At 38.7% G+C, this 288358-nt stretch overlaps 3 protein-coding genes and 4 long non-coding RNA genes across 11 annotated transcripts in view; 3 read left to right on the top strand and 4 right to left on the bottom strand.

Annotated features, from left to right (window-relative positions):
- LOC138740509 (TNFAIP3-interacting protein 1) overlaps window positions 1–20673 on the top strand; it is a 31276-nt gene extending 10603 nt beyond the window's left edge. For all 4 annotated transcript variants that reach the window (XM_069893248.1, XM_069893247.1, XM_069893249.1 and 1 more), the window contains 6 exons: window positions 298–469; window positions 6272–6415; window positions 10794–10919; window positions 13176–13421; window positions 15344–15469; window positions 17695–20673. In XM_069893248.1, the coding sequence (XP_069749349.1) occupies window positions 298–469; window positions 6272–6415; window positions 10794–10919; window positions 13176–13421; window positions 15344–15469; window positions 17695–17946 (1066 nt within the window). In that variant the 3' untranslated portion in view covers window positions 17947–20673. The remainder of the gene's footprint in view (window positions 1–297; window positions 470–6271; window positions 6416–10793; window positions 10920–13175; window positions 13422–15343; window positions 15470–17694) is intronic.
- LOC138740510 (uncharacterized) lies at window positions 15356–41142 on the bottom strand. Of its 2 annotated transcripts, XR_011342965.1 has the most exons (4): window positions 41076–41142; window positions 40777–40871; window positions 23019–23111; window positions 15356–16263 (listed from the first exon to the last, which is right to left on the bottom strand). It is a non-coding gene; the product is annotated as an uncharacterized lncRNA (long non-coding RNA). The 2 variants fall into 2 exon arrangements; XR_011342964.1 differs by having other exon boundaries at window positions 40777–41119.
- A 74347-nt stretch (window positions 41143–115489) lies between these two features.
- Window positions 115490–270918, top strand: LOC138740508 (uncharacterized). The gene is made up of 3 exons (XR_011342963.1): window positions 115490–115585; window positions 120022–120068; window positions 270823–270918. It is a non-coding gene; the product is annotated as an uncharacterized lncRNA (long non-coding RNA).
- LOC138741685 (uncharacterized) lies at window positions 153322–166558 on the bottom strand. The gene is made up of 3 exons (XR_011343660.1): window positions 166399–166558; window positions 154743–155144; window positions 153322–154046 (listed from the first exon to the last, which is right to left on the bottom strand). It is a non-coding gene; the product is annotated as an uncharacterized lncRNA (long non-coding RNA).
- On the top strand, window positions 199519–210293 carry LOC138740504 (uncharacterized). The gene is made up of 2 exons (XR_011342962.1): window positions 199519–199670; window positions 209768–210293. It is a non-coding gene; the product is annotated as an uncharacterized lncRNA (long non-coding RNA).
- LOC138740505 (uncharacterized) lies at window positions 252735–285609 on the bottom strand. The gene is made up of 4 exons (XM_069893245.1): window positions 285364–285609; window positions 270298–270351; window positions 255377–255649; window positions 252735–253833 (listed from the first exon to the last, which is right to left on the bottom strand). The coding sequence occupies exons 1-4, from the start codon at window positions 285476–285478 to the stop codon at window positions 253373–253375; spliced, it is 903 nt and encodes a 300-aa protein (XP_069749346.1). The 5' UTR covers window positions 285479–285609; the 3' UTR covers window positions 252735–253372.
- Window positions 271526–273803, bottom strand: LOC138740507 (BTB/POZ domain-containing protein KCTD12-like). The gene has a single exon (XM_069893246.1). The coding sequence runs from the start codon at window positions 273175–273177 to the stop codon at window positions 272359–272361; it is 819 nt and encodes a 272-aa protein (XP_069749347.1). The 5' UTR covers window positions 273178–273803; the 3' UTR covers window positions 271526–272358.
- Window positions 285610–288358: the final 2749 nt, after the last annotated feature.

Here is a 288358-nt window from a genome sequence, read left to right as displayed (position 1 = left end):
TGATGTCTTCTTAAGAGTATGCAAAAATAGTTATAAGAAACATTTGGACATTTTGAATTCTAAACACTGGAAGCTTAGTAAAGATTTTTGGTAAATAAAATCCAAGTGAAAATATCTCAGTTGGAGAGTTTGAACATAAGGGAGTGATGCCAGTATTATCAGCTATTAATCACAATTGTTCGAGTTAGAGATTTTCTGAAACCTTCCAGATTTTTTTAGTGTTACTGACTTTGTTCATTGTGATATTTATGAGAGATTGATTTTTTTTAAAATGTCCTTTTTTTTAAAAAAAAAAAGAGGAAGCATCTCAAGAAAACAAAATGAGCCATTCCAAACACAAAATGGAACTGAGTTAGGAGATGAGGAGACTGTGACATTTATCACAGAAAGTATGAGCGTCACGACCGCCGATGAAGAGAAGCTACTACTTCTGAACAGGAACACTGAATTGAGACGCATTAACCAAAAGGTATCTTCTCTCTTGCACTTCTCCATTTTGTTAAAGAACTTCCATGTAAAAGAGTATTTGCATAGGCAAAATGTTGAGCAAGTTCCTGCTGGAGTTTCCTTTCTGTGTAAAAGTGCATCACAGAAAGCAGTTTATAATTAGCACAGCTTCTTCATTAAAAATCAAATGTGCACATGTCACAAGGGTAATTATGTCTTGACATGAATTGTTGCATGCTTGCCACTTCAACATTAATGACATTTCTAGCATCGTTTCAGGGCAGTGCATGTTATTAACTGAGTTGTCAAGTTCATTATTATCAGCCTCATTGAGGAAGTTGGTTAATGTTGATTGTTATAGCAAAATTTTGTGGTTTCAATCCATTTCATTCTTTAACTCGTATTCTGTTTTAATTTTTCTGATTAACTAAAAAAAAATCCACTTGAAAAGTTCTGAAAGCTCAATTCAGAAACTAAAGTGTAACAGAAGGTATTTTTAAAAAACTACAAAGATGCAATTTGCATTATTAATTGCAGGTACTTTGCTGGTAAATCATGAGCTCTTGTGCTTGTACACACTTCAGAAAGGTGTCAAACTTGACAACTAGTTAGCACCGTGTATTTCAATACACACTTCTTGTACTTCTATTCTAGCTCAGATTGTAATCAGCATTTGGATCCTGTGCCAAGCTTGATTTTTGAATAGGTTTCAAATCCTCAAGATAGATTATCTTGAGCTATGGTAAAGGGCTTAATGAAGGGCTGAAGCCTGAAATGTAGGTTGTGTATCTTTTCTGTATCAAGTGTAATTTTGACCTGCTGAGTTTCTCCAGCATTTTGCTTTTGCTTCAGTCAATGTCTACAGACTTTTGTGTTTTACTTTGTGTTTTGTTGAAATATTTTAATTATGTAAAGTATTTTAGTGTTTAAAACCTTTCAATGTTTATTTTCATTTGTAATAGTTTTTAAATATTTTTAAATGTTATCTACATTTTTTTTTAAATCCTGATTGCTTTGATAACCAGTAAAACAAGGGAGGGACTGCATCAATCAAAGGATTTCAGATAACTCTTAGAAGCAAGTATTCTTTTGAAGGCTCTGTCCTCATTCAAGGCTCATCATAGTACCCAAGGACACCTGACGACAGTAAAGTAGGATTTCCCCATCCAAATCCTGTAAGTTTGGTCATTGGATAAATGCAGGCTGCAAATGGCAATAACTGGTCCATGCCAAAAAAAATCTGCTCCAATGTCTTTCATAACCTAAGGATATCCTGAAGCTGAGTATAATTAAAGAATCTTGTAGTATAATCACTGCTATTTTTAAAAAAAAAAACTAGCGTGCGTTCCCATGAACCCCAGTTTTTTTTAAATAAAGATCTGTTCACTTTTAAAAAATTTTTTAAGTCAGGTGATGGGAAAACATTTATGTTTCATGAATGTTTTAAATTTTATCCAGTTTGAATCATTCCATTTCTTTCTTTTAAAACGCGTAGCAATCTATGAATAGAGTTTAAAAATATGATCAACATTTGTCGTTAAATGCCAGCTGATGTGAGTAGGAAGTAAAACCTGTTTGAGTGCATTGTTACTGTCAGCAATATGTGGCCACAGGAGAGCTTCATGGTGGGTGTGTTCTACTTTAAATTTTAGATTTAGACTAGTGGTTCTCAATTTTTTTTCCACTTGCGTACCACTTTAATTATTTCCTATGCCATTGGTGCTCTGTGATTAGTAAGGGATTAGTAAAGGTAGTATGTGAGTGGAAAGAAAAAGTTTGAAAAGCACTATTTAATCATACCTAATTGGCGTGTTATGTGCACGGTTTCATAGCCACAAAGGAAATGGGCCAATGGCAATTTTTCTCAAGCAAAATATTTCAGTAACATTTGGGTCTAGAGCAGTGATTCTCAACCTTTTTCTTTCTACTCACATACCACCTTAAGCAATCCCTTACTAATCACACAGCACTTATTGACATGGAGATTACTTAGTGGTATGTGAATGGAAAGAAAATGGTTGAGAACCATTGAATAGACATTCAGCGCTGTAACATGCCCTTTTGGCCCACGAGCCAGTACTGCCCAATTACACCCAATTAATCTACAATCTATGTTTTGAATGGATTATTTATTCTCTTTATATGAGTGGGTTTTTAAAACCGGAATTTCCTTCCATTCTCCTTTGCCATTTACATCATTAGTGGTTATGATTTCAGACATCTGGAGCATTATGGAAACCAACTCTGACATGGGGAGAAGGTACAAACTCCTGACAATGCAGGATTCGAAGCCCAATCCTGATTGTTGGGGTTATAAAAGCATTGTCCTAACTGCTTCTCTAAGCATGCTGCCTTTTAAAGTGTTTTTAAAAATCAATTTTATGAAGGAAGTGAGTGAAAGACTGGAGATAATGCTTGAAAACATGTGGCAGCATAACTCGCAGGATAGAATGCTCAGCTTAGCATGGAAAAACCATAATTTAGACCAAAGCATTCTTCAAAATAGATCTTTTATGCTGACATAAGATGGCAGCATTTGGCTATACTGGCAATATTTTAATTTCCATTGTCTATGAGAGTAATTGTTCTTTGTAGCCAGGGTCTTAATGCTATCTTGTGGTTGCACGCTATTCTGTATTTTAAATGTTGCCTGACATTAAATCAGGTGATTAGGACAGGGAATGATTGCAGATTTATTACATGAGTATTACATAGTAGTAGTAGAAGATGACAAAATTAATTGTGGGGCATAGCTTACTGGATTCATTACAAAATAATAAGGCAGAAAATAATGCAATTTAAAATGAGAATCCAGGGCTTCTTAATTTTATAGCCAAGGGAGGAAACTGAGTGGGAATTGCAGAAGTATTATCCATAATCTTCTGCCATTCTCCTCATTTAGGCTTTATAGAGTTGGATTGGAAATGGCATTAATTTACTCCACTATTTAAAGGCAGGAAGAGTAACTGGGTACCAAAGTGCTTGTCATTGTAAAATCTTGAAGGAAAACAAATGAATCTATCATGGGGATACGATTGGCTTCGCGGTTAGTGCACCAGTGATCAGGACTGAGGTTTGAATCCTGTGCTGTCTGCAAAGAGTTTATACATTCTTCTTGAGTGAAATGGCCTGTTACTGTGCTATATGTCTAAATTTAATTTAAAATTTAAACTTAAAAATTTTAATTTTTTAATAGCTTCTCACTTGGATAAATGAGGTTAACAGCATAATAAATTGAGTTCAATTTTTGAATCACTAATCAGGAGGCAAGAAAGTTTAAATATGATCTAATTAGAATTTTTAAAAAATGGTTCCATTGAAGAAACTATTGGCCAAAATCAGAGCTATTGAGAGCATGTAACTTTAATTTGGATCAGAACTTGAGTGTGAGGATTAAAGGAGGTCATTTGATTTGTGGAACATGACGAATATTTTCCCCAGGGATCTATTGTGGAGTTTATCCAAGTCAATCATAAATAAAGTTAAAGAATTAGAGTTGCATATCCAGATAAGCAGATGCTCTGCTTAATGGGGCAGAATTGAACATAAGCGAGAGAGGCAGGTGAGGAAGGCTCTGGAAAATATAGCTCACTGTCATTGATATTAGGGGATATTCTACTTTTGGACCTAAGCATGATAAATCGTAATATTTTCCAAATAATGTGCCATGAGGGATTCTGGAGGAGAAAATATATTTGGGCATCTGAGCAGAAACACTGTTTAAAGTAAGAAGACACATGCAAGTTATTTAAAAACAATTCTTCTATGAATGTTTTTATCTCATTTTGGTTTGAAATTCATGTAAGAAAGTGAAAATGTTTTGGGAAGATCTAAATCAGATATTATATAAAATCACAAAAATTAACATACCAAAAAATCCAGAGATCTTTCTTTTTATTATGATAGCCTTAGCAGTAGCAAAAAAAATGTATAATGTAAACTTGGAAAATGGAAGAGAGCCTGAGAATACAGCAATGAAAATGAATAAATGTATTCCACTGGAAAAAAAATAATATATAATTTTTAAAATAAAGTCACATTATTTGAACAAATTTGGGAACCGTACATGGGACACAACAGAGAGTGCTTGCCTCGGACATCCACCCCCTAAAATGATAAGAAGACAAAACTACTTGATCCAGTGTGTAATTTTTCTTGTTTATTTTTCATTGTGTGATGACATTGTTTAATGGTTTGAGGTATATGTTGAATATTATTGGTTTTGAAGGGGGGGTGGGAGGATAGGGAGGGAAAAAAGGAGAGAAAATGCCACTGTGTTTATTTAATGAGAAATGTTTGGTTGGTACGGTTCACAGTGTGAAAAATAAAAAACTATTTAAAAAAAAAAAAAAAAATTGGTTTGAAATTTAAGAGTGAGCAAGTTGTGTCGATTTTTTTTTTTTCTGGACCCATCTGTAACACAGATCAGTTATGAGCTCCGTAGCTCAAAAATTAATATTGAAAATTCATCAGAATTTTAACTGGTTGATGGATCTTGATAATTATTATAGAGTGCCAGGGATTTTTAATGGAGGTTTTAAGATGGAGAAACCAATTTCTGACAGCAAACACTTAGACCATCTATTAGTGCAATCCATTACCTCAGTTACCGGTGAAGTATCATTCAATGAATCACTTGCAATTGATCAGGAATGTTCTCTAATAACACTGAACAACAAAGATTTATATTCCTGAACACTTTTGGATGTATTTTATGGATTTTGGCCTGCTGATCGCAAAAAAACTTTTAAATGTTCCCATCACAATTTTTTTAAATGTAACCAATTTTTGTGATATTTTACTCTCATATTTTGTCTACTGGTATATGGTCTCAAAGTAAGCAGATTTGGTCAATCCAAGCATACCTGGACATGTACTCTGTGGTGATGCTATGCAAATGTTGCCTTAGGTCTGGGCATGCTTAGGATAAATCCAGACAGGCTATAAAAGTAGCTCACATATACAAATGCTGTGCATTACAATGATTATAGTTTGAACACATGTTGATGCACATGTTCTTCAGGCAATAGTGTAAGTGTACTTAACAAAAGGATTTATTATCTTTAGGAAGATTCAATACAGCAGAAATGTCTAATCAATGTTGAAACAGCTACAAAGCATCCTGTTACATTTGTGGGTATACACTGAAGGCTCCAAAATACAGCATGACTACTTATTAAGAAAGCCTATAAGCTCCACTTTGGTTGTAAAATTGGTGACCAAGACAAACCCTGGGCTTCTCACATTTGTTGTGCAGTCAACCTGAGAGCTGGGCTCAGAGGTAGATTATGTGATTGAACATACTAAATTCAATAAAAAGTTCATTTAATTTTTCTCAAGATAATAAATGCTTTTAATTAAGTCCCCAGGTTAAGAACATCTAACTTGCAGACAATTTGCACTTGTGAATGAACTACGCTTGGCTTCAGCAGTTTGTTGGCTCAAGGAATGAGAATGCCATTTTAAGTCTTATTGATGCTGATTTGATTAATTTCCATTATCTCCTGTTCATCTTTGTATTTAGTCATGGCTGGGAGATCTTCAAGCCTTTCCACTCACCATCACTATACTTGGATTAGATAGTCTTCTGACTTAACTACAAATTTGACAAGAAAACAGATTTGGGAATGGATCTCATTCATAATCTGAGATTCTCTTTGTGTTCAGCTTGAAGTTATCTATCATAATCCCCAATTTTTTTTTCAGGAAGCAAACCTTAAAAAAAAAAAATTGTTATCCAGCGTAACTTTCTATTCAGTAAAGTAAAAGTGAAGTCAGGCTAAAAGAATAACTTTCAGTCTTAACATGTGCATTCTTCTTTCAGCTGATGAAACTCAACCAAGACTGGGACCAGATCTATCGCATAACCACCAGTGAACTCCAGCAAAGGGTGGCAGGACTACAGATGGAGGTTTCTGAGACCAATCAGCATGCATGCACACTTTCTAAGAAACTAGATAATGAACAGGTACATACAGCACCATCAACGTAACTTCTTGATCATCAGCCCTTACTCTGAAGCACGCCTGATGCCATCTATGAAAATTGTAAACAAGAAGTCTTGCATAGCTGGCAATCCTCATTATTAGATCTCCAGGTCAGGTTGGGAAAGATGGCTAACAAAGAAATATTAGATGAGAATAAATGGAAAAATGTACAAAATTTAAAAAAAAAAAAGAATGGATAGTCATGAATGGAGTCGGGTAATGAAAAATTAAGCATTGTGTGACTACAGTATTACAATATGATTAGTGGTACCTTTTGTCACAAAATTGCTAAATGTGTGATCTTTCCATTCTGTAATGTGTGACCTTAAAACATTTTGGCCTGAAATATAATTGTATCCAGTGGGCTGAAGGAATGCAATTAAAATTTTGCCACACAATATAAACTTGGACAAAGAATGCAGGATGATTCGTTGATCTTGCGAATTTCTCAAGATTGCTGTAATCCTAAATTTACATTGATATCAGTTTTTTTTTTAAGGTGATAACATTTCATTTCCTAATGCTTTGTAAGTCTACATGAGGAAAAAATATTTCTGAGCCATGACAGTGGTCTCTAATAATTTTTAATTCTGTGTTTATGCCTAGAAGCTAACCCCAGTGCTGCTTTAAGTAAAGAATCAGGACTTGTAAAATGGACAATAAGACCAGTCAGATGAATACACTATTCTTTAGATGATGCATACAACAATGGGTAGACTTGTTTAGACTTTTGTTTTTTTTTTATCTTGGAGCATTATTGTCTTATGTTGCACATTTTATTCCAAAGTCTGGGTTCAGAAAAGTAAATCTCTACAGAATTGCTAGTTTGTTAAAGCCCATAACTATGTTACTTCTTGAAAGATGTCATGCCCTTAGTTTAGTTACAGTAATGGTGGTAATTGCAGATATGTTGAACCCCTTTGAACAAAGCCATTGGCAGATTATTTATCTTGTGTATGATGATGGTCATACTGCTGAGTGTGTGCAACATTGTAATAGATCGATTTAACACAGAACTGCCTTTGTTATTGTCAGACATCCAGTTGTCATGCAGTGAAGTGGTCGGTAATGTATGTGGTGCCTTTGGGTTGGGGTCCCATTGGGATCAGTGTGCTGGACAGCATTCCAGCTTGGGAAACACTGAAAAGTCTGCCCTAGGAACATATTTTAGCACCATCCAGCATTTTATCCTGTTTAGATTCAAATATGAATGGTCCTATTGAAATTAAAGTGCTCATTGTAAGCTTCACTGTTATCTGTACATTAAAGCAGGAGAAGTAAAGAAATATTTTACTATTAATTTCTAAGATTATGATGGTGGAGGCTAATACATTAGAGGAATTTAAGAAACTCTTGGGTACATGGATGAAAGAAAAATAGAGGGTTATGAGGTAGGGAGGGTTTAATTTATTTTTTGGTAGGGATGTAAAGGTTGGCACAACATCAAGGGCCAAAAGGCTGGTGCTGTTATGCTTATATACTGTGAGTTCTGATGCTATTGTCTTTTTAAGAAATAGTTGCACATGGAGGGAAATCAAGAAGGAATAAGATAACACAGCAGTAGATATCCAAACATTATGGATTTTTTGCTACTGTATACAATTTGAACAGCATGGTTTATCAGATGGAGATTATTATTATTTTTGCCACACATTTAATCAAATTGTGTGTCAGGAAAAAAAAATATATTTAGCAATTTATTTGCTTCACTCCTGATATATGCTCTTTCCCCAAAACTGCCAACTGGAACCAGTTATCTCCACACCCCACACAGCCTGGCCAATGCAAAAAAAATCTCCTTCTCACAGTTACCCTGGTTGTAGAGTTCCCAGACCAATGCTGTGGGAAGAGGTTACAAGAAATTACTACAATGTGGGAAATTTATATCCCAATTTACATTTTTTTTAAACCAGCAAATATTGACAAGCACAGAACAGAATAACTGGTTTGTAGATCTACTTGCGAACTTATTCTTGGTTTTAATTAGTCATAAATGTAGCACATGTGTAGTTATTCTGTGAAGTTTTTAGGGGTGCAGTGTGTCAGTAGGTTAACTATATCATTTGAAACATTTAAAATTCTCTCCTAGAAATTAAGTATTTAGATAAAGATTTTGGAAGTCCAAACTTTTAGAATCTCATTGTGGTAATAGTTTCCCATGACATTCCTTTGTTCATTCATACTCAATGTAGTAACTCTAGTCTCCATGATGGATATACAGAGATAACTTCAGGGAAGGAGACCAGTGTCATGTGGAGCCAACAGTCACTCACTCCCTTGCTCTATCCCTTTTGACCTTCAAGTTTATTTTTCTGCCACTACCGCTGATTCTGCCAACTCATCTGTGGCCTGTTATCTGCGCCTCAAACATGGCATCTGCATCAAATGTTGATACTTTGCATTATGCTATCCAAGTGTATAAATGTATCAAAAAGTAACCCCAGACAACGAATCTGCAGCCTGAGATACAGCTGTTGAGCATTTCTCCATATTATTTTGAATCTTGAACTGGTATTTTATGTAAATGATTCATTGATTCTCCTTTTCAAAAAGTCTCAGTTTCGTTCATCAGCCTTTTATGTTGTCTTTATGACACAGTTCTTTGAAATCCATGTAGATGAGACTGACTGAATTCTCTTTCATCAACCTCCTCTGTTACTTCAAATACATTGTATGTTTTACAAATTTGTTGGCTGCCCTTAATTAACCCAAACTTCTCTAAGTGCCCTCCTCTGAATTATTGTTTTCTGAACTTTGCTCATCACCAGTTTTAAAATGACTACTCTGTGATGGTTTGGAATATCTTTGCACCCTGTCTTTGAACAAGGGTGCTCTCCATTTCCAGGATGTCCTTCTCTCCCTTTTTCATAGGAAGTCATTTGTATCTGAAAAATATCCTAGCCAGGATTTCCAATACATCTTCCCTCCCTCATCCTTTATCTTGCTAATCCTTGATTCCGCTTGCATGTTGTTCTTGTTAAACACCAATGCAAAATAGTTGTTGTATTCTTTCCCCACTCCTTTGAACATGCATCACCTCTTTGACCTAGTAAACCACAGTCTAAATCCACTTACTCAGTTACAACCTAATTGCCAGTGGAAGGTTTCTGGATTTCATTTGTCAAGCGCTATTCCTTTCTTGAATGCTTTCTTTGCTCGTGGAATTTAATTCTATTATTTTTTCCTTATTTCTACTATTTTTTATCTTTGGCCTGGATCAAGTATAAGTACCTAATGTGCATTATATATTTTTACATTTTATTGTATTTTCCATTTGTCTTGTTATCCAAGCCCTTCCTCTGGTGGGAATGCACCAAAATATGTATCCAAAACATGTCCTCCATTAAATAGTTTCTGGTTCCACTAATTTAAAAAAAACTTGTAGACATGCTGATATAGCCTCATCTATTGGCAGTGTGATGCCAAATGTAAACTTGAGGGACAACACATCTTATTTCTCCTGACCAGCCTTAAACCCAAGGACATGAATATCTATTTTTTCCAATTATAGGTAACCTCCACCTTCATTTGGTTCCACTGTTTTCATTTTTTAACTTACTCTTCATTTTCTCTAATTTCCCTCCATCATGTCTACTATTCTGTGTCTCTCTGTGGTCACTCCTTCCCTATAAGTATCTCCTCAAAATAGATTTTGATCTACATCTATCCCTACACTATGCCATCTTCCTAATTGGAATAGCTATCATTTCCTTTCTGTCTTAATACTATGATTATTAAGTGCCCAGTCTTCTCAAACAACCATTGGTACTTATAATTTATTAACCTTTTACTTCATAGTTTGGGCATTTACACATATGATTGCAAATCTATCTTTACACTTTTATTCCTTGTCTTCTCTTTTCTAACATGGTACAGGTTGAGTACCCCTTATCTAAAATCCAAAACTTTTTTCATCCATGGTCCCATAAGGGTAATCTGTAATAGAGTTCAGAAATCCTGAATGGAGAACCGGGCAAAGCAGAAGGAAGAATTGCAATATTGAGTGTAGATTTTTCAATTTGTTCACTTCAGTTAATTTGTGCATAGGTAAATATTTGTATTGTAATGTGAATGCATACATCTTTAAATCTGAGTGAATTGGTGCATTTTTCCAAAATCTGAAACACTCTGGTTCCATTCCTTTTGGATAAGGGGTACTTGACCATCCAGTATTCTCACTCCATGACCATATTACTATTTTGTGTTTCTATTAAAGGCTGACATCTATGCATTATATAAAGCAGGTCAAATTTTGTTTGCTAACTTCCTCAGCTGTTTCGCTTGACTGCATTTATTCCAATGGAACAAAGTTCTCATCATTAATTAATGATTTATTTTGTGTGTTTATGCTGAAATTAGTGCAAAAGGGAGTATTATGAGCAATCCTTTATGCAAGAAATGAAAAAGAACCAACAGCTCCAAGAATATGTGAGACAACTAGAAAATAAATTGCACACTTTGAGAGAGCAAAACTATCCATCATCGGTGAGTCTTTCAGCTGCAAATTAAAAGAATTGTTTGCTGGTCAAAACTTGTCACTTTTGCAACCAATAGGTACTTTCAGGTGGCCAATTGCCCCGCTTGTTTAGGCAATATGTGGCTGTTTTGAGGCCACCTGAATGTGCAGGAGGTGCTCTTGAGGCGAGCTACGTAACCCTCCTCCGAGAGGGATAATCAACTCAGCAGCTCCCCCAGCCATCTGAATGCAGCTGGCTGAAAGCGGATTTAAAGGGTCAGGCTGCTGATCACAGCTGACACTGGGCAGGAGCTGGGGTGTGCTCAGAGTGTGCTCCTGTGCAGCTGTGTCTTTCAGGTGGCCAGTGTTGCGCTTTAAACACTGCCACCTGAACGGCAATTTAAAGGGCCGCTTCTGCTTCTTCAGGTGCATTCTACGCTAAGAATGCACCTGAAAAAGCCTAATGACTAATAAATTTAGCTTTAAGTCTGTGGCAGGGAATGTTCCCTGTCCTTCAGGACTAAACTCTCTAACTATATTATTCAACACTATTTTAAGTTTTTAATGTCTCTAATTTTCAGTTGTTGATGCTCAAAATATTCCATATCAAATGACATTCAGTGAATTTCATCATTTAAGATATGCAATAGAATTTGATGCAGCAATATCTTGGGGCAATGAAAATTTCCAGTGTTTTTAAGCAGTGGTTTACAATATAAAGTTCCCACAAAATAGCTAATTAAAATACATTATTACTTGCTTTTCTAACAGGTGGGGTGGAATTAGGGTTGTATTTCAATCATTTCTGTTTTCTGGATTGATGGACTTGACACAATGTAACATGCCCCATGCCTGAAATGAAATATTAACACAGGCTCACAAGATCAGGGCCATTAACTCCACCCCTCCCCACAGATGTTACCTGTCCTGATGAGTATTGGTAGCATTTTATTGATTCCCAATGATTTAATTTCAAATTAACAGCATCCTTAGTATTTTGTTGTCACAGATCTTTTTGAGCAAAATGGATGTGTCCAGTTTTTATATAATGTATAATGTGCACATGGAGGTACATGTCTGAATTTTTAATCAATAAAAACATGAGATGGTAATTGGACAAATAATCTTCCCTATTAACGTTTAAATTGTATTTATTTAATTCCCTTAACATTGTAAAACATCCCAAAACCTTCACATCATTGGAAATCAAACATTTGACACCAAGTCACAAGAAAAATTATCAGAAAATATAAGGAGCATTTTAAAGGAGGAAAGCGAAATGGAGGGTTAGAGAGGAAATTCCGGACGTTAAGGTTTTGACGTCTAAAACTGCTGGAAATTTAAACTATCAATCAGTATCAAGTTATTTTTTAAGATAAAACTTGAGTTTGTCTGTCACATGCCAAAATGCAGTGATCAGTGTTGCTTTGTGAGCAGACCAGTTGACATCTCGTGCATAGCACAACGACTACAGAGAGTGGTCTGCTTTTATGATCCAATGGCAACATAATGTTAGTATTTTGGAGTTAATTCAGGAGTTTGATAATGGTGGGGGGGGGGGGGGGGGAAAGAACCTGGTGATGCATTACCTCACACTCGTGGATGTTCTTCCTCATGGGAAGGGAGTGGTAAAGGGAGTATGACCAGGATGAAATTATCCTTTAGTTCAGCCACTTTTTTTATGTCTATAATTTGGGTACAAATTATGCTTTGTTTTTCTCTGGAGTGATATTATTTGTCTATTAAAATGTACTAAGCTTGTACTGTAGGCATGGATTATCACCATTTTAAATATAGCTACACAAAGTTTGGGAAGGGTCTTTTCTTCTGAAATTTTATCTTAAAATAGTTTAATTTTCTATAATTGTAAATTTCAATAAAATCTTTTAAAGAAACAAAGTTTGAGACTAGTGCAGCAAACCACTAAGAAGGTCCTGTATACAGTGTTAATTTCAGAATCAACTCATCAAATAAATGTGATATGGGCCTTCCATCAACCCATGTTCACTTCATCAGTTTAGTTATTTTCTCTAATTTCACTCTTAATTTATGCATTGCTCAGTCCCTGCTTGAATGCTAATCAAATGCTCCTGGATTGCACTCACTATGGGATTTCCAATGACTGTTGACAATTGAGCACAAATTTGTGACTGGAGAATCAAGGAAGATGCTTGTCTAATTTGTGACATTTGCTATCAACCTTGCGAAGTTCAGAAAATTCTTAGCCATTATTCTACATCCATTGATGTTGCATTATTTGCTTGCATGTGTGATTTTTATTTTAGAAAGATGAGCCATGGAGACCAACTCTAAGTGATGAAAAAGTGGTCACTGTTCCCCAACAACCGGAAAAGGATAAACAAGAAGAAGCGCCCATGTCAGTAAAACATATGCAGATCATGGCAAAGTCAAGGGAGCCAGATCAATGCAGACCAACAAAGCCAGAAACTGCTCAATGTGCAGCTCCCTATGGGATCTCACAGAAGGATTGTAAAGAACTTCTTGATCAAATGGCTGCTCTTATGTGTCAGGTAGGGTGTAACTTTTCTTCTCCATGGGTTTATTCACTCTGCAGTCTGCAGTTTGCTTAAAATTCAGCTGAAAAACTATTAAAATATTAGCTGTCTCTAGGATAGAAGGGCTATTGGTTTGGGGAGAAAACAAATGAAGATCAAAATGACAATGAAAGATTGACCTTTACATCATTTGAATTTTGTTTCCATTTGACTTTCATTTATCTTCAGGTTAAACAATGGTTTAGATCTTAAAATAAGGGGAATGGAAGGTGCAGCTGTAGATTGCACTAAAGCAGTTCTTTTTTTTTCAGAACAGCTATTTACAGTCAATGTGTTCTGCACAGAAGCTGCTCAATGGACTTGGCTTTCTGTATTGGTGGCATGTTGAGCAATATGTGCAACTGATGCTTGTGAAAAACAGATATACCAAAACTAAAAATTGGCCAATGTTCGTGAATGGCAGCATTTCCAACCAATAGCAAGTCAGGGCCTCTGATGCAAACACGGCAAAGTATATGATCCAAGCTTACTAAATAATATGGAGCTTTCTATCTGTCAATACACCAGGGGAGAAAAACCTTTTAATTTTTAAATTTTAATTTTGATATGCAACATGGTAACAGACCATTTCACCCCTTGTGATGTACTGGGGTGTAGGTTAATTGGATGGGATGGACTCGTGGGCTGAAATGGCTTGTTATCGTACTTTATGTCTAAATTTTAAAAATTGTCCACCCCTGCCCTTCTCAGATCTTGAGATAGAATAGACCGGGTGCATTGATGAATTTTCAATGGTTTTGTGGAAGAAAAGCATGGATTTTTCCATTTTTTTGGCATTAATTTAATACTTAAAATTATTCAAAACCATTTTTAGAATGTCAAGGACCTTCAGAAACCTTTAGTGTTATCAGCTGCATGGATTGTAAAGTTGATCTGTGCTATCTGTCAAAGTTATTAAAGAATTTGAATGACCAGATTGCATCAATATGCTATTGGAGGCCTTCACACACAAACCAGGTAAAATCACATGTAATGTGTCCTTGAGTTGTGGTACCAGCGTGCAAACCTATGTCAGCAAGATTGTCTGAGTAAACTGAGAGAAAAATTGTGGTAGGCAGGTATCTCCAGGCCAATATGGCTGACCAGTGAGCTCCTGTATCTTTCTGGCAGGCCTCAGCACTGATTGCCCTTGAGACAAATGGGCAATTCTTGTAGGGAAGAATCAATACCAGTGAAACAGGAAAGTCTGCGGACACTGTGATTGCAGTCAAAACACAAGTGCTGGAGGATCTCAGCTGGTCTTGCAGCATCCGTAGGAGGAAAATATATATTTCTGACCTGAGCAAAAAAACAGGCAGGTGCCCAAGTTAAAAAGAAGGGCAGGGGGAGGAATACAGACCAACAGACACAAGGTGTTAATTGGATATGATATGATGAAAGGGGAGGATTGATTTTGGATATGTGAAAGGATATGGAGAGATGAGAGACTGAGCTAGAAGAAAGGAGATGTAGGGAAGAAGATGGGGGTGGGGGGGGGGGTTCAATATAAGGCAAAGAATCCAACATTGATGTTAATGGTATCTGTTTGGAGAGTGCCCAGAGAGAAGATGTGCTGTTCCTCCAATTTCTGTGTGGTCTCATTCTGGCAGTGTGTGAGACAATGGGCAGCCATGTCAGAAAGTGAATATGGGGAATTGAAATGGTTGGCCACTGGGCTTGAATTTTCCAGATAGCTGTTACCCTAATGTCTGGTCTGAATGAGTGAAATTGATGCAGACACTGGTTTTGCCAGGATGCAGTTGGGGCCTCCAACAGAATGATGCCTTTTTTCAAAGCTGGACAATCTATTGTCTATAAATTTTATCACTTTGATTCAACAATGACAGAAAGCAATAAAGTGTTATCCAACATTGAGTCCATTATTTATTTAAATATAGACAAAGCTCTTTGAATCTGATTACAAGACCGAACGTAAAGACCGACAACGCACTCAAGCTGAAAATGTGAAGCTTAAGAAAGTTACCGAAGATATGTATTTGCAGATGAACCTTCTTCAGGAACAGGTCTGTTGCACATTTTAATTCCCTTAATGGTGGAGACCTTAAGTAACCTCACTCTGTGCTTTCAAAGCCTCATGAGAAAGTTTAGTCATCAGAAGGGACTGTTTGAGAGGAGGCCAGTAGAGAGCAGCAATTCCAGGTTGCACCATTTCCATCAGGCTGAGATTGGATGCCAGCCAATTTTGTAAAAAGATCCAAAAAAGGTCCTTTCCTCCAAAAGCTTTTCCCATGTCACCTTTCAATTAGGAGAGCAACTTTACACACTAGTCAAAAATCATACAGCCTACGCCTGAAGAGGAAATTAATGTAGCAATGTCACTTTTAATGCTCAGTGCCTTAATTTCTAGGGACTAATATCATTTGTATAGACAAATAAGCCAGAATGCTTTACAAAGTGGATATGGTCATGAAAAAAAAACTGAGGCTCTTCAAGACATTCTTTCCTGTTCTGCTCAACAGTTTTTCATTAGTTCATGATAGAGTTGCTTCTTTCTTATTGTTTACTTTCTCTTTTCACCCAGAGGTTTTGGTGTAGCATTTTCTTCAAACTTGTTTCAATATAAGAACTTAAGAATGCATGAAACTATATTTTTGAAGCAAGTTTTTTTTTGGAATTACAGAAAAGCTTAATTAATCTATGATTTGCATCCACACCCTGTCCACAGAAGTGCACTCTTATGACGGTTTACTGTCTCTCAACCCCTCAGCAGAGCAGCATGCTCTAAATGATGTGAGGGGCCTTTTCCACAGGCAGGTCCTGTTTGCTTGAGGATGTTCTGAAGTCCAGTAAATATGCACTTTAAAAAAAAATTAAAAATTATTAGCTGCCTCACATCTGGGTTAGTGGGAATAAATGTTTAATATTTCAATTATCGTGCCACTTGAGACAGTTTGTCTCCTATTTCACATTATTAGTTGGAGGTTTCTGGAAATATTGAGACTGAGATTTACTTTTTCCACACACTTGGAAGTTAGTAGAGATGTTTTTATTATGTTCAAGACGATGTGTAGGCGCAAGTTATTTAATTGAGCCTGTAAAATAGGGTGCCTTCAAAGCTCATTAAAATTACTGTCAATAAAACTAAATAGTCTTCATTTGATTGAGAAGTGCCAATTGACATTCGAATGCAGCCAGTTTGAGAACTAGTTCAGCCCTTTGTTCTGCATTATAACCAGAGCACTGAGCAGAAAATCAGACAGGATGCATTTATTTTTAGACATGCACTTTCTGATATTCAATCATGCATAGGTCATGTGTTTTAATATCATCGCTGGACTCTGAGATGTGATGTCATTGTGTTGGAGGAGATGCTTTCAAATTTACAGTAGGTGTATTTTCCAATATTTGCAACAGGATGCAGCGCAGACAAAAATTATGATGCACTTGGAAGATACATGCACTACCTGTCTAATCATCCTTATTTGTCCATTGATAACTTGTTCCCTTGCCATCACCCATCCCTGATCAGTAAAGTTTCAGCCTTGTGGGACATTCTCAATATGAAGTGCTCACCCATCTAGATGCATTGCACCAAGAGCAAGCTGTCCAGCTGTTGTAATACTCCTGGAGCTGAGACTCCACATAGCATAAGCTTGTTTTGTCAGGATTGTGATAGCCTGCTATATATCAATTAAACTGTTAAATAAATCTACCAAAAAGAAATGTTTTTAAAATAAAAGAATAGAATCTCTGCTCATCAATTCCATACCATGAACTTGTACAACCTATCAAATAATCACTGCATCTTTTGTACATGCAAAAATAAAGTTGAATTTGAATATTCTATATTTGGCTTTATTTTTAACTACTGACAGAAGACACATGCACACACAAACACATGTTAATAACCACCTCTTCTACATGATTGAACCTGCTTTAGAGGAATGATGCAACTCTTTTAATCAAGTTTGAATAAGATATCAAGAAAAGGATGGCTGGACAGGTCATGCAGGTATCTTCCCAAGTGTTTCCTTCTCTATCTCCTAACCAGCTCTAAATATACTCTGTGAAGATGGGCCCTCCAGGAAGCATCGCAAGTGCAAACTCCAGTTGTTGGTTTGTTTCTGTGATGAAGCTGATCCCTTATACTAGATACACTGAAAGGTGCACCAACATCTGTAGAGACTACCAGCAAGAATCCAACCCTTAAGAATGAAGGGAATAGGGAGCAAGTAAACAGGTATAAGAGTACACTATAATTCAAGCTAATTATTTCTTTCTTTCCCAGCTCAAGATTTATGAGGATGACTTTAAAAGGGAAAGATCAGATAAACAAATTCTTCAGCGACTGCTAAAGAGCAAAGCAGAAAATAAGGAGCCAGTTCTTGTCCACCGGTGCAACAACACTCATCAGAAGTCTCCAGAAATCAAGAGACTACAATGTGCCAAGCACTGCATTGAACATTCCAACTGCTCAAACCATCATAGATGTAAAGGTGCAGAAATTCAAGCAGTGCCTTACTCCATAGACTATCATTAAAGCAGACCTTTAGAAGAAAGTTTTACTGAAGAAAGTATATTTCCCTGTCAGTCTCCAGGGAGTTCTGCTACACTCATGTGTCCTTATTTATAAATGAAGCAAGAAAACCCATGGCATTGATTATGATGTTCAAGTTAAATTTGGAGGGCACAAAATACATGCACAAATATAAAACACATGAATGCATTACCTTCTATATAAAAGCTCATTGTGTGTCCCATTGCTCATGGGTTAGTTAATGCTGTGACTAAAATACCAGATTAATATCTGCATTATTTATCAACAGTAACTCTGTGATTAGTATCTTTTACCTGAGAATTAGAAGGTAGTAAATGCAAATCCCATATAACAGTGGAGCTCAATAATCTAGGTTAATCCCACAACACTGTACTGTGGGATCACCCAAATGATCATTCATTCAATCTTCCCCCCCCCCCCCCCACCCCAGTCTGACCACAGACAAATGTACTGGGCAGGACATAACAAGAATACACACTCTACCTGGACATGAAGTCATTAAGAATAACATACTGTATAATGGATACATATTTAAATTACTCCAAAATAGTTATTTTGTTTCTTTGCACATCTCTGCTTATCTGCAGAGTCAAGGAAGGGAGCCATTTTTCACTAATGAGGTGGCTCATGACCTCCAATCTGATCTTCACTTGAATACTAAAATTTCATTAGATGTTCAACTTCCTTCTCACTCTTATCTTTCTGATAAGAGTATCCTCCCACAAATAGGGGTTTCCCAGCTGAATGTGACACTGTGGAAATTGTAGCCTTATCAAGAAAGGTACCAAATTCTGGTTACATTTCTGCCTGCCTTCTTTTCTGGTAATGTTGCCTGCAGTTGTCATCCGACATGTCTTTATCATGTGAGAGACCTGATTCATTCAAACAAGGGCATGGACTTGGGGTTCAATATTCCCTACTGTGGAGCCTTTTTCTCAGACTCGTCAACAACAGTTCATCAGGGGTCCAAAATGAAGAAAGGTTTTTCCAAGATGATTTATTCTACAGGTTCTAAGTGACAGGAAAATGATTAAAATAGATTATTTGATGATTACCTCATTGGTATTTTGGAATCTTCCTGTAAGTGAATCAACTGCATTCATTCTATAAACAACAGTGTGAACCTTTCAAAAGCACACCATTCATTTGTGAAGTTTAGAACTCAGAGGTCATATAAATAAATGTGCTATATAAACACAATATTCACTATTCAGTTGTAAATTAAGAGTCCCTCATGTTGCTAATACTCCACCATTCATATTTACATATGATTTGTCACCATTTAACAATGTATTTGGAAGATGTGCAAAATAAAATGGGATGAACCTACACTATTATTTGCAGCAAACTCTTTAATATTGACTATTAATGTATGAAGACTTGTTTGTCTAAAATTGCTGAGAAATTTCTAACCAGTGGTTTCAACTGTCATATAGAGATTCTTGGATGAATAAGTTATGTTCAGAGTAAGGTTTGAAACTTGTATTTGATATGACTTCATTAGGAGTTGATTAATCTTTTTGTTTCTTCAAGTTTGTTAACTTATTGGTACTAATGGTACCAGGTGAGGAAGAAAAAAGTGCTGAGTGTGGACTTTAATCTGGTGTCTCTGTCACATTTATTTTAAAAAGTTAATCTTAACACAGGTCCTTTGTAATCTTCAGCATTCATTGCATATTCAGCAAATATTTTTTAAACAATCTTGTTCTTTCCATGGCATACAACTTCAAACTTTAGGGTGCAATTTGCCATACGATTCATAAAGTGCTAGCCATTCCAGGTTACACATGCATCTATAATGTGCAGTTCTTAAATGGAAAAAATCGTACACTTTTTGATCACAAAGCATTTTCATTCTATTTTATTAGACATTACAGCACCGTAACAAGCCCTTCGGCTCACAAACCTATGCTGCCCACAAATATACCCATTAACCTAGAATCGCAAAAATGTACAGCAGGGTGGGGAATGTACAAACTCCTCACAGACACCATCAGATTTGAACCTGAGTCACTGGTGCTATGCTAACTGTGTCGCCTGATGCTAACTGTGCTGCCCTCCATTCTCAATTGCTGTTCTCAATTGACTGAAGGACATTATCTATAAAATGATCTTAGATTTGGTTGGCATGGATGAGTTGGGCCAAATGGTCTGATTCCATGCTGTTTAATTCTATGAATCAATTCATTTGATACTTAGAAACAAAGAACTTTCAATATACATGTCCTCATTGATTCACTTGGACTGCATGAAGAAAGCAAGTTAACATCACTGGTAATAATGATAAACAGTTTTTAGCTTTGCCAACACGGATAACAAAATTTTAAAATGTTATAATTGCCATTAGAAACTTGACCAGTGAAAGATAGCATCTTGATTTTTTTTATTTTAAAGAAGGTAGGCACATGGGCTTCCATGTGTTTTGTGCGACTTGTACGTGATCTGTAGAAGTTGTTAGATTTTTCTCTCTTTCCATTCTACAGTATTGGCATTGTGGAAAAAGTTAAAGGCATAAATGTCTATTTTCACTGTCATCCTGCAGAGAGACAAGATATTTCATGATCATTTTGCAGTGGGTGAAATTGAATTGAAGTGCCTTTCTTTCAGCGTGTTTTTATCTTTGCAGTTCGCAGAGACCTTCTCTGCACCTGTGAAAACCTTGCTGCCACAGCTGAGATGCACACCACAAATAAAGCATATTAAATTCAATGTCATTTGTGGATGGAATTGTCATTTAATCTTTTCAGTCTTTATGTAAAATGGTGTATTTTATCTTTTGTAGTGCGTCTATTCATAAGATTTGTAATAAGTAATATTTGTTTCAATAAATGTATTAATAATCAATTTCATAAAAATGTGAAATAGAAGTGACACAATTGTTACTACATATTTTTTTTGTTTTCCAGTAATTTTCTTCCTTCAGTTGAAGCCATGATGGATTTCTGAAGGATAGACATATCTTGCTTCTCAATAATCACAGTTCAATTAAGCTAAATATTTTGTGGTGGGGTGGGTGGGGGGGGGGGGGAGTTTCAATTGAGCCTGTTCTTCCTTTCCCATTTTTTTCCTGCTCACATTTCCTGATAGAAGACACAGGATAGCATTTGGAAGCTAGAATTTGGGGAATCATTATATATGGATTCTATAATTGGAAATAGTTAACAGGGATAATTTTGAACCAGACTTGACATTTCTACTTTGTGTGGCTTGATATCAGATAACAGTGGAGTAAATATTTATGGAATTGCATTGTCTGCCACTTGTTTCATAAATTATTATTATTATTCTTGCACATATCACTTACATCAACTATTTGTAATGAATGGCACTCTTGAATCAGATGGTTGAAGTTTGAAATTTCACCAAACCTAAACCCAGCGCCTCATCCAAAATTTGAATGAGGAAAGACTGCTGCACTGTGGAAGATGCCAAAGTTTGGACGTTTTAAGTGGAGAATCTTGGAAAAGCAAAATGTTGCTCAAATGGAGCAAATCTACTGAACAATGCAATATTAGAGTGATATGGGATGCCTACACATGAAACACAACATGCCCATATAAGTACAGTAAGTATTGGGAATGCAAATTTAAATGTTTACCTTTAATACAAGAGGGATGGCATATAGAAAAGATAGCATTTAGTGCAGTGGTTCACAACCTTTTTCTTTCCACTCACATACCACTTTAAGTAATCCCTATGCCATCAGAGCTCTGTGATTAGTAAGTGATTGCTTAAGGTGGTATGTGTGTGGAAAGGGAAGGTTGAGTGCTCTAGACTCAATTATTATTGAAATATTTTGCTTGAGAAAAATTGTCATTGGCCCATTTCCTTTGGAGTTATGAAACCATGCACATAATGAGTTAATTAGGTATAATTAAAACAGTAGTTTTCAAACTTTTTCTTTCCACCTCCATAGCACCTTACTAATCACAGAGCACCTATGACATAGGGAATACTTAAAGTGGTATGTGAGTTGAAAGAAAAAGGTTGAGAACCACTGATTTAGTGGATGCCCAATGCTGTGAGGTTTTAACTGCAGCATGAGTCTTGTCGACTTGACTAACTCTTCCACCAATTAGAAATCATCTTATTTGACAGGCTTGGCTTCTACTTGGCCAGAAAAGATTTCAGAGCTGGCAGAATTGAATAACAGCTGGTAAAGGATGATGAGAGGAAGGGAATAAATCCTATTCCAGATACTAATCCAAAATCCAAAGAGGGGATCTAGTTCCAAGGTTATTTGGTACTTATTTCCTCAAGGGTCTTTACTCTGGAATAGGTAGGGGTGAGATGAGGAATCTTTATGGGAAACATAGCCATCAGCCCAAGAACATTTTGTAATGCCATTTCATTTCCTGCCTGCTCCCATCCATCGTTGGAGTATCACAAAGGGGCATACTTGCTCATCAAAAAATTTGTAAGGCTGGTTACTCCTTCTCAAAACTAAATTTGGAAATGAGTGCATTGAAGATGGATTAAAGTCAGGTTTGAATTTTCTAAAATTTTAACATTGTGTCCACCCCAAACCTCCCTGGTTTTGGGAGTAAAATTGATGCTTACACCTAGAAATATATTTTTTTAAATTTATGCTTAAATACTGAGTTTAAAGGCTATGGGTTCAAGTTTTATCCCACAGATTTGCACCCAACGTCTTGATTGTTCCTACACTGTCAGATGAAAGCGAACAATTTTCAAAGGAGCAATTTCTATGAGACTCTAATGTCTAATTTGCTTCTCCAATTAAGGTTAAAGGTTCCAATACATTATTTGAAGTGTAAGGTAGTCACTCCAATATACTGGCCAATTTTATCCCTGAGTTAATAAAACTAAATCCTAATTATATTATCATATTACTGTTCAGGGTAACCTGGAATGAGCAAGCTGGTGGCTGTGTTTTCTATTGAGTGAAACACGAAAGTCTGGAGACTCTGTGATTGTGGTTAACGCTAACTGTGCCGCCACATTCTTGCCAATATCATTCTTGTATTTACAGATCTTTACATCTCATCCCAGGTGTAAAATGAATCAAACTTTACCACAAGCCGTACACTCACCATTTTAGTCGAACTCCAGTCTACCAAGTCCCTGGTGTTCCCTTTAAATGTTTATTTCTCTTTTTCTTTGTTTCTGTACTCAAACTCAGTTTCCTTCAAAATGAACATATTGTCAAATTTATACATGCAGCCTCAAAAGGTAACACATTTTCATTCTGTGTTTCAGTAAAGTTATGAGTGGCAGCCATGTAGAGAAAATGGAGTTAAAGAGGGAGTGAAAGGTGAGGAAACCTATCTAAAAAGCAGGGTTCCTGCTGGGTTGAACTACAGGTGGAAGTGTGGGAAGCCAGCCAAGCTGAGGGGTAACCAAGGCTTGGAGGGAGCTGAGCCAGACATGAGGTGACCTTGGTGGGTAAGGTCTGTGGTGGAAAGGTGTGGTCACCGAACTACAAGACAATTCACTGAAAGATGGAGGGAAACATAAATTAAATAGAAAAAAAGACACAAGGACGACTGCAAAGTTTGAAGTTTGCAGAGAGAAAAATGCTGATACAACTATGTAGGTATCACCCATTGATTTCACATTCCCAGAAAAGAGTTCACCATATGCAGATACAATAAATTAGAAACTAATCATGAGACCCTATTGACAATAAATGCTACCATTGAGTAGGATTTATTTTGAGAGTGTGAAATATTCTTTATTATTTAATTTTCCTGAGAAATAATTGGAGGAAATTGTGCTGATACGTATATACTGCTGTGTATGAGTGGCTGGCCCGCCCACTGATGACTCGCTCCCCTAGTGACTCCTCTCCTTGTGAGCTGGCCATAAAGATCGACCTCCCTCCCCCCTATCTATCATTCGAGCACATGGAGTTGGGCCAGCGACAATCGAAACTGTATTAAAGCCTATCATTTTTCACTCTCAGTCCTTGGAGTCATTGATAGTGTGCATCCGAGATCAAATGAACTATATCTTTAACCATGTAATTTTTATAAATTTATATTTTTCTTCAATAAAAGAATAAAGCCATTTAAATCACGAAGTGCAACCATTATTTAGGATCAAAAATTATCCCAAACAAAGGATCCCATACGGCGTGGTAACAGGCCCTTCCAGCCCACAAGCCTGTGCCGCCCAATTACTCCTAACTGACCTACAACCACCCATACAATTTGAAGGGTAGGAGGAATCCGGAGCACCTGGAGCAAACCCATGCAGATGCAGTGAGAACATACAAACTCCTTATAGACAGCACTGGAGTTGAACCCAGGATGGCACTTCAACAGCATAGTGCTAACCGTCCCACCAGATATAAGCAGATAAGTCAATTGTTTATGCTGAATAAAAGACTGGAACACGGAGAGATTTTAATAGCACACAGTGCACAATGAGAGTCTTGCATGCATCAGTTTCATTCTGAATTGATATGGAATTGATATGAAAACAGAAAAAAAATCATACTATCACTGAGCATTATGACAATAGTTGGAAACTCTAAATGCTCGTTTGAAATTCTCCTGCAGTCTGAATATTCAAGGCATCAAAGCAACTCAGATAAAAAAAAAATTCCAGCATATTATCCATTAGGTCCGCACCCTGGTGGAACATAATGATTAGCAAAACCAATCATTAATCTCATACTAGAAATTATTTCACCATGTATATCATCATTTATTAATAAACAATAGTCATGAATGGACATGATATATTTAAAAACTTGTCAATTTGAATATTATTGAAAATGTAGCAAACCATATTAATATGGAAAAAATCATCTCTATTCATAATTTCTAATTAATTTGCTCTTTAATCATGCAGTTCTAGTACACACTTAGTTATGCAACATTAACAGCAATTTATATTTGGCATGCTCTTAATAATTGAACATCTCAACATATTAAAGAGGAGTTCAGAACATCCAAACATAGACAGAGAACAAAACTAATGGTTCGCTTTTGAAATATTTTTTCTGTGGAAATTCCAGGTAATGATTTGCAATTCTCCAGCATTAAATACAACTATACTTATCTCAGTCACTAGTGAATTGATCTATGCCCTTTAACTTTAGAGTTAATATCTTGAATAATAGAGCTTTAGAACATGGAAACAGGCCCTTTAGCCTAACATGTCAAACAAGTTGTCTATCCAAGTTTGTCCCATTTGTTTGTGTTCAGCCCATATCCCTCGAAACTATCCTATCCATATTCCTGTCTAAAGATCTTTTAAACATGACAAATTTTACCCACATCTACCACTTCTTTCAGTAGCAAATCTCAAAAGATTTTCTTGATAACTTTGACTTTGAGAGAACTTAAATACAAGAGAAATGGGATATGAGTTATCTTATTCAACCATTCAAGCCCATTGGATTGACCAATATTGCTGCTCTTTTACTTCAACTGCATCATCCCACCTTATTTACATGTCTCTTGTTCAATACATTAATTTTTTTTTAAAATTATTTAAATTCAATACATGTATAAATCCAAATACAGGACATAGCAATCATATATCATGTAATTATAATATATGCCTTTTAAATGTATAATTTCTCCCCATATCCCTCCCACCCCTTCCCCCCCAATAATAAGCCCAAAAAGAAGGAAAAAAAACCCAAATGGTAGAAAAGTGAGAAAACAAAAAGGGAGAACGAAAAGTAAGAAAATAAAATAGAATACACAGGTTATTAAAATTTCCATAATTTCATAAACTTATACCTTGACATTTTAATCATGTATTAATTAATTGACTCCAAGGAGCTGGTAAGGTTCTCATAGATCTAGGGGATAGCTTTTATAAATTAATACCTACAATTTGTAAGTATGGACACCAAATTTTCAAGAAGGAATTGTATCTGTTTCTTAAATTACATGTCATTTTCTCAAGAGGTATAAAACTACGAATTTCAGCACGCCATCTATCCATTCCCAAATGTGAATCCAGTTTCCATGTTAGTGCTATATATTTTCTTGCAACTACTAATGCAATTTTCACAAATTATTTTGAAACAAATGTAAGCCATCTAAAAATGCTCCTGGATCCATGTGATCATTGCAGAGTTCTAACTAATTTTTCTCCCCAATACTCATATTTAAATCCATTTCCAATCTCTGCTTTGATCTATGAATTCCTTGTTTTTGCATTCCTTTTTGCAATAATGCATTCATAGCTAAAATAAATTTTTTTTACAGATTTATTACCTATCAAACTTTTGATCTCACTCCTTGTTGGACCTAATTTATCATGTAAATATGCCTTTATTTCATAATAACAAAATATTATATTATTCTGTATTGCATACTTATTTTTTTACTGATCAAATGTCATTAATTTTCCCTCTTCAAAACAGTCCATTATTTTCTTAATTCCTTTGGAAAACCAAATTTCAAACAACTGATTATTCATTGTAAGTGGTATAAGTCTATTCTGGGTCAATGGCATTTTATGAATTACATTATTCCTCATTCCCATTTCAACATTTATTTTATCCTACACTGTAATCAAATGTTTCAGCAATGGAATATCCCTATCTCATGTCCCATTTATAGATAAAATCTTTGCACATTGTCTCTCCTGTTTTATCCATCTCTATTTTAATCCATGCTGGTTTCTCTCCTTAAAGGAAGAAGAGAGGAATCTCATTTGGGCCACTACATAGTCATTTTTAGAATTTCAATTTCAATTTCCATGTTAATTTTTCTAATGAAACCTTCACCATTTTACCCTACCAAAGAAGCTTTCCTATGCATTTATTCAATATTTGAAAAAAAAAACTTTTCTGGGACAGAAAATGATTGAAAGTGATTTTGTAACCTTGTAAAAATATGCATCCTGATACAATTAACTCTATCTATTAAAGTTATAGGTAAATGCATCCTTTTTTTCAGATCCTCATCAATTTTCTTAAGTAAAGGCTTATAATTCAAATTAAATATGTTATTTAAATTATTATCTATTCAACTTATTCCATTCTTTGGTCATTTCAATTGGGTGTTTCTTTTGCATTGCGTATAATCACCCCTAGTAAGAGGCATAATCTCACTTTTATTCCAATTACTTTATAACCAGATACTTTCAATCTTGAGTACAATTTATTCAATGAACTTTCTGGTTTTGTCAAATAAATTAATTTTATATTCCTCTCTACCAATTCTGAACCCTTTAATTTCAGCATCTGATTTAATCAATTCTACTAATGGTTCTATTGCTAAAATAAACAAAACTGGAGACAATGGACATCCTTTCTACAAGATTTAGTTAATTAAAAATAATCAGAAACTTGTCCATTTGTTACTACTTTAGCCCTTGATCTATTTAATCCAATTTATACATATTTATCTGAGACTGTATTTTTCAAGAACTTTAAATAAAAAATCCCATTCTAATCTATTAAACATGTTTTCTGCATCTAAAGCCAGTGCTATACTTAAATCTCCTCTTTTCTGTGTTAAATGAATGATACTTAATAATCTAGTAACATTGTGACTTTCTTTTCTTAACAAAACCAGTTCGATCCATTTTTATAACATTTGGTAAATATTTTGCTAACTGATTTGCTAATATTTTTGCTAATACAGGTACACAATCCTTTATACGGAACCCTTGGGGGACAGTGTGCTCTGAAATTTGGATTTTTCCAGATTTCAGAACAAAAGCCAGCTGCCCCACATTTAAGCCCACACGAATTGTGCTGCCATATCCACCCCTACTCCCTTCCAGTCATGCTGCCATCTCCCTCCTCACCCACCCGAGTCTGTCTCCCCCTCGCACGCCCGAGTCACACTGCTGTCTCCCCCTTGCCCACCCAAGTCACGCTGCCATCTCCCCCCTCGCCCACCCAAGTCACGCTGCCATCTCCCCCCTCGCCCACCCGAGTCATGCTGCCATCTCTCCCCCTTGCCCAACCAAGTAGTGCTGCTGTCTCCCCCCTCGCCTGCCCGAGTCGCACTGCTGTCTCTTCCCTCCTCCCCCCTTGCCAGTTTTTGGAGCTTTCTGGATTTTAGATGTCCAGATAAAGGATTGTGTACCTGTATTTTATAATCGGCATTTAAAAAGATATAGGTCTATATAAAGATGGCTTTAATGGATTTCTATCTTTTTTTTGGTATCACAGTTATTATTGCTGTTTTACAAGATTCGGGTAAAGCATATGTGTTCCTCTGCCTATCTTAACACATCCATAAATTAAAATTTAAACTCTTGGTAATATTCAGACAGGAAGCTATCCTCTCCCAGAGATTTAATACTTTGTAAAGAACTCAAAAATGCTTACCTAATCTCTATTAGAGTGAAAGGAGCATCCAATTCACTCTGATCTTCCAAATTCAATTAAGTAAACTAATTTGAGATAGAAAATTATCTATTTTATTGTCATCTTTTACAAACTCTGGGACTGGTATAATTTTGTATAATTTTTTAAAAATTTCATTAATTTCTTGAGGTTTATAAGAAAGCACATTAGTATCAATCTTACTTGCAGTAATTGTTCTCGATACCTGTTCTGTCTTTAACTGCCAAGCAAGAAACTTATGTGGCCTTTCACCCAATTCATAATATCTCTGTTCTGTTCTCATCATCGCTTTCTCTATTCTATTGTAAGGTATTATATTGAAGATTTTATTAATAAGAGATTTTTGTTTATTCTCACTAACTTGCCTCTGTAAATCCTTTTCCAAACCTGTTATGTTCATTTCTAATTGTACTATTTCCTTCATAAAATCTTTCTTAATTTTTGAAGTATAACTTGTTATGTGGCTACATACATATGCCTTCATTGCATCTCATAAGATAAATTTATTTGTAACCAAATTAGAATTTGTTTCAAAGAAAATTCTTATCTGTATTATAATAACACAGTAAGTGAAATGACAAGATAAGGGAAAAAGGCCCACCGTCTCCCTGGATCCAGGAGTTGAGGTAAGCGCTTTTCCCAGGGTGAGTCGTGCACCTTTGGGACTGTCTGATGCTCCATTGCACTACCACAACCATCTCTATGGGGTGATGGCATCGATGAAGAGGGTACTGAACTGCACATGCATGGGCAGATGCTCATGCGCAGACTGAAAGAGCTTTTTGACATTGCCAGAGAGAGCAGTGTGCTGGCTCAGATTCCTACATAGAGTTGGACTATGTGGGCCAGCAATGAAGAGCAAGACAAAGAACAGGAGGATCAAGAGGAAGTAGTGATGACAAAACAGATGAAAGTTTTTGAAGAGAAAGGTAGGAAATTGGAAGTGTTTCAAGAAAAAGACTGTACCAAGTCTGTTAAAAGAGCTGAGAGAAATTAAAACAACTATGGAAAATTCAGATAAGAAGATGATGAAATGCTTTAATGTAGTTCAGAAAGTGCAAAATAAACTGGATAATGTTGATGAAAGATTCAAGACAGTGAAGGCTGGTATGGAAGAGGTACGGGATAGAATGGTGAGAATGAAGAGTGATGCTGATACAAGAGCTATTGAAAAGAAACAGCTATGGGAAAAAGTTGGTTTATTAGAGAATTTTAGCAGGAGAAATAATATTAAAATTGTTGGCCTGAAGGAAGATCTATTTTCAACAATAGATTCTGACAGTTTTGGGACCTGACAAAATGTTATTGAAATTAAGAGCGCAGAGAGCCCTGAGACAGCGACCTTCTTCCGATCAGAAGCCAAGATCTATACTCACAAAATGAATTTGATACCAAGACAGAGTGAAAATATTTGCCTTAGCAGCGCAAAGAGCCAAAGAACGAAAAGGACCATTGGAATTTCATGGAATGAAAATAATTTTCTATCCTGATGTAAGTTTGGACTTGTTGAAGCGGAGGAGGGAACTTAACACTGTGAAAGATACATTATGGCAAAAGGGATATAGGTACATTCTACGCCACCCAGCTATCTTGAAGATTTTCTTACAAGGAAGGCAGACTAGACTTTTTATACGTCATATCGCTGCGGAAAAATAATTGTTGAAATTTTACTGATTAGGCAACAAAAGGGCACTTGAAAATGTTTAAATTTTGTCTTTTTCTCTATTGATGAGATTAGTGATGCCGTGGGGAAGCGGTGGTGGGGGGGGAGCGGTGGGGGGGGGAAGCGGTGGGGGGGGGGTGTTGGCATTTCATGAACTGGCTGCTATTTACTCATGTGTGTATTTGTGGCGAGCTCTCCACTGGCCACCGTGACAGAGGTGCGCCAAAGAAGAGGTACAAGGACTGCCTAAAGAAATCTCTTGGTGCCTGCCACATTGACCACCGCCAGTGGGCTGATATCGCCTCAAACCGTGCATCTTGGCGCCTCACAGTTCGGCGGGCAGCAACCTCCTTTGAAGAAGACCGCAGAGCCCACCTCACTGACAAAAGGCAAAGGAGGAAAAACCCAACACCCAACCCCAACCCACCAATTTTCCCCTGCAACCGCTGCAACCGTGTCTGCCTGTCCCGCATCGGACTTGTCAGCCACAATCGAGCCTGCAGCTGACGTGGACATTACCCCTCCATAAATCTTCGTCCGCGAAGCCAAGCCAAAGAAAGAAGTATTTGTGGCACAACCCATACAATAGAAGGGGGTAATGTATTATTAAATGGGGGGGGGGGGGGGGAGGGATTTCTCTTTTCTTCTATTTTTGATTAATTAATTTGGTATGATATTACTTTGTTCATGTAGAAACTTTTTTCTCTTTTTCTTTCTCTTTCTTTACCTGGGTAGCTGAGGAGGATTCCCCCCACTCCAACATGGTGTATATTGACTATTGGATGGTCAAGGAGGTACATGGAGAGAGATAACATAGTAAGGTCAATAGTTCTGGTTTGAAATGTAAACAGATGACTAATTCATTGATTTGTTTTTCTAGTTTTACCTTACTGGGCTGAATTAAACATTCATTTGAGTATGGAACATGGAATACAGCTGTAATCCTTTGAATAGGTTCTTATATAATTTGAAAAATAAATATGATATATATTTGAAAATTCAGTGCCTATACTTAAGAATTGAGGAACGTTGACCTTTTCTTTAAACTTAAAATTTCATTAACCTCACTGATAGTATTAAAAGTTATAAATTGTTAATTCCGAGTAGCGAGGTAAATCCTCTGGCAACTAGGTTCTTACTTCAGTTTCTTACTTTCATCTCATCTTTTCTCTCCTTTTTCACCTTTATTTTCTCTTTCTTTTTCTTTTTTCTTGAGGTTAGGTAAGTGGGGGAAGGGGTTGGGATTTATATCGTCATGTAATAGAATTGATCATTATACTTGATTGTTGTGTTATATATTTTGATACGGTTACATGAATGAAAAAAATCTTTAAATAAAATTTTGAAAAAAAGTAATAAAGGGTTTTTAATCTAAAACATTAACCTTTTCCATTTCCATATTTGCTGTCTGACCTGCTGAATATTTATAGCACTCTCTAATTTTAGACATTCAGGCCCTTTAAGCCCATGAGCCCATGCACCCAATTACATCCAATTGACCTACAACCCTGGTAAATATTTGAAGGGTGGGAGGAAACCAGAGTACCCAGAGGAAACCCACACAAACATAGGGAGAATGTACTTTAATGGATTTATGTTAACCTTTAATTTAATGTTAAACTATTTTTCTTTTATAAAAATATCTTAGTAAAGTAAATTATAGAGTTAAAATACTCTATCTGTATTTTTGGTACTTTAGCTGTAGGTTGGTACAGGGTCAAACACAGGTCACAGTATATTTATAGAGAACCATTGTTTTCAGGGAAGAGTGTTCATTCTCGGAGTTGATGTGTCTTGGACACGAGTGGTTGGTACAAGATCACTCAGAAGGCCTTCCAATTTCCGGTCCTATTCTCAAAGCTCAAGCCAAGAAGTTTGACAAGCAGATCAACGGAGAAACCTCACAGTTGAAAACTAGCAATTCCGTCACAGAATTTCTCAAGTGTTAGTGACGGGAAATTTGCTCACCACCAGCTACATTCAAACATGGAACACTCGATCATTTTTTAAAGAAATAAACTGTAAATGATGATTGCCAATATTCTTGAATGATTTTATTTGTTATTTTGTTTACTAAACATTAATTTGCTTTTGATTTCTACTGTAACAACAATTATTTATTCATGGAATTCTTTAATTCAAAGGTAATTTACTTGCCAGAAGGTAAACGTGCAAAAAAATGGTTCAAATAGGGTTGTTTTAGGATGTTAGGTCAAAATTGGGTCATTTTGAATGCTGATTTTCTTGAACCCCAATTGAGCATGACTCACCTTTTTCATAACCCCAACGATCACGTTATAACGGGGGCCACACTGTAATTGAATGAAATACACTGCAAAGATAGGCTTTTAAATCTATTTTACAATACTTTGAGAGGTCTACTATAATTCTTGGTCATGCTTGGTATAAGATTCATGAGGCTTGCAGCACAGTAATCAAAAGAAAGATTGACTAGCATTAGAAATCATCCATCAAATAAATAAAATATTGACCTGAAATTTTCTCAAAAACAGATTCTGTAAGTTTATGGTGGGTCTCTATCCCTTCGACTAAAGATGGAAGGGGGGGAGAAAAGAAGAGTTATAGTGATTGGGGATTTGATGGTGAGGTGAGTACTGACAATTGTACTGACAATAACCACACCAGCAGTGCGAGTATAAGACAGTTTTAATACTAATATGTACACTAAGAGGTCTTGTCTCTCTGCAAGACGAACCTGGAAGGCTAGACTGTAGCTCTGGACTGCTTTTTATACAAGGTAACCGGGATGACCCCTGGTGACCTAGTGGTGTAATTACATATCACCACATTGAGAAGATAGGAGGTTCTGTGAACAAGATTGAGATGATCAAATGGTATGTTGCCTTCCAGGTGTCAGGGTCAGGAATGTCTCAAATGGAGTCCACAACATTCTGAAGTGGGAGAGTGAGCACCAGATGTCATGGTCTATGTTGGTACCAGTGACATAGATAGGAGGAGAGACAAGGTCCTGAAAAGGGAATTAAGAAGGAAGCTGAAAAGCAAGACCTCAAAGGATTGCTGCCTGTTCCAAGTGCCAGTTAGGGTAGGAACAGGAAGTTGTGGCAGATGAATGTGTGGTTCAAGAGTTGGTGCAGGGGGTAAGGGTTCAGATTTCAATGCAAGGAGTATAAGAAATAAAGGAGATGGACTTAGAGGATGGATCAGTACATGTAATTATGATGTTATGGCCATTACAGAGACTTGTCTGATGCAAACACGGGATTGTCTGATGCAAGTATGGGGGTTTAGGTGTTTTAAAGGGGATAGGTTGAGAGGAAAAAGAGGAGTGGGGAGTAGTATTACTGGTCAGGGATAGTACAACAGCTGCAGAAAGGGAAGACACTGTGGAGGAAATGTCTACTGAGTCAATGTGGGTGGAACTCAGAAATGGGAAGGGAGCAATCACCGCATTGGGAGTGGCCTATAGGCCCACAAATAGCCTATGGGGCACTGAGGAACAGAGAAGTAGGCAGATTTAGGAATGGTGCAGAATTAACAGTTGTTGTTGTTATGGGAGACTTCAACTTCCCAAATATTGACTGGCACTTTCCTCCTTACTGTCAGGTGTGTTCAAGAAGCATTCCTGACTCAGCATGTGGACCAGCCGACTGGAGGATCTAGGACTAGTTTATGAACCTGGTCAGGTAATAGACCTCTTGGTGGGGGAACATTCCTGCGATAGTGACCACAACTCCCTGAGCTTTAACGTAGTTATCGACAGGATAAAAGCAGAGTAAATGGTAATGTGTTTATTCGAGAAAGTGATAATTATGGTGGGATGAGGCAGGAACTTGGGAAAGTAAATTGGGAACAAATGTTCTCAGGAGTAAGCAGGATTAAGGATGTTTATGGACCACCTGCATGGGGTTCTAGAAAGGTTTGTTCCATTTATAAAGATGATCAGAAAAGGGAATCATCACTGATAAAACAGGTGAGGAAACTACTAACAAGGAAGAAGGAAGCATGCATTCGATTTAGGAAGCAAACAATAGGAAAGGCTCATGTGAGTTATATAATAGCCAGGAAGGAACTTAAGAAAGGACAGAAGAGCTAGAGAGAGGCCTTGGCAAGTAAGATTAAGGAAAATCCTAATCATACATGAAGAACAGAAAGATGATGAGAGTGAAGGAAGGGCCACTTAAGGAAAAAGGAGGCAACATGTCCCTGGAAGCGGAGGAGGTTCAGGAGGTCCTAAATAAACAAGTTGCTTCAGTATTCACCAGAAAAAAGAAACTTGGTCAAGGTGAGACCAGAAAAGAATGAGCTTATTTGCTGGACCATATCAAAATTCAGAAAGAGAAGTCCTGCATCTTCTTAAGCACATTATGTTTGTTAAAATCCTGGGACCGGGTGAGATATAACCCAAATTGCAATGGGAAGGGAGGGAAGAGATTGCCTCAGTCAACTTCAGCGATAAATGGAGTTTCATAGTGATCTCTTCTGGGACCCCTGCTCTTTGTAATTTTTTTAATGACCCGGTGAAAGAAGTAGAGAAGTGGGTCAATGTTTGCAGAAGATATGAAGGTTGAAAGTGTTGAAATTTGTCGTAGGTTACAACAGGATATAGACACGATGCAGAGTTAGGCGAAAAAGTGGCAGGTGGAGTTCAATCCAGATAAGTGTGAGGTGATGCATTTTGGAAGGTTAAACTTGAAAACCGAGTACATGAAAAATGGTAGGATATTTAACAATGTGGAGCAACAGAGAGACCTTGAACTCCAAATCCACAGATCTGTCAAGGTTGCTGTGCATATTAATTAGATAGTTCAGAAGGATGAAGATATGCTGGGCTGCATTAGTCAGGGGATTGAGCTCAGGAGTTGTGAGGTGATGTAATTGTGATGTTATGGCCATTACAAAGACTATAAATCACTGGCAAAACCACCCTTAAAATATTATGTTCAGTTTTGGTCACCTCATTACAAGAAGGATGTGGACGTTATAGAGAAGGTGCAGAGGAGATTTATCAAGACATTTCCTGGATTGGAAAATATGCCTTATGAGGCAAGGTTAGCAGAGCTAGGATTTTCCTCTTTGGAGCAAAGAAGGTGACTTAATAGAGGTCTACAAGATTATGAGAGACATAGATACAGTAGTCACCAAGAATATTTTTCCCCAGTGTGGGAGTGGCAAACATCAGAGGACATCTGTACAGTGATGGGATGAAAGTTTAGAGGAAACATACATGTTTTATACAGAGAGAGTGGGTACCTGGAATTCATTGTCAAGGATGGTGGTGGAGGCCAAAATAATAGGGGCATTTAAGAGTCACTAAGACAGGCACATGAATGAAAGAAAAATAGAGGATTAAGAGGTAGGGAGGGTTTAGATGTTTTTGGGTAGGTACAATATGTATAAGTTGGCCCAACATCATTGACCGAAGGGGCTATACTGTTCTTTGTTGTATTAACTCATTGGTACCTTCCCTAATTTATTCTGTCATAATGTCCACATCAGAGGGAGGGCTGACAATTATTGTTAGGGTACCCCTCACATATTTCAGTCCAGAAACCTTAAATCATTGCAGCCACTTAGGAAGAGGAGTTCAACTCACAGTCTTGGAGACAACCTGTTGCTCTCCCTGTTCTAAGACTGATGACATCAATAAAAAAAATCAAGAATGCCCTTGTCCTCAATGAGCTTTTCCTTTCCTGGTTATTTCAGTGGACTTCATCTTCAGGCAGTTGGAGACCAATTTATGCCAGATTCCAGCTTACATCTATAAATTTACATTATTGATTAAAGATATTAAAGAAATATCCAAGACTGTGCCTTGTGAAATGCAAGAATGAAGAAGACAGTGATGAAGATTACAGTCTTAGATCAAGGAACCACCACTGTGTCTTGAAAACAGTCTGGATAAATGTTGCCGAAATATCCTTTTACAGAGCTGATTTATTTGATCATAGGTATTTTGTAAATGTTTCAAAGAGTTTTTTTTCAAAATAATTTAGCTTCTCTTGATCAATTGGTGGTAAAAATTTAACTTACCAAAAATGTATTTTTTTTGATATTTACAAGTTAGATATTTTATTCAATCTCACGTCCCTGACTATCTGCAAATTCCTGAGGCAAATATACTTGAACTATTTTTTCTGATTTACAACTTTCTCATAAAGTTTCAATATCTCTTACTTATAACAATTTGCTTGATTTAAGAATAGCCTCATTAGTTAAGATCAAGAGAGACTGGGAACAGAATTTGAATCTTTCATTCTCTGATGAGGTTTGGGACTCATCTGATTAATATGACCTCCCTTGAGCACAACATTGCTTATTGCAATTTAAAGTGGTCTATAGAGAACATATGTCTAAAGTTAAATGATCTAATTTTTACTCTGATATATATCCTATCCTGATATAATTCTTTGAATTACATGTTTTGGACTTGCCCTAGCTTAGAAACATTTTGGAAATATATTTTTCAAACATTATCAGTGATTCTTAAGGTTAAATTAGAACCTTGCCCTTTGATTGTTCTTTTTGGATCATTTCAAGATGATGATGTTCTACTGACTCCAACTCAAAACTGAATTTTACTTTATTGATAGCCAGACGTGAAATTTTGATTCAATAGAAAGACAATACTCTACCTACACAATGGTTAAATGATATTATATCTTGTTTAAGTTAAGAAAAAAATTAGATATGCCATTAAAGATTCAAATACTAATTTCCTAAAGACATGGGGCTCTCTTATGCACCATTACCACAATCCAAAGTTTTAGGGTTGTTATAAGCTTTGATGCTGTGCTGTCTATTTCCAGGTTGTCATCACTTGATACCCACACATTAGTTTTTTTCCCCCAACCTTGTATAATGGTGGGGGATTTTCATTAATGGGTCTTTGTCTTGTAATTTGTATTTCAATATATAATTGTATTGTTTATTTTTTTATTATTGCAAACTTTAATAAAAAATATCTTAAAACGAAAAACATCATAGGCACTTTCTACTCATTCTATGACATTTTACTGTCTGAAGGAAATGGAATCTTTTGTGAAGGAAATCTCTATACTTATGTTTCCCAATCTACATCAGCAACTTCATCCTGCCAAGCCAAAGAAAGTTCTAAAGGCTGGAGAAAAATCCAATAGCTTGTTTTTGCTTTTGTTTACATCTGGGAGAACATGAAGTATATGCGAGCTTACAGGCAAAGGGAGGTTCTTGGCAGAGTTCAAATGTCAACATCACAGTGACTTCAACATTAACATTCCCAACACTGCACATGGTCTTTCTGAAGCCAGGATCAGGGGTACCCCAATTGAAAGATGTTCTTTACCCCTTCTCTCGTGGAAATCTGCATTGTGGTGGGAAGATCCCTGCAACACCAATCAATTGTGATGCACCATCAATAACTCCAAAAGACTGGAAGTAACGCAAAAATGACAAGCTTTTATTCATAATAGAATGGAGGCTCGTTCATGCTGGTCAACTGTCCTGAGCTGGGGAGTGGAACAGTCACTTCATTCAGGATTCTGTGGGTGACTCCATAGATACAGTCAGCCAATGGGTATGCCCCGACTGTACCACAATGTGTACTTATGTTTGGACAGAATATGAATATTATGAACTCATTTCAAAAGGTCTTCAATACTCCTGCTAGAATTGGAGAGCTTTGGAGGAGCTGAGAATTGGGGCTTTAATATTATCCAACATTTGCAGAAATCACAATTTATTTAGCACATTTTGTATTGATTAAAGAAGATCTTGGAAATATTAAATGTTTCTGACAACGATAACGTCAGAGAAACACAGAAGTAAACCATGAATTTTGAATGATTTTGTTCCATCATTTAAAGGACACAGTTCCATTTCAGTAACAAAATAACTTTTGGAACAGTGGCAGAAGCAGACTGCAGATGCATTAGGGATCAGAGAAGAATTTATTGTTAGATTTAACATGAGAAGTTGGATGGACCATTAAAGGAAAAAGTGTTTACGTCAGCAGGTGGGTCAGTAACCAGAGGATGCAGATTTACAGATAATCAAAAGATAAATCACAAAGCAAAGGGAGGAGGGTGAGGAGACGTTTTTGTACTGTATATTTGCATGATCCACAATTAATCAGGATTGTATGGCAGAAGATGGTTCAAAATTAATTTTCAAAAGGGAATGTGTTATGCACTTGGAAAGAACAGAAAAAATGCTTGACTATGGAAAAAAGAACAAGTGTTTTCAAGTAATTAGTAAGTTAATTCAAAGAGCCAGCTTTGGCACTCTGGACTAAATGGTTTCCTGTGCTGTATAATTCTCTCATTGCTCATTAGATGGTACGTCACATGTATCTGTACAGAAATTGCAAATCACAAGTACCTGTGAAAAACACCATGGAAAATCTGTTGCTCTTGTCCAAATATATTGCAAATGAAAGACATCATCCATTAGGTTTCACAAGAAATCTAAGAAATATGGGGGGCACGGTTGGTATAGCAGTAACTCCGTTACAGGGTCAGCGATCAGGATCGGGGTTCAAATTCCATGCTGTCTGTAATGAGTTTGTGCATTCTCCCCGTGTCTGCATGGGTTTTCCCTGGGGACTTCAGTTTCCTCCCACTGTTCGAAATGTACTGGAGGTTGTAGGTTAATTTGGTGCAATTGGGCAGCATGGGGTTGTGGGCCAAAATGGCCTGTTACCATGCTGCATGTCTAAAAGAAAAGTTACATTTAAAAATTAAAGAAATATATCATAGGATTCAGCCACAAATTCAAAAACAATGATTTTATTCTCCAAATGAGCCTGACCGTTTACAAGTGGCTGCAATGGTTTGGATTTGAATTGTAGCCTAAACAAATAAATTAGCAACTAAATGCCACAGCAGTGCTCCAATGTAAGTTGACTTCAAAACAACATTAAATGAAGATTCATTTATTTTTAAAAGCTTCAAAGCATAGGAATATGGTATGACAGAGAAATCTCACACAGAGCCGACAAGGGTAGGATAAGGTACTGCTGTCAGGCAATTAATAAGTGTGAAATTGTGACTGTAATATTTGTAGTGTTACATAATGTGATAATGTTTTTGATCATAATACTGAAGGATGGGAATCTTAGATACAATTACACAAAATTATTTTTAATTAAATAAGATACTCATATTATCACAATGCCCAATCTGATATTAACAAACAAAGCACCCAACCTCTAGATATTAAACAAGAATGTTAAATTCAGAAATTGACCCAATGGTACTTTACAAGAATGGTAAATCAGCTGATCTGTAAACACAGGCCTGATGGAAATACAGTTGGATTTCATCCTATGAAATATTTACCTATCCAGAAGAAAGCTCCTGCATATAACAAGTGTCCTCAGTCCATACTATAGACATGAATCTATGGTTTAGATGGAATCCAAAATGCACAGCATCATTCGAAATGAACTCAGAATTTGGCTTATGCTGGAGCAGCCAACCAGCTGGATGAGGGCCACAAGCCTGGCCTCTGGAAAATTCTGGCAGATACTTTGCACATAGAATTAACCCCGTTTTCTTCGATCAGCATCTGAGCACCACTGTAAATATGCAGAAGAAGAGTGGTTTTGGAAAACCTTTTTGAAATTGGAGTCCAGTTGGACAGCAGCCAAAATGAAAATGCAAGACAGATCCTCAAGTTGCCATAGCAACCTGTTTCCATGGCAGCAGATACTTTAATGCTTTCCACCCGTTAGCCACAACCGAGAAGTTGGCAATCTGAATAGAAAGTTATTTATGATAAAATCAGTTTTTTCCCACTTAATTCTGAGGAGAGTCAGTATGTCACCAAAAACTCTCAAAAACTTCTTCAGGTGTTCTGTGGAGAGCATTCTGGCTGGTTGCATTACTGCCTGGTATGGAAGCACCAACTCTCAGGACAAGAATAAGCTCCCGAGCATTGTTAATTCGGCCTGCAACATCACTGGTACTAGACTTCACTCCACCAAAGACATCTATATTACGCAGTGTTTTAAAAAGCAGCCTCTATCCTCAAAGCTCCCCACCATCCAGGCCATGCCCTTTTCACTCTGTTACCATTGGGGAAAAGGTACAGTGGCACAAGGACAACTTTTTCCCCACTGCCATCAGATTCCTGAGTAAGCAATGAACCAGAGACAACGCCTTACATTTTTTTAAATTTATAGTAATGTTGTAAGATGGTTATAATATGAATGTTTGCTCTATGATACTGCAAAACACTGAATTTCATGACTTGTTTGTGACAATAAATTCTGATTCTAATCTTTGTAATGTTGGAAGAAATTTCTGAGGGTTAGAAGGAAGTTGCTTTTCCATTTACAATCAGGACCAGGAGAGTGGAAAGGTCATAAGAGATAGCAAGGTTGAGGGGTTAAAAATGGGTAAGACTGGAGGAGGGGCTTGTAGAGAACAGAATGTTCTACAGAAAGTAGAAAAGTCAAGACAAATTGAGATGGATATGACAATGTGCATGGAAAATGAGTGAATCTTTTGGGAAAAAGCACAGGGTGTCTCTCAGCAGATAAGTGGATGGAAAATAATGAATTGCTTGAAAGAGGCTAGGGTACCACAGAAAATCGTAGCGTTATTTTAATTATAAGGGCCATAGCAGACATCAGAATTTACAAAGGAGATGGAAGAAATAAAAGTGAAATGTTATACTGGATGTAATTTATTTCTTTTTTTTTACAGGTTATCAACTTCAAGCCCTTGTGCCAAATTATACTTTATAATGACTCATTAGTGATTAACAGTTTAAAAACAAATTCAAGCATGGTGCTGTCAAACTGTAACAGATGTCAGAGTTGATACTTAAATCACTTAAATGAAACATCTGTAAGAGACAGAAAATAAGAATGTAATTTTTGAGCTATTTGCATTACCTTCTGACACTCTTAGAAACATTGAGCAAAGGACTGGATTAATTTTCTCATTGGCATTGTTTTCTGCTTGAGTAGTTCATTTCATTTTAAATTTCCTGACAATTGAAATAGAAGAAAAGATATCTCTGTCAATTACATTAAAACTTTGTCACTTGATTACCTTCACTGTCCCTAATATTGATAATCAGTCAAAACTTGTCAGCAGATTGATTACTCCAATGTCAGATTCAAGACCAGTAAGAAAAAGATAAGTCATATACAAGAGCTATTCAGGAGACTTGTTTTGAATAAAAAACTACTTGTGGCGGTGTGAGCAGTGGAAGAAGCACAGCCACCACGTTGAGGGTCATTAACGACTCTTTTTGTTCAAATTCAGCACGCCCCTTTAAGGGCACCATGAGCTCAGTCACCTGGTGCACTGTGACGTCATAATCACTGCCCAGGGTGCGCGCTGGAAGGGATACCCTCAGAGAAACCTCTGACGATGCCATTTCCCCATGGCTGCCTCGCCACGTGGTGATACAAGCGGGGCCAGTTCGCCGCCACTTATTTTTCATTTGGAAAGGCTGCTTTTTATTAATATTTTAATAATGACGTCATCTCCTCCAAGTCAATACCACAATCTGGCAGCAAAATTATATTGGGAAAGCAATAATTCAGATAATCTACATTTCACTAAATTTAGGTCCATGGAAATCGAGGAAAAAGTCAATGTTGGAAAGTAAAGGCTGAAACCTTTCACCTTCAGTTCAAAATATCTGGAATCTTTGATAAGTGATGCAATACAATCAGGGTATGGTAGTGGTGAAGTGATTACTTTTAACAAATAGTAATTCAGATTTTCAGATTTCAGATTTATTGTCAGAGTACGTATATGACATCACCTGAGATTCTTTTTTCCTGTGGGCACGCAAGAATTATGGCTAATTGGTAGTGCAAAAAAAACCTGTATATAGCGTAAACAAAGAAATGCAAACAGGCAACGAATATAAACTGACTGCCTTCGAGGTATATTTCAAATGCCATCATGGCAGTGTGGAATTAAATTCATTTCACCATCTAAAATGCAAATCAAACACTCTAACCTTTGGTAACAATGGACACAATCCTACCAAATTGCTGGCACTTAACTCGGAAGGAGACAATGAAGGCTGGTTCTTTAAATCATAGCCACATGACCTATCGCTAGCTCTTTTGAGGGGCTGACTCCAGAGGTGAGGCCTGTCAAACAACGGAGAGGAAGGAGCTGTGATTCGAGGAGCCCCTCAAACAACAGAGGGGCCACATTAGTGACAACAGAACTATGTGACAAATTAGAGGATTATCATGAAAATGCACAGTAAATGACCCTAAGGATGCAAAAAGACTGCATAGTTTTCCTTTGTTCATAGAATTAAGTTTACTTCTGTAAAAGTAAACTAGCAGTCAGATGAAGACAGAAGGTTTAAAAGAGGTCAAGTCGGCAAGGGTAATTTACTTGGTCTTCAAAATAGTACCATGGGATAATATACATTTAAAGCCATAGAGCATTATTCCAGAGATTTCAGCACATACTCTATTAATACTTTGTTGCTAACGTGGTAACTTCCTTCCTCTTTGTATGCTGGAGCAATGACCATCCCTCCAAAAACACGTACACTTATTTCTCCTGAAATACCCTGAGCAGGGACACAATATACTCCGAGTGCTAGACTTGGAAAACCCTCTTCCTACATTTGCTATGTCTTGTCTAGCCACTCTTACTACTCAATGTCATCAGTCCCTTTCAGATCAAAAATTAACTCAATGACAACTACAAACCCATTGAAGACATGGAAATGAGAAGCTCCCTCTGTAAGGCAGCCCACATCATAAAGAGCCCCCATCATCCTGATCCCAGCTGCAACTCAATGAGACATTAGGGTACAAGCCTGAAGACCGGCCCCTTTAGTTTCTTTCTGATGGCTATCAGACTCTTAAACCTCCCCTTGTTACTGATTGTGGACTGTTCTGACATGACAAAGACTGTCTGTACTATTGTAACACCATTTTTTCTTCTTGCACTAGAGTAACTGTGAACATTTATTGTCTATGTATCTTTTATATTTATGACCTCTTCAATTTACCATATATACTCGAGTAATAGTCAATTTCATGTAACAGTTGACACAGAGGATCCGACCACCCATCCATCTGAGCTCCCAATGCCCCAACCACGAACACTTGCCTCGGCTGCCATCCATCCAAGTTCCCAAAACCCCAACCGTGAAACCCTTAGCTCGGCCACCCACCCATCCAGGTTCCCGACACTCCGACCACTCACACATCTAAGCTCCCAACACCCTGACCACCCACCCATCTGGGGTCCTGACGTCCCAAATGCCTTCCCACCAGAGCTCCCGACATGCTGATTGCAGATCCTCGCCCCGGCCGCCCATCCACTAGAGATCCTGAAGCCCTGACCGCGGATCCTCATCCCAGCTGTCCGCCCATCCATCCTCCCGACGCCCAGCCACAGACTCTCTCCTAGACCCCGATCCAAGCTACTGACGCCCCGAACGTAGAACCTTGCCTTGGCCGCCCACCAGAGCTCCTGATGCCCCGACCGCAGATCTTCGCCCCAGCCACCTTCCCATCTGAGATCCTGATGCCACAAATGCAGACCCTTGCCTCAGCTATCCGCCCATCCATGCTCCCGATGCCCAGCCACAGACTCTCTCCTAGCCCTTGGTCTCCTGTCCATCTGAGCTACTGACACCCCGAATACGGACTTACCACTTGGTTATCGATTCCTGAGGGACAACATCTAGTGAATGCAAATGCCTAGAGGAGAAGAGAATTAAAGAACAAAAAAATTAAAAATAAATAAGATGCGTGACATTTATATTGCAATCTTTTGTTAATTTCTCATGCCCAAAGAGTATGGAGAAGAGTTTATCTTCACTGCAATTTATCAGTTTACTTGCCTTTTGTTAAATAAACTAGTTTAAAAATTAGAATGAGACCTGATGTGTAATGATGAGGAATCCCACAAAAGTGCAGGTTGGCTCCATGGCCAAAAATTACAAAAATCTTGATTTTCAATGACACAAAAACAACTTTTGATTCATAATATAAAAGTGAAATTTAGACATAGCAGGCCCCTTCACCCCTTCTAGTCCATGCCCATCCATTTTTCTGCCTTGTCCCACTGACCTGTACCCACTCCATAGCCCTCTCCCATCCTGTCCAAATTTTTCTTAAATGTTAAAATTGAGCCCACATTCACCACTTCAGGTGGCAGCTTGTTCCACATCCCTACCCTCTCTGTGTGGGGAAGTTCTACCTAAACTTTTCCCCTTTCATCCTTAACCCATGCCCTCTGGCTTGTATCTCACCTACCCTCAGTGGAAAAAAGCCTACCTAGCAAATCTCCAGCAAATCTCCCCTTATTCTTCTATGATCCAGGGAATAAAGTCCTAACCTGTTTCCTTGTAACTCAGTTCCTGAAGTCTGGGTAACATCTTAGTAAATCTTCTCTGCACACTTTCAATCTTATTGGTATCTTTCCCTTAGTTCGATGACCAAAACTGCAAACAATACTCCAAATTTGGCCTCGCCAATGTGCTATACAACTTTACCATAACATCCCAACTCCTATACTCAATGCTTTCATTTAAGAAGGCCAATATGCCAAAAGCTCGCTTTACAACTCTATCCATCTATACCAGAGACTAGTAGGAACCCCTATAAATTTTCAAGAGTCTTTCTGTTGACTTAGCTTTTTAATCCAGAGTGTAGTTATTATACAAATGGTTAACCTCAAAGCAATAATCTCTTGAATAATTATGCAAGCTTTCTTTTGAGAGATTTTGCTGCCAGGTGTCAGTTCAAAGGGATCTGTGACTTTTAGCAAATAGTGTATGATGTCATCAAGCTGGCTGAGCAGCCAGTTATATTAACAATTTCTGACAAACACAAAACAGGAATGCCAATTGTTGGTGAGTAATTAGAATTAAGTTCAGAAAGACTTTATCTAACGGCCTCAGTTTTTACATGTCATAGAGGTGTGAGACTGTTTCAGTCAATTGGACTTCTGAATCATAAATTATTTAAAAAATGAGGAGATGAGAAATATAGATCCATTATATGCTCAAAAGGTTTGGTTTACAGAGAATAAGAAAAGTCTTACAACCTTCATTTTTTTTTCAGCTTATTTAGTGTACCATGTGGAGGTTGAGGTCAAGAACAAAATTTTAAAAATCTGTACTATTTCATTGAAATCAATAGTACTGTGACAGATGAAATAATCTATATTCAGGAGCAGGTGGGCAATTGTTAGCTCATAGTTCCTTCAAAGCTGAATGGTGATTAGTACATACAGAGTAACCTCGCTGTGGGATGACAATGGGAGAAGTATTGCTATGCAGCCCATATTAACAATGGTTAACCTGACCAACTTTGTCTGCTCCTAGCGTTAACTTTATTATAATCCATTCACTGATGCCTCTTTGCCTGTTGCCTCTTGTGGTTTCTTGATATCCTGCAGCTGACATTGATCTCGTCTCTAGCTAAAATTGGGTTACAAATTACTGGAAAAGTTTGTTAATTTCAATGGTCACTCTATTTTTGCAATGCCAGGGTCAAAAGTATAAAGGGTAAAATGTTCTTTCACCTTATGTTTTATGGGAGTTTAAAAAACTTGCAAAGAGAATGGGATATCAAAAAACAATTTTGTATGAGTTTGGTGTCTACTGTTTCTCATGAGGAGGATGGGTCGAAGGCTTTATGGATGTTTAGTTGGCTTGAAAATAAGTGTTTTAATTACTATAAAACAATAAAACCTGTCACATTATGGAATTTAAAATTTAATAACAGAAGGATAGATAAATCCAGAAAGAATTTCTTATATTTTCATAAAATAGAGGAAGAGGCATTTGGATAATTTTGTCTATGTTAGCTTTCAGAGCGTTCACATCAACCCAATTCCCCAATTTAGTTCTTTATGACCCTTCCCATCAACTCCAGCCTACCATCTTCCTGAACTATGGGCAATTTACAGTAACCAATTAACTTCCCTCTGATTTGGATGGGGTGGGGGGAGAAACTGCAGCTCCCCCAGAAACCAACATGAATACAGCGAGAATGAACAAAATTAACACAGACCAGAGATACAGATTGAACTGAGGTCAGAGGAGCTAAGATGTTGCCCCTTAGAAGGGTTAAATGTTCAATTCTGGAGCCTGGATCTGAATCCTATGGATATTTTGTTCCTTAATATCCAATGTAAAATATGTTTCTGCTGTCTAAAATCAGTCAAAATAAATAATGCATAGTCCAAATTAAAATGAAATTTCACAACCTTATCTCAGGGGAAATAATTAAGTTTGTGTGGCAAACATAAGTATGAAGAGAGACACCACATAGAATTTGTCCCTTTACCCTACTGGGTCTGTCTAACCATCAATCATCCATTTACACTAATTCAATTTTCTATTCTCATCACATTATCCTTAACTCCCTCAAATCCCTAAACACTCGGAACAATTTATAGCAGTCAAACTACATCTTTTGAATATGGAAACATGTGCAAACTCCAATTAGACAGCATCCAAGGTCAGGACTGAACCTAGATCTATGGCAATAAGATGTGGTACATAAGATTGGGTTCTGAAGTGTTTTGGAGGGAATACCATGGCAGTTCTTCCAACATTTGTTACTGGTACACACCTCTTGACATGGGACTCTTCCAATCCCGGCACAACACCCTCAATGTGGTGGAGTAAAAAAATAACAGAAAAAAAATATTGTCAAACAACACAGGCTGTTAATCATAATTGGTGACATGTATATTCCAATGGAATCAGATTTCATTGCTGAAATCAATTGGACATTGACCATTTCATCTTCTGCCAGGAAATTGAGCTTTCCAGGCTCAGTATCAATTGGACAGATTCATTAACTTGTCTGTTGCCAAATTCATGTCTACCAGAGATACAAAACAATTCAATCTTTTTTTTTGTTCCTACAACTATATATTCATGGAATTATGAATAATAAATTGACTGCTTCTTTGGAACAAAGCCCTCTGGGAAGTGCATTTTGTTTGTAAACACAGCAGAAACTTTGTTCCCAGTTCACAGAGATGACTCTAGATTCTACTGCCTGTCACTTTAATTCTCCCCCATATTGAGTTCTCCTGTGCTTTTTCAATCAAATCCAACATAATCTTGAGGAAAAAAAGTCTCATTTTTTTGTCTTGGCACTTTGTAGCCTTCCAAACTCAGTATCAAATGAGGTGGAATAAAATGTCATCTTCTGTCAACATTTGACTGTTTTTAATTGCATCACAGGCTGATGTGATGCATTCAGTGTGTGGGTGAAAAGAATCAGCATTCCACTCGTTGCCAGGTTTCATGTGTCAGTATGCTTCTAAACTTCTCATTTCAGCCCACATTGCTGACAAGCAGTATTGTGAGAAGAGCTGGGCATTCAAGGTTGTCCTTGTCATTGCATACTTGTTCCTCTCTCATGCCTCAACATGTTGACACAACAAAAGTCAGATTCTTACTGCCCCAAGCTAAAGCTACTGGCCCACTTGGAAGAGATGTGGTCCCTAGACATGAACATATTATCAGTTGGAATAATGGAAAGGCTATGAACCAAACCCCAAACAATGGGTAAATCACCCCATTACCTTGTGCAAGCAGCCTTGAAAAATAATGCTGGAATGGAGTCCAAAGGCATACTAATGGCCTTCTGGGCCTACTTTTCAGCTATCCCTGAAACCAAGCCAGTTCCAGGCATAGACCTCCGATTTATATGAACCCAGTTGGAGAGATCGAAGCCTGATATTTTGAAGTCTCCTTGAATTCAGTTCAAGCTTCTGAAAATCAATATAATGTTGTATACTTTCCACTTCCCTAGATGTGTGGAGGGACACAATCTCTGTTTAGGAAGGTTGATTAGCACGCCACCAACCTTCCTAAACATTCATTCCATTCACCATTATGATCCACAGTGGACCATCCATCAAACACTCACAAAACAGTCACACATTCACAGTGTTCTAATTGCACCTGCCAAATCTCCCAGCTCCATAACCAAGGGCAAGGGCAGCAGGTGAATGGGAACACCACTACCTGCAGCTTCCCCTTTAAATTGCATAGCATCCTGACAACTGGGTCTATGTGCATTGAAATCCAAAAATCAAACTTTTTTTCCCTATACTCAAGAGAAATATATAGAAAATTAAAGGTGATTTGTTATTACCGATCTATCACATACTGCCTGGCTCATCTTACTGCTGTGGCAAATTAAAACCATCAATCACCCTAGAACAGCGCTCTGCATTCCATTAAGCTGAAGCACAATCTCTGTCGTTAGTAAGCAATTACTTAAGGTTGAATGTCAGTGGGTAAAAAATGGTTGAGAACCACTGTCTTAGTATCACAAAAGTGAAATCAAATGTGATACACTTTACAGTTCCACCATGATTAGAATTTGTCTGTCTGTTCTCCTACACCTTGCAGGCAATGCACAATGCTGTGTGTAACAAAGCTGCAAAGATGAGGACATATTTGATTTCTTAGACAGTCTTTGATATTGTTACCACCCAACACAAAGGTCAACCTGAGTGTTCACTTTTCACTAATGTCCTGAGATTTGGCTTGTACCATGTGTGTGGTTAGAGGCTGAAATAGGAATTTGTTAATTCTCTCTCTTCTTCATAGCCCGTCCTTTGGGCTTGATAATGACTTGCTTCCATTCTGCTTTATTGGCTTTCGAAATGACTGAAGAGATTAATGCGGGAACCACAGACTCTTGCGCAGGTAGGACAAGAGAGGCCTGATGGGCTGGGAGGGTAGTTTGTGTGGTGGTGAGTTCTTTTCATCATTTATGCAGGGTTTGTGTGTGCTTTCAATGCATTGTGATCAGGTTCCTAATAACATCCTAAATGCTCTTTCTCCATGTGGGGTTGTCATGGCCCCATGATTTCAAAGGTAACCAGGAATGCTGCACTCTCTTCCTGCCTGTCTAATGCCAGTGGTAGGGAATATGCTGGAATTTATAATACCTTGAGGAAAAATATTAACATTAGAAAGATTAAACATAGACTTACATAAGAAATATCTGCTGAAATTTATTGAGAATATTTCATATTCAGGAAGGGGAACCAGTGTAGTGTATCGGGTTCTTTGGAAAACCCCAATCAGGAGATTAATCAATAAGATGAAAGCTCAGGGAATTGGAATGGAATACAGAAAAAAATATGAAATTATCTATCTGAAAAGAATAGCAGATGATTTGTTAAATGCTGAAAGACTGGGTAATGTTAGTATTTACACGGTAAGTACTTGGGGGATTTGCAAGAGACATATAGCCTCTATGCTGGGCAACAGTGATTCTAAGGGCAAATAGTATATTAGATTTTATTATGAGAAAACTTGAATATAAGATAAAGAAATCTTAAGTGCCCTAGTGAGCCTGTACCTAAAATATTTTGTACTCTTTGAGTTTCCTGACCTAAAAAAAAAGGATGTACTGGTCATGGAGGGAATGCAGGGTCAAGGAATGGTGGCTTTGCCTTCTGAGGAAAGGTTTTATTGTCACATACAACATTCCTGAGGACTTTTAACAAGCTAGATGCAGGAAAGAATGTTACAAATTTTCCACCTGGTTGAGGAGCCCAGGACATGAGGCATTGTTTCAGAATAATGGATCAGCCATAATTAATGCTGAGGAGAAATGTTTTCACTCAGGTTGATGAATCTTTGGAATTCTTTGCCCTGGAGGACTGTGGAGGCTCCGAACACGATGCTCATTCATAATCTAGAATCCTAATTGAGCTGTTATAAGAAAGGTTAAGGATTGTGGAGCTCGAGACATAAAATGATGCTGCATAATAAAGAAAAGCTATGATTTTCATGAATAGCAAAGTAAGCTGATTTTGTCCCCTATTCATTGTTTATTTTTCAAAGATGATTTGAGAATATCCTTGAATCTTTTCCTTGCTATACCTGATATTCTATTTATTAGACAAAACTTGAATTAAAGTGTCTTTTTCAGGAATATGGCTTTGGACAAACAAATGATGTGGCCTTCCCCAATGGATTGACTGAGTGTATCAAGGGCCTTAATGCTGGAACAAGGCTGCGTCACCATCCCAACACATTTTTCTTGCTGCACTGTTGCATTTCACCTTTAATAAACTTCTCCAGGGAATTGAATGCATGGGAAACTATTCAAACTTCAATTACACCCCAGAATCAAAATTGTCTATATCTTGGGGGTCAACTTTCAAAATGCAGATGTGCTTTCCAACTTACTCCTTTTTCTATTTCTTCCAATGTATAACAGGCAGAAGTGCTCTTCACCGCCCACACCCCCCCCCCCCCCCACCACCCACACCCACCTCCTCTCCTTCCTTTTTGCTTCTGAGGCCTAGATTATCTACAAGGGCGCCTTAATACATTTGAAAATGCCACCAACATTGTCTCTGAAAATCCCTACAAATTCACTGGAAGGTTAGGGGAACAAATTATGATCCCCCAAGTGATCATCCCCAATCTTCAACAATAATTTTGCAAGTGCTGCCAAGGCATAACTTGGTGAGCGTTACTAGCTTTGAATGAATTGTAACTATGCTGAGAGGAAACAGAGCCAATTGGTGCAAGACCATATAAGGTATGATACCATGTGGAAGACAGAATCCCTGAATCAGATATCAAAAGAGAAATTGTTCACCTTTCACTTTGTTCACTTCAAGTGCAAGCTGTAATTTTAGAGAAATAATTGAACAGATACATCCACAATTCAAAGTAATTTTATTTAGAGTTACATCATGGTTACAAGTCCTTCTGGCCCATGAGCCCACTCAGTCCAATTGCACTCGTGACCAATTAACACTAACCCCATATATTTTTGAAATGTGGAAGGAAACTGGAGCACCCAGAGGAAACCCACACAGACACGGGGAAAAGATACAAACTCCTTGCGGCAGCACTGGATTCAAACCTGTGTTGCTGGAGCTGCACTAACATTGCTAACTGTGCCATTGATTTATTAGAATGCTACCAGGATTAGAGAGTATGAGCCATGGGGAGAGATTGGACAGACTTAAAGGCTGGTTTTTTTCTGTAACATCAGCAGCTGAGGGGAGACCTGATAAGCTTGGAAAATTATGAGAGGTATAAAATAGGGTAAATAGTCAGAATCTTTCTCCCAGGGTAAAAATGCATTTAAAATGAAGAAGTGAATGTTTAAAGGAGATATACGGGCATTTCTTTTTTGCACAAAAGTGATACGTGCTTGGAACAGGGGCAGTGATGGAAGTAGATATGATAATACCATTTAAGACACTTCAAAATAGACACATGAATTATTCATTCAATAATTGAAGATGTGGTTTTAAAATTCTTAAATAAAATATTTTTAAAAAGAGATAGACGCATGAATATACAGGGAGTAGAGGGATATGTATCTTGTTGAAGCAGCAAAGTTTTTGGCATTAGGTTTGCTGCAGACATGAGTGATGTACTGTTCAATGTTCTATGTTCCAAGACCTTAAACTCCCTATGTTTCAGAAGTTAAGAAGCTGTCAGTCTCCGTAACTTGCATGAAAAGTTGGAAATATAATCAAATTGGTCTTTAGTAATTGAAGGTTAGGTGTTTTCAACACGTGATCTATTTTCTCAGACCTAAACAAAAAAAACAATTGAGTCATACTGATCTGTTGCCATGGGAAACCAACCAAAATGGTTATTGATAAATTTAACAATATGTTCTCTGCTGATGCAAGGTCTCAATAGAAACCCAGCAGATTGGAATGGCTTCATGTAAATCAATCCAACTAGCTTTCTCCAGCCTTCCACAAACCAAGGAACGTGCAGAGAGGAAAAGAATTCACTCTGCAAACAGAGGCTACAAAAGAGGTAATATTGATTGGTGCGCCAGAGCTGGTTGCTGTAACTGAGTCCCTGTGGTCTCCTGATCAGCAGGTGGAAGAGATGATCATTTTTTAAAGTCATGATACTATGAAGTATTAGTGCCTCTTATGGCTGGGTTGAGGAAAGGATATCTCGAGGAGAATGCTGCTTGAATGAATTGTCTTTTGTCATTAAAAAAAAATCTGATTAACAAAAGCAAAGTGCAATATTATAAGCTTGGACCTTTCTCCCTCCACTCCACATGGATCAGTGGACAGAGGATACTAGTACCACTGTGAAAATGAGCAGGAGGATGAATGGCTAAAGGATTCCTTAAAGGAAAATCATACAGCTGACCAGCCCAGTGAAGAAGGTATGGGAAGTACATAGATACTTTCCCTTTGTTGGATCAGGCAGGCAAACACTTGGCTCTTGTTCCCTTTTGGTCACCCTATTTGGACACTAGCCCTCAGAACTTGACAAATTCTGTCCCTTCCCTTGTCACAGTCTGCTGTGCAATGTGAATAGAGAGACAAACACAGGAATGATTCAGGACCACTTCCGCAAACAAACATCACTACCCATTGGTTATCAGATGACTAATCTAACCGTCTGGATTCAGTTAAATCACTTTTGTTTATTGTCATGTGTACAAGATACAACAGAGAACTTGGTTTGCATGCAGTCCAGGCAGCCTACAAAAAGTTCCCACTCATGTGTCATTTTAAAATTAAAAATTCACAGAAAACCACATGGGAAGGAAATTAGATTCATTTGGGCAGAACCAATACAATCATTGCTAGCAAGATGTATGGGCAGTATTGTTGCTGCCATCAAGGCCTGAGGTCCCTGATGAACAACCAACAGGCAAGCAAGCATTACCAGGACCAACTCTCTCCACCAGAGGGTAGGTCCCAAAAGCACAAGCACTAAAGGAGCCAACTTCTGAAAGTGATTCTCCCAAATGTACCCAACACCTGCCTGCAAACAAGGTTGACCTGTGGTGCCTGCTCCAGCAAGTGGGCAAAGGACAGATTTTCCTTGAGACTTTACATTAATAGGCAATATCTTGAGATTGACACAGAAATTATCATATGAATTTCATGGATCACAAAAATGTTTTAAAAACTTAGAACAACTTCCAGGTTCCAGAGACAAGACTCTACAATTTAAATTGCATCCTCAGGAGCTGACTGAGTAAATGGAAGGCAATAAATTCATATCATTATTGATCATGCACCTCATTAATTTCCAGCATCAGGAGACTCAGAAATAAGTAATAATAATTAATTGTATAAACTCATGTCATTGGTCGTCTGAGTGACAAGAAGAAAATTGCATTGGCTGAGGCAAAGCTAAAAACAGGGCAATTATTTTTTTTATACCCAAGAATCTAATAGAGCAAAACAATTGCAATTAAGATGTTATTGCTGGAAGATTTACCTATTGGTAATGACACATTCCAATCATGTATTTTAACAATGCTTGAGTTACTAATAATTCCTGTCTAAGTAAATACTTGGTTGAACTCTTCCTTAACTAAATGCAGCTTCTCTGGAGGCAAGTGGCACACTTTAGCATGGATAGAGGCAAAGCTAAAAACAGGGCAATTATTTTTTTTATACCCAAGAATCTAATAGAGCAAAACAATTGCAATTAAGATGTTATTGCTGGAAGATTTACCTATTGGTAATGACACATTCCAATCATGTGTTTTAACAATGCTTGAGTTACTAATAATTCCTGTTTAAGTAAATACTTGGTTGAACTCTTCCTTAACTAAATGCAGCTTCTCTGGAGGCAAGTGGTACACTTTAGCATGGATAGAAGAGTCTTTAGTACAATGGACAAGATCAGTGAACTGGGGCGGACTCGAAAGGCCAACATGGCCTGTTTCCGCTCCGTAAATGGTTATATGGTTATAGTTATATGGAAAACGAGGATAAAAAGAGTTCCTTTAATTATGACACTTGTAATACAGTACAGTATATCAAAAATTAATCTTGCAATTGTTGTTTACAAGATTGTCTTTTACATTCATTTTTAGCAAATAATAGATAATTATGACAAATTAAAGTAGTATTTGGATTCATCTGAATAGAATAACAGGCAAAAGAGTAACACCCACATCGTCTCTCTCAATTAGTTCTAAACCTCAAACTATTGTTTGCACATGGTCCCAAGCTATGTCTGTCTTTTACTCCGATAATCTCCCCAAATGCACATGATCTCAAGCTATGTCTGTCTTTTACTGCGATAATCTCCCCAAAGATTGATAACTGGCATTACTTCTGATGCTATTGACCACATCTCATATGTTCTCCATATTTCTGCATGCACTATTCCTCCTCTCAGAGCAAACATCGTATCTCACTAATCACACCACTAGCTGTTACATCCAACAGGTCATTCAATACAATGAAATTCCACCACCAGATAAAACTTCCCCTCCCCTTTTTAGCATTCCAGTGGTACTGCCATATTCCTTGGTCCACCCTTTCAGCTTCACCAATGCTCACAGCATTTTCCCATATAACCATAAAAGATGTAGGCCATATCCTTTTACTTTTCCCTTCCCACTATCTAAAGTAATCCTTTCAAGCAAAGCAACAATGAACGTGTTTCTATTAGTTTTGTGTTTCTAGGTCATCATGCAATGTCCTCTATGTTGGAGAACCTAAATGCAAACTGGGTGTCAACTTTGTGTAGTTGATTAATACAATCTGCAAAAAGAAGAGATCCTAAGCTTACAGTCACCTTTCATTCTCCATCCCACTCTGAGTTTACCTGCCTGTGACTTCCTACACAGTCTAACATGGTCCAATGTAGGCTTGGAGAAACCAACTGATCATCTGGGAATGTTGCAGCCTTCTGGGCTCAATATCAAATTAAAATTAAAATATTTAAGGTATCTTATTTTCTTCGTTTGAATCACAACTGGCCTGTTCTGCTGTAGGTTATCAATCTGTCATATTAACTCAATTTTTTATCTCCACTAACAGTGGCTGATACACTGAACATCTCCTATATCACTGGCCTTTTTATAACTTTGTTTTCTCTCTCTTTTGCAAGCTACTTCCATTAATATATCAACCACGTAGGTTCCCAAAAAACTCATTACCAAAGATATTCCTCTTGTCTCATCTATTATTCATACTCTACTTCTGCAACTTAAAACTATTTTTTTTTGGCTGAAGATTGTGTTTCTTTTCCCAAAAATACTGCCCAGTCTGTTTTGAACTATTTCAGATTGCCAGGAATAGCAGATATTTTATTTTATTTTCAAGAGTGTGGTGTCGCAATGAGACCAGATGATTTCTCATATTTCAAATGTATTTTACTGACCTGTTGATTATTGATATAAGCAAAGTTTCCAGCTGAGGCTTAAGTCAAGGCAATTGTGCAAAACCTCCAAACCTAAAGAAGCAGAACAAGATTAGTTTTGAGTGTTTTGCATGACAAATTAAGTAAGAAGCCTCAAAAATTCCACATATAGCATTTTACCTTTAAGATAAAGAGCATAGACTTTCAGTGTTAATTAGGACTCTCAGGAGAGAAATTTTGATGGTTCTAACTCTTCAACTTCCACTTTCAAATTCTAGTGTTAGGTAAAGATTTTATTCCTGACGACCAGCATTAAAAGATGTCTCATTTAAATTAATAATGATTTGTGTCTGCTCAAAAATCTGTTTGAAAAATGCTATTAATAAAATCAATAACTGTTAAATCTATAATCCTCTTGGAAATTAGACTGAGCATTGTTTAACCCAAATGGATATGTGCCTTTATCCAACTTTCTTCAACATGAAAGACGAGTTTTCTGAATTTTTCTATTGCTCTGGGATTATAATAGTATTTATTAGGTTTAAAAATGTGACAGGTGTTTTAAAATGCATATTATAGATGTTTGCCTTACCTGACCAGACTCTTGCAATTTTATCACATTTTGTATGCATTTTTGTGTCACGTTTTCAAAACTCGAAGCCCATTTATAATGTTAAACTCCAAAAGGTAAGTGAAATGCTCCACTTCAAAATCTGGTCATGATGTTCACAAAATCCCAAAATGTTTCTCAAAATCTTCTTTCATCTTCCATTCTTTTCTGTACTCAGGATAATAGAGTCAAGGAGTGATGCAGAAATGGGACAGCACCTTTAATCTACACTGACTATCAAGCACTCATTTATACCAGTTCCATTTTTCAACTCAATTCCCCAAAACTCCACTGTCCATCCCTTATATCTTTGGAATGTGTTTATAAACTTAATTTCAGTACAAGAAGATAAAAACTCCACATTGGCTTCACAAAAGTTCAGGCATAAATCTAGGTCACTGAGATTGTGAAGTAACAACACTAAATTAAGCGTGTGAATTAAACCAAAATTAAAACAAACATACATTTCCCAAAGTAAAAAAAACGACCTCACCAAAACATAAGTTCCATTAATATTCATTCTTAAATTATTTTATTTATTCAACTGGAAGGAGAACAAATGCTTTTATTAGCTTAGAACTAAGGGTAGGGTTCAACAGTCTTCAGAAGGGTTCTGGGTTTAGGCTGGAAACCAGGGTTATATGTGGGCAGATGGGGGTGGAGCCGGGAGGCAGGGCCAGCCATCAGCACAACACCCTACCAGTGAATCCCAGTTTTACTGCAAAACCACAGTATAGTTACATTATGTTTAATTCCAAAAATTATTTCAAAAAATTATATATGTGGTATATACTATCCCACCATCCCACTTCCCCTTCCCCAACCCCTACATAAAAGGAAAAGAAGAAAAAAAGAAAAAGAAAAACTGAAGGATGTCAAGAAAATAAGATATTTATAACCATAAAGTTTATATTGGAGGTTACCAAGAAGTGAGGTCTTCAGAGAGTCTATTAAACATGTGTTAGAAATAGAAGTACCTTTAAAGAAATTGCTCGAGACAAAAATTGAGAACAAAGAACATTTATTTTACAACAATGCAAAGTTGGGTGCTTCCCCTTACCCTGGGAATATACACATACACTGGGGCTCACCCAACTTTTATACAGTTGATTTCAGTATAGGAATACCCTCCCCCTTACATTCTTCTGCCTCCTGCTGGAGAGGTTTGGCATTAGGCAATCCTTCCTGCCTACGTGCAGTTTCAGTATACTTGGAGGACCAGGGGGTATCCTGTCGGTGTCCCTTCATGTTATTGTCCTTATTCACACCTTCCTGATTCTCGGGGCTACAGTCTCTTGGTATGCAGAGTTGGCTCATCCTGTCTAGGGTTGGCTAATTTAATATGTATAAATCTGTGTAAGGTTAGCTAATTAGATATGTAGGTCTTGGTACTTCTGTCCAGGGCTAGGAGACCCTTATCTGATCCAGACTACCTCAACTTCCTACATTCTATTGTTCCTTACCACTCCTTATCTTAGTCTTATGGTGGCTCTTGTCACAAAGAGTAGAAGATTCTTATGTTAATCGTGCTGACTCTGCTTTCCTGCATCCTAATCCCCAAGCTCATCCTGTTTGTACTGGTTACAGCCATTAACTGATGTATGAATTTTAGTTTCCTTCATGTTCATAATTTTAGATCAGTTTTCCCATCTCTCACACATGCAAACCCAAATTTTGTAAATATGGGCACCATATTTTACAAAAGACATGATATTTATCTTGCAGATTATGTAATCTTCTCTAATGGTAAACAACTGCAAAGTTCTGCATGCCATCTTTCCATACCTAAATCTATTTCTGACTTACATGATATTGCTATAAATTTCCTAGAAACTGCCAAAGCAATTAACACAAATTCAGTTTGATATTCTTGACCAGACTTAAGACAGTAAGCAGAATTTCGATTGTGCAAGCAGAGCATTTCAGGATGCCCACCAGAGGACTCTCTGGCTTGTGGGCTGCTCCACATAGAGACAGACATCCAGTGCCACTAGGAGGTCATTGGCTCGGTGAAAGACACATTTCAGTCTGCCTGAAATTTGTTGATCTTCCAGCACAGAGAAATGTCAGTGAGGGAATGCTGCTGACTGGCACACTCCATGCTGTAGGAGTAGATGCTGAGGGATACATTGAGGCTTGGTGTAGGCAATGCATGAACTTTGAGGGGAGGACCACTACTGGGCATTGTGGTGCTGAGGCCAGCGTGGAAGCCCCTCAAACAACAGAGAGGAGTAACCGCAGGGGGCTGTATTAGTGGTGCTAAGTAGAAAAAATAAAATATGCAGTAATAGAATGTATGTACAAATATGATACAAAGAATGAGAAAAGACTGCACTGTTTTCATTTGTATAATATTTTTATTGTGAATAAAGTTTATTTTGGGGGAAAATAAGCCCAGACACATGAGCACAGGTCAGCAATCTAAGAAGGATACGTTCAATAGTTTCTGATAAAAGACTTTCAAAATTAGGGACGTGAAACTCATGAATACATTTCAGCACATAATTTGCCTCTGAGCGAATTGAGAGTAGGCAAATTCTGTATTGCATTCACAATCATAATTATATGCAATTTAAAACATGAGAAAGGTAGGTAGAGAGGAAAGGGGCAGATAAGAGGAGGAAATGCTGAAAGGGAGAGATCATTTGTAGAATAATACAGCTGCTTTCTGATATTTGGTTATTCAAGTATCATTCTCTGGAAGGGCTGATGAAGATGTATGACAAGAATAATGTGGCCAGCTGCATTAAATAAATTTTCCACAACTTCTGGCAATTTGCATTCATCAGACAACTCTACAGCAGCTAAAAGGAGTTATTTTACAAACTCTTGGATTTAAATGTAAATCTGCTGTCTGAATCAAGGCATGCACCTCTTGTCATCTCCTTAACAATGATAAATGAACTTACAGTTTAAATAATTACATTATTTAGTTGTGTTTCTCTGGAACTAAGGAAATTGCCAAATAATTTGTTCACCCACCTCTTTATTTTTTTATTAAAAAATAAGAATCAAAATGTGAAACTACCAAAATGGATTTTTAAAATAAAAGATTTGGTCTCTTTTGATGGTAAATGTCTATGAATAATGCAATATGTAAAAGGTTCAAGAAGTGATGGTTCTCAATTTAACTCAGATATTTTTAATGTTATTATGAACAAGGTGTTAAAATGGTATTTATTTGGTGCATCAATGTGTGGAATAATGGATGAACCATTGCTCACAATGGTTTAAGAACCACTTTGGCCATGATTAGCAGACAAGAGATGTTTCTACTGAGGGAAAGTGAAAAAAAAACATTGTCCCGACCTATACTACTTGTCACCTATCTGCTTTGGAGTTGCATTGCTGCAGATATGTCACAAAGTCCGTCACCTGATAGATCAACTCCAGATATTTTTAACCTTATTCCTCAAACGTTTCTCTCCTGGAATGAAAAAAATACTCTTAAGTATCTCTCAGACCTCACAATGGCATCAATTTACTTCATTGGTGTGCCTCATTAATCAGCCATTTTTAAATGAAAATGGTCCCCCTAATTTTTCTTGACTGCGATTTTTAACTCATTCATTCACACATGGACTTAACTCAGTCAAAGAAGAAAAGGAAACAAAATACACTGCCTTGACCAAGGAGTCACATTGCTCCATTGCAAAGTGCATTTGTGATGGTATCAAATAGTATAAATTTCTTGGAGCAAGAAAAATATGTATGCTAGGAAAAAAATTTGTTCAGCCATTGGAGCTCATCCATTGAACTAAAAAAAGTTTTACCTAAAGCAGTAATCTGTTTAGCTGCACTTGTAACCTTAACAACTATATTTTAATTGTAACGCAATACATCTCATCTGCCTACTTATTAATTTAATGCCACTAACTGAATTCATTCAAATTGAACATCAAGACTTCACCCAACAACAGGGGAAAGATCTACTGGAGTTGGACTTTTGGGATATGGTAATACAGCATGGTTCCAAAACCAGATTAAGAGCATTTCTACACTCTCAGTACAATGGGGTATTTTCAGAAAATAATTGACATCAATCAATTGCAAATATTTTGGACCTTATGGCTTCCATCCAAGGGTTTGAACAAAGTAATTGAGAAAAGAGATAATGCTTTCAACCAATGTTCTAAATATATCTCAAATATCTCAAACCATAATTCTTACAAAATATGCCAAATGTTCTACTACTTTAAAAGAGTCATTTATATGAAACATGAACTCTTTTTCTTTTGCTGTCAATGCTGAAAGCCCAACTAGTTATCTGTGCTCTCTTTATTCCCTTTTTCAGGGTTGTACCCAAAATGTGTGAAGTTTGGGCAAGAAATCAAGGACTTGCCATCATTATTCTTCCTACAATGGGAATGAAGGGCTACCTGTAAGAAGGAAACCTCACTGGAAATGATTTGTGGGGATTTGATGGGTGGTACTGAGGAGGTAAAGGACCATCTTGAAATCTTTGGGTATTAATTATAAAATCTTTGAGTGGGTTAAAGTGCTTTAAAAATTCGTTATTACCCACCTTGAAAGTCTGTTCGTCTGAAGCTGTGGAATTTGGCCATATTGTTCTGTGAGCATAAAACTACAGGTATCCCCAGAAAGCAACATTTCTCTGCAATATTCCAATATTGCATAGAGAATTATGTCATTTTGTGCTTAATGATGAAGAATTAAATCTTGATTGCAAGGATGATTCAAGGCATTAAACGTCCAGCCACTTTCCAATTGACCCAAAAATGACTACTTTTGTACTCTCTATGCGAGAAAAAAATTAATTACAGAATTTCCAGGCAATAATATTCACTTCTAATTGAATTGTCTGAGGAAATAATGATGGTAGAAGAATGGGATATATCTTCATGTACACTATACACTATAAATCAACTTCCAGAACCTCCACAATGAATTTGATAAACTTCCACAGAAGAGTCTGTTCACTATAATTAAAAGTTTTGGAACTGAAAGCAACCTTTTATCTGGTTTATGATATTGGTTCAGTGGCAATCCCTCCAGAAAGAGGATTAAGCTTGAGAAGTTGAAGAAAATATTCACAGGAATGTTAACGGAGGACTTGAATTCTACAAACTGATTGGACCTGCTGAAGGATGATGTTACAGAGGATTATAACATTATGAGAGTGTAGATGTTCAGTCTTGTTCCCAGGGTAAGGTGGTCTAAAATTAGTAGGCAGAATTAGAATTAATTGTCATGAACTGATTTGTTGTTTTACAGCAGCACTATACAGTGCAAACATTGCTATAATTAAAAAAATTATAAATAAATTAGTGCAAAATAAGAAAAAGTTGGGTAGGTCTGTGGTTCAATGTCTATACAGAAAACTGATGGCAGACGGAAAGGAGTTGTTTTTGTGCAGCTGGGTGTCCGTCTTCAGGCTCATGTACCTCCTTCCTGATGGTAGCAGTGTGAAGAAGGTATGGGTTGGATGATGAGGGTCCTTAAGGATAGAGGCTGCTTTCTTGACACACTACATCTTGTAGATGTCCTTGATGGAGTAAAGATAATGCTCTGTAGTCTTTTTCTGTCCTGTGCATTGGCACCTCCATACCAGACAGTGATGCAACCAGTCTGAATACTCTCCACAATACACCTGCAGAAATTTGCAAGTCTCCTCAAACTCCTTACAAAGCACATGTTGGTGAGCCTTCTTCGTGATTGCTTCAACATGGAGGCCCCAGAATAGATCTGCAGAGATGCTGACACCTAGTAATTTGAAGTTCTCAATCCTTTCCAATGTTGACTCCTCGATGAGGTCTGGTTCGTGTTCTCCTGTTTTCCCCCACCTGAAGTCCACCATCAGTTTCTTAGTTTTCCTCATGTTGAGCGCAAGGCTGTTGTTGCGACACCACTCAGCGAGCTGATCTATCTCACTTCTTTATGGTTCCTCATTGCTTTCTGTGATTCTGCCGATGACCGTAGTGTCATCAGCATATTTATTGATGAAATTTGAATTGTGCCTGGCCATACAGTCATGGGTATAGAGCAGGTAAAGCAGTGGGCCAAGCACCTATCCTCAAGGTGTGTCTGTTTTGATTGTCAGTGAAGGGGAGATGTTGCTTCTAATCCGTACTAACTATGGTCTTCTAATGGGAAGTCGTGGATCCAGTTGCCTAGGGGCTGCAGAGGTCTAGATTTTGGAGCTTGCTAACCAGTACTGAGGGTAAGATGGTGTTGAAAGCAGAGCTGTAGTCAATGAAGGGTAGCTTGATGTACATGTTGCTGTTGTCTTGGTGATGCAGAACTGAGTGGAGATCCAGTGACATTAGATGTGCTGTGGAGCAATTCTGATAGTTGCGAATTGCAGTGAGTTCAAATCTTTACTTAGTATGAGTTAATTCTGGCCATGACCAACCTCTCAAAGCATTTCATCGCAGTAGATGTGAGTACAATTGGGTGTTAGTCATTGAGACAGCTCACTCTTCTCTTCTTCTATGAGGTTTAAGGTAAGACAGAAAAGATTTAAAGAGATCTGAGGGGAAATTTTTCACACAGGGAATTTATATATGGAATGAGCTGCTAGAGGAGGTAGTATAGGCATTTAGACAGGAACAGGGAAAGATATGGGGGTGTATGGGGCAAACATAGGCAAATAGGATGAATGAGATGGGCATTCTAGTCGGCATGGACAAATTGGGCTGAAGGGTATGTTTCCATGCTGTATCACTCAATGAATCTATCAACCTCTATGAGACGTTGGTTATGTGTACATAACTGAGGCATAATAAGGTCTAATCAGAAGATAGATTTTGAATGGAAAAATAGAGATTCATACACATTTTGGAAGCTGTGTTTACTGATCATTAAAATTAGCTGTTAACTTTTACAGCTGGAAGAATGGACGAAAACAAGTTAAAAGTTTAGAAGAAAAACTTTGCAAGATTGCTTCAAGAGTGATAATATATACTCCTTAGAAATAATAATTTCAGTTCTGGAAGGAATGTGACACAGACTTTCCAGAGATCCATAAGTCAAATTTATGATGTAAAAGGATAATTAAGGTCATTATTTTAATGGAAATAGATCAGATACAAAGAGTGATGGGCTAGTCAAGGAGAAGAGGCATAAACAGAGTTAGAAACACCCATCTAGGAATATGGACTTACTTGAAAGGGAGACAAAGGTATGGAATTCCCTCTCATAACATTGCAGTAAATGCCAATACAATTAATTTATTGAAATCTGAAGCTGGTAAATTTTTACTAGACATATGTTTTAAAGGATATTCAATGAAATCAGACAAATATATTTGAGATATCAGTCAACCGTGGTTTCAGTGATTTGCAGAAAAAGTTCAAGGGTCTCAAGGGCCTACTCATGGTCTTATATATCTATGTGTAATCATAGCCCTCTAATAACAGTCCCACAACTGAGTTACAATTTCTCTCCTTTCGCAGCACCGTTGTTTCAGCCTCATGCCACACTACTGTAGCTGCTAGGAAGTGCAAACTTTAAGGCCTGGATTATTTTCCAGGCATTGTAGTGAACTGCTGTACACTGATTAACCTGGCACCACCCTGTTCTGTGACTGTACCTGTGGCTCCTCCCTTTTGACCATGTATAAAGGCTCCAGCACCATAACCCCTCCCCAGAAAGCTTGGGTCACAGCACAGGATGACTTTCAAGTTTATTGTAAATAAAAGCCTATAGTTCTGTAATTCTAGTCTTTTGAGTTATTGACAGCGTATCAGACATAAGTGTGGGAATCACATTGCAGTTGCAAGTCTGCACACTGCTAATTTTGGGAAACATACAGGCTGAATTTTACAAAGGAAAACAATGTGTAGCTATTTTAATGATTTTGTTTTAAAGGTAAATGTCACCCATTTTTTTATGTTCCTTCAAACGGACACGATGGCTTGATGCAACGTCCAATCACACTACAATTTCTAGAAATGTGTTCATAATCAGAAGACAGGTCATCTTTTGACCGGATGTGATTACTGTCCAGCATTTGCTGAATCCTAAAGCAGCAAGATTCAATGTACAAGGGAAGAAACAACTGAAAATAAGAGGGGAATTAAATATAATGTCCCATTGTGCAATATTCCTACATATTACTCCATTCATCAAAAAAACCCCAGAAAATGAACGTTGATAGGGTTTGATGGATATTTTAAAGATAAGGTGCCAGAAGGAAGGTTTATGATGAGGTGTGCTATTGGGTCAGTGATTATTCAAATACTCCAAAACAGGAGTTTATAATTAATCATCCAATGCCTGAAGCACTTGGCATTATCAGTATAAGAATGTCACAGGGTATTTCTGAAAAATAAGTAGCAATGGTGAAAAATGTGAAAGATATTTTAATACAGTGAGAATTCCAAATCTAGGCTTTATTAAATGGGACGTTCGTAACATAAAATTATTGAAATAATTAGACTGAAAGCTGTATTGCTGATGTGTCAAGCAGTTTCTAATCCTTTCTAATTACTTGTGGGATTGCCAAAAACAAAACCACAAGTTAGTGCTAATATAAGGAGAAAGGATTTCTTTAGATCTAATCATGACAAAATGACCAGAGATTTGTTCCTAATAATTTGTTTTATGGGTTCCAAATCAGGGGAAACTTCATGCTCATGTCTAAGTATACCATTGCACAGTTAATTTTGAATAAATTATCCTATTGTACTTGGAAACAAATGATCACTGATCGAGAAAGCCATGGACTGAAACTAATTTTACTTAGTCCTTCTTTGTTGATTACAAATAATTGGCTGCACCTCTTTTGAACATGTTTTATTCTGGTTCCACTTGTAAGAAATACATCAATTTGACCATACCAGACAACTTAAGCCTGTGTAATAAATGTAGCTTAAAGGATTTCAACAACATCTGCAGATTGAATTTGTTACCTTGCATTATTGATTAACTTGAAAAATACTTTGTCTAGTAGAAAATGTACTTATAATTAATGCTTAAACACTTTTTTGTAAATAGTTATAGATTTTAGAGAGTGTTAAGGAATCTGCAATAATCTCTCAAAAAATAAATGATGAGCTAAAGTACCAGTGAGGTCAAATGTCTTTGGCTTGGCTTCGCGGACGAAGATTTATGGAGGGGGTAAAAAGTCCACGTCAGCTGCAGGCTCGTTTGTGGCTGACCAGTCCGATGCGGGACAGGCAGACACGATTGCAGCGGTTGCAAGGGAAAATTGGTTGGTTGGGGTTGGGTGTTGGGTTTTTCCTCCTTTGCCTTTTGTCAGTGAGGTGGGCTCTGCGGTCTTCTTCAAAGGAGGCTGCTGCCCGCCAAACTGTGAGGCGCCAAGATGCACGGTTTGAGGCGTTATCAGCCCATTGGCGGTGGTCAATGTGGCAGGCACCAAGAGATTTCTTTAGGCAGTCCTTGTACCTTTTCTTTGGTGCACCTCTGTCACGGTGGCCAGTGGAGAGCTCGCCATATAATACGATCTTGGGAAGGCGATGGTCCTCCATTCTGGAGACGTGACCCATCCAGCGCAGCTGGATCTTCAGCAGCGTGGACTCGATGCTGTCGACCTCTGCCATCTCGAGTACCTCGACGTTAGGGGTGTGAGCGCTCCAATGGATGTTGAGGATGGAGCGGAGACAACGCTGGTGGAAGCGTTCTAGGAGCCGTAGGTGGTGCCGGTAGAGGACCCATGATTCGGAGCCGAACAGGAGTGTGGGTATGACAACGGCTCTGTATACGCTTATCTTTGTGAGGTTTCTGTTTACATCCGGTACCGCACGGATGGCAGTCTCTTCAATCTGAGGCGCCTGCAAGCTCACACCAAGACACAAGAGAAACTTGTCCGTGAACTACTCTTTGCAGATGATGCCGCTTTAGTTGCCCATTCAGAGCCAGCTCTTCAGCGCTTGACGTCCTGCTTTGCGGAAACTGCCAAAATGTTTGGCCTGGAAGTCAGCCTGAAGAAAACTGAGGTCCTCCATCAGCCAGCTCCCCACCATGACTACCAGCCCCCCCACATCTCCATCGGGCACACAAAACTCAAAACGGTCAACCAGTTTACCTATCTCGGCTGCACCATTTCATCAGATGCAAGGATCGACAATGAGATAGACAACAGACTCGCCAAGGCAAATAGCGCCTTTGGAAGACTACACAAAAGAGTCTGGAAAAACAACCAACTGAAAAACCTCACAAAAAAAAAGAGGTCAAATGTAAACTTGAGGAAAAGCACATAATATTTCTCCTGGATGTCATTAAACCCAATAGCATGAACAATTTTTTTTTTCTAATTTTAGATAACCCTCCACCTCTATCTGGTTCCACTGTTTTCATCTCTCTTTTTTTAAATCTACTCCTGTTCTTATTTTTCTCTCTAACTTTCCCTCTACCTCTCTCCTTCTCTCTCACCTTTTCTCAAACACCTTAGACCCTCACAGCTTCTTCTCTCACTCTTTTCTCTTTCCCCCTTGACATACTTGAAACCATCCCTTCCTACTTTAGTCTTGATAAAAGGTCTTGCCCAAACTGTTGAATGACCCTTTCTACCCATGGATGTTAACTGCAGTTGCTGTGTTTCAATGTTTGTTGTACCATTAATTCAATGTATTATCTTATTTTGCATCAACACACTCACATTTCCACCTTAAGGATTGCATCTATTAAACATTCGAAATGCTGTTACACAAGGCCTAGCCGCCCTGTGTCCAATGACTTCATACCCTAGATTGTGATCCTTCTCCACTGAAGCTGTGTTCAGATCATTCCAATTTATTGAACATATATTCGAATGAAATAACTTCTGCAAATTCTTTTGAACAAAATTAATGATTTTGATTGCTGAGTCTGCCATTTTATTTTTGAGGAACTATTTCATTTTGTTCCATCAGGAATTGTTTAATCCATTTAATATTCCTGAACCAACTATCAAAAAGAATTTGAATCTATTCTGTTGAGATTAGCATGAGCTAAGCAGTTTTCAATTTTCTCCTATAAGTATCCTGGAACTTTTTGTGACCACGCAGGTAATTTTAGATGCTGTTGGTCTCTCAGGTATGATGTTAAGATGTTAATTTGAACCTAATAATCAGCTCGCTCAACATCAGCAAAACCAGAAGGAAGGCAGGGGAATACAACCCATTGAGGGCTCAGTAGTGGAGAGGATCAAGAACTTCAAATTTCTGGGTGTCAACATCTCTGAGAATCTGTCCTGGAGCCTCCATTTTGATGCAATCACAAAGAAGGCTCACCAGTGGCTATACTTTGTGAGGTGTCTGAGAAAATTTGATATGTCACCAAAGACTCTTGTAAACTTCTACAGGTGTACCGTGGAGAGCATTCTAGCTGGTTGCATAACTGCCTGGTACGGAGGCGCCAACTCTCAGGACAAGAATAAACTCCACAGAGTTGTTAACTCGGCCTGTGACATCACAGGCACCAGACTTCACTCCTTCAAGGATATTTACATGAGGCAATGTCTTATAAAATTTGCTTCCATTCTCAAAGACTCGCACCACCCAGGCCATGCCCTCTTCACTCTGCAACCATCGGGAAAAAGGTACAGGAGCCTAAAGATGACTACTCAATGGCACAAGGACAGCTTCTTCCCTAATGCCATCAGATTCCTGAATAATCAATGAGCCAAAGACACCACCTTACTTTTCGTGCACTATTATTTCTTTTAATGTAATGTTGTAAGATGGTTATAATATGAATGTTTGCTCTATGACGCTGCAGCAAACACCAAATTTCATGACAATAAAATTCTGATTCTAATAATCTTCAATGATATCTCACTGCAATTCCTGTTGGATTTTCAGACAGCTGTGAACTAGGCATAATAAATAAGAACAGGTTAATTAAAGGATCAACAATAAAACAAATCTGCTCATCATGTTTTTTTTCTGCATGAAAAGTATCAATTAATTTCTATTGTGCAAGAATCGAATAATCTTCATATTTCCTGAATTTAAAGCAATAATATATCATTGCAAAGATCATTTGTGGTGGTAACTTTGCATCTTAGCTGGGGAAAATGCTGAAAAACTTTCATGTTCAAATAATGTTCTGTTCTTACTGAAATCTATAGAACCCCAGAGAATCTGACCTGGAGCCAAGATTGGGAATGATTAACTAACATTCATTCTGTGCCAAGACTGAGAATAATTACTGAGTGAAAATTACTTGTATGTGATTGGAATACAGCCAATAGTTTGTAAAGTTTAACCTGATTCCTGTGTCTTCCTTCCCACTGGATGAGGTTAAAGTTACCCATTGGGAAACATCAGCTACCTAACCATGGATAACATAATTGGTTTGCTTGACACCATCCTTAACCAATGTTCATAAAAATGCAATTTACAGAAAACTCTGTCAATTTACTGTGAACACAGCTAAAAGCCCTGATTTCTGTTTGTCAAGAATAATTGTATCAATTTTAACATTGCTTTTCATATCTCGACTTGCATCATCTGACTCAGAACCAGCTAAAAATTGAACATAGGAGCTCAGGACTGTGCATTTGTTATCAGATATTTCTGGTAATGAAACAGCAAAATTCAAATTGGAAGGGGAATATTGGAATTCAGTATGATATTTTGGCATTCTCATGCTCATGAGCTTCACTGAAGAGATTGATACAAAACAGTCATTCAAGGCCTTGGCCATCTTGGCATTTCCTATATTAATTCCCTTTCTCATCTTCCAAGGGACCTACATTCACTTTAGCCACTTGTTTCCACTTTATATCATTGTAAAAACTTTTCATATTTTTATATTTTGTACTTGTTAAATTTAATATTCAATCTTTCTTTATTGTTCCTCCTCTTTTACTCTTCTTTTCCTTTGCTATGAGATGACTTGCTATGAGATGGCACCACAGATTCTTCCATAAATGGGCAGAAGGTAGCTAACAGGGGAGTATTGTGTAAGTCTGCTCCTTTCACCAACTATGCAAGTCCTTTGTATGCTTTTGATGCGTGATTTCTAGATTCACAGTACAATCTTAAATGCTTCTTCCTCACTTTGAGAGGTTATTGGACAAAGATTCCCAAGCTTTGGTTGGAAATCTTCAAGGAATCTTTGACTATCTCCTTGAATCTTTTCCTCTGCCTGCTGAGTAATGTCCTCTCATGACAGAGTTTAGACTAGAGTTTTGGGAACTTGTGCTGTGTAAGCAAATAATGTAGCTAGCTGAGAATGACTACATCCTCATTTCAGGGGAGATTAGCCTGGCAGAAAATACTGAAGTTAATGTGCTTATTGCAAAAACATTTGGGGAATTTGCCAGAAGTGGCAATCCTGACTGAGTCTGTTCTTCTACTCTGTAAACTCACTCACATGTGGTGATATGTAATTACACCACTAGGTCACCAGGGGTCAGCCCGGTGACCTTATCTATAAAGCAGTCCAGAGCTACAGTCTAGCCTTCCAGGGTTGTCTTGCAGAGAGACAAGACCTCTCAGTGTACATGTTAGTTTATTAAAGCTGTCTTATACTCGCACTGCTGGTGTGGTTATTGTCAGTACACACACTATCTCATTCACCCATTATTCCTTTGTTTGTAGATCTACATTGGCTCCTTATTACGAAATGTGTTGATCTTAAACTTCCTTCTGTATATTTAAATTCCTCCAAGATCATTACCCCACCTCTGTCTCTATGATTTTCTCCAATCCCATAAACATTCAAAATATCTGCACTTGTCTTACTCATCCTGAATATTGCCACTACTGATGACTATGTCATTGTCCTGAACTTTAAAATCATACTGCTAAACCTCTCCACCTCCCTTTCTTCAAATGAGATTCTTCTTAAAATTCTATCACGCTGTACCTTTGCATCTCTTGCTACACTAGAAGTGTTATATTTGTGCACTTTTTCAGTTATTGGTGTGGTGTCACTGGTGTGGTAAAATGTTAGCCTGTTGCTCAGGGAATGCCTGTACAGCCACAATTCGGGAAAGGTTCTGAATCAACTTCCACAAATAATTAGCTGTCAGCTAAATTGTTCAATGTGAGACAAAGCAGAGTGAAATTTTAATATTGCTTGCACTTTTCTTGCTGTAACATCAATAGGCATCAACTTACTGAAATGTGTTTTAATAAAATAATATTATTTATGGTTTGCAGTACAACAGTTATCTATTGAAGAATGTTTTCAGCTGCCTAGTAGTGAGCTAAAGTTTGCCCAAAACTATCAGACTAGATCACTAATAGCCTATTATTAGAAAAAGTATATAATTCTAATTATCCATTTCCAACTGCAATATAATAATGAAAACTGATATCATAAATGTTTTATTTCATATTTGTTTGATATAAGGCATACTTTGATCCTCATTTATACAATACATATTATGAATCTTGAATGTTAAGAATTGGTGCAGCAGTTAGCACACTGCCTTTACACTGCCTTTGCACCAGCAATCAGGACCAGAATTTGAATCCTGCACTGCCTGTAAGGAGATTGCATGTTCTCCCCATGTCTGCGTAGGTTTCCCTGGGGACTATGGTTTTCTCCCACCATTCAAAATGTACCGGGCGTATAGTTTAATTGAGTGTAAATTAGTGGCTTGGACTTGTGGGACAAAATGGCTTGCTACCATGCTGTATGTCTAAATTTAAAAATTTAAATTTAAAATCTAATAACTTTGGTTATGTATTACTTGTTTGTATACTGCCACTGATATGCTTTCAACTAAGCATCTGGTTGTGGTGTGAATATGTTGTAGTTGTAAATAGACGATACTGCCATAGAAAGAGTCCGATATAACCACATAACCATTTACGGAGCGGAAACAGGCCATGTTGGCCTTTCGAGTCCGCACCGGTTCACTGATTTTGTGCGCCCTCTTCAGGCATTGGTCCCGGTAGATCTTCATTCAATAACGATGGGCGAATTCAATGCAGGTGGAATCAGATAATAGCAAAACTATGAGCAAACAGATTGGCTGTCTGTGTACCAAAAATAGTAAAAATATTACACAAAATTCATTTCATTCAGGCATAAGACAGAGATACGCCTTGCCAATGGCTGTCAAGATTATAGTAGGCATCAACCTTTATGGTTATAGCTGTTTTTAAAATGGAACATGACTAACATTTTGCAGCTTGAGGACAAAGTTGCATTAAAAGGATCAAAGATGTTCTCTATTCCAGGAAAGCAGACATCAGTTCATTCAGATCTGAATTCTGCACTGGGGATGCAGTTTTATCATGATGTCGGTGTCCTAATGTAGCAATGTGCCATTGATTATGCTCACAGCCCATAGGCAGTCCCACATGTGAAGTGAGGACATGTACAACTGAAGGGAATTGTACAAAAAGTGTACTTGATATACTTGTATTAGGGTTCACTCCACTTCACATATTTGAACAACTATGTGATACCCAAAGGTGGACTCTGAGTTTAGCTTATGGCTTGTGACTCCATAAATGAGGTTAATTAATGTTGTCACCCCTAACCTAGGTCTGGCTACATTAGTTGTCCATTCTAATACTTCTGATGACTGGACGCTCTGATGCCTTGCATCATTCATAGACTAGGGTCTTGTCAACAGTGAACAAGGAAGAGGATGAGGTTATGATTCAGAAATTCCTTTCTAGCCATTGGAGTGGATTGCTGGTAATCACAACACCAATTCTCCATTCAATAATGGTCCCTTTTTACCTTCCATCTGTAACCAACCCTCATATAGTCTCTTCCACTGCAATGTCGGAATAAAAGCCAATACTGCAAAATATATTTATTCATAACACTACAAAGATAGCATTTAATGACCATTTTGAACTCAATTCCTGCCTGTGTTTTAAATATCTTTGGCTGCTCTTGTACACTTCTGCAGTGTTAGCCTATTAGATATGGATATGGGAACACTGCAGATACCGTAAATGATTATATGGTTATATGGTTACATGTACGTAGCATAACATTATAAAGATCTGGACCTAGAAGCCTGGCTTTAAATGGCAGAGTGTGAGTTGGGTGTTGACTGATAACATAGCAAGAGCACTGAAAAATTGACAAAAGTGATATCTGAAATGTTGACATACTGAGAGAGAATTTGTACTCAAGGAAGCTACTGTTACTCCTGCCAGAAACTGTCTCTCTACTACAGGTACTTAATTTGATGGTCACTTCTTCTTTTGGTAAGTGTATTTAGGTCAGCACAACATCTGTACTGTGCAGTAATGTTCTATGTTCTACCTTTTTCATTTGGTGACCAGAACAACATTCATTAGTCATATTGTGGCATAACCAGTGTCATATCTAGCCATGGAGAGATCTCCCTTCTCTTTGTTTTATGACTTGGCTAATAAAGAAAAGAACTCAATGTGCCATTTTGACCTGTTCTGTTTCACTTATAATTTTATAGATCTCAATAACCTTGTCAACGCATCAAGCATTTCGCTATATTCCCATCACTATAAACTTTGTCATCCAAGGGCTCTGAAGCAGAAGACGTGCAAGAACTTTCCATCCAAGAAACCTTTTGCTCCAGTCCATTCCATGGACCACATTCCTATGCAAATTCTGTCCTTAATCTAATCTCCAGATTACATAAATATTTGTATCCGAGCTGGTAACTGCAAGCATCAAAGCAAGTAACAATATGCTTTCACCTCTGCTTTCCCTGTTCAGAAGCCATCAAGCTGGACAATTCTTAGCTGCTTGAAAGGAGAAAGTCATGGTGATAGCATGGTAAACAATAGGGGAAAGGAAAAGGAATCATCAATGTGAGCTTGAGGTAGGACAGCCAAATGATATACTTAGCCTTGATGAATAGAAATTATTGTTGGCTAAGATAAAGTGCAATAAATTGAGGAATTCACAGGACTAAAGATGGTCTAGTCACTTACTATGGCAGCATTGTTTTAGGTCATTCAATCCATTAGACTGCACCACCTGTATTCACTTATTTAGCTGTCTTTCCATCAAATGGTCAGATGGTTTCCTGAAGATCTGTTGTATCCGATATACTAACTCCTCCAGGACAATGTCAGAAAATCATGCTCCTTATACCTCCTTTTTGCCCCTTGCAAGAATCTTTGGAATTAGCTCAACCAGTGGCCACTACCGTCTGACACAGTGGTACAGCATTTAGAGCTGCTGTCATTCAGATGCAGTAACCCGAGTTCAATTCTAATCCAAGGTGCTGTCTGTGTGGATTGTCTGTTCACATTCTCTGTGACTCTTTGAGTTTCCTCTGGGTGCTCCAGTTTCTGTCCACAATTTAGAGATATGCTTCTGTAAATTACCCTATGTGGGTGAGTGGCAGGGGAACTGAAATGAATTGATGTGCATGAATGAGACAATAGGATATAGGGAAGTAAGCGAGGGAATGGGACTGTTGGGAATGCTCTAAGTGTAAGAATACACCCAATGGGCTGAATAGGTTTCTTTTATGTTGCAAGAAAATAGGAAATACTATGAATTATATATTTGGCTTCTGTCTAGCTTTAAATAGGATATCATGGAGTGAACTGTTGGCAGGTACTTACAAAAGTAAGAAACTTAGTTTAGTAATTTTTTGGATGAAACCAAAATTGGTGGTGATGTAGTGGACAATGAAGGTTATCTAAGATTACCACAGGATCTATATGGACTGGGGAAAGGGACCAAGGAATGGCAGGTCAATTTAATTCAGTCATGTGTGAGGTGATTCATTTTGGAATGTTAATCAGACCTGGTCTTACAGTACAGTAGGGCCGAGATAATTGAGAAACAGAAAAGCACTACGAAAGTGGTGGCAAGATTGTGAAAAATGGTGAAGGAGGAATTTTGTGCAGTCAAGGTATTATATTGTACACAGGAGCAGAAACATTATGTTACAACTGTATAAGAGGTTGGTGAGACTTGGAGTATTGTGCAAAGTTTTGGTCACCCAGCTCTAGGAGATATATCATTAAGCTGTAAAGAGTGCAGAAAAGATTCACAAGGAGATACTGGGAGTGGTAGGTTTGAATTAAAATCAGAGGCTGGATATTCTGGAACATTTTTCCTGGGAATGCAGGAATGAGGAGTATAGATAAAGTAAATAGTCTGAATCTTTTTCCCAGGGTAGGGGAACCTAAATGTAGAGGCCACGATTTAAGTAGAAGGGGAACATTTTGAGGCTTGAGGAGAGTATGGTTGGCATAGTGCAATGCCTTTACAGCGCTAGTGATCGCGACCAGACTGGGGATTGAATCCTGCGCTGTCTACAAGGAGTTTGTATGTTCTCCCTGTGTCTGTGTGGGTTTTCTCTAGGGGTTCTGATTTCCTCCCACCCTTCAAATTGTACCAGGGGTGTAGGGTAATGGTGTGTAAATTGGGCAGCACGAACTTGTGGGCCAAAATGGCTCATATGTCTAAATTAAATTAAAATATGTATCCAATAGATGCCATTAATAAATTCAACCTTCTTCACATAGATGTGGGTGGAACATATAGAACAAGTGACCAGAGGTAGTAGAAATATTCAAAAGACATTTAGGCACATATATGGATAAGAAAGGTTTAGAGGGATATGGGCTGAACACAGGAAAATGGGACTACTTTGGTTGCATGGACATGTTGGACTGAAGGGTCTCCTTTTTACTTTAGAAATTAATGGCTCTAAAATTGTGCCTTCTGGTGATGGTTTAAGGTACTCAACAGCATGTATAATGATGGCTGTAAGAGAAATTCATGATAATGACCAGGTAGTGCAACTTTCTTGTTCAGGCTATTGTGATTCTGGTGGCTGGGGATTAATTATTCAATACAATCCTAGCATCCATTCTACACTGTTATCAAAGCAGCCATCAGAATATTTAAAACACATTAAATGATAGTATATCCTGACAATACTATGAAATGTTGCCAAACACCTTGAATGAAATTTTATTCATTGGAATGTTGATAAGAGCCTCATGAAGACAATTTCACAGCATAAATCAGGCCACAATCTGCCAATACAGTGTTCATTGCCCATAAATCAAGTTAATTCACAATGAGATTTCCCCAGCAACCATTTCCATGTACATTGTACATCGATAGTACAATTAGATTGGGCCTTTTGGCGTCTAAGTCACAATAACACCTCTGATGTCTTTTTTGTGTCAGTCACATACATAATGACACCACAATTCATGCAATGCCCTTTTCTAGTATTTCTGATATAAATTGGAGTTCAGAGTTATAACCATCAAGAACGGGTTTCAGAAGGAACAAATTATATTGGTTGGTTTATATTCTTGTATTCAGAGTGGATACTGTTTTGATATCAGGAAATCTGATTAGACATTTTGCTACAATTGTTTTCAAGAGCATACAGTTCATCCTGACATGTTTTGTGAAGGCATGAAATATATAACAGTATTTTTTTAACTTCTGTTTGGATGCTAATTGTATTTCATTGTATTTGGCACAATGATAATAAAGTTGAATCTTATCTAATCTGATTTAATCTAATTTTTTCATTGCCTCTTTAGTAGGAGAAGAGATGCCAAAAGCCACATCCTGCCAGGCTTTTCTTATTTTGAATTTAGCAGGTCTGCAGTTACTCCCTTCTGGTGTTAACTCTTCTGATGGGAGTGCTGGACACTTCCATTAAATATTAGAGTACTCTCTTACTTGTTCCATAGCTGTCACAGTAGGCCCTTTCAAACTGCCATGTAAAATGGGGTTAACTGGACAATTTGCATGGTTAGCGACCCAATTTGAAAGGGTTCAACCGGGTCAACACAGTCAGAACCCAAACGGGTCCCTGACTTACCTCAGAGGTGGCCAGGGAACCCAGTAAAACTTACCCAGGCATACTAATCTGGCAGTTTGAATAGGGCAAATGGCTGGGCTATTCTGGTAACGTCAGCACTTGCACACTGGCATCACAGGGAAACCCCTGGCTGAGGTGCCACTGCTGTGATTGGGGGGAAAGAGGTCTCTGCACAATGGGGGGAGAGAGGTCGCTGTTGCAATCGGGGAAGAGTTGGGGGGTCATGAAGTACTACTACTGTGAAAGTCACTCTCATTCACAGTGAGGGCTCAATGCAGGAGTGTGGGAACAATGGCCGTCTTCCTTACCCATAATCCCCCATGCTGCTGGAACATTATGGGTAAGGAAGAAGCCCATTGTTCCCACACCTCTGCATTGAACCGTCACTGCAAATCGGAGTGGCACATCACGGCAGCAACCACCCACGCCTAACCATTCACAGCAGGGGCACGTCGGTGAGGGGGGGAGGGGTGGCAACTGACATAGGTGTGGCAATTGACAAGGGAGTGGTGACTGATGGGGGTGTTGTGACTGAAGGGGGATTGCGACTGACGGGAGTGGAGACTGATGGAGGGTGTTGCGACTAATGGGGACATGGCTTCTGATGGCCAGTGGGGAGGGGGGAGACTGACGGCCAATAGTTCTCTTAAGTGTGTGATATGTCACTCACGGGGGCAGGACCCCCTTAAATTACCGGGTTAGCGATTTAACAGGTAGATTTGCCTGTGATTTGAAAGGGCCCACAACCCAGTAATCAATAAAGTGTGCCTTTAACAATTGATGCTCTACTCTGATTGGCATCCAGCAAATTGCCTAAAGCTGAATTAAGTTCAGTGCGATCCCATCAGATTCCATTTTAGTGCATATTTATTGGTGTGAGCTATTCTAGGCACATTTAAAATTTATTGACATGATATTTTGCAAGGAGGGAGATAGAAGGACAATGGTCAATGTGGCTGTCTTGGAGCACCAGTGACCAGGTTTTGATCCTAATCTCCGGTGATTTGCATATTAACACCTGGAGTTGCACAGATGTTCCAGTTTTCTCCCACAAGAAGGCAGTTTGTTGGTAATTGGATGTAGGCGGATAATTGGGGGTTTGGCAGGAGATGGGGGTGGGTGGAGCGGGAAGGAGAGAAAATAGGGGGAATAAGTGGGGAATAAGATTGATTGAATTACTCCAAGAGCAAGTGTAGCCTTAAGGGAAAAATTGTCTCCTTCTATGTTGAAAAGAAATATGAAGAGAAAAGGATGAAATTCCATATCAGGGGACAGGACTGCATGGAAACCAAATCTGCCACCACAGTGCATGAGCAAGTCCATGGCTACATTCATGTAACACTTAAAAAGAGAAACTCCATTATAGTGTGATCATTGGGGTACATAAAATCTCGCTGTGAAAAAATGGGGTCATGCTAAAATCAGTGTATAAGCATGATCATGTAATGAATGATCTGGATCAACGATGTAAGTTTACAACTCTTGTGGGCTGCAGTATGTACAAAATCCTCCAAGCAGAGAAAAGTAAATTGGATGAAAATAATATCTCAAGGTATAGTTATGGAATGTCCCTGCTCCTGCCGGTATCCTGACATTTTCTTGAGTGCCCTTGCAGTGATTCACAACTCATGAATAGTGGTGTGCAATCTTCTGCAGACTGGATAACATGCCTGTTCATAAATCAAATGGATGGCATCAAAAAGAACTGACTAACCTCAGTCTGATGATTAATATTTTATGTGTGGGCACACCTACAATTGACTCAAACACCAGAAAACTGATTACTCTTTTTGGTAATTTCCCCTGGACAAGTTCAATCAGGCACTGAGCAAAGGATGGTATCTCACACCACCACTTGCCCATTCTTTGTAGTTAATACATGGACGTCCCCACTCCTGCAGATGAGTCCAATGACTCATCACATTATATCCGAATTTGCATTAAGTCAGGGTGCATAAAATTGGGGTTTCACTGTAATAGGGACCCTTCATATATATTGTACATATTATACGTATACAACCAGATGAAACATGTAACTAGAGTACTGTACAAGTCCTTCTGCCCTCGATGTTGTGCCGACCCATATATTCCTTAAAAAAAAGTACTAAACCTATGGTCTCATCAGGGATTTTTAGAGTTGCAACACAAACTCTCTACTCTTGAACTCAATCCCCCTATTACTGAAGCCCAGCATCCCATAGGCCTTCTTAACTATCCTATCAACCTGTGCGGCCACCTTGAGGGATGTATGGATTTGGACCTCAAGGTCCCTCTATTAATCCACAATCTTAAGTAACCAACCATTAACTATGTACTCAGCCTTCTGGATTGTCCTTCTGCTACATTTCCACTTAACTCTGCATCCTGTCTATATCCTTTTGCAACCTTTGACAACCTTCAGCTCCATCCACATCTCCTCCAATCTTTGTATCATTCGCAAACTTACTGACCCATCCTTCTGCCTCTTCATCCAGGTCATTTGTAAAAAATCACAAAGCATAGGGGACCCAGAAGAGATCCTTGCAAAACTCCACTAGTCACTGACCTCCAGGAAGAATACTTTCCTTCCACTATTACTCTCTGCTTTCTACCTGCAAGCCAATTTTTTTATCAACACAGCCAAGGTTCCATGGATCCCATGCCTCATGACTTTCTGAATGAGTTTCTCTGTGGAACTTTGTCAAATGCCTTATTAAAATCCACGTAGACCACATCTACTGCCTTACCCTCGTCAATGTATTTTGTTACCTTCTCAAAGACTCAATTAGACTTGTGAGGCAAGACCTTCCCTTCACAAAGTATTGCTTGAGTAGACTGTACTTCATAATAATCCTCTCCAATAGTTTGCACATCATATATATAAGACTCGCCTGTCTATAATTCCCAAGGTTATCCCTATGATGTTTATTTTATAACTATATTTTATTAGCTAAAGCACTCACGACCTCATGGAGGCATCCATTTTGAATCTACCACAAGCTGCAACAACTCATCTCTGACTCCCTCTAGTGGCCAGGATTATCACTAGCACTCTATCATTAAATCCCCTTTCCTCGAGATGTTTAACAGCATGACCCACTAATACAGTATTCATTTCAATTTAAAGTTCAACACAAACGTAAACACAAACATTAGCAATACTAACTTTTTAAGTGTGTAGTTCTTTTTCTTTTAGAGATTCGGTCTGTCAGGTGCTTTGATATGTGTAGATCTCCTCTCCAAACTGACATTTTTCTCTATTTAACTTTAATCCATTCTTCTGAATATGTTATAGCATTTGATTAGACTCTTGTGTTGTTCTTGTGTGGATCATGTCATTCATGTACACACATACCCCATTTATGATGTGCTCCATTATCCTGTGGAACACATCCAGAGTTGAGGAAATTCCAAAAGACATCCTCAGATAGGAGTATCGGCCAAATGGTTATTAAATATACAGTATTTTGTGCTATCTTCGTGAACTTTTATTTGCCAGAAGTCCTGGGATGCATCCAATTTAGTGAAAAACTTTGCATTGGCCATCTACGTAATATCATCCCTGGTTGGAATCTGATAATGTTCACTCTTTATATTGGCATTCAAGTGCTTTGTGTCTATGCACATATGTAGGCCACCATTCTTCTTTCTGACAAACACCATCGAATTCACCCATTCTGTGGGTTCCTCCACTTACTTTACGATCCACAGTGCCATCATTCAGTCGAGTTCCTCCTTGAGCTTTTCTTTCAGTGGTGCTGGAACCCACCTCAGGGCATGTGCATTCTTCTTTAACTGTATCTTATAGATGAATGGTACAACTTCCCACCCCTTGAAGATGTTGGGAAGTTGATCCTCTCTGCTGTTCTGTGCGATGTTGTTCTTAATGTGGTACACCTTCTTGACTAGCAGTGATTCCTGTCCATCTGGGACTACTGTGAACCTGAGCTGGTGATCTTTATCTTTAACTTTCACTTTGAGTTTACATATACTGTTCTTGTCAATATTCTGTCAATTGTAGGCTTTGAGGTGTACAGGATTTGCACGGATATATGGCTTTATCATCATTGCCTGATGTCGTACTCACAGATTGACCTTTGTCCATGTCCAGATTGAAAGGAATATTTGTTCCATTTGTATGCAATGACAGTCAACTTATCCTGCTCAACTTTGATATGCTTGGCTGTTTGGTGCAGTTTCTTCTATTTTGTGTTAGTGTTCACGCTTTTATTTCTGTTTTGTTTCCCTTTGGGGAAAAGATTGCTTTGCATAATGATTTTTCCCTTTGCACTTATTACAGACTTTTCCATATGCTGGGCATCGTTGAGTGCCACATCATTTGCACTTGAATGTCTCTTTTCTTTTTGTTGCGTATATCTCGTTTTTTTTGGCTTATGTGTGTGTCCAGACACCGTGGCTTTCATTTTCACTGGCTTTTTCATTATTCCTGAACTTTTTTTGCGTGCTTCAGAGTTAATTCACTGGTGTGGCATATCTTCACAGCTCCAGCTAATGTAAGCTCTGATATCGAAGCAACCCCTCTCGCTTTCTTATCACTAATTCTGAACACAATTTGATCACAGATCATTGAATCTTACAATGATCCAAAATGACATGTTCTTGCTTTTAGTTTTAGGTCAGTTAAGAAAATATCCAAGCTCTCTCCCTGCAGCCACATGCACGAGTGAAACGTACCTCTCAAACTTTTCATTTTTCTGGTGAACAGTGTTCATCAAACATCCCAATAACCTTGTCAAACTTTCCCTGGTCAGCTTCCTTGGCAAAATTAAAATGTGTTAAAAACCTCTATTGCTTGAGGTCCCATCACACTAAGTAGCAGTGCAATCCTATGTGCATCAGGCATTTTATTGAGTTCAGTGGCTTGCAGGAACAGCATAAATAATTGTTTGAACAACCTCCTCTCATGGTCAACATTTCCAGTCCAATTTACAGCATCAGGACTTTTTACATTCTCTGGTTTCTGCTGCTATCGATGGATTCTCACTCTGCACAATCTTTGGGTTTCTTTCACTCCTGGTACCATGTTTCTTTTATAACAATTAAATGTTATTAGCTAAAGCACTCATGACTTCATGGAAGCATCCATTTTGAATCTACCTCGAACTGAAACAACTCCCTCTAGAGAGAGAGTCTAGTGGTCAGGATCGTCACTAGCACTCTACCATTACACTCCCTATTACCTTTTTTAAATCAAGGGGACCACATTTGCCATTTTCCAATACTCCAGCACCGCCCCTATGGCCAAAGACAAGTCAAAGATCATAGCTACTGCCTCAGTTAACCCTTCCCTCACTTCCTATAGCAACATGGTTAAAACACAGGAATCTGTGGACAATGTGGTTAAGTGAAAAAACACACAAATGCTGGAGAAACTCAACAGGTCAAACATTGCTTTTATGTAGCAAAGATGAAGATACATCACCAATGTTTCAGGCTTGAGTCTGTCATCAAGGTGTGGAGGAACATGAGAGATGTCCTACCCCCCTCTACCTCTCATCTCCCACCCTCACCATCCCACTCCTCCCCACCCCACTCCCCCCTTTTGTTCGGGCATCTCTCATGTTCTCCCACACCTTGATGAAGGGCTCAAGCCCAAAATATCGGTGATGTATCTTTACCTTTGCTACATAAAGGCACTGTTTGACCTGCTGAGTTTCTCCAGCCTTTGTGTGTTTTCCCACAGCAACATGGGCCATATTGCATCTGGTCCTGAGGATTTAACAATCAATATTTTTAAGAAGATCCAATACTTCCTCTTCCTTAATCTCAACACTGTTCAGCACACAAGCCTGTTCTATTCCATCCTTACCCTGATCAAGGTCCTTTCCTCTTGTGAATACTGAAGCTAGTTATTATTTAGGACCTCACCCACCTCCTCTGCCTCCAAGCACATGCTGCCTCCTTTATCCTTTAGCAGCCCCACCTTCATACTTATCATACGTCTGTTCTTCACATATGCGTAGAATGCCTCAGGGATTTCCTTAATCCTAAAGGCCAAGTCTAACGTACTCATGTGCTCGAAAAGAAAAATTACATGGAGAGCAACTTAATCACACAAAGGATGGACATCAACCAGAAGTTTGCAGTTGGAATTCTGGAGCAATGCCAACAATCTGTATGTAGACATTATTTCATTTCGCTCTGTAAAGTGTGTGTAAAGAGACAATAAATACAAAAGATAGTATAGATAATAATAAATATTCACAGTTACCATCGAACACAAAAAAATGTGGCATTAAAATAGTACAGACAGTCTTTTAGTGGTGTTGGAGCAGTTCCAGATTAGTGTAACATGAGGAGGTTCAAGAGCTTGATAGCTAAGGGAAAGCAACTGTTCTTGAACTAGAGATGCTGGTCTTCAGGCTTCTGTACCTTCTACCTGAAGGTAGTGGTGAGAAGAAGCTGTGTCGAGGGTGATAGGGGTCCTTGATGATAGTAATTAAGTAAATCTGGAATTAAAACTCTTGGATTGTCATAAGAAGTAATCTTGTTTACCAGACCTAGCAATTAAAGATGGAAAATAAGTGCCTGGCATTGCTAACAAAGTCCATAATTCACCCTTTATTTATTTGTAATTGTGGTTTTTTTCCCAGTACTGTACATGAGCATTCTTTGTTTTTTCAGTTGAGCATTAAAATTAATCTGTGCTTCATTGCCTCTTCTTAGCCAGTGTTCCAGAATTGAGGATGACTGGTTTCCGCTCCAGTTCTGTGAGTTCTGAGACGACTGCAGAGGCTAAGGTGGAAACCACAGACCCTGTCACAGCAGATAAGACACAAGGTGTTGAATGGAGCATTGGGCCTTCACATGCTGCTGTTGAAGAAACTTCTGCTGTGCAATACCCCACAATACGTCCATTTTGCAAAACAAGCTATTCTGTCCATAATGTCAATGGAGCAGTGGATACCATCCAAATTAATCCCATCTTCACCCAGACACTTCCTAGATTCTGATAGAGACTCTGCTTTCTTAACTCTCAGGCAGGGGAACTCAGGAGTTGGTCAACTTGTTACACATTATCAAGAGGAATTTGAGAATGCATTAGATCTCTGAATGATTTCTTGCTGCTTTGGAACTCAGGAGTCATAATTGTCTCAAATCAAAGTAAAATTGATGGAAGTGCAAAACAAAGCAGTTCCACAAAATTGCCCTATCATTCATTCAGTAACATTGGACCAGAATATTGAAATAACACAAAGTGTGAGGAAAAAAAATTAGGTTAACATTTTAGCTCTATTTAAAGCTGCACCATTTCATAGAAATGGGGTGGCATGGTTGGCACAGCAGTTAGCACAACACTGTTAATATCTGTAAGGAGTTTGTTCATTCTTCCTATGTCTGCGTGGATTTTCTCTGGGGGCTCTAGTTTCCCTCCACTGTCAATAATTTACTAGTGGTTGGAGGTTCATTTGGTGTAATTGGGTGGCATGATCTTGTGGGCCAAAAGGGCCTGAAATTGTACTGTATGTCTAAAAAAAGAACCATCATTCATTTTTTTTGTATTTAAGTCATGTAAGAATAATAATTCCTAACAGAATAATTAATGTTCTGTTCAAAGTTTAAAGAACTAGGGCAAAAATCAAACTTCACCAAAACAAAGGGAATAATCCGTTCTTGCCTGAGGCATGTACATATGGTTGAATAGATCTATGAACTGAATATTTGATCAAGGATTGACGTGGAAGAATGAGAGTTTTGTTCCTTGAAGAGTAGTACTGGGGAAAGAGAGTATTTTTATTGTTCCTCTGGTAAAACAAACAACTACAGTTCTGAACATCTGAAATGAAAGAGAATGCAAGAAATACCCAGCATGTCAGGCAACATTTGTGGAGAGAGAAGAACTGAGTGGCTTTTAAAAACTATTAAAATTGAACCTGGTGAAATAATGAAAAGTAAACAAGGATATGTAAAGACACAAAAAATAAACATAATAAAAAATAAAATGATAAATAGTTAATTACTGCCTCTTAAATCTTTGCATAACCATTCCCATTAAAGGTATTCTGATCAACAAAAGCCACCAAAGCTTTACTCATTATCAACATCGTATTTTCTCATCAAAACATTACATGGGAATCTTCTACTCATTTGTTGTCAGTCTGGTGAAAGTGCTTGAGAAATTCAGGGGAACATTAAGCTAAATTAAAAGTGACTGGGAAGACCCACGTGCATGTTTTTGTTTAAAGCAGAGAAGAAAGAGGTGGGTAATTATTTGACAGGATACTTCAGAACTTTTAAAACCTTTGGGTGAATGTTGGGTTGGGGTTGTTGCTTGGTGTTGGCGTGAATGAGGCAAACAGGCAATTAAGATATCAAAAGTATTTTTCTTGTTTGTACCAATGTATTTTCCATACTTTGATTTAGTACTATATATACCTTATCTTTCATCTTAGTTAGTGAGTCTAACTTGATTTCTTATGACCTCAAGAATTAGCATTTGAACCACTGTAAGGTCTCATTCACTTTACGTCTTTATTCAAATATACCAATGCTGGCAAGCTCGTGTGGATCCTTGTGAAGTTTGGGAGGCCAAATAAGTTTAAGTGTGAAGATAAAAACTTCAGAATCAGAATTTATTATCATGAATATATCACAAAAGTGATTGTTCTGTAAAATTGCTATAATGTTTAAAAAATAAATAAATTAGTGCAAAAAAAAAGAGAAAGTGTGGTGAATTAAATAAAACACATAAATGGGAAGAATTTGGGAGATGATCAATGAAGTAGAGCTGCTTAACTATGGACTGAAAAAGAAAAGGTGTTTTAGGAAGAGATATTTCTGTATAATAGATACTTCTGTGCAATATATTCAAAGTACAGAAAAACGTCAAACTAGAAATTCCATTTTCTCTAAACGTTGTAGCAGAAAGCAGATGCACAGTATAAAAGAGCAAGGAAACAGGAGTGCACGTTTTGCACATTTTCCCTCGACTGCCCATTAATTTCTGATCTTGTCTCATTATAATAACTCTGCTCTCAAGCTGAGTTGCACATGGCCATTTCCTGCAATTACAGTAACTAAAACCCATGGTACAATTAGTTCAATGATGCAAGAGGAATCAAAATTGTTTATTTTGTCTCAGGTTTTTCAGTCCCAATGGAGACTTGCAAAGCATTTTATGGCATCTGCATAAACCATATGAAAAAAATAAAAAGCTCCAAGAGATATTTTTCATAAAAAAACAATGTATAAATGTTTGAAATTTTATTTTTCATATGTTCCATATTGGGAACTTCACTCATCCTATGTGGTGATACCAATTTCCCCTTGTTTACACACATGTTAACACTTTACTGGTTGTCTTGTTAATAATTGCATAAAACATAAAGGTAACTAACATCTTTTGAAATTCTGGAAGTACTCCTTCCTTAGACCTGTAAAGTTTCAGCACTTGATTAAAGTTGCCAGGGAATCTCTGTCGAAATGTGAGGCTGACATTCCAATCCAGCCGCTCAATGTAAATTCCAATCCATAATTCAAAACTCCACATTTGAAAACAGAACACCTTCACATCGCCAAATTCAATACCAAGATCAGCAAGTAATTTACAGACATCTGATGAATGTCAGAGGAGAGGAGTAAAGAGAAAATTCACCGGAACATTAAATAGCATGAAGAATGAGATTGTGACTTTTTTTAATATGTATCAGCGAACTTCCCGAGGTCTATTCCAATCCTTCGGCACAATACACAAGAGATGCTACACCTTAACATAAAAGGAAAAGGTGAGGGCTGAATATTGAGCTTTAGGAAGTTTATCTGGTTTCTTTGAGCTTGCTGAAAGTATATGTCTGCAATAAGACCTTACAGAGATCAGCAAGAGTGTATACGTAGATAAAAATCTGATCAGATAAACCAGTGACCTCAACTAGCTTGGAGGTGCGTGACAATCATGTGCATCAGTACAAAAATTATATACAGAAGGGTGAAAATGAATCTCAGTAGGTACCATTGAAAAAGGAAATTGCAAAGGAAAGCTTGCAATCCAAGAATTTAAGTTATTGCAGCTTAGTGGTTCAGTGGATGGAAACTGAAACAAATCAGACTAATTAATACCAAAAAATTTAGTTTCATCTATTGTTGGTGTGGTGAGCTGTTAATGCATTTTATGCTTATGCCCATAGATGTGGCACAGTATTAAGATATTTTTTCATCAGAAAAACATGTTAAAAAAGGTTCTGCTTGCTTTTCAATAGGACCTCTCTCAACTTGATATAGTTTTGGACAATTATCTGTGCATCCATCTGAGAAGAGCATGAGCACCTTAAAAGCACAATCCCCACAGCAGCCCATATGGTTCCAGTGCCGACTACCATGGATGAATGAGAGGCTGCAGGGAAAGGTAGAGATTCCAAGATCCAGTGAGCATTCCCATCAGTGAGAAGGGAGAAGCTCAATACCTGCTGTGATCAAAATAAGAAAAGCCTGGCAGCAGGTGAATCCTCTATGGGTGAGATTTCCATGAAAAATCAGAATGAAAAACAAAGTTCATATCCTTATAAAAAAAATATATATAAATATTTATAAGGGGTGAGTTGCATTATTGCAGACGGTAGAATTCTGTAATTCGATCAGGAATGTATTCTTTAGAAGAGAATGGTTGGTGCAGGTGGAGAATATAGGTAATTACAAAGTGTGGTCTGATACCAACTTGTCTGATTCGTTTTGTCCTTTGTTGTGGAGATGATCACTTGGTTCGATTTGGGGACAATCATTTTTGAGGTCTTTATGATAGCTGCCTCTCTACCAAGGAGAATCTCATATCCCATTTTTCCTTGCAATATAGATGTTGGCTATTTCACTCATCGTGCCAATATCAGCCATCACAGCGATTCTATTCCCCTCCTTTATTTACTTATTACTTCTGGACTTCATCCGATTCACCTATATCAGGGGAAGCAATGCAGATAATTAACCTCCCCACCACACAATTAGGGTGTGGGAGGTAATGGGAGCACCTGCATTCCCAGGGAAAATGGGCAAACTTCACAGACAGAACTGGACCCAGGTTACTGGAATAGTGATGCATCTGGACAACCAGCTGTGCCACTCTGCCTGGCTCCTCTGCAAAGCCAGTCAATAAGGGCGCAGATATTGTGTTGACAATTCAATAAGGGTGCAGATATTGTGTTGGGAATTCCACCTGATTGTCACATTCTTACTCATTGGCCTCTTGCTTCCGTTAGTCTTCACAGCTCTCATCCTTCAGCTATCAGTCCAACGTACTGTTGTTCCTCTTGCACACCCTGCTGCCCTTGAAGGGGCACCGAAGAATAAAGTCAGATTTGCATGATATCCTCATAGAGGTACAGGCTTTTGGCTATCATGGTCAATGTTTTATAATGTTTTCCACCACATTTCTGGTACCTGTTTTGCCTTGTATTGTCTTGTGGCTGTTTTGCTGGGTGTTAATAAGTGTGAGGAGTCAAGTGGTAGTGCACAGACAGCACTGCCTCAGGATCCAACTATTTCAGGAGTACTGTATGTTCTACCTGGCTCTTCACACATTTCTGTGCAGTCTCCCTGATGAAGCAAGCAATGTGTGCGCTTTCTGGAACCTCATGAAGAATAATTTCTGATAAAAGTACAACCACCTGAATATTAAAAGTGTCAAGGAAAAAGTCTGGGTTATGAAATCTTATGGACTATCACTTTCAACGCTCGCTGCCTGCCTGCATCAGTAATGTTGGTAAATCCCAGTATGTGAGAATGCATCGTATCACACTGTAAACAAAATCGATGAAATCATTTATCTTCCAATATAACAGAAGGTGCGCTCATGTGATGTCACAGTGAATGTGGAATGCTGAGACTCCCGGGAAAGATCACTTGTACCAAATGTTGAAAGTCCATGCAACCTTGACACTAAATGTCAATCTTGACAGAATAGATATTTAAAAGAATTTCAGTCTTGACAGATATTTAAAAGAATGCCACTCCCATTTATTTTAATTAGAGTATAGAGTATAGGAGCTGGGAGGTGATGCTGCAGCTGTTTAAGGCATTGGTGAGGCCAGGTTTGTAGTACTCTGCTCAGTTCTGGTCTCTAAATTATAGAAATGATATAGATAAGGTGGAGAGAGTGCAGAAAAGGTTTACAAGGATGTTGCCTGGTTTACAGCATCTGGATTACAGGGAGAGATTAAGGAGACTGGGACTTTATTCATTGGAACGTAGACGACTGAGAGGGGACTTGACAGAGGTATTTAAAATTATGAAAGGAATAGATAGACTCGACATAAACAGATTCTTTCCCCTGAAGGCAGGGGAGGTTGGAACAAGAGGCCATGAGTTAAGGGTAAGGGGGCAACACTTTAGAAGAAATATTAGAGGTGGCTTTTTCACTCAGCGAGTGATGGCAGAATGGAATGATCTTCCGAATGAGATAGTTGCAGCAGGGTCCCTTCTGTCATTTAAGAGAAGGTTGGATGTGTACATGGAGGTCAGGGGGTTGGAGGGTTATTGGCGGAGAGTGGAAGGTTTGAGTTAGTGGAGTTGTTCTAATGAACCGGTGCAGACTCGAAAGGCCGACATGGCCTGTTTCTGCTCCGTATATGGTTATATGGTTATATAAATGTTCTCTTACAGCAAGTGCTTGCTGATTTTGTATAATAGAAGATGTGATTTAATTATGTTTCAGAGCAGAAGTGTTCACAAAGTTTTCTCCTAAGCAACATTATAAAACTATTTCTGTTGTTAAAAATGTGTGGCTCTGCTTCTGTAGCATTGGCCATAGAGATGTGTACCTGAATGTTGCCGAGCAGTTCTGTCTGTGTAATAACAGGTATCAATCACATTGAAGAGGTATAATTTGCTGGAATGCCTGAATATAGCCTTTAAAAAAAACACTTTTGATTAAAAATTGCAAAAAAACGAGTGCAAGCAGGTAAAGAAGGAATGGAGTTTGATACAGTAACTTGACCCTCATTGTCAAAAATAGATTATCTGAGTCTGGGAACTAGAAATGTGTCTGTGCAACAAAAAGAGGAAAATAGTGTGCAATATGAAAATTGTTTAAATTTGGTCAAATTACATTAACACACATACATTTTCCATCAGTGAGATTTTCAACTATGTTTTTTCTGAAAGACAACAGAGGTGTTCATTCACAGAAGAACCAACTTTTACTGAAGATTAAGATTAAAGGACCAAAATTCAAATTCTTTACTATGTCCAAAGGTGACTGGTAATGGTCAGTTCTCTTCACTAATATCCAAACAGAAATCTCCCAGGAAGCAAAGCACAGAAAGTTTATGTGGTCTGGTGCTCAAGACTTTGTTTATTGCCTTCACAGGAAGAGACCCTTGAATCTATCTTCATTTACAGCTGTGAACAAACGTGCTTCCAAATAAAGTTCTACATCACTCTCAGCCTGAGGTATCAGTGCAGCCCACATCTGGTTATTTTTAGCACTTATGGTTTCTTGATGATTGCTGATTAAGGTGGTTATTTTTGCTCACTAATGCAATAGACCAGTCATGCAGTAGAGAAACAAGCCCTTCAGAAACAAGCAGACTGATCCCTTTGAACATTCAGAACACAAGAGTGCAGACAGTCAGTAAATGCAGTCATGCAGCATATTCACAGAAACCTCCCTGGAAATATCCTGTTAAAGTACATCTGTGGAAATGCCGATAGCTCCCTTGAATGGAGGAATTGTCCCTTGTGCATGATGTGATCTATAAGCCTCTTCCATTCCTTTTTAGTAAACTTGGAGGCACACCCTCAGTATTTACTGGTAGAATTTCTTAAATAATATTTCCACCTGCGACAATCTTCAAAGTCATGCAGCAACGTTTTAATACCATATATTTTTTTTTAAGACTACAGCTTACAACAGGGACAATCAGCAAATGTTTTCCCCGATGGAATTATGAAAGCACTTATGTGTGACTCCTACGCTGAACAGATTTCTGAGTTTTCCTCTGGGTTCAAATGCTGCTCATTATCTAAATCTTGCTGTGACATCTGTCTAGTAGCAATTCTTCTCTGTTGTTATTCATGCTCCCCTGAGTGGCCTTATGATCCAAAGGAGCTCAATCTTGAAAAATGTTTGATTTCTTAAAAATGATTGGAGGGGTGGGCCATATTTCCAAAATAAAATGCATCATAATAATATATCAACTTCCTCACTGCTATCTGAACAAACCTCATATTAATAAACTAATGTTGCCCCTGTTCCCTTCTAACTGAACTCTCTGCACTCTGTACTGTCTTTCCTTTTCTGCACTTATGTATGAGATGACTTGCTGGATAGCACACAAATGAACCTTTACATTGTACTTCTGCACACACAACAAGGAATCTGACTCTCCCCATCAATGAATTACCCAGGACTCAATGAGGAAAGGTTGCCTGAGATGGTTGGTGTTGAAAATCCAGAGGCCACCAGAGAGAAATCTCGATGCCGGGCAGATTGTTCAGATAAACAGAGAGAGCAGAAGGACAGCAGCTTCCATCATATCCAACAGCAAGTAAGTGAGAACTGTTGGTGGTCTGTCTAGGAGCAGGTGCTGCTATTCATCAGAAATACCCAGCACACATGTCTGCATATGTCTCAGCTCTGAAAGGTCAAATCATTTGTCCCGGTCAACTTAACGTCAGCCTTCACTCTCAGTTTCTTCATGCCAAATGCGGAAGTGAAGTCAAGTCATGTCACCTTTACTTATTGTTCATACCATACTCACACTGTCAACATGAGATAGCATTTCTCCAGGATCACGGAGCATATTTACACAAATATAAGTTAGAATAAAAGTTAAACACATTAAAATATTAAGACTGTTTACACTCCCCAGCAGCAAGTGAGAGACACGTAAACAAATGTGTTAAGTTTAACCCAAAATTTATTAACAAACTAACAATAATAGAATTAACCCGATAAACTTAACATCTGAAAACCTTCCTTAATGACAACTCCACATGAACAACAGATTATTGTATGGCGTATGTGAAAAAAAAAACCCAAGACCATTGCAGTCCAAGCTCAAATTCCCTGAAAAATCAATAAATTCCCAAAGCAAAACCCTGAAGTCAGTCACGCCAAGTCTGTCAGTCAAGAAGGAACAGCTCACAGATTTGGTCTCCAGGCTTGGGATTATTAGTTTCTTTGCCCACTGATCTTTTAGTTTGTGGTTCCGATAGACTTTCAACCCTGTCAGGGGAACATGAGATTTGCTTGAATTTTGAATGTGGCAACAACCACCTTTACTTCTTTCACCTGGTAATTGTCATGAGATTCATGCCTCCGAAGCTCTCTTTAGGGTTACTAAGTGACCTTCTGTCACACAAGTCTTTCAAAGCCCTTTTAGGGTTAACAAGTGACCTTCTGTCATGCCAGTCCTCTCCTTTGGACCCCTTGGCTTGAGTGGTCCCATGACCTGCCACATGAAGTCCTCCTCTTCTCAGGGAGATATTGAAGATGTCAATGAGAACATCTGCTAGCTGAGCTGTACATCCCCAGAGATCTCTGCCGGAAATGTTATCTGGTCCAGCAGCTTTGCGCGGAAGCACATATTGCAGGTGTAAAAGCTGGTAAAGTGTGTGGATTTGTGCCATCTATGTTCCTGGTGAGCAACAGAAAGGGTGGTGGTTTGTTTTGGGTTCTGGGCAGGGCACAACCCATGTAAATGTCTGTTTATAGAGTGCAATGGGTAATGTGGCTGCAAAAATTCAGATAAGAGGATCAGATTATTGTAAAGAATTAATCCTCTGTTGGACATCACACTGAAGAGTATCATGGTATGGCTCACACACACAATGGGCTCCATAAGAAATGCAGAAAGAGTGGGTGTATATTCATTTATATCTCTCCCTGAGACAACCTTATTTCTAATATCCCACCATCAACAGTGTCTCAGTCAGGATCTAATGCTCGTTGTTATATTTCTGTTGGGATGAGATTGTTCTTCTGGAAGAAGTTTCAAATGTTCAGAATCTTCTCTTCCCAATCTGCCATTGCAAATGAAGGAATTCACTCTTCGGTTATGTCAGCTTCTAATTTAATGAAAAGCTGCCTCCCTGAATTTTTACACTGAAGTGCTGGAAGATGCAACATCCATGAACAGTGAAAAGTGGTCAGTGCTTTGGGCCTGAGCCCTTCTTCAGGAGTGAGTCCTTCTTCTGAAGAAGGGCTCAAGCCAGAAACATAGACTTTCCATGGAAACTGTGTGACCTGCTGATTTCCTCCAAAACCTTTCTGAACTGCTCAAGACCCCAGCATCGGCAGATTCACTTGCATCCCTCCTGGATTTTATACCAAAAATACACAGAAATCCAGGAGGAACTTAGCTGGCCTTGCAGCTATATTACTGACATTTTGGGCCTGAGCCCTTTCTTTTTCTCCTTTCCCATTTTATCAGAGTGTGGAGACTCTTAATAGGGTTAAAAAAAAAGCTTTTTCATCAAATCTCAGTAGATGCGACAATAATAAATCCATCTAAAAAATTGGCACCCTTGATTGACCTGCAATATCATATCATAATCCATTCCCCAACTTCTCTGCTGTCTTGTTTCCCATCAACAATGGTAGCAGGTTTCTTGTAGTCATTGGACAATGGTGTTGGCTGAATCTCCTCCACCACTACATCATTCCCCTACCTGTCTGAGCCACAGATGTATCATCCCATACTTGACCACCAACTTAATCTAAACTAGTACCTGACAATAAGAGCACATCTACTTCATAGTTAAAACATAGCTCTCACATTCTCTAATGCATTGTAATAGAGGTAGGTAAGTTTATTTTTCCATGGTAGGGAGACCAGAACTAGGGAACTAGGGAGGTAGATTTAGGATGAAGATGAGGAGGACCTGCTTTTCCTAGAGAGTGGTGTATCTGTGGAATTTGCTGCTTATTGAAGCAGTGGAGGTTACCTCAGTAAATATACTGTATTTAAGACAAGGTTGGATAGATTTTTACATAATAAGGGAATTAAGAGATATGGGGAAAAGGTAGGTAGATGGATATGTGTCTATCATCAAGTCAAGTTTATTGTCATCTGATGGCAAAAGTACAACCTAACAAAACAGCGTTCTCTGCTCCTCGATGTAAAACATGTAGACACACAACCAGACATAACAGTACATATGCAGGACAAATATTTCATCTCTATAAATAAATAAATATTGCTTTGAATAAATGAGAGTCTCAGATGGTCAGTGTGAGCAGTTCCTTTGGCCGTTCAGCAGTCTCACTGCCCGTGGGAAGAAGTTGGTCCTCAGCCTGGCAGTGATGGCTCTGATCCTCCTGCTTCTGCTGATCATCAGATCAGCTATGACCTCACTGAATGCTGGAGCATGCTCAACAGGCCAGATGGCCTAGTCCTGTTCCTATTTCTTATGTAATGTTCAACACTTTAGACATGACACCTTAGACAATCTCCAATCTAAGTTGGAAACATCTGAGGTAAGTCATTTGGTGCCATGAACTCGCTGGTCATCTGCTCTTTAGGCTATGCTGTTTTTTTTTTGAGTGTGGCCTTAAGTGCATCCTTTCTCCAGGATCCTGGTTCCATACAATTTGCATAGCATAAGGCTGCACAGCACAATGCAACACAGAGCCTCTTCTTAGATATGATGCAGGCTGCACTGATGGAACTGGACTGATACAGCACAGATTAAACTTCTGTTAGGGACAGTGTTGTCAGCAAAAAGAAGTAAATTACATTCTCAGTCTTGGCTGGAATTGAATAGCTGTTCAATCATCATCATTCACTGTTCCATTGAATTTCTACACTTGTCTTTTCATAGGACCTGCAAAAGCTTTTGATTATTCAATTACAGACTACCACAAAACATCAAAGGAAAATAGTTGTTACATTTTGTAAATGGAAGCTCTCTCGAAGTGAACAAAATTCACCCAATTTCTCCAAAATCTCTTAAATTCCTTCAGTTCCCTCAATAAAGTTTTGGTTTCTGTCTATGTATTTTAAGAAGCAGCAATTTTCTTGGCATAATTTTCTTCATGTTCTTGGCTTTATATGACCAGTTGGACCAATGTAACATTTTCAATATTAATTTTATATTCTAAAAAAAATATATTTTCCATTTTAGGCTGGTATTTTTTTTTCCAAAAATATACTTTATTCACAATAAATTGTTTACAAAAAAGAAAACCATACAAGCCAAAAAAAAAATAATGGCAGTAAAACTCCAGGTATCTTGCACTCATTCGTAGATGCCAGATAAGTAAATTTTCCAGTTGCTTGAGATTGCAGGTTGCCTGATTGGCAAACTAACATCGAGGCGTGCCAATTTTAAATTTCTATGTTTTTTAACCATTTATTTTTCACAATTTTTGCCAGTTGCACAAGGCTGCCAATCGCTTGAATTCCAGATAACAGGAGTTTTTACTGTATTATTCCTCTTGTCACACCTTTCTCCAGCAATGTGGTAAACAATACATTTTAAGGTCACATAAATGTTTTAAAAGTTGCTGTAGTGGAGAACCTTGAGAGAATTTGCAGCTCTTCAACAATTGTGCAATGCAGCAGGAAGTCCAAAAGGTTGATTTTTGAATGGAGAGCTCATAAACATTTACATGCATGCTTGTTAGATTGTGATGCCTATGCAAGCTGTGACCTCTGAAAGATCAAAAGCCATTCAGCTGTGTGAAAAATAAGCCCTCAGCACGTTGGTAAGAAAATTGAAACTCTTTAACTATATGCTCTCATTATTAAGGAAAAATAAATACGAGACATAAAGAGGCCACTTGGGATATACAAAATAGAATTTTCTAGTTGGGAAGTATTGGATGTAACTAATCAGGAAACAGATAATGCTGATCATGGTCCATCAGGGCAGCATGGTTGGTGCCATGCCTGTACAGTGCCAGTGATCTGGACCGGGATTCAAATTCTATGCTGTCTGTAAGGAGTTTGTACGGTCTTCCCGTGTCTGCGTGGGTTTTCCCCGGAGGCTCCGGTTTCCTCCCACCATTCAAAATGTGTAGGTTAATTGGGTGTAAATTTGGCAGCATGGACTCATGGGCCGAAATGGCCTGTTACTGTGCTGCATGTCTAATTTTTAAAAAACTTAATAATAAATATTCAGTTACCCCACTCGAGAAAAATAAAGTAGTGTTACAATCGATCAGACAGGTCTTTTCCTGATGTTGGAGCAGTCCATGATTAGTGTCACAAGGAGAGGTTCAAGAACCTAATAGTAGTTGGAAATAAATTGTTCTGGCAGCCAACAAGTGCCATTTTCAGGCTTCTGTACCTTCTACCCAAAGTTGACAGTGAGAGGTGGCTGTGACCAGGGTCATAGAGGACCTTTATAATGTTGGCTGCTTCCTTGAGGCAGTGCCTCACATAGATGTCTTCAATAGATGGAAGGACAAAGCCTGTGATGGAACAGGCTATGCTTGCTACCTTCTTCAGCCTTCTGCGTTCCGAGGCATGTGAATCACCAAACCAGGCTTTAATGCAACCAGTGCATCTGTCGAAACTTGGAGAAATACTTAGAGAATTGGCCGGTAACTTCTACTGGAAAATAACTATTGAGTGTGAAAACTTGTAAATGATGTCAGTTACTTATACTTTTCTGTTTTAAAAGATGCTCCCTTTTCAGACTGGTGTGTGAGAGTGAATAATACATGACTATTAGGATAATTGTACAATCAGTGTTTCTACAACTGTAATCTGTCTGTAATTTGGATGTTTTGGAATCAGATCACTGATTCTAAAAAAAATTCTGAAGTAGACCAAAAATTAAACCATACCGATCTCAGCAGACTGAGAAATTGAATTATTACCTCAGCAAATTGCTCACAGAGCCTATAGAACATTAGACAGAAACATAATTCCAGGCACCAAATGACTGTAAATTGAAATGAAAGGAATGATTGCCAGTCCTGGAGTAAATATACAGTAGGAATTTTCTGAGTGGTTCAAAGAGGGGTGGGAGAGCTCAGGTTACAAAAGGACTAAATGCACCTTGTGCAAAATTGAGTGGGCAAAGCAATCTTCTGATCAACTATCCCTACAATATCTTGCAAATCCAACATGCCTGCATGTATTAGAGTTTCAAAAGCACTTAAAAAGTGCCAAATCAAGTCGAAGATGAATGGAGAATAAGTTGATGGAAAAACATCTGTCTCGACCTGTCTTCAATGCAATTACTTGTTCCTAAAATATGTATTGACCTTATTTCAAATTACAATGATGTGAAGTGGTGGATCTGCAATTACGTTAAAGCAGTCTGTCACTCTGTGCAGAGTAATTGATGTCAAGGTGAGGAATGAATGTGATTTAAGTGATCATTATTCCTCCATCAGCCAGCTCCCCACCATGACTACCAGCCCCCCCACATCTCCATCGGGCACACAAAACTCAAAACGGTTAACCAGTTTACCTATCTCGGCTGCACCATTTCATCAGATGCAAGGATCGACAATGAGATAGACAACAGACTCGCCAAGGCAAATAGCGCCTTTGGAAGACTACACAAAAGAGTCTGGAAAAACAAACACCTGAAGAAACACACAAAGATCAGCGTGTACAGAGCCGTTGTCATACCCACGCTCCTGTTCGGCTCCGAATCATGGGTCTTCTACCGGCATCACCTACGGCTCCTAGAACGCTTCCACCAGCGTTGTCTCCGCTCCATCCTCAACATCCATTGGAGCGCTTTCATCCCTAACGTCGAAGTACTCGAGATGGCAGAGGTCGACAGCATCGAGTCCACGCTGCTGAAGATCCAGCTGCGCTGGATGGGTCACGTCTCCAGAATGGAGGACCATCGCCTTCCCAAGATCGTGTTATATGGCGAGCTCTCCACTGGCCACCGTGACAGAGGTGCACCAAAGAAAAGGTACAAGGACTGCCTAAAGAAATCTCTTGGTGCCTGCCACATTGACCACCGCCAGTGGGCTGATCTCGCCTCAAACCGTGCATCTTGGCGCCTCACAGTTTGGCGGGCAGCAACCTCCTTTGAAGAAGACCGCAGAGCCCACCTCACTGACAAAAGGCAAAGGAGGAAAATCCCAACACCCAACACCAACCCACCAATTTTCCCCTGCAGCCGCTGCAACCGCGTCTGCCTGTCCCGCATCGGACTTGTCAGCCACAAACGAGCCTGCAGCTGACGTGGACTTTTACCCCCTCCATAAATCTTCGTCCGCGAAGCCAAGCCAAAGATTCCCTCTGTACAAGAGCAAGATGAACACACATATTTCAGACATCATTGTTTCATCAAAATCCATTTCATCAGTTTCATTACACAAGTTTTGCATTTCAGAGTGAGTAAATTATGCTGTATATAAAAATAACCTTACTTTTATTCTGCAGCACTGTTGAAGTAATTCAAAGCAGCTGGGTTGAAATTGCACTGTTATTATCAATGAGATCATTAATAACTAGGATTTCTTTTATTTTCTTGAAGGGCACTTTAAGGAAAGAAGTGTTAGTATTTATTTCAATTGGATAAATATCTGCTTAAATAATTTATACTTTGTAAACACGTGCCCAGATGTACTTATTGAACTTACTTTAGGAACAGTGAATAGAGCATAAGGTGAGGTCAGCAGTGGTATATCTAGCGTTGGTATTTCTGAATGACTATTCTAATATCAATAAAAGTATGGACCAAGCAACAACACTGCCTCAAAGTACTCTGACAGGTCATATTCTAACTCATCTGATATAGTTATGTAAATCAGCACCTATTAATCCATTACTCAACTAAATTTGGTGAAGTTCGAGTTAAAAATTCTGATTAATTTGTTCCAGGTGAGTAGATGGAGTGAATATCATAAAATCACGCCAGCCAAGCCCACTATATATCATTTGTTAACACTTATGGATGGAAATTAACATTTGGTCTGTTAGGCAAATTCCTGACCTGGCTAGTAGTACAATTTTTATCTGCAAAAAGGTGTGTTCAAAATAATCACCTCAACACTGCTCCATCCCATTTCATCAATCACATCACCGAGGAGAACTTCAGCGTGAGGAAGTAGCAAACCTCTCTGCATAATCATATGATGTAGCTGCAGGAAATTGCAAATAATCTGGAAGATTTTCCCTGACTGGAATGAGGGCTTTAACAGAAGTATGCATTCACTCAAGAATTTAAAATGTTTAAATGCTCACAGTACTAAAATTTAATTGGTTTAATGACCCATTTAAATTGCTCCTCACCATCAACACCATGACTGTCTGTGAGATCTTATTATCTTAGCGGTGTCATGTTCAGTACTAAGTCCAGAAGAGTGCAACATGCCCAGGCAGAAGTCAAGATGTTGTTCTCAATCTTGCATACTGTCTCACTGTGGTTAAAAACAGGAGGTCACTGAGTGATATTTCAGAGTGGCAGTGGGAAGAGAAATTAAAGTTGCAGACAGCAGTAGCTCACGGTTAATCCTGTGGACTGAAGGTAAGCATTCTGCAAAGCAATGACCCAACCTCTGAAATCTTTAAATAGTGAACAATGAATGTGGTATAGTAAATTGGAAGAAATGTAAATTAATCTTTGTCTCTCCTGGAAATATTCCATCATTTGCAGTTACAAGGGAAAATGCTGGAAGAAGAAGGGTGTATGATGAGAAGAGATGAGTGTATCTATTTTTCTTCCCATAGATACGATCTGACCTGCTGAATATTTTCAGAATTTTCTGTTTTTGTTTTGGATTTCAGCACTGGGAGTTTTTTTTTTCTGATTTTCAATTGAACACACACTTAGGTCCATCTCCACAGAGGAATGTATCACACCTGATTTCCTAATTGCCCTTGTTGGTCACAGTTGAATCAGTTCATCAGCCTACGCTCTCTTTTGTTCTTTGACAGTAGAACTCCAAAAAAAAACATTCTGAGCACACTCCAAGAAATGCTCCTTTGCTGTGTTGTATTAACTTGGTTTGCCCAGTGTTTACTTAGGTTAAGGCTTACCATGAAGACAGCCTCTTTATGTCCAGTGTCCAGTGTCATTGTGTCATTTCTTGCAGTGTGTCTCATGGGTCAACTTTTACAATATTCCTATTTCTTATCTATCTCAATGATGTTCCAATTGTTCAGTAAAGATATGGGACATTCAAAATTCCTTTATTGCCATGTAATATTACACAAAATTGCCTTCTCCCTCCCTGAAAGCAGGCAAAGAGTCACCATTAGTGTCACTCAGAGCCCCTTGCAGTAAGTGAGAAAGAGATAGAAAAGAGAGTCCCTTCAGAATCACTGGGTGTCTGTGAATTTGCCACCAGCACTCCCGCAGCTTCTACAGCTGCTCAGACTCCGGTCCAAACCATCAGCAGCCTGAGCTCCAGATCCAAACCTCTGACACACTCGGGAAGCCTTCAGCACTCAAGGCTCTTTGGGAGAGCTCCTTGCCCTCAGCACCCTCTTAAATCCCAGCACTGATACCTGGTTCCCCTGAACCATTCACCAGCAGCCCACGCAGGTCCCCTGACTGCAAGTCACCCACAGTCTGTGTGATCCCCTCAGCCGCTGGGCCCCTCACTGATCTGCTGCTGTGATCACCTTCCCTGTAGGGTTTTCTCCTTTTAAACAATGGGCTGTCTTCCCATTTTTGATGCCCCGTGTCCCTGGAATCTGCAAACCCTTGTGGCTGTTGCTGAGCACAGGTGCCATCATCTTGGGCACAGTCCTCTAAGGTTGTAGAGTCTTACTTACAAACACTATCAACTCCTTTAAAAGGCCGTATAACATCTGTATGGAGCTCCTGGCATTAGGACTGGGTGGTTGAACCCTTCTGATCAGTGCTATGTCTCCTTTCTCCCGGCTCTGCACCAACCGAAGCACCGCTGTTAAAGTAGCTCTGGCAGCACCACCAGTTTTCCTTATTGATCATTAATGAACTTATGAACACAGCCACAACTTTCAGAGGTGCCTTTGATACTCTGAAATGCATGATGCAGTGTGGTGTATAATACTGAGTCATGAAACAGGATGTAAACAGTATTATTTAGAAATATGGCTGGATCACAATTTATTGACAGCATTTCTACCACCATAGTGAGACCAATCTTAACCAGTGAATAGGAAGAGAGATCCAATATCAGAATGAAATTTTTCCTGAAACCACATACATCATAAATCAAACAAAATTACTGGTCCATTATTCAGCTATGTATTACAGTTTACAAAAAAAGTGAAATGAAGCCATCTCAACAGGATTTTTCTTGCCCTCGTTTCTGTCATACATTATTCCTGCTCTTGACTGGTGGCATATTAGCAAATGAAAGAGGTTTCAACAAAATAAGAAACATAAAACCAATCAAGCGCTCTTTAATTTCCATTCATATGCAAGATGACTGAATTTGTCAAAGGACACTGATAATACTTTTATATAGAACAATATCTGGATTCAATTATATTCATACATGCGCATTTAAAATATATTGGTTGACTCTAAATTAATTCTACTTACTGTGAGTTTGTTTCACAATTCTGGCACCTTTATTGGGCGAGTGCATCCCGAAACCTTTATCAGCAAGAAAATAAATCACCAATCAATCAACCAATACACCACTAAATGGGACTGTCAAAAATAATTCCATGCTAAACAAAGAAATGTGCATGAGGAATATTACATATGTTATCTATTATTGGATTTACATTAAAATTTTAATTTTGACTGCTTTTGTGGAAGCAATGAAACTTTCTCTTGGTCTATACCACAAAGGTGCTATAGATTCATACAACATACAAACAGGCCATTCAACCAACTTTAATTCCCAAATCCCTGACCAGTTTTTCCTGTGAAGCTGACAAGAGGTCAAAGCTTAATTTCTGTTTGCAGCATGCCAGTAAACACATAATCACCAGTATTCTGCTAAGTCATAGAGCAGGGGTTTGTGGTCAGGAAGTCAGTGAGCTTGTCGCAGGGACATCCTAAACTTCCCTTGTGAAGTGTGGAGGAGTCATCCTGCCTGACCTGGCCTCATAGATCATAGAATCTTCTGCTTTGAAACTATTCTAAAATTTTCTGATATTAAAAGCGCGTCTTTTTTAATCAGATCACCAAATAAAGCTGCAGTTGTCCCCTACGTTGCTGATCAGCATATTTAATAAAATACCTTTCCTAGGCCCATCGTATCAATGCCATTGCGAAGAAAGCCTTTACTTCCTCAGGAGTTTGCCAAGGTTTAGTATGACATTGGAAAGCTTGGCAAACTTCTACAGATATATATTGGAAAGTCTGCTGACAGGCCACATCATGGCCTGGTATGGGGGCACCAATACCTCTGAGCAAAAAGCCCTTCATCACAAGCAAAACTATCCTATCATCGAGAACATCTGCATGGAACATTGTCATCAGGGAGAAGCAGCAATTATAAAGGATCCACACCACTCAGGACATGCTCTGTTCTTGCTGCTGCCATCAGGAAAGGGGTATAGGAGCCACAGGGCTCACACCACCAGAATCAGGAACAATTGCTACCCCCTCATCCATCAGATTCCTGAACAATAGACTCAATCAGAGACCATTTAAGGTAAGGACTCATACTTAGTTCATTATTATAAAATATATTAATGTGTTTGCACATTCAGTTTTATTGCATTCATTTAGTCTTGAGTACAGTACTAGTAATTAAAAATTCTGCCTTGCCCACGGGAAAAAGAATCTCAGGATTTTATGTGATGCCATGTAGGTACTCTGACAGTAAATCTGAACTTTGTACTTTAAACCTTCCCAGTCTCAGGCCACAGGCGATCTTGACCTGAAGTGAGAACCCGCAGTAAATCATCATAAACCTGGCCATGCAACAAACACATTATGCATGTTTCGGGAATCATGTACTGCATTTTAAAGAATGACTGTAGACGTCTTGATGCCCTTATCTGTTAACTTGGTTGATCCTCCCCTTAACAAACTGTTCATCTTCCTCCTGGTTTTCCAACCAAATCTAAAATTACCTCTCTTGTAATTTCTGGATGTAAAGAAAAGTGATAATAGCCATTCTATTTATTCTTCGATGCATAAGCTTAGGAATGTCTGCTGCAGATAAGAGCACTTATCTTCTGCTCTCCAAATCATTAAATAAACATGCATCAATTACTATTTTCACAGTAACCCATGAGTCCAAACACATGCATCAAAAGAGATAATTTACAGAAACAATGAGATTTGAATAGCTTGAAATTCTATATTTTTTGGAGCATAACAAGAACTTGAAGTTATTTCATCTTTTGATTTCATTCATGTGGTCAGGGGTGTGGACTGTCTCCTCTCCTTCAGTCAATGACCATCACCTTCATCTTATTGATGTTGAGAGAGGGGTTGTTATCTTGGCACCATGCCAATGACTTCCAAACTTTTTCCTGAATTCTGTCTCATCGTGTTAAACAAGGAAAACTGCAGATAGAGGGGTTAAGTGCAATATACAAACATGCTGGAGTAACTCAGCAGGTCTTGCAGCATCCACAGGAAGTAAAGCGTAACCACCGTTTTGGGTCTGGGCCTTTCAGGGAGCATGGGGCAGGGGGAGTAGCACAGGCTAGAGGTGGGAGGGGAGAAGAGAAAAATAGTGAGGCCATCAGGGGAGAAGGTTGTTCTTGGATAGGAGATGAAAAGAAAGGGGGCATGGTGTTGTCAGCAAATTGGAAGATGGAGGTGTAACAATATTTAGTTGTACAGTTGTGAGTGTGGAGGGAGTAGAGTAGGGGAATGAGTGCATATTCTTGAGGAGGCCCGGAATGAATGTGATCATGGAGGAGGCGTTATTCCCATCATCACTGATCATGGTCTTCTAGACAGGAAGTCAAGAATCCAGTTGCAGAGAGGTGCACTGAGACCCAGATCCTAAAGTTTGGGAATTAATTTGCTCCTAACAATGATATTGAAGGCAGAGCTTTGATCTATCGTCACTTTATCTATCATCATTTTGATCTATCTATCAGAGCTTTGATCTATCTATCAGAGCTTTGATCTATCGTCTCTTTATCTATCATCATTTTGATCTATCTATCAGAGCTTTGATCTATCATCATTTTATCTATCAGAGCTTTGATCTATCTATCAGAGCTTTGATCTATCGTCTCTTTATCTATCATCATTTTGATCTATCTATCAGAGCTTTGATCTATCATCTCTTTATCTATCATCATTTTGATCTATCTATCAGAGCTTTGATCTATCATCATTTTATCTATCAGAGCTTTGATCTATCTATCAGAGCTTTGATCTATCGTCTCTTTATCTATCATCATTTTGATCTATCTATCAGAGCTTTGATCTATCATCTCTTTATCTATCATCATTTTGATCTATCTATCAGAGCTTTGATCTATCATCATTTTATCTATCAGAGCTTTGATCTATCTATCAGAGCTTTGATCTATCGTCTCTTTATCTATCATCATTTTGATCTATCTATCAGAGCTTTGATCTATCGTCTCTTTATCTATCATCTCTTTGATCTATCTATCAGAGCTTTGATCTATCGTCACTTTATCTATTATCACTTTGATCTATCTATTAGAGCTTTGATCTATCGTCTCTTTATCTATCATCACTTTGATCTATCTATCAGAGCTTTGATCTATCGTCACTTTATCTACCATCATTTTGATCCATCTATCAGAGCTTTGATCTATCGTCTCTTTATCTATCATCATTTTGATCTATCTATCAGAGCTTTGATCTATCATCATTTTATCTATCAGAGCTTTGATCTATCTATCAGAGCTTTGATCTATCGTCTCTTTATCTATCATCATTTTGATCTATCTATCAGAGCTTTGATCTATCATCATTTTATCTATCAGAGCTTTGATCTATCTATCAGAGCTTTGATCTATCGTCTCTTTATCTATCATCATTTTGATCTATCTATCAGAGCTTTGATCTATCGTCTCTTTATCTATCATCTCTTTGATCTATCTATCAGAGCTTTGATCTATCGTCACTTTATCTATTATCACTTTGATCTATCTATTAGAGCTTTGATCTATCGTCTCTTTATCTATCATCACTTTGATCTATCTATCAGAGCTTTGATCTATCGTCACTTTATCTACCATCATTTTGATCCATCTATCAGAGCTTTGATCTATCGTCTCTTTATCTATCATCATTTTGATCTATCTATCAGAGCTTTGATCTATCGTCACTTTATCTATTATCACTTTGATCTATCTATTAGAGCTTTGATCTATCGTCACTTTATCTACCATCATTTTGATCCATCTATCAGAGCTTTGATCTATCGTCTCTTTATCTATCATCATTTTGATCTATCTATCAGAGCTTTGATCTATCGTCACTTTATCTACCATCATTTTGATCCATCTATCAGAGCTTTGATCTATCGTCTCTTTATCTATCATCATTTTGATCTATCTATCAGAGCTTTGATCTATCGTCTCTTTATCTATCATCTCTTTGATCTATCTATCAGAGCTTTGATCTATCGTCTCTTTATCTATCATCACTTTGATCTATCTATCAGAGCTTTGATCTATCGTCACTTTATCTACCATCATTTTGATCCATCTATCAGAGCTTTGATCTATCGTCTCTTTATCTATCATCATTTTGATCTATCTATCAGAGCTTTGATCTATCATCATTTTATCTATCAGAGCTTTGATCTATCTATCAGAGCTTTGATCTATCGTCTCTTTATCTATCATCATTTTGATCTATCTATCAGAGCTTTGATCTATCATCATTTTATCTATCAGAGCTTTGATCTATCTATCAGAGCTTTGATCTATCGTCTCTTTATCTATCATCATTTTGATCTATCTATCAGAGCTTTGATCTATCGTCTCTTTATCTATCATCTCTTTGATCTATCTATCAGAGCTTTGATCTATCGTCACTTTATCTATTATCACTTTGATCTATCTATTAGAGCTTTGATCTATCGTCTCTTTATCTATCATCACTTTGATCTATCTATCAGAGCTTTGATCTATCGTCACTTTATCTACCATCATTTTGATCCATCTATCAGAGCTTTGATCTATCGTCTCTTTATCTATCATCATTTTGATCTATCTATCAGAGCTTTGATCTATCGTCTCTTTATCTATCATCATTTTGATCCATCTATCAGACCTTTGATCTATCGTCTCTTTATCTATCATCATTTTGATCTATCTATCAGAGCTTTGATCTATCATCATTTTATCTATCAGAGCTTTGATCTATCTATCAGAGCTTTGATCTATCATCATTTTATCTATCAGAGCTTTGATCTATCGTCACTTTATCTATCATCTCTTTGATCTATCTATCAGAGCTTTGATCTATCATCATTTTATCTATCAGAGCTTTGATCTATCTATCAGAGCTTTGATCTATCATCATTTTATCTATCAGAGCTTTGATCTATCATCATTTTATCTATCAGAGCTTTGATCTACCTATCAGAGCTTTGATCTATCGTCACTTTATCTATCATCTCTTTGATCTATCTATCAGAGCTTTGATCTATCGTCTCTTTATCTATTATCACTTTGATCTATCTATCAGAGCTTTGATCTATCGTCTCTTTATCTATCATCATTTTGATTTATCTATCAGAGCTTTGATCTATCGTCTCTTTATCTATCATCATTTTGATCTATCTATCAGAGCTTTGATCTATCGTCTCTTTATCTATCATCACTTTGATTTATCTATCAGAGCTTTGATCTATCGTCTCTTTATCTATCATCATTTTGATCCATCTATCAGACCTTTGATCTATCGTCTCTTTATCTATCATCATTTTGATCTATCTATCAGAGCTTTGATCTATCATCATTTTATCTATCAGAGCTTTGATCTATCTATCAGAGCTTTGATCTATCATCATTTTATCTATCAGAGCTTTGATCTATCGTCACTTTATCTATCATCTCTTTGATCTATCTATCAGAGCTTTGATCTATCATCATTTTATCTATCAGAGCTTTGATCTATCTATCAGAGCTTTGATCTATCATCATTTTATCTATCAGAGCTTTGATCTATCATCATTTTATCTATCAGAGCTTTGATCTACCTATCAGAGCTTTGATCTATCGTCACTTTATCTATCATCTCTTTGATCTATCTATCAGAGCTTTGATCTATCGTCTCTTTATCTATTATCACTTTGATCTATCTATCAGAGCTTTGATCTATCGTCTCTTTATCTATCATCATTTTGATTTATCTATCAGAGCTTTGATCTATCGTCTCTTTATCTATCATCACTTTGATCTATCTATCAGAGCTTTGATCTATCGTCACTTTATCTACCATCATTTTGATCCATCTATCAGAGCTTTGATCTATCGTCTCTTTATCTATCATCATTTTGATCTATCTATCAGAGCTTTGATCTATCGTCTCTTTATCTATCATCATTTTGATCTATCTATCAGAGCTTTGATCTATCGTCTCTTTATCTATCATCACTTTGATCTATCTGTCAGAGCTTTGATCTATCGTCTCTTTATCTATCATCATTTTGATCTATCTATCAGAGCTTTGATCTATCGTCTCTTTATCTATCATCATTTTGATCTATCTATCAGAGCTTTGATCTATCGTCACTTTATCTATCAGAGCTTTGATCTATCGTCACTTTATCTATCATCTCTTTGATCTATCTATCAGAGCTTTGATCTATCATCATTTTATCTATCAGAGCATTGATCTATCATCATTTTATCTATCAGAGCTTTGATCTATCGTCACTTTATCTATTATCACTTTGATCTATCTATAAGAGCTTTGATCTATCGTCTCTTTATCTATCATCATTTTGATCTATCTATCAGAGCTTTGATCTATCGTCTCTTTATCTATCATCACTTTGATTTATCTATCAGAGCTTTGATCTATCGTCACTTTATCTACCATCATTTTGATCTATCTATCAGAGCTTTGATCTATCGTCTCTTTATCTACCATCATTTTGATCCATCTATCTGAGCTTTGATCTATCGTCTCTTTATCTATCATCATTTTGATCTATCTATCAGAGCTTTGATCTATCGTCTCTTTATCTATCATCATTTTGATCTATCTATCAGAGCTTTGATCTATCGTCTCTTTATCTATCATCACTTTGATCCATCTATCTGAGCTTTGATCTATCGTCTCTTTATCTATCATCATTTTGATCTATCTATCAGAGCTTTGATCTATCGTCTCTTTATCTATCATCATTTTGATCTATCTATCAGAGCATTGATCTATCGTCTCTTTATCTATCATCATTTTGATCTATCTATCAGAGCTTTGATCTATCGTCTCTTTATCTATCATCATTTTGATCTATCTATCAGAGCTTTGATCTATCGTCTCTTTATCTATCATCATTTTGATCCATCTATCTGAGCTTTGATCTATCGTCTCTTTATCTATCATCATTTTGATCTATCTATCAGAGCTTTGATCTATCGTCTCTTTATCTATCATCATTTTGATCTATCTATCAGAGCTTTGATCTATCGTCACTTTATCTATCATCACTTTGATCTATCGTCACTTTATCTATCATCTCTTTGATCTATCTATCAGAGCTTTGATCTATCATCATTTTATCTATCAGAGCATTGATCTATCATCATTTTATCTATCAGAGCTTTGATCTATCGTCACTTTATCTATTATCACTTTGATCTATCTATAAGAGCTTTGATCTATCGTCTCTTTATCTATCATCATTTTGATCTATCTATCAGAGCTTTGATCTATCGTCTCTTTATCTATCATCACTTTGATTTATCTATCAGAGCTTTGATCTATCGTCACTTTATCTACCATCATTTTGATCTATCTATCAGAGCTTTGATCTATCGTCTCTTTATCTATCATCATTTTGATCCATCTATCTGAGCTTTGATCTATCGTCTCTTTATCTATCATCATTTTGATCTATCTATCAGAGCTTTGATCTATCGTCTCTTTATCTATCATCATTTTGATCTATCTATCAGAGCTTTGATCTATCGTCTCTTTATCTATCATCACTTTGATCCATCTATCTGAGCTTTGATCTATCGTCTCTTTATCTATCATCATTTTGATCTATCTATCAGAGCTTTGATCTATCGTCTCTTTATCTATCATCATTTTGATCTATCTATCAGAGCATTGATCTATCGTCTCTTTATCTATCATCATTTTGATCTATCTATCAGAGCTTTGATCTATCGTCTCTTTATCTATCATCATTTTGATCTATCTATCAGAGCTTTGATCTATCGTCTCTTTATCTATCATCATTTTGATCCATCTATCTGAGCTTTGATCTATCGTCTCTTTATCTATCATCATTTTGATCTATCTATCAGAGCTTTGATCTATCGTCTCTTTATCTATCATCATTTTGATCTATCTATCAGAGCTTTGATCTATCGTCTCTTTATCTATCATCATTTTGATCTATCTATCAGAGCATTGATCTATCATCTTTTTATCTATCAGAGCTTTGATTTATCGTCACTTTATCTATCAGAGCTTTGATTTATCGTCACTTTATCTATCAGAGCTTTGATCTATCGTCACTTTGATCTATCATCTCTTTGATCTATCTATCAGAGCATTGATCTATCATCTTTTTATCTATCAGAGCTTTGATTTATCGTCACTTTATCTATCAGAGCTTTGATTTATCGTCACTTTATCTATCAGAGCTTTGATCTATCTATCAGAGCTTTGATCTATCGTCACTTTATCTATCAGAGCTTTGATCTATCGTCTCTTTATCTATCATCATTTTGATCCATCTATCAGAGCTTTGATCTATCGTCTCTTTATCTATCATCTCTTTGATCTATCTATCAGAGCTTTGATCTATCGTCTCTTTATCTATCATCATTTTGATCCATCTATCAGAGCTTTGATCTATCGTCTCTTTATCTATCATCTCTTTGATCTATCTATCAGAGCTTTGATCTATCGTCACTTTATCTATTATCATTTTGATCCATCTATCAGAGCTTTGATCTATCGTCTCTTTATCTATCATCATTTTGATCTATCTATCAGAGCTTTGATCTATCGTCTCTTTATCTATCATCACTTTGATCTATCTATCAGAGCTTTGATCTATCGTCTCTTTATCTATCATCATTTTGATCCATCTATCAGAGCTTTGATCCAGCGTCACTTTATCTACCATCATTTTGATCCATCTATCAGAGCTTTGATCTATCGTCTCTTTATCTATCATCTCTTTGATCTATCTATCAGAGCTTTGATCTATCTATCAGAGCTTTGATCTATCGTCTCTTTATCTATCATCATTTTGATCTATCTATCAGAGCTTTGATCTATCGTCTCTTTATCTATCATCATTTTGATCTATCTATTAGAGCTTTGATCTATCGTCTCTTTATCTATCATCACTTTGATCTATTTATCAGAGCTTTGATCCAGCGTCACTTTATCTACCATCATTTTGATCCATCTATCAGAGCTTTGATCTATCGTCTCTTTATCTATCATCTCTTTGATCTATCTATCAGAGCTTTGATCTATCTATCAGAGCTTTGATCTATCGTCTCTTTATCTATCATCATTTTGATCTATCTATCAGAGCTTTGATCTATCGTCTCTTTATCTATCATCATTTTGATCTATCTATCAGAGCTTTGATCTATCGTCTCTTTATCTATCATCATTTTGATCTATCTATCAGAGCTTTGATCTATCGTCTCTTTATCTATCATCATTTTGATCTATCTATCAGAGCTTTGATCTATCGTCACTTTATCTATCAGAGCTTTGATCTATCGTCACTTTATCTATCAGAGCTTTGATCTATCGTCACTTTAATTTACATCCAGAAATTACAATGAAGTTATTTTTAGATTTTGTTGGAAAACCAGGAGTAAGATGAATAGTCTAACATACGTGTCCTTGGGCAAGTGGAGAATTATGGAGATGGACCCTGCTGAGGATCGGTTTGGTTAGAGTTGACGTGAGCTATGAACAGCCTCTTAAAGCACTTCATGATGGTGGATGGCAAAGCCACCAGTCAGTAGCCATTTATACCCATTATTGTGCTTTTCTCCAGTTGCTAATATGGTGGCCTTTTTGAAACGTGGGTTCTTTGGCCTGTGGGGAAAGATTAAAACTATTTGAAATTTATCCTCCTGATTACATTAGCTGTAATTCATATTATTCAGTTCTTACCTCTAGTATGCAGTAATAATATGAATTATTTTTAAATATAAATGTGTACTATATGATTACATCTGTTATTGTTGTAATGTGTGAATTCGTTTATCTTTTCTTAAAGCATTATTATCCAGTTTTCATGAGGAGATTAATTGCTTTAAAATCCTAACCAGAGGAGCTACATATAAAAACAAGAAATTAAATAAGTACGCACGTATTTAACCTCATAACATTTGTCTTGTCGTTCACTGTGTTTCATTGATATAATGGATGATAATCCCAAGAGATACAGCAGATTTTATCTCACTGCTGGCCACACAGAGGGTGTTCCCATCCTTGGCCCCAGGCTGATCGAAGTGTTGATGGTGGGAGGTGGTTAAACATTGAAAAATGAATTAAATCATTGTCATGTCCAGAGTATCATTCAACATGACCCTTCAGATTGTGACACATTCCAATATTGGCCTCTTAACCAGAGTTATTTCAATCCAATATTCCGCAGACTGTTGCCAGTTTCCCTTGCTTTTTACTCAGCTTAAAATCACTGAGCAAAATGTAAAACAGAAAAGATTGTAAACACACAATGCTGGAAAAAATCAGTAGATCAACAGTGCGGCAAAGATAAAGATACATAAGCAACATTTAAGCCTTGGGCCCTTCATCAAGGTAAGAGCAAAATGCCAGAACAGAATATATTGAAGCAGTTTTGGGGCAATTGATCTCCATTGGAACTTGAATTATAACCCAACTTTAAATAAATACTGAATTAATTGTTATGTCAGCTGTTTAAATGTAAAATAAAAAAGTAATGTTCTCAAAGACTTATTTGACTGAAAGATTTTTCCTGCCAACTCCCAGATAAAGCAAGACTGAATAGCTTTATCTGACAGATGATACTGTCAGTCTTTGGCTACTTATAAACATGTTCTTTGTCGGCTAATTCTCATGATAGCAGCAGTAGCTTCTCCCCTACCAGTCTGGTCATTGTTACAATATAAATAATGCAGATAATCGTGGGCTGACAAGTGACTGCAAAATGGGTAGGTCCACCACTGTGCAAATAACCATATGTTACAGCAGTAGAAGATGATGGCAAATGTCATCGCTCAATAATTAACTCAGTGTTCCTCTTCCTTGTTTTTTTTTTAATTTTTTATTTTTCACACCATAAATCACATTAGCCATGATATACACTTTTTCTTTTTCACACATATACAGTGACTTTTTCTCCCCCCCCCCTCCTCCCAAGCCACCCCCCCACCCCCCCCCCCCCTCATCCATTTTAGCTATACAATCTACTCTTCCACTGACACAATGCTTTCCAGGTCTGGCTTTATTTCTCATATGGAAGAATGTTAATATTTATCATGTTAATTCATGGTGAAGTTAATTTTTTTGGTTTGTTGGAAAATTTTAAATGTAACGCTGGAGAAAAAAAAACTTCCTTAAAATAAATACTGGGATGAAAGGAGAAACTGAAGGAGGTCTTCATTCCAGCCTTCAACTTTATCCTTCTCCATGGCAACAGATCTCTGCAGCTCAGTATCATGATGTCATAGTTGTCTAGTCAAACCACAAGACGAATGATGGACCATGAATCTGCATTTATTGTTATCACGAACCATTTTAATCAAACACGTCACATGAATCCTCACCTGATGTGTCATTGAAACTCCAATGCACACATTTGTAACTGCACTTCTAACTGCCTCCAACCTTATAATTTCTGTAAGTTATAGATCATCCAAGACTCTCCTATCTCATCTTCACACTATCAAGTTCACCCATCGTGTTAATGCTCACTGATTTACATTGGTTCCTGGTTAGGCATTGCCTTGAATTAAAATTCTCAGCCTTCTTTCTCTCATCCTTGTGTGGTGTCTTCTATCTGTTACCTCTGGTTGGCAGCCAGTTGCTAGTGATGTTCTACAGGGGTCAGTGTGAGGACTGTTTTCTTTTTACATTGTGAATTCATGATTTAGATTATGGAGTGAATGGCTTTGTGGCCAAGTTTGCAAATGATACCGTCGCGGCTGCATACTTACATCACCTGTGAGTCTAGAGCAAATGGGGGGTGTGGCAAGAGACAATTCTGGGAAGAATCTTGGTGCTGAAAAATAAAATGCCCACTCAATTTATGTGCTGAGGACAAGTGTGTGTGTCCTTTTAATCACCTCATAAAATCCCCCTTTAGAGAAGGGTGAACAGTGAGGAATTCAAAGTTTTAGCAAAACAAATTGGGGAAAGATTTCTTCAATTTGCAACCTGATAAAAAGTCCGTTGAAGACAACTGCATATGGCTAAGAGACTCACTAAATGATATTGTCATAAATCACGTCCCTCATAAACTTTTTAAGGGTTGCATGCATCCTCCTTGGTTTTCTGCAAAACTAAAAGATCTCTGCAGTCAGGAAGTGAAATTTTACATCCGTGCTAAGAAAAGTGGTACAAGATCAGACTAGGACAAATTCACCAGAGTGCAAAAGCAAGTTGAATGTACCATTAGGAGTGCCCATAGACAACATGTTTCTACAATCCTTGAAGGGGAGCATCCTAAGGATTTTTGGAGATTCGTGAAATCCAGATGCATAGAACAACACTGGTGTCCAGATGCTTAAGGTGAATATCTGTATGATCACTGAGGACCAGGAGAAAACAGAAGCTCTTGCAAACCAATTCCAAAAATGTCTTTACCCGGGAAGATACGGATCCTTTATCTTTTCTTGATCTACCACCCAGTCTGAATATAGACATGCCTCCTATCACAATTAAGGTTGAAGGTGTCAAAAGTTACTGCTTAACATCAAAATGGCAAAAGCTATTGGGCCAGACCAGATTCAGAATCAAGCCCTCAATATTGCAGCTGAAGAACTAGCTCTTGTTCTGCAGTTTATTTTCCAGCAGTCGCTCGACTCAGGTGACCTTCCCTTGGATTGGAGAAAGGCAAACATCACTCCTCTCTTCAAGAAGGGCTCAACCACCAACCTTGCAAATTATCATATTTTTTCATTAACAAGCAGCTGCTGCAAATTCCGAGAGCACATAATAAACAGCAACCTGATCTTAGCAGTCACAATATTCTTGCTGTTAACCACCATGCATTTAGAAAGCATAAATCACACGAGTTCCATCTTATCCTGACAACAAATGACCTGGCCAAAAACTTCGATAACAATGTCACTACTGATTTAGCAGTGCTTGACTTCTGCAAAGCATTCAATGACATTCTCCACCAAAGATTACTTAAGAAGCTCGACTCCAACATTAAAAGATGGATTTCCATTTTCTTGACGAAATGTCTCCGGCGGGTGTGCATGAATAGAAAAAGCTCTGAATGACAGCCAGTGTTAAGTGGTACACCCCATGGCACAGTGTTAGGCCCACATTTGTTTTACTCCACATGAACAACATTTAATGAAAAGTCACAAGCCCCACTAGACTATTCACAGACAACTGTTTGGTGTTCTGTCCAATTAAATCAGCTGATGATGAGGATGCTCTCCAAAAAGATCTTGATAGCATGGGAGAATGGTCACAAAAATGGGGCAAGCAGTTCAATCCTTCCAAATGCAAAACCATGTGTGTCACCAGGAAGGGAAAACCAGGCAAAATCCTGGGTGTCACCCTGGATGAAACCAAACAGAATGGCCTGCATTGGAATGATCAGACACATCATACAACAGTGAAGGCAATAGGAGTCCTAAATTTTCTGAGATGCAACTTCCGTCATTATTCAACTTCTGTCAAGGAGAAGTTGAACATCACCCTCGTCAGACCACATTTGGAATATGCATGGGATCCATACACAAACAAAAACACTACTACCATCGAACAAATCCAGAGACAGGCAGCCTGATTAGTCACAAATACATATGGAAGAGAAGCCAGTGTTACAAAGCTCTTGGATTCATTAAAGTGGCGCTCTCTCCAAGACAGACGTGAAGCACGCTGCCTGACCTGTTTTTACAAAATGCTAAACTGCCAGCTTGATATAATCCTACACCGAATCCAAATCTGCTAGGAGCAGACGATGGCACACAACCCAGTTTCTAGTGCCATCTCCCAAGACAGATGTGAACAAAAATTCATTCTTCCCCCACACAATTAAAGCATGGAATAATCTTCACCCAGCCATCCTCACACAACCAGACCCAATTAAATTTAAGACATCTCTTCTTCAAAAATCTCCTCCTTGAGCACACCCTCCCCCATCTCCAGTTGAATATTTTGGAGGACCAAGAACCAAGAAACCAATTGTTTATGTAGTATCTATCTATCGGCCATAACAATAGGAAGGTAGGTGGAGGGGCAGGTACTGTTGAGGAAAAAGGCAAGGTGCAGACAGATTAGGAGACTGAGCCAAGAAGTGGCAAATGAAATACATTGTCAGATTGTATACGGTCATGCACTTTGGTAGAAAAAAGTAAACAGGCAGACAATTTTCTAAATGGGGAGAAGATTAAAAATACCCAGATGCAAAGGGACCTGGGAGTCCTCGTGCAGGATAGCCTGAAGGTAAACTTGCATGTCGAATCAGTGGTGAAAAAGACAAATGCAATGCTGATGTTCATTTCAAGAGGAATAGAATATAAGAACAGGGATGTGACGTTGAGGCTTTATAAGACACTGGTGAGATCTCACTTGGAGTATTTCAGCAGTTTTCAGCTCCTCATTTAAGAAAGAATGAGCTGACATTGGAGAGAGTTCAGAGGAGGATGATTCAGGAATGAAAGGGTTATTTTCTGAGGAGCATTGGACAGATCTTGGCCTTTTCTCATTGGAACTTAGGAGAATGAGGGGGGCACCTTATTGAAACATTTCAAATATTGAAAGGCATGAACAGAGTAGCTGTAGAAAGGTGATTTCCCATGGTGGGACAGTCTAGGACTAGGATCCGGAGGAATTTCTTCAGCCAGAGGATGGAAAACTTGTGGATTTTTTTTGCCACAGCTGGTTGTGGAGGCTGTCATTGGATGTATTTAAGCCAGACATTGATAGGTTCTAAATGAGCCAGGGAATCAAAAGTTCTGTGGAGAAGGCTGGGCAGTGGGGCTGAGTGAGGAAATAGATCAGCTCATGATTAAATGGCGGGGTAGACGATGAGCTGAATAGCAATTTCTGCTCCTATGTCTTAAGGTCTTAAAACATCCTTGTGCTTGGTCTGGCCTCTTGGGAAGTCCTGATTTTAATCATTCCACCATCGGCCACCATATCTGCAGTTGCTAAGGCACTGAGCTCTGGAACTCTTAAATTTCTCTCTTGCAACCTTTCCATTCCGTTTCAAGGTGCTCTTTGACTAGGCTTTAAATTATCAACTTCAATGTGGCACAGTATCATACTTGGTTTGAAAGTGTTCTTGCAAAATGTTTTGGCATATTCTGGTACTTGGAAGGCATGACAAGTTTTATTACAGCATTAGTTTCCCAGGGGTATGGAGTCATAAACTTTCCTAACTCACGCACATCAGATTCACCCATCAACCTGGTAATGATCTAATGGTTAGGTATCGTATATATTCGTGTAAAAGTTGGGTCATTGAGATCATTTTTACGTTAAGTTTATGGGATTGACATGTTTTGACCGCGGTATTTGCCTGGGCTGTTCGAGGTGTCGGGAAGTGATGGGCGGACGGCCTGATCCAGGTGGGAAGTCCGCGTCCGAAGCGCTGGCAGCTCCGATGGGGAAGCAGCCAAGGCGAGAGTCCGGGGTCGGGAGCTCCGATTGTGGGGGGGGGGGGGGGGGGGGGGGGGGGGGAGGGGGGGAGGAACCGGAACCATCGAGGCTTAGGCGAAAGTCCGCAGTCGGGACGTGGTGAGCTCCAGTCAGCCCAGAGTCCATGGTCGGGAGCTCCGATGGGCGGCCGGCCGGGGCATGAGGAGATCCGATGGGCAGGCGAGGTGAGAGTCCACGGTCGAGAGCTCCGATGGGAGGGTGGCCGGGGCCTGTGAGGGTCCATGGTCGAGCCGTCGGGAGCTCCGATGGGTGGGTGGGTGCGTGGCCAGGGACAAAAACTTTTTCACGAGGTCTACGGAAAATAACAGATTTTTGGACCAGAAGGTCGACTTTTAGACAGTAGCAATTGTTACACAAGTATAAATGGTAATACCTTAATATGTTCACTCTTGAAACAGATGCTTCATTGGATTGAGTCTGCATCAATATCAAGCACCCATCTATGCATTAGTCCTCTCGGGGCAAACAGGTTGGAAGTCACATCACCCACCAATCAATCAGGTGAGTCTAGGACACAACTGCTTCTTACAGGTCACATGGGGTGCACTGAGGTAGTAGCAAGCATGCACAAAACTCAAAAGACTGTACAACAGGCTTTATTCCAGTAAAAGTCTGAACACCAGTTCATGCTTGGTGGCTCCCGTTTGACTGGCTCAGGAGGGGCCGGCTCAGTTGGCTGATTGACAGCCGACCAGGTGGAGTCAGCCTCTAAGGTGGTCTTGCAGGTACAGAGATCACCCACTGCAGTAGGCTGGTGGTCGTATCACCACATACGGGCACACCTGAGCCACCCCACATCCCCCGCCCTCCCACCAGCCGGCTGCAGTATAAGGCCCACCATGTGGATCAATCGATTTTCCCCCCTGCCTTGAGACAATCCCTAAGTTCCACTCCAGGTTGCGAGCTATTAGTGACATTGGACAAGCAATTTTGATGGGTCAGATCCAAGTTGAATGCTATAAGCGAAGCTGTAGAACAGTGTAATGGGTGGGGGCTTTTGTGGCATACATGCAGGAGAAACGGTCATGTCTCACCCATCGTAAATTGTAACTAGTCTTATGCTCCTTTGCTAATTAGTGCACCATGAGTGGTTGTTTAGAGGGGTGGCAGGTATGATTGGTTTAACCCTCACATCACAATCGGGAGTTAAGATTATCAGCGATTAACCAGCGTCTGAAGTGTATGATTTGTGTGCTCTCGTTTTCTAAGTGTGTGTGAGTGTATTCCCTGTTGTGAATTCCTTTGTATGTAAATACAGGCTATAGTTGACTCCTAACACGTCCAGGACTTGTTGCTTCTTGAACCTTTCAAACGTTCTCACCATCACAATATGTTAATCACATTTCATTGTTCCTCCAGTCCCATCAATTCCTGCCAGGTTCTACACACACCAGGAGCATTTTAAGCTACCAATCTACATGTCTTTGGGATATGGGGGAAAGAAAATCAGAGAACACTGTAGAATGTGCATCAACAACACATACACCACCCAAGAACAGGATGTGAACCTGGGTTACCAGAAGAATGAGGCAGCAACATTACTAGTTATGTCAGTGTAGTTATGCCCATTGTATACTGTGAATTCTCATATACTTAAGGCCATTTCAGATAGCCCAAAAGTTGAGATGTAAAGGCGGAGAAACTCCACCAGAATACATAATCACCTACCTTTCTGAATGTGTGGAGGCGGTCTCCGAGCCACATATTCTAACCCCTCTCCAAGAGGGATCAACTCCACAGCGCAGCCCTCCACAGATCTGAATGTACAGCTGCGCTAAACAGCTGCTTTGGGATGGGCTGATGATGCTGTCAGCCTGCGACCCATCTCCCCACTCACCCCTCTCCCTCCAAGTCAGGGCAGCGGGGACCATCAAGGCAGTCAGGACAGTGGGGGCCGTCGGGGCTGCCGGTGCGGGCTAAAACAGCCACACTGGGCCACTTCGGCCTTCATGGCCGCTCTATGTGGCTCAAAATGTGGCAGAGCAATGGCCGTCTTCCCTACCCATAATCCCCCACACAGCTGGAACTATTCTGGGAACCATAGAACAGTTTCAGCTGTGTGGGGGATTATGGATAGGGAAGACAGCCATTGCTAAGCCATGTATTTAGACGGGTGGCACTACAGCACTAGTCGCCCCACCTCTGTTGAATCCGGAGGGCACTATGAGGCGCCTCTGGATATGAATGGGATGCTGGAGCAGCCTTTAGAGCTGGTGTCTGAAAGATAAGTTCCCATTTTTCCATTTGCTCCGTACCCGGCCTCAAGGCGGAGGCGCGACATGAAGTGGCTTTTAGACAGTTATCCAACTGATAGATCCTGGAGATATTCATAGGTGAAATATAAATCTAACTTCCAAGCAAGAACTGTAGCTAAATAAGTAGTTTGCCACAGCTGCTACATCAATGAAACATTCAAGGTGACAGCTTTGATTGATAGCTCAGAGAGCTAGATGACAATGACAAAAAGCAGGAGAAGGAGCCAAAGGCTACATTTATTGAATCTGTCCATTGCTTGCTGCCAGAACCTGCCTTTACAGTTTTTCCACCTGGAAGGGTTAAGGTGAAACATAATCTCATCTTGCAAGAGTAGTACCAGTCGTTTTTGAATCTGGTCATTTGTAAATTTAGTTAGGCCCACATCAATGGAATCAGATACTAGTGTTTATTTTTATCCCATGTTTAAAAAGAAGATAGGATATTGAATGATTTATATAGAAAAGTGTGCTCTTGTTTATTCTTTTAACCATACTAAAAAAGCACACTTACACAACACTTTGCAGTACATCTTCCAAAAAGTCAGACAAACTCGTGTGGCACAATGTCAAGATGTGGTGTAAAACAAATGACTAAAGTAATTGCGATAAAAAGCTAAGATGCAGTGAAACAATGTTTGCTCAGCACATACAGCTTATTTGGAGAGTGAAGGCCTGATCTTAAAATGACTGAATCCTCTTGATGGCATACCCTGATGTCTTCATTCATTGTTGGGATTCAAGTTAGCTTAAAGAAGGTACTTGCAAATTATCACCAACATGACTCCTGCAATACCAGAGGGCCAAATATTCTTGACCAGTGCTACCCCTCCAACCCTTGTTCACATTTTGGAAAGTCAGAACAATCCTGCTGGGTTTCTTTTTTTCCAACAAAGAAGAAGAATCTGAATATGACTACACTGATCAATAGGTAGATACAGAGCTGGTCTGGGGAGGTTTCATGACTGTCTGCAGTTGACTGGGCCATGCTCAAAGACTTGGATGGAGGACCTGAATGGACATGCTACAGTTGTTACTGACTTCATCAGGAAATGCGTGGGAGAGTGCCCATGGCAACCCTGTGTTCTCAGTCATTGAGGTTGATGTAACAAAAACTTTTAAGGGGGTGAACCTTCAGATAGCTTCTAGCAGCTTTCTTAAAATCTGTATGGATCACCTGGCTGGTGGTTTAGTCAACATTGTCTGCACCTCACTACGATGCCCTTGAAGAGCCAAGTGTCCTCACTCAATACTGCAGGTAGTGTCACTGCCATCCATCTTGATTAATTGATTTATGAGACTTGTTATGACACAAATCAACTCCTGCCTCAGGAAGGATCTGGACCCACTTCACTACTGCCACAACATTTCAAAAGTAGGTGCCATCTCGCTGGCCCTATATCCTAGATGGACAACCTGGACTTCAGGAACACCCAGGTCAGGTGATTTTCATTGACTAAATTTAACACCCTCATAGCTTGCAAATTGATAACCAAACTCTGGGATCTGAGACTCTGTTCCTCACTTTGCAACTGAATCATTGAACTCCTTATCGACCTCAATTAATGCATATTGGCAACATCACCTTCTCCTTGCTCCATCTATCTCACCCCCACTTTAACCCCCTACATCTCACCACATCTCCCACCCCTTTCTCCCTCCCACCCCCATCCCTCCCACTCTCTCTCCCCCATCCCTCAGCACAGAGACACCTGCAAGCTGTGTGCTTGGTCCTCTAGTATATTCTCTCTCTACCCATGATTGCACAGTCATGTTTGGCTCCAGTATAATCGAAAAAATTTGCTGATGACACCACAGCTATTGGTTGAATAACAGGTCACAATGAGTCAGAGTTGATTGTGAACTTCTGGAGGGGAAGTCAAGGGACCACGTACTTGTCTTCATTGGTGAGGTAGGCATGGAGAGGGCAAGTAGCTACAAATTCCTTGCCTTCTACATATTAGAAAATCTTCCCAGGGCCAGCATATCATCGTGGCCACTGTGAAGAAGGCACACCAATGGCTTTACTTTCTAATATGTTTGAGGAGATTTGGCATGTCACAGAATACTCCATAGAACGTTCATAGATAATATTGTGGAAAGTATGCTGATGGAATTGAATCACAACCTGGTTTGGAAACTTGAATATCTCTGAATGCAGAAGGTTGCATAAAATGGGAAACCTAGTCAAGTCCATCATGGACACTGACCTCCGATCCATTGAAGATATCAATGTGAGGTGCTGCCCCAAGAAGGCTGGTAACAATGTAAATGGTCCTGTCACCCTGGTCAATGCTAACTTCTCATGGCTACCTTTAGAGTGAAAGTACAGAATTCTGAAGACTTTCATTTCTAGGATGAAGAACAGCTAAAAGGCTGTTGAACCTTCCTGTACCACTCATACCATAACTCTACTTTAAAACCACCAAAGATTTGTCTGCATGGCTGACTCAGCACATTGCTTCTGCACTGCCATTTATTTCAAACTATAAATATTGATGATTGCATTTCATTTTTATTTAAAATTATATTTTTCCTATTCTTATATGCTGCAGCAAGTAAAATTTTCATTGTATCTGTACTTTTACTTGTGCATATAACCTGTTAAAGCAGGGTAAATTTGTGCACCTACTATTCAGGAAATTGTTCTTTTTTTATAATTTACAATATTTGTGTTTCATTCAGAGTGAAAGTGACCATGTCACTACCAACAGAAAATAAACGTACCACAGGTAGGACTTCACTCTTTAAATTTCATTTTACAGCTATGTGAATAGAATGTAGGATCTCTTTTAAGTCAAACTGAGAAGATTTATCCAGATAGTTAATTGGATGGTTTAAAAAGCAAATATTCTCAATTCCTATTGATCTCCACACCAAAGATACTTGCTACACTTTAATGTATTTCATTTCATGTATTTACATTTTACCAGTATCGTTGGAATAGAAACATGACATTTCATTTACAGCTCTGAAACAGTCCCTTTCGGTCCATCTAGTCTGTGCCAAACCATTTTTTTGTCTAGTCCCACTGACCGGCACCCAGTCTATACCTCTACCATCCCATGTACCCATCCAAATACTTCTTAAATGTTAAAATTGAGCCCGCATTTACCACTTCAGTTGGCAGTTCGTTCCACACTCTCTCCTACCTCTACCACCTTCTCTCCCCCTCTCTTTCTCCATCTATCTCACCCCCACTCTAACCCCCTACATTTCACCACATCTCCCACCCCTTTCTCCCTCCCACCCCCATCCCTCCCACTCTCTCTCCCCATCCCTCCCACTCTCTCCCCATCCCTCACTTCTCATCCCTCTCTTCCCATCCCTCTCTCCCATCCCTCTCTCCCCATTCCTCTCTCCCCCTCTCTCCCTCCCTCCCTCTCTCCCTCCCTCTCTCCCCCCTCTTCCCTCTCTCTCTCCCCCACTCTCCCCCACTCTCTCCCCCACTCTCTCTCCCCCACTCTCTCTCCCCCTCTCTCTCCCCCTCTCTCTCCCTCCCCTCTCTCCCCCCTCTCTCCCCCCTCTCTCCCCCTCTCTCCCCCCTTCTCTCTCCCCTCTCTCCCCCTCCCCCCTCTCTCCCCACCTCTCCCCATTCTCCTCCTCTCACTCCCCCTCACCCTTTCCCACCTTCCTCTCCCCCTCCTTCTCTGCACATCTCTCTCCCTACTTCTCTTCCCCTCTCTGCCCCTTCCCTTCTCTCCCCCTCTCTGCCGCTCCCTTCTCTCTCCCCCTCCACCTCTTCACCCTCTCCCCACCTCTTCGGCCCTCTCTCCACCCCTCCCCATCCTTGCTTTCCCATCCTCTCTGTTCCCCCTTCTCTCCAACTCCCCCTCTCTCCCTCCTCAATTTCCCCCTCTTTTTGCCCCTCTCTTTCCCCCCACCACTCCCCCCTCTGCCATCCCTCTCCCCTCCTCCTTCTCTCTCCTCCCTTCTCACTCCACCTCTCTCCCTCCCCTGCGATGTCAAAATATTATTCATACAATAGCAATTTTTGAGAGCATATAGTTATTTCAGAATGTTTGATTTGCTGCTATACAGTCACCAAAGTCCATTTCAATGCTCACAGAAAAACAAATACGTTTCTCTCTAGCAACTAATGAAGAAATTGTTTGCAACTTGTATAAATGTTTTAATAAAAAATTTTGACTATCACAGAAACCTTTGATAAGTGTACACTGTACCACCACCCCCCCTCCCCCCGCTGCTTGTTGCTTCTATCAATATTGAACCTGCTGAGCATCTTATCCTTCCACATACTCTAATTAGGATAATCCCCACACTGGGCTGCTTCCTGATTCCGGTGCTGACTTCATGGGGCACGATGATAATGATTAGTGGAATCTACTGGGAGCCCTTACAGCAAGGGGAAATAAATAATTCATTGCATCTTTGGTCACTGCAATACATGTCAGCATATTTAGACATCTCAATGAATTGTTATTAAGAATTTTGTTGTTGTAAGTAATTTCAGTTTTCTTCTTTCCTTCTGGAAGACTGAAACTTGTAATTTTCAACTAATGAATCTATTCAACGTGTTGAAATGATTAATGTTAGATTCATTATTGATTTCAGAACAAATATACAAGGCATTTAATAACTGTCCATGCTGAAGCATTGATTAATCATTTAATTAAATTGTTGATGCTTTTTATTTTAATATCCTATTTTACTCAGTATAGATCTTCTCAGAGCCTGTGTGTACATTTGTGAACTCACAGAGGTGGATGGGGTGGGGCTGAATGCTACTGTTTCTGATTATAATGCCTGAGAAATTACATGCGTTGCTAGTAGCAGTGGTGGTATGTACTGTTCATTTGGATGTACAGGGTATCCCCTGCTATCCAAAAGTAGAGTGTTCTATGAAACCTTTTGTAAGCCAAAATTGAGTAAAGCAAAGACGCAGTTATCATTAATTCATATGGGAAAATTTTTTGAGCACTCCCAGACCCATTGCCCCGCGCTCTCCCAACAGCCCACTCTCAGTCTCCACACTGATTCCACTGCCCCGTGCTCTCCCAACAGCCCACTCTCAGTCCCCACACTGATTCCACTGCCCCGTGCTCTCCCAACAGCCCACTCTCAGTCCCCACATTGATTCCACTGCCCCATGCTCTCCCAACAGCCCACTCTCAGTCCCCACACTGATTCCACTGCTCTGTGTTCTCCCAACAGCCCGCTGGACACTATTTTTATTTTTCTTCCTTTTTTTGTTAAAGCAAAAATCCTCTTTGGATTTCTGTCAATTAGCGCAAAAGGGTACTAACGTAGGTCTTTCGGAAAAGTGAAGTGGCGTAAAGTGAATATTCCAAAAGTGGAGATATCTGTATTGAAAAAGATTGTTTGTTTATTTTCCAAAAGTTTTCTAAAGGTGCTAACTCAAGGTAGGAAATAAGTAATTCCCAGATAGCAAGCTTTATACTGTGAATAATTATACCAAGGAGTTGCAGGATATTGAATTGTCGAAATAGCAAAAACTGACTTAGCCTTCATCTGATGTGTCCACAAAAGCAAATTCTGAAGATTTTTGCAGAATATCATGAAAAACTGAAACCAAAATACCTATCCCTAGTGAGATCAGTACTGACGAAACTGGAATATGAAATTTTCCTCGCTGTATGGCTCTCATTACCATTCATGGAAGTTCTCTTTACCTTTGATGATGTTAAAATTCATGATTGATGAAGATGGCATGGGATGGCTGGAATTTTATCTTTGATTGCCAATGCAATTTGTGTGTGACAGCATTCAGTACTTTTTATACTCCCCTCTCTATTAAAGGACAAAAGATTCCCCCCACCCACTCCCAACCCATCCACATCCTCTGGAGGTCTATTGTAAGTACAGTAAAACCTCAGGTATCTGGCACCTATGGGGATTGATGGAAGCTGGATGTGAATTTTCCAGTTGTTTAAAATTGTGTATTGCATGTTTGGTGAACTGACGCCGAGCCGTACCAATTTTAAACCTGTACTTATTACCAATTTACCTTCCGCAATCTTTTTCCTGCTCCCTTGAGGCTGCTGGTTGCTTGAATCCAGGATAGCAGGGGTTTTACCATATCTAATTTGAGACCAGGAACAAAGAACTAAGTGACTCCTTTCAAAACTAAATTGTGATTCTTTTGTGGTTTCCTGTAAATGTGATGGAACACAAATACAGTCACACACTTGAGAAAATAATGCTAATCACTTCCATCTTAGCACAATGTTCAGATCCACAAAATCTTTAATTCTCTTCTGAGACTCTAAAGCGGTGGTTTTCAACCTTTTTCTTTCCGCTCACATACCACTTTCAGTGCTCCCTATGCCATAACTGCTCTGTGTAAGGGATTGCATTAGGTGGTATGTGAGTGGAAAGAAAAAGTTTGAGAACCACTGCCCTAAAGAACTGTTAGACTGTGTAATCTAGAGCTGGAGATTAAAAAAATAACTTCTATATATAAAAAGCTGGAGTCTGCAGAAAGGTGAGCAGTTGTTTCTCTGTAATTAGGTTATAACCTGCATCCATTTTTGGTCAGGGAATGGACGATAATGGAATCACTCACCTTGTGAAGAATGTATTGGATACACTGAGGAGTTCTCAGTAATTGCTGTATCCCCAGTGACAACTTCAATTTAAATATATCATTTGGTTGACAATCAAAAAATCATTATAGAGGCACAGTGAATCCTCCTGGGGTTGTAGTGGCTCCAGTGTGTCAACAGCAAGTGCTTATGGGGAACAGGCAATGTAGTCCCAAACAGGTCAGTATTAATGATCACAATGGAGGAAGAGAGAAAGACCAGACACTGAATTTAGGGATGGCACTGACATTCTCTGTAGTACAGAGAATATGAGAAAAGATGTCATTGAAACATGTAACATACCTGGAAGGATTGACAAGGTGGGAACTGAAATGTTATTTCTCATAGATGGAGAAGCTTGAACCAGAAGTCCTTGTTTGAGATGAGAATGTTATTTCTCTTCCCACAAATTCTCTATCCCAGAAGGCTATTGATGCTCACTCTTTTGAGTACCTTTGGATCAAAATCTATAGATTGTTGAGCAATACTGTTAGAAACAATCACTAGAGCCTCTGGAACCACGTCTAGCTGCTTTTCATTCACCTGCACAGAGCAATAATAAAGAAGCAATCAGTGGTGAACATCATGCGTAATTTACACAAATCAAAATTCTCAGATTCCACTTGCTAGGATGTGATGTTAATCAGTAGTGTGTAGTACCTTTGAAATATTTGTGCCGTTATTTGTACACTCAATCTTCCAACAAATATTCCGAGTTAAATTGTCAGAGGTAAATATATATTCATCAGTTGAAGGATTTTTTCAACTGGTGCAACTAAAGAGGAAACCTCATCTACTTTCAATTTAGTTATTGATTGATTCTTAGAATCTACTGCTAAGATGGTAAAGGGTTTATTCTTTAAAATTACAAAAGCACCATATGGAGTGACATAGGAGATGCTAAATTTCTGTTCCAACTGGTTGAAGCAGACTTGTGCAGGAAATCCCTTGGAAATGAAAATTGATTGTGAGAAGTAGAGGAAAAGAAACCAAGAAGTACTCTTGGAAGAGGATAGAAGGAAAGATATTTAGTAGGGGTATTCATTTTTTAAATATTTTATTTTGTATTCATATTCATAAATTTTTTGTCAGGGAAAATGCCTTACCTGGCAATAGTTCAGAATATTGTCATAAACATTTTTCACATTGCATCTCCCTTGAAGAAAAGAGGTCTTGTTGAAAATGGTAGAGAATTGCTTTAAATAATTCTAAGATTTCACAATTTGAGCCTTGTGCTAAGGAGCTTTGCTGCTCAACAGCATGAATAACAGGCTGCACACTTCAATTAATTAGCAGGTGGCAAGAAGTTCCTGCAGTCAAAGCAACAGGTGCCGGTCAATCCCGCATTGCAGTCCCAATGGCTGTCTTCAAAAGCTATTGTATTTAGCTACTAGAGAGTTTACTGATGGAAACAGCATTAATATTCAGGCCATAAAGGAAGAAAAGGGCATAAAGTTAAAATTAAAGATGTCTCATCAAAACACAAGGATAAGCAGATGAATTAATAGCCAACTAGAAAAATAATTCAAAAGATGTGACCGTCTCTAAGCAACAGCAAATAGTTAAAATAAGTAACACGTTTCAGGGAAAATACACTTAAAAGTAATAAAATACATGAGAATGTGGCATAGCTCTGGTTAGCTAAGAAAGGTTAAGATTGTGTGATATAAAGAAAAACATATAAAATGTCATGAAAGTAATAAAAAAGGAAATTATAGAACTATCTAAAAGATGAGGAGCAGATGGTGCCAAAATAGCTGTGTACTTCAGTGTTTTCTGGGTTTATTTCATGTTTTCAGAATCTGCAGCGCACTTCGCATGGAGGGATTTTAAAAGTCAACACATATAGATTAAGATGGAGATAATAGAAGGTGAGAGCAAATGAGCAAGATATATAGAAGAATTTTAGGATTTAAAAAGGAAGAAATCTTCATTAGTGAACAAATCCCTGAAGTGGAAGGAAAAATGGCAGGGACATTCTGGACTTATTTTGTAATGGTATCTTTGGCTTGGCTTCGCGGACGAAGATTTATGGAGGGGGTAAAAGTCCACGTCAGCTGCAGGCTCGTTTGTGGCTGACAAGTCCGATGCGGGACAGGCAGGCACGGTTGCAGCGGCTGCAGGGGAAAATTGGTTGGTTGGGGTTGGGTGTTGGGTTTTTCCTCCTTTGCCTTTTGTTAGTGAGGTGGGCTCTGCGGTCTTCCTCAAAGGATTTTGCTGCCCACCAAACTGTGAGGCGCCAAGATGCACGGTTTGAGGCGATATCAGCCCACTGGCAGTGGTCAATGTGGCAGGCACCAAGAGATTTCTTTAGGCAGTCCTTGTACCTTTTCTTTGGTGCACCTCTGTCACGGTGGCCAGTGGAGAGCTCGCCATATAACACGATCTACCCATATACCTATACAGAAAATACTGGAAATTTTAAACAGCTCAGGGTGCATCTGTGGAAAGTGAAACAGATTTAATGTTTCAGATTGACGCCAAGACCTCGGTCAAAGTGAACTACCTCCCATTTTTTTGGGCACCAACTCTCTGCATTGATGATGAAATGTCAGTGATATAATTAATCAATACTTCCATTTCAATCTTGGTGTTTAAAGACCAAGACTCATAGCACTAAGTTCATCTCTATCAATCGGCAGTGTTATCTGCGTTCATGTAGTTTTTTAGAGTCATGAATCACCAACATCAAACAACCAAAACCCGAGAGATATTGTAAAGATGTTCTCTTCAAACTCCCATGAAATAATTACAGCCTTGACTCTTTTTCAGTATTCTATCCTGGGCCAACATCAAGCCTCTGATAATGCTCAATTAACCTCAATGAGCATGCCATAACTTCAGCATTCCTGGTGCTAGATTGAAAAAAATGAGCTCTTCTGAGCTCTATCAAGGCAAGTCATTTCTAGAAGGAAAAAGAAAACTGTCTGAGATTATTCTTAAAACCTCTTTGCAAAAATTGTAATACCTTCATGAGTTCATAGGAATTCTTATTCATGTCCAGATCTAACTGATGTAGAAATATGCAGAAAAGCTTTGCATATGTTTCTCCAGTGGGAGCCACATGCACACGCTACAAATGGATCATTCAACGTTCCCAATACCACACCACCCTTTTCTCTACTTGTGAAGGAACAGAACCATCATGGAAGCAAGTCATCCTCCGTGGTGAGGGATTGTCTTTGAAAAATCCTGGTTTGAGGATTGGTCAAATGCACTGAAATCAGGGGAAAGGAATAAAATAAAGATTTTCCAGGATGGCAGAGTGTAACCAGAGGAGAACTTCCATGATAATTACAACACAAAGTCAAAGCGTAAATGAGCTGCGAGGAAAACATGAAGGAAGTGAGCAAAAGGATAACATGTGGGAAGTGTGAATTATGTAATTGGATAATCCACTTCTTTCCCTTCTTTATTTTCTATCTGCAGGAACATAAGCTTTTGCAGTCAAAAGTGGAGGAACAGAGAATGGGACACTACCACTAGTAGAGACCATGTGTTATCGTGTACTTTGACTTGACATTAAAGTTTATATGCAGGTCAAATGATAAACCATTGGAGAGTGATTTCAGAACTAAATTCAGAGCATGCTGGAAACAGAGCAATAAAGAAGTAAAATCATCAACAGAACTGTAATCTGCTTTTCGCTCCATTGATGCTGACTACATACTGAGTATTTTCAGCATTCTCTCTTTTTATTTTGATAGTTACCTCTGGCTGAGAGTTCCATGGAGAACTCATGGGTCGCCCTTCTTATAACAGTCAAAGATGAGCTGAAAGTCAGGAGGTAGTATTTCAGACTGCATTGAATTAAGGAGCTGGGCCTAGACATGTTGATCAAAGACCCAAGACTTAGGTTGTAGACCTGAGGTGGGTGAGTGGGATTAGTATAGATGGACACAATGGCCAATGTGGATCTGGATGGCCAAATAGCCTGCGTCTCTGCCGTACGATGCTGTGAATCAGTTTTTAGCCTGTTTTCTCACCAATGCCACTGTGGTTGACATAATTAGCATATCCATTCATTTGATTAAAAGGTGAGTACTTCATAAATATACATTTTTCTGTATGCTTTAATGAATTTCTAGAAGCTTGGTATTGATCAAAACTTGTTTTTTTTTCTCTCTTCATATTTAAAATCTATGAACTTTAGAAGTTTATAAATGAAGTCTTTGTCAAATTGCGAACTGTGAAAGGGCAAGCTGGCTGGCTCGTGAATGCTTCATGATCCACTGCCAGAAGACTCACTGTAACTTGCAACCTCTCTGCCTTGTAGGAGCTTGTACCATTTAGACCTCCAAATCAATATCCCATAGAGTAGTAAAGGCAACTGTGGGAAAATACGGGAAACAAGCATTGGGAATTGTAATGGAGTGTCTGAAGAGGTCATTATCTTATTGAGAATGTAACATTTAGGTTTTGACATCTTTTTGCCATGGCCTTGACCACCCAAGAGATCAGACCTGCTATCAGACATTTTTTTCCCACAATTGTTTACAAATTTTTTGGTAAAACATTAACCAAAACTATCATTTACAAAGAATTGGTGATACGATCAAGGTCTTATGAAGCCAAATGTTTTGGTTGGAAATTTGAATTATCATCAAATCTGAAGATGCAATCTTGACTGCTTCTTGTATTCTTGTTCGATGTAGGTGTTGAATAATTAAGGCAGGCTTATTATTATCATATCACTTGCATTATTATGAGGGTATAACACTTTTGAAAATTAAGTTTAAAATTATTTAATTTAGCAATTAATTACTGGGGTCAGAGCCAAACTGTATGGATACAAGCCTTTCAGCTCACCAAGTCTGTGAGAACCGTCAACTGTTTCATTTTGGATGTATTCTATCCTAACACATTTTATTTCACCCACAATTCCATCAATTATCCTGTTCAAATCCTACTGTTCACCTCCACTTAATTTGTCATGAATAATTATCCAATCAGCCCACACATTTGGAGCTGGGTGGAGGAGGGGGGGTGGGGTGGGGTGAGAAAAACTCCAAGGAAATTCACAAGGTCACAGGGAGAATGTGAGAACTCTGCACAGACATCGGCAGATGTCAATATTGAACATGGATGGATTGAGCTGGATTCTCTTTTTGATGATGCCAAGATACAAGCCAATCAAATGCAAAGCATGCTTCCTCCTTCAAGAGTAAAGAATCATTATCCTTTCTAAATGTGAAAACCTATCTATTGTCAATTTATGTGAAAACATTTTTTATTTCCCAGAGTGATCTGTCCAATTCCTGGTAGAATTTGTTACTGTGTGCTACTTTTGGGTAATGAGAAAGATTTTTAATTCAAAACTCTGACAAAATTGATTGAGAATCAACAGACAAAAGACGACAGATTGCAAAGCAGCTACATATCCAGCCTTCAAAAGCAAAAGACCTGCAGATTTTGAAATCTGAACTAAAACAGAAAATGGTAGCTGTACTTAGCAGGTCAGCAGGAAACATAATCGGCCTGACTATTACCTCTGTCCTATTTCCATAGATGAGGTTTGATCTGTTCAGTACATCCAATACTTTCTAGTCTTATTTCACATGACCCAGTTTCCTGGCTTGATGTAAAATGTGTTGGGTCATTTATATAATTAATAGTCAGAAATGTAATACCTCAAATCACCAAAGTCATTTCCTCCATGTAATAGACAATAATTACCAACAAACTCACTCATCCTTATTTAATTAATTTTGAATTATCGATCCAAAAAAACCATTTTCTTTCATATTGTGAATGTCTTGTCAGGACAATGATAGGTTTAGAAAAATAATGATTAATTAATTTTATTTAATTTACTAATGTAACACTGAAGAATTATGATATGGAGACAGAAATCAGAAGTTAATTTATTAATAGTGTTTTTGTTAATTTAGAAAACTCATCTAAATTAAGTTGTTCATATTTTAATTAAAAAAAGTTTACTCCCTCCAAAGTCCAATCTGAAGATTTTATGTTGGACTGTTTTCTAATTTCATACTGATTTTTTTTTCCCCATTCAAATCATTTTTGGTTGGAAACATTCTATCCTGTTAATTTCTTGTGATCATTTCATTTTGAAGATGGAACTTTGTTACACTGTTGATTTCTGGCATGTCAAATAAATATCTAATGTATGAAATGTTAATAAATTCTCAGTTGAATACAGGATTTGGAGGGTCATTTATTTTTGCTCTTATTTTGCATTAAAGTTTCTTCTTGTTACTATGGTAAAACTGCTAATCCAGCACGTTCAAGACTTTGGTGATTTGAGGTATTACATTTCTGACTATTAATTATATAAATGACCCAACACATTTTTTTTAGATACTACACAGTATTTAAACTGTGAACCTGGTAAGTTTAAAGGGAGCATGGGAAATGGGATTCTATTGAGTTGAGTTGGCATGTGGGAACTCAGGCCCTAGTGGGCAGACAAGGGCTGGGGGCCAACATGTTAAGAGGAAGCACAGCTAACATTACTGGTGAGGCTGATACTGAACCATCAGGATTTCTGAAAGGCCTGATGATACCTTATTGGTGTTCTACTGTTTATTTCGTTTTTGCATCTTTTTGAAAGATTTGCTTTAATTTTTTTAGTTGATGACCTTAATATTTAGTACAGAGCCTGAGTACAGATTTGATATCTTCACCTAAAACAGAATCACAGAAGGCAGATCCTGTAATTCAGGTCTACTGTGCAAGCCTAACTGGAATGAACCAGCGGCATTTAAATTAGCCAAACGAATAAAAATCTTTCCCTTGGTCTTTCAGCCCAACTTGTTCGTGATGATGTCTTAAAGGATTATGATTATTTTCTTCATGAGCAGGTCAATTAGGTAAAAAAAAAGGATCCCTCTGCCTCAAATGTGAAGGGTAAATTGGGCAAACATTACAGGCAATCTGCATGAACAGATTTCATTCTATGGAGTCTCATTCAAGAAATCACCTGCATGGTTAGAGTGGGGCGGCAAGGTGAGCATAGTGGTTAGCTCAAGGTGCCGTCTGTAAGGAGTTTGTATCTTCTCCCTGTGTCTGCATAGTTTCCTGTAGGTACTCTAGTTTCCTCCCATCCTCCAAAAATATACAGGTATTTGTGCAGCACAGGCTCATGGGCTGGTAGGGCCTGTTATCTTGCAGTATCTCTAAAAAGAGTGGAAGATGTCCTTTAAATGAAGAGCTTGTCCCTTATCCCCAAACTCTCTCCTCATACAGAATCATCCAATCTCCCTTTCTGTCAGGGAAGCAGTCATGATCCCAACAGATCCTCATCCCAACATTAACCATCACCTCAGTCCTTAGAGACTCTTCATTTCTGCCTGAACCTGTGGTCTACTTGAAAAAATGGAGAAAGTATCTTTGAATATGATCATTGCGCTAGGTCTGTTCTATTACAGACAACATCTAGATTGTCGTGCACAATGGCCTACTGCACATAACACACGAATGTGTCCTTTTAGGCATGAAAATGATTCCAACCTTTTCACCGAGTGATTACAAACTAGGATCATTCATAATTCAACATCAAATAAGTCATTCAGAAACCAATTATGAATTAATGAACTGATTAAAAATGTACTGACACTTCATTCAATAGATAATAAATTCATTTAATATTTTTGTGCTGAGATAAATTCATAAGTTATAATATCTCTGATTTTGTGTTGATTGTGAACTCTGGGGCAAAGAGTCTCATTGACAGCACCTTCAGTATTTCCTTATATGTTCAAAAGTATGAAACATAGAAGATAGGAGCAGGAGTCGGTCATTCGACCCTTCGAGCCTGCTCCGCCATTCAACGAGATCATGGCTGATCTTAAAGTTCAGTACCCCGTCCCCGCCTTCTCTCCGTAACCTTTAATACCCTTATACTGAAGAAATAGATCTAATTCCCTCTTAAATATATTTAATGAACCTGCCTCTACTGCCCTCTGTGGCAATGAATTCCGCAGATTCACCACCCTCTGGGTAAAGAAATTCCTCCTCATCTCGGTCCTAAATGGTTTGCCTATTATCCTCAAACCATGGCCCCGGGTTCTGGATTTTCCCATCCTTGGAAACATCCCATCTGCATCCATTCTGTCCAGTCCTGCCAGAATTTTATATGTCTCTTTGAGATCTCCTCTCAATCTTCCAAACTCCAGCGAGTACAATCCCAATTTGCGCAATCTTTCCTCATAAGTCATTCCTGCCATTCCAGGTATCAGCCCGGTGAATCGCCTTTACACTCCCTCCATTGCAAGAACATCCTTCCTTAGGTAAGGTGACCAAAACTGCACACAATACTCCAGGTGGGGTCTCACCAAGGCCCTGTACAGCTGCAGTAAGGTATCCTTGTTCCTATACTCAAACCCTCTTGATATGAAGGCCAACATACCATTTGCCTTTTTAACCGCCTGCTGTACCTGCATGCTCGCCTTCAGAGACTGGTATACAAGTACCCCTAGGTCTCTCTGCACTTCCCCATCTCTTAATCTATTGCCATTCAATTAGTAATCTGCCCTCCGGTTTGTATTACCAAAGTGGATAACCTCACATTTATCCACATTATAGTGAATTTTCCATGTATCTGCCCAATCCCTCAATTTGTGAATAAAATAAACTGGTGTCTGGTTCGTAGCATAATAACAAATTCTGGGGCATTAATTTTTCCCATTACCTACAATTTACTCAAATTTTCATTATTGTTCTTTATGAGCTGATGTAAATGAATTCAAAAAATCAATACAAGTGGATTATGTTTGAATTAGTGAATTGGATTAGCTACAATACTTTTAGCTGTATTTCCTTCCTTAATCTATTTCTTTTAAATTAGAAGACAACCTATTTTAAATACTCTGTTAGATGTTAATCTAACCTTGTTGGAGCCCCAGTCCTGCATTAGTTTCCTGAATAAAGTCACCCATGCAAAACTGTTTTATGCTCTTGTTGCAATTCCCTTTGTTGTGACTTGCCTAATGAAATTTCATTTTTGCCCTGTTTGCAAAATCTTTACAATTATTCAAGAATTGTGATATCACTGCATGTCCTAATCTTAAATTCAATTAGCAATCCACATCAGTGCTTTTAAACTAGACAGATCAGACAGCAATTGGAAGAAACAATTTCACAGATGCTCAAATCCATTTTAGAATTAAGTGAATTTGATCATCTCAGCATCAGTATTATCAGCATTTTTTTCCCTGCCACAAACTGATATTTGGTGCACAAGAAGTCCATGTGATTAATAATAGGTAAGTTCAGAAATATCAGATTATAATATATTAATAGATCTTAAATTAATAAAGACCAAGAAATAACTTGCAGGTTCAAGAATATAAATTATAACTGTGTCATCAAAGTGTATTAGATGTGTGGTCAGCATCTATTGGCAAAGCATTCTGAGATATATACTTCTGCTATTTAATTGTATTTGTCCAGTTAATCAATCATAATCTGTCCATTTAAGTAAAAATAATTAATCTCATTTTATAATCAAGAGAAGAGGAATTTGTAAAATCAAGAATTGCATTTTAATCTTTTAGGGATAATTATGACATGCACAATTTTAATCAAATAATTTTGTACTAAACACCCTTCTCAGATTTATGAACTTTCACAGATATTACTTTTGAAATATTTTGGTCAAAAATTGAGTATGATAGCAAATCATCTCAATTTGAGTACCAGTAACAGCAACAATTGGTTACTAGAATTCAGGTTCCATGTTGTTTATTTTTATTCCCCAAAGCAATTAACAACTATGTTACTATAAAGAAAGAATCCTAACTTAATGATTTGGCATCATTTACTTCATATCAGATGTCAGTGAAACTTCTGTATTTATTGAATTAGAATTTAGGGGGATTTATTTGCCAAATTATGTTCTCAATTAAAGAGAAAAGTAAAGATTTTATCATAAATGTAATAAAAAGGAAGAGGAAAAATCACACATGTCAATATTTCTGGTACCAATATTTATTAAATGTCCAACCCCACTTAGATTTTATGTTGGTCAATCCTGTTCAATTTGTATTTTTGTAAAGTTCACTGTCAGGTCAATTGGAAAAGAGATATCCAACTGTGAAACAGTTACTAATAATTAGAAAATTTTGCAAGACACTTGTGGAAGTAAATACAAAACTGGGAAATCAAAAGTTATATTATGCAAAGGGAAACTAATTGACTGCATCTCAACATGTTACAACAAATCCCTTGACTTAATTTGCAGCACAATGTTTTCAATTATGCTTTCCCTTTGCTGACCCCCTGGTTTTATGGTTTGAATTTGAGTTTCACTCAATAACTGTAACAGCTGCTCATACTGTTTTCAGCAATACCAACCATCCCTTAATTTCACATTTTAATTTTAAGCCACATTGGTGGCTTCAGTACATGCTGAGAGAAGAGCAGCTGTACAATAAACAGTTACCATAGGTACAGATAAATAGACCTGAGGTACAATATTGGAATTGTAAATAAACTTATGATTTAACTTTAAGTACTGTGTTTCAGCAAATAAGCATTTCAAAAGTATCTCCTTGGCCTACCAACTATAATTACCAGCAACTATAATTATTTTTAAAATCTGTTTAAAGGACAATGCTCAAAGCATAGGCTATTTAATTCAACACCACATCGGGGACAATTGGCTAGCACTCGCATTCCCTGGGACAAAGCTGCATAAGAATTTTGTGTTATTTTAAGCCCATAATTATTGTCTCCTCCCACAACTAATATTTGGCGTAAAGAAATTATATTGCATATTGCAGAAACCCAAAGAAAATCAATGCTGATCGTAAATTAAGCATCCCATATGTTTTCAGAACATTTTGCTTTTATATACATTTCAAATTTTTTTGTGACCAATAGAACACTGGAAGTATAACTTCTCACATTAATCATGCAAACACCCACATGTAGGCATTTTATCATTAATACAGGCACATTCTTATACTTTTGTACACATATGTTTTTCATTCATGCAACCATATCCATAGACCATATCAGACCAATGTTGTTGTGAAAACAATGATAAATTATCTCATTTAATAAAAAATATTAAGAGAATTAAGTCTTATTTCATTTGAAAGGCAAAGTAACATGAAAACTGTTAAAACTTGGTAGATATGAACTCATACCTCAAAACAAGTAATAATTGATCACAAATTATTTGGAGAACAAGAGATTTAGCATTTAGGTGGGACAGTACTTACTTAGAGGACAATGAGCCTATAGAAGTTGCAGACACATCAGTTTGTGAAAGCTGAATACTTTTAAGAAGAAGTAAATCTTTAGATTCTAAAAGCTTTAGACAGCTTGGATAGTAATGGGATGACATTTAAGATATATGATCATCAATGATTGTATTGCACTATGCAACAAGCTTGAAGGACACAGAGACACTGGAGGAACTCAACAGGTCAGACAGCATCCATGGATAGAAATAGTTCGTCAACATTCAGGTCAGTGGCCCTTTATTGCATCCTGGACATTGTCTGACCGGCGGAGTCCCTTTACCCAATATTCCAGCATCTAGAAATTTTGTGTTTCTCTTGCTTTCTCCTATGCCTATTTTCTACATCCATTTCTCTTCCATCTCCATGCTCTTCCCCACAATCACCAATATTCTTTTGATTTCTCCACCACCCAATCAATAATATTCCCTTTCTCCTCCCCATCACCAAACATTAACCCCTGAATTGGTGATTACATTTCCACTGAGTAACACTCTACTACAGGCTCGGGTTAATTTCTTTCTTTCCTGTTGAAGAATTCTTTAAAATCTTAGAACTTTACCTTTTCACTCAAATATTCCAAAGAGTGTGGATTTATACAGAGGAATGATAGATCAATTCTATTTCTTAGATGATTTCCATAGTGTAATTAGCAGCGATTTTGGCATCTAAAGCTAACCGAGTTGTTGCTGAAGATCAAGAATATCAGAAATTATTCAGAACAGTTTTCATTGTTTGTATCAGCAATTTTGAAATTTGTTGAATTATGATGTAATCTTACCTCGGTTTACCAGATGTAGGTAGAAATAGCTTTAAAATTCTAAACAGATTAGTTAATCACTATTAACTAGCATAGCATGTTTCAAAATAATATCCAAGAGGCATAAACTTGTATAATATTAAATCATCTTAAGATTGTTTATAATTTGTGAAAAAAATTAATAATTCCTTCCACCTATCAACGCTATATGAAATTGATGAAATCTGCTCTTATCTGGACTTTGCGCATCAACTTTAAAGTACATAAATCAACTAGTGGAGAGTGACAAGCAAACAAGAGAAGCTGGTGCAACTCAGCAGACCAGGTATCATCTAAGGAGAGAAATGGACAGTCACATTTCCTTTTTAAAGACTGCAGGAAGGGGAGATGTCAAGTCTAGAAGGGAGGGGCCAAGAGGATGCACGAGCCAGTGTAACAATGGACAACCTTAAACTTTCGAGTCGGATTTTAATTTACGTTTTCTTTACCTCTTTACCCTGATAATAACTTATTCATGTGGCCAGCTTTTTGGTGCAGAGAATTTATCAGCTTTCAGAGAGTATGTTTTGCAAAGCGTCTTAATAGCTAAAGTCTTCTCTGAAAAAGTTCTTCTCCATTTGAATGATTTGAATGAAAAAGAATCAATGCAAAAATGGAAAGCTTGTGAGATTAAAAAATACCTCTGATGGTATTCCTGCCAATCTGGAACATAGACAATAGCTGATTTACTCAAACTGCCCACGTAAATTAAAATCCGACTCGAAAGTTTAAGGTTGTCCATTGTTACATTGGCTAGTGCATCCTCTTGGCCCCTCCCTTCTAGACTTGACATCTCCCCTTCCTGCAGTCTTTAAAAAGGAAAAATGACTATCCATTTCTCTCCTTAGATGATGCCTGGTCTGCTGAGTTGCACCAGCTTCTCTTGTTTGCTTGTCACTCTCCACTAGTTGATTTATGTACTTTAAAGTTGATGCGCAAAGTCCAGATAAGAGCAGATTTCATCAATTTCATATAGCGTTGATATGTGGAAGGAATTATTAATTTTTTTGGTACATCAGTGAGACAGAGGCAGTTTCCTCATAACTGGATCAATGCAGCAATGCCTGTGATAAACAGATTTATTCTCTTCCTCATTTCATCTCAGGATCCTAAGATAGCCATTTTGAAACCATTTACAATGTTGGAGGATACATTAAATTGATACTATATGCCTCAATGATCTTTTCACAGAGAATGAGCTCAGCAATTTAAAAAATTGAAATTTAGACACAGAGCACAGTAACAGGTCATTACAGCCCATGAGTCCGTGCTATCCAATTTACACCCAATTAACCTCACCCCTGGTACATTTCAAAAGTAGGAGAAACTGGAATCCCCGGGGAAAACTCACGCAGCCTCGGGGAGAACATATACTCTCCTTACAGACAGCGCAGGATTTGAACCCTTATCCTGATCGCTGGCACTGTAAAGGCGTTGTGTTAACCGCTATGGAAACCATGCTGCTCCCTTTTTGGATCTGTCCTGATAAAGCAAGTAATGACAGGAACTCATAATTTTGACCATTTCCTTCAAAAAAGCTCATCTGGTTTGCTGAATAACATTGAAATCAAGTCCAATATCCTTCCACTTTCCATTGCTTTTCATTCAAACCAATCAGTACAAGCACAGATCATTTCTGTTATACATTGCACCTGAAAGAAAACTCTTCCTATAAACTCACATTTGTTAATAATTTACAACATTATCAAGCTGCGATATTCAGTATAAATAAAAGTAAAAAAATAGTCTCATGACTGTAGCCTACTGAGAGAATTCTCTCTTACAAAAAGATGTATTATGTTTGAGTAAAGTCCTTAAGGAATGTGCAGGATTCAATTTTGTTTATTTCTATTATTTGCCATTTTTCTTCTCTTCACCGTCACCCAGCTCTCCCGAGGATGGTGATGTACACAAAGCAATTTTTAAGCAATGCTTTGTCCCAAGATGTTACATCTCACTTAAGCTAATAGATTCAGTCATATCATACATACAGCAGGCAATGCTGTTTTCATGAAGTGAAGCACGAAAGTCTGCAGATACTGTGATTTCAGTAAAAACATGCAGAAATGCTGGAGGAACTTAACTGGTCTTGCAATGTTCATAGGAGATAAAACTATATTACCAACATTTTGGGCCGGAGCCTTTCTTCAAAGTATAAGCTAAGAACAAGAAGCATCAAAATAAAAACTGAAGAGTGGCAGGGGGAGGAGTTGAGACCAACAAAAGGTAATAATTAGATATAAGAGGAAAGGTGACCATAAGACCATGACATGGAAGCAGAAATAGGCTACTCAGCCCATCAAGTCTGCCCCATCATTCAATAGTGAGCAGATATATCTTCCCACTCAGTCACACTCAGGGACAGTGTCAGAAGAGATCCAATCGGTGGGGGGGGGGGGGGGGGGGAATAGGGTAACTGTGGGGAAAGCATAAGCTGGTGTTTGAAAATTCACTCGGGGGCGGGGGGTGGTGTGTGCCTTACCTGCCATGGACCACCTCCTTCTGCCGCGCTGTCACACTTCCCCCTCCCTCTGGCATTTCAGACAAATAGGCATGAAGACGAAACCACGTGATTAATTTTGATGTCACCCCCCCTGATTGGATCACCCAGTGCAGTCTGCAACCCCGAGTGACGCTAATACTGGATGTCTTCGCTAGTTTCTGCACTTGGACCTGCAGCTTAAAGACCTACAACTTCAGATTCAAACCGTACTCCTGCATTCGAGTGTTGCAGCCGGTATCCATGGGAATAAAGGTATTTTCAAAAGCAACCATTATGTACTTCTCAATGCTATAAATAAGATGAACATTGAACCTCAACCAAATGTAACTTTATTCACAATTAATTAAATACAAAAGGAAAATGGTTCGAAGTTTTGTATCCATAATTTTCAGTCACTGTATATTGTTATATTCATTTCATTATATCTATTTCTGTTATGCATCTGTCTTTAAGAATTGATTCACATTGGAGGAATGGTAAGCACACTTTATTCAGGTTTAAATCTGGTGCATACACTGCTTGCAGTCCAGACGCAACTTCCAAAATGACATCACGCGCATGCACGTTCCACGCATTGCCATTGTAAATTGCTTTCTGACATCATGTGCATATGTAATTTTCTTATTTTTGTTTTATTTCATTTCATTTAGCAACATTGTTACTTTTATTATGATAAATATAAATTCATTTTAAAAGTTTTGTGGCAAAGGCTTGGCCTGTGGGTGGTTGGGGGGGGGGGGCAACAATAATTTATTTGGGGGGCCTGGCCTGTGAATGCCCCCCACCTTGGCACCAGCTGTGGTTGCACTGCCCAACCTTTCCCCATAATCTTTGATGGCTTGGCTAATCAAGAATCTATTGACTTAAATACACCCAATCATTTGGCTTTCTCAACTACCTGTGCAATAAATTCCACAGCTTTACTACCTACTGGCTAAAGAAATTCCTCTGTATCTCTGTTCTAATTGGATGCCCTTCAATCCTGAAGGTGTGTCTTCTTGTCCTCTTTCCCACCATGGGAAACAATCTTTCTACAGCTATTCTGTCCATGACTTTCAGCATTCAAAATGTTTTGAGGAGCCCAAAACTGCTCACAATACTCCGAGTGAGATCTCACCAGTGCCTTATAAAATGTCAACATCACATCCCTGCTATTATATTCTATTCCTCTTGAAATATCTTAATTTACAAAATGAGTGCAACTCAACGTATTTTAACTTTTTGGAAGTTCATTTCTAAAATTTAGATTTGTGGGAAAGGTAATGCAGTTAAAATTTTAATGGGTTGCTTTTAAAATTAAAAGTGTAAATTGAAAACATGCAGTGCATTAGCAGTGGAACATATAAAGGGACTTTTGTAAATGTTATGAACAAAAACAGTGTTTCGATAGTGGGGGGAAGAAGAATTGGGGGGATAAGTTTAAAGGAAACCAGAGAAGTCGATGTTAACGCCATCCAGTTGGAGGGCACCCAAACAGAAGATGAAGTGTTGTTCCTCCAATTTGGGGTGACCTCAAACTGGCAGTGCATGAGTGCATGGACAGACATGTCAGCAAGTGAATAAAGCAGGGAATTGAAATGTCAATTCACATTTCAATTCGGTGGGCCTTATTTGAAAGCAGACAGTGAACTGTGGGCAATAAATGGGTGATCTGTTACCTTTCAGGGCAAAACCACTATACCAGCTTCAGAATTATAAATACAGGAAAAGAAACAAATGAGATTGGATTAGCATAGAGATGCATACCAACATCAATTTATACGCAGTCTTCATCTGCCCACCCAAGGCCATGTTTCTACTTGCTGTGAATTAAAGCAACACCTTCACTCAGCCATATAACCTCTCTGTGCAAGACAGTCTTTTAGGTTACAAAATCATTTGCAATATGTTTTGCTTCACCAGCATTCTGCTAATGTGTATTTTCATAATTCCAATTACATACAGTAGTCTCCAGATTACGAATGAGATCCATTCCTAAGTCTGTATTTGTCGAATTTGTAGATAAGTTGGAACTTGCTGCACGTGCTGCTTTTAAATCATTGGAAAGGCTTTGAGCCTTTTCTTACACTAGGAGGCATATTACATTAATTTTGATCATTAACAGCAATATTAATGGCATCGTAATAGGAGACAAAATGGCAGACAGCATTCTACTTCCTCCAGCCAATGAACCACTGAAGCTTCACATCGTCTGTTCATAAGTATGAGTTGCCCGTAAGTCTGACATTAACAACCCAGGGACTGCCTGCATTTACTATATTGTACAGCATTTAGAAGTTAGAGGGCTGAAAATGATCTTCCCTCACAAACCAACACAATGTACATTCCAGGACTCAATCTGAACTGGGGAAAGATAAGGATAGGAAGAGTGGAGTAAGAAATTCTTAACAATTCCAATACAAGATACAATCTGGTCTGCATGGTTTACTGAAGTGTCTTTGTGTCAATATGATGAAGTATCTAAAGTTCATCAGATATCCAACCACAGTTCACTCCTAATTTATCTTTGGCTTGGCTTCGCGGACGAAGATTTATGGAGGGGGTAAAAAAAGTCCACGTCAGCTGCAGGCTCGTTTGTGGCTGACCAGTCCGATGCGGGACAGGCAGACACGATTGCAGCGGTTGCAAGGGAAAATTGGTTGGTTGGGGTTGGGTGTTGGGTTTTTCCTCCTTTGCCTTTTGTCAGTGAGGTGGGCTCTGCGGTCTTCTTCAAAGGAGGCTGCTGCCCGCCAAACTGTGAGGCGCCAAGATGCACGGTTTGAGGCGTTATCAGCCCACTGGCGGTGGTCAATGTGGCAGGCACCAAGAGATTTCTTTAGGCAGTCCTTGTACCTTTTCTTTGGTGCACCTCTGTCACGGTGGCCAGTGGAGAGCTCGCCATATAATACGATCTTGGGAAGGCGATGGTCCTCCATTCTGGAGACGTGACCCATCCAGCGCAGCTGGATCTTCAGCAGCGTGGACTCGATGCTGTCGACCTCTGCCATCTCGAGTACCTCGACGTTAGGGGTGTGAGCGCTCCAATGGATGTTGAGGATGGAGCGGAGACAACGCTGGTGGAAGCGTTCTAGGAGCCGTAGGTGGTGCCGGTAGAGGACCCATGATTGGCACCAACCCTCTTTTCAATCTTCTTCAGCATGATGCTGAACCAAGCCATGAAAGACCCCAACAATGAAGACGCTGTTTACATCCGGTACCGCACGGATGGCAGTCTCTTCAATCTGAGGCGCCTGCAAGCTCACACCAAGACACAAGAGAAACTTGTCCGTGAACTACTCTTTGCAGATGATGCCGCTTTAGTTGCCCATTCAGAGCCAGCTCTTCAGCGCTTGACGTCCTGCTTTGCGGAAACTGCCAAAATGTTTGGCCTGGAAGTCAACCTGAAGAAAACTGAGGTCCTCCATCAGCCAGCTCCCCACCATGACTACCAGCCCCCCCACATCTCCATCGGGCACACAAAACTCAAAACGTTCAACCAGTTTACCTATCTCGGCTGCACCATTTCATCAGATGCAAGGATCGACAATGAGATAGACAACAGACTCGCCAAGGCAAATAGCGCCTTTGGAAGACTACACAAAAGAGTCTGGAAAAACAACCAACTGAAAAACCTCACAAAGATAAGCGTATACAGAGCCGTTGTCATACCCACACTCCTGTTCGGCTCCGAATCATGGGTCCGAAATCCTAATTTATACAAGGGGAACAAAAGCTCCACCTCAGGAAACATCAAATGCCATTGGATTGATTGGCAAACTCAACAGTGTTTCAGCTGCTTATCAAATGCCATACAATTAAACAAATAAATGTAATCCATGGCTGAAAGTCCCCGCTGTTTTCTCTCCTTATAAAATTTTCTTTACTGCACAAATAGCTGTGTAATGTGCCAACACAAACATTTGTTAAGTGATCTGATTGGTGAATCTGCTTAAAATTTTTTAAGCAGTTTTTTAAAGAACTGAGATTTTTCTGTCACAAAATGTAAATTACAAATTCTTAAAAGTTGACATCAATTATTTCTTTATATGTAAATGAAAATATTAGGTTTTAAAAAGCAACTGAATAATAAGTACAGAGGGACCTTGAGGTCAATCTCTCAAGGTTATCGTGCAAGTTGATAGGGTAGTTAAGAAGGCTTGTGTTTTGCTAGGCTTCATTGGTTGGGGGATAAAATTCAAGAGCCATAAATAAAGTTGCAGTTCTATAAAGCTCTGGTTAGACCACACTCAGAATATTGTGTTCCGTTCTAGTTGCTTCATTACAGGAAGGATGTGGAAACTTTGGAGAGAGTGCAGAGGAGGTTTGCCAGAATGTTGTCTGGATTGGAGAATGTGTCTCATGGGGCAAGGTTAACAGAGCTAGAGTTTTTCTCCTTGGAGCAAAGAAGGTGAGAAGTGAGTTAGTAGAGGTCTACATGATTATGAGAGCCATGGTGCAGCAAGGACATTTAACGAATCTTTAGACAAGCACATGAATGCAAGAAAAATAGAGGATTAAGGGTGTGAGGTAGGGAAGGTTTATATAGCTCAGCTGTAGGACCTGTACTGTGCTGTAATGTTTTATGCTCTATGCTCTATGTTCTATCAAAAGCCAAGCTGGCTATCAAACTATTTGATTTTATTTGCTATTTTATCTTGTCACATTCTTTGTTCACTAAAATTAATAAATATCTGACAGTTAATCAGTTGTTAAAAGGCATACACTACAGCCAGAAATTTGGTTCATGTCTTATAGATGTTTCTCTGACATAAGTCTGTTTATTGACATCAGTGTTGGAGTAGCTTGAATCTTTGCCATTTCCAACCAAGTTAGTGCTGAGTCATTTGAGTTGGAATTGTGTTGCTCCTTTTGTTGAATAACCAAACTGAGAATGCATCATGAAATACATCCAAATCCAGACAGTGTGTATGGAGGTGGAACAGGTTCATGGGCCTGAAGGGCCTGTTTCAATTAAAAACTTCTTTAAAATCTCCTGTAGAATGATGAAACCTGTTGAAAATTATGTTTGAGTGTGCAAGAGTTTAATACATCAGAAATATTGTTTTCTTCATCTTGTTATGGAACCATGATTCTCCAATGCATTGGGGCAAGCAGACAGGAAACTTTAATTTTGTATATAATGATCAATTGCTGGAATTGCACTTATGAACACTTTGACAGAGGCAACATTTGGAGGGAACATGACCAAAAGAAAATAACGATTTTGTGAAAACATTTGAAAAAAGCTAACATTTTCTGCAGAAGAAATGCTTTGTGAAAGGAGGTAAGAATCCATTGGTGCTGGTAACGTTTTCATTTGGGACTGGGATGGGGAACACTGTTTTCTTCTTATCAATGTTTGATAATTAAATAGTTCTATCTATTAGAATAGAAAGAATTGGATCTTTTGGCAAAGAGCATTGTAAATTTACTTCATATAAGTGATAAACCTCAAGTAGTTTGATATCCTATACAGCCTTGTTCCTCATAACAAGAAGAAAGCAGATTACCAGGGAAATTCATGGATGTCCTGAAAATTGCTTTGAAGTTGTAGAGCTCGTCGAAAGAACCAAAGACTTGTTGATCCAAACCAAGGCTTTTATTAGCAAAAGACAGGAGCTCTTCACAGGTGGCCGACCAGTCCGGAATGATCTGACCTGGCTAGGGACATAACCCTTTAAGGCCCAGACAGTAGGCATGGCTTAGCTCTCAGCCAATCGCTGTAAGCACAGTCATTACACTCTAGATACTGTAACTATATACATTGGTGATAGATCTGTACTATCACAAAAGTACAACAATCCCACTCACACCTGGGAACCTTGGTCCCATGCCCGTCCTAAGGATCATTAAGAACCTCAATGAAATGCATCGGGAGAACACATAAATCTTGCTTAAGTGGGGTAAAAGAGCACCACCTCGCAAGCTACCCAGCGCTTTTGCTGCCAGCTGTCTTATGTCCCTCCTGCCTGAACTGGCCTCATTAGCCACCACACAATTCACAAAACAGACTCACAAAATGACCTAGGAAGGAGCAGAATAAGATTAAATCCCATGGAAGAAATTAGAAACTCCACATTTGATATCAGTGCTGTCATTAATTATTGCAATCTAATTTTATTTTTAGACATTTCACTCAATATCTAATTCATTTGATTAAAATACATCACAGTGGTTTAATGATTTGACATGGTTCAGTCCAAATGCAACTTTTTAATTTGATAAGAAGGCATAGATTTGCATAATGATTAATTAGAAATAAACACTGATGTTGAACACTTAATAGTTTATAGTGGTAGTGAAGGCATACCCTTTTTAAGAACTATTAAATCCTCAATTCATATTGAGGTCTTATGATGAACCACAACCCCATTGCTATTTTCAAATGCACAGTTGCAATGTAAAAGCAGCATTATATGGATGGAACTAAGAAATTCCACATCAAAAGTTATGTAATATGCCAAGTGCTGTCATGAATTGTGATGGATAATTAAACAACTTTGAGAGAAGTTGGACTTGTTTCTAAAAATATCAGAGCTAAAATGTTGGCAGTCATCTTGAGGCGGATGGGGCACTGTATGATTTAAGTAATTTTACTCCTGTGATTTACATCATCACTTCCAAGTATTATTGAGAAAGTTCATCTTAAATTTTATTTATTTTTCCTTTTAAAGATACTTCATGGTAGAAGCTCTTTCTGGCCCATGAAACCCATGCTACACAATCACACCCAATTACCTATTGATGTACCATCAATAGGCTGAGTAGTGAAACAATCAGGCTTTTAATAGCTCAAGACTGGAACACTTATCAAACAACCATCCACCTCCTTGACTGATCAGAACAAAAGTAAAAGGGTGACATTCAAGGAAAAATTGATAGGATCGGTCTTTGGAGGCAAGTCCAGTTGGTAGCAGCCAATCATGGTATAACAGTGGTTTACCACACCTATCATCCCTGTATATTTTGGAGAGTGAGAAGAAACCAAAGCACCTGGAGAAAATCTACATAAGTCATAGGGAGAACATACAAATTCTTTACCAATAGCACTAGATTCGGTCTGAGTTGCTGGCGCTATAATAACATTGCACTAACCACCATGTTAACTGGACTTGACAGAACATAGGTTATGTTTTCCAATATCCTTGCTGCTCTGGTGAAGAAATCCACTTCAGACTGACTCCAAGTGGTTTCAGTACAACTGTGGTAATGCAAACAGTAAACACTTGTTCATTCAAAATAATTGGTTTATTGTTTACCTATGTCCTGTGACAAAAATAAACAATCAAATCCCACTGTTTTAAATTCCATTGAGCTTTTCTCAGTCGTTAGTAAAAGATCAATCATCAGTGGACACCATTCAATGAGGATTAAATACTCCTGAAATGCTCAGTGAGAAGTATGATTGGTCCGAAAATTAGAACAATGAGCAGCTGGAGGAATTCAATGGGTCAGACATCTTCCATGGGCAGAAATGGTCAGTCACATCGTTCAACCTAATCTGTTGCATTTGGTACACTCACTGTAGCCTCCTTTATATCAATGAGAAGAAACGTAGATTGGCTGACAACTTTGCCAAATACTTGGATGTTGTCTAGGTCTAAGCCTGAACTTCCAGAGCCCAACCTGACGACATGAACTTAACTAGTTTCTATTATGATTCTTTCATCAAAGAATGATTATGTAATGGTGAAGTTATTTCCATCTTGTTGTGAGACTTAGCTGAGGGAAAAGGAGTCTGATTTCATACCCATTTTTGTTTAGATTATGATTCACTGCTCTAAATCCCAGGATTGTTTTACCAGTGAGTGTGCTTCTGATGCCCAAATTAAATTCCAGTACATCTCTTAACCATTTCACCAAAGCTCCTTCATTATCACAAATTGCCTTTTGTTCCTTCTACCCAGAATGCTTTAGATAATTCATTCTTCTGTTGTTCTGAATCTATTAATTAAGCACTATTAAACTCTTCTGTTTGTAAGAAAAAAAAAGGAAAGCTGTGAATTTAATTCATAATTTGGAAATCCTTAACAAATAGTAGAAGTGGAGAGGGTCAAAAACTTGAAATTCCTGAGTGTCAACATCTCCGAGGATCTGTCCTGGATCCTCCAGGCTCTGAGGAGATTTGGTATGTCACCAAAGACTCTTGAAAACTTCTACAGCTATACGATGGAGAGCATTCTGGTTGGTTGCATCACTGCCTGGTACGGAGGCAGCAAATTTCAGGACAAGAAAAAAAAAACTCCAGAGGTTTGTTAACTTTGCCTGCGGCATCACAGGCACCAGAATCCGCTCCATCAAGGACATTCACATGAGGAGGTGTCTTTAAAAAGCAGCTTCTATTCTCAAAGACCCAGGCCATGCCCTCTTCACTCTTCCACCATCTGGAAAAAGGTGCAGGAGCCTAAAGACAAGCACTCAGTGGCACAGCTTCTTCCCCACAACTATTTTTATTTTTTAAAATATTACTGTTCATAATATGAATGTTTACATTATGATACTGCTACAAAACTCCAAATTTTGTGACTTGTTCATGACAATCCTGATTCTGATTCTGAAGTGATTTCTTTTTAAATTTCAGAAGCTACCACATGATATGAACTGTTTGCTTAGAAATAAGTGCTATTTATACCCTCTCAGCATGGCAAATTATTTCAGCCATTAGCAAGTAGATAAAGTGAATTGTCAAATGCTTACTAAATCTGTCACTAGTTACTTATTTAAATCCAAAATTTAGTCCAAACTAAAACAGTAATACTGTGACTCAGAGCTTCCAGTGACAACTTTCAGCAGGTTACAGTGTGCACAGCAAGGTGCTTCAGACTCAAAGCTGACTTAAAATGTGTGAAAGCCTCTTAGATTAAGTGGATATGCATCTCTCAGTCAGCCCTAGATTGAAGGAGTTGGATGCACTAGGATTACAGTTGTTGAGAATGGAGCGTTCGAACAAGGTTAGCTGTCATTCATTTAATTGGTAACCATTAAATGTGCCATTTTAGATTTTTTTCTTTAATTCATTGTGTTTTTATAGTCTCAGAAATGTGTACCACATGGAGACAGGTCCATCGAGATCTCACTGACCATCAAACACCTTTTTTGCATCTATCGTAGATGAAACAACCTTGTGTTCTTCCCATATTCCCATCTACTCCCTCCCTCCACCAAATTCTACCACTTCCATAAACTCTATGAGCAGTTTGCAATGGTCAAGTAATCCACTAACCTGAATAAATTTGGGCTGAGGGAGAAAACCAGAGCACCTGGAAAGACATCCTGGTGAGTACATACAAATTCAACACATTAAACACTGGATGTCAGGATTTAATCCGGGTCACTGGAGCTACGAGGAAAAGCTCCACTAATTGGACCATTGTGTTACTTTAGAGGATTATGTTTTCAATTAATTTAGCAATTTCATATGCTTTTTCACTGTTCCCTTCAGTGAATCACAAAAGGTATTTAAAAACGGGGAGAAGGACTCTGTCTCTGTCAGAAGTTCATCAACTATCCAAGGGAGGGCCCCTGCAGCCTCTCAGCTGCTCATTGCTAGCTCTGTTACTGCCAAGGGCAGTGAATGAAAATAAAAAATAAAAAATGAAAAACTACAGATGCTAGAAATCTGAAATAAAACAGAACATGTTGGAAGCACTTAGTTGGCCAGGCAGTATCTTGGAAAGCAAAACACATGCAGTGCTTCAGGTGTAGGGGACTCTTTGTCAGAACAGTGATTCTGCCAGGGAGTTTAGATGAGCAGCTGGTGACTGAGACTGGCATGGTCCCCTGCAAAAGACAAACACAAGACAAAGCCCAGGTCATGTAAGACTTAGCACTAATCTAAAAGAAATGCAATTAATGTAAGATGGCTGAAGAATAAAATGGATGACCTGAGGCTGCATCTGAACCAGAAAGAACTTCAGGGCTGCTGTGCTCTGGTGATTACAGAAACATAGCTTGAGAACTCTATTCCGGTCTCAGCAATCCAGCTTGATGGCCCTATCTCCCCAGGGCAAACAGAGATACTGCTACTTTTGGCAAGACTCAAGGCGGACTGTGCACTTACAGTGCCCTCCATAATGATTGGGACCAAGACTCATTTTGCCTTTATTTGCCCAGGTTCCACACAAATCATAGGTAATTAAAGTGCACGTTCCAGATTTTATTCAAGGTTATTTGTATAGTTTTTGGTTTGACCATGTAGAAATTAACAGCAGTTTTTATACATAGTCCCCTCATTTCAGGGTGCCATAATGTTTGGGACATTTGGCTTCACAGGTATGTTTAATTGCTTCATCGGTGCAGGTTTAAGAGAGTTAGGTTCGCTTCTAAGCTTTGATCACTTTTGGAGTTTGTAGTTGCCAATTTTCAATATGAGAACCAGAGTTGTGCCAATGAAAGTCGAAGAACCCATTATGAGGCTGATAAACAGTAAGAGATGTTGCCCAAATCGTAGGATTACCAAAATCAACAGTTTGGAACATCATTAAGAAAAAAAGAGGGTACTCAGTAATCGCAAAGGGTCAGTTATTCCAAGGAAGATCTCCACTGCTGATTACAGAAGAATTCTCATCATAATGAAGAGAAAAAATCCAAACATGTGTCCAACAGATTAGAAACACTTCATTAGGCAAGTGTGGATATGTTGATGACTCCTGACCTCAGAAGACTTCATAAGAAGACATAAAGAGGCTACACTGCAAGATACAAACCACTAGTTAGCCTCAGAAAGGATGGTCAGGTTACAGTTTGTCTATAAGTATTTAAAAGAGCCTGCAGAATTCTGGAAATAGGTCTTGTGGAAGGATGAGACCAAGATTAACCCTGTATCAGAGTGATGGCAAGAGAAAAATGTGGAGGCGTAAAGGAACAGCCCAAGATCCAAAGCATACCACCTTGGCCATGGTTTACATTCAGGGAGAGAGACACACAGGAAGAGTAAGGAGGCTGAATTGGAGTGATTTCTTACTAATATGTTGCTTGTGAGAATTACTTAATTTGATTGACTGCTTGGATGGTGACTGACATTCTTCAACCATTAATCAGCGGCAAAGAGCATCAGAAAATGAGACATTTCTTTAAATGCACACACACACCTGACCACAAATCCATGGCCAACATTTCTCTCAGTGCATTTAATTTGCTGAGTCTGTCCTGCTGGGATATTCACATGAAATATGACACATTTTTATGCGTGGGCTACTTTCTGAATCTGTTTCGTTGGTTGGCTTTTAATTGGTTTATTATTCTTTGCCAGGTCTCTATAGCTCTTGCCGTCTCTGATGAATTTAAATTTAAATTGAATATCCTTGACTTACAAGGTGTACATTTAGTACAAAGTGTAACATATCAGAGAGCAGCAATAGATTAATTGTTAATTATTAATTAACAATGATATAATGATCATTGATTAATGATTAATTGAACAATGATTAATTAACTTTATTTAATTTATCAAACTTATCTAAACATCCACGCTTATCTAACTTAACCCCCAACCATGTGCGAATATACTGGTGTGTGTGTGTGGACTACCCCAAGCTACTACAGCTCAAGGGCCAATTCTTGAAAGGCAGATCACAATTCAGTTTCGGAAATTCAGTGTTGACATGTCGGCTTGAAATTGATGAGACACATAGGCTTTAGATAGATGCAGCACGCAGGCCTTAGATGGAATTAGCAGTTCATGAAGTGGGTGAAGAATGTTTATAACTCATGAAACCCTTGTTGTAAGATACCCTGTAAAATTAAAGAATAACAGCATTGTGGCATTTTAAATGCTATGTTTCAAATTAGTTTCAATATAAATTTGGGTAAAATCATCCATTTCCACCATGGGCTTTCCAATAAAATAAAGCAAGAGTAGAATCAAACATGAAGTAAATGCCCACCTGTCCATATTATAAATGATGGAAATGTTTCAATGCCACATGACCTTCAATTTTAGATGACATAGATAACCTCTGTTTAGAACCTTATTAAAAATTGCAATCTTTGCATTAACCCAAATATTTACCTTGGCTTTTCTTATCATATTGAGTCTTGCATTCAAGGCATAGAGTCAGTTTTTTTTTTGTTTTTATTACTGTTAATTGCATTGCTTCTGTACACTTCCATTTTCATCCGTGCAATGTACTGGCTGTCAATGCCACAATTTATGCAAAAGTCCACATATCACGAAGGTACTGATAGCCATTTATGATAATGCCAGTTGCATTTGATAATCCCTGCAATTATTTTCATACCCCACATCCCCAGCTCCTGAGGAGGATGTGATGTTAATCCTGCATGCGTAAGCTATCCCGAAGAGTCACCTGCCCCAACCAGGTAAACATCTATATTTCCCTGGAGCCGCTGGGATCTTGTAGTTGCTGATTTCCATACTCTTTGTTGAGTGAATGGTAATGGTGTTTGCTCAAAACCAAAGGGCATCCTCATCTGCACTGGCATGACAGGGTCTAAATTACATTTTGCAAAGCAAACTATTCATTTTTCTATAAATCCTCAGTGCTTTCCAGACTGGAGAAAACAACAAAAGTTTGCAAAGCTAAAAGAAGCCAGAACAGTTATGGACATTCACTCTTCGCTTCAAGCCCACAAAGAATGGTTAGATTCCCAATCCATCCTCAATAACAAATATACTATGGAATGACGCAATGCTGGCAAGTAGCTTCCAGGAAACAGAATATCCCAACAGTATTTCAATAAGTTTCATAAAGGGATCAATGCTTCCAATTATGAATGAAAAAAAATTGTCTTCTGATTGTATATCATTAGATGCAAGGTTCATATCAAGATTTCTTTCTCGGTGGCAGGTGTACATTTACATATCCTGAACCAGCGGGAGAAACACCAACCATAAACACTACAATCAGATGGATATCAAGTTGACTGAAGATCGAGAATTTAAAAGTTCCCTCGCCCTGTGACAGGTGTTTGGGAGATAAATTGAGAAAGGTTTGTTAGAGCAGGTCATACACAAACACTTTAAAACAGAATTTTTGCAGGAGCTTTTGCAAGAGTGCTCAGACTCATGGTGGACTGTTGTTTGCAGAAGGAAAAAAATGTAACAGAAGGCAGTGTTACATTGTCTGGAAAAGAGCATTTACTGTCTGGAAGGTCCTGTGTTCTTTGCAGAGAGCAGAAAAGAGGCTTTGCTCTCAAAGTTGGAGGGAGTTAGAGAGAGAGGAGAGACACAGACATTGGTTCCAGGGGGACAAGTTGGCAAGCTTTGGAAGACGGCCTGGCCAAAGGCTGTCTGATGTTTCCCTTGTTCCATCTTTCAGCAACCTTTAACTCATATTTCCTCCACCCTCAATTTCTCCAATTCCAATTGTAACTCTATCCTCTGGAAAATTTTATGTCTTTCTCAACAAATTTTTCCTCACTTACATAATATTTCACTATAATCCTCTGCATTTGTATTTTCCTCATCCATTGCTTAACTTCAGTCAGTTTTAATGCCTTAGAAATAACTCAGTTCCTCTTTTGCTCTGCAGCTCTGCAGGTGATGATTGTAACAAAAATGTTTCAACCTCCATTGCTGCTGTTTTTCCACACACAAGCTTTCAATTAGCTTGAAAAAAACTCCAATTAACTAATAAATCACAAAAACCAATTTTCAATCTGAAAGGACGATCCCCCATAAAATATTACGAGTCCAGAGGACCCCAAAACCCAGCAGCAATAGATATTAACCATGACAAAGGATTACTTAAACAAAAGTTGCTTTTAATTATCTTTGAACATGAAAATGGAATCAAACTTTAACTTATCTCTATTGACTTACTTAATCTACTCAACCCCCTTCTAATGCTAGGCGCATGTGTGTGTAATGTGTGTAAGCAAAGTTCTTTGGTTCACAGTCCAATCTCACTGGTTCTAGGCAATGCTTATACTGTGCACACAAGTTGACACCAATAAAGTTCACCAGGCTTTGGTGCTTAACAGGTAAATGGTTACCACTCAAAAGGGTTCTTGTTGGTTCTCAGAGAGAGAGTTTTTCTTGTTCCAGGAGATTCACAACTGATTCCTTTTTAACCAGCCATTCCAGTGTCTTGCTGACAAAATTTGCTCCCTTCAGGGTTCTCCAGATGATAACCTCTTTCTTTCAGGTCACCACAGAGTTCCTTTCTGTTTCACCTATTCCAAGGGAAACACTGAATAGCCAGTCCTCTCCTTTGACCAGGTCGTCTATCACATCTTGCCAGCTTGTCCCTCTGGAACTGATGTCTGTGTCTCTCATAATGATACAACTAAGATTTCTACTTATTTCAGATATGACATTTTGCATCATTACAATTCTGTTGTCTAAGCTTTTTTTAAATACCTCAATCTTTAAAAAAAATACACTGAAAAGAGATGGAGAAGCTATGTTATTGAGGGAATCTGTATTTTTTATTCCAGATGTTGCACAGTTTTTCCTCATTTCATAAAGAGATAAATTCTGACATGATGTGTTTCAACATAATGGGAGCAGGGAGAAATGTTGATAGAAATTTCAAATTCCTGATAAATATTGTATGAGAAATTGTTTTTGAGTAGAATGTCAGATGTGATAGAGTCTGTAAAAAGGGGTAAATTTTTTATGCTAGGATTCATCATCCAGTATTACCCAGATTTAATGGAATCTAAGACTTTAGACAGAATCTGCGACAAAGAGTAGGAGCGATGTTTGATTATCCATATGCTAAGCTTGTCTCTTTCTCTGCACAGAAATGGTTGGGCTAATTTGGAATTGAAATTATGGCATATGGTATTACTGTCGAATGCATGCATCCTTCTAATTCAACATTTAAAGAATATCTGGATGAGCGCAAATTGCAAATGCATACAAGGCTTCAGACCATATTCAAGATTACTTTATTGTTATGTAGTCGTACAGAACATGTAATATTTCATAAAATTGCCATCTCGTACCATTATGGTACGAGAGAAACATAAGCAAAAAAGAGTCCCTTCAGAGTCACTGCATGTCTATGAATTTCCCACAGTCAATGCAGCTGCAAGACTCCTGTTTGATCCATCAGCAACCAGAGCTCCAGATCCAAACTTCCAACAGCAGCAGGAAGCGTTCAGCTTTCAGGAGCCCTTCTTGCCCTCAGTACCCTCTGAAATCCTGGCTTTGATACCTGCTTCCTATGAGCCAGCCTCTAGCCTGTGCAGGTTCTCCGACCCACAAATCACCTGAAGCCTGTGTTGGTCCCTCAGCCGATGAGCCCCACGCTAGTCTGCCGCTGCAATCACCATCCTGTAGGGTCATCTCTTCTGTTTCTCATTCTCAACAGTGGATGTTCTCCCCCATTCCCCCTATGCCAGACCGCTTCTCCATAGTGCCTGCAGCCCCTCATGGCTGTTGCTGAGAACAGGTGCTGCCATCTTGGGCACAGACCTGTGATTGCAGTATTTTAGTTTCAAAACATCATCGGCTCCTCTAACATTTAATACCATTTAATGCCTGAATGGAGCTGCTGGTATTAGGACTGAGCAGTTGAACCCTTCAGGGCAATGCTGAGCTTCCACTCTCTTGGGTCCACACAAGTAGCAGGGCTGCCATTACAGCAACTCTGGCAGCAAAACAGTTTTGAAGTAGTATAACTAGGTTCTTCATGGTCAGCATGGACGATGGGTCAATGGGCCTCTGTCTGTGTTGTATGACTCTGGGGAAAAAAAACAAATCATTCAGTGTTTATTTATAGCTCAGGTATAAGGTCGCCAAATCCTGATCTTTCACTTTCCCTTCATATTTTGTGCTTAGTGATGATAACTGGTAAAAGAATCTCAGGGTTGTATGTGATGTCACAAATGTACTGACAATAAATCTGAAACCTGATCACTCAGACACTGCTATGGTCCCCAGGTATACCCACATATTCCACTTGCTTATTTCTTGGGGACAAGCCTATCTACTTGAGTAGAAATCTCAGTATAATTTCAAGGTCTAGAAGATTTACTATTACAGAAATTGTGACATATTTATGAAGTTCAATGACATGGGTTAAAAGTGAAACTGTTTTCCATCTTCTGCAGATTTTTAAATATTTTGCCAAACAAACATTTGATTAATGAAAGGGGAATAATTCCTTTCCAATCTTATTATTGTCTCTACATCACATTGATTATAACATCTTCCAGCTGTTACTGACTAATAGACCTGTAGAACTATACTTTCTCTCCACTTATATTAAATAGTTGCATTGCATTTGCAATATCCATCAATGGATACCACTCTAGAATCCATGAAATTATGGAAGATAATAACCATTGCAGCAAATACTTGCATTATCACCTCTTCAAACCTTAAGTTGCGGGTTATCAGATCATGGGTATTTATTAGTTTTCAGTCCAATACTAACTTTTTGGTGAGTCGATTTCTTTGAGCTCTTCAAATATTTTAGACACGTAGTTTTCATTTTTTTCTGTATCTTTTCCTTGTTGGTTGACACCAAAATATTGTCTTGAAGGATTTTGATATCAACAATTCCTTTCCCTTCACTGAACTGCGTAATCCATCGAGTTCTTTCAGCTAAATGTTGAACTGCGTAATCCATCGAGTTCCTTCAGCAAATGTTGAACTGTGTAATCCATCGAGTTCCTTCAGCAAAATGTTGAACTGTGTAATCCATCGAGTTCCTTCAGCAAAATGTTTTTACTCCATATTCCAGCACCTGCTTTCTCTGTCTTCACAAAAATATTTGTTTAATTTCTCAGCTATTTGCTTGTAATCCAGACAAGTATAAGGCGTTGCACTATGGGATCTGAAATGAAAAGGGAACATTTTTAGTAAATGATGGGATTCTGAACAGCATTGATGTGCAGAGGGATCATGGTGGTGGGGGTGGTGGGGGGGGGGGGAGGAGAGGAGGGGTGTCCAAGTAGTAAAACACAAGTCTGCAGACTCCTTCCTTGACTGAAATAAAAACACAATGCTGGAGTAATTCAGCAGGTCGAACAGTCTACTTTATATAGCAAAGATAAAGAGACATAACCAATGTTTTGGGCTTGAGCCCTTCATCAAGATGAGGATTAAACTCCCTGGAAATAGTCATGCAAACAGATAGTGGTAAAGATGATGTGTGGCTTGCTTGCCTTCATTGACTAAATCTAAAAGCAAGGAGTTGTGTTGCAGCATTATAAAACTTTGGTTAGACAGCATATAGAGCATTGTGTATCATTCTGGTTCGCCATTACAGGTATTATGTGGATGCTTTGGAAAAGGTATAGAAGAGGTTTGCCAGTTTGTTGAATGTATAAGGAGAAGTTGGCCAAATTTGGATTGTTTTCTCTGGTGCATAGGAGACGGAGGGGTGACTGGATAGAAGATTATTAAATTATGAAAGGCATAGTCAGGATACAGTTAGAATCTTTTGATAACCCAGAACATCATGAGCTGGAGTAATTAGTAATCAAGGATGCAGTGTTCAGTGTTGTCATTTGTTTTGCATTTATTCATTCACTTAATGTCAGGTATTAAAGCTCTCAAGGTTAGAGTGAAATTATTCTAATTTACTTCTAAAGTAATTGCTTCTGAAGTATTTAAATGCATCGCAACTTGCATGATGACTGAATATTGGGATTCATAAATAACTTTAATTTCTTTTAGGTAGGATCAGTATAAACATTTCATTTACAGGAATATACAACACCAGAGATTTATTCATCTAGTATGAAAGTTAGAGTTTAAAAAAAAACTTCCATTGTTCCATTAAGTTTTAAATCTTGTCAGTGAAATTATTATTCCACTTAAATCTGTTAGGTGGTTCTTCTCTGGTTTCCTGTGCAACTGTCCACATTTAGTTTCCAGAAAGTGTATTACGGTCTATACGGTCTATATAGTCTATACGGTCTATACGGTCTATACCATACATGTCAAACTCAGGACCGCGGGCCAAATTTGGCCCGTGATATAATTATATTTGGCCCGCAAGATCATATCAAATATGTATTAGAGCTGGCCTGCTGTCCGCCGCACCAGTATAGTGCATGCACAGCTAATACTACAAATCAGCCCGCTAATCGCCCCCACCTCCTCTCTTTACTTTCATTAACATCTGTGACCGGTCGCCCAACTCACATGTAATAAACCCCTTACGAAAAATGGCCAAATGAAAGACAGAAAACAGGACCTTTCAAGACAGGTGGGAGACAGACTATATGTTCATCATTTTAAAAGACAAACCTGTTTGTCATTGAAGCAAGTTGTTATTTTTTTGACTTGTTGGCTTGTGGGAAAAAAATACATTTAAAAGGAGCTTAAAGGCTATAGAGAAATATTATTTATTGAATATTTTATTTCTCATTTGTTAATGCTTCTTCTGGAAAGAGTTTAACCAAAACTATTATTAAACATTTATTTTAATAAAAAAAAGTTTAACATTACATATGTTGAAAGAAGAGAAAACATGCAGATCTTGTTAAAAATTTTCAATAAATATTTAATTTGGCCCACAACTTAGTCCAAGTTTTTAATTTTGGCCCTCTGAATGAGTTTGACACCCCTGGTCGACACCGTCGACACTGTCACAAGTTTCCACCCTTTCACTTTAATTTCTGTGACATGCTGCCAATATAATTTTTTTATGTTACTCTGAACTTATTTCAAAGAAAATGAATTGAGGATTTTTGTTTCCCAAACATCATAGTTAAATGCAAAACTCTTTCTTCTATGTTAATTGTTACCCAAGATTGCCTACAAAATGTAACCTCTGGGGAATTATTGAAACAGAAAGAAAAAAAATTGCCATTTAACACTGGAATTGTAATACTTTTCTTCACTACCTTGAAATGAATAACAACCTTTTTCAATCCATCCTAGATTGTCACTTGTGATCTTTGCTTGCCATGCAAAGAGAAAATAATGATGGGGGGGGGTTGTCGGAGGAAAACTTGCAATAAATGTATCCTTTCCTGCAATACATCAGTCTCTGAGTAAGAGACCATGACAAAATCCTCTGAGAAAAGGTCAACTTGCCATTTACAACTGCTTGGTTTGATTTGGTTTCTCCACCATAGATCTATGTCCCAAGGCATATCACCGAACCCTTCCCCTAAACCTGTGATATTCAACATCAGCCCATTCCTTTCTGGCCTGCCTCAAATACAATCATGTGGCTGGTATTGCAGTGTCATTTTTATTTGGTCACAGATGTGAATATGTTATTGTCCATTCCAAATAACTCTCTGCAGAGAATATTTAAAGTCTACACATAGATATAAATGAGTTAAATGAATTGCCAGGGTTTAGCAGATAAGGTACAATATTGGTAAATGTGATGTCATTTGCTTCGGAAGGAAAAATGTAATATCAGTTTATTATTTAAATAGTGAAGGCTTGCAGCCAGCTGTTGTACAAAGGGACATGGGAGAGCTGGTGCATGAATACAAAAGGTTGGGTTGTAGGTGTAACAGGTCATCAAGAAGGCCAGTGGAATGTTGTACTTCATTGCTAGAAGGACTAAATTTTACTGATTGTATTAAATTGTCTTCTTTTTTATAAGAAAGTCAGCCACATTTCATTTCAAATTGCCTCCACGTTTAACTCTGGGTACATACCTGAAATGGTTCCTGCATGGATAACACTAAATATCACTGAACTTTAGAAAATTCAATAATGAAAATAAATCACAAGAGGTTGGGCTCATATTCTCTGGAGTATGTTCAGTTAAGAATGATCTGACTAAAGTGTTTAATGCATGAAAGTACACAAAGTAAATGATTTCTCTGACGAGAGTTCAGAAATAAGAAGACATTGTTATAAGTAGTGGTTGGGTCATAAGGGGAAGAACCAGAAAAGTTTACAAAATATAAAGACTTACAGACATCTGGAAATACTTTTTTTAAAAAGGTAGTGGGTGCAGGACAATTAGGACCAGTATCCATGAAATTGGTAGATTATTTAGAAGATCCAGAGATTTGACAGAATGATGAGTTGATGAATAGACTAGCCACAAAATAATTGAACAGGGGATTTAAGAGAATGAATGATTTTTTTTGTTGATCTTGCTAATAATTACCTGATAGTGAAGAAACAGACTAGATCCAGATGCAATAAGTAACTTGCAAAGAAATTCCAAGAACTGCCTTAAATTGAGGTACTAGTTACTAAGGAATAGAATAAACTTGTTAAAAGCACCTTTCAAATTTCTTCCTCCATTGTTTTATTGAAACCAGACTGAATAATTCAATTTTCATTTTCAAGGGGATATTGCATTAGATTTTGTTTACAGCTTTTCTGTCCTTGAAGCAGCATAAAATACATTATGGAAACTTCAGGCCAAGAGATCCTTAACTGATAGATCACAAAATAGTTTTTCAATGCTTGTTAATATCAGGATGGTACATTATAACTTCGAAGCCAAAGCATGCTGAATGTGTTTTTCCCAATCTATTCCATAAATGCATATCTCTAAATTGTGCCCAAGTGCTTATCTGTAATGGTGTTCAAATGAATGACCATCATTTTGTTCCATATGTATTTTCAGTGTTTCAACTTCTAATATTTTGTATTCATTTACTGCAAGTCTCCCGATTGTCTTCCTCTTTCATAGAACTCTGTTTCATTACATAAAGAAAAAAAATTCTAATCCAGAGGACCCCCAAAACCAGCAGCAATAGATATGCACCACAACACAGGGTTACTTAAACAAAAGTAGTTTTTAATTATATTTGAATAATGTAAGGTAAAAACATCATGAGTTGGGACCAGAGAAGGAGTCACCCAGTACTAAGGAGTAACAGGATGCAGGTGTGACCTTGTACGCTCAAGATAAGTGTGGCAATAACAAGATGATGTGCAGCAGACTAACAGAGAAGGGTAGCAACAGCTTATTCATTGGACAATGTAATGGTATGATAATTTACTAAGTGCGTGTCCTGAGGTATAAAAAAAACACCACTTGCTGATATCGGGAGAATGCGCCTTCTCCAACTAACACTGTTAGTTGCAAGTGTTACAATCCGGTAATAAAGAACCTTGATTTCGACTCAGTCTGGTGTCTGACTCACTCATTCTCGAACAAAGCAGACCTAACAATAAGAAAACCAAATTGAACTTTTAACTTGTTACTTAACCTACCTAACTACTTAATTCCCCCCTCTAATACTAAGCACAGGTATGTGCAATGTATATTTATGATTAGAAAAGTTCTTTGGATCACAATCCAATCTCACTGGCTGCAGGCAAATTCTTATACTGTGCACAGAGTTAGCATTAACAAAGTAACAGGCAAATGGTAACCACTCAGGAGGGTTCTTGCTGGTTTTCAGTGAGATTCCTTTTCCAGGACATTCCCAAATGATCCATTCTCAATCAGTCTTCCTGACAAAATTTGCCCCCTTCAGGGTTCTCCAGATGATCCTCTTTCTTTCAGGTCACCTTTCACACTGCCAGTCTTCTCGTTTGACCAGGTAGCCTTCCAAAGTTTGCCAGCTTGTCCTTCTGGAATGGATTTTTGTCTCTCTTCTCTGTTTTATACCCTCCCTCTCTGAGAGTAAAACTCTTCTCTTCTGCCTGCAAAGATCACATGCTCTCCCAGGCAAGCTGTTGTCGATACTTTATTGCCTCCTGTAAAAAGTCCTGCAAATATTCTGTTTTACAATGTGTGTGTGCAAGCTGCTCTAACAATTCCTCCCAAACTACCTCTAGATACACTGTCACATGTTCATTGAGTTCCCCAGAAGTTTAAAAAAAAATATTTGGATTCAGTTATGTACCAACTTCTTGCCTCCTATCTCTGCAGTGTTCCACTCAGTGTTAACCTCTGAACTTGGTGTAGTTTCCCCTCATAACAAGCAATATTTAACATTTTTTAAAAATTATTAACAACACGGTGGAAGCCAATTCTGGCTATTGAAATCTGTGCCACCCACTTTCACTCAATTAACATTCAATCCCATACATTTTTGGAGAGTGGGAGGAAAGTGGAGAACCTGGGAAAACCCACGCAGTTCACAAGGAGATCATACAAAGTTCTTACTGTCTGTGTCCGATTCACTGGGACTGTAATAGAGCCATGCTAACTGCTATGATAATCATACAACCCTCATTATCCCACTCATTAGAACAGGGTCTGAGCAAATGAGTGAAACACAAATCTGCAATTGTAGTAAAAGCACTTGGAAATGTAACTGAGGACAAACATCCTAAAGCAATGGTTCTCAACCTTTTTCTTTCCACTCGTATCCCACTTTAAGTAATCCCTATGCCATAAGTGCTGTGTGATTAGTAAGGGATTGCTAAAGGTGGTATGCGAGTGGGAGGGGAAGGTTGACAACCACTGCTCTTGATCCAATTGTTACTGAAATATTTTGCTTGAGAAAAATTGTCATTGGCTCATTTCCTTTGGAGTTATGAAACCGTGCACATAACGAATCAATTAGGGATGATTAAAAGAGTGGTTTTCAAACTTTCCACTCACATACCACCTTAAGTGATCCCTTACTAATCACAGAGCATTTATGGCATAGGGATTGCTTAAAGTGGTATGTGAGTTTGGAGGGGTGGGGACAGTTTGAAAACCACTGCATTAGATCATAAATGCCAACTTTGCTCTTTGCCAAGTTTTGACATAATTGCTGAATTAAAAATGATAAATTCATCATTGTCTTAAACAGTATTATTAATTTACCTTAGATCCTTTACTCCTGAGACATTTTTTAAATTTCAACTTATCATTTTACAATAAATAGAATAGATAATGACCTATTTTAATACTGACAGTTACATAACTATAAAGGTTATAAATGTCACTTTCATTTGCCACCAGCAGATGCTATCAACTGAAGAAAATATATGACTCAGTGTTTAACACAATGCATTATTCAAGGTTCTCCTTTGTTCTGAACCAGGGCTCACCATAGTATCTACTTTCTTGTTCATATCCAGACTGAGAATGGTCTAAAGGGCTTCTGTCTTTCAGAGGCCAGTTAATAAAAGGCTGAAAATACCTTAAAAGGTAGATTATTTCCCTTCAAATGTTGCAGTTTTTTCAAAATCTGAAAGGAGAGATGATGGGAGTTCATATACATGCACTGTTTACAGGTGCAATGTAATTCTTACTGCAACCACATCAATACATAAAACACACAAAAGTATAAATTAACCAATGCACCAGAAAAGAAAAAAAATGATAATATATTTAAAAGGGTAGATAAATATCACAGTTGCAGTCAAATGGAGAATCACAAGGGGAGTGCACCATGGATCCTTTATGAAAATTAAAGAGGTTGTGTGAATATTTGATGAACAGAAACCACTCTTCATTTTTTCCCTAATAATTTAAAAAGACCTAGAAGAAAAACTTATTTTCATTGCATAATGCTGAAAAATATGACACTGAACTGATCTCTTGGGACATCTCAAATGTCTAGATAATCTGTGGTATCTCTGCACCCTCCCAAAGAGTAGACTCTTCATGGATGCTTATAGCTGTGATTGCTATCCCTTGGGTCTTTATCTTCCCTGTATAGTCAACCTTGGATATAGAAATGTCTTCACTTAAGGCACTGGTGTGGTCCATATCTCAGGAAAACACTAAAATAAAGAACTCCCTGACAATTTATGTACACGGTTGTCTTTAGAAGTCACTTGAGCAACTTGCAATAATTTCCAAGTTTTCCAATGTCAGTAGGGTGTCTTTTATATGGAGAGAGAAGCAGTAAATGAACACAATATACTCTTCATTTGGGTAAAACTAATCAACGATGTTTGCTGTGTGGAGGTTTGAACTCAATTTTCAAGGAAATGTAAGTTATAGAAATAAAAACATTACCAGTTGTGTGTTTGTGGCTAACTGCAGAGTCCAATTTTGCAAAGTTTGATTTCATCTGGAAATCATTGCAAACAAGATCAACTCAAGGTAAAATTAATGTTTGAACATGAATCATCTCAAACCTAGCACTGTGTCATCTAACATCTTGGCTTGTGTTTTAAGTATTGAAGGAAATCCTGAGGGAGAGTTGAGTCAAACTTCTCATCAAGCCCCAAGATCAAGAAATGTCCATAGTCCAGTTAAAACATATTCTCAAAAGAAGAGCACTTTTTAAATCATCTTTGTGAGAAGGAATTTATCAACAATGATTTTCTACAAAAAGTGTTTGTTGAGGAAGAGTACCAGTGACACAACATAATTCCAATATCTAAAATGTGTATATGTAAATAATGCCACCATCATCACCCTGTACAAAAACAAAGGCGAGAAATCAGACTGCTCAAACTACAGGGGAATCACGTTGCTCTCCATTGCAGGCAAAATCTTCGCTAGGATTCTACTAAATAGAATAATACCTAGTGTCGCCGAGAATATTCTCCCAGAATCACAGTGCGGCTTTCGCGCAAACAGAGGAACCACTGACATGGTCTTTGCCCTCAGACAGCTCCAAGAAAAGTGCAGAGAACAAAACAAAGGACTCTACATCACCTTTGTTGACCTCACCAAAGCCTTCGACACCGTGAGCAGGAAAGGGCTTTGGCAAATACTAGAGCGCATCGGATGCCCCCCAAAGTTCCTCAACATGATTATCCAACTGCACGAAAACCAACAAGGTCAGGTCAGATACAGCAATGAGCTCTCTGAACCCTTCTCCATTAACAATGGCGTGAAGCAAGGCTGTGTTCTCGCACCAACCCTCTTTTCAATCTTCTTCAGCATGATGCTGAACCAAGCCATGAAAGACCCCAACAATGAAGACGCTGTTTACATCCGGTACCGCACGGATGGCAGTCTCTTCAACCTGAGGCGCCTGCAAGCTCACACCAAGACACAAGAGAAACTTGTCCGTGAACTACTCTTTGCAGATGATGCCGCTTTAGTTGCCCATTCAGAGCCAGCTCTTCAGCGCTTGACGTCCTGCTTTGCGGAAACTGCCAAAATGTTTGGCCTGGAAGTCAGCCTGAAGAAAACTGAGGTCCTCCATCAGCCAGCTCCCCACCATGACTACCAGCCCCCCCACATCTCCATCGGGCACACAAAACTCAAAACGGTCAACCAGTTTACCTATCTCGGCTGCACCATTTCATCAGATGCAAGGATCGACAATGAGATAGACAACAGACTCGCCAAGGCAAATAGCGCCTTTGGAAGACTACACAAAAGAGTCTGGAAAAACAACCAACTGAAAAACCTCACAAAGATAAGCGTATACAGAGCCGTTGTCATACCCACACTCCTGTTCGGCTCCGAATCATGGGTCCTCTACCGGCACCACCTACAGCTCCTAGAACGCTTCCACCAGTGTTGTCTCCGCTCCATCCTCAACATCCATTGGAGCGCTTACACCCCTAACGTCGAAGTACTCGAGATGGCAGAGGTCGACAGCATCGAGTCCACGCTGCTGAAGATCCAGCTGCGCTGGATGGGTCACGTCTCCAGAATGGAGGACCATCGCCTTCCCAAGATCGTATTATATGGCGAGCTCTCCACTGGCCACCGTGACAGAGGTGCACCAAAGAAAAGGTACAAGGACTGCCTAAAGAAATCTCTTGGTGCCTGCCACATTGACCACCGCCAGTGGGCTGATAACGCCTCAAACCGTGCATCTTGGCGCCTCACAGTTTGGCGGGCAGCAACCTCCTTTGAAGAAGACCGCAGAGCCCACCTCACTGACAAAAGGCAAAGGAGGAAAAACCCAACACCCAACCCCAACCAACCAATTTTCCCTTGCAACCGCTGCAATCGTGTCTGCCTGTCCCGCATCGGACTTGTCAGCCACAAACGAGCCTGCAGCTGACGTGGACTTTTTACCCCCTCCATAAATCTTCGTCCGCGAAGCCAAGCCAAAGAAAGAAATAACAACAGGAAATGGTGCAGATACACAGAAGGTCAGGCAGCCTCTGTGGAGAGGGAACGACTTAATATTTCAGGTCAAAGACCATTAATCAGAATTAAGGTCTGGTATCCAACATATAAGCTGTGGAGAAGAGGGAGAGGCAGAGAAAAAGAAAGGAATGTCTGTGATCAAGTAGGGACTAAGTGTGTATGACACATGTTGAGAGAGACTGGGGAGAGCTTGATAATCAGATACTCTGCCAAATTCTACACCAACCATTAAAGTGCTATTTATAAATCTCAAACATTCGGCAATTACTTGTTATATGCTAATTGGAGCAAACACACAGCAGCAACATTGTGAAATCAGGGCACAGTGTTCATCTATCTGGCAATTAACAGATCTACATCAAGAAGTTTTTTTTTGCCACTATCAAACCAAATAAAGTGATAGACATCTATGGTCCCTCCAAGCTGATTGATTTTACATCAGTTTGCTGATTTATTTGTTTCTAACCAACTCCACCCCCCCCCCCCCACCCTGATCTACTCTATTCATTTTAAATGCATTAATAGAATATCCTGCTCAGAATAAATAATCCTTCAAAGCAAAAGAGAATTAAAGCTAGGAAGAGTATAATTTATAATATTTAACTCAATTGCAAATTATGTATAGAAAAATATATGAAGAATAAAAAAGGATTATTTTTAAATCAATAAGAATTAAAACTCCAAGAAATGACAATCTAATCTCCAATGTCAGTTTTTTTTTTAAACTGTGATTAAAAATGACCTTATACCTGATTTTAAAGCCCAAATATTTTCTGGCTGGTTTAATGAGCATCTACCATAAAATTGCAACAGCTTTGGTAAACTGGAGAAGAAAGCGACTGTCACATCTTCACAACATATTTGCATAACTATGCAAATGCAGTCACCAGAAGTTGTTTAAGAATATCAGAATCATAGATTATAGATGCAGAAGAAAACCATTCAGCTCTTTGTGCCTGTACTACCATGAGGCCTTGTAGACCAAGGGTTACAAATTTGTTCCTTGCTGGGGCCTCATTTCTGTGAGGGGTGCTAGACAAAGTGATGTCTCTTTATCTTCCTTATGGTAGATGAAGTTAGTTTCATGTACGTTGCATTATAAAATGTAGTATTACATGACAATAATGGAACTGTTTCCATTCAATATGGTCATGCAACTCAGTACCCCATTCCTTCTTTCTCTCCATACGCCTGGATACCTTTAACCATAAGGGTCAGACCCAGCTCTCTTTTGAATACATTGAATGAACTGGCCTCAACAACTTTCTGTAGTAGGGAGTTCAAATGCTTTAGTAAGTGCTTTAATAATTTGCCTTTTTTAATCATAAACTATTATTATTTTGAATCTTTAACCTTGTTGCATTTTGTAAGAATTTTGTTTTATCATGTTTGTTTATGCCATCCTTGGTGCTTGATAAGATGGGTAAGGTGTATCATTGTGTATGTTAATTTGTCTGTCCAAAATAGTCAGCTCAATTGATCAAGTGCAATGGCCCTAGTCTAAGGGGTGCATCAATGTAACCTGGTGTATGTTATGTGGGACAATAATTCAGTACAAGAGATCAAAGCAGAAGATATCTGGATATGCATTAGTCTTGATTGAAACCTTATTTATGATAATAATGACATGGTGGCACAGCTATTTACATTGCTGCCTCAGAGCTCCAAGGTCCTGGGTTTGACTCTGAACTTGAATGCTGTCTGTGTGGAGTTTACACATTCACCCCATATCTGGGTACTAGAGTTTCTGCACAACACCTGAGGTCATACAGATAGATTAACTGGCTACTGTAACTTACCTCAAAGTGAAGTTAAGTGGCAAAAAGAAGCAAAAGGGAGTTAATCAGCATGTGAAAGAGAATAAGTTGCAAGGTTAAAAGGAAAATGTGAAGAGGGAAATTGGACCACTGATTGTTTGCTGGGAGCTTGCAGGTTGTCATTGAGCTGTTATTCTACATTCAGGAAACATAAACCTTTAGAAGCATAAATAGGAAATTCAGCCCATTTGTCCACCCAAGCATTCATACAGATATTCATAATGTCAATTAAGTCAGATAAGGATGTCAAAAATAATTTTACATTAGAAATGTCAAAAAATGTGGAAGTGAGTTGATTAGAATTATTCTTTTGGTCAAAAGATTGTTTTTCAATTAAGTTAGTAATGAAAGTCAAATCCAAAAAGCATGGAATTTATTACCTGAATTAAGCATTTTTCAGAAAATAGATCTTGATTTAATTATTCACTTTTCCTTCTTGGTCATTCCCTCATTGAAGTGCAGATAATTAGGTATAAAGATTGATGGAACCTTAAACTGAACTACAAAGTCAGTCTTATGATTTATTGATTCTTCTTGCTCCCTTGAAAAATCCAAATGAATACCTAGAATATTAATGAAATTGAACAGCAAGTACAGATGAATTTCTGTTGTGTTTTAAACACAACTATACACTTCTTACATACACAATCGATATACTGGGAATAAAACAATTTTCATAGTTACTCAGATGTGACCAAGAGTGGAACGGAATCCTGATAAGAAATTAGTTCCATTTTCACTGTGGTGCACCAAAGGCCTAAAAGGTCTTTACTTTGCAAGCTTTGAATGTAACAATCACTCTCCACATGTTTCAGTGAACAAGTCAATGATGAATTATTGATTGGTTCCCAAATGTACACATATGAAGACATCATCTGATTTCTGAGCTTGGGATGATCTTGGTACTGGAGCGGAAGTGAAGCAGATTGAACAGTTTTCCCATTAGTTCTGTGTTTTAGTTCCACTCGAGAAACAAAGTCACCCCCAACCTCACAATACAGGTGACTGTTGGAGATGAGGTACACCACTGCAGGAAGAAAGATTGGAAGAAATGTGTGGATAATAAACAATCTTGCTTTCCACTCATCTAGATTGGATCTCTTGTGGACTTTTTAAAAAACACAACATGTATCACATCATGAAACAAATAAGACGAAGGCAATGGGATGATGCACATCAACATGTGGTGTCTCTCAACCTGTCTCTCCATCTTATCACACCTTCTGTTCAATACCCTTTCGCCTCTTGGTCCCTTCCCATCTTCTTTCCCCTTTCAAAAACTTAATATCATCCCCATTATCATCAAAAAGTGTTCTGACCCAAAATGTTGACTTGCTCTTTTCTGCCCATGGATACTGCCTGATTCTTTGAGTTCCTCCAGCAACTCATTGTTTGCTCAGGGTTCTAACATCAATGCAGTTTGTTTTTTCTGTTTATATAAAAAAAATACATTTGAGACCAATTTTTCTTCTAACTCCCAGTGCACTTGAAGCATTGGTTTCAAATAATAGGATGAATTTGCATCATATTCAAATATTTTATGAAGAGATCATGCAGGCTCTTTGGTCAAAATGAATTCTTGCAGACACCTTGAACTGACGGGTTTTCCAAGGATGTTGGATTTTAACCATAAATAGATAGTCAGCAAAATGATAATACAAATATTGTACAATATTGTATTCCACCATTATATTAATCTCTGAGTTGCTGTGGCATTGCAGACTTCAAACTCACTTTTTAAAATTTTTTTTATTTTTCACACTAATCAAAATACACACAAACATTTCCCTCTTGAATATACACAGTGTCATTTTCTACCCTTTTCCCCCCCTCCCTTCCCTCTCTCCTTCCCACCCCCCTCCAAACCCAGTAAATGTTCAACATATACAATAAACCCATTAAACAATGTCATCACACAATGAAAATAAACAAGAAAATTGTGTCATCTACTTTTACACACTGGGTCAGTTCATTTAATCTTCTTCTCATTCTATCATTTTAGGGGGTGGAGGTCCGCGGTAGGCCCTCTCTGTTGTGTTCCATGTACGGTTCCAAAATTTGTTCAAATAATGTGACTTTATTTTTTGAATTGTATGTTATTTTTTCCAATGGAATACATTTATTCATTTCCATGTACCATTGCTGTACTCTCAGGCTCTCTTCTGATTTCCAAGTTGACATTATACATTTTTTTGCTGCAGCTAAGGCTATCATAATAAATCTTTTTTGCGCTTCATGCAGTTTGAGGCCTAATTCCTTACTTATATTATTTAGAAGAAAGATCTCTGGATTTTTTGGTATGTTGCTTTTTGTGATTTTTATTTAATACCTGATTTAGATCTTCCCAAAACTTTTTCACTTTCTCACATGCATGTTCTGTTCCCATTTCCTTCTTACAGCGAAAACACTATCTGATACTGTTGGGTCCCATTTATTTAACTTTTGGGGAGTAATAGCCTGTGTAACCAATTATATTGTATCATGCGTAACCTCGTGTTTATTGTATTTCTCATAGTTCCGGAGCATAGCTTTTCCCATTTTCCATTTTTTATCTTTATGTTTAGATCTTGTTCCCACTTTTGTTTGGGTTTATAGCTTATTTCATCTTTTTCTTTCTCTTGCAGATTGATGTACATGTTTGTTATAAATCTTTTAATTATCATTGTGTCTGTAATCACATATTCAAAGCTGCTTCCTTCTGATAATCTCAACCTGCTTCCCAATTTGTCCTTTAAGTACGTTTTCAGTTGATGGTATGCAAACATTGTTCCGTGAGTTATTTGTTCAAATGATAATAAATTATTTCCCAAGAAACAATTTTCTATTCTTTTGATCCCTTTTCTCTCCCATTCTCTAAAGGAAAGGTTATTTGTTGTGAAAGGGATTAGTTGATTTTGCGTCAATAATAATTTTGGTAGTTGGTAATTTGTTTTTTCCTTTCTACATGAATCTTCCTCCAAACATTGAGCAGATGGTGCAGTACTGGTGAACTTCTATATTGCACCAGTTTTTCATCCCACTTATAAAGTATATGTTCAGGTACCTTCTCCCCTATTTTATCTAGCACTATCTTGGACCAATCTGGTTTTTCCCTTGTTTGATAAAAATCTGATAGATATCTTAATTGTGCTGATCTATAATAATTCTTAAAGTTTGGTAGCTGCAAACCACCTTGTTTGTACCATTCTGTTAATTTATCTAGTGCTATCCTCGATTTCCCCCTTTTCCATAAGAATTTCCTTATTATTTTCTTTAGCTCATTGAAGAATTTCTCTGTTAAGGGAATTGGAAACGATTGAAATAGGTATTATATCTTTGGGAAGATATTCATTTTAATGCAATTTACCCTTCCTATCAGTATTAGTGGTAAATCTTTCCAATGTTCTAAGTCATCTTGTAATTTCTTCATTAATGGCAGAAAATTTAATTTGTATAGATGGCCTAGATTATTATCTAGTCTAATACCTAGGTATCGGATTGCTTGTGTTTGCCATTTAAATGGTGATTCTTTTTTAAACTTTGTAAAATCCACATTATTCATTGGCTTCGCTTCACTTTTATTTGCATTGATCTTGTAACCTGATATTTCTCCATATTCTTTCAATTTCTTATTCAATTCTTTTATTGATAATTCTGGTTCTGTTAAGTATACTATGATGTCATCTGCAAATAGATTGATTTTATATTTCTTCTCTTTCATTTTTATCCCTTTTATTTTATTTTCCGTTCTTATCAGTTCTGCCAATGGTTCTCAGTGAAGGAGATAGTGGACATCCCTGCCTAGTTGACCTGCTTAATTTAAATTGGGTTGATATATATCCATTTACTGTCACCTTCGCCATTGGACCCTTATATAATGCTTTAATCCAATATATTTCTCTGGTAGGTTGAACCTCTGTAATACTTTGAATAAATAATTCCATTTTACCCTGTCAAAGGCTTTCTCTGCATCTAAAGCAACAGCCACTGTTGGCGTCTTATTTCCTTGTACTGCACGGATTAAGTTAACAAACTTACAAAAATTGTCTGTTGTTCATCTTTTCTTAATAAATCCAGTTTGATCTAGTTTTACTATTTTTGGTACACAGTCAGCCAATCTGTTTGCTAATAGTTTTGCTATTTTATAATCTGAGTTAAGTAGAGATATTGGTCTATATGATGCTGGTATTAGTGGATCTTTCTTCTTCTTTGGTATTACTGTAATTATTGCTGTTTTACATGAATCTGGCAAGTTTTGTGTTTCTTCTATCTTGTTCATTACTTCCAGGAGAGGAGGAATTAGTAACTCTTTAAATGTTTTATAGAATTCTATTGGGAGTCTCCAGGTGTTTTATTGTTCGGTAGCTTTTTTTAATATATCTTGTATTTCCTTTATTTCAAATGGTTCTATCAATTTGTTTTGCTCCTCTTCTTGCAATGTCAGTAGTTCAATTTTAGCTAGAAACTCAACTATTTTGTCTTCTTTCCCTTCGTTCTCAGTTCGGTATAATTGCTCATAGAATTCCTTAAAGTTTTCATCGATCTCTGTTGGGTTATATGAAATTTGTTTGTCCTTTTTCCTTGATGCCAATACCATTCTTTTAGCTTGTTCTGTTTTAAGTTGCCAGGCTAATATTTTGTGCATTTTTTCTCCTAGCTCGTAATACTTCTGCTTTATCTTCATTATGTTCTTCTCCACCTTATACGTTTGTTGTGTTTTGTATTTTTTTTTATTGTCCGCCAATTCTCTTCTTTTTGTTATATCTTCCCTTGTTGCTAGTTCTTTTTCTGTACTTATTATATCCCTTTCCAACTGTTCTATTTCCCGACTGAAGTCCTTTTTCATGTTAGTTACATAACTTATTATCTGCCCTCTGATGAAGGCTTTCATTGCATCCCATAATATAAATTTGTCTTTCACTGATTCCGTATTTATTTCAAAGTACATTTTAGTTTGGCACTCAATAAATTCTCTAAAATCCTGTCTTTTAAGTAGTATGGAGTTTAATCTCCATCTATATGTTCTTGGTGGGATGTCCTCCAGTTCTATTGCTAATAACAGGAGTGAGTGATCAGATAACAATCTAGCTTTATATTCCATTTTCCTAACTCTTCCTTGGATATGGGCTGACAACAGGAACAGGTCAATCCTTGAGTATGTTTTATGTCTACTTGAATAATATGAGTATTCCTTCTCCTTTGGGTGTTGTATCCTCCATAGATCCAAAAGTTGCATTTCCTTCATTGATTTAACCATAAATTTGGATACTTTGTTCTTTCTGCTAGTCTTTTGCCAGTTTTATCCATCTTTGAATCCAAATTAAGGTTAAAGTACCCTCCTATCAATATATTCCCCTGCGTATCTACAATCTTCAAAAAAATATCTTGCATAACTTTTGATCCTCTTCATTAGGTGCATATATATTGACCAAATTCCAGAGTTATAAATATATCTGATATTTTATCATTACATATCTCCCTGCTTGATCTATTATTTCCTCCTCTGTTTTGATTGGTACATTTTTATTGATTAATATAGCTACACTTCTGGCTTTTGAGTTGTATGATGTTGCCGTTACGTGCCCTACCCAGTCTCTCCTTAATTTCTTGTGTTCCACTTCAGTTATATGCGTTGCCTGCATGAATGCTATATCTATTTTTTCTTTTTTCAGTAAATTTAATAGCCTCTTCCTTTTGATTTGGTTATGTATTCTGTTTACATCTTATTTCCGCTTCCTCACCACCATTTTTCCCCTTTTCCCCATTTTCATTTCTCAATTTTCTTTTTTTGAACTCATTGTATGATAACCCTTCTAAAACATAAAATATCTCAACCATTCCCACATCTACAATTCCCTCACCCCAAGTGTTCCCCCCCTCTCTGATTCACCCCTTGTCCATTGCCAGGCAATTACAACTCCCCTCTTCATTCGGACTGCGAACCCGTTCGCAACTGTCAACTGATTTCACAGTGACTGTTATTCTCTCCCACACAACCCCCTGCAGAAAGACTTTTTTCTTCACATTACCACAAAGCTCCCCCTCTTTTCTCATTTTCTTTCTTCTTATTTATTTATTTTTTTAACCCCCCCCCCTCTCTTTTCCCCCCTTCTCCCTTACTTCCCTTTTCTTCCCTCCTTTAGTTCTTACTTATACATTATTTTTACATTTTTTTATGTATTTTGTTGTTATTCTTCGTTCTTGTTACATCGCTTCATCTCTCTGTCTTGCAGGCGTTCTGCAAATTCTCATGCTTTCTCTGGATCTGAGAACAGTCTGTTTTGCTGCCCCGGGATAACTATTTTAAGCACCGCTGGATATCTTAACATAAATTCATAGCCTTTTTTCCATTGGATCGATTTTGCTGCGTTAAACTCCTTCCTCTTCTTTAGGACCTCAAAACTTATGTCAGGGTAGAAAAAAATTTTTGACCTTTGTATTCCAGTAGTTTTTTTTGTCTTCTCTAATTTTATTCATTGCCTTCTCCAATATATTTTCTCTTGTCGTGTATCTCAGAAATTTTACTAAATGGTTTTTGTTGTGACTGTGGTTTCGGGGCTAATGTTCTGTGTGCCCTTTCTATTTCCATTCCTTCCTGCATTTCTGGCATTCCTAGGATTTTGGGATCCATTCTTTTATAAATTCTTTCATATCTTTGCCTTCTTCATCTTCCTGAAGGCCCACTATCTTTATATTGTTTTGCCTTCTATAGTTTTCCATTATATCCATCTTCTGCGCTAACAACTCCTGTGTTTAACTTTTTTGTCATTTTCTTCCAATTTTATTTTTAAAGTTGTTCACTTCCATTTCTACTGCCATTACATGTTCTTCCACATTTTCTAATGCTTTCCCTATATCTGTTATGACCAGCTCTATTCTACTCACTTTTTCTTCTATACTTTTCATTTTTCTTTTCATTTCACTAAATTCTAGTGACAACCATTCTTTTAATGCTTTCATTTGTTCTTGAAAATTTTTTTTTATCTAGGTACTGTCCATTCATTTTACCTCCTATTCCTCTGTGCTGAGCTTGGTGTTCTTCTTCTTCTGTGTCTGCTCTTGGGTTTGTGTCTTCTATTTCTCTTCCTTGTATCTGTGTCTCTTCTGACTTTCTTGTTGAGCTGCTTGTCTCAGTTGGGTTTTTTTTTCCCATGGTGTCTTGTTGTTGGTCCTCTTCTTCTGGGTTGGTTATCTGTTGTGTCTCTTGCTTCCTTTTTTCTTTCTCACCCCTCCCTTTCCTATTGCTTTTTTTAAAATCTTCCAGCTGGGAGCCCTGCTGTCGGGCATCTCTCAGCTGTTCGTGCTGTGGAGTTTCACTCCACAGCTGGTCCCCCCTCCCATCAGTGTTCTCCTTATCATGTGCAGCTGTGCACCTCTGTTTGGCTCAGTGAGCCATTTTTGCAGTCCCGCGGTCGGTGGGTCGCAACCCCATGGGGTCTCCACTAACCTCAGGGAGTGGGCTCCTCTTTCCACTGTGGGTCCCTGCTTTTTCATGCAGGTAAGGCCTTCACCTTTCTCTTCCGGCATCTTTCCTTCTTTTCTTCCCATTATTTTTGGTTTTTCTTTCTTGGGTGCCATTTTCACTACATTTTTACTTTTTATTTGTTGTGCTTTGCTTTTCCTTCACTTTTTTTTCTTCTTTTCTGGAGAGGGCTGGTATTCTCCCTCCGGCCACTACTCCATCACGTGATTCCTGGACTTCAAACTCACTTGAGATTACTGCTGACTAGCCTACAAAACAGTGGAGTGACAGAAAATGAAATAAAAGAAAGATAAATAATGATTCTCATCTTCACAGAAAAGGCAAAGAGAAGCCGTTCATCCAACAGAATAAGGTGGAGGTATTAAGAGTGATGAAACAAGTGTGACAACATACATGGAATGTCGATGAGGTAGAATGACTGCAGTTCAAAACATCATTTTGCACCTTACTCACATTGCAGAAATGGCTAGAATGTTTATAATGCAGTTGTACATATACAAGAATATTTTGCTGCAATGTGCCACCATGACAGAGAAAAGGTACAAGGACTGCCTAAAGAAATCTCTTAGTGCCTGCCACATTGACCACCGCCAGTGGGCTGATAACGCCTCAAACCGTGCATCTTGGCGCCTCACAGTTTGGCGGGCAGCAACCTCCTTTGAAGAAGACCGCAGAGCCCACCTCACTGACAAAAGGCAAAGGAGGAAAAACCCAACACCCAACCCCAACCAACCAATTTTCCCCTGCAACCGCTGCAATCGTGTCTGCCTGTCCCGCATCGGACTTGTCAGCCACAAACGAGCCTGCAGCTGACGTGGACTTTTTACCCCCTCCATAAATCTTCGTCCGCGAAGCCAAGCCAAAGAAGACATATACAAGAATATTTTGCTGCAATGTGTAATGAAGAATTATTTTCTGAAATGAAATAGAATAATTGAATAGAGAAGGGAACACTAGTGAACTGAGTCAGGAGGACAAATGTTCTTCAAACCAAATAATAACTACAAGACCAGAAAGCCAAACACAATTATAAAGATTTGAGGGCTTGTGAAAGGCAGTCAACAGATTGAACCAGTAATTGTTCTACGTGTGAAACATTCTTTCAGAAAGAGAAAGAAGAGTGATGGATTTTCATAGTTATTTTGAAAATCCTAGTAAATTTGAGCTGCTGAGTCATAGCATTTGAGATCTGGGTCCATCCTGACCTCCAGAGTTGATAGTATGGAGTTTGTATGTTCTCCTTGTAATTTCATGGGTTACCTTTGGGTGCTCTTGTCTCCACCTTTATTGCCAAAACACACTATTTCTTTAGGTTAATTGGCCACTGCAAACTTCAGGTGAGTACTAGAATCTTAAGGGAGTTAACGTAAATGTGGGAGAATTTTAAAAATGGGGTTAATGTTGTATTAGAGTAAATGGTTGGTTAATGATTGTTGCGGCGTGGGAAGGCCAAAGTGCTATTTCTATGCTGTATCTCTCTGTGGCTCTATGAATATATGACTTGATGTTTGTCTTGTAAAGTAGGAATTTATAGGCTTAACATTTATTATTGGGAAGGTACTAGTCTACAGACATTTAGGAAAGATTAATAAAATCAAACCAAGTGATGCTGATGTTATGAAAGGAAAATCACGTTAAACAAATTTATTAATGTTCTTCAAGAAGGTAAACACTGGAGTTATTGGATGATAGCTTACAGACAAGGTGTATTTTGATATCTAAAAGGTATTTAACAAGGCAGCTCAGAAAATGAATGTTCAAGATGAGCCATTCTCAATGAGGCCCACAGCACATTAAAGTCAAAGCCTTGTTTTCTTTTGTGTTGTTTTTTTTAGGTGGTTGGTAAGAGAGAAACACATGAAGAAGCCAAAACTTGACTGCTTCACAGGGAAGGGGGCCCATGAACTTTGAGCAGACTCCTAACGAGACCAAAACCAAAAATCATTGAGAATGGCTGAGCTCGATATTGGGAGAACTATGCTAACTTAAGCCTGAATACCACATGGAAAATAGAGAATCCGAATCAATGGGTTGGCCCTTGGTCCTCAACTATTTATTATGTATATTAATAATGTGGAGGAATTGGCAGAGTGTGAAGTATATAAATTTACACACAAAGAAGGCTGAAAGGACATGCAAGGATATTTGGACTCTGCAATATGATACAGATAGGTAGAATAGGGATAAATATAATTTAATGTAGATAAGAGTACATAAGGAGAATTAAAAGGTAGAGTGTAATTAGGCTGAAAATGAGTAGAAAAGAGAACAATGAACAAAAGGTTAGCTCATGCATGCATCAAGTCATTGGTGGCCCATTCCTTTTTTTGGTTTCCATTTTGAAGAAACAAAATACTAGCTTTTAAGGCAGTGCAAAAGAGATTTACTTGGCTAATTCCAGGATTAGAAGGATGTTTCATAATAATGGGCTAAAATAAATGAAACTGAAGCAGCTGTGTCACAGTGCAAAATGAAGAACGAGAAAATGATCAGACCTATTCAGGTCAAAGTTCAGTAAAAGTTGTTTACTCAAAGGGTCACATGCAGCTTTTAAAATTTCACGTGTTCCAAATGACATCATTGCCTTGTGACACCATGATGTCACTCGAAACCTCCCGAGCTGTTTCGATTGACCCCCTGGTGAGCTGCTACAAATCTATATTCTTTGGAGTTGATAGCAATGAGGGGTAATCTTGTTGCAACATGTAACATCCAAAAGGGACATAAATAGGTGGATGCTAACGTAATTCTACTGGGGAGTGTCTTGAACGAAGAACATAGTAATACTACATGAGGCGATTATTCAAAATTGAAGAATGTGGGACCCTTCTCGCAAAGGGTGGTGAATCTCTGGGGGTCTCTGCCCAGAGGGTTATGGAGGCCAGAACATTAGTCATATGTAATGAAGAGGTTGATGCTGTTGTTGAAAGTGTGGGGTATTAAGTGGAACTGGCACTGAAAAGTTATTGAGGCCCCAGGTGGATCAGCATTGATTATATTCAATAGCTAGACAAAGTTGAGGAGCCAGGTGGTCTCCTCCTGCTCCTGTTTGATTAGATACCAAATATGCATGTGATCTAATGACCTAATCTGACATGAGGTGTAAGTACATATGGTAGAAGCTGTACCATAAAATGTTCCTAACTGTCATCATGGACATGTTACATAAAAGGACCTGTTTCCATGTTGTAAATCTCTATGACACATGTTCTGAAGCTCCTGGTATAATTTGCGACTTATTTAATACAATACAGAGCGCAACAACTTTACAATGGAGGCTCACAGACCACTTCCCACTACACTGCAGTTGGTAACACAAGTCTCTGTAGCATCCCTATTGCTATCTGCCTAAAATCATCTTAACACCAATCCCCAAAGCCTGTTTCTTAAGACTCATTTGACATAACTTCTGTAAACTGAGATGCATGGCAAACATCTGAAACTACTGATGTAAATCTTCAAAACTAATTGTACTTCTCATTTTTAAATTCAGGTTAAGAATAAATTATGTAATAACCAAAAATAAATAATTTAATGTCTAATGCTTATAACATTGTTAACAACCATTTTTCCCAAAGATTATACACAGGCATAATTTTTCACTGTAGCATAATTGTATGAACATTATGAATCTAATAAATATCAGAATTTAATTTGTGTGAGAGCACATTGGTTTGAGAAGAAATACATGCTTAATTGGAAATTAAATGCTATATAAATTAAACTATTGTGTATTTTAATTTCTGTTTTCCTGGGGAAATTTTTAAGGCATCACATGGGTGTATTATGTGTGAAAATGGCTGTGGACAGTGATTGTTATTTATACCGTCCACTTTTGCAGTGATGTAATGTAATTAACTGCTCTCTGGGTTGCAACAGTGCTTTCTAAAAGGTTCCAAGGACAGACTGGAAGAACCCTTAACTAAATCATATACATTTTGTTGGAGATGTTTGTGATTATGTGTCTCACTTGTATAATTGTTTGCATTCTGTACTGGAGCAAAATACTTCATAAGGAAGGAATTGGAAGTATTGTTTACCTTATGTTGATATAAATTGAGAAGAATTGCTGTTTCACATCTCAATTAATTTACAATTACCAAAAGATCCAAGACATGCAATTTCAGGGGGGAAAAAAAATTGAATTGTTAAAGGTAAGGTGAGGAAAAGTAATTTAGTTCTTGCAACTCCATCATTACAAAAAAAGCAAATAAACTGGATTTGCCAACGGTCAGATTATCTTTATAAATTTTGGGACAATGGTATGTGTCCAATGTATTTGCCAGCCCACAGAACAAAAAACTTAAATCACCTGAGGTTCGTGAATGAATATGCTGTTGAAAAATTAACTGCCTTACTCATGCCCTTCCTCTCAGTCCACACCACTTAGGTCTCCTTTGCCAGCTTAGCTACGATACTTCTTTCTCTCTGTCTTGCATAATTAATGTCATAGAGAGGTGCAGCATTGAAAGAAGCCCTTCAGCCCACTGAGTCCATGCCAAACAAGAACCACTCATCATTATGCTAGCTCATTTTAGGTTCTCCACATTGATTCAATTGTTCCCAATTAAAATTAGATGAATATATTCCAAAGAATACAGAGGAGAGATGAAGTGGACTATCAAGTACATATTAACAACAATGAAATACAGCATATAATCCTGGAAATGGAAAGCATCTTGTGATGAAGAAGCAAACTTAACAGTGCATGTAAAATGATCTTGACTATCATTGATGTGTGATGTGAATCAGACACACACAAGGTAAAGTCTGTACAACAGGCTTTAATCCACAAAGACTTCCACAGAGCCAGGCTGGCTGTGGCTGCAGCAACTCTGAATGAGGCCTCGGGAGGCCGGCACAGGCTTATATCCCGGAGGGTGATTGACACCCAACCGGGTGGGGCTTGATCCATTCAGGGCAACTGATTGACAGCCAGCCAGGTGTCCTGTCCCCTTAAACTCCTGCAGGTACAGAGGTTGCCCCCTGCAGTAGGCCGGTGGTGTACCACCACATGATGTGATATTTTAGAAGGAACATTCTGTATTAATTCTTTGTAATGTTTTTAGGGTTAACAAATCCTTCTTAACCAGACTATCACTTGGTTATTATGCCACATTCCAAGGTGATCTCGTTCAGTTAGTATCCATTCTGATTAATGGCACAATTTTAATTCAGGGGACAGTGTCCAATTTACTCAGCTTTATTTGCACATTGAAATATGTAGATGCAGAACTCTTTTATATGATGAGCATTTAACTCTCTTTATCCATCTTTCTTGTCTTTCTGACAAGGACTGCATTCAATTACCATGGCAAATTGCCTAATGGGTGATTTACTGGCCATTATTACTGCAAATCTGAAGTGAAATGCAAGTCAAAATTAGTAAAGATAACAAACTCCCATCCCAAGAACAAGATCAGTTTTTACTGTGTTTTTGTGGTTACCTTTACTGAGACCATCTTTTTTTTTAAACTTCAGATTACTATTTATAGTAAATGTCCTAAAATCCATACCGCTTAGGGATTGGGTCAGTCTGGATATTCAGATTTTCTGGATTCTTGGGCAGTACATAAAATTCATATTTAAGGAGAATAAACAGGTACATTTTGATAACCTGCACTCCTTTTCCCCTCCCTTCCCTTCCTCCTGTCAGCTCTCCATCCCCATCCCTCTGGATTTACCTTGCCATCCCTCCTCCCCTTGTTTGCTACTGTGTCCTCCCTCCCTTCTCCACCTATCACCTCCCTCCTTACCCTTTTATTCAGACACTTGCTATATAAAGGACACTTTGACCTGCTGAGTTTCTCCAGCATTGCATTTTTACTTAGGTAAATGTTGATAGTTTAAAAAAATAGTTTTCATATAGTATATAAAGTTTAAAAAAAAAACAAATAAATATTTCTTCTTACATTTCTGTGACTTCTGCATGGTCTCTTGTTGCCGTGGTGTATCTGTGGCACTTGCGCATGCACGCCTGTGCGCACACATGCAAAAGCCAAGAGTTTTTGAGAAGTCCAGATTCTTGGGTGGTCTGGATTTCTGGCATCTGGATTTTTAGACTTTTACTGTGTCATTTAAATTTCACTGTTGCCATGGTAGGATTCATCCCTGGATTGTTAGTCCATTCTGGGTTAGCCGTCTTGTAATTTAATCGTGTTGAAACCATGTTTGCCCTTCTAAACAGATGAATGTGAGATCTGACCCTCAGATTTCAAGACTGCTCTCAACTATGTGAAGAGGTTCATTTTCATTTTTGTCACTGAGCAATAGGTAAATGTGCAACTGTTTAAAATGGCCACCAACCTCTTTCACCTGTTTATTGACAACTCTTTTCCCCAGTCATGCCACTTAGGTTAGAACAGTTTGAATAAGCTTAGTTAATCTTTCTCTAATCAATATTTTCTTAATGAGCTCATCTTCAGTCAACGTTTAGCATAAGTACTTTCTACTCTATCAAAAGACATGAATCAACCTTCTACAATCACAAATATATAGTTTAGAACTATTTGAATAAAACAAAACTGATTTTGATTCTTTAATTCATTTTATTTTAACTTTTACGACTTTCAAAACTCAGGAATAATTCAAGGAAATATGTTTCTATTTCTCTACTTCAGTCTGATATATTTCTCTCTATAAGGATCCCTTATATTGTGCTTTTAAATTAAACAATTATACACTATACTGGATGTGACTCAATACAGTTCTATTTCATTTGACCCAATAGCACCTGTTATACTTGACAGTTAATAGGAATTTTTGACCACTTTAAATATCCCCATACTCTTCTTCACACTATGTTAATGGAACTTTTTGTAAAGCAGGTTGGCTAAATGATCAAATTCACTGGCCAGGGAGACTCATCTTGAGAATAATTCCTGTTAATCTCTATCACCAATTCTTTTTTTCTCCTTACAGCTGTCTAGTTGGTTTGGAAGATTCAACCGCATTGTTATATGGTTATATTCTGGTTCTCATCTAGAATTTCATTTGCCTGTTGATGACCTTTCATTTTCACAATGTATTTCTGACACTAATCAGTATTGCATATTTCTTGGCACTCCATCTGACAGATATGCTGTCATTCAATATTTTTCTGGACTTATTCCCACACATTTCTGTGTTTGTCGTAATTCATGGTTCTAGCTGATTCAGCACATCTTACCTGAATTTTATCCCTTAAGCTATTATCTATTCAGCAAATTGCCTCTATTACCATGAAAAATAATTAATAATAATCAATAATAATAACTAACAATAATCTCATGACTTAATCAAACTAATACTATTTGAATTTCCCTTATACCCATTCATTTACAGTACTTGTGTTAGGCACTAATGATCTAAGCCTGCCTACTCTATTTCATCTATTTCTCTCTCTTGTTCTTCTTTTCTAACCATTTCTTTACATTTGCTGCAATCTTTATCTTTTGCCACATATCATAATGCTCTCTTAAATAGATATTTTCACTGTTTTCCATTCTCTCCTTCTGAATACTCTAACATTTCAGCCTCCAGCTCAATTCATTTTGCAGTCTATCTTCTGATTTTCCTGTCCCCAGAGTTGGTCCCTATGTAATCTTGGCACCTCGCATTAACTTGCTACTCCCATTGCATTGATTGTAGTCAGCAGATTATCTCTGGTTAATTGGTCCTAGCTCCCTCACCCACATCCTTCTTTACATCCCCAGCAATACTTTCCTCTGTCTGCCCTGAGGCACAGCTATCTTCCAGTTTTTACAATTGTTCCTTTAAAATCTTAACCATCTTACCATGACATTTCTCAAGCATACCCTGACCCTCCATCACTGATGCTCTTTTCCACGTTAAAAACATTTCTGAATCTTTCCTGAGTCCAGATTTGGAGTCCTAAGTGGATTTGACTTCCAATTATTTTAACCATTTACTCTTGAATTTTTAAGGCCTCATCATTAAATTATTCAGAAATTTGATGTATTCACAGATCGCAAAGGTCAACCCAGCATTTCTGTTCTGCTGCAAACAATGCTCTTTCTCCTTTTCCCTCTCATCACCACCTTCATCTTTAATCCTTAAGGTCTCTAAAGTTGGATTTCCATTGATCTCCACAGCAAAGATTCAGATTACCCAATTTCACTGACCATTAAGTTCCCATCCCTGATAGTGTGAACCAATCTCTCCTGAGTTGCTCTCATCAGTTTACAATACTCACCCCAGATCTCAACAAACCAACCCTTCCCCCATAATGCGCCAAGCTTCTCTCTTTCAAATCATTCAATCGATTATTGCCTGCCAAATGTTGATTTCTTTTCAAATGTTCTTGTTTGAATCCCTGTCGGAATTTAACCCATAATACAATCAGTTGACTCCAAGCAACCTATCTGTGTGCATTTAAAAGTAATCTTTCCTCATCCCTTTCAGCCACTTTGCAGCCTTTGACACATTTCAGCATGATGTTGTCCTCCAAATGCCTTTCCACTATTGTGTAGACTGATGGAAATTCAATATCTTTCTACTGTTGTGGCTTATAGTGACATCACATTATCCAATTCCATTCTTATCTGTCCTGTTGCAGGCAAGGAATTACAATGCATCAGCAAATTTTTTCCCATCAGCAGAGAGAGAAAAATGAAGTTAACACTAAGATGCATTTCCTTAACAGCAGATCTAGTTCTGACACAAACAGAAAACTAAAATTGTTGAATTCATTATTGAGACCCCAAAACTATAACATACCCAGATGGAAGACGAGGCATTATTCTTAAAGCTTGTGTTGGTTCTTGTTGCAATGTTGGTGGAAGCCAGAGACCGATACGGTAAGTCTGAACGTAATATTAGTGTAATATTATTACCGTGCCAGCGACATGGGTTGAAATATGACACGCATCCTCTGGGTCCTCCAGTTTCCTCCCACAATCCAAAGATGTTAGTAGTTTAATTGGTACCGTGGGTATATTTGGATGATGGACTCGAGGGCTGGAAAGGCTGTGCTTAATAAAAAGAATGGGAATAGGACTTAAAGTAAGAAGAAACAACTTTAGTTTCACCCCATGAAATTAACACAGATCCACAGAGCAATAATAAAATCTGATTTTGGTGTCTCTATATAATGAGCATCAAATGCAATATGCCAGAGGGCAAATGGATTGTTACTTCCTGTAGAAGGATTGTTTAGTGATTGAGGGAGGGAAAGGAAATGGAAAAGAACAATCAATGTATTTCCTGTTGTTGCATTGCAATGCGCCATGAGAAGTGGAGTAGAAATGGATGAACAAAACAGGAATGGTAAAGGTGGTGGTGAGCGAGAGATGTATCTGCTTATGGAACCAGCTGAAGGTAACAGAAAATGAAGAGGCAGGAGGAGAGATGAGAACTGAGGGACTGAAAATACCTGCAGTCAAAGGTCATGTTAACTATGGGAAAGGGAAAGAACTGTTCGGGGGAAAAAGAAAGACACCTCAGAACCACCTGGTTGGAAAGTCTAGACATCGGAGTAGATATGACAAATGCGGTATGATTGGATAAATGAAGTGCAGCTCTTAAAGGAGGCAAAGTGGAAGGAAGCATAGTCATGGTAGCTGTGGGAGACCGTGGACTTTCAATTGGTGCTGTTGTTAACCATTCTATGCATTGTTTATTGTGTGCAATTCTGGATGCCCATTTCAGAAACGATGTGATTTACCAAGATGTTGTCTAGGTCAGAGGGTAAGAACTATGGGGAGAGGTTGGACAAACTTGCCATGTTTTCTCTCCAACATCCAAAGCTGAGTGGAGACCTGATAGAAGTTTATAAAATCATGAAAAACAATAGATAGGGTAGACAATCAGAATCTTTAACACAGGGTAAAAATGTCAAGAACTATAACACATGCATTTACAGGAGGAGAGTTTAAGGGAGATGAGTGGAGCAAGTTCTTTTTATACAGAGAGTAGAAGATGCCTGGAACAGACTGCTGAGGACAGTGATGGAAGCAGATACAATAATCCAGTTTAAGAGGCTTCTATATAGTCACATTAGTATGTGTGGAATAGAGTCAGTCAATTCAAGACGTCACCTCTATTTATCATTCCTACCATGCTCACATGGTAAAGACGAGATAGTGGTTTTCCAGGATCATAGAGCATATTTACTTAGAATAGAAGTTAGACACATTAAAATATTAAGACATATATAGTAACAGTCCACAGTATCCTATCCACCCATGTTCTGGGAATTCAGGAGTCAAATGGGTTGGGGGGTGGGGTAAGCTCTGTTGCCCAATCTGGATGTAAAGGCCCAAGTGCTGCAGTACCTCCTACCAGATGGTAGAAGGGGGAACAGTTTACCTGAGGGGTGTGGGGAGTTCTTCACAATTTTTATTTCCTTTTGCCTGCATCATGTCATGGTAGGAAGAGAGAAGGGGTAGATATCATGTGCAAGCAGCATAGTTTTGGTTTAATTTGGGCATCATGTTTGACAGAGACTTTGTAGGCTGAAGGGCCTGTTCCTGTGCTGTACTGTTCTATATTTTTGTTCCATCTCCTGAGAGGGAGACTTAGAAATTCTGAAAGGTAAGATAAAAGTCAGTGATAAGGCCAAGTGAAATTAAGGGCAGGATAGAAATTGGCACCAGACTTTTTCAAGTTCTATATTTTCATGTTCTCTTTTTCAAATGCAGTTGTTCAATGTCTCGTGACTCCCTATCTGTGGCCCAATTATTGAATCCCCTGTTATTATTGCTTTTTCTTCTTCCTTCCCTTCTCTCATTCATAGTGCTACAGTCTTGGCTCTAGCTGCACTTGTCTGAGGGATTATTGCCGTCTGCAATATCCAAAAGAGGCAATATGTGAGAGAGAGAGAGAGAGAGCGAGAGTGCGAGCGCAAGAGAGAGAGAGAGAGCGAGCGAGCGAGTGAGCACCACTTGCTTGTCCTTAGTTTGCATGCTGAGTATCTCCAACATTTTCATATTTCAGAATCTTCAGTTTTTGATGTTCAACATTTATTTTCTTTATTCAACTGAGTTTAACGTGCAGTAATAAAGTTATTTTCTTAAAAATTACCCTGATCCTAATATTTCTACAATTCAAATACATGTACTGCAATTTTAAAAAAAAATGCTGTGCATGCCTTTTCTTGGGGGGGGGGGGGGGTGAACAATGTTGGTGATGCAGCATGAACAGAAGCAAGCAAACACAAAACAAATTCCACAAATTGCATACTACACTGCTTTCCCTCAAATTACACTTCCCTTAACAAGAGCTTACAGACTCTAACACTAATCAGCACAGAATATAACAATTAATAATTCCTGGGTGGGTGGAGAACAAGTTCAGGGAATTATTTTGGGGATAAGCCTCTTGTCAGTAGTGTCTCTTATGTGGATTTCACTTCCAGACCTTTCGACAATAATTACAGCCAGAAATGTCATACATTCACCTCTGCATAGACTGTGTGAATGAGTTGTCATAGTGTAGTGGCCCAGGACCACTGATCCAAAGATGTATAGAGGGGCAGGTGAGTCAGTTTTACTTCTCCTGCTTTGCCTGCCATGTATGTACTTTGACAATAAATCTGAAATTTGAACTTGTATCCATTGCCATGACAACCCAAGGTAAACACAATGAATTATACAACTCCATATAGCACATCAGTGAAGTGGAGTCACATATCGATCAGACTGGACAAGAAAAATGCTGAAACAGAAGGGTTTTTTACAACAGTCTGGGATTTCCATGTTACCCTTACCCAGACGAGACCTAATTGCAGATTTATTCTTTGAATGTAATTTTGCCAACAAATGTAATAGGATTCAAACTTGTGGTCCAGAAATCTGGCAGATCATGTGGTAAATTGACACTACATACATATCATTATAGCCCAGGAATCTGGCAGATCATCTGGTAAATTGACACAACATACATATCTTTATAGTCCAGGTTTCCTGCACAAAATTATTCATTATTTTAATAGATATATTCACTTTTTTAATCAATAGCATCCTTCATTATTTGGTTTCCCTTAAGATAATTCCTTCTAATGCCCAACAAACTATTTAAGTATATGTGTTGGCTCATTTTTCAAGTAACCCCTAATATCTTTGCATTTATGAACATATATTGGACAGCATGTGGAAATGGAATTAATTGACGCAATTGGAATGATGTGCAATCTAAGATTTGAGTCACCATGACTTCACCACCTCAGCAGAGCAGTCCAGGCACAGGTGAATAGATGCAGCAAGTGGCTAATCTTGACAACTATTTATTTTAAAAACAATAGGGTAGCACGTTTAGTGTGGTTGTTAGCACAATGCTGTTACAGCGCCAGCGACCCGGGTTTAAAACTGGTGCTGTCTAAGGATGTTCTCCCTGTGTCTGCGTGGGTTTCCACAGGGTGCTCTGGTTTCCTCCCACCCTTCAAAACGTACGGGGGTTGAAGTTTAATTAGATGCAATTGGGCAGTAGGACCTGCTAATGTGCTGTATGTCTAAATTTTTTTAAAATGAATTTTAACAAAAAAATTTTAAATGAACCCCAAATACATTGATCTATGCATTCATGGTGATGAAACTATTGTTTTTGTGGGAACACTTGGGAATTGGATCTGCTAATCAGAATCAGGGTAAGGTTACCCGACTTGCAGCAAATCTACCACTGTTTGTACTCAAGGTACAGCAAGACAGTGTCAAAAGCACCCTTGTTTATCAAAAGATATGCCAGTCTCCACCTCATTAAGTTATCTGCTACCCTGACAGCTCAAAAGTGCAGCTCCATGAATTTCTCCTGCAAATCAATTCTAGAAATTAAGAGTACTTTCACATCGAGCAGACACAGGTTTTTCATCAGATATCCATGTTAAATACAAATTTGTAGTTCATTGTGGAAGCTAATAAATCCAGTGAGTGATGTTGAAGATTTTTGTTAATTCTGCAGTCTTTGAGGATTTCACAATGTTTACTGTGCCTGTCGCAAGTTCACAATGGAAACCACAAGCAAGAACATGCAGTGCGCAAAGTACAATTCCACTGTATTTCATATGAATTATAAAACAGAAACTCTGCCTGCTCAAGCAAAGTCATATGCTTTGTTCCTCAGAAAAACAAGCAAGCCATGATGATGGCCTGGCTAATAGTTACACTTCAACCATGTGGTGAATGTCTGCCAAGCTGCCTGTCTCCCCTCTGGCGAACCTTGCTGTGCTGTGCATTATCTCTACTGTTAAGGACACTCCCCTTGGGTATAACTGCATATGCATCTATTGTCTTTCATTATTGTACCATGAGTTTCTGCTAATAAAAGCCATGATTATTGTTTGACCACATCGTCTTTGTCTACTTCATCAACTGGCACTTCAATTTTTTTAGCAGAAATGGATGCAACACTCAAGCCAGAGCGACTGATAATCGACCAGTCTGCTCCGAGGGCGAGAGAAATTTTCAACTACTGGATTGCTTGTTTCAATTACTACATGGCTCGATATAACATGGTCGATGAGGCAATACAGTGGGGCCACTTGAACTCTCTTCTGGGTGAGATCCCTTTCACCATAATGCAAGGAGCTACCACTCTGGTGATAGCCCGGGAATGTCTGACTGCTTAATAAGCAGCGCCACGGAATGTGGTGCTTGCTCGACACCAGTTGCTGACTAGATGCCAGAAACCTGGGGAAAGTGATGCTGCCTATGCACTGGCCCTCAACTCACTGGCAAATGAATGTGATGTCAGGGCAGTCAATGTGCAACAACACTGCAGTGCCTTGAAGCTGGATGCTTTAGTCAATGGGATTGACTCCAGTTACATCCGACAGAGGCTGCTGGAGACGGAGCCCTTAACCTACAACCGGGCAGTCACTCTAGCCAAAACACTGAGAAGTGCCATGCAGTCCAGTGAAATGCTAGAAACTGAAAAGGAAACATCCAGGAGTGCTGGAACCCCAAAGGAAAGGAAAAAGGCAAACTCCTGAAAAAAGTTATTTCTGCAATAAGAGCTGGAACCCCAGACACAAGTGGCTGACTCGATTTGCTACCTGCAGCTATTGTGGGAAACTCAGCCACTTTGTTAAAACGTGCAAGGCAAAAAGTACTCCCACTAATAAGAAGAAGAAGAAGAAGAGAAGCACCAAGAAAATGCATCCTGGAGCTGCAGGAATGGAAGACAACTGTGAAAAGGGAGAATCTTCAGACGAGTAGGCTGAATCGACTTCAAGTGACGGCGAGGTGAGATCCCCTGTGATAGCTCAATTGACTCCAAAGCTTGGGGGATGTTACGGACTGGAATGGTCGACTATGAAGGGGGAGGTGAATGGTGAGACTCTTGATTGTCTAATAGACTCGGTGAGTGCTGACAGCTACATCCACGAGAGAGTTGCCAGAGCCTTAAATTTGCGGAGATATCCAGCGAACCAAAAGATATCAATGGCTTGTAGTGAAGTTACAAAAACTGTACGGGACAAGTGTACTTTAAATTTATAGGGATATTGCCTGGCTGATGTGTGGCTCTTTATTATGCCGGAGCTGTGCACCCCTTTGGTACTGGGGTTAGATATTCAATCTCAGATGAACAGTGTAGTGTTAAATTTCGGTGGGCCACTACCCACACTTACCATCCCCTGCGCTAGTTACTGCAGTCTGTCCACATTAAAAATCAAAGCTCCTTCCCTTTTCAGTGATTTATCCCCTGAGTGTTGGCCGATTGCCACTAAGAGCAGTTCTTATAGCAAAGAGAATCGTGAGTTTATCAAAGCTGAGACCCAGAGATTTCTTAGAGGGAGTAATTGAACCCAGTAAGAGTCCATGGCGAGCCCAGGTGGTAAATTACCCTAAGAAACGACTGGCAATTGACTACAGCCAGACAATCAACTGTTACACTAACCTGGATGCCTACCCCCTGCCATGCATCAATGAAATGATTAATCAGATAGCCCAATACAAAGTGTACTCCACTATCGGCCTCAAAGCAGCTTACCACCAAATCCCCATTAAAAAAAAAGGAACGACCCTATACAGCCTTTGAGGCTGATGGGGGGGGGGGGGGGGGGTTATACCAGTTTAAAAGGGTACCTTTTGGAGTCACTAATGGTGTGTCAGTGTTTCAGAGGGAAATGGATAAAATTGTTAGGACGTATGAGTTACAGGATATGTTTCCCTATCTGGATAATGTCACTATCTGTGGGAAAACACAGGCTGAGCACGACAACAGCTAAAGAACTCAACCTTACATTTAACGAGGGCAAATGTGTGTTCAATGTGACAGAGCTACCCATTCTGGGCTACATTGTCCGCAAGGGCGAAATCCGCCCCAACCCGGAAAGAATGGCCCCCCTTAAGAACTCAGCAAAAGCCCTTAAAAGGTGTATGGGATTCTTTTCCTACTGCTGCAAATGGGTTCGAAACTATGCCACGAGGGCACGCCCTCTGTTTGACACTAAATCTTTTCCTCTCTCTCCAATGGCCTTGAAGGTTTTCGAGAAAATTAAAGCTGATATTGCCAAAGCTCCACTCTCGTCCATTGGCAAGGATGTCCCATTCCAAGTGGAAACTGATGCCTCAGATTGTGCCTTGGCAGGAACCCTTAATCAAAAGGGTATACCTGTGGCATTCTTCTTCCGCACGTTACGCAGACCTGAACTTAAACATCCTGCCATTGCAAAAGAAGCCCAGGCTATTATTGAAGCTGTTAGCTACTGGAGACTCTTTCTAGCCAGCAGAAAATTTACTCTTGTCACTGATCAGAAATCTGTAGCCTACACATTCAGTACTAAACACAAAAGTAAAATCAAGAATGATAAGTTGGCACACTGGCGAATAGAACTCTCAACTTATAATTATGAGATCCAGTACAGACCGGGCAGGTTAAATGATCCCTCTGACGCATTGTCACGATCTGCTGCTGGTGCTCAGCTGGAGGGGCTAAAAGAGATCCATAGCAGACTGTGCCACCCAGGAATCATGAGATTCCTCCACTACATAAGGGCTAACAACCTTCCTTACTCTCTGGAAGAAGTCAGGAAACTGACTAAAAGCTGTTCTGTTTGCGCAGAATGCAAACCGCAATACTTCAAAGCTCCGGAGGCCACTCTCATCAAGGCAACCTGATCTTTTGAAAGGATTAGCTTAGATTTTAAAGGGCCGTTAACTTCCAGCTACAAAAATTTATATTTCCTTACTGTAATTGACGAATATTCCAGGTTTCCCTTTGCGATACCCTGCCCTGATGCCTCATCAGTGTCTGTCATTAAGTCACTTGACAGAATTTTCAGCATTTTTGGTTTTCCCAATTATATTCATACCGATAGAGGCTCAGCATTCATGAGCGCTGAACTGTGGTGAGCCCTGCTACGAAAAGGGATTGCCACCACCCGTACCATGAGCTACAACATGCAGGGCGATGGGCAGGTTGAAAGGGCTAATGCTACAGTCTGGAAGACTGTTAATCTTGCTTTAAAAACACATGGTTACCGTTACCCAGTGGCAGGAGGTGCTGCCTGAGGCACTACATTCTATTTTGTACTGCAACAAATCAAACACCTCATGAACGTATGTTTGCCTTTCCTAGGAATTCAGGAACTGTGATGGACTGGCCAGCCTGTTTATCTGAGCCAGGAACCGTGCTGCTGAAGAGCCACGCTCGGGCACGTAAAACAGACCCCCCCCCCCAGTCCAATCAGTTCAACTACTGCATAATAACCCCAACTAATGTTAAATTCCCAGACAGGAGTACTGACACTGTACCCCTAAGAGATCTGGCCTTGTCTGGTTCGCCCCTTCCTCACACCCCTACTCAGAGTGAGCCTGAGAGGTTGGACTCACCCCACCCACCCCCCCAGCCTGTGACCCCTAGTCAGCTTTCAGATGACCATGCTGAGGCTCCACTGCCTCATGCTGGCGATTCTGGAGCAGATCCAGAAGTCAGTCCTTCCCACACTACTGACCCAGGACCTGTACCAGTTCTCAAGGTTGTAAAGGAGCCAGCTGTTTTGAGACAAGCACCAGAATTCATAAACAACCTGATAGGCTGACATATTCATAAGATATCTCATTATATTTTGATTTCTTGCTAGATACTGGCATATTTTGGCTGTTAGAGTATCTCAAGGCCAAACATGGTATCCATGTATCACTTGCTTCAGTCTTTCCTTGCAGCTGTCCTTTTGATTTTAACCCTTCTTCTACCGTGGGGGGGGGGGGGGGGGGAAGTCTGGTGAATGTCTGCCAAGCTGCCTGTCTCCCCTCTGGTGAGCCTTGCTATACTAACATTGGCTGTGCATTATCTCTACTGTTAAGGACACTCCCCTTGGGTATAACTGCATTTTCATCTATTGTCTTTCATTATTGTACCATGCGTTTCTGCTAATAAAAGCCATGATTATTGTTTGACCACATCATCTTTGTCCACTTCATCAACTGGCACTTCAAACCAACAGCACAAAAACAATTTATCATTTGAGACTCTGTATAAATTGGCCCCCATATTATCTCTATAATAAGTTGCCATTCTTCAAAAATACTTTGTTGGCCAAGAACAAAAGAAATAGAATCAACTGCCATCAGAGCAGTTGAATCTGCTGCATTATTGAATAAGATCATGGCAGATCTGGCTGTGGACTCAGTTCCACTATTTGCCTTTTCCCCACAACCTATAATTCCACAGCAATGCAAAAATCTGCCTGCGTCTTAAAAATATTTAATGAGGCAGCCTCCACCGCTTCCTTGGGAAGAGAATTCCACAGATTCACTATTCTTTGAGAAAGGAAGTTTCTCTTCATCTGTGTCCTAAATGTACTTCCCCAAATATTGAGGCTATGTCTTCTAGTTCTAGCTTCATACACTAGTGGAAACAACTTTTCTGCCTCCATCCTTTCATAATTATACATGTTTCCATAAAATCTCCTCTCATTCTTCTAAATCGCAGCAACTCAATCTCTCCTCATAGACTAACCCACTGATTTCTGGAATTAACGAGGTGAACTCCTCTGCACATATGATCGACAAACTGCACCTTGTATTCCATCTCCTTTTTGTTTCAGGAACAGTTCTAATATTTTTCTTTGCCTGCTTTTTTTCTCTTTAGCAGTCCTAATTAACCTATTTGTACATTCTACTATGCTTATGACAATCAACTCTCATTATTCATGACTATCAACAAGATAGCTCTGTAAACTGCAAGCCTGTCCTTCAACTCTGAAACTTAAAACCACTTTGTTTTCTTCCTTTTCCAGTTCTTAGAAGATTTTGACCTGAAATGTAAACTCTATTTCACTTTGCACAAATGCTGCTTGTCCTGTTTGAGTTTTCACCAATTACTCTTTTAATTTCAGATATCCAGCATCTGGATTTATTTAATTTTCAACCTTTTAAAGGGGCACCTCACTGCAAATGTCTTCATGGCAGCCAACATAGTTAAATTGAATTTTCTTCTATAATTGCCAAAGCTGGTGTGAATACTCCAATTAAATTTGGTTCTGGTGTGAGACTCAAATGTGCAAAGAATTTTGCAGAAGTGACTTCAAAACATGTTGAACCTTATTGAGACCAACATCTATGTACAGCCGTGTCTGAGCATTTGTATATCATGCACACAGAAGAACAGGATTGATTTTGTGATGTGTGTAATAATCACCAGATTAAATCCATTCTGGTTGAACATAGAAACATTCCAATAGAGGCTAAGAAATATATTCTCTGTGATTTATAATTTATTCCCTTTTTCAAAGATATTTACCTAACAGAATCATTTCCATTGGGACAGCAAAATCATACAAAATTTATTTTTGACAAGTCAGAAGGGTATTGGATTCTGGGACCCAGCATAACATGTGGTTGTAGCTAAGATGAATTCTTGAGAATACTGAATATCCCAATAATTTAACATACTAAATTCATTTCTGGAAGATTTTTAGTTTGATGCTGTGAAGAAAGCCTTAAAGAATCCAAATGTCATTAGGTATAAAACATGGTTATAAGTTGGAATTTGGAATTCTGAACTCATCGCTTGAAAGAGAGTAACAAAGTTAGATCAAAATTATAAAGTACATTATTTCTCTTGTTCACGTGCGTGCCATGGTTAAAGCAAACCATAACTATGGTAGGCAATTTTGCATAATCTCACACCATTTATATTTCACTAAACTGGATACGGAGCGAAAGAATTAATTTGATGCTGTTGAAGATGTCGTAACGCAAACACTGGTATCAAACTATACATTATCAGCACAAGGTTTTGAGGTTTTTTTTGCAGATTTACTTCTTAATTCTACCTCCTTGACATGTGTGTGTGTGTGTGTGTGTGTGTGTGTGTGTATTTGTAGCCAGTGACTCAGGTTCAAATCTGGTGTTTACTGTAAGGAGTATGTATGTTCTTCCTGCGTCTGTGTGGATTTCCTCAAAGTACTACAATTTCCTCCCACCGCAGAAAAAATATATGGGTGTTGTAGGTTAATTGGTGTATTTGTTGGGGCATAGGCTTGTTCACCAGAAACACCTGTTATAAATAACAATTAAAGCTTATAAGCTACATCTGTCATATAGTTAGTGACTCTGTTCTTTCTTTCTGACTGCAGTATTTCAGTCTCTCTTTTTTGGTATACTTTTCAATGAAATGTAGCAGTAAGTTTCAGGATTTATTATTAATTACAGACATCTGAAGATGATTATCTGATGGCTCAAAATAATACTATACAACCATTAATGCAATTTGATGTCCATTAAGTCCATAAAATATCAATGGATTCAGGGGGCTTCTATATCCAGTGTTTCAATTTTACAAAGTATGAAATTACATGCTCGGTCCTAGTTTTCTACATATGGGTCGAGCACCCCTTATCCAAAATGCATGGGATCAGAAGTATTTTGGATTTTGGAATTTTTTTTATTTTGGAACATGATTAAAAAATCCACTAATTTACTCAGACTTAAAGATACATGCATTCACATTACAATACAAATACCCTATATATACTAATGTAATCATCAAATTTTTTGGACCACATTTTGGGGCGATCGACTTTTACACGGGTCAAACTCTTGATTTCATGAGTATCTGGATTGTTCAAGGTATCGGGAGCTCAGATGGCCAGGACCAGGTAGTAAGTTCATGGTCGTGGCATTGGTAGCTCAGATGGATGCGCGGTTGTTAGGAGTTTGGGTGTGTGGGTGCTGGGGCGAGGATCCGTGGTCGGGAGTTTCGATGGACTGACTGCAGGGGCTAGGATCCGTGATTGGGCATTCAGATGGGCAGACATCAGGGGCAAGGATCCACAGTCGGGAGTTCGGATGGGCGGGTGTCGGGGTGAGGATCCATGGACAGGTGTTCGGATGGGTGTGTATTGGGTTGAGGATCCGCATTCGGGAGTTTGGGTGGGCAGGTGTTGGGGTGAGGATCCGTGCATGGAAGTTCAGATGGGTAGATACATGGATCAGTGGTTGGGACTTTGGATGGGTGGGCGTCGGGGGTGAGGATCCACAGTCAGGAATGTAGATGGGCAGGCAACGGGGGCCAAGATCTGCAGTCGGAACTTCGGGAGCTTGGATGGAGGGCAGCAGAGGTCAAAAATGCGGGGGTGGGGGGGGTTGACTTTTACTCAGGTCATACAAAAAAACACTTGATTTTTAGGCCAAATGCGGGGAGGGGGAGTTAACTATTACATGGTATCAACAATATATGAGTATATACGGTATTTACAGATGCACAAATTAACTTAAGTCAACTTGTACTGAAAAATCTACACTCAAAAATCCACTACTTACATCTGCTAAGTCCCGTTCTCTGATCAGGATTTCTGAACTCTATGTATTATCTTATGGGATCACGAATGAAAAAGTTTTGGGTTTGGATCATTTTGGTTTTCGTATATTCTGATAAGGAGGTACTCAACCTGATTTATTAAGTGAAGATTAATTTGAACATTAGGATTCACAGGATGTATCAGGTCACCTTTAACTACCTGTTTCTCTGCTCAAAATCTATAGAGAATTAATTTCCCGTTTTAAGGTGCAAAAATGGTCAAGAACAATCTCAAATACTGAGCTATGGAGCTACATGAATACTGATAAATAATACCAAGTATTGAAGCGCTTTGATGTTAGCTTTTGATATGTTATGGTAACAAAATATTCCTCTTGGAATTCTGCTTTATATCCACTGGATAGATACCTGACCTGCTTATTGCACCCCCTTATAGAGAAGGATGTATACTGACTTTCTCTGTAAAATAGCAAGTACATCTGAACGGCTTCTAGCAACTTGCTGGTTCAAGACAATAGATTTCTTGTTAGTGTAATCGAAGAAAGAGGGACTAAGCTTTATAATTTACCACTTCATCATACCACAGGGATACAGGGATAAAGAGCGTATCACAAGAGCATATTTGTGGGGTTGGTAATAATGTGTTAATAAATGGCAGAGAAGGGTTCTCTAGACAAGCTTAAACAACTTGAAACAACATCTTAGGTAAAATTGATCTTAATTGACAATGGTTATTTCTTCTATAGGCTAAAATATTATTCTCATTGTTCAACTCCTTATGTTAGACCAAAAATAACATTTCCCCTCACCTTGTCTCTATGGGAATAATTGACAACTATAAACTATTATAATACCCTAACTAATGACCAAATTTAAATAAAAAACAAATTATCTTGTAAGGATGGTCAATTGAAATTGGACACTTTACTTGCTGTTAAACTAGCCATAGTGGATAAAATTATGGATGTTACTCCATTTAAAAGAAGATTAAGTGAAACTAGAGATAAATACAAAACATTAGTGTTAGCAGAGCATGTTTTGGATATTTATTGGTGTTCTATTATTATTCTAAATGATCAGGGTAAATGTCTTGTCTAAGTCTAAATATGAATTTAGACACATGAACCGAGAAGCTTTCTTGCATTGTTTCCATGTTCAACCAAAATGAATTTAATCTGGTGATTACAATAAGGAAGTAGGCTACTCTAGATGGCATGTAGTGATTCTTGCTGGAAACAGCTCAATACAGTACAAGGATTCACCCCAGTGCCTGCCGATCTACACTTACATTTCACAGTAGACCAAAGCACCCCATTATACTTGACAAGAGGCCTCCCATTGGCAGGGCAACTCTTTATCCTTTTACACTATTTCTCTGGGCTGCAAACAGAGAAGAAGCTTTATGATCAGCAATTGACTGTTTAAAGCATGCACCAACCCTTCTCTCATAAATCCTGACCTCTGGCATAGAGCTTTGCTAGCTGCTTCTTGCTACTGGTGCCGAGGCAGTTTTGCGTTGCCTCCAATATGCCCCTAAATTGTGTACAGGTGAAGTCTGAATCTTGGCGTGCATCGTGCTAATGAAAGACCACAGCCCCAGCAAGGAATATTCCATCTGTTCTTGTTCAACTGAACCTTAGTTCACTTATTTGTGAGTTGGAGAGTTAATAACAGCCCTCATATCTTGGAATATAGCAACCTTAAATTTAAATGCACACATACAGCACAATTACAGGTCATTTTGGCCCACGAGCCCATGCCCCCTAAATTCACCAGCTAACCCTCAATCCCCGTATGTTTTTTGAAGAGTGGGAGGAAACCGGAGGAAGCCCACGCAGACGTGGGGAGAATGTACAAACTCCTTGCAGACACCAAATGTGCTGTCCCGAACTAAAGGTGTAGTACATTAATGAAAGTACAGATCCTGATTGATCCAGGTAGTTTTAGGTGAGATAGCTGCTACAAATTCTTCTAAGATATTTTATATCATCCTTAATGATAATTCTCATCATTTATTTGTTGCCCTTCAGTCTTCTGAATTCTCTGTGATTCACCAGTTCCAGCCTCATTCTACAACTATGCAGCATGGGTCAAATGCCCACTTTTATCCTTTGGGATTCCCTTCCTTAAAAATTCCACCTGCTTTAGGTTTGTTCTTTAAAAATCCTTTTGACTATGCTTTTGATCATTCCCCTCTGGCCTCTGAGGCACTGCCAAGAATGATCAGAGTGACCGGTTCCCTGAATTAGCAAGGCTTTGGTGAATGGAATGTATTAGGGAAAACAAAAAGGTGATTAACTTTGTTTAAACATCAGGAAAGCAGATTTTATTTTCATTTTAATTGGTGATGGTGTAGAGAGACACAAGTGTTTTTGTAAACGAATCACTGAAAATTAACGTGCAAGGAAAATGGCATGTTCATCTTTATTGCAAGAGAATTTGAAATTAAGATCAAGGGACCTTATTCCTGCTATGTTTCTTATGTTCTTGCATTGGAACACATTATATATTTTACACAGTTAAAGGTAACATTCAAATCAAAAGTGTTGTTAAACTGTTACCGATTTTTCACTTCTTTCTCTTAGAATTGTTTATGATATTCACTATGTAGAAAAACAAACCTTCCCTTGCTATACCACATGAGGGGAACATTTGTAGAATAGTTACTGTACCATTATCGATCAACCGAGAGTTGTGATTAATAAGTTTTGATAAGTACACCTCATGTGTTACTGACCCGGTTCCAAGGCAGGTATTCAGGGAGGAGGTTGGGTGTAGCAGCCTTTAGGGAGATTCTGAGGGGAGGAGTCACAGGTGCAGGGGGCAGGCCAGCTCATTCATACAGACTGCGCTAATAGCTCTACGGTGGTTCCACTAGTCGCAAAATAATTTAGATTGAGATTTGACATGGGTTGTAAGTGGAATACTGAGCAGTGAGACTGTCGCTGATTTTCTTGGTTTATTAGCAAGAGATAATATAGGAAAACATCAATGTAAAAGTTAACACAATTCCTATAGCATGAAATATTTTTCCATAGTCAACACCATTAATATCCTTTTTTTTGGCTTTATTGTTCATTATCACGATTTATACACTGTGCTTATTGATTTGATGTCTTTGTATAGGTTCTTCAAAGGAAACTGGATTGTATCTGATAAATTTGCCAGAAAGAAATTAAAATCTGAAATTAATGTGCTTCTAATGGTTAGAAAATACCCCAAAAAAAAGTACTTGGTTGCCATCACAGATTAATCTCTGTCATAGGCATCACACTCTTTCATTAACATTAATTACATTAAGAACAATTACCATTGGAATAACATTTTGAAGTCAAATGGTTCATTTATAATTTGATTAAATTATTGCCATGTCTGAAAAAATGATAGAACTATTCTAAAAATTCCATAGTTACACATTATATATCATGGCCAATAATAATCTCTGACTCAACGTAACTAATATGAAGTATCCTGTTACTTGTGGCAACCTGCTGTGTTAAAACTAATTGTTATATCCCCTGCATAACATTCACAATAATACGTACTCTGAACACACTTTATATGGTGCCTAAGATGTCACTAAAGACATTTGACAATCCATGATTTTCTTCCTGCAATTAAATAGCAATAGTTAGATAATCATAAAATTAAAATCACTGGTAATTTACTCTCTTTACAATTGCCAATTTCCTATCAATGGGTGTGTTTGAGATAAAATGACAAACCACCTAAACCAGCGATTTTAAGACACTTGGCTTTGACATTTAAAATAACCTTTGCTGCTTCTCCTAAATTCTTGGAAAAGTGCAGATAGATATCTGTCCTATTCTGGTGATGAATTAATGCTGCAGGAAGAAAGGAAAGGGATATTTTTATTTGGCAGATGGCTTGGAATCTTGCATCATATCTGATCACAGTATAAACCTTAATGTGCCTTTTTTCACCCTTGTAATATTACCCATCCCATCTAGACAGATACTAAAACCTTCATTCTTATCTTTAATGTCTATAGACTATTGTAAACATTTCCTGCTAATATCACTATGTCCTCTTGACTCTGGTTCTGTACCAACTGATAGGCTGAATGCTCGACTACATCATGTGTTCCAGCAAGAAATAAGTAGTGTTGGGGCAAGTTTGGAAAGGCAATGGAAGTTTAGTGATTTAATGGCAACATGGTTAGTGTAGTGGTTAGCACCACGCTGTTATGGTGCCAGCGATTGGGATCTGGGTTCAAATCTCATGCTGTCTGTGAGGAGTTTGTACATTCTCTCCGAGTCTGTGTGGACTTTCCCCAAGTGCTCCAATTTCCTCCCACCCTTCAATATGTACCAGGGGTCAATTGGATTAAATTGGACAGCACCGACTTGTGGGCCGAATTGGCTTGATACTGTGCTGTATGTCTAAATTTAAACTTGCCTCAGTTCCTGATGAGTTTTGGCTTGAAACGTTTCCCATTCTTTTTCTTCAACAAGCTTCTCGACCAGCTCAAGTCAAGTTTATCGTCATCTAATTATACAAGTACAATCTGACAACACAGTTTTCTCCAGTCCTTGGTGCAAAACACTCAGACAAACACCAGACATAATGCATATACACAAACAATACATTTGCAGGACAAGTATTAATCTATACAAATAAATACATAAATATTGCTTTGTATATATGAGAGTCTTGAATGGTTAGTGTGAGTAGTTCCTTCGGTCGTTCAGCATTCTCACTGTCCATGGGAAGAAGCTATTCCTCAGGTTGGTGGTGCTGGCTCAGATACTCTTGTATCTCTTTCCCAATGACAGCAGCTGAAAGATGCTGTGTGTTGGGTGGAAGGGGCCCTCACCGATTTTTCACACCCTCTTCAGTCAACAATCCCAATATATCACATCGGTGGGGCGGAGGGAGACCCCTGTTATCTTCTCTGCTGCTTTTATGGTCCTGTGCAGCAAACACACCACACTGTGATGCAGCCAGCCAGGTCACTCTGAATAGATCTCCTATAGAAGGTTGAAATAATGGTGGCTGGTAGCCTTTTCCGCTTCAGTCTTCTCAGTAAGTAGTCACTGTTACGCCTTCCTGAAAAGTGAGATGTTGAGAGCTCATCATAGGTCACTAGTTAAGTGAACTCCAAGGAACTTAGTGCTCTCCACACTCGCTACCACAGAGTTGTAGTGGAGGGTGATCATTCCTGGTCCTGTTGAAGTCCATGATCCTTTGTCTTGTCCATATTGAGACTCACACCATTTCATGAGATTTTTCACCTCTTCTCTGTAGTGAGATTCATCGTTGGTGCTGATGTAGCCAACTACTCTTGTGACATCTGCAAACTTGATGACATAGTTGGAGCTGGATCTGGTGATGCAGACATGGGACAGTAATGTGCACTTCTCACAGGTTGGGTTTGATTTCAGATTCAAGCATCTTCATTCACCTGTTTTTCTCCAGTCTGTTGCTCCACTGAAGTAAAAATGCACTGCTGGAGAAACTCAACAGGTCAGTGTCCTTTATATAGCCAAGATAAAGATACATACCCAACGTTTTGGGCTTGAGTCCTTTATCAAGGTCTGGAAAAATGTCAGTAAGTGCCCGAATAAAAAGGTAAGGGTGGAGGCGTGGTGGAGGAGGAATGTGGTAATGGGTAGAGAAGGGAGGAAGGGCACAGCAGCATGCAGGGGGAGGAAGGGTGGCTTGGTGAATGGAGAGGGAAGGGGGTGGAATACTGACAGGAGGAAGGGAAGGGGAAAGGAGAGCAGGTTAGCAGAAACCAGAGAAGTTGATGTTGATGGCACCTGACTGGAGTGTGCCCTGACAGAAAATCAGGTAATCTTCATGGGATAGTACATGAGATCCAACCATTGACCTTCTAGCACCACCCTCACCTGCCTGGCAGAACTTGTCCTCATTCTAAACATCTTCTCCTTTGACTCATCTCACTTCCTTTATATCAAAGGAGTAGCCATTGGTAGTCGCATGGGTCCCTGCTACATCTGCCTATTTGTGGGCTTTGTGGAGCGATCCATGCTGCAAACCTACACAGGCAAGACCCCTCAGCTCTTCCTCTGCTATATTCAAGACTATATTGGGGCTGCCTCATGCACCTGTAATAAGCTTGTCAACTTCATTCACTTCTCTGCTAACTTCCACCCTGATCTCAAACTCACCTGGTCCATCTCTAAAACCTTTCTGGATCTCTCTGAAACCATCTCAGGAGACAAGTTTTCCACCGACATATATTAGAAACCCACCAACTCCCATAACTACCTCGACTACACTGCCTCACACCCTGTCCCCTGCAAGGATTCTATTCCCTTCTCACAATTTCGCCATCTCCACCACATGTGTTCCCAAGATAAGGTCTTCTGGTCCAGATCATCTGAAAAGTCTGTTGTCTTTCACAAATGGTGCTTCTCCTCCTCCACCACCAACTCAGTCCTCACCTGTATCACCTTCATTTCCCTCTCATCTGCCCTGGCCCCCTCTGCCCCCAGATACAACAATCGCAGGATTCCCTTGTCCTTACCTACCACCCCATAGCCTCTGCATCCAACACATTATGTTCATGAATTTCTGGCACTTACAACAGGATAACAACTGTCAGACGCATCTTCCCCTTTCCTCCCCCTCTGCCTTCCATAGGGACTGCTCCCTAGCTGACTCCCTTGTACACTCATCCCTCCCCACCAATTGTACCCCCCCCCAACACCTACCACTGTGGCCACAGGAGGTGCCACACTTGTGCTCACACCTCCTTCCTCACCACAGTCCAGGGTTCCCAAAGTGAAGCAACCCTTCAGTTATATATCTGCAGGATTGATTTACTGGCATCTGGTGCTGCCTTTGTGGCTTTCTCTACATCAGAGAGACTGGGCGCAGACTGGGAGATCACTTCACTAAGCACCTTTGCTCTGTCTGCATCAGCATCGGGATCTCCCAGTAGCCCAGCATTTCAATTCTGTGTCACTCTCCCATACTCACTTGTCTATCCATGGCCTTATGCACTATCCCAGCAAGACCACCTGCAAATTGCAGGAACAACACCTGATTATCTGTCTGGGCACACCCCATCCTGGATGGCATTAATACTGACATTCAGTTTCTACTAAACTGCTCTCTTTTCCCGCTCCCTTCCCTTTCCCCTATCTTCTTCCCCTCAGCTCTCCACTCCTTTCCCTCTCTATTCACCTAACCATCTCTCCTTCTCTGTCCTTGCTGCTATTATCAGGAAAGAGGTATAGGTGCCTCAAGATTCACACCACCAGGTTCAGGATCAGCTGCTACCTCTCTACCATCAACTCCTCAACAACAAACTCAATCAGGGACTCATTTAAGGACTCTTGCTTTTTCATTTTATTCATGGTTGTATGTCATGTCGTATACGTACTCTGACAATAAATCTGAATCAAGGGTTATGGGGAAAAGACAATGGGAGAATGCATCACGTCATGATAGAATGATGGTGGATCGAAGGATCGAGTGGCCTACCTGCTCCAATAGATGATGGTCTTATAGTTGTCTAAGGCATGATATTTTACATTGTACAGCAAGGTGAAGTGGAAGAGTACAGTCTTCAGCAACTCATGAAAAGTGGTCTCTGTGTTTATGAAATGGCACTGTTTGATTTCCCTTCGATTGCTGGCGCTTCCCTTGTTTATACTACTGCAGGCTCAAGGGAGCTCACACACAAGATTAGAGATCCATAAATAAGCCTGTTTATAAGCGTGTTGACATCACTGCTTACTGTTGCTAGGAAACACTCAGAGCAGTGGGATTTGGATTTACTTTGATGCAATAATTCCCTAACAGAACCAACTCTATTAGAACCCAAAATTATATTCAATATAAAAAAGTAAAAAACACATTGTACATGATGATAATCTGATAACCTTGCTGGAGAATGCAAAGGGTTGAACTACAAAAGTGAGGATAAACAGGTGAATATTTTGAATATCTTAAAATTGTACAATAATGTAGTATTTTACAGGACAGAACTAACTAAAGCAGGGAAGGGAGAATAACTACAAAATAATATTTCTCAATTTCCGGGCTTAAAAAAGTATAATTGCATGCTTAGCCCACTGCTCTACTCACTAAACACCCACGACTGTGTGGCCAGGCACAATTCCAATGCTACCTATCAATTTGCCGATGACATCACAATTGTTGGCAGAATCACAAGTGGCAATGAGGAAGCGTACAGGAGGGAGGTAGATCAGCTCTTTGAGTGTGTCACACCAACCACCCTGCACTCAACGTTAGCAAAACCAAGGAGATGATTGTGGACTTCAGGAGGAAGTCAAGGGAACGCAATCCAGTCCTTATTGAGGGCTTAGTAATGGAAACCATCAAGAACTTCAAATTCCTGGGTGTCAACAACTCCGAGGATCTCTTTAAGGAGATTTGGTATATCACCAAAGACTCTCGAAAACTTCTACAAGAGAGCATTCTGGCTGGTTGCATCAATGTCTGGTATAAAGGCAACAACTCTCAGGACAAGAATAAACTCCAGAGGGTTGTTAACTTGGCCTGTGACATCACAGGCACCAGACTTCACTCCATCGAGGACATCTAAAGAGGCGATGTCTGAAAAAAGCAGCTTCTATCTTCAAAGACCCCCACCACCACCCAGGCCACATCCTCCTCATTCTACTACCTTTGGGGGAAAAGATACCAAAGCCTAAAGATGAGCATTCAATGGCATGAAGACAGCTTCTTCCCCTCTGCCATCAGATTCCTGAATAATCAATGAACCAAAGACACGGCTTTACTTTTCGTCCACTATAATTGCTATTTTTTATTTATTGTTGTAAGATGGTTATATTATGAATTTTGCACTATGACGCTGCCCCAAAACACCGAACTTTGTGACTTGCTCATGACAATAAATCCTGATTCTGAATCAATTGTTTTCCTTTGTTATTAAAACAACTTCAGTTGTTTTGCAGTGGCAGATTGTAGACTTTTATCTGGTGCTCTCGTTTCTTAACTGTGCAGTTCTGTTCAACAAAGGATGCCGAATTAATTTCTCCATTGCTAATAATGGCAGAGAATTTTCATCCAAGATGTTAGTCTATCTTATTTGATATTGAAGGGCCTAATGAATACTTGCAGTGTTTATTTTATCATGAGCCTTTATGAGTTGAGACCACGCTGAATGAGTTGTCTAGGATTATAGCAATTTTGAAAAGAGCATTAAAGCTTAGATTGATGTTCACACATGCTTGTTTCTGTGCTTATGATCTGTCAGACACTTTTATAAATTATACTGCAATGGATGATGTTGTCAAGTATTTAATAGTTGAAGGCTTCTGTACTAAAGTCAAATGAATGAGAATATTGCTATTCTAATCTATTTTGCAAGAACCAAACATAGTTGGATATGCAACACAGATAGATTTATAATATAGAAACTAATATATTTAAGAAGGTTTGTTTCAATTTAAATAATGGATCATAGCTAGTTCTCAGAACATAGAACATTGGACAGTCCAGCACAGGTAAATGTTGTGTATTCTAGATATACGTGAGAGATGTGAAGCTTCATTCATTCTTTATTACTAAGCTAAGATGGTTCCTGCAGCACATGATATGAAAATGTGATGACATCATACGTGATTATGTCATATATACGCAGGCATATATTTAAAACATTCTCCATCCCCCCCCCCCACCCACAAAATAAATGCTTTGTGAAAATAACATATAGGCACCACTTAGACTAAACTACGATAACTATATGGTACCCATGGAGTAATGGTGTGAATCACAATTACAATACAATGGTGCAGCAGAGGACATCGTTCCCTTTTTGATCTTCTTGATGAAGTAAAATCTGCTGGGAGACTTAGCGACTTCTCCAGACTCTGCCTTTCTCGGCACAGTACCTCCTCCTTGGTTGGTGGTAAGGACTGTGAACTTTGTCTTTAGCCAGCTCCATTCAGACGTTGTGTAGGGCTCCTTTGCTGAGCTGGATATAGTGTTGGACTGCTGTACTGAGCAGTTGACTTCAAGGGGGCATCATCTTCAGAAGATATTTCTGGAATGTTGTTGTTGGAATGAGCCTACAATGGAAACTCATCAGGGTTGTGAGAAGTGGGTGTGGCCAATGGATCATCCACTCTTCTTAAAAGGTCAATGTGGCATTCCATCGTTTAGTTCCCACCAGTATGGAATAAGAAGAGGAACTCAGTTTTTTTAAGAATCATGCCTATAATCCATGGCTTCCTATTGTTCTGGTAGTCCCGTACCAGTACTTGTTCCGGTAGTCCCGTACCAGTACTTGTTCCGGTAGTCCCGTACCAGTACTTGTTCCGGTAGTCCCGTACCAGTACTTGTTCTCCTACTTCCAGAGATCTGACAGGTTTACTTGGAAATGTGGATTGTTCCATGCGAAGGCTGATGTTCAGGTGCACCATGGAAAGTCAAGTCCCGCCCAAACATCAATTCTGCTGGTGTTTCTATATGCTATTAGAAAATCTGCAAGTTTGTGATTCCATGATATGTTTAGGGATTTCTTAGTTTTCATGGCCTTTTAAAAAGTTTGCACAAAACATTCTGGTTCCCTATTCGTGCTTGGGTGGTATGTCATATATTATTATTACATAGGAACACCTTAAAAGCATCAGGTACAAACTGTGGCCCATTATCGGAGACTAGTTCTATAGGTAAACCATAAGATGTGAACGTATTTCATAGTCTCTCACTCATCTGGTTTGTGGTTGTTGCTTTCATGTGTGACACTACTGGCCATTTATTGTGCATTGACAACAATAAGGAAGTTTTCTCCCATAAAGGGACCAGTGAAATCTACATGAATTCTGTGCCTTGGTCGTGATGATCATTTCCGTGGGTTCGCTTCAGCTTGGTGTGATTTGGGTTACATCTCCTGAGAAATGTAACATCTTCTCATAGTCTATTCATTATCGGTGTCCATTGATGGCCACCAGACGTGCCAAAACTTTCATTTGTACCATCCTCGCGTGATTATTGTGGACCTCTGATCATTGGCAGTCTGCCATTTCGTAGGAATGATTGCCCTGGTCCCCCATGATAAACGGTCTTCTTCAATTGTAATTTAATTGCGTCGTGTATAATAAGGGTTCAGTTCGGGAGAAACAGCTTTGGCCTCGGGCCACCCATTTAATGTGAAATATAGGACCTTTGACAAGTGTAGCTTCTTTCCGTACTTCTCTGCTGGTAGTCTTTGCTGTAACTGGTAAGAAATGACTAATAGCTGTAGCTTCTGCAGTCCATTTAATTATCTCGTCTTTCTGTTCAATTTCAGGTAGAGGTAAGCGAGATAGGGCAAGAACATGGCCATTTTGTGCTGCTGGTTTAAGTTTCAAATTGTAATCAAATGCAGCAATCTGCATAGCCCATCTTTGAATTTTTGTTGTAGTTAGCATGGGAATCCGCTTTTTAGATTCTCACATCAAACTCAGTGGTTTGTTATTTGTTACTAAGTTAAAGTTCCTACCATACAAGTATTGGTGAAATTGTTTGACACCATATATTATGGTGAGCCCTTTTTCCAGTTGTGCAAGCTGTCAAAGACCGCTGCACATTAACCCACTGGCAAAGCACCTACCGCAAGGGTCACTTCCTTTTCTGGGTCGTAGTGGACAAGAACATTATCACTTGATGTTAGCATTTCTTCCAAATCAATTAACCGTGTTACTTGTCTCTTCATCTCAGCACCATTTCTGTTCTTTCCTTCACAGTTGGTTCAGTGGGCTATATAGCGTTGACATATTTGGGATGTGCTTCCGATAATGGTTAACCAAACTGAGGAATAATTGCAGTTCGGCTTTATTCGATGGGTAGGGTGCTCTGTGGACGGCCTCGATACCAGCGGTATCTATTCGGACTCTTTCGCTTTTAATTGTAAATCCTAAATATGTTATGGAAGGTACCATAAATACACATGTCCTAGCACAGATGGACATTTGCTTGTTGCAATTGGGTTAGGACCTTTTCCAGGTTTGATAGGTGCTCTGAGTCATCTCAAGCTGTAATTATGATGTCATCAAAGTAGCATCCTACCTTTATGCTGGCCAGCAATTTGTCCATGACCGACTGAAATATTGCTAGGGCTGCAGATATTCCATATGGTGTTCGGATATAGGTGGATAACCCCAAGTGAGTATTGATTGCCACATATTTCTTTGAGGTCCCATCCAATTAGATTTGCTAATATGTCTGAGATAAGTCCAGTTTTCATGAATTTTTTTCCCACCAGACAGGGCCCAAAATAATTTCTCCACTTTGGGCATAGGATGTTCAAGTATTTGTAGAGCCTCATTAACAGTGACTTTGTAATTACTACTTATTTGGAATTCTCCATTTGCTTTACGGACTGATACGAAGATGAAGTAACACTCATGTTTTTAACTTTTTTTGCATTAATGACATTGCTGCTCCTGTGTCCAAATCCATTTGAAGAGCTATTGAATATTTTCCAGGATTCCTTCATTTACAAGCCTGTTAACTTCTAATTCAATCTTTCCTTTTATTGAAAACAGTACCATCCTGGGCTTATAGAACTTGGGTTCAACACCGAATTTCAAGAATAATTTCGCCTGAACTCCATGGATTTTCCCCAGGCCTTTTCCAAAAATTATCTGATACCTTTTAAACACTTGATCCAGTTCTGGCTTGGCCTCACTCTCCATAATTTCATTATGGATCCAATTTCCATCCAACATAGTCAGATGTCTGGCAACCAATTTCTTACAAATAACGCCAGCCCTTTAGTGTCAATGATGTAGAAATAACAGGATTGTTGTTAAGGAGATTTCAACTTCCAAAATATTCACTGGCACCTCCTTAGTGCAGGATAGATGGAGCAGAATTTATCAAGTGAGTCAAAGAAAGATTCCTGACACAGCTGATGAGAGGAGGGGCCATACTGGATCCAGTACTGGGTAATGAACCTGGACAGGTGACAGACCTCTCAATGGGGGAGTATTTTGGTGAAAATGACCACACCACCCTGCTCTTTACCAGAGCCATGGCCAAGGAAAAGAGCAGATAAAATGGTAAAGTGTTTGATTGGGGAAGTGGCAATTATGATAGGATTAGATAGGAACTGGAGAGAGTAAATTGGGAACAAGTGTTCCTGAAGAAAAGCATAGAAGAAATGCAGAGAATGTTCAGGAACCACTTGTTCTAATAAGTTTGTTCCACTGAAACAGGGAAAAGATGGTAGAAAAGAGCCATGGTTGATAAAACAGGTGAGGCAGCTAGTGAAGAAGAAGGAAGCATACATTACATTTAGGAAGAAAAAGACAGGAAGGGCTCATGGGAATTATATGGTAGCCAGGAAGGAACTTAAGAAAGGACTTAGAAAAGGGCACAAGAAGCCCTTGACAAGTAGGATTAAGGAAGCCCCTGTTATTCAATGCATCTATGAAGAAAAGGATGACAAGAGTGATGGTAGGGCCCCTTAAGGATAAAGGGTGAAATAAGTCCTTGGAGGCAGAGGAGGAAGGGGCAGGTTCTAAATCAATACTTTGCTTGTGTTCATCAGAAAAAAGGTCATGACAAGGTCAGAATAGAACATGTTGCAGCATGTTGAGGTTAAGAAAGAGGAAGTGCTGATCTTAAAAACATTAGGTTTGACAAGTCCCTGGGATAGAATGAGATATAACACAGATTACTACAGAAGGTGAGTGAAGAGATTGCTGGGGCATTGGTAGATGCCAGTGGACTATGGAATGGCAAATGTGGCCCCTCAGTTTAGAAAAATAAGGAGAAAGTTGGGATTAATGGACCAGAGAGCCTTTTGTCAGTGGTGGACCAACTATTGAAGAGGATTCTTAAGAACAGGATTTAGGAGCATTAGAAAAGTATAGTCTTCTCAGGGATAGTCAGCATGGCTTTGTGAGGAGTAAGTCATGCCTCACTCACCTAATGAAGTTTTTGAGGCGGCAACAAAAGAAATGGATAAAGGTTGTACAGTAGATGGGGGGGGGTTATGTGGATTTACTAAGGCATTTGACCAGATTCACCATGATAGATTAGTTCAGAAGGTCATGAGACAGGAGATACATGGAACCTTGGCTGTGTGGATTCAAAATTGGTTTTCCTGCAGAAAGGAGAGGATAGTAATAGTTGGAACGTATTGTGCCTGGAGGTCAGTGATTAGTGGAGTTCCACAGAGATCTGTTCTGGGACCCAGCTCTTTGTGATTTTTATAAATTATCTGGAGGAAGAAGTAAAGGTATGGATCAGTAACTTTGCAGATGACATGAAGGTTGGTGGTGCTGTGGATATGGTAGAAGATTATTGTAGGTTACAGCATGATATAGTCAGGTTGCAGATTTGAAGGGAAAAGTGGCAGATGGAATTCAATCCGGTTAAGTGTGAAATGATGTACTTTAGCAGATCAAACTTGAAGGCAGAGTAGATGGTTAATGGAAGGATTCTGAATTGTGTGGAAAAACAGAGGGACCTTCGGGTTCAAATCCAGAAATCTCTTAAGATTGCCACACAGATCAATAGGATAGTTAAAAAGGCTGGCTTTCATTAATCAGTGGTTTGAATTCAAGAGCCAATCTGTAATTTTGCAGGTCTATAAAATCTGGTTTGACCACACTTGAAATATTGTGTTCAGTTATGGTTACTATTATAGGAAGGATATCAAAGCTATGGAGAGAGCACAGAGGGGATTTACCAGGATATTGCCTGGATTGGAAAATGTGCCTTATGAAGCAAGGTGAGCTAAACTAGGGATTTTCTCTTTGGAGCAAAGAAGGATGAGTGGTCAGTTAATGGAGGTCTACAAGATTATGACTGTCATTGAGAAGGTGGACAGCGAGCAGCGTTTTCCCCCAGAGTGAGAGTTGAAAACACCAGAGGATATCATTACAAAGTGAGGGGAAGAAATCTTAGGAGAGATGTCAGGATTTTTTTTTTTTTTTTTTTTTTTTTTTTTTACAGAGTAGTGGTGCTTGGAATGTGTTGTTGGGGTGGTGCAGGATGCTGATACAATAGAATCATTTAAAAGTCTCCTGGACAACCACATGGTTAAAAGAAAAAAAAGAGGGTTTATAAGGTAAGGAAGGTTTCGTTTTTGAGTAGATTTATATAGGTCAGCAAAACAACGTGGATCATAGGGCCTGTACTGTATCATAATGTTATACAACTCTAAAATAACATTCTGGATGGCAGCTATGCAGAATATAAAGAAAGATCCTCTGAGATTCTGATTCTGAAATAACTGTGAAACATCAAAGTCTGCAGGTGCTGTGATTGTAGTAAATACACAGAAAGGTTTGGAGGAACTCAGCAGGTCTCACAACGTCCATAGGAGGTAAAGCTATAAAACTGACGTTTCGGGCCCGACCCCTTCTTCATACCTGCTGTGTTCCTCCAGCATTACTGAAATAACAATGTCCAAGGGAAGACAGATGGGCCTCCCATTAGGAGTATCTGTCAGAAATCACTGAAAGAGTTGGCACAGATAATTTTGTTCTCATTCACTGGTCCTCAAGCTGTGGAATGCTTCCTTTTAATATGTCCATAAAATTGTAAGTTAAAATAAGTCAGTTTCAAAATCTACAGCAAACATTTTAGTTTTGCTTCTTCTCCAGGTCTCGCAAAAAAAAAAGCCACTCTCTAGCCCCATATTGGATTGAAACATTCACAAGTAAAAGCAAAGTAACAAGATGAATCATTACAGTGGTCAGATCTGGGATTCTCGCATTTACTACAACAAGCAAATCAGATTTCCTGCTATTCCAGGAGTCCCTCGGTCATCACCAAATGGATTGGAATTCGATGCAAGTGACAGGATGAAACTATTGGGGATTTTACCTGGGTGGAGGCAGCAATAAGTGATGAAACAAGCTGTCAAATACCAAGAATGCTATATTTGAAAACGTAGGCTTACCTGACAGGGAGCCAAGCTCAAACAGCAGCAGAAATGTGAAAGAGATGAGGAGCACAGATGTTTTGAGGCAGGAATTTGGGAGGGATGAGAACCCGATGGAGGAAAAATTAAGACAGTAATAGAAATAGTTGGGCCATAGGGTTGGGGAAAACATTGAAGAATGAAGAAAAAGGTGAGAAAAATTAAAAATGTTCAGTTCCAGAAGCAAAATAAATGTTTGAATTACAGTTCTTGGCTGTAGGCCCGTAGTTCATGAATAATGGTCATGAACCACATATGGATTTAATTCACTTGACGTACTTTCATTCGGTTGATATTGAACCATGGTTTTAGTTGGAGATCAGAAATAGAAATGAAAATGAACATTTAAATTATTGTTCTTTTCTTTTTAAAATATTTTTATTGAGTTTAACATAAAAGTCTTCTAATTACACAAATAACAGATCATACCTTATACATATCACAAATTCATATAAATGTAAATCAAAAATCTATCCACATTGTTTACTTAACAATATTTCTAAAAAAATAATTCTGCATTAAAAAGTAAAACTACATTAGACAATCCCTTGATCTAAACAAAGAGTAATTTCTATCTAATTTAATGATAAGATCTATGACAACCCTAATTTAACAATATAATCTTTAAAAAAAGGAATAAAGAAACTAAAACTAAATCTAATCTATCCCCTTCCTCTCATCAAGGTTACCTTGTATAAAAGGATGTAAAGACATGAATCAAATAGCGACTTTCAGACACTAGGCAGAGAATCACCAGTGCATCTAAACTTTTTAAAATCTTCAAACATTTAAAAAGTTGATTTAATCACTAATATTTTACAAATAATTTCATAAAGGTCAGAATCTGGCATACATTTCTATAAATCTCTAAGCAGACCAGATATAACTATAGTGTGATTACCACATCATAGACATTTGAATGAAATGGATTATGTATTTCAAGCAAAACTTGTGGAAATGAGAGGTACTAGATTCTGAGAGATTCTTTTCCTATTTTCAATTACAATGTTTGTTATGACAAATTTTCATAATTTAGACTTTTTGTTCATTCATAATTAAAAATCATACATCATGATGTGATAATTGGTTAGGCCTCATTCCCCCTAAGGGACTTGTACTGTCTTCATTACTTTTGGTTAAAAAAGAATAAAGCATCTTTCACTGTTGAGACTATTTCAGGCAGTTAATTGGTAACTGACTGATCTCTTTTATTTAATAAGTTTCACAAAATATAAATATAAAATCTCTTATCACGGAAAAGCTACTGGGCCTTAAGGAAAAGGTAAATACCTCGTGATTAAATTCAATCTCACAGTTTTTTTTTAAACATTGCACAACTTGCAATTAATATTTTTCATAAAAGTGAACCATGATAATGACCAAATCTGAGTTTTATTACATTTTTAATCACTCTTGCCCAAAACAAGGATCAGGTCCCTTAGAGTTTACTTGAATTTCCCAACCATCAAAACAAACATCTTACCCTGGGAAAAGATTGGAGAAAAGAACAAAACACGCAAGTCTGCAGACACTGTGACTGTACCAAAAATGCACAGAAATACTAGAAGAACCCAGCCGGGCACGCAGAAGCCGTAGAAGGTAAATATATATTACTGATGTTTCGGGCCTGAGTCCTTCTTCAAGGAAGAAGCAAAGAACAGGAAGGTGTCAGAATAAGGACTTAGAGAGGTTAGAGAGGTTAGAGAGGACAGACCAACAAAAGGGGCAAATTGAATATGATAAGAAGAAGTGAGAATTGAATTTGGTTCTGTGAAAAGAGACTGAGAGAAAGAGTGTGTATGAGAAAGAGAGAGAGCTGTGGTAAAGGCCATTTAATGCACCTATTGAATCACTGGTGTAAGGTATGCATCCATGTCACTTACCAAGAAAGCTTCATCAATCAGAACTCATGGGTCCCTCTCAACTGCACACAGCACAACTGAAAACCACACACTTGTATTTCACAGCTTTCACACACTACCATCTCATCAACTATGGCAGCCATATTATTTCATAATGTGCAGTGATCTTATTTCTGTCACTCACCAAAACACACCTGCATGACCATAGAGCTATGAAGGTGGTGGTGCCCACTATTGCTGCTGCAGCAGTTGCCGAGCTCAGTGACCAAAGTCAACATACATTTCTTTGGATGGAAGCACGGCAGAATTACCACAGCATCTCGCCTATTACCTCCTGTAGAGGTTACCAATGTCGGTAATTATCCTTCAAGTAAGCGATAATTCTAGTAAATAATACTGATGGAGGAGGGGGGAGCTATTGGGTCCTTCTTCCTATTGTGTGTGTATTCCTTGTGTAAGGTTAGAGAGGGTGTTAGTTCTGCACTCCAATTTAGAGACAGTGGCTTCTTTTCTTTTGCATGTTTTCATTATTGAACCCTACAAGCCATAATTTGAATGTAGAGCGTGTTGAAACAACCAAAGACTTGTTGATCCAAACCAAGGCTTTTATTAACTAAAAGACTGGAGCATATCACAAGTAGGTCAACCAGTCCAGAATGACCTGGTCTGGCTCGGAGCAATCCTTTAAGACCTGCCAGTAGGTGTGGCTATGCTCTCAGCCAATCACAGTCATCCTACACTACAATCTGTACATAATCACATTGGTGATAGAATCTGTACTATCACATTGAGTTCAGGTCCTCTTCAAGGGAATGTAACAGGACTAGAATCAACTGGCAGTTCTGATACCAAATCAGACTATTGTCTTGATATGCTTTTTCCTTGAATATGCAGCATTATCATCGGTATTACATGTACTGTCACACTCACCCGTCTGGTGCCACAAAACTGAAGTATGCTATGACATTTTATCTCCTTGGAAAGATTGGTAGGACATAAAAACACCCAATGAAAAATTCTGGAACCTCTTTTCTTCCTCATAGCCATCTGTTTGAAAACATAATGGGAAGGTTTTGAGGAAGATTAACATTATGCCTCAAAAGATTGCTCATAGTGTTATTCAAAATAAAATAAAATGGAATCGTGTTGCTTGTCAACAGAATTAAAGAAACAAATTTTGATATCCCTAATTCTCATCAAGAAATATAACCTAACTACTGATATATCTGCTTCAACAATCATCTCCGATGGCATTTACTTACAATATTCCATTTTATTTTAATTTGCCTCTCTTGGCCTTAGAATTCTCCTGTTTAACCTGTTGGTGTTGATTCCCATCGAATTTATCAGTTTCAATTAAGTCACCCCAGTTTTGTCTTACAAGTTCTTTATTCTTTTCTTCTAATTTATTGTTTCTTACATTTACCTGTAATATTTGATGTTCTGCAATATGCTTCAGCAACCAGAAACAATACGTGAAGTAATCAAATATGACAGAATGGCACTGTGGAGAGTACATGGAGTTCATTGATATGGCTCTTCCATTTCAAACAGATTTTTCCACAAGCAAGATGACAAACATTTGAGTAATAAAGTTGTACTGCCAACCATGCTAATTCAATTTGCCTCAGTTTGTCCCAAATCTTTCCATTTACCATTTCTGAACATAACAGTATTCCCTGCTTCTAGCACCTCCTCTAGCAGTTCGTTCGATATACCCACGACCCTCAGGCCCATTTAAATCACCTTAAATCTATGCTCTCTAGTTTTAGATTCCCCTGCCTTGGGGAAAAATTCTCTGGCTATTTCCCTTATTTATGTCCATCATAATTTTATAAAACTCTACATTCCATTGGAGAAAAGTCTCAGCCTATCCAGCCACTCCTTCAAGTTCAAGCCAACCAATCCTGGTCCTGGTGACATATTTATGAATCTTTTCTGCACTCTTTCCAGTTTTATGATATTTTTCCTACAGCCGTGTGACCAAAAATGTGCACAATATTCCAAGTGCAGACTCAATATCACCCTGTGTGCTCGCACTGTGACCTTCCTGCTCCAGTACTCACTGCCCTGACTAACAAAGGCATGCCTGCCAAAGTCCTTCTTCACCACCACCACTCTTGTGGAACTACAGTATGTACCTGTATCTATAAGGTTCTTTGTTCTACAACACTCTCCAGCGGCTTACTATTTACAGTGTACATAATCCCCTGGTTTAACCTACCAAAGTGCAATACCTCACAATTTTTAAATTCCATCTGCCATTCCTTGGCCCACTTTCCCTGTTTATCTAGATCCTGTTGTAATCTTAGATAAGCTTCTTAGATAACGATGCCAAATGAAATGGCCTTATTTTGTCTCAACAATGAAAAAAAAAATCAGATAAACAGAAGGAAAAAGCATCCAATGTGTTAACAGGATGAAAACTGACAGAAAACCCTTTGTATAATCATAAATATTTCAAATAATTCTATTCAGCCAATCCATCAAATTCTGGCAAGCCGATAATAAAACCATGCCAAGAATATTTTTCCAATCATTCTATGACCATTAATTTAATGCTACTAAACCCCATTTGTTGTGCTGGAGTTTGTGATTGCATTTTATTCCCCACCCCTCATTAAAAAAAAACAGTTTATACCGAAAAGCAAATCCAATGCATCAGCTTTCCTCTGATACATTTCCCTGTACCATTCTTCACAAGAGAATTAAGACAGCTGTCTGAACCCAAACTACCTGTCAGGAAACTGAGAGGAACAGATATAATTTGTTTTCTAACATCAGGGAGCATTAACTGTTCCTATCTATTCTTAAACTAAAACTATTAAAATAATTGACTGAATGGTCACTCATTCCACTGATATTATTGGACATTGGTGTTTGTCTGAACTGGTCTCATATTTTCTTACATAAAAAAAATTATGGTTTAAATTTATTTTGATGGCTCTGGAGCAGTTTGGGGCCATGTCAAGGTTATGAAAGGTAAATTCTTTTTTCACCAATAAAGCTATTTCTTCAGTGTCCTTAATAATCTTTCACCTCTTTATGCTTTACTCCAGGTAGTATAAAATCTGTTCTCAAATTAGGCTTCTAAAATATTGTTCTAAAATTGAAAGGAAAATGTATAAATTCCCAGTGTATTATTCCATTGATATTTTCCTTAGAATTTGTCTTACCAATGATACTCCAAAGGGTGCAGTGTGATATTATTCAGTCACAAATTATATTTTAAGCTTTTCGTAAATGCTCTTTCGTCAAACACAGAATTTGCTCCAACTAAGCATGTTGGTTTCTTACTGTCCCATTTTTAAATATTTGAATGAAATTAGCGATTCAGAATTGAAAAATTGAATAACACCTACAGTGAGGACAAGTGCAAAGCCTTCTGAGATAAATGATGGAAGAGAGGCTTTTGTGTAAGGAGATTAGATGCTAAATTAAATCAGGAGGATAAAGCAAGATAATCAACCTGACGAATAGTAAATAAGCAACGTACAGGCTCTCACGATAAGTGTAATTGTCACTCATATTGGAAGTTTGAGAGATCATGTATCCTTCCCAACACGATAATAGAAAATCTCAGTATAATTGTCACACTTCTCAAATAAACAGTGCTGCATTGTCTCAATCCATGTCATCAAAATTGATAGCACATTTAGATAGTTTTTTCTTTGACCACAAGCATTAATGGGGACTGAATATTTACTCTTGGTTTGACTTCAAAGCATTAGAAATCCTTAAAAAGTTTCCAATGAATCAGTGACAAGAGTAAGGTTTTTTAAAACCCCTGGAAGGAAGTGTTTTACATTCAATACACATTATAAACTGCAACAGTTTGATACAATTCAATGTCACAATCTTTTCTGTCAAGAAAAATAACATGATCACAAACCCAAAATGTGATGCTGGGACTTGATAAAGTATCCTTCATTTCTTTACCTCCCATCTCTTCTTTGTATTTATTGACACAATAAATTAATCAATTAAGTTGTGGCTACAACTTCGTGGTCGAGGATGATGGCCTTCGTTCCATTGTTCACAGAGCAAAGATGCCTGTGCGTATATTTATTTAACATGTACTTGATGTTGCTCTCCAAGAAGCACACAATACTTCACAAGTCAACCAACTAATTCCAGTGGCATGGAGTTGAGTTCAGAGAAACTTTGTCTGCCTGTTCCAGAATTGGTTTGCTCTTGGTCAGGGACCTCACCTTCGACCTTACCGCTATGGGTGACCCCACCAGGAGCATAGCTTCAGATAATATCACTTATCACTCTCAGGATCTCAGGACCACACAAGCTTCTCCACCATGACAAGGTGACAATCCACGGAGAAGTCAAATAAATACACTATTGTAGTTTTTGTTGTGGTTTTTTGCAGTTGTTTTCTTTCACAAAGTTACCATTCAGATGCATCAAGTAAGAAGGCTGGTGCATATATACATTGTACAATTTATATGTCAATAAACTCTTTATTATCATTATTATAGGTTGCCCAACATGGCTAAGTTAGGCTTTGAGCCCCAATACTCTTGGACGCCATATTGATTTAGAAGTTGAACTGTGAACCAAAACCAATCATTGGGAGGATTATAAAATATTTAAGCCCTCTTTGGAGGATTATGAAATATTTAAGCCCTCTTTGAAGAGGCTACACATGGTTTCTGTGGCTGGATTTTCCATTAATGTCCTCTCCAAACAGCAATCTACTGGTTGAGAGGAGACAGGTTATTGTACAGAACAAAAATGATGCCACCTTACAACAGTGATTCTTTAGAGCAGCTCCAATGGGAATCATTAGATATTCCTGTTTAGAACTACTACAGATCGAATCCACAGCCACAATAACCAACATACCTGCAAGTAACATTGATTTAAGTCTGTTAGAAGTCTTAGCAATTGTCGAGAATGGCAAATTCCAACAGACCGTGAGTGATTCAAGCAACCAGCGCACGGGTCCTTTAAGAAAGACCCAACCACATGGACAAAGAGGGGTGCAAGTCCCTAAAGCGTCCATTCCCCACCATCTTCCTGGCTAATGTACAGTCAATAGAAAATAAAATGGATGAACTCAGAGCAAGATTACAGAAGAGGAACATCATGGATTGTTGTGTTTTACTGAAACATGGCTGAATAAAAGCATTTTAAACACAGTGCTACACCCCGAGGGCTTCAGCTTCCACCATGCAGACCGGATAGCAGTGTTGGGTAAAGGCAGAGGCAGCAGTGTTTGCTTCATCATTAATTCATTGTGGTGCACCAATGTAACAGTGATCTCCCAGTCCTGTTCCCCTAACCCAAAACATCTTATAATCATTCATTCTATCTTTTGAGGGAGTTCTCCACCATCATCCTGATCGCTGTGTGCATTCCATGCCAGGCTAACATCAGGCTGGCACTGGAGGTGCTGAGCACGGTGATCAGTAGCCATGAGACAGCGCACTCTGGTGCCTTCCCGATCATTGTAGGGAAGGAACTTCAACCAGGCCAGCTGAAAAAGTCTCCCTCAAACTATCACCAACACATGATCAGAGGAACCAACATACTTGATCACCATCAAGAACACCGACCGAGATCGCTTGGCTGTACTTCTACACCCAGCGCACAAGCAGAGACTGAGGACCACATTACCAGTGGTGAAGATGGTGAAAGTATGGTCGAGGGAGTTGGGGAGCGCCTGCGGGATGACTTTGAATCAGTGGTATGGACAGTATTCAAGGATTCATCTTCAAACTTGAATGAATATGCAATGGTTGGCACCGACTTCATCACATCCAGAGTGGATGCATGTGTGCCCATACTTACATATCCTTAAATGTTCCTCTTCTGTAATCTTGCTCTGAGTTCATCCATTTTATTTTCTATCGACTGTACCCCAACCAAAAACCATGGATGAACCAAAGGATTTGCAGCCTACTGAGGGCTAGGTAGATGGCACAGAAGACCATTGATTCAGATCTCTATAGGAATTCCAGTATGACCTACAGAAGGCTGTAGCACAGAGACAAAGAGGAGAGAAGCTAGAGACAGAATCAGATACTTGCCAGCTGTGCTAGGGCTTGTAGGCCATTACGTCCTACTAGGTGAAGCCTAACATCTTAAATGGCTGTGATGCTTCACTCCCCATTGAACTGAACAACCTTTACGCTCACTTTGAAATATTGAATTAAATTGCACCAATGAGAATCCCTGCAGAAGTTGGCGACCTTGTGATATCTGTCTCAGAGGCTAACATCAGAGCATCTTTCAAGAGGGCAAACCCTCGTAAGGCATCAGACTCTGATGGCATACCCAGCAGGGTACTGAAAATCTGTGCCAACCTACTGACTGGAGTGTTCACTGACATTTTCAATTGCTCACTGCTGCAGTCAGAGGTTCCCACATGCTTCAAAAAGATATAAATCATACCAATGCCCGAGAAGAGCATATCTCAGTAACTAGCATCCCGTAGCTCTCATATCTACTGAAGTAAAATGCTTTGAGAGGTTGGTCATGGCCAGAATGAATTCTTACCTCATTAAACTGAACCCACTGCAAATTGCCTACCGCCGCAACTATTCCACAACACATGCAATTTCACCAGCTCTCCATTCGGTGCTAGATCACCTAGAAAGTAGCAATGTGTATATCAGACTTTTTTTTAAAATAAATCGATTACAGCTCAGATTTCAACACCATCATCCCCTCATTACTGGTCATCAAGCTTCAAAACCTAGGTCTCTACAACTCCCTCTGTAACTGGATCTTTGACTTCCTCATAGGAAGACCACAGTCAGTGCAGATCACTAACAACGTCTCCTCCTAACTGACAGCACAGGCACATGTCAAGGATGCATGCTTAACCCACTGCTCATCTCTCCTGACTCCCATGACTCTGTGGTGAGACACAATTTAAATACAATCTACAAATTTGGTGAAGACACCACAGTTGTCAGCAGAAGTACAAACATCAATGAGGAAGCGTACATTAGAAAAACTAAGGAAGTGATTGTGGACTTAAGAAAGGGGAAACCAACAGAACATGAACCATCGAGCATTGGAGAGGGTAAAGAACCTCAAATTCCTGGGTTTCAGAATCTCTGAAGATCAATCCTGGGGCCATTATGTCAGTGGAATCATGAAGAAGGCAGCTCGCCAGGCTATATTTTGTTGGAGATTTAGTACATCACAAAAAAAACTCTTGTAAATTTCTACTCGTGCATTCTGACTGGTTGCATCACTGTATGGTACGGAGGTGCCAATGCACAAGAAAGGAAAAGGCTACAGAGGGTTATGAACTCAGCCAATGCCATTATAGGCATTAGTCTTCACTCCATTCAGGATATCTGCAAAAGGTGGTGGCTTAAAAAAGCAGCGCCCATCATCAAGGTCCCTCACCACCCAGGCCAGGCCCTCTTCTCACTGTTACCATCACAAAGGAGGTACAGGAGCCTGAAGAGGAACACACATTACAAAACAGCTTCTTCCCCTCTGCCATCAGATTTTTGAATGAATAATGAACTATAGACCCTACCACACTTTTTTTGCCCCCCTCTTCCTTTGCACTAATTTTTTATTTTTATTTTTGAATAGTGGAGATGAGATTTATAGCTAATTTTGCACCTGTAATGTTCACGACAATAATTGTGATTCTGATCTTGAGGACTAATTAGAGTAATGCTCAGCTTTCACTGTTGGAAGCTGGAGAATGCTTGAGACATTGCTAGGTTTTCCAAGAACTTTACCAAGATTAGGCAAACATCATACAACATTTCATTCAGAAAGGACTCTGAGGATTGCACCCAAAAAAATGAGTGTTCCAAAACACAATCTGCCAGAGGAACTCCATGGGTCGAGCAGCATCAGGGAGGGAAAGAGAAATGGAAACATTTTGATTTGGAACTCTTTGTCTGTCTTTATGAAGAATTCATGTTCTAAATGTTGCCAATTTTTTTTCCCTCCCTGATGCTGCTCAACCCATGGAGTTCCTCCAGCACATTGTGCTTTGCTCCATATTCCAGCATCTGCAGTCTCTCATGCGTATCTGGAATGAGTGTTGCTCAGCTTTATGTTGTTGGAGCCCAAAGTTACAAAGTTCAGATTTATTGTCAGTGTATATACATGACATCACATACAATCCTAGAGATTATTTTTTCCTGGTGGGCGAGGCATCATGGTGCAAACATTCATATTATAACCCTCTTGCAATATTACTATAAATAAAAAAATTAAAATAGTAGTTACCACTTATTGATAGTGCAAAAAACTGTACTCAGGAAGATATATATACACATGTAAATAAAGAAATAAATGTTAACAAACTGTGCAATAGAGAGAGAAAAAAAATAAAGTGCAAAAATAAGTGTCCTTCAATAAGTCCCTGATTGAGATTATGGTTGAGGAGTCTAATGGTGGAGGGGTAGCCGCTGTTCCTGAACCAGGTGATGTGAATCTTGTGGTACCTATACCTCATTCCTGATGGTAGCAGCGAGAACAGAGCGTTTGCTGGGAGATGTGGATCATTGACAATTGCTGCTGCTCTCCGATGGCAACAATTCCTGTAGATGTTCTTGATGGTGGGAAGGGGTTTGCTGTGATTTTATGGGCTATGTCCACTACCTTTTCCAGGGCGTCCTGCTCAGGTGTATTGGTGTCCCCATACCAGACCATCACTGTGAAATCAGAAATGCTTGGTCATGCCTGTATTGGTGGTAGCCCCCTGGGTCTACAGGAGGAGTTGGAGTCATCCAGAGCAGCACTAGACATGGTAGGTAAGAAGGGAGAGGAGAAGAGATGCACTCATAGTTTATTTGATGGTACAGGACATCCACCATTTGGCTTTTTGTTGACTTGGACATCCAATGATACATCCAAAAAACTATGAGACCCCTTCTTCAGTGTATCAGTCATCCTGAAACATTCCACTGTACACCAGCACAGGCAATCCACATTTTTAGCTGAAGTGGTTATGTGAGGGGTAGCTGCCTTCTTTAGCACCTCCGTGCACAGTTAAGGCTTGCTGAATTGTAAATTATGTATTAAAATCAAATTTTCAAGTCAGTAAGAAGAGAGAGGTTTTGAGAGAGAGAGCCTATTTTTATCCTTTTACCAGAACATTTCTATGTCTAAAAGCACTTTTGGGACTGGCTATTAATATTTCAGGAAGGTTTTCTCTCAGTTCTTCCATATTTCTCCACAGCAGGGAGATTGCAGATTGTGAAATAAGGAACAAAGAAAATCAATATTGTGGGCACTCAACAGGGACACAGTTCTTTATTTTCATCATTTTGTGACCAGATTATTTCCCTGGTCAATCCCAAACATTTCATTAATCCAGATTTGATGCATATTACCTTTTCAGTAACTGAGGTCTTATTTGTGCACAATTTTTCCCCTCCTTAACAACAGGAGACAGGAAATAAATGTTTAATTACTATGAAATGTCAACATTTTGAAGGAGTCATGAGTGTGAAATCATGCACTGCCACATTAAAGTACAGTTTTGCTCACTATCTGATGACCGTGCAAACAAGTAATATCAGAATTTATCGTCATGAACAAGTCATGAAATCATTGTTTTACTGCAGCATCATGGTGCAAACATTCATATTATAACCCTTTTGCAATATTACTATAAATAAAAAAAATTAAAATAGTAATGCCTTTGGTTTAAATGATTGTTCAGGAATCTGATGGCAGTGGGTAGAAGCTGTCCTTGTGCCATTGAGTGCTTGTCTTTAGGCTACTGTACCTTTTCCCTGATGGTAGCAAAGTGAAGAGGGTGTGGCCTGGGTGATAGGGATCTTTGAGGATAGAGGGTGCTTTTTTTTTTAAAAACATCGCCTCATGTAGATGTCATCGATGGAGTGAAGTCTGGTGCCTGTGATGTCGCAGGCAGAGTTAAGAACCTTCTGGAGTTTATTCTTGTCCTGAGAATTGGCGCCTCCATACCAGGCAGTGATGCAACCAGTCCGAATGCTCTCCATGATGCATCTGGAGAAATTTTCGAGAATTTTCGGTGACGTACCGAATCTCCTCAGACACCTGACAAAGTACAGCCATTGGTGAGCCTTCTTCGTGATTGCATCAATATGGAGGCTCCAGGACAGGTCCTCAGAGATGTTGACACCCAGGAATTTTAAGTTCTTGTCCCTCTCCACTACTGAGCCCTCAATGAGGACTGGGTCGTATTCCTGACATAATATTGCCCTGATAATGATCAAACTGCTTTCTCATTGTAACTCTACACTCCACACTGTTTCATTCCACTGAACTTGTGTCTCAATACACTTGCTGGATACCACATAAAACAAACCTTTATACTGTGGCACATTGGACAATAAATACAAACTTGAACTTGCTTGTGGACATCCTAAAGCTGTGAAAGGTGTTTTGTTTTGACTGGAGAACACTATTTTGGTGGGTTGTACTTGTGCAATCAGATGACAATAAACTTGACTTGAAATGCAAAGGCTCAAAGATTTAGCTCTGTATTATGGCTTCTTTGCATACTATAGGTGTTGAATTGTGTTTGCCATTCACAAATTCATTTGTGATATACAATGTGATAGATTCCATATCAGTGTCTGAATTAGTTTGAACATAGCAAATGGCCATCAGAAGTAGAGAGAGTTGGCAAATCAGAAATGGAGTGGTCAAGGATGAAAACCAGGAAGAAAGGGCACAGAGAGATGGGTAGGGGTAAGAAAAAGGGTGGGACTTGCAGCAGGACACAAAATATCCTCTCCCAGCCTGCAGTGAGACACGGGTTATTACTTACTCTCAGTTTACCATGGAACAGACACTCTATTCAGAACTGGTCATGCGAGTTTACCAGATGAAGAGGGAAACAGATTTTAGGGTAAGCTCAAAGCTTCCTTGAAAAAGAGCAACATCTCCTCCAGTCCTGATTGCTGTGCGTGACGAGGAAATATGTAGGATGGTATTGAAAATCTTGAGGCCGATAGGAGTGGCATTACTTACTGTGTAAATAATGGAAGCAGTGCACCACCACACAAGATACCTATTGCCTGTCTCATTGACCTTTTTTTGCCAGTCGATGGGAGGGTCAATGGTTGCCACATTGGCCTCATGGCCTGAGCTGGCTCAGAAGCCCAATAAGATCAGAATAGAAACAATCACCCTTGATTTCAACAGACTGTTGAGGATAGCATCCATCAAGGACAATCATGGAGCAATTTTTGTACCTTAGCCTTAGCTCAGGATCAGGAGCATAGCCAGGTTCTAAAGTTGGAGGGAGCAAAAACTTTTTTTTTAAAAAAAATGGTGCCACAACACATACCAGATGATGAGTCAGTGGTTTAATTGCGGGCTGCACTGACTTTTTGGCAGCGTCAGACTGGACCAGGGGATGGGTTGGTATCAGTGGCGTCGGGTTGGAACGACAGGTGGGGAGAAAGGCATCACTTTTGAAAAAAAAAATGTGCTGGGGGAGGAACGATTGCTCTCCTTGTACACCCCTAGTTACATCTTTGGCTTGGCTTCGCGGACGAAGATTTATGGAGGGGTAATGTCCACATCAGCTGCAGGCTCGTTTGTGGCTGACAAGTCCGATGCGAGACAGGCAGACACGGTTGCTGCGGTTGCAGGGGAATATTGGTTGGTTGGGGTTGGGTGTTGGGTTTTTCCTCCTTTGACTTTTGTCAGTGAGGTGGGCTCTACGGTCTTTTTCAAAGGAGGTTGCTGCTCGCCGAACTGTGAGGCACCAAGATGCATGGTTTGAGGCGATATCAGCCCACTGGTGGTGGTCAATGTGGCAGGCACCAAGAGCTTTCTTTAGGCAGTCCTTGTACCTCTTCTTTGGTGCACCTGTGTCTCGGTGGCCAGTGGAGAGCTCGCCATATAACACGATCTTGGGAAGGCGATGGTCCTCCATTCTGGAGACGTGACCTGCCCAGCGCAGTTGGATCTTCAGCAGCGTGGATTCAATGCTTCTGCCATCTCGAGTACTTTGATGTTAGGGATGAAGTCGCTCCAATGAATGTTGAGGATGGAGCGGAGACAATGCTGGTGGAAGCGTTCTAGGAGCCGTAGGTGATGCCGGTAGAAGACCCATGATTCACAGCCGAACAGGAGTGTGGGTATGACAACGGCTCTGTATACGCTAATCTTTGTGAGGTTTTTCAGTTGGTTGTTTTTCCAGATTCTTTTGTGTAGTCTTCCAAAGGTGCTATTTGCCTTGGTGAGTCTGTTGTCTATCTCATTGTCGATCCTTGCATCTGATGAAATGGTGCAGCCGAGATAGGTAAACTGGTTGACCGTTTTGAGTTTTGTGTGCCCGATGGAGATGTGGGGAGCTGGTCTGGAAGTCAGCCTGAAGAAATCTGAGGTCCTCCATCAGTAACATCACTGTGCAGAATAAAGGATAAAGATCTAAGCTTCAATTAGCAGGTCCTCACTGTAAATGATCACATGTTCTAGAAACCCCAGGGCAAGAATTATATTTCCCAGGTTTAATCAAGGTGACTATGAAATCTTATGTCTGCAGTGCAGGGTTGGATGTATTTGCTACAGCTTGCAGATTGCTGTCAACTAATGAGAAAGAAGACACACTGAGACTGTATATTAAAAGAAAACTAAGCACGCCCCCTTGCAGAGAGCAACAGGTGGAGCAAACATATGGTGAGGATCCAAGATTTCCCCATTGACTGCTCCCAGATGGTTTTGTGGGCAAAGCTGTCAAATCTGAGATGTCTATTCTCTGCACATGCAGATTGTGTGTGATTATTGGGAGCACTGATGGTATACTGGGAGAGAGGTTGATTCTTTGAATCTGTGGACTTCCACTGAGCTGGCTAATTTGCACCATGCCTTATTGATCTTGGCATGGGCATAACACTGGTACACAACCAATACCTGCTTGGGGAGAAGATATACAAAACAAATGACGCACAATCAGAAGAAATATAATAGCTCACTGGTTGAATCCCATAGCCAGGAATTTGAGCAAGTAACCCTCCAGTGCTTGTGAGTGTTGAGGTTCACGGTGGTGAGCTGCAGTCACAGGATAGGGAGATAACAGAGCATGAGGAAGGGGAAGATAAAGAGGAAAGCAAGAGGTAACCTGGCCAGAACTATGGTGGCCTGTCTGTAAATGAATCATCTAACTGTGGTTCCTGTAAACATAACTCCAGTTTCTCATTCACCCACAGCCCCCTATCACATTAGTGTTGATCACATAATCTGCTTGGCCTGAATGCAAATTTTAAATCCACCAGTAAAACAAACTTTCCAATCCAAAAATCCAAAAAAACTTACATCCCCCCTGAAGTCACCCTTGTGCATTCTTGTGATGCCCTCCTCCTCTTTGTATTTTCTGCCCTATTAACCCTGTTCAGCATCACCTTACAGGAGGCAATACAAATGGAGGAAGTTTGCTGGCTTTCAACAGAGTAGAATGCGGACATCTTTAAAGAATGCCTTGAGCTGGTCTGAGAGTAGGTTATGCTTTCAATGCCATTGTCTTAATTAAAACAGCAGACATCTGAACACTATCAGCTCTTTTGCATACCAGTCCCTTGGCGTCAGCCTTTCCATTTTTGGTTTGAGGGTGTTGAAGAAACTGACGAGGCCAATATAGATTCTTTCACAGAGGAAGCAGGTTGTGGCTGTACATGAGGTCATTGAACATAATGTTAGCATGAATCCATATTTAAAGCACTCTAACCCCTCCACCAAGGGCTTTATTGTAGCAATGCAAAACTCATAGGCCCTCTCATAGCTCAAAATTCATAGCCCTGATTTACTTTTGAACAAATCCCTATCACAACACATCATTCCTCTGAGAACTATCGACTCTCTCTAAGCCATGGAGCTCAGCTATCAGTCATGTCAGCCTCTTTCACTGTTGACTCCCTGGTGGCATGCATAGCTACACAGCTGCACAGTTGAACATGGCTGGATCAGTGATCATGCAAGAGAACAAACAGCATGAAGCTTACAAAATACTGAGGATGGAAATTTATTCACCATGCTTTCCATTCCCAGAGCCCATTACTGAGGAATTTCCTTTTTGGTCCGAGCCAACTGTCATCTCACTCGATTGTCAAAAATAAATGTCTCAACAACTATTCTCAGCAAATGGACATGGAATATTAGAGCTTTGACCTCCAATTTATTTTATGGGGTGAAAATTGTTGCCAGATTTGGCTGACTTTTTCTTACTATTTAGCAGTGGGTCCTTTGCAAACTGGAAGCATAGCTATGAAGTAGGGGTGGGATTGGCAAGAATGACAAGCACATGATTATTTTGCTTTGTGGAAATAAAGCCAGCTGGACATTAGCTTTCTTTCAATACAAGTTTTTCCACTAAATACAAGTCCAGGTCCACTTCGAAGCAGATGCAGGAATGTAATAAATATGATCACATTTAGTCATAGGCTAGGAATGACAAATGTCAGGGAGGTTACTTTATTCGTTAGAAATTGAACATCATTTGCCACAAGTTAACATTCCCTGACTTTGGATTCAATTATAGCAACATATGTTATTCCTATAATTGAACAAAATCATACATATTAGCAACTAGTGCAAAAAGAACTCCACAGGACTGGAGAAGTAAGTTGAAATAGATTTACTGCTTGAGGCTATAAATATAGGCATAATATAAAGTATCATAGAAAATACATGGTAGAAAATGCCAGCAGTTAACATAATTGCCATCCTTTACAATTCATGATGCAAACTTAAAATGCATTACCTTGTCAATTAACTGACCTCAAAGAGTCCAGTTTTCTCTTGAAAGGCCAAGTGCTGAAATAAATCAAAATGAAATTCTTGACAATAGGAAAGTTGGAATTCCTCAACCAACAAGATGTTTGTTCTATGTATTTTACATTGTAACATATTGCATTAGCTTATGGGCATCACATTGACTGTTTCTGCAAAATTTTATTAGTTAAAGAAAGGAAATTCTTCTGACTACAGATGTTCAGTTTTCAATGGAGAAAAATTCAGCTGTCATCTATCAGAAAGATTATTGTGATGTGTTTCACTGTTGGCAAGAGACCTCAGTTTCTGAACACATTACAAATGTATACTAATATATGAGGGTGAAAATACTGAACTCACAATGTGACCCAGATTTTATCATAATGGATATCATTCTAATAAGCAGTTCACTAATCACGGCTGATTCCACAGCTGGCAATATTTAGCCATGCAGATGTGTTTGTTGGCAATATTAATACCTAGGATTTGAATTTAAATTTTACTTCTCAGGTCCAAAGTAGAAAGGTGTATGAATAAATCTTCCATTGCCACCTGACAAGCTGTTTTTTTAGGAATGTCACTGTTTCGGAATGGATAGCCTCAAGCATTCCCTGGTTGTACATTATCTGTCTTTGGCCTCCATTATCTCAACAATGCCTCATATAGACTCAAAAAAAGCAAAATATTGCAGCCCTCAGGGTTCAGTAATGAATTCAGCAACTTCAAAGGGTCAGAAATGGTTGGTTCACCAAAGGTCGTTCACCTCAGCAGCAACATTAACTCAGTTTTTCTGTTTCAGCAGAAAATTTCCAGTGTTCTCTTTCATTTTATATTTCCATCTCCCTTCACTCCTCCAGACAAATCACCAACAATTAACAAAAAAAATCATATTCTCTTGGAAGGGACTAATAGGATTTGTGTATTTTGGATAACCTTGGTCACTTAAAACACTTTATCACTTTTCCAGCTCTGATGAAACATCATGGACTCAAAATATTATTGCTGTATCTCTCTTCACAGAAACTGCCTGCCTGCTGTGTGTGTCCTGCACTTTTGTTTTAATATACATTTCTTACCAATCATTCATTGACAGATTAAGCTACCTCACCAATGTCTTGTACAATTTCAACATAACATCTCAACTTCTGCTCTCAATACTTTGATTTATTAAGACCACCATACCTTCCCCTGAAAGGTCATCTTGTGACCGAAATATAGATTTTTTGGGGGAGATAAATTGGGAAAGGTTTGTTAGAATAGGTCACATACAAACACTTTAAAACATATCTTATTTAAAATACTGGAGTTCTGCCCCATGGTTGACATATTGGCTCCAGAGCTTTTGCAAGAGCTTTTGAAGAGTGCTCAAGAGACTTCACTAATTGATTGTTGTTTGCAAAAGGCAACAGATGAAAGAGCACGTCGGAGCTGCTGCTGTCTGGAAGAGAACTTGGTGTTCTGAGAGGGTCATGTGGTTTTGCAAGCAGAGAGAGTTAAACAGGCTTTCTCTCAGAGAGAGGGGGAGGGGGAGAGATCACTAGTACAGTGTTACAAGTAACTGAAACAGGATAAGCTGGCAAGCTCATTTGGAAGATGGCCTGGTCAAAGCCCTTGTGGTTTATAGAGAGGAGAGTACTGGCTGTCTAATGTTTCATTTGGAATAAGTGAAACAAAAAGGAACTCTGTGGTGACCTGAAAGGAAGAGGTTATCATCTGGAAAACCCTGAAGGGGCAAGTTTCGTCTGCAAGACACTGAAGTGGCTGATTAAAAAGAAACAACAAATCTCTCTCTGAAAACCAACAAGAACCTTCGTGAGCGGTAACCATTTTCCTTTCAAGCACCAAAGCCTGGTGAACTTTATTAAATTCTGTGCACAAGAATTGCCTGCAGCCAGTGAACTTGGAGGAATGAGAAGTGAGATTGGACTGTGAACCAGAGAACTTTTCTGAACTTACTCACACACACACACACACACACACACACACACACACACACACACACACACACACACACACGTGTGCTTAGAATTAGAAGGGGGTTAAGTTAGGCTAAGTAAGTCAATAGAGATAAGTTAAAGTTTGATTCTATTTTCATGTTTACAGATAACTAAAAGCAACTTTTGTTTAAGTAACCATTTGTATTGATGAATATCTATTGCTGCTGGGTTTTGGGGTCCTCTGGGCTCATAACAGTCTTCATTCTTCCTCTCAACGGGGGAGTGTTCTCCCCATTTCTGGAGTCTTGCACTAGTCTGCTACTCTCCCAGAGTCTGCAACCACATGATTCCGCTGCCCGGCACAGACCTCAGTGCTTGTTGAATTTAAATAAAAACATCACCAGCTCCTTTAACAGGCCACTTAAAGTTTGTATGAAGCCATCAGCATCATAACAAGGCAGTAAAGCCCTGCAGAGCAGCACTGTGCCTCATTCCCTTCTCTCCTGCAGCTCTTGCAGCAACACCATTTTTTCCATATCCCTGATGCACACCACTAGTCACAGGTCTCTAATCAGAGAGGCAATCGTCCACTACTACTCTCTGGCTTCTCCCACAAAGCCAATGTCTAATCCAATTTACTACCTCATCCTGAATACTTTCTTAGGATTTAACATTGATATTAGGTACATTTAAATCCAAGCTAAATCAATTTTTATTAACCAAAGGCGTTAAGGATCATAGGACAAAATTGAGGACAAATTTTAGGTTTTCTTTATGTTTCTACCAATGTCTCTGACTCAAATGACTGCCCTTTCTTTGAGTGGATTTGGGTAAGTATTTTTGGCTTCAGTCAATATACACAAGTACCAATAGTAAAAGAGGAATTGACTTTTATGTCAAAGCAAAATTCCAAGAAGCTTAAAGAGACATTTTGCAGATTAACCAGTTTGCTTTGCAAAGTAAACAAATCTGGCAGAACTACACGGAAACATTTGAAATGTTGTCTCAAAGATCTGTCAAAAACAATTGGAAAACTCAGATTGGTCAGCATTCATTTATTGAACCTATAATGTAGTAATACTTCCAAGTTCTATCTTCATGCTATATTGCGATCTGGAGAAAGCTGTTGATTAGATCAATTTGAGCTCACAAGTCCCTTTCACACATGTGACAGAGGTGTGTGGGTGCTGTAGCATCAGTGGTTATTGACCATTGAGATTTTCTTTTTCCCTTTGCTGCCTAGATTCCAACATTCTCATACGAGTGAGCGCTGCTGATCTTTCAATAGTGTGTAGGTACATGTATCATTGAGATTCAGATGTCTGAGCTAATGACCCTGAACAATTTTGCCCTCAGTAGTCATCTTCTTTCAATCTTCTTCCGAGACTCAAAGACCATTCAGTAATGTCTACTTTAGAGAGCTCACTATCTGTGGGGACAGGTGAGTTGCCCAATATTGCATCATCCATGATGGCTAGCAACATATTAAGATTAAATTTCATGTACTGGTTCTAAAGCCAACACCAGGGTTCACCATGATCCCAGGTTCTCTGAAATGGTTATTATTGCCTCCATATGAAAAGTATGGCCATTCTTTTCAAGATCAGGATCTAGAAAAAAAATCTGCAGGTTTGAGAGGGCAGAGGCCAATTTCTATTTTCCATTATTAATTCTATTTTCTCTTTGCACTATTAGATTTGCGAATGGATTGCAAGATATATAAAGAAATGAAACCTACAAGCTGTTGCAATCAGAATAGGTTTAATGGGTTCAAAAATAATCAAAGCTGGGTACATGTTATGATCAAACTGTGATCTTTATTTATACACAGGGGAATTTTCAAAAGGGTACACACTAACATAACAACATACACGGCACGCAGGCACGGTATACCAAGAAACAAGGGTTTAAATTGTTCAGTACCCACAACCCACAGGCATGGAAAACCACATATTTAAAAGAGTACAGACACATGAACATACGTTGCCGCAGCTTGGACTCTAGGACAGGCCAATTGCAGTTGGCCCTCCGGAGCTGCCTGTGGCTCGTAGCCATGAGTTCAGCAATGGTCACAATGAACGGACAAATACACAGCAATAATACACAAATATCGACACATCGAGTGTGAATAAATCATTGCTAAACATTCTTAACCCCCATTGGGAATTTAAGGGTGAAACATTCAATACCCACAAACTCTCTCCACCTCTAACAGGCACAGTACAAACAGTAAATTAATTACAACTAACAAGTATATCAAATGAACCTGATCTCTTGTATCACCCATGGCTCAGGATCCAAGTCAGCCCATTGCATTTGTCCCTCAGGAGCTGTCCATGCCCTGGAGATCAGTGATGGTTTCCATGCAGGACAAAGAGAGGGGGGATGGGGGAAGAGAGAGAGCGAGAGCACGAACGTGCTTGGCCTTTTCAATGCAGGACATAGCCACATGACCTGCGATGACCAATCGTACATCAACTTGTGAGTATATCTAACCATTGATTGGCAGGTGAGATGACTTCTAACTAGGCTCCAGCCAGAAAGGCCATATGACCCTCCATAATCCACACTACATTCCAACACTCAGAAGTCACCACACCAATCCATTTACAGGCTAGTACCCCACTGACCTATCTATATTACACACAGCCCATACCCCCTGATGGCCTGTCAATTCCCCACCATCCCCACAGGTCCATCAGCTTCTCCACAGGGAGTTGTGCTGAAGTGACTGATCCCAAGATAATTTGTTCACCGAATCTCATGTGCAGCAAGTGAGTGGCTTGAAATGCAAGTGCAGCACTTCTTACCGACAACAGCACCAATACCACCCCCATCTGCAAGCAGGTTGTCCAAGGCCATCCTAACTCCTCCTTATGCTGAAGTGCCACAGCCATCAAATTGGCTAGCATCTCCACCATGGTGGCCATTCGTCCAGGTGCTCCTTCAAATTTACAAGGCATATGGTGGCACACATCCCAGATAGCGTGGCTATCCAGGGGTTGGCACGGCAGCCGTGCATCTAGGTCATACCACTTTGCCACCTTCACTGGGCTGTTGGCTGAGGACTTTCTCATGCCTGGATATTCTTCCTGCTTGCACTCACTCCAATTGCTCCAATTGCTGGTTGTACTATCTGCACAAACATTACCAAGACTTGCTCACCACTTGGGGACTTACTCTGAGGGTCGGGACTTTGTATTATCCAGATTATGCACTGGGACAGACCCATCCATTGAGTCACAGAGGCCACCAAGGGTTGCCAGATAAATGACCGTTACACGCAGGATGAAGCTGATTGTCGATCATTACCTCCCCAACACAGGAATATTAAAACCCACAGAGCTGAACAGTCTTCCTCCAGACTCTGTTTTCAGTGCCAGCAGGGATCAGTGTTTGCAGCAGTATTTCGGTAGCATTCAAAATGTCGGCGTATTTGTTAGCCACACGTCCAACCACCACTTCCAGTCAAAACTCTTTGAATGCAGTTTGCAGTGCCAAATGTTGTGTTCAGAATAGGTTCAACAGGATCAAAGAATCAAGGCTCGTTATGAACCAACTGTGGATTTTATTTACACACAGAATTCACAAAAAGGGCACACACTGACAGACTAACATACACAGCACACAGACACGGTATACTGAGAAATGAGGGCTTAACTTCTTCAGCACCCACAGTATATCGTGCAACTCAGTGAGCACTACAGGCCAGCACAGTAGACACAACGCTGTTACAGTGCCAGGACCAGGCTTTGAATTCTGTGCTGTCTGTAAGGAATTTGTATGTTATCTACATGTCTGTGTGGGTTTCCTCAGGAGGCTCTAGTTTCATCCCATCTTTCAAAACATACCTGGGATTGTAGGTTAATTAGATGTACTTGGGCAGCATGGGTGAAATGCCCTGTATTTAAATACATATACATGAATCTGATCTCCAGTGTCACCACTACTCAGGGTCCAGGATCACTGCTAAACATTCTCAATGCCTGCCAACTCTATCTCTAGCAGTCACAGCACACAAACAAGTAGTAAATTAGTTACCACTAACAAGAAAATCAAATGAACCTAATCTCCAGCATTATCAATGGCTCAGGATCCAGGATGGGCACATTGCATTTGGCCCTCCAGAGCTGTCCATGGCCTGCAGCCTGGAGTTCAGTGATAGTCTCCATGCAAGGGAAAGAGAGAGAGAGAGAAAAAAAAATGAACGTCGTCAGCTTTTTCAATGCAGGACAGGTGAGGTGACTGGGCTCCTATACAGGCAGAGCCTTCCTCCTGTTCCATTCTCTATGAGATCTACTCAGTTAAGATTGTTAATTGTTTCTTCAATCCTTCTGCCATCTTAGTTGGCCAGGATGCTGATACTATATCTGTAAACCACAGCAGATTATATCTCCTGTTCCATTAGAGCCCTTCATCTTCCCTGGATATTTTCTTCAAACCATTCTCCTAACACTACTGTCCCTTCATTGTTCTCTTTACAAGCCCCACTATCTCTAATCATTTTCAGACCACCATTTCATGGGCAATTTGCATCCTAATTCAGCTTCTAAACTTTTAACCTTTCCATTGTTTGGGGGGTATTGTACATTACCCTTAAACAGCCTGTAATTTATGATTAGAAGAGGTTTGCAATCCGAACATGGACAGAAATATCCTCTGCTTTTACATTCACAACAGAGTTAGAAACTGAACGTTCTCATGTATTATGAATATTTTTCCTTTCAAGTTGAACATTTTTTTCAGGAAACCCAATTTTTGTAGCCTTCACACATCAGTCAATAACAAGCTAATTCCATGCAACTGGAGGCATTGTTTTATGGCAGCCTATTTATTTCAACACATGGAAATAATGGACATTTCATTTTAATCTGCTGCACCCCATGGTAGGGGCTTACAGTTGATCAAAGAAATGATCCCACTGTGAGTCAGATGAAACAATTCTAATTTGCTCACTTAGTTTCCAAAAGTGTGTTTTAAAACAGTCTTATTTTAAATTTTACCAGCATCTTAAAAGACATGCACATACGTAGTTTAATATCCAATAGAAGATTTTTTTTTTCCCCTTTGAAATCAAGAGGTAACAGAACCACTAATGAGATTAAATGCATTAATAGACCTGGACTCTTCTTTGAAGATACAATTCAAATAAAACATTATTACACAAGTATGGGGTAAAATCAGTATACAAAGCTAGCTTGCCTTGATGTAATCCTTTTAGAAATATTGAGCTGAGCAAATTAATAAACCATCACTGTTTTTATCGCAAGTTCAGAAGCTACTTGAACAATGCATTGTAATAATCACATGAATATAATTACACGGCATTTGTTGAAAACAATAAATCAAGGGAGATAATTGAATTGAGCAACACAAAAGTCTAGGTATGTTGAAATGAATATGTGCAAAGAACAATTAAACTACTGTATTTTGTATATGAAAATCATTATTTCATATTAGCTTCTTGTAAAGATTATCTCAGAATATGTATTTTACTGTGCTAAAATCAATGTTTTCTTCACCACATGACGATCCCTTCAGATAGATTCATGTCCCATGGTTGTCCCGTGGTTCTTAGAAACTATCTTTCTAAAGTACAAGAGGATTTTATTTTATTGGCTAAGGATATTGCTTTAAGGTAGAAAGAAATATTAATTGAATAGTAACACTACCACAATAGTGAATAAAACTGTAGGCAAAGGAATCTTATGGGGAAGGTAAGATTTTTGGCAAAGAAATTGAGAAAATGTAGTTTTAAACCATTCACAAGTCAGTCTTGCAAATCAATAAAAACTCCTCATGCTGGAAATTTGGAATAAAAACAGAAATGCTGAAAACACTCAACAGGTCAAGAAGCATCTGTGGAAAGAGAAACATCATTATGGCTTTAGGTTGAAGACTGTCAGGTATGTCAGCCAAAGTTTGATCATCAGTTCAATTCCTTTTCAATTCCTTGATGATCTCATTTCCTAAAAAGGCTGATAAGATAATCTTTTATTTTCATTGCACAAGTACAACAAAATTAAGTGCACGTCCTGACGGTGCACACATACTGCAAACAAATTAGATACAAAAACAACACAATAAAATACAATATTCAACATCTAGCAATGTTCAGTTCACGTATGGCTCTGGGGTTAAAACTGTTTTTAAGTCTATTTATCTGTGATTTAATGGACCTAAAATGTCTACCAGAGGGCAGCAGGTCAAACAGATGATGACCAGGGTGGTAGGGTGGTAAGGGTCTTTCAGGATGTTGGCTGTTGTAGTCAGGCAGCGAGAGCTGAATCAATCCTCCACAGAGGATTATTGCGCAGCCAATAATATTCTGTACTGATCACCCTCTGAAGGTCTCTCTTGTCTGCTGTCGAACAACTATCAAACCACGTAGGAATGCAGTACACTCTCAATGGAGCAGTGATAGAAGGATTCCTGCAGTTTGATTTTCCTGAGAATCCTCAGGGCATGGAGTCGTTGTTGCACCTTTTTAACTACTGCGATGGTATGGGTAGGCCAGGAGAGATCTTCAGCAAAATGCATACCCAATAACCTAAAAGCAGTGATCCTTTGCACAGATTCCCCATTGACGTTCTGGAACTGTATTGTTCCTCCTGAGTCTATTATGAGTTCTTTTGTTTTTGAGGAGTTCAAGACGAGATTGTTCTCTGAACAGCACGCTGTCAGTCTTTGGACTTCAATCCTGTAAGCTGTTCTGTTTCCTCTTGAAACAAGTCCAATCACAGTTGTGTCATCTGCAAACTTGATGATAATGCTGGTAGAATATGTGGAGGCAAAATCACGGGTAGAGAGGAAATAGAAGATTGGGCTGAAGATCAATAATGAATGCAAAAACATCCTGCAATTTGTGCATCTCTGTTTTAGGACTAGTATTCAGTATATGACAAAAAAAAATGGCAGGGGCATGGATGTATCATTTCCAAAAAATATGAAGCAGAATTTATTTGCTCAAACCTCTTGTACATCATGTACTGAATAGGGCAAAAAAAAAAAAAATTGTCATTTTACCCCTTTTCTCAGAGCAAAACTTTAGCTACAGGAGCACAAGTCAAAACTTGGTGCTGAATTAAATGCCATGAGGTTACATCAAGAACTTGAAAGGAGCGATAGAATTTAGGATATGCCATAAAAGAAGAATGGAAGAGAGATGTGGTATGATTTAGGGAAAGAATTCCAAACCTATGTCCCTAAACCAGCCAAATAAAATTCAGGATTTTAGTGAAAAATATGCACTTCAAATGCTGGAGGGAAAAAAAGAGAAATTTTAAATTTAAGTGTACATTTAAAAAATTTTGACATTGTGATAGTACAGATCTATCACCAATGTATATAGCGTATATAGTTACTGTATCTAGACTGTGCTTACAGCGATTAGCTGAGAGCTAAGCCACACCTATTGTCTGGGCCTTAAAGGATTGTGTCCCTAGCCAGGTCAGATCATTCCGGACTGGTCGGCCACCTGTGAAGAGCTCCTGACTTTTGCTAATAAAAGCCTTGGTTTGGATCAACAAGTCTTTGATTCTTTCGACGAGCTCTACAGACATACAGCACAGTAACAGGCCCTTTCAGCCCCTAAGCCCGTGCTACCCAATTACCCCCAATTGACCTACAACCTCCAAAATATTTTGAAGGGTGGGAGGAAACCAGAACCCCTGGGATAAACCCATGCAGACATGGGGAGAACTTACAAATTCCTTACAGACAGCATGGGATTCAAACCCGATCCCAATTGCTGCCAATGTATCAGCATTACACCAACTGCTACACAAAAAATGAAAATGTTAAGACCAAGATTAATTCATTGGTTAACTAACACTGCCTATATACATTAACTTACCGACAAGCAGCATGCAAGTAAGAACATAAGAAATAGGAGCAGGAGAAGGCCAGTCAGCCCATCTGCTATTCAATGTGAACATGGCTGATTTGATAATAGGTTCATCTCTACATTCCTTTTCCCCTTATCCCCAATTCCCTTATCTATCCAACCTTGAATTTAAAATATATTTACTGAGGTCAGCTCCACTGCTTCAATGGCCAACAAATTTCACAGATTCACCACCCTCTGGGTAAACCAGTTCCTCCTCATCTCTGTCCTAAATTTAGTACCATTAATTTTAAGCTATGTCCCCTACCAATGGAAACAACTTGCCTACCCCAATCTTATCTAAGCCTTTCATAATTTTATATCTTTCTATAAGATCCCCTCTCATTCTTCTAAATTCCAACAAATACAGTCACAGATGACTCAATCTTTTCTCATAGACGAACCCCTTCATCCCTGGAATCAACCTAGTGAACTTTCTCTACACCACCTCCAAAGTCAGTACATTTGTCCTGAGTAAGGAGACGAGAACTATACGCAATATTCTAGATGTAGTGTCACTAGTACCTTGTACTGTTGCAGCATAACCTTTCTGCTCCCAAATGCAATCCCTCCGACAATGATGGCCAACATTTCATTTGCCTTCTTGATAGCCTGCTGCACCTGCAAGTCAACATTTTGCAATTCATGCACAAGCACTCCCTTCTGCAGGGCAGCATGCTGCAATCGCTTGCCATTTAAATAATATTCTGATCTTCCATTCTTCCTTCCAAAGTAGACAACCGCACACTTGCAACATTGTACACCATCTGCCAGACCCTTGCCCATTCACTTAACCTATCTATATCTCTCTGCAGACTCTCCGTATCCTCTGCATAATTTGCTTTTCCTCTCAATTTAATATCAACAGCAAACTTTTATACATTACACCTTGCCCTTTTCCAGATCATTCATGTATACTATGAACAGTTGTGGGCTCAGCATTAACCCCTCTGGCATTCCACTCACCATCGATTGCCAACTAGAAAAACACATCTGCACCCCAACTCTGTTTTCTATTGGTTAACCAATCCTCGATCCATGCCAATATATCAGCCCCCAATTCCATATATCCTTATCTTATAGATCTCTTTTATGCAGCACATTTTCAAATGCTTTCTGAAAGTCCAGGTAAACAACAGCCACCTTCTCCCCTCCAGCTACCACACTCATTATATCCTCAAAGAACCTGCCTTTGCTAAATCCATACTGCATCTGCCTGATGGATCCATTTTACTCCAGAGGCCAACCATCTCAATTCTGCGCCCTACTCCCATGCGGACATATCTGTCCATGGCCTCATGCATTGTCAAATCCAGACCACCTGTAAAATGGAAGAGGAACACCTCATTCTCTATCTCAGGATTCTCTAGCCAGATGGCATTAATGTTGACTTCTCTGGTTTCTGCTAGCCTATTCCCAGTTCTTCCTCTCTTCTCCATTTTGGTCTTTTTTTTAATCCACCCCCTTCCCCCTGCATTTACAGAGCCATCCCTCTCCTCTTGTTTGCTGGTTTGTCCTCTCTCCCTTATCTACCTATTACCTCCTGCCAGTGGGACTGTACTCCTTCCCCTCCCACCCGCACATCATTTTGTTTGGGCACCTGCCCACATTTGACCATACATAGATGAAGCCTGAAACATTAGCTATGTATCTTTATCTTTGCTACATAAAGTACACTGTTTGACCTGATAAGTTTCTCCAACATTGGGTTTTTAACTTCAACCACCACATCTGCAGACTTTTGTGTTTTACTTCAACTGACCATTTAGACCTTTTGAAGAAATGACATAGCTAAGAAAACTCATTTTAACCTGACTTTTAAAAATTATGTCCTATCAGAAACGGCCTCCACATACAAAATAATGAATAGTAAGATCATCAGTTTAACTCACACAGTTTGCTTTAAGAATTTTCCCAAGTCTGAACTTCCCTTGTCCACAACTTTGAGTTGATGAGATCAATTATAAACTGTTAGGATGATGTCAACCAGTTGTTTGGCATTAGTTAATCACATATAGTTAAGAGAAATGGATGGGAGAATTGCCTTTTATTTCTGGATAAGTTCAAACAGCTGCCTGCTAAATTTCAAGGATTAAATATTGTAGCCGGATTAATGGATTTGATTGAGATTCTTGTGAAAATGCATCATTCTTGAACTGTAGTCTTTTTAGATAAACAATAGAATATTCAATAGCAACTGACTCACACGCAAATTTCTATAAGGAATCTTTGACAAACAATATTCCTCCATTCTTGTAAAATTTTAAGTTAATGAACAACTTAGAATATTACCAATAAAAAAGATACCATTTAATTTTAATTTAGACATATAGCACAATAATATGCCATTTCAGCTCACGAGTCTATGCTGCCCAACTTCCACCCAATTAACCTACATCCCCAGTGAACAGTGGGAGGAAACCAAAGCCCCTGGGGAAATCCCATGCAGACACAGGGAGAAACTCCTGACAGACAGTACAGGATTCGAACCCCAGTCCCAAAAAAATCTACGGCATATCATCAGAATTTCTAAAAATGATGAATATTTGTTTAAATGTTGACAAAAGAGCTTTCTGTTGGTTTTCTTTCCCTCTGGTGAGTTAAACGCAGCTGACTAAAATACTATTTATAAATATGAACAAAAGATTAATGCTTTCTGGGCTGAGAGGGTGGCAGCTAATAAAGACACTGTAAGAGGATTGACTAAACTGTGCCTTAAGGGCCTGAAAATTCTAAGTCATTCTAAAAATAATTGTTATCCAAAAGGATGTTAAAGAAAAGAACAAGCAAGAGGCATTAAAAGATGGATGAGTAATTTTTTTTTAAATATAGGCATGCAGCAGCGTAACAGGCCCTTCCAGTCCATGAGCCCGTGCTGCCCAAGTACATCTATTAACTACAACACCAGTATGTTTTGAAAGGTAGAAGGAAACCAGTGCACCCGGAGAATGTAGACTTCATGAACCAGGTCACTGGCACTAATCACTAAGCCAACCATGGCACCCTGGTAATACAAAGAATAAAAGGAATTAATAATTATTTTTATTTTGAAAGATCAGATTAGCATTATGGGTAGAGATGCAAATGGTTGTTCTTGCTGCAAACATATTGACATTACTTACACACTCATTCCAATCTCATAATTGCTCAGTGCGGCAGATGAAGCTCAAACAAGTGTTAAATTAGGATATTCTTTCAAAATACATCATTTAAAAATGATAACGTGGAATTTTCAAATGAATCAGTGTCTTTTAGTCACTGAGGAATATAATACTTTGCATGAGCCTTTGACCCACATGATGTCATCCTTTCGGAATAATGACCTTTCTGTATTTCCAGTCCAGCATCTAAAGGTTAATAAAATGAGCTTAATACTTTTGCCATCCATTCCAGCTGCAGATCACTTTTTCCGATAAAGAACCATTTCCTACATGCCCTGCAAACTTAATGTTAAAACTGGAGCCAAGTTGGCTTTCTACAATTATACAAGGCTTTGGTAACTCCACATCTGGAGAATCATTTACAGTTTTGGTCTTTTTAATCCAAAATATTATATACTTGCCAAAGAGGAAGTCCAAAAATGGTTTGGCAGGCTAACTTCAAGGATGGGCAGACAATTATATGAGGAGAGAATAGGTTGGCTAACATTGTAATTTTACACCTCTAAATTTTTGGCTCTTTGCCTTGGTTCAGCTGAAAGAATTCTTTGGCATTAACTTTTCATACCTTTCATACCTCTAACAGAGTAAGATCCCAACTTGTTTCACAGGAGAAATATCGTCAAGTTGTTTATTGTTACCTGATTGTAAAGCACCACCCGATAAAACAGCGTTCTCTGGTCCTCGGTGCAAAACACACAGACACACAACCAGGCATCACACATGCACAGAAAACAATACATATGCAGGACAAGTATTCATATATACAAATAAATAAATTTTGCTTTGCATATATGAGAGTCACCAATAGTTAGTGTGAGCATTTCCTATAGCCATTCAACATTGTCACTGCCCATGGGAAGAAGCTGTTCCTCAGCCTGGTGGTGCCGGCTCTAATACTCACAAAATCTCAAAAGGAAATATCTGGGCAAATTATGATTGTTAAAGAAAAGGTAGATCTTAAGAAGAAAGAAAGGTAGAGACAGAGAATTTCAGGAAAGAAATTTCAGAGGTCAGGGGATTGTTAGCTGAAGGCAGTTGTTTGCTGGAGTGATAAAAACATGACATGCACACATGGACAGAATCAAAGTATATGATAATTGTTATAGATAGAGAATTTGGGTTAAAAAGGGTTTAAGTTAAAATGTGATGATTAGTCTTAAAAGGGGGCTAACCACTAGAGTTTAGCTGGAAAATGTTACAACAGACTTGCAACAGATTTAACTACAGAGAGACATGCAGGAGCCAAAGATTGATAAAGAGTGAAAAACAGAATTTGGTGTGAGCAGAGGTCATGAATGATCGTGGTGTGCGTGACTAACAGTAATCAGGATGATTCTGCAAAAACTAACCAATTAAAGCAGTGTAGTGGAGATGCCGAAGGACAAGCAAATTGTATAAAAAACACACTGTATGTATCGGGGCTTGACTTGGCAAGAAGCCGGTTGAGTCCAACTCTGCAGACTTGTGAATAAAGCTTGTCGTGTCACCGATCTTAAAGAGACTCATTTGTGAGAATTTGTGTTTCTGACAATAATCTCAAAATTTGTGTAGGGCAAGAGAAGATTGCAGAGTTAGGTAAGGGAGAGACTTAGGCCACAACTAATCATTATATATCTCAATGATTTGAGTGAACAAATCAGATAAAGTATTTCAAATTTTGCTTGCGATGCCAAACAATTTGGGCCTGTGCATTATGAGGTGGATGCAAAAGGCTCATGACAAGTTAGACAGATTAAGCACATGTGCAAATGCATTATTTAGATTGTGTCAGATTCATTCTTGTTCATGTATAAATGGACCTGAATGTCCTTGCATACTGATTGCTAAAAACATCATGCTAATTCAATCAAGCGGTTAACAAGACAAATGGTACCTGTATTTTGATTTTCATAACAAGAAAACTGGAGTCAAAATGTGTTTCTACAATTATACAAGGCTTTGGTGACACTCCACATTTAAAGTATCACTTGCAATTTTGGTCTTTTCTTTTTCAATATTTTTGTTGAAATTCCACATCAAAAAAAATAGTACAGTGTACATAAGAATACATATTAAAAGTCAACAAATAAACAAATATAGAATTCCCTACACTCAGATCATACTATTTCATCCACAGTACCCTGGATTCTTAATCAAACAAATTATATTAAGTAATATTTTATTATAAAATGAAAATCTAATCCCACTACCAAAACCGAAGCTGTTTGGCAAAGAAAAAGAAAAAAAATACCCTGTCGCTGAAATAAATTACCTTATTAGTCAACACCTCTGCATTAATACCAAATCAAAGATTTTGAAAGTAATTCAAAAAGGGTCCCCATGGTGTTTGAAAATCTAAATTCAAATCAAATATTGAGCATCAAAACTTCTTGAAATTTAAACATGACATCATGTCATGTAACCATTGAGTGGGAGTAGGCGGAGCAATGTCCTTCCATCTAAGCAACACTAGCTATAAGAGAAATAAAAGGTAATGCATGCAAATCTGATTCCGTTAAAGTTATCCCTCTCTCTCTAACAATACCAAACAAGGAAGTTAAAGGATTAGACCAGGGGTGTCAAACTCAAATTCACGGAGGGCCAAAATTAAAAACTTGGACTAAGTCGAGGGCCGAACCAAATATTTATTGAAAATTTTCAACAACATCTGCATGTTTTCTCTTCTTTCAACATATGTAATGTTAAAATTAGACTTTAAAAAGTACAGAAAAAATTTGAAATGCTTCCTTCCAATATTTCCCAAGACTCAGACATGTCCAAAACATATGAATTACTGAAGCATCTCCATCATTGAAACTATCTCAATGAGGAGATGAATCAGCATAAAAGCAAGATCATTTGACTTTGGACATGTGGACTACTTTAAATTATAGGAGGGATTGGTGAGCTCATAAAGAAGAGGCATTAACCAATTAAAGAAATTATATTCTTTAGAAATTAAAAACTGTAGGTCTTCTTCCCAAGTTTTTAAAATTTTATCTAAAGGAGCTCCTCTTATTCCCAACAACATGTCATAAATGTTAGATATTAAACCATCATAAAAAGGTTGAAAATTAAAATTTACATTATTAAACTCTTATCAAAACTCTTGAGAAATGTTATATAATTGAGATTGCAAAATATCTCTAACCTGTAAATAATGAAAAAAATGTGATATATTTAACTGTCAGTTGTTCAAAAGAAGCGAGACTCTCTTCAATAAATAAACCTTTAAAGAATTTAATACCTAATCTATACAATTCTTAAAAAGCTTTGTCAATCATGGAAGGTTTAAAGAAATAATTAGAAAAAAAGGACTAAATAAGATCAAATCTCAGTAAACCAAAACCAAATAAGCTGTATCCAGATCTTTGAAGTATGTTTAACTAGTAGTTTGCAGTTAATTTATTTAAAGATAAAGGAAGTGAGGATCTGAGAAGAGAAATAATATAAAATATTGTAACAGAATTAGATTCCAACAAGATCCATATTGGACAGTCTTCATGGTTAATATAACATGACCAAAATTTAATTTTTCGTATGTTGACTGCTGAGTTCGGTAGGACTGTATTTAGGCATGGGTGTTTGTTCTTCCATATATAAGAAGATATGATTGAGTCAATCGAATAAAAAAAAAGATTTAGGAATAAAAACAGGTAAAGCCTGAAAAGGTATATAAATTGAATAGAGTTAATTCGGCCAACCAATGATAAAAAAAGTGGCAACCAGTTTGATAATACCCCTCTCACATATTTTATTAAATTGAGAAAATAATCTTTAAATAGGTGTTTATAATTCTTAATAATTGTTACACCCCAATAAGTAAATTGATTTCTTACAATTTTAAAATGGGTTGTCCACCCTCAGTTGACTCTTCCAAGCCCACAAATCATGTTATTTCTTCTTCTGTTTTCTAGATTAATAATCTTCTGCATTATTTTTTCAATAGTCTTTTTACTGAGCTTTTTCATATCATCCACCCTTCCATCCAAAACAGTCGCGATTGCTTCATTATCTTGAATATGTTTATCATGTTCTTCTAAGGTTTTTTGAAAAGAATCCAATTTTGCACCCATCTGCTTAAACTAGTTGCAAATTGGTGTAATTCATCAGAGAATCCTTTTCTGTTTTCGAAGGAATTCACAATAGATTCCAAAGCTACAGGAAGGTCCTCTTCTTTTCTAGTACTTTTAGCACTCCTTGTAGTAGTCATATTAAAGACCATTACAGTCATTAATCCAAATAAATTCAATCAGCAATATCAAGTTTAAGAATAAGAACTTAAAAATGTTGGAAACAATGAGGTGAGTTGAAGCAACTTCTAAAGGTTGCTACACCACCAACAACCAGTAGGAAGTCGAGTTTTGGTCATTTTATTCAAAAAATGATACACTTGCCAAAGAGGAAGTCCAAAAATGGACTCCAAGGATGGCCAGACAATAATACGAGGAGAACATAGATTACCTATGAGTTTCTACTAGTTACAAATATATGATGGAATCTAATGGAATCTTACAAAGTTCTGACTGGATCACATAGATTGTGTAGTGGAAGGTTATGTTAGAGTGCCTTGAACAAGGAGCCAAAGTCTCATTTAGGACAAGAAATTTAGGACAGAGATGAGAAGACATTTTGTCACTCAGTAAAGTGTGAAATTCAGTACCTCAGAAAGCTGTAGAACCCAAGTCATTGAATGTTTTCTTGGATGTTGATATAGAAGCATACACTGGACACTCCAATTATCTTTGCCTTCTGTCATTCAGGATCTTCATGGGTGAATGGTATCTTTAATACATCAGCCATAGGATTTCCCAGGTCCATATGCCTTTAATTATTTCATCTTACTTTCACTCCACCTGAAATGATAACTTGTCTACAGAGACAATCAGATGTCACCATTTCCCTCTGACTCAATATGAAACAGGAATTATAAATATCTGGATTTACAACAGCAATTATGTTAACATTCCAAGACAGACATATCTATTTTTTCTGCAGGTAAAGGAAAATAAACTACTCTTGCACACAATTCTACGTAATTTAGATCTGATAAAATAATGACCAATTATTTCACTCTTCAAACAAGACTGAGGGAGGACGTAGATAAGAAAAAGAATATAGTTGTTAGGGATACACATCCCACAGAATTACTGCAAAAACCATTTATTAATTTCAGACCAACCTCTCACGAGTGGTTGAAGCTATACCACAAGACGGTGGTGTGAAGAGTGAACAATCAAAAATCTCAGAAATGTGCTTTAGGTGTGGTGTGGAGATTGGAACCTTTATCTATTTAACCTGGCTGTATACAAGGGTGAGATCCTTCTGGGAGGACCTGGTGGACATTCTGAAAAAATTACAAAGGTGGATTTTCCACAGGATACAGAATTGTACCTTCTGGAAAAATTATGGACATGAGTTTTAAACAGTCCAAGTTCCAAATTCAGTTTGTGAAGATTGCCTTGGCAGTAGCCAGGAAATGTATAGCAGTCACGTGTAAGTCCGACTACCAACTACATAATACATGATAGAAAACAGAAATAATGGTATCGGATTGTAGTTCATGAAAATGTAACTGGATTATAAACTTGAATATATAATTATAGATATATGCATATCTTTACACATATCCACACACTCACACTATTGTATGTAAAGATATCGATAGCATACCTTGAATTATAAGGAAAAGCTGATTGGCTGGGTTTTCTTCTTGGTGGTATAGGGCTAAAGGAGACCTTATTGGGTGGGGGAGGGGGGGAATGTTATAAATCCTGAGGATAAATGTACAAAGTAGTGATTAGCACACTGTTATTACAGCGCTAGCAACACAGGTTCAAATCCAGCGTCATCTGTAGGAGTTTGCGTGGTTTTCATCTGAGTGCTTCAGTTTCCTCCTACATTCCAGTTTGTACATTCTCATCGTGTCTGTGTGGGTTGTCTCCCTCATTCTAAATTTGTACATGGTTAGTAGATTAATTGGTCACATGGATCTATTTGAGCAGTGCGGGCCCTGTAAGGCTGGTAACCGTGCAGTATCTCTAAAAGTAGGCATTGTCTTTGTCCCAGGATAGAGGAATCTAAAACTAGAGGGCATACATTTAAGGAGAGAAGTGAAAGATTTAGAAGGGATCTGAAGGGAACCTTCTACACACAGACAATGGGTATATGGAACGAAATACCAGAGGAAGAGGTAGAGGCAGGGATAATTGTAACATTCTAAATGCACTTAGACAGGTACATGGATAGAAAATTTGACAAGGATCATTAATTTCAAGTTCCAACATTGTCTGTAAACATTGGACTTTTATGAATGAATGAATCATGTGACGTTGGGAATAGTTGAGAAGTTAAATGCACTAAAATGACAGTGCTCTGGGATGCAGACTACAGATCACAGACCTGTACTTTTAACTCAAATACTTTAGCATGTTGTCATGTTTTTTTAAGAATGGAAATTATCTCTGAACCTTGTCAGACTATAATAAGCAACTTACTGGTAGCAATGTAAATATGTGAAATTTTCTGACATAATATGCAAGCTCAAGTAAAAGTAAATCTGTTAATTAAAATGATGTGGTGTATTCATTCTTACAGAATGGCTGAAAAGCAAACAATAGCCTGTACTCCCAAAAGAATTTTCAGACAATGATCAATCAATAGGGACAGAGAAACACAAAAGCTAGAGATGCTGCATTCTTGAGCAAACAAAAAAAAATTGCTGGAGGAAGTCAGCATGTCAAACATGCAAACTTTCAGTCTATAGGAGCCCTCAAATCTCTTTCCCTAAATAGTTTATTGGGTATCATAACATTTTATTGAACATTCCAATGGGACTTTTCAAATTTATGCCTGCAAATGACCAGGTACTTTGTGCACAAGGCAAATACTTCCAGATTCTTTCCTGTGTCTCATGCTCATACAAAGAGGCTGAAGGACATGTGCTTGTGATGTCAAACAGTACACAATTAATTATCAATTTGCTCAGGGAGTTTGAAATGTCCATCTTTTAAAATGTTCATAGTTAGTGATTTTCCCCCACCCCAATTGGACTAATTTCTCCTTGAAATTTACCTTTGACACATTGTGAACAAAATCACCTTTCTATTAGATAAGCTCATATACAAGAAATTAAACTGGGGGTGGGGGGAAATGTCATGCAACCTTACGATTCCAATGGGATTAGTTAAAGAAATACCTATAAAGATAAGTTTTTTTTTAAATTACTTTAAGGTTAATATAAAACATCTAACTAAATATTGAGGATGTCACCTACAGGAAAAAAATGCCTAAATTAACTTCTACTAAAAAGTCTGAAGAGAAGAAGAAAAAAGAAACTGGGCCTACCTTGGCGATGAAGCAGGCCACTGAGGTACATTCTGGATCCGCTGGCTAGGACCTGGGAGAGGGACCTTCCTCCAGAGCCTTCTTCGCGTCAACTCGTAAAGATGGCGCCGGAAGAAAAACTAAAACTGTATCACACATGCGTGAGACGTTGGGCATGCACAGTGCAACAGAAAAGAAGATTGGAAAAAAAAACTCAAGTTCACTTAAAGGGGCAGTCTAGTATTTCAATGTCAGAACATGAAGGGGATGCAAGCCCAGTGGAGGAGGCTTCAAAAGAATATTAAAGTGAGGAAGAAACATCAAGTTCAGAAGGGGAGCAGACCAGAGGCACGAAAAAGACTTTAAAAAAGGAAATAAATATGATTGAATCAAAAATAAATGATCTTCAAATAAAAATTGATTTGTGTTTGGAAAATAATTTTAAATTGTTGTCTGAAGAATTGAAACAAGTTAACAGATTTGACAATTAAAGTGGATGATGCATTAAAAGTGATGAATAACATTTCACAAATAATGGATAAACTGGAAAGTAAGGTTCAAGATGTTCGAGAGGAAGTTCAGCGTATTGAAGAGAGATCTAATATGTCTGAAGATACAATGAATAGTTTGATTTCGATGATTGAAAAACTGTTGGAGAAAGTTGATATTCTGGAAAATGATAGAAGAAATAATGTTAAGATAGTGGGATTGTCTGAGGGTAAAGAGGAAGATGCCATTTGTTTTTTTCAAGAATGGATAGTGAAGATATTTGGAGAGGTACATTTTGAAGACAAAATTTTAATCGATAGAGCCCCCAGGGGTCAGGGAACGTATTAAGTTTATTTCTGGCACTTGCATGTGTTTTTGTGGCTTAGCCATGACCCGTAAAATGGAGGGAGATAGTGCAGGCTCTTACAGTACTTGTTGGGGAGAGATTTTTTCTTTTTTTTACTTTTTCTCTTTTTTGTTCAATCATCAAACATGTTGTATTTAATCTGAACTATTTTACTACTTTTGGATTGCAGATGATGATGCTCAGGATCAAATTGTTTTGTGGGAATTCTTCCTGGATGGGAGTGATGAAAAGAGATTTTAAAAATAGGAAAATGAATAAAGCAATTAGATTATGAGTTTTAATATTAATAGGATTAACAAAACAATAAAAAGAAATAAAATTCTGTCTTATATTAAGAAACTGGGAGAAGATATTGCTTTTTTTACAAGACTCATTTAACCAAAAAAGAACACCTAAAACTGAAAAAGATTCGGTAGATCAAGTCATTTTTTTTCTTCATTTAATTCTAAAGTTAGGGGAGTGGCAATTTCATTTAAGAAAAAATTACCAATTTGAGTTCAGAGTGTAACTACAGATTCTACAGGTAGATATATATGGTAAATTGTCAAATATCTTCTGAGGAATGGACTTTAATAAATATATATGCACCAAATTTAGATGATGAAAAATTTATACAAGATCATTTTTAAATCTGGTGGGTTTAGGAAAATATTTTAGTAGAAGGTGATTTTAATTTTGTTTAGATCCTTTATTAGATAGATCATCAAGAACAATAGTTAAATCTAAGACAGCTAAAGCTATGTTATATTTAATGGAGGATTTAAATTTAATATATGGAAAAGGTCACATCCTAGAGATAGAGATTTTTTTATTCTAATAGATTTGATACATATTCTAGAATCAATTTCTTTTTACTTTCATCTCAAAATCAATCAAGAGTTTTGAGTATTGATTATAAAGCAAGAATAATATCTGATCATTCTCCATTATTGAAGGAATTGGAATTTACTGAAAAACAACATTCAGTATATAGATGCAGATTAAATTCTTTGCTATTAAAAAGATAAGATTTTTGTGCTTTTATAAGACAACATATTGAATTATTTTGTGATACTAATTTACATTTAATAAAGGATAAGTTCAGCATTTGGGATGCATTAAAAAGCTTATTTGTGAGGACATATGTTTTACTTCAAATATGAAAAAGGGTTATATGAGAGATAGATAAATTGGAAAAAGAAATTAGAGTTTGGTAAAAGATATTCAAAAATTACTGTCAGAGGATAAGTATAGGTGTTTAATTAATAAGAAGTTACAATATAATACAACATTGATTTATAGAAGAGAAAAAATTATTCTTAAACCTAAACATAAATATTATGAATTAGGGGAAATATCTCATAAAGGTTTAGCTTGGCAATTAAAGGAAGAACAAACTTTGAGAACAATTAATGCAATACAACGAGATGATAACAAAGTGAGATTTAAACCACAAGAACTAAATTAAATTTTTAGAGAATTTTATGAAAAACTATAAACTTCAGAATCATTGCAGGATGAAACTATTATAGATAATTATTTGTCACAAATAATATTACCTAGATTAACTGAGATAGATAAAGATGATTTGGGCAGGCCGTTTACTGAGCAAGAAATTAATGAAGCACTTAACTGTTTAGAAAATAATAAGTCTCCTGGAGAGGGTGGATTCCCAGTGGAATTTTATAAAGACTTTAAACACTTAAGAATTCCTTTATTTATGTAAGTAATAGAACAAGCTTTTAGGTTACATATTCTTCCAGAAACTTATTCCACAGTGATAAATATGGTTTCCACAGTGATAATTACAGTTATTCCTAAAAAAAGATAGAGATCCATTGAAACCAGCTTCACATAGACCTTTTCTCTTTGGTTTGGCTTCAAGGACGAAGATTTATGGAGGGGTAATGTCCATGTCAGCTGCAGGCTCGTTTGTGGCTGACAAGACCGATGCGGGACAGGCAGACACGGTGGCAGCGGTTGCAAGGGAAAATTGGTTGGTTGGGGTTGGGTGTTGGGTTTTTCCTCCTTTGTCTTTTGTCAGTGAGGTGGGCTCTGCGGACTTCTTCAAAGGAGGTTGCTGCCCGCCGAACTGTGAGGTGCCAAGATGCACGGTTTGAGGCGATATCAGCCCACTGGCGGTGGCCAATGTGGCAGGCACCAAGAGATTTCTTTAGGCAGTCCTTGTACCTCTTCTTTTGTGCACCGCTGTCTCGGTGGCCAGTGGAGAGCTCACCATATAACACGATCTTGGGAAGGAGATGGTCCTCCATTCTGGAGACGTGACCTACCCAGCGCAGTTGGATCTTCTGCAGCGTGGATTCGATGCTGTCGGCCTCTGCCATCTCGAGTACTTCAATGTTGGTGATGGTCGCTCCAATGAATGTTGAGGATGTAGCAGAGACAACGCTGGTGGAAGCGTTCTAGGAGCCGTAGATCTATTTCATAAAATTGTGGCAAAGGTAATATCAAATAAAATACATGCTTTTCTTCTTGAATTAATAAATATAGATCAAACAGGTTTTGTTAAAAATAGAAAAACTTCTGAAAATATAGTAACATTATTAAGTATAATTCATTTAGCACAAAGGAAGAAGGATTTAAGTATGCTTTTGATAGACTAGAATAGGATTTTCTTTTTAAGGTTTTAGGTAAACTTGGTTTTGGATTTAATTTTGTAAATTGGATTAGAGCTCTTTATAAAATCCTAAAGCTAAAGTAATAACTAATGGACAGATATCACAATCATTAAATTTGACTAGATCAAGTTGCCAATTGTGTCCTTTATCTCCATCTTTGTTTGCTTTGGCTATAGAACCTCTTGCACAAATTATTCATGTGGACCAACAGTTGAAAGGTTTTACGGTAAATCAAACCGAACATAAGATTAGTTTATTTACAGACGATATGTTGATATATTTAACTCAACCACAATTATCATTACCTAGACTCTATAAACAATTGATAGTTTATGCAAGAGTTTCAGGTTATAAAATAAACTGGGATACAAGTGAGGTAATGGAATTAGTACAGTGTGATTATTCATAATGTCAAAAAGACATTCAATTTAAGTGGACTGATACTAGAATTAAATATTTAGGAATACATATAGATAATCATTTGAAAAAATGATATAAATTAAATTATATTCTATTATTTAAGAAAATAAATGAAGATTTGAAAAAAAATGGACAAATTTACCTATAACTTTAATTGAAAGGGTTAATTGTATTAAATGAATATTTTTCTGAGAATTCAATATTTGTTTCAAAATTTACCAATTGTCATACCTCAAAAAGATTTTCAGGATTTAAATAAACAAGTTAGGAATTTCTTTGGAAAGGTAAGATGTCAAGAATGTAATTAGAAAAATTAACATGGAAATATAAATTAGGTGGACTACAACTTCCTAATTTTAAGAATTATTATAGAGCAGCACAATTAAGGTTTTTGATTTCTTTATTTGGGAATATTAAACTCTCATGGGTGGAGATTGGATTAAATAAGATTGGAGAAAGTAAACCTGAGGAATTAATTTATAAAGGGAATCAAAGCTAAGGGTTATTGATAGAGATGAGATGCTCCATTATTGAAACATTTTATTAATATTTGGAATAAGGTTAAGTTAGAAAATGATGGAAGTCTTTTATCATTTAAAATGTCATTAATTAATCCCCATAATTTTTTCAAAAAGATCATCTTTTTTAAAATATTTGGTATACTAAAAGAATCAGTGAACCGGTGCGGACTCGAAAGGCCAACATGGCTTGTTTCCACTCCGTAAATGGTTATTTGGTCATATGGTTATAATTGCTAAAAATGGGGATTGTTATGAAAATGGTAGATTGATGTCATCTGATCAGTTAAAAATTAAGTATGATATTCCACATAATAGCTTTTTGTTATTTTTAATTAAGAGCTTATTTAAGAGAGAAATTAAGACCAGATATGATATTAAAAGATCCTACAGATTTAGAACAGTTGATTGTTGATGGAATAGTTAAAAAGTTTATTTCAATAGCATATACGATGCTATAAGAAAAAGGGCATAAATTAGGTTTATTTAAGTCAAGAGAAAAATGGGAACAAGATTTAAATACATCAATAGATCAACAAATTTGGCAAAATTTATGTTGAGAGATTATGTCTAATACAATTAATGTAAGATATAGATTACTTCATTTTAATTTTTTTTACAACAATTATATATTACACCTCAAATTGAATATCAGATCAATGTTTTAGATGCAGTGAAGATATTGGAACTTTTATTCATTCTACATGGTCTTGTTCAAAAGTTAATCCTTTTTGGATTTCTATTAGTAAGTTTTTACAACAGGTTATGGGTGTTGTTTTTTCCATTGAACCCCAAGTGATTTTTGATGGGAAATTTTGAAAGTATAACCCCTAAAATACATTGATCAGATTTTCAATTGAAATTTGTAAAATTTGCATTGGTGATAGCAAGAAAATGTATTGCTGATACTTGGAAATCAGATTTTTCATTAACAGGAAGATGGCAAAGAGCGATTCAAAGTTGTATCCCATTAGAAAAAAAAACATACAATTTGAGAGGTAAATATTCTGTATTTTTACAGATTTGGAGCCTGTATGCTCGAACATTGGGTTTGAAATTATCAATAGTTCCTTTGAATTCTCCGGATCGGAGAAGTCTTCCCTTAGAAATAAATATTTTTTTTTCTGTGAAATAGTTTTGGGATCTTTTTCTGAAGCAATCAACTTGTTATACAATTATACTTATTATGTATTTTAGTATTTTTTTTTTGAATGAGGGTAGTAGGGGTTGGTGGTTAAGTGGGAGGGTTTAGTTAAGAGTTTGATGGAGTTCTTTATTATAAATCAAGTTTTATAATAATCTGGTATATGATTATGTGTTGATTCTAAATAAAATATAAAAAAGAGAAATTAAACTTGTATTTTCCAAGTGTCACTTTATTTCTTAATTATTAATTCAAAGTATAAAATATCATCAATGGATTCTCCACATTTAATCACAGTTGTATCAATGCCATTATGAATTAATAAGTTTCCTTTGGATCTGTAACAAAGGTTTGATCAAGCACAATTCTTCAACCATGGAGACAATAAAAACACAGTATTTTTCATAAACTAAATTCATAGAATAGTTTTAATTTGCTAAATGATTCTATTTAGTTATATTTTGTTATCAACAGTTTATCTCTTTAAAAACATGAATGCAGTATTAAGATCATAAATTTAAACATGTTGATGATTGCCAAATAAACTGGACAAAGGAGTTGATTCCATGATGCAACCAACCTAATATTTTGCTTTAATGATGATTGCCTTTAAGAAACAAAGGTTTTCATGGCTAACAACAAAGAAATCTAATTTCATGGGAAATATAGTCTAGGTTAGAGAGAAAGTGAGAAAAATGTAATAGAAAATAATGCAATAACTACTTAATTTTATGTAGGTATTGTGCAGCTAGATATTATTATTGAAGTGTGGTTCACATTTTGCTTCACAACTCTACCAGGAAAAAGTTGACACATAATTAGATGAAATGTTGGAATTATTCTTTTTAAAAATCTTTAATACTTTTATAATTACATATCATACTTTTTTAATAATTCATTTTGCCATTGCCTCTGCTTCTTCAAAAATGAGGATGGTATTTTCAGTTTTTTCAAATCCTCTATGCATTTCTGCAGCTCTGCTTCCAATGTCTGTTTTTCATCATTATTTTTATTTTGCTCCAAATCAGTGGTTTTGTCAAAACTACTTTGATTTGTGTTTGTTCGTTTGCTCACTTTCTGGTGATGTAAGATTTTGTCTTCATGTAACATCCTTTGCACATCATTGAGTTCCAGAGTTGTTGCTCGCTGTGGGTGCTCCTGGAGACTTTTGTTCATGACTTCCGACCCAGTGTTTACATTAGAATTGCTCTCTGTGCTGAAAGTGGCGTTATCAGGGCAATTGGTTGAATCCTCTGTATTCTTACTGCTTTCAACGATTTTGTCGTTCTGTTCTTCTGCAACATCGTCTAAATACTGTGAGGTATCTTCAACTGTAGTGAAATTCAAAAACAAATACAACAAATGTAACAACTAAGTTGTCAATTACTAATGGGTAAACAATTCAAAGAAAATTCAGTAGAAATGACTATCTTTTAATTTTAAATTTTAATTAATCTTGAGAATATTTATTTTAAATTATTCTTTTAAAATGCATTCATTTTCCGACATTATTTAGTAATAATTTAGTGAAACATACTGTTCATCTCTGCTATTGACTCATGGGGCATAGGTTCTTTCATATCTGTTAAAACTCTTGAGAAGATTATTCATTCATGAGAGCTTGGATGTTGCTAGGAATACAAGCATTTATTCATCATACAGACTGCAGCAAATCTATTTCTTCAAAAAATTAAAAATACAAGTAGGAATAACCAGAGAACTACCAAGCTGTTGGGGAAACACATTTGGTTCACTAATATCCTTCTGGGAAGGAAATCTGGCATTCTTACCAGGTCTGGCCTAAACACGGCTCTAGACACAGGAGTATAATTAATTCTTATCTGTTAGTTCAGGGGCCAAAAGGGATGGAAAATAGAAGGTACTTCCATAGTGTGATTAGGTGAAGGCTTACAGAAATTTGACTCAATTATGATAAAAGAATATTGTTATATTTCTATAGCAGAATGGTTAGTGACCTCAAGAAAATCTTGACCTCAAAGCAGACTTAGTAACAAATATTAAAGTTATCTTCTGAAAAAGTGTTATGTTCTCTTGCTACCTTTGCTGTACCTTCCAAATGGAATCCGACATGGAATAGTATTGATTCATATGGATCCTATTGAAGGTATGTCATCAGACAAGTTGGGCCAAAGGGCTTGTTCCATGCTGTATGGCTCCATGATTCTAGTCAATAGATTTCCGTACCCTTGTTTGACTTGATGCCATAAGTCTTCCTAAGCTCTCAAGCATTCGCTAAAAAATTCCCTCCTCAAGTCCATGCTCCTTCCTTAGTTCTAGCCAAGTTCTCAGATGTTAGTGAGATGGACTTTGTGGGACTGATTGTGCTTGATGTATTTTCATCACGAATGGTTCCAAATTTCAGCAGGTCTGTATAGTTTCATTATTTTTAATCAATGAGCTTTGAAACAACTAAATTAGCAGATCAGTTCATGAGTAAGAGTTAATAATCCTGTGGCAGAAACTTTGAAGTCACATTCAGGTCAGATCAAGAACATCAGTGAACCAGATGGATTTTCATAGCAATCTATTTATTTCATGGTCACGGTTATCATTTTTTTAAATTCCAGATTTAAGTTTTTAGCTCCTGTGCTGAGCTTTGAACTCTAGGCCATTTATTCCAGTATCTCAAAAATATACTACACCTGTCATTGGAATTATGGAACAAAGTGAGGAATTACAGGGAAGATCCAACACATGAATAGGCCCATTGGCCCATAAGTCTTCATCAACCATTCACCACCCACTCATATTAATATGCAATGTGTTCAAAAGTAACAAGGCACAATAGACTAGCTCAAACTTCTTCATTTTGTATCAGAATATCATTGGTTTGACTTTACTTCAATCTCTCACCTCCTTTTGAGTGTTGAGAATTTTTCATGATATCTTTGTCCTCAGCCCTTTGTATTTCTTGCACATTGTTCTGCTCTGGCATGGGTGATTTGTGTGATGGCTCATGGGAACTTTCATTCATTGCTTTCGATCTAGAATTAGCCTCCGAACAGCTGTCCTGGCTGGACACAGAGACATCATTGCAGCTTGTTGTGTCCTCTGCATCCTGATTAGAATCGTTGACTGCATTTTGTTCTTCTGTGATTATAGACATACCAGGTGCTGTTTCTTCCTCTGTGATAAAATACAAATACTGCATTATGTAAGACCAGACTTTCATATTGAAGGGATTACTTATTCTTTATAGTTTTGAAAATTCTGAATAGATCGAGCTTTAATTGAAAATTTGTAAATATTCATCTGAAGTTTTGAGAACTGAAAATCTTTAATCATAAATACAGCTGGTCCTAAATTTGGGTAACCAGAGAGTTGATCGAGCCATGGCCAATACTCTGAATAAAACATTTCAAAGGACTTGAGTTTTAATTTAAACTGCACTTCACTTGAGAAATGAATACTGATAGATGGGGATTTGATTAGTTTCTGCAAAATAATTTCTAATATTTGTAGCATTGTTTTTATTACTGACATTCAAGCAATTTGCAAATATTTTTCTGTACTGTATTTCTGCAATGCATTATTTTGCAATTCATGGCATCGGTGTGCTAAGCAAGCTGGGATCACTGAATCCATAATATAACATTGCCTCTAAAACCATCTTGAAATATATTTTCAGTTATTGGAGTGAAATTGATTGCCTCAAGCAGCAAAAATATGCAACTGCTGGTTCTCTATTATTTATTTGCTCTCCAGTCAGAGACGTTTCTTGTTTTCCCCACACGCAACAGCTGTAATTTTGTTCCGCACTAAAACTGTCAAGTATCACCTATTCAATGAAATCTTCTTGTTTCCTGCAATATTTGAACAGCTAATAGACTAGGTATTGGGGAAGTTATATAGGAGATTCTAAATGTAGATATTTAATGCATTGCAAACCCATTAATTTCACTTAACTTTTACTTTCTCGTTCCAACTGCTTTGCTAACATTATTAACTGTGTCTCGGATCCCTGCCCTCACTCCCAACTCCCAGTGCTTGACCACTTTCCTTTCCTTGGAGAACTAATTGGTTTCCTGGTCAGAAATTATGTCATTCTTCTGACATTCAACATTTGGCAACAAAGAGGTTGGTAACTCTTGAACTTTGAACCCCAAGATGTCATGGAGGCTGGGACCAACAGAGGGTAACCAAAAACAAAAACTGGACAACTAAGGCAAAAGGGAAGCAGCAGGGCAGAGGAAATGAGGTCTTGGACACATTTTCCCCATGATCATTTTGAATGTGGAGGCAGGCTTAAGGGGCAAAGAGGCCATAACTATTCTCTTTCATTTTGTTTTCCTCCTTTTGTACAGCTGGTCAAGAATTCAGAATCAGAATTCATTGTCATGAACAAATTACAAAATTTGGTGTTTTGCAGCAACATCATAATGTAAACATTCATATTATAACCACCTTAAAAATAAACTTTAAAAATAACGCATGAAAAGTAAGGTAGTCTTTGGTTCATTGATCTGACGGCAGCGGGGAAGAAGCTGTCCTTGTGCCACTGATTGCTCATCTACAGGTTTCTGTACCTTCCCCCCCCCCCACCCCGATAGTGGCAGAGTGAAGAGGGCATGGCCTGGGTAGTTGGGATCTTTGAGGATAGAGGCGGCTTTCTTTCAAAAAAAATAAAGACACCACCTCATGTAGAAGTCCTTGATGGAGTGAAGTCTGGTGCCAGGGTAACAACCCTCTGGAGTTTATTATTGGCACCTCTATACCAGACAGTGATACTACCACTGGTAGCACACCAGTGGAAGTTTGAGAGACTTCGGTGAAATACTGAATCTCCTCAAACACCTCACAAAGTATAGCCTCTGGTGAGCCTTCTTCATGATTGCATCAACATGGAGGCTCCAAGACAGATCCTCGGAGATGTTGGCACCCTGAAATTTGAAGTTTTGAAGCTCTCCACTAATGAGCCCTCAATGAAGACTGGGTTGTGGGCATAACACAACTCAAAGAGCTGATCCATCTCCCACCTGGACACTTTCTCATTGGCATTTGTGATTCTGACAACAATCGTGGTGTCATTGGCAAATTTGTAAATAGCATTGGAATTGTGCCTGGCCACCCACTCATGGGTGTATAATGAGTAGAGCAGTGGAACTTCATGAGCAGGCAAAGAATTGCTGGAGGAACTCAGTAGGTCAGACAGAATCCAAGGTTAGAAATGGTAAGTCAACATTTCAGGTCTGAGCACCTTGCAACTCCTTCATCTTCCAAAACCTTGCCGAGAATTCAATGCATCAGTTACAATCAAAGTGCATCTCATATTCCCAATTATGTCGATGTGTACGCCTCACTTTCTAATTACCAAATTAGCAGCTTTGTGTTGACATGTGCCTCCAGGAATTTAGATGACTCTTGCTATGATACAAATAAGAGGTGTGCTGTATTGCTGCAGTGATTTTTCTACTCCAGAGACACTTCCTGTACTGCTGCAAGGATGGATTTCTTATGCACCTTTAGCCATACATCTAGAAAGAATGTCTGGACAGTATGTGCAGGCTGGTCCCAAAGTGAGCACCATCACAATGCCCATTCTTTGGATCCCAGTCCAGAAGGTGATCTCCCAAATAGGGAAACCAAAAGGGACAACCAAATTCAGCAAAATCCTTGGACTACCACATGTAACGGTGTAAATTTTTATCCTTGCCAATTACAAAGTTTCCTCACGTCTTTTCAGATAGAGGTATACATATTCTGATTTACAGTTCAAATCAATTAATTGAAATGACTGGATATTTTAAAATAAAAACACACTGCTGGAGACACTTGTCACATTTGTGGCCCGAAATGTGAAGTTAATAAAACATTAAACACAAGTTTTATCAGGTAAACCTCTCAGTGGCTTTTATTCTCCCGTTTCCTTTGTTCTCCTGCTTGTGTTCTTATCTCTCTCTCATACCACGTGACTTCCGGTACATCTCATACATATTCATTATCATGACATCCCTCCTTTAATCAGAAATAAACTTTACCTTCACTTACCAATATCCCTCGGAAACATACAAACATCGTAACTAATGGTAATACTATAACTCAACTACATAAAATTTACTTCCTACAGCACTCATACATGCACTTTATGATATAAGATTAAAATACTGTCCCAAAGTTCTTATTAAAACTATGGCACAAAGTCTTCGTATCGTTTGGGCGGTTTCTGTTTCGGCCTGCCTGCGATATTGTCGTCGCTTCTCGGTTGTTCACTCTCGGCGTCGGCAATACTGCTCGCCACGGCTTCGAGTGTTTCTGGCGCTCTAGTCACTTCATCAGGAGTGCTGGTAACTGCCTCTGGAACATCATCAGGTCTCTCAGTTTCAGCATCTCGTATTGGCCTTTCAACCTCTTCGCTCGATGTATCTCTGGACTGGTACCTTTTTACACCTGAGACATTTCTCTTATACAGGACTCCAGTCGGAGACTTGACTGTCACCATACTGCCACTTCTGGATACGACAGTATAGGGTTGATGGTAATAAGGTGTGTCTAGCTTACCACCAGTTTCATGCCTCACTAGAACATTATCTCCTGGCATGATGTCTGAGTACTTGGCTCTACGTTTCGAATCTGTGTACAGCTTTGCTGCACCTTTCTTTTCAGCATCGTGGTCCCTCATCTCCTGGTCGTCTCGGATTTCCTTTATTTCTGGCATTTTTGTGCGGATTTTTCTCCCAAAAAATGCTTCTGCAGGACTTTTTCCAGTGGTTGCATGAGGCGTTGCTCGATAGACAGCCACATAAGATAGCAATGCTTCTCGCCAATTTTGTCCTTCTGCGTGTGCAATCCTCAATCGTTTTTCAATGGACTGATTTTGTCTCTCTACTTCTCCATTGGCTTGCGGCCATTTCGGAGTTACTTTATGATGGTGGATACCTGTGGTTCTCATGTATTCCGCAAATGTCTCTGAAATGAATTGTGGACCATTGTCAGAGTATAATGTAACAGGTAATCCATATCTTGCGAATATCTCTGCTAATGCTTGTATTATTTTTTCAGTGGTTGTGGACTTCAACACCACGTACTCATAGTATCTGCTGTAGTAATCTATCACTACCATAATTGATTCACCCGTCGGTAAAGGTCCAAGAAAATCAACAGCTACGTCGATCCATGGTCCTGTCGGAAGTTGCGTACTCCGGATCGGTTCTGGCAGATTACTCCTACTTGTGATTTGACATCCGTGACAAGTTTTAACAAATCTCTCTGCGTCTTTATCACAACCTGGCCACCATACCTTGGTTCTGAGGTTTTGCTTGGTACCAACAATACCTAAGTGTCCTTCATGCGCTAAGGATACAATCTTCGGTCTCAATCTTTGCGGTATCACCAATCTGCAACCTCTTAATACACACTGTCCGATGCAACAAAGTTCGTCTCTAATGGGAATGTAAGCCTTGTGAGTACACTTGTCCCATTGTCCACTCTGTATGCATTCTCTTACTTCCATGAGTTCTGGAACACGTTCGGATTCTCTCTCGACTTCCTTCATAGTCACAGCTTTCGGTGTCGCCTGAATAGCTACGAAGCGTACAAAGGTCTCTGTTTCTGTTCCCAATTCTGACTTGGAATGTGGACCACCATCCTTCACCAATCTGGACAGCGGATCTGCAATGTTTGCTTTCCCTGCAATGTGGTTGTAGTCTGAGTACCCATCTCTCTATTCTGGCACATGGTTTGGATCTAGGTGCATAGATCACCTCTAATGGCTTATGATCTGTGGTGAGTTCAAATTCAATGCCGTATAAATATGCATGGAACCTCTCACAGGCCCATACAAGTCCGAGTGCTTCTTTCTCTGTCTGAGAGTATCTTCTTTCCACATCTGATAACGATCTGCTGGCATAGGCAATGATTCTTGGTCCTCCATCATGCATCTGGACCAACACGGCTCCTAAACCAACTGGGCTGGCATCCGCTATGACTTTGGTTGATGCCGCCGGATCGTAATATCCAAGAGTTTTTGCATCTGTCAGGCTTTGCTTTAGCGCTGTGAACGCTTTCTTTTGCTCAGATCCAAAATGAAATGGCACACCTTTCCTGGTTAGTTTCCTTAGTGGTTCTGCCACTGTAGCGAAATTAGGAATGAACTTTGCACAAAAATTGACCAATCCCAGGAAACTCCTCACCTCTGTTGCGTTCTGAGGTGCACGGGCCTCTGCAATAGCTTTCACCTTGGCCTCTGCAGGGTTTAGTCCTTCCCGTGTAAGTCTGTGTCCCATGAAGTCCATTTCTGACACACCAAACTGGCACTTGTTTCCATTCACGGTAAGGCCTGCCTCCTGTAGTCTAGATAGTACACACCTCAACCGTTTGTCATGCTCTTCCTTCGTTGGTGCATGGACTATGATGTCGTCAGAAATGTTGGCAACTCCAGGAATGCCTTGAATCACTCGATGGATTTCATACTGGTAGATCTCCGAAGCTGCATTAATTCCAAATGATAGTCTCTTGTAACGATACAATCCACAGTGAGTCACAAATGTTGTCATATCTCGGGAACCTGGATCCAGCTCTAATTGATAATAGCCCCATTTCAGATCAATTTTTGAGAATATCTTGCTGGTAGTTAGTTCTTGAAGTATTTCCTCCACTGTTGGTATAGGGTGTCGTTCTCGAACTATAGCTTCATTGGCCATTCTCATGTCAACACATAGTCTTATGTCACCCTTTGGTTTGGGCACAATCACTACGGGACTGACCCATTGAGTCGAATGTTCCACAGGTTCAATAATGTCTTGTTCGATCAATTCTTTAATTTTGGCTTAGACTTTCCCATGAAGTCCAAACGGAGTTCGGCGCATTGGTTGTGCCTTGGGTTTGACCGTTTCATCTACCGCTAGCTTCAATTGTCGACCTTTCAGCTTTCCTACTCCTTGGAAGACTACGGGGAATTCTTGCTCATATCCTCGTATGACTGAATTGAATTGACACAAGCTCCAATATGAAGTATTGCCAGGTCTTGCTTTCTTCTCAGCAATGGTTCTCCCCTCTCTTCTATGACCGTAAACTCTGCTTCGGTGTACTTATCTCCAGCTTCAACAGTTGCAGTAAAACATCCAATGGTCTGCAATGGCTTGGTTGCCGTGTATGGATACAGTTTCTTGGAACACTTCTTTGAGATACAGATGATCTTTTTCCTTTTCAACTTCTCCCATAAATGTCGATCAATCACATTACTGTCACTGCCTGAGTCTACAATGACCTGAACTGTCACTCCACCAATGATCACTGGGACCTTCTCATGACGTACTTCATTCAACGTAAATTGGTAACAACTCTGTTCCTCCTGGGTATCATCATCATCACCGTCTATCTGGCGAATGGTATCTTTCTTTCCAGGATACTTTCCTTTCCCCCAGGCTTTGCCTTTGGAAGTTGTACTCTTCCTCTTCTGGTCTGCATTGGACTTGCTTTTGCACTTCTTTGCAAAGTGGTCCTTACCTCCACACTTTCTGCAAACTTTGCCTTTGGCCAGGCAATATGGGTCTTTTCCAAAGTGACCTCGGTTTCCACATCGATAACATTCCACGTCCTGTGTCGACGTATATCTTGGCTGGTTATGGCGATGTGAGAGCCTCTTAATTTGCTGGCTTGAGTTGTCTTTCAGGGTCATGGTATGAAATTGCCCTTCAACAGCCTCTAATGCAGCAGCAATGGTTAAAGCATCGGTGAGTTCCAACTCACTCCCTCTTTCCAGTAGACGTCTTCTGAGTTTATCTGATCTGCAGTGCTGTACGACTTGATCCAATAATTGGTTGTCCAAATCAGCTGGCATGTAATTGCATCCAACAGCTAGCTGGCGTAGTCTCGTCACGTACTGAGCAATTGTCTGGCCATCTTCTTGTCTCGTTCTCCGAAACAAATGGCATTGAAATGTAGCATTCGGTGTCACTACATAGTGTGCATTTAATGCATCTACCGCCTTCCGGTACTCATCCTTTCTTCCAGTATTCAAAAGTGTCTTAAATGTTTCCCGAACTGTGGGTCCTGCAGTGAAAAGAAGTAACGCCCTCCTCTGCGCTTTTTGTTCAACTGTACCGGTATCTAGAAATAGGCCACGACTGTCGGCATAGGATTCAAATTCTTCCAGCCATGCCTTCCACTTCACACTTACAGTGCTTGCATCACCCGTTGGGTCAAAATGAGCAATTCCACTATGTGTTAGAAAGTCACCGTCTGCCCTAGCCATGAGGAAATATTCCAGCCCCAAAAGTACTAAGCAAAGAGAAAATTCTTATCACCTTGAAGTTGTCTGTAATCCTCTGTAATCTTGTTTAGTCTTTAATTTTCTTCAAGCTTCTTTCATCCTCGTCGCCAATGTCACATTTGTGGCCCGAAATGTGAAGTTAATAAAACATTAAACACAAGTTTTATCAGGTAAACCTCTCAGTGGCTTTTATTCTCCCGTTTCCTTTGTTCTCCTGCTTGTGTTCTTATCTCTCTCATACCACGTGACTTCCGGTACATCTCATACATATTCATTATCATGACAACACTGGGTTTATGTTAAAATGCAAAGATACACAACTATTGTTTCAGGCTTGGGCCTGTATGAATAAGCCTTGATGAAGGGCTCAAGCCCAAAATGTTAGTTATGTACCTTTTTCTGTGCTACATAAAGTACACTGTTTGACCTGCAGAGTTTCTCTAGCATTGTATTTTTTTACTTCAATCATAGTGTCTGCAGACTTTTGTGCTTTACCCACACCTTTTAAAAAGCCTGGATTTGTTTGTGTTGTTATTTCAGTGTTATCTACCAGCAGATTTCAAAGTCATTCCTTCAGTTTTTAAGAGATCTTATTAACAGAGTAATCGGAACATTAATAAGTTATTCAAACTTTGAGTCAATCTCTCAATTCAATTTGATATGGCATTTAATCAGCAAGTAGTATTAAAGGCACTCAGATTTTTTGAATGTACATGACATTGCATCTCACCAAGTAATCAAAATATATCCAATTTTGTGGATAAATTACTTAGATGTCTGCTCTTTACTTTAGGTTGGGTGAAGGAAATACTCCCCATTTAAAGATAATACAAGAAATAATTACAGAAACCCAAGAACAAAAACAATGTTATCCTTTCTGTGATCCTCTATCTTGAAGCATCATCAGAGATTAAATAACTTTGATAACAATAGATTTTTTTTCTATGACAGACACTAAATCTTCTGATAACATCATGACGAGTCAATAGCCACTCTGAAAATAATTAAGTGCCAAGGAAGAACTATATTTTACTGGACTGGCAACAGTTTATTTTGCCCCGACTTGAAGTAAGATCCAGAGACACACCATCTACACGTCTTTGCAATTTTGAGGGCATTTCCATTTCTTGCTGTAGTTTATTGCAGATGAACCTGACTATATTTGCTATACTTTGCAGCTGATTTGGTGGCATTGTTATTAGGAGGTTTTCTCATTTTAAAGTTTAACAAAAAGAAAAGTTTAACAGGATTCATCTGTACAAAAATAAAATCTCATCTGAGGAGGAAACTGAAAATGCGACAAATCCCTTGGAAATAATTCAGGCTTATGAATAGTTTATAAATGCAAATCTCTGCTGTATTGTCTTGGAAGAGTAGGAGGAGAGGCCTTTCCCAACCCATCACCAAGTTGCAGAAGGAGATGTGGACCCGTAAATGGAGAACGGGAGGGAACAAGAAGATGACGATACTGATGAGCTGTTTGTCATTGCACCTTATGCCACACCAAAGAAACTCAAAGACTGGCATCACACAAGAAGAATAGAGGATCCTGTATCAGGCATGAAGAACAGGAGTTCTGTTGAACCACAAGAAAGCATGGTCCCTGTAGCCATACAATTTCAGGGGAATTAGATAAACACCACAATTTGGATATTGCCATGAGAAAGTGGGTGTAGCTGTGCATCAAGTTGGCTGCTGGCATGTTCAACCTAGCCAAATACAGATGACAAGGAACAAGGCCAAGCAAGTCCAAATCACTACTCTTGAAGGTTGCGTGACCCTGGAGATTATGGCAGTGGCTTACATTTTGCTAAATCAGAATTTATTGTCATGAAATTCTATTTTGTAGCAGAATCATAGAGCAAACATTCATATTATAACCATCTTACAACATTACTACAAATAAAAAAATTAAAATAAACATGCACAGAAAGTAAGACAATGTCCTTGCTTCATTGATTATTCAAGAGTCTGATGGCAGCGGGGAAGAAGCTATCCTTGTGCCATTGAGTGCTCATCTTTAGGCTCCTGTAATTTTTTCCCCTCCCGATTGTAGCAGTGAAGGCTTGGCCCGGTCACTTATTTTGAAACTATGTCCCCTTGTTTGAAAGTTTAAAAAAATCTCAACACCGATCCTGTCACGCTGCCTAAGGACTTTAGGTGATTCCATGAGATCACCCTCATTCATCTAAATTACTGTTTAGCCTTTTATTGAAAGAAAAAAACCCTCATCCCACCGTACAGCCTAGTTGATCCAAGGAGTTTGTACATTCTCCCCATGTCTGCGAGGGTTTTCTCCCACATTTCAAAGATGTGTTGGGTTAGTAGATTAACTGGACACATGGGTGTATTGGGCAGTGTGGGGTCATGGGCCAGAAGGGCCCATTACAGTGTTGCATCTCTAAAACTAAAATAACCTCCAATGGTACTATATTCTTTCTCAGTTAAAGAAACAAAGCTTGCACAATATTCCACATATGGCCACACCAAGGGCTGGATAGAATGGATGTGGAAAAAAAATAACATCTAGTACTGTAGAAGGGAAGTCTATGACCAGAAGGAAAAGCTCAAATTAAAAAAAACATCTCTTTAGGATAGTAATGAGGAGAAATTTCTTCAGCCACAGCATGGTGAATCTGTGGAATTCATTGCCACCGACTGTTGAAGACCAGCTATTGAGTATATTTAAAGGAGAGGTTGACAAGTTATTGATTAATAAGGGTTCAAACGTTATGAGAAGCAAGAAGAAAAATGGGGCTGAAAGGAAAAATACATCAGCCATGAGTTGAATGGTGGAGAAGACTCGATGGGTTGAATAGCTTGATTCTGCTTCTAAGTCTTATTGTAGTTTTTAGGTTTTACCTTGATTTTTTTTTTGAACAGCGAGTAATATTTGCTACTTTTCAATCATCTGGAACCAACCCCTTAATTGAAGAACAAGGTCATGATTAGAGCTACCATAATTTTCTCCAAAAACCTCAATTGCCTCCAATCTCATCGTGTTGACATACCTACCTTAAACTCACACATCACCATGCTATAAATTTTTCAACATATCCAATGTTTTAACTATCTTCTCCTTAATATTTTGGAAACATTCCCCTTCCCTGATGAAGTTAGCTATAAAGCATTAATTTAGAACCATTGCAGGACCCTCCACATTATTGCTAAGAATGAATAGCTGAAGATGAATTCACTCTGATTGATGCATTGGGTTAGATTGTTAAATTTTATTGTACTATAATAAATAAATGGTCCTTATAATTCTGCCATAGATTTAAACTGTTCCCTCCTCACCCCCGACCCCACCATCTGCCTCTTCCCAGTTCCCCAAGGATTCACAATCTTTCTATAGTTCTCCTAAGCCTTTTGTGCATTTTCTGAAACCTGAATGTTATTTTTCTCTCGAGGTTATTTATCCTTTGCTCAAAGTGTCATAGGCCAGATCAAATCAAATTACATTAGACCAAGTTATTCATGATATTAAATGTCAAACATGGCATAAAATGGCTGCATGCAGCATTGGTTCAAAAGACAGCACAAATCAACATGCTGGCCAAAACATAATTATTTAGTATCCTGGTTCCCACACATATTTTGGGGGCTTAGTCAATCAATTCCAACCTTCTTTATTTGCTAATATTTTTTAAAAATGTTATCTCAGGCCTGCTTGAAATTGTAATGTATATTGAGAAATGCTGCTGTGTTTACTTAATAGGATTAAATTAACAAAGTCCAGGAAATAATGCAACTGCTCAAAATATAGATGAGACCACACACGGAGCCTAATGCAGAGTAACACTAACTTCACTTACAAAAAGTAAAATAGACTTTGGATAGATTCGAAGAAAGACAATCAGTACCCTTTATGGTATTAGATAAACCAGGAAGGAATAGAAACCACAGATGCCAATATCATTGTTATTGGGAAATCTTTGGCTTGGCTTCGCGGACGAAGATTTATGGAGGGGGTAAATGCCCACGTCAGCTGCAGGCTTGTTTGTGGCTGACAAGTCCGATGCGGGACAGGCAGACACGGTTGCAGCGGAAAATTGGTTGGTTGGGGTTGGGTGTTGGGTTTTTCCTCCTTTGTCTTTTGTCAGTGAGGTGGGGAAATAGGATAAGAGGAATTACCCTATATAAATGTTAGAAATTTCCTAATTCAACAAATATTTAGATTGGCTTTCAACGATGCAAAGAAGCCTCTTGGATGCACTGCTTCTCTACTAGAAATGTTCTCGCAAGTGGCTTGCCTTCAAAATATTGGATTTATGCAACTGATGAATTTCTCAAAGATGAATTATAATTCTTAAATCCAAAAGCATCATTGCAAAGATAATAAAATGGACAAATGTCCATAGATTTAAAAACAGTGTTAACAGGACCTACAAGTTTCCTTGGTTACTGTAGATAGAAAAAAGTTAGCAGTACTGCCAGAGCTGCTGTTGGTGCAGACCTGGGGGGGAGCAGGGAGCAGAGGCAAAGCACTCCCCGTGGGGGAATCCTACCACCCAGTCCTTCTGCCAACTCTTCTATTCAGGCCTGTTAAAGGAGCCAGCAGTGTTTTAATATTCTGCAATTCCAGGGTATGGGCCCAAGATGGCAGCATCTGTGATCGGCAGCAGGCTCGAGTGGTTTAAGACTCTGGGGGAGGGAGCAGTGAACTGTCACAGGGCACCAGTAACAGGAAGAACATCCCCTCCATTGAGAAGACAACCCCAAGAAAGGTGATGGACCAGCAAAGGGCTCTGCGGTTGAAGGACACACACAGGCGGCAAGATGTTTCCGACTCATGGGCGAGGAACACACACCGGCTGCAGGCGATGTGAGGTCAAAGGACTCACACCAGGTTGCAGGGTGCTGGCTCACGAGAACCAGGATATCAGAACCAGGATTAGAGAGAATACAGAGGACAAGGAGGTCTACTGAAGGACCCGTAGGCTTCCTCATCCTGTCGGAGGTTTAGATCTGGGCTCGGATTGCCAATAGTTTGAACTTAACTGAATCTTGAGTGGCTACAGAGGTAGCAGGAGCGCTGGAGAAGAACCAACGGACATTCAGTCACTCGGAGGGACTCTTTTGCTTTTCTTTCTGACTTTAAGGGGTGCTGGGCAATTCAAACACTAAATCTTTGTCTGCCTAAGACAGGCAAAAAGCAATTTTGTGCAATATTACATCTCTGCTTTCTTACATGACAATAAATAGTATCTAACCTGATATTTCAGAAGTACAAGCATTCTTTAATATTCAGACTTGTTCTCATTTTTCTATCTTCCAGGCTACTTCCACGGGCATCAGAATGATTGCAAATAGGGACCAATTGAACTGATGCAACTTGGGGAACCATAGTTTCTGGAGAAGTATTGAGTGATCCAAATTGCTTCATTTTGGCCATCTGTTCTTCTTGTTCATAAAGAACATTTGGTAAAGGGATAAAGGCAAACTGATGAGTGGACACCATGGCATTACTCTTTGGGTTGTGAATTAGCCATTAATCATGCCTCAAAAAAATTGGCAATGCTTTACAGGGAAAAAGATTTTAGGAGCCAATGTTGCCTTTTGCACCACAAACTATTTTTTTTTTTTCAATTCTTGAAAATAAATTACCACCCTGCTAATTCAGGTTCTGGTCCCAGGAACAGCAAGATTTCTAGATAACCTGCTATCCAAAGGATATTTGTGTTTCAATGCGGTACAGTTTGCAGATTAATGGTAATGCAAATCTCAGATCAAAACTTGGTTCCATTACAATGGACAACAAATGTTTTCAAAAGATTTGTTTTCTGAAAAACAATTTGGATTATGAAAGAGAACTTCAAGATGAACACAAAGATCATTTTAGATTTTCTGTATCACGCAAATTGGAAAAAATTTGTGCCATGTGTCACACAGCCATAACCTCACTTCTAAAAGTAGTTTTTCTTTCATCCAGGTCTATAGATTTCAATTGGCAAGAAATAATAAGTTCCACCAAAATGTTGTCCAATTTGTTACGATTCCTTTTCCTCTTGCTTGTTGTACAATTCCAAGGGTTTGCATCTCGGGTTCTGACTAATTATTTATATTTGGTGGACCAGGAAATTTAATGTGATTAGTGGAAATTTTAAATTAATTGGCCTGCAATTAGTTTTGACCTGCAACTAAAGAAAATCTTGACATATCTCATTCACTTGGAAACACTTCAGCTGTACTTTCTTAAGTGGAATCACTGATGCACATGGAGTTCGACTTGGTTATTGCGATTTCAAATGGATTGTAAGCCACAAAGACATCCAAACTCTGGAGAGTTTGCAAGATTTTCTTGTCTGTGAGCAATTCACAAGAAACCTTAACATCGTGCCTCCTCATCTCCCCTGCTCTACCCAAGAATTTAAATTTGATTCTTTTGGAGTTGCATGTGAAAGGGAAACATAGGTGAGCATAGAACAAATTTTTCAATGTACTTTTATGATTAAAGGAAGACAATAATTTACCTATACTTACCCCATTTCAATTTGCTGTCTGTCTAGACATCTTTCTCTGACTGTCCTTTCTCTTGATTTCCAAGCAAGGAATGGGTCAGCATTTTATTTTTGCATTAGTTGTTCTAACAGGGTTGAATTTTAACCTACTTGCCCTAATCAGGGCACATTTAATGTCATGGAAATACTTGAATCATCAAAAGGGCTATGAAGCCATGCAAATGTGTCTTTAGGTTACCTTGTAATGCAGAGTTCAGAATATATTTTAGTTCTAATCTTGATCAAGACCAGTTCTTCAACAGCCAAGTTTATTGGCTCGGACTGGAAGAAAATATGACTTGCAACAAGGGCTTTAATCTAGAGTCCCCACTTCTGAATGGTCAACAGGTTTTCCCCTCACCATAACTGCCCCAAGAAATGGTAGTACCTAGGCAGATGATAATTAAAAAAAACAAGAGCTAATGTTGACATCATTTAGTGATGGAGGAAGAAATATGGACATGACAGCAAAGCCACAATGGGTTTCATTATTTCCTCATTCCCCTACACAATAATTTTCTCTTGACAAGTTGAACAATCAGATGAACCAACAATTCAAGATAAATCAAAAAGGTTGCTGACATATGACTTTTGATGTTCCATCCATACGTTGGTACTACATTGTACAAGATCTTACAAGTGCCAGTTATCCATATTTTGAATTAGGAGGACTTCAGCCACAACATTTTTCTCTTCTTCCATCTTATTTATCTCTAACATATCCCAGTTCTGTTAAAGTAGTAACAATTTCTGTTTCCACAAATGCAGCCTGACCTACTGAGCATTTCAAGCTTTAAGTTTAAATTTAGAATAAACATAGGCAATTTAATGAGCTTTATTTTTCCCAATTTTCATGCTGGGTCAACAGGAAAGAAGCCACAACAAGTAATTCAATATTCATTACGAATGACTTTTTAAAAGTCATATGGAAAAGGTAAAATTTGAGTGAAACAAGTTCCTGTTATAAGGATCTAGAAAGATTTAATGTTAATTATTTAACACAATAAACACCCCAAGTTCATCAACATACAACAGACAGCTTTGTTTCAACTGAATTTGCTTACCTGCTCTGCTGAGTTGATTGGTGACACCCATCTGACTCCAAAAGTTGAATGAACCTAATCAGAGAAAACCAGGACATGCTTGACAGTAAATAAAGATTTTTTTTAGCTGTATCTAATGCAGTATACCAGTGCAGGGCCTGATGAACCTACCAGTTCCGAAGAAGGAGGCACATCTTGTACTTCCATTAAAAAAAAACTTTATTTGAAAGATAAAAAAAGTTATACTTAAATAATCAATATGAAATTCTTAACATTCACATTATTGACTTTTTCTAAACAACAATATAAAAGTACAAGGATGTTTAGGGATATTAGAATACAGCAGAGCCGGTTAAAGATTATCTCTCTTTAACACATGGACCCAAATAACTTCATTCTGTGCTCTCCTTTTATTTAAATGTGCATGAACAATAAAGTCGCAACTCCATAATGAAAATAGTTGCTGCAAGACTTAAAATATTTATAGAGATTGGAAGAATGTTATTTTTAATTATTTCAACTTTTAATTTCCATTTTACCCTTTAGTGCTCTGAAGTGATGCTCAACAAGACGATTCCAAACAATTATCAAGGCCGGATAAAACTGGATTTACAAGTAGGTATGTCAGTGCTGGCCCAAATGGTCCCTTCTGTTCAATTAAAAAAAGGGCACCTGAATCTACTCAAATCCATTCATCATGCTTTATTGAGTTCAAGCTTGTGTTCTATTCCTTTACCTATGCATTTGTGCATATCAAAAGCTGCAATCCACACGAAAAGATCATTCATTTAAATTGCCACTACAAAAGTACTGCACAATTAAGAATGGACAAATAGCTAACACCGAGATAGTCTATGAAGTCCTGCTTCAAAGGGAATTAAAAATAAGCTTTATGTTAAGTTGCAGTTAGTACCGTTCTTGAAGGTGGTGAATGCACTTCTTTTGTATCAAGTGGGATATTGATGCCAGTTTATTGAAATTTTTAAGTTTAAATTGAAGGACTGTGGCATGCAAGTATCTTGCCAGTAGAACAATGGGGCAAGTGTTCATAATTTATTTCATCTCGTAGCCCATTTGTTCTATTGAAAGATCTGCATCCACGGCATTAAACATTTGTGAATCAGAATGCTCTTTCATACAAACTGCTCACCAACCGTTTGTTAAACCTTGCAAATATGCTACCAAAATAGAGTTTAAAGTCACGCATCAAAAAAATTAAATAACGAGGTACAAATTAAACCGTCAAGACTTTTGACATTTGTACTAATCACAAAATAGCTTTATTTTTTTTAATGGCATATCACATAATCAGAAGAAACATTTCCTGGAAACCCCTGCATAAAATGTCTTTGCAGAAACCTTTGCAGACTTACCCAAATGTTGACATCAATGATCTCACTATGAACTCGTTTATCGTGGTTAATGGCTACGCGTTGTTTGGCCAACATTTATTTTAAAATACAAACCGCATTTCGTCGAACTTCGTGCACCGCGCTGTCCGAAACAAAGACAGACCCTTTTTTTAAAAAAATACTATTTGGCACCCCGTCGTTGTAAACAGAAAGTGTCTCGCCATTGCGGATTAACCTCCCCATTAAGTAATTCTTGAAAAGAAAGCAGTTTGCAGTCCATCCTCAATTGCTCCCACCTGAAATATCCATTAACTTCATGTGTCCCCACTGTTTGCGTCCGCATCACTTTCTCGGACACTCTCACCGCTGGAATTACTTCATTCTCTTTCAATTCTTTACGTCAAACGCGATTAATTTAGCTGCTTCAAGGCATTGGGCTGTGTGCCAACACCCAGATGCGCCACCTCCAAAAACACGCACGCACAACCCAACTTTTGGCTTGGTCAAGATCCAAGTGCACTAGTTTAATAAACAACGTGATGCATTTAAAATGAAAACAACAAGACATTTTTTTAAAAAAACATATCCATCCAAATGCATCGGAGAGCGTGGTAGACCAGGTGAGGCAGCAATGGTACACCAAGTTTGAAAGCTGGAGGAGCAAGGGTTCTGTTCTAGGGTGGTGGGGCAGGGTTTGGGACTAATCGCTTAGGGATTAGTGATGGGCTGTTCACTCACGGTAGAAAACATATTCGGTGTAGCTGGTCCATATCTTGTCGTCGGTCTGATCGTGAGCGAAGGCGCAAGTGCCCGTCGAATTGCACGACACCATGTGGAAGCCAGCTTCGGCCAATTTGTCAAACGCCTGCTCCAGGAAAGTAAACTTGAGGTAGTAGCGAGACGTGTAGCGCTCGGGGGGCCGGTCTGGGTCCCTGCTCTCGTTCAGCGTCTCCCCAAACACTTCCTTCGCCAGCGCCGTCTTGCCGCACACCATGATCCTGGCCACTCTTCGGAACTTGGCGTCTGTCTGACTGTCCCTCCCCAGCGTGTACGACCCCCGGTAGCCGATGGTGATGAAGCCCATCCTCCTGTCGCCGCCCGCCGCGGCCAGACTGCGCGCTGCGTCCGTGTTGGGAGAGCCGTCCTCGGGGTCGCTGGGGCAGGCATCGTCGTTGATGGAGTTCTGCTTGCTGAGTTTGGGGCTCAAAGTCTTGACCAGTTCGGGCAGAGCGAAGTATTCGGCCTCCCGCTGCAGCCGGCTCCTCTCGGGGAAGTGGTCGGGAAGCACCAGCTGCTGGTCCCGCATGTAGTCCAGAATGTAGCGGAAGAGAAAGCCGTCGCGGTCGATGAAGAAGCGCCCCTTGCCGTCTCTCGCCAGCCCCAGCCCGTTTTTGCGCCCGAACATCTGTCCCAGTAAGGAGTCGGGCACGCTGACCAGGGTGGAGTAGCGGGTGATGTACACCTGGCCGCCGACGTTCAGCTCCACTATTTCAGGGAAAGGTGACTGCTCGCCGACCATGGTGGAGCTGGCGTGATCCGACAGAGCCATCGCCGCGCTCAGCCCCCGCTCTGAGCAGGCACTCCGGACTGAGCTGCGTCCAGCGCCGGGGAAAGAACCACTCCTCTCCCGCGCTCGCTCGCCCCGCTCTTCCTCCAAGTCAATTTTAAAGAGAGCAACGCGATCCGCCTTCGCCGTCAGTCAGTGGGCGGGCTCACTGCGTCCTGCATCCGTGTATCCATTCCCAGCAATCTTATCGTGGCATTCGCGGCGCTTGCCCCCAATGGGCCTCTCAATGTTTACTTGCCAGTTCCATCTTCATTGAACGCCGCGAGGTCTCACTTGATGGCCACGACGCAATCGAGCGTATCTTGGCCCAAACCGTTCAGCAAATGTCTGCATCCTCTTCGTTCAACTCTAAGTAAACCATGGTTTGGAATAAAATAGTCAAATCCACTGCAGACCATCGAGGAGGCTGGAAATGACATTCAGGAAGCAATAAGAATTTTAGCTCCGCGATCAGAAGTTTCCAACTTTTCTACTTTAAGTATACTTGAGCTCTCAGCATTTTACTGTACTGAATTCACACATTCACTTAAATTATGTTTCTCGTCAGTTTTGAGTAAGTGGACATTCGATTAAATGTTTTACTTTGAAGTTGGACGATGTAACATTTGCAGAAATGTATTGCTCATTTATTTCGGTTCCGCTTTTCTAATGTTTCGTAACTTTCAAACCGTACATTTCTGCCCGGAAAGTACATCTCCCAACCAGTCACAGGGGTCATGCCGATTCGAAAATAGATGACATTGTTTCCCTGCAGTATTTGGTTTTGTTACTGATACCTGACCAATTTAACCGCCAAGTATCAATTAATATATAAAACTACGGGAGAAGTAAACGGTAAGAAGTAAACGTAGGCGTTTTGAGGTTTTCAATGTTATCAGTAGCACTTCCATTCCAAACATTTTGATGATGTTTTAAAAATCATGGAAAGGGTTAGGGACCTGTAACCCGAGGTTTCCCAAGTCGTCGTACTCGCTCGGTTTATAGAATGAACTCTTACTTCTCCCCTCCAAAGATTTTGCGTGACCTGAGTATTTCTAGCATTTTCCGTTATTCATTCAGGTTTTCACCAACTGCAGTTTTGTTTCGCGTTTCAATTCTGTGGACAGTGAACTTAATGGATTCAGGTTTATGTGTTCTCAGATTTATCAAAGGCAAATCAGGTTTAGCTAACCTGATTCAAGTTTTTGAAGAGTTAACGGAGAAAATTGATAATGCCTGTGATTTAACAAGGAAAAACAATTTTGGTAAAACATCAAATTTGAAACAGAGGGAGCTCAGTGAGAATGAGCAAGAAGTTGTCAAAGTGCCAGCAGATGGGGCATGGTGTTTAAATTCAAAGAAAATCCACAGGCCAATTTTGAGCTGGTGCTATCTTGAAAGCATGTAAGCTTGGAGAGAATTCAAAGCGGACAGGTCATGGAGAGAGCTGTAAACAAAAGTGAGAATTATAAAATAACCTTTGAATAAGATATTATTGCAGTGACCAAACCTCCTATTTGAAATATGTATCCTGTTCTTGCTAACCCTAATGGAAGATTTTAACTTCTATGAAAGTGGAAGGAAGTTTTTGAGATTTTAATTTCATCAATTAGACAATCCTTCCCATTACAGCAATTCTACTATTGTGATAAAAATAATTATTATTATCTTGCTAACAATCATACAAACAAAAAAAAAACACTCTGCCTGAGGAATTCAGCAGGTCAGGCAACATCACTGGGAGAAAAAGAATTGTCAACATTTTGGGCAGAAAGCCTTTATTCATTTTTGAAACTATTCAAGAATACGACACTTGAAGCTATACTTCTGAATACAAGATTTCCTCCAATATATCATTCAATTCTCAGCTAACACATCCAAAGTAACAAAGTTAACTCAAATTTGAAATTTAATGCTATACAGTGCAAAGGTACATTGATTTCTAATTTTATGGATTGAATCAATTTTAATAAATAGCTTGAGTTGAAGCCTTTTCAAACTCTATTCAATAGTCTCTGGTTTGAGGATTTAATTAAATGATCAGACCATTTACAAACATTTTAACAAATTAATCAGGTAGTGCCCCCTCGTGGTGGCATGGAGTAAACTGTTAAACTGCTATTAGGAACATCCATATATTTGATATGGAAGTAGGTGCAAAATATTCGACATAACCCCTACAACAGAAGCTAAAGATGTTGAGATGGACTTCTCCAGGGCAAATGTTTGAACAATGAGATTGTGATAGACTGACTATATTTGCATGAACAATTCCTCATTTAAATATTCACGTGTACAATAAATAAAATGTATTGAAATGATCTGTGGCAGGAAATAAAGCCAGGTCATTTTTCCTAAAAAGCCCACACAAAAAGTACTTTGAGCAGGAAGGATGTACAGAGCAGATTTATTATCACATGACCTGAACCATCTTAATAACTGGTGAAACTGGAACATTGAAGGTTAATTTGACTGAAATGGACAAGCTTTTTTCGTCTAATTGAAGATCTAGGACAAAATAGAGAGTCAGTCACTTTACTTGTGTATGAAAGCAACTAAAGTGACACAGTTAGAATGATGGTTAGCACAAAACGAGATAGACAACAGACTCGCCAAGGCAAATAGCGCCTTTGGAAGACTACACAAAAGAGTCTGGAAAAACAACCAACTGAAAAACCTCACAAAGATAAGTGTATACAGAGCCTTTGTCATACCCACACTCCTGTTCGGCTCCGAATCATGGGTCCTCTACCGGCATCACCTACGGCTCCTAGAACGCTTCCACCAGCGTTGTCTCCACTTCATCCTCAACATTCATTGGAGCGACTTCATCCCTAACATCGAAGTACTCGAGATGGCAGAGGCCGACAGCATCGAATCCACGCTGTTGAAGATCCAACTGCGCTGGGTAGGTCCCAAGATCGTGTTATATGGCGAGCTCTCCACTGGCCATCGTGTCAGAGGTGCACCAAAGAAGAGGTACAAGGACTGCCTAAAGAAATCTCTTGGTGCCTGCCACATTGACCACTGCCAGTGGGCTGATCTCGCCTCAAACCGTGCATCTTGGCACCTCACAGTTCGGCGGGCAGCAACCTCCTTTGAAGAAGACCGTAGAGCCCACCTCACTGACAAAAGACAAAGGAGGAAAAACCCAACACCCAACCCCAACCAACCAATTTTCCGCTGCAACCGTGTCTGCCTGTCCCGCATCGGACTTGTCAACCACAAATGAGCCTGCAGCTGACGTGGACATTTACCCCTCCATAAATCTTCGTCCGCGAAGCCAAGCCAAAGAGAAGATTACAGCACCAGCAAACAGGACCGGGGTTCGAATCCGCGCTGTCTTTCAGGAGTTTATACGTTCTGTGTCTATATGGGTTTCCTCCAGGCGCTTTGGTTTCTCCTACCATTCAAAAACATACCAGGGATGCAATTTGACAGCATGGGCTCATGGGCTTCATTTAAATACATTAAATTATTTCCTGTAGGAATTATGAATTTTAAAACAGAGTGGCACGGTTGGTGTAGCAGTTTGCACAATGCCTTTACAGCGCCAGCGATCGTTACCAGACCTGGTTTAGAATCCCGCGCTGTCTGTAATAAGTTCTTCCCGTGTCTGTGTGGGTTTTCTCCATGGGCTCCTGTTTCCACCCACCCTTCAAAAAACATACCAGGGTGTAGATTAATGGGCTGTAAATTGGGCAGCACAGACTCTTAGGGCCAAATTGGCCTGTTTCGGAACTGTATGTCTAAGTTATTTTTAAATCTGAGACAGATTAATATTACCACAAATCCTGTATGCAATTGATTAATATTCAACAAAAAGAGTAAGAAAGCAGATCTACTTTCATCCTATTGAATGGAACTGTAGTAGGTTCCTAGTAGGCAATTGGTTCACCCATTTACCTAAAAGACTGTTAAAGAAAGTTGCTGTAGTGTGGGTTTTATTCCTCTTGTAATGAAAGGCAGTAGGGTGGGGGGGGGGGGGGTGGAATACAGTATTGTTGTGGTGAGAAATAGTGAGAGTGGTTTCCATATTGCTTTCACCCCATTTACAACTGACAACAAAGCCACATTTAAAAGAGTTAAGGCTATGATGAAGCACCAACTTCCTGACTGATTTCCACCAGTTTGAATCTTCAGTGATAGGAACATTAACAACAAATTTGAGTCAAACAATACATTTATCAACTTAACATCAGATGGTGTACTATGAAAGATAGTCATTTCATGTAAGACATGCAGGATCTTCAGGAGGCATTATGGTATTTGTTGCCAAATAGATAATCGCAGAATGTTTAAACATTTTTTTAGGTGCTTAATACATGAAGATCATTTTACATAAAATACTCAGACAAGAGTAAAATAACACACAGGGAAAGATAGAACAACCACAGCCAAGGAATAGTGATCCGCTCCTAAAGCTGATGCATTCCTCATTTGTAAGGATTGTTTCTCAACTGAGCCTAGTTATGGCGGAGACTTGGTTAATCAATGAAAAATATCTTTTTTTTAATTTGAGTGTAGCAAGAATGAACAGTGGTCTTGACTCTTCTGTGCAGTAATGCATCATGGATCTTCACACATTCAGTAGATTCTGAGGTAGAAAGATTTTTTTAAAGAATATGAAGGGAATCAAGCAAAATATATTTCTCACATGAAAGCAGATCAGAGATGTAAAGATCAACGGGGTCTTATGGAAGAGCAAACCAGACACCAAAGGCCAAATGCCCAACTTCTGATTTCTCTTACGATTTATCTGCATGTCCACTTCAGGGTTACATGCTGGTCAGCTCTCAAGGACAGAAAATTCAAGTGGACATTTTTCCTGATGTGCTAAATTTCTGACTTGAAATTGAATCCAATTCATCGTAAACTATAAGGTACTCAAGGTACTTAATTTAAAAGATTCCAATTTCAAAGTGAGACATTTTAGCTTTTTTTGAAAAATGACCACTCATTATCCTGCACATGGGCACAGGGAAGGACACAATTGAGTGATTTCACATCTAATAAATCCAGCCCAGCCAAACTGCAGAAAGTTGGCAGTTTCTGATCGCTTATTGCTTTCTTGAAAATATTTCCTTTTAAAACAGGGCCAACATGGAATAAAATGCCATTTCTGCTCTTTGAGCCTTCAATAAATAACTTTCAGTCTCACATTGCTTCCATTAGAGAGAAAACTAGATTGGAAAGAGGAAGAATCCTTTATGTGTCTCCAACAAGGGGAAGTATGAATTCAGATATACATTGGCAAGTAATTTTCTGTTAATAAATTTAAGGGCACTTTATCTTTCAACAGTGCAGATATTATTCTCTGTTAAAAAAATTGTTAAATAAGTCAGGATGATACAAGATGGGTGCCACCATTGGTGTGGTGGTTATCACAATGCCTTTACAATGCCAGCAATCGAGATCAAGGTTTAAATACTGCATTGTAAGGAGCTTGTATGTTTTCCCCGTGTCTGTGTCGTTTTCCTCAGGGACTCCTGTTTCCTCCACTGTTTGAAATGTACTGGGGGTTGTAGATTAATTTGGTGTAATTAGGCAGCATGGACTTGTGGGCTGAAATGGCCGAAATTTTTAAAAAAACAAGAGAGTTGCACAGATGGAAATACACAGAAGGGTACACCATGTGGTGGTACTCATCAATAATGCTTTAGACAGCAGGCAAGTTTGGAAATTACAAGAAGTGGTTATCCACTGTTGAATGTTGCACTAATCTGTCAGACTTCTCATCCTCTATTTCTATTCATTTTTCTCCTCTGGATCCATACAGAATAGATTTTCTCGTTACCATGCTGCATTCTCCCTCTACTTTGTACTGAAAGGTGCCTATTTTTTTTTTTAAAAAAAGACCCTTGATATAACTTTTTTTTCCCCCAGAAGCATTGCACTTGAATATCAAAATAACACTATCTTCATTTTGGCATGCCAGAAGTGTGCTCCACTTTAATTCTGACTGAAAGATGTGCAGGATTTTATTTTTTCCAGTAACGTTCATAGGTTTCTTAGTGAGTTGGCAGTTCTGTCTGTCAAGAGTTCAGACTCCCAATAATCCTTACGTCTTCAGTAATTCAGGCACAGCAGACTCCTAATCTTTCACTAAAATGTTTCTATGGTCAGATGGCAACAAACTTCCTGGTGATTTATTCAGGTCATTAGTCTGATAGAAGAGTTCCATTTTCACGATGGATTCTCATTTCAAATTTCAACTTTATTATTTGAGTACATATATGACAGCACACACAACTCTGAGATTTTTTTCTGCAGACTAGGCAGAATTTATACTTATCAGTAACTATAAAGAGTACTCAAGAAAAAGATACACATACAAAAGAGAGAAATGTAAATAAAGAAAAATGTAAACAAACTGCAATAGAGAAAAAATATTCAGTAATAAATAAATTGCAAAGTAGGAATCCTTAAGTGAGACTCTGATTGAGTCTGTTTAAGAGTCTGATGAATGAGGAATGGAATCTGTTCCTGAGCTAGTGGCACTTATACCTCTTTCCTGATGGCAACAGCAAGAACAGACCATATCCAGTGTGGTGTAGGTTTGATCTTTAATGATTGCTGCTGCTGTCTAATGATAATGTCCATAGATATGCTCAATGGGGGGGGGGGGGGGGAAGAGTTTTGCGGGTGATATGTAGAGCTGTGTCCACTACCTTTTGCAGGGCTTTCTGCTCAGAGGTGTTGGTAATTCCCATACCAGGCCGTGATGGAGCCAGTCAGCACACTTTCTTCTACATATCTCTAGAAGTTTGTCACGGTTTCCAATGACATACTGAACCTTCACAAACTCCCAAGTAGAGGTGCTTGCTTGTTTTCTTCAATATGATATTGGTACGTTAGGTCCAAAAAAGGTCCTCCCAGGTAGTGACTACGAGGATTTTAAATTTTCCTCAATTTCTCCACCTCAGATCCCCCAATAATCACTGGAGCAAACAGATTTGGTTTTCCTTTCCTGAAGTCTACCATCAGCTCCTTAGTCTTGGTGACAAATGAGTGAGAGATTGTTTTTAGTACATCATGCAGCCAAGTTCTAAATCTCCCTTCTGAATGCGGACTCATCATCTTCATTGACAAACATTCTGGATTTGCAGAATCTATGCCATGTTTTGAAAATATTGCATCCTGTTTAGTTCCTCACTTCTTTAGGGGAAATAATCTTGCTATAAATATTGCATCTGTGATATTTGTTGCATGTGCTATTAAGTAATAGCAGATCTAGTAATGATTTTATGGTGACTCGATAGAATTGTATCACAACATAAGCAATAGCTGAATAAAAAAGTTTCATTATTTAACAGTCGGAGGTATTGCACATATGTGATAGTACAGATACTATCACCAATGTGTATATGTACCTATGTACAGATGGTAGTGTAGGATGACTGTGATTAGCTGAGAGTGTAGCCACACCTACTGGCAGGTCTTAAAGGATTGCTCCTAGCCAGACCAGGTCATTCTGGACTGGTCGACCTACTTGTGATATGCTCCAGTCTTTTAGTTAATAAAAGCCTGGGTTTGGATCAACAAGTCTTTGGATCTTTCAACGCGCATTACAACATATTAAACCCATAAAATGCTAAAATGGTACACATCAATGCTATATAAACCAATTTAGGAAATAAAATGCAACTAAATATGATTCTAACCCAGTTTATTTCCCCTGACTAGTACTGAAAATATGCTTCAAATGGGCCCTCCAAATTAAATAACTCCTTCTCATGCTAGCTTTCCCTTGGCCATCCACTTCTCCAAGTTCATGACCACTTTTCCTACTCTGCTTATAATCCTAGCGCAACCCAACTGCATCCTATTGATTGTCACTCCCACCCCAACCAATGTTGCCTGACCCCAGCAGTATCTATCATCCAATAGCTGCCACGTTGCCATCAATTCCCTGCCATCTGCTACCAAATGACTTCCAATAGATCAGCTGCTCTTTCCAACACTCCACCATCACCTTCAATTGCCACTAATACCCTGCCTGATCCAACTCCTATAGGTTGGTCATACACTTCACCTCCACTGCTCAGTCTAATGTTCTCTTTCAAATGCCCATTAGCTCTCCCTGATTCTTCTACCTCCCACATATACTAGGTGCAATTTACAATAGCCATTTAAGTTACCAACCAATATATCTTTGGGGCTTGAGAGGAACTAGGGGAATCCCAGGAAGTAACAGGGAGAATATGTAAACTTCACACAGATAGCAAAGGAGATCAAAACCTATGTGACTGGAGCTGTAAGGCAGCCTTAGAGCCTGCTACAATGCTGTGACGGACATCTCCTTTTCTTACCCATTTGTGATAGAAAACTATTTGCCTGATATTCACTTCTGATTGAACTGCAATTTTCACCATTCAATCCTTGGGAAGATTAATATCATGATCTCTAGACTTCACCAGCCTCTGTTCTCTTAAGTGGATATAGAAAATGTAAACTTAATCAAAGCAATTATGAAAAGTTGACCTGAAGAACCTACACATATTGGGTATCCTGCTGTGTGCAACTCAGCTTCTGACTCCCTGGAGCTATTCTACCAGCTGCAAGGCAGTCCAGGAGCAGAAACGAATGAACCTTTCTTGTTTTAATGAATTTAAGTCCAACTCTCAAGGAGCTTAAAAGAATTCAGGCCTTCTTTGTCTCCCTATCCAAAAATTTCATGTGTGACCTTTCATGTTGCTACCGTTGTCATAGCCTTGGCCTCGAATGTCTTTCACCTCTAAATTTAATTCCTTCAGTGTGTTTAATAATGTTTTATATAAATCTTCTCCTGTGCTACTTTCAACCTGCATAAACTTTATGAAATGTTCATAAGCACCTGAAGGAGCCAAGTTACCATCAGACACATACCTGATCGTTAGAGACTTTTGCTTTTGGTGACTCTTAACAGGTGTGAGTCTAAAATTATGGTGTAGTACTTATCTGCTTTTACGCGTTTCAGTATCTCATTCAAAACAGCTGTAGCCATAATGTCTAGTAGTTCATTCTGTGTATCTTTTCCTAAATAGTGATTATGAATTTCATGGGTTTTGACTTTTCTCAAATGTTCTTCAAGAACAGGGTCAAACTTTCCAAACAGCTCAACAAGACCTAAAAAGTTTCCATTGTGTACACTCTCATTACCAACTTTTTCTTCTGTTCCTCTAAATGCTAGATTTCTCTCAGCAAGAAACTGCGCTATTGCTACTAGCCTTTTGAATACTGGCTGACAGTGCTTTGCATGTTCATTGACGATTATTTCAAATTCTTTGTCAATTGTCTGTCCACTACAAAGTCTTTGGTGTAACTCCCAGAAACTCCATGTGGCTTCCAAAGGGTTTTTTTTAGAATTTTCATATTCACACAACCTTGTATGAAGATTAGACCATTTGTTGAATCCACTTGTTGATAATGCACTGGTTGTGTTCTTACTAAAAGGTTTACAATAAAAGCAATAAATTCTATCAGCAGACAGGGTATATAATCCAAGGTCTTTCAACACACTCCCCATTTGGAAGTTTCCTCTTACAGTGAAACTTTGAAAAACACAATCCCTTTTCATTTCGTGGAAAGTTGTTCACTGGAATAGGAGGACCTTTCATTGTTAAATAATCTCTTACATTTTGATTTATATTTGCTGGCCAGTTGGTTGGGTCATCATAAATGTTAATTACAACTGTACTCATGGATGATCCATCATTGCGTTATGTTTGGGCTTGGTCCTTTTAGGCTATAAGTGGACTTCCCGCTTTGGCACTGTCTTCTGGTGTATTGAGATCTTCTTCAATTTGATTCACAGCTGCGTCATCCTTTTCTAACTTGTTATCAATTTCATCATTGTATTCATCAACTGTAATTGGACTCAAAGCTGTATTGTCATTTTCTGAATTGTTTTTGTTTTCTTCATCCTCAATACATGGGCACTTCAAAGATGGAGTGACAAGGAATTTTGTGATAGCACCTCTATGTTTTTCATTTTCAGCTACCTTAGTCTTGGCCAGTGCTCATTTCTGGTTGCCGCTTAAATAATTACGCCCTTTGTCTCTATCTCTGCTTGTGCTTGCCATGTAAAATGACATACAAATTTTAAGCTGCTAAGGTAAAAGAAGTATATTTTAAAATGTTTAGACTTAAAATTACACAAAAAACTTGACGTTAGCAATTTTTTTATAAAATTGGACTTGACATCCCTGATAACATGTCTACGTTGTTCCAACAGTGGAACAATGTTGTCATTATCGTTAGTACAACATTAAGAAACCAACGTCAATCCCACATCATTTTGCTCGTTAGCTTTACGTTGTTCCAACGTCAGCTGCTGACCTTGGAACAATGCACCCAACTCTTAACTTGTGAACACCACCGAACAGCAAAACAAGCGACCGATCCTGGATTTGTTGAATGACAACAACTTCAAATAAGGTAAGAATTGCCTTTTTTTAGTTACGGTTAAGTTAGTTAGGTTAGGTTAGTTAGTTAAGGTTGCATTCCAGAATGGGGGGGGACGCACTTTAATTTAGCTGATTTTCTAGTCAAATGTCTAGCACTAGTTTGTCACTAGATATTTGGCTAGAAAATCGGTGGAAAAACTGACGTGTGTAATGGATGAAATTCGCCCCCGAAGAAAACAATTTCCACATGGTCAAGCTAAACTGCACCTGTTCCAAATCACCAAAAACATGAAATAGGCTATATTAAGCCCTGGCAGTGCAATAGCATAGTTAGTAACAGTAGCCTAGTACTATTTTGATACTAAATCAAACCACTGCAAAATTATGAAACAATGACAAAGGCAGCCTTGCTAAGAATATCTGGATCTTGTAACGATGAATAACCCCTAGCTGTACAGTACATACCCCTATTGCTGAATAACCTTGTAAACCAGCTCGTGAAGATATAGGCTATAACCCCCACAGCGACCTAGCCTAGTAAAGATCAACTTAAACTAACCTACCTTTGGGGTTATTCATCTTTACAAGACCCGAATATCCTCACCAATTCCATCTACGATTGCCAACATTGTCAGAAATTCTATGCTTAGGCCTAGGCTTTTTACGTTCAGGCTAACTGCTTAAGCCTAGGCCCTAGGCTAGCATGACGCTATCTCAATCTCATATTAAAGTACAAGTTCTCATTGATTAGCCTATAGCCTGTTTTGATCTTGATAATAATGAGATGCTTCATCAGCTCAGGAATTCATCTATCTTACTGGGTGAAATGAATATGAAACATGAAATTTTTGGATAGGGAGACAAAGAAGGCCTATAGCCAGTAATTTAATCGAAGACATATTTCCTAAAAATATTTCACTGAGATAATATGATCAATTAAGGGCAATAACTTCACAAGTTCACTGACAAATCCTTCAGTTTATAAGGCCTATAGTATTATTATTTTCTTACCAGTTTAAACGAAGTCCTTCACAGTGTTCTCTACTCAAGGCCTGGACTCAAACATGTGCACGGGGCCCCCTTGAGGTGTGGGGCCCAATTTGATCAAATTGGTCAAATAGGCTTAAAACCGGCCCTGCTTGGTAGGACCTGGCATCCTGTATAAGGGAGTAAGGGTGGTCTCCCAGCTGCACTAACAGCAGCATTAATAGCTCTTTATCTGATGTCTCAGCACCCTCCACGTAATTCAGAAAGCATCTCTGCCAGGAGCCGAAGTGCATGCCGGCTTCGGTATTTATGAGGTCAAGCTCCAGCCTGTCTGGTCGCAGCACATGGCTAAGCCACAGTCTCTGGTCTCTTAAGTAATGTGGGGGAACCCCAGGAGTCATTCCTAGTCTCCACGTGGTCTCTGGGTCTAGATGTAGCATAGGCGGACCCTAGGGTACTGGGAGCTGCTGGTAGAGCCTCTGTGGGGCTTGTGTCTACTGGAGGAGTAACCTGGGTGCTTGGGGCTGTTGGCTGAGTCTTTGGCTTTGGGATGTTTGCAACGGGCTTAGGAGGGGATCCCAGCGGTAGCGCCACGTCTCCGTGGGTACTGGGGAAGTGACGGTAGCTGTGTCTGCTTTTCCTGGCTCTGGAGTGGTCAGGAATTGTGCACATATGTGGCGATCAGGAGCATGACTTGTAGAGATTCTTCCACCCGTGCTTGTAGTGGCCCCTTTCTGATCGGACCAGGGTTTAGGGTCGGTGGCGCCTGTACCGGAAAACCCACAGGCAGGCAGGGCTCTTAGCCATTTCTTACCTTCCCTATCGTACTTCTGTGGTCTTCCCCATATTCCACTACGATTCCAGTACAGCAGTCCCTCGCCATCTCTGTCCTCAGATGCACGTGTGTGCTGGTCGTCCTCGGATTCCATTCCTCAGGAAGAGTCTCCAGGTAGTTGGGAACATGCATTGGAGCAGAAGCAGCTTCCATTCTAGTAGCTATGATATTAGTTTATTAAATTGCACTGGCAATAACCACACCAGCAGTGCAAGTATAAGACAGCTTTAATAAACTAATATGTACACTAAGAGATCTTGTCTCTCTGCAAGACGAACCTGGAAGGCTAGACTGTAGCTCTGGACTGCTTTATATACAAGGTCATCAGGATGACCCCTGGTGGCCTAGTGGTGTAATTACAAAAGCCAGTGAAGGAGCTAACAGTGAAGTTCATTTGAGCAAAAGATGATGGCATAAAGTGCACTTTATTGATTGGAAGGGCTGGTTTTCAGGAAAGGATAGTGTTGGATTAAAAACTGATGCAGGGCCAAGAAGATGACTAAGATATTTGAGTTTCAAGGCTTACCTTAACTCGAAATCTTTGATCTTTTTCCCCCTCAATGCTGCCTTATACTGGACAGAGACCACTGACACTCATGCATATTTAATCAAATTTGATTGTTGCCCTGATATAATTCTGGTGGCAATAATATATACAAACAAAATTTCAATGAAATTCTGTACATATTTGTGACCTACAAACAAGATGTATGCTTAAATGATATTCCACTATTGGCAGATGACACACAGAGATCAGAAGACAGTAATTGATATTATTTGATTACAACATAGGTGCTTTTGCCAGTACGTAAATAGCAAGTAGTTTACTTCAAGTGACTCTTGCTTCGATTAGAGTGCAAAACTTGAGATTTTAATGAGCATAACATTAAGAAAGAAGAAAGTGCCATGCTTGTATTTTAAATAACACAGATTTGAAAATTAAAGGAATTTTTTAAAGCTAGATGATAGTTTACATTTAGAGCTTAACTAAACTATGCATTACCTTTCAGTAATGAATTTACAATTAAATAAATAAAAGTAGCTCAAGATATTAATAGAGAAGACTATGTTTCTGGATGCAATACGAGAGTGTTCATAAATGATAAAACTATCTTTTGCAAATATGCTTATTGATGTCATTACGTCAAACTCTCGGGGTCAGAGTCCATAATCTGGACACACACAACACACTAGAGCATGGAAAGAGTTAATAAATAGTCTTATCAAAAGGAGAGACATGTTTAGGATTGGGATCATATCAGAGTTAAGTAATGACTTAAAGGTTCTATAGACAGTGATACCATCTACCAGGCACAATGAACTCATTAACTATGAGGTAATGTTGAAAGACTAAAGGGTAAAAAGCAATAATCTTCAAATTAGAACAAATTTCCAATTTATTATCAAAAAAAAAATATATATATATATATATCATCACATACAACCCTGAGATTCTTTTATTCTGTGGGCCAGACAAAATTTCTAATTACTGGTAAAACTGTACTCAAGAAGGAAAAATGTATACAAAAGAAATGTTAACAAAAGAAAATGTGAACAAACTGACTATCCAAATACTGAAAATAAATATTCAGTGATAAATAATGAGCAAAGCAAGAGTCATTAAACGAGTCTCTGAATGAGTCTGTTGTTCAAGACTCTGATGGTTGAGGGATAGCAGCAAATCTGGAACCTGGAGTTATGAGTATTATGGCACCAGTCCATTCCTGATGGCAGCAGCCAGAGCAGAGCACATCCTGGGTGATGTGGATCCTTGACGATAGAGGTCCATGTAGATTTTCTCAATGGTGGGTAGAATTATACTTGTGATGTATTGGGCTGTGTCCACTACCTTTTGCAGGACTTTCCACTCAAAGATATTGGTGCCCCCATACCAGGTCATGACATCTTACTATACATCTATAGAAGTTTTCCAAGGTTTTCAATGCAATACCAGACCTCTATAAACTTCTGAGGAAGTTTAGGCGCTGATATGCTTTCTTCCTGATGACATTAGTGTGTTAGTTCCAGGAAAAATCCTTTGAGATAGTAATTCCCAGGAATTAAATTTGCTCACCTTCTCCATCTCTAATCCCACAATGATTACTGGATTGTGCACCTCTGGTTTTCCTTTCCTAAAGTCTACTTGGTTTCGGTGACATTGAATCCAAGGTTGTTGTTGGTGCAAGTCTCAATCTCCCTCCTGTATCTTGATTCATCGCCTCTTTTTATACAGCCTACTATGGTGGTCTCATCAGCACATTTTTATATGGTGTTGTTGTTGTACTGAGTCACACAGTCATGGTGTAGAGCGAGAAGAGTCAGGGGCTAAGTACGCAAACCTGTGGTACTCCAGGGCTGATGGAGATTGTGACGGAGATTTTCTTGCTAACCTGCACTGACTGGGATCTGGAGGTGAGAAAATTCAGGATCTAACTGCACAGTGGGGTACTGAGGCCCATGTTTATTGTTTAGTTTTGAGGATGTTAAATGACGAACTGTTATTAATATAGAGCATCTGATGTATAGACATCATTGCTGTCCAGATGTTACAGGGCTTTGTGAAAAGCCAGTGAGATGGCAGCTGCCATAGACCTGTTGCTGCGGTAGTGAAAGTTTAATGGGTCCATGTTGCCACTCAGACAGGAACTGATTTGCTTCAACATTGACAGTAACAGGCCTCAATGACTACTGCCAGTGGCATTGACCACCACCATTATGAAATGCTTTGAATGTCTGGTGATGGATTGCATCAAAACTCAGGCCCGAAATGTCGATCATATATCTTTACCTCCTGTGGATGCTGTGAGACCTGCTGAGTTTCTTCAGCCCCTTTGCATCAAAGCACATCTTCCAGGACACTGAACGACTGAAAGTGCACTCCAGGACCCTGTAATTATTCAACAAAATGTATTTATTGTTTTATTGTCCTGCATATGTATCATTTGTGTATGTGTTTGCATATTTTTGCATCGGG

The sequence above is a fragment of the Narcine bancroftii genome, chromosome 8 (assembly GCF_036971445.1).
Source record: "Narcine bancroftii isolate sNarBan1 chromosome 8, sNarBan1.hap1, whole genome shotgun sequence".
NCBI classification, from domain to species: domain Eukaryota; kingdom Metazoa; phylum Chordata; class Chondrichthyes; order Torpediniformes; family Narcinidae; genus Narcine; species Narcine bancroftii.
The sequence above is the reverse complement of the archived record's forward strand: the minus strand, read 5'-3'. Positions and strand labels throughout refer to the sequence as shown.

What these genes read in the sequence shown, in the direction of transcription:
- LOC138740505 (XM_069893245.1), bottom strand. Translation starts at nt 285,478, where the DNA reads ATGGAATCCGAGGACGACCAGCACACACGTGCATCTGAGGACAGAGAT. An exon ending in ACAGAAGTACGATAGGGAAG is followed by an intron (nt 270,352 to 285,363) that starts GTAAGAAATGGC and finishes TTCTCTGATTAG; the next exon opens with GTTCATTCAACTTTTGGAGT. An exon ending in CAATCAACTCAGCAGAGCAG is followed by an intron (nt 255,650 to 270,297) that starts GTAAGCAAATTC and finishes ATTTTATCACAG; the next exon opens with AGGAAGAAACAGCACCTGGT.
- LOC138740507 (XM_069893246.1), bottom strand. Translation starts at nt 273,177, where the DNA reads ATGGCTCTGTCGGATCACGCCAGCTCCACCATGGTCGGCGAGCAGTCA.